This window comes from Mesocricetus auratus, unplaced genomic scaffold (genome assembly GCF_017639785.1).
Source record: "Mesocricetus auratus isolate SY011 unplaced genomic scaffold, BCM_Maur_2.0 Super-Scaffold_100028, whole genome shotgun sequence".
Lineage (NCBI taxonomy): Eukaryota > Metazoa > Chordata > Mammalia > Rodentia > Cricetidae > Mesocricetus > Mesocricetus auratus.
The window spans coordinates 23,444,244-23,719,340 of NW_024429209.1; the positions used below are offsets into that span (position 1 = coordinate 23,444,244).

Here is a 275,097-nt window from a genome sequence, read left to right on the forward strand (position 1 = left end):
GGGACAAGCCAACTAGCTAGACTAGCAGCAACTGTTGCACTCAGCAAGTTCAGCCAGGACCCTGACTCTAGAAATGGGTAAAGAGATCCACAGGGAGGCACCAAGCATTAGCTTTGGACCTCCACACACATGCATGCACGTGGGAGTGTGCCTCTGCACACACACGGGGGCGTGTACATGTCTCACACCACACACACGTGCATGCACGTGGGAGTGTGCCTCTGCACACACACGGGGGCGTGTACATGTCTCACACACCACACACGTGCATGCACGTGGGGGTGTGCCTCTGCACACACACGGAGGCGTGTACATATCACACACCACACACATACATGCACGTGGGGGTGTGCCTCTGCACACACACGGGGGCGTGTACATGTCTCACACCACACACATACATGCACGTGGGAGTGTGCCTCTGCACACACACGGGGGCGTGTACATATCACACACCACACACGTGCATGCACGTGGGGGTGTGCCTCTGCACACACACGGGGGCGTGTACATGTCTCACACCACACACACGTGCATGCACGTGGGAGTGTGCCTCTGCACACACACGGGGGCGTGTACATGTCTCACACACCACACACGTGCATGCACGTGGGGGTGTGCCTCTGCACACACACGGAGGCGTGTACATATCACACACCACACACGTGCATGCACGTGGGGGTGTGCCTCTGCACACACACGGGGGCGTGTACATGTCTCATACCACACACATGCATGCACGTGGGAGTGTGCCTCTGCACACACACGGGGGCGTGTACATGTCTCACACCACACACATGCATGCACGTGGGAGTGTGCCTCTGCACACACAGGGGCGTGTACATGTCTCACACCACACACATGCATGCACGTGGGAGTGTGCCTCTGCACACACAGGAGCGTGTACATATCACACACCACACACACAAACGCACACAGAAAGCAAACCTGGGCGACTGTGATTTGCTAGAGTGAAGAGTCAGCTCTGCGGCCGCAGCTCTCGCAGCTTTCCCACAGAGAGGCTTCCGAGTTCTGCCTCCACCAGGAGAAAAACCTCCATCTGCCTTGCTCACCCAAGACGCCGGGCAATTGTGGTCAGGGAGCGTGAGCGCTTCGCTCTGCGGTGCTCAGCTGAGCAGGAGACCCTGTGTCAGAATGGAAGAACGGGCCACTGGAGTGCTAACACTCTGTCCTTAGCCACAGTCATCGCCGTGAAAACAGAATCCACCTCACTCATGGCTGGTGGGATTATCAGGTGGTATAGCCACTTTGCCAAACAGTCAGCCGTTCCACGCAATGTGATGGCCACGTGACCCAGATAACCATATTCCTGAGGACAATTAAAACAGCCAGGAAAATACTTATGCACAGGTGTTCGTTAAGTGGCAACAACTTAAATGTGTATCAGGTGGTGAGGAGTTAAGAAACATCGTAAAACGGAACATTATCCAGTGGTCAGAGGCATAAAACACGGATCCGCGCCGTAACACGGATAGTCCTTGAAAACACAGGAACAAGTGAGGGAACCCGTGCGTGCATGCATTCATACGAAATCTGATTTAATGTCCAGACCAGGCAAATCCATGGAAACAGAGGGAGCAGAGGGAAACTGCGAATGGGTATGGGGTTTCTATTGGGATAACGGTTACACAACCTTGAGCATATTTAAACTTCACTGAACTGTACGCTCTGCATGACCATCATAGTAAGTAAACAGCATCTCAGTAAAACCGTTAAGTGGGGAGGAAACCATTCTGGTCCAGCCTGGTATGGAAAGAGACTGCGCTTTCTCTGAGGTCCCCACTGTCACTCGAGACGTCCAAGGCCAGAGTGTTGGTACCTAGGAAAGACAGTCACTGGGAATGTGTTCCCTATATAGTGCCTGGTACATGCTGAGGCAGCACGAAGCCCTGGGCTGGGACACCAGCTTCCCCTGGGGACAGTCCTCTTCTCCAGCTCCGTCCTCCCACTGCGGTGCTCCGCCTGCTCCTCATCGGGCTTCACAGGCAGTGCCTGAGTCTGTGGGCGTCTGTCACCTGGAGCGCTGATTCACCCTTTTGCTCCTGGGGTGGCTGGGGTGGGGACAGAAGGAAAAGACGGTAGTTATTAAGCCAGACCTACTTACGAGTAAAAATAGCAGCTCTGTCCCCGGCATGCCAGCCTTGGGCTGAGTGACAAATGCCTCAAAACAGGGACAGGTCCTGGGTTGGCTAATGAAGTGTTGTGCTCAGTTGAGGACCAGCTTGGAGGAGTCTGAGCATCTCTCCCGCATGTGACCATGGGCCTCTGGGTAGTGACTTTGCCCAGCAGGTGGTCTTCACCATCAAGCAGGTGCCAACAGTGCCCAGGTAGGCTTGTGGGTTGTCGTGGCGATTTTCTAGGAGGGAGGCATCCTGCATCTTCAGTGGGGACACGCTAGGATGAAATGTCAGAGAAGACACTCCCCCGCCGTCCTGCTCCAGCCACCGGGAGGCCTCCCTTTGGGCATATGGAGAGCCTGTGTTTGAGGGCAGAACCGCATCTGGGCATCCTGCCTTGTGGATCCCTGCCTTCGGCTGAGGGGCAGAGTCTAACCTTCACAGGTCCTGCCATTCGCTGGCTGTGTGACCCTGACGAACTCACCCAGTTCAGCACCAAACCGAACCACGCCTTAGAGAGGTGGAGAGGAGACGGCGTGGCCGGGTATGCTGGGATGGCATGGGTGGGATCTCGTGGATTTGACTGCTGTGTGGTGGGACCCTAGTGATTGGTAGACTGGTTATTTCTATCCAAGAAGAATAGAGGCCCAAGGACGTTCCCCCTGGCCCTAAGCTGTTCCTGGGGTCTTAAAGAAGCTTGTCTGCAGGTAGATGGTCCATTTCTATCCTCCAAGTGTCCTCCAAGCGTTTGTATCTGTGTTTCTGCCTCTCTGACGTTTAGGGATCCAGTGTTAGGCTTGCCTGCAACCCCATCATCAAGTCTGACCAGCAGCCCAGCCCCAAACAGCTGCACCTGTGAGAGCAACCAGGCCTTGGGGGTTGTGCGCAGGGTGTCCCATGCTTCTCTTTGCCTCCCTGGAGCATGACATCGCCACTGCAGCGCTTCATGTCTTGGAAGCTCGGGTGTCGGGGGCGGGGAGGTGGGGCGGGACGGGGAGTGTAAAGAGGAAGGCAACAAGGAGGACAAGGAGCTATCAGGGATGGAGAGAGGGAGATAGGCAAAAGTAGAGACAGAAAGATGAGCTTAGGGGCTGGAGAGATGGCTCAGTGGTTAAGAGCACTGGCTGCTCTTCCAGAGGTCCCGAGTTCAATTCCCAGCAATCACATGGTGGCTCACAACCATCTGTAATGAGGTCTGGTGCCCTCTTCTGGTGTGCAGGCAAACGACATGCAGGTAGAACACTGTATGCATGATAAATAATAAAACCTCTTAAAAAAAAAAAAAAAAGAAAAGAAAGAAAAAGATGAGCTTAGTAGGTAAAGGCAATTCCTGCCAGCCCTGGTGACCAGAGTTCTATCCTTAATGCCCACCAGTTGTCCTTTGACTATGGCACATGTGCGGTGGCCCTCAAACACACATATACATTATACATACAATAAATAAATACCTGTAATTTTAAAAAAGAGTAGGGACAGAAAGAGGACTGGCTGGGATGCTGCTTGTCCAGCAGAGTTCTTGTCTATCGCGCATCCAGCCTTGTTTAACGTGGAGGCCGATGCCTGTGATCCCTGAACTCGGGATACAGAGGCAGGAAGCTCGGGAGTTCAGAGTCACCTGAGCTACATAGTTTACAGCCAGCCTTGGCTGCACGAGACACCCTGTCTCACGAGATAATATGGGACTGGGAAGGGGAAGGAGGAAAAGGGGACTAAATAGCAACAAGTGTTGGGGGGCCCAGAACACAGGGAACTGTAACCACTTGTGCTCACGGGGTGGGACAACAGGTCTGTTAAACAGGGGGAACACAGCAGCGGCAGAGGGAGTTCACCTGGAACCACAGGTAACAGGTAAGACCTCAGGAGGATTGCTAGTCGTGCAATCTTATCGTTCCAGTCTCGCACGCAGAATCGACAGTCACCCTGGGCTTCCCACCCTCTGTTCTCCGCGTCCCACCCAGTCCGCCTGTGCCTCCTCGTTCCGTCCCCGCCAGTCGTGATCAGGACTCTTGTCCGGGGCTGTGATGAGATCCTGAGTGTGGGCAGGGGCCAGGTGACGCCTCCTTACCTGACATAGCCCCTACATGCTGAACTCCCTCTCTCGATTCCTCTGAACCACCGACCCCAGCCATGGCTTTCTCTCATTCTTTGTGTTCTTCGTGCTAAGCAATGACACCTGTGAAATCCGGTGTGCTGGTCATCCGTTCTCAGGTGTGCTCTTGAGTCACGAGATGGTTTTCTGGGGCACCGCACACTCGCCTGCTATAGCATACTGGCCAGTGTAATCCTAGCTGACCCCCTTCTTGGAGACTGCGGCACCCTACTCCCTGTAAGCAGCTCATGGTTGCAGCAGAGATTCCTCGGCAGCTACCTCTCACGTTCTTCATACATCCAACCCAACCACTCCCAAAGTCTCATGCAGGCATGATTATCAAATGGGCGAATTCAGTGGACTCACTAGACCTGCACACCTGTAAGGAGTCAGCATTGTAGGGGTACCGGACAGAGGCTCCAGGCAGGAAACAAAATGCTTCGCTGGTGGATCCCTGGGTCAGATTTCAGTTGAGCACAGCTGCTCCCCTTCTTGGGCCCGTCCAAGCACCCTCCATTCCTTGTACTGGGCAGAGTACCAGGAATGAATGACAGAGCCTGTATTCCTGGACCTGGGCACTGTGTGTATTTTTAGCCTCTACTCTGGGTGGGTATCTACACTGCATCTAGTGTCCTCAGGGAACCACCCAGCCACTGGGAGCTGGGCCCCCCCCTTGCCATCTCAGGTTCTAGGGCACAGGATCCAATGCCCTTCTGGAAGAGAGGATCGGTCTTTTTAAAGTGAGGAATGAACACACCTCCCAACACACAGAGGCTTGTGACTCTGTGACCTTGGGCCCCTCCTCTAAGAGGTAGGGGAAGGAGAGACTCAGCTGCACACAGGGATCACCGGCCAGCAGGTCCCTGAGGTCTTCACAGGGCTGTCCACCCACCCGCACAGTCATGTCCAAACCCAGATGTCGAGTGAGCAAGGCCATGCTTCAGTGAAGAGCCTGGATGCCCCAGGCCCGGAGGCCTCTCTTCCCCAACAGGGCTGTTTCAGTTTTCCTGAGTGAGTCACGGAGTGGCGGGCTGTGGAAAGTGTAGCTGGATCATGGCTGGCAACAGACTTTTCTGCCTTCTCTTCTGCTGCCTGCTGCTCGGTGATGGCAGGTGCTGGTGTTGCTAAGTGGGTCTCACGGAGGCGCCATGGAATTGGATGTATGGTGTGGGAGGCCCAGACTAATACCTCAGAGGACTCCGCAGGCTCACCAGAGATTCACCTGCATGCTACACTGGTTTCTGCCTCTGTCACCTGGGGGAAGTCGGCCCACTATGGTTTCTAGTGTGGTGGCTTCATGGCTCAAAATTTTGGCACGTGGGAGGCTAGGCAGGAGGGGGTTTGCTAAAGGTTAGAAGCCAGTCTGGGATGCACAGGGAGTTGCAGACCAACCTGAGCTAAGAGTAGGACCCCTGTCACAACTAAACTAAAAGAAAAAAAATAGGGCCAGCGGGATGGCTCCGTGGGTAAAAGCGTTTGCTAAGTGTGAACAGCTGAGTTCCCATTTCCAGGTGGTGGAAGCAGAGAACTAACTCCAGGTGTCTCCTGACCTCCACACATGCTGTGACATATGTGTGTACACACACACCAAATAAAAACAACATGAAAACATTAAAAAGTTTAAATGTTCAAAAGTGTATTCCCGGCATCCTGTTGGCGCGGCGGTTAAGTTGGTTGTCAGCACAGTAAGGAGCACATTTTATGTCTCACATTTACGAGAAACTGTTCCACAAGACAGCATTTTCACTATATTGAGACGTCCCGGTTATCGCCTCTTTCATCCTACTTCGCTTTTACAAAAAATAAAAATAAAAAATTTTCATAGCACCCACTATTGGACCCCGGTCTGTCGTTAGAGACTAACTGTAAATAAACATGCGCTCACATATATCAAATTACCAATCACGCGTGGCGCGGAGCCAGCGTGGCAAGCACGGGGGCGGGGAGGGGGGACACGACTCCCCGCCCCCCCACCCCAACTCCATGGCCCAGGGGCAGGGCTTCGGGGTGCAGGCAGGCCCGCGGGGTGGCTTAGGGGGACCGCCCGAACCAGTCAGGGCTTATTTTAAGGACATCAGCGCCGCAGGCTTGGGAGGAGGGGCAGGGCTCCCCCCCGGGCATCCCCTGCAGGTTCTATTTTAGGGGCCGCCGCTGCGGAAGCGCTGCAGTGCTGAGCCGCGCCCGGGATGCCGCTTCCTGGGCCCCTAGCCCGCCCGAGTTGGAGACGCAGGACGCAGCCAGCCCCAAGCGCAGGCTGTCGGGGTCCGTCTCCAGCCTATTAACACCGGCGCCCCGAAGGGCGACGCCGGCACGAGCAGCGGGAGGAGCCTGGCGCTCCTCCAGGGCCAGCCCCGGACCCGCCCCCGAGTTTGCAAACAGAGGCGGCCCGGCTGCCCCGCGCACGCGCGCTCCGCCCCGCCCCCGCCCCGCCCCCGCCCCCGCCCCCGCCCCGCCCCCGCCCCGCCCAGTCTCACGCCCCGAAGCCGTGCGCGGGGCCCGCTGGGAACCGGCTGGGAAGAACCCGAGAGGCGGGACTCTCCCTCCCTCTCACCACCCCCTCCCTTGCTCCACCAGCCGGCAGTTCCGAGCTGCGCAGGCGCAGGCCCGCCCACCGCCGGCGGCGCGTCCATATTTAAAGGGAGCCGGGAGCGCCGAGCCAATGGGCTACGAGCGTGCGGGGGCGGCGCGTGGTGGAGGGGAGGCCCCGGATGTGGCTGCGGCGGCGCTCCTCCCCCGCTCCCTTCAGACTCAGGCTCCGCGCCCGGCTCCGCTCCGTCTCCGGCTCGCTCGCGGCCCGCAGGCCCCTAGGCGCGGCAGGAGGCGCCTCGGCGGCGGCGGCGGCGGCGGCGCAGAGCTGCGCAGGAGTGGGCGGCCAGGCGACCGCGCGGCGGCGGAGCGGGCGGGGCTCGGCGCTGGTCCCCCGCGCCTGGCGCGCCCCGGCCGCCGCCATGAGCGGCTCGTCCGGCACCCCGTATCTGGGCAGCAAGATCAGCCTCATCTCCAAGGCGCAGATCCGCTACGAGGGCATCCTCTACACCATCGACACGGACAATTCCACCGTGGCGCTCGCCAAAGGTAGCGGCCCGCCGCCGCCGCCGCCGCCGCGCGCCCAACCGCCGCCCCCAACAGCTCCGCCGCCCCGCGCCTGCCCGCACAGTGGTGGTCCCGGCTTCGGCGGGGGGCTCGGGGAGGAGCGGGCCGCGGTCGGTCCTTGCAGGTGTCCGGGGGAGGAAGTCCGGGGGGCGGGGCGGGGCGGCTTAGAAGCCGCGGACCTCCCCTACCTGCGAGACGTCCCTGCCGGGGCGAGAGACGCGCGCCCGGCCCGGGGGCGGGGTGGGGGGACGGCGCGGCGCACGGGTCCCGCGCGCTCTCCTGGAACCCTTCCGCGCCTGCGGCCCACCGCGTCCGGGTGCAGCCTCTGGCCGAGCTCGGGCGTCGATTGAGCTGCGGCTTGCCTTGCCCGGAACTCTTCCGACCCTGTCGACTCGAGCGGGTCGGTTTGTGATGAGGGAAGTCCAGGGTCGGTGCGCGCTAGTCCCGGCAGCGCGAGGCCCCAGAGCTTCTTTGTCTCCATTCTCCGCGTAACATGGGGGCCCCCCTCCACCCATCCATCCCCCCACTCCGCTCGTTTCCTCGCTGCTCCTCGGAAGCAGCGAGCGCAGCAGCCCGCCCCGGGTGTGTGTGTGTGTGTGAGAGACCCTCGAGGGTGTGCAGATCGAAGGGTCGAGGGGCGTCTGAAAAGCCAGCGTGCTGCGGTCCTGGGCCTATCTCCCAAACCCTGGCAGTATACCTTCCCTTTGGAGGCTGGCTCCGGGAACCCAGACTGCGGCGCTGCAGGAGAGAGCTCAGTGTTGAGGGTTTTTTTTTTATGCACTTGAACTCTCCGTGCGGCACTGCTTTGACATGAGATCCCCAGTTGGAGGAATAGGCCCCCTGTCCACAATAGGAGTTTGCTGCTTAAATCCTGTCGCCAGACTCTCAGATCGGCCCCGGAGTCCTGCCAAAGAGAGGTGTGCTAGCCTTCCTAGATCCTAGATCGTCCCTTGGGTTCAGGATTTCCTCATGGACACAGAAGCTAGTATTGGGGGTCTGAGTTCCGGGACTCCTTCCCTTTGTCTCTACAACAGTCAAGGCCTGTTTTGTGTACGAGGGCTAGGGAGTTTCTTCTTGCTTGCCTAGAGAAAAAACCTCCACAGCTGCAGCCTGTGATGAGGGTTCAGGCATGAAACCGCCGGTGGTTCCATCTGCAGTCAGATGTGAGGAGGGAGGTTCTGCAAAGCCAGCCTTGCCTGCAGAGAGCTCTGCACATCGGGTGGGCTTGTGCAGGGGCTGCGAGGCTTGGCATTCTGTGGCAGCTTTAATGTCATCTTCCCGAACCACTGTCCCTTGCATTCTTGCGTTGTGACATGATGCCTTATAGTTACTGTCAGCTGAAAATTGGGAGATTAAGTAGCTGTTAATTGTAACTGGAGTGCTGTGTCAGAGAGGGTTCTGCAGTGTCAGGATCTTGATCAAATGGACTTGGCACAGGACTACGATTTAACCCTTTTTTTTTTTTTTTTTTTTTTTTTTTTTGCAACCCCCAAGTGAGGTCCTTTGGTACTGAAGACCGTCCCACAGATAGGCCTGCTCCCCCAAGAGAGGAAATTTATGAGTACATCATTTTCCGGGGAAGTGATATCAAAGATATTACTGTGTGTGAACCTCCAAAAGCTCAGCACACACTCCCTCAGGATCCTGCTATTGTTCAGGTAAGTGTGTGGGTGTGGTTAATATGAGAGCTTGGTTTCCACATGGAACTTGGTGTCTGTCATCTGGTTTGCCCAGAGTGTTCAACTTGAGTTGCCCTCTAATGAACACAGGCCTGGTATTTATGTAGACTGTGTCTGCTCCTAGAGAAAGAAGGTGTTAACTCATGCAGCATGTACTGTACTGGGTAGTATGTTCTGTATGGCAAGACCAGTAGGACAAGAGACCTGTAGCTTGCTGTGTGTGGCATGCTGCTGGTGGTGGTGGTCTTGCCTGGTTCTGGGATGCCTGGAACATAGGCAAGCCCTGTGTGGCAATGGTGTGAGTGGCTTCAGATGTTTTTGGGATGGCAGGGTTGGTTTGTACCCCAGGATTATTAGGAGAAGGGGCATCTAGATTATTACCTTTTGTAAATTTAGACCTTTCTTGACTTCTCCAGTTCAGACTGCTCCAGGTTCTGAGATGATGAAGCTATTCTTAGAAAGGGAGGAGCAGGCAGGGATGACTTCCGTGGCACTTGGAACAGCCCGAGTAGATTTTTGAAAGGCTCGGTGGATAGGTGTTCAAGGTCCAGAAGGACATCAAAGTGGGGCCGTGTGGGAACAGGCCAGTCCTCTCAGACGAGCAGGCACGATCCTGCATACGCGGGTAGGGAAAGGGAGGAGGGAAGGGGATGGACACATTTGGCCCCACTTCTCTTCAAGGGAGCCTTTCTCCAACTCAAGATGGTATTTCCTCGCATGAAAAGGCCCGACTGGTTTTGGCAGAGGGGAGCTGAGAGGATTTTAAGTTTGTGAAGGAGTTCATGCCCTACCAGGAGTGCATGCTGACAGACCTGGCATCCTCCCCTCCTGCTGTCTAAGAAAGTGCTGAATGTGGAGACTTACTTGAAGGGTAACTTGAAGAATATTGCATTGCTCTTACCTGTGTGTCTCGTTGTTCAGTCCTCCCTGGGCTCTGCCTCCGCCTCGCCCTTCCAGCCGCATGTGCCTTACAGCCCCTTCAGAGGGATGCCACCATATGGCCAGCTGGCAGCCAGCTCCCTGCTCAGCCAGCAGTATGCTGCTTCCTTAGGTCTAGGTGAGTGACCATTCTGTGTGCCCAACGACCTTTGCCTGTCATCACCCTAGAGTGGAGTCATAACCCCGAGAGTGGGACAGTTCTTGTCACACAGTTCCTGAACTGCTGAATCTCACTGCCCCTAATCACCCATTGTAGCTTCAGCTCGGGAGTGTTTAGTAACTGGTCTCTGAGACTAAGAGACAGCGGTGCTGACTTTGCACCAGATGGCATAAATGAAAATGCTCTTGAAATCAGAAGTGCTGGTACAGCTGTAGTTTCTTACAGATGAGATCTATCTGTAGGCCTCTAATACCCTTTATCTCATTATAGCCTATATTCTAGTGCAAAAGCCCAGCTCAAACGTGGTTTCTACTGAGGCGTGTACTAGTGCTAGAGTAAAAGTGTCTCCGTGTTGGGAGTGATATCAGCCCTGTCTTTGACTTGGACCTCGAAGCTGCACTCAGAACATAGAGAATTGGGCACTTGTCTCAGTGCTGGGGAGGCAGAGATAGGCAGACCCCTGAGGTTGGCTAGCTCGAAAGTTAAGCCTCATCAGTGAGTTCAGGGCAACCCTGTCTTAAACAAAGTGGATGACACCCAAGGAAGCAACACCCAAGGTTGACCTGTGGCCTCTACATGAGTGTGCATATGTACAAGTGCGTGCTTCTCCCACCCCTAAGAACGTAGTTTGCATCTTGTCCGTCCATCCTTGCTCAGACTCCAGTTTATGGCAGCTGAGGCAGGGAAAGTGAATTAAGCGCCTGACCAGTGCTATGGGCCACTTGGATTGCTGCGCTGATGTGGCAGGTGCCTGTTCAGCCTGCTCTATAAAGTACATCATTTGAGAGGTCGCTTGGCTCTTTCCAAGCTTGCTAGGCATAAGAAAGTATGTCCTGACTTATTTGTGTGCTTTCTCTGTGCTCTTCTCTCTCTCTCTTGTTTAGAGAAGTTGGTAAGCCCTCCAGCCTCAGCCGCTGCTTCCAGCCCTAGCTCTTCTCCATCTCCACAGCCTGTTTCAGAGCTTGACATGTCCTCAGAGCCACCTCAGCTTACTTCCAAGGGTAACAGCAGTTTGGAGAACTAACTGCATGCTGTCATGTAGACTATGAGAGCCAGGGGGTAAACAGCCAGGATGGCAGGAGCTGGAACAGATCTTCTGCTAGGCCCAGGGATCAGGACACTGCTTCTGTTTGGTTTTGCATGTGGCCTCATGTGTTAATGCCAGTTTTAAAGGATTAGGAAGGTGGCCAAGAGCTTCATTCATTCTGCTTGGGTTTATGATGGTTTGACCTGTCCATGGTCATTGCATGGGAAGACATAAAGCTGTTTCTCTGGGGTCTTCGGAGTCCTAAACATGTTCTGGGTTTCTGCTGTGGAACTTCCCCAAACAACTCAAATGAAATACGTAGTTCTCTTAAGGGCATTTGAAGTGGGAGCGTGCATGGCAGCCCCCAGGCTGTCTACCCACCTATCTCTGCTGATAACAGCAACACTTTCAGGGTTTCTTGACCTTCCTGATGTTCTCGTGCTGATGTTTCTGCATGTCTGTTTTACATGTGGCATCATGCTTGTAACCAGCTCAAGCCTTCATCATTACCCATCTCAGTGCAGGAGGCCTCCCCGGGTCGGAGCATAGAGTATAGTTAGTCTGTTTGTGTGGGTGGTTATGTCCTGTAGGGCCTCTTTGTATTTGAATTGGCATACGTACATTACCCTTTCTAATTAAGAGCCATTACTGAGGATACTGTGGTTGTCCTTAGGATTGCTCACATGAATCTACCCATAGGGTAAATTGCTTTTTAAAAAGCACACAAGGAGCTGGAGAGATGGCTCCATGGTGAAGAGCACTTGATGCTCTTCCAGGTGACCTGGATTTGATGCCCAGCGCTCCCATGGTGGTTCACAGCCATTTGTAACTCCAGTCCTAGGGGATGTGACTCCCTCTTCTGACCTGAGGATACTGGGCATGCATGTGGTGTACAGACATACATGCACACCAAACACCCCCACACACAGATAAGTATTTTTTAAAACCGTACATACAAGCCATTTTGATGTGGCTGATTCCTGTTTGTCTCCTGGGGTCATTCTTCCAGAGTGAGATGATGGGCCTGAGAAAGTGGTCCAGCTTAGTTTCTGTCAGAGAGGACCTTATAGAACTTGCCCTGGGAGTGCATCTCTCACCTGTGATGGAAGATTCTCCACACCCATGTTTTCATCATTTTGTTTTGTCATGATCAGGACTCAGTGTTTTACCTCTCACTCCAGTTCCACACAGTCCCTAAGTGTTCCCCATGGGTTACAGGACCGGGGACAGGTCAAGGGGGCAGCAGGCTGTACAGTAACCTTTTACACTTTGCCAGTTTCAGAAGATTCATGTTGGGACCACCACTGATACTGTTTTGCGTGTTTTGTGTGATACTGTAGGTATAGTCCCTCACACTGAGAATCTGAGAGTCCATCCATGCTTATGTGGGTTGTTAAACCTTCATTGCAGTCCGGCCTGGTCACATCTGTTTCTCATAAAGCTGTTGTAGAATTTAATTTCAGAGTCTGACTACTTTACTTTGTAGAAGATCCCGGGCTGGGGTGGTGGTTCTCCAGCATAGACTAGAGTCGCATTTCGTGAATTTTGAATTCATTTCAGGGTCATTGGCACCTTCAGGCTTGGTCAGAGCCTCTCTAGAAAAGCCACTGGCAAACTTGAGGAAGTGCCATTGGTGTTGGTAGCACAGTGACTGTCCTCATTGTAGTTTCTTAACTTGGAGCTCAAGGATTGGTGCTTCCCTGTGACTTAATATATTTTGTCACCTGGACCAGCTTCAAAGGGAATGGGCCAGTCTGGGAGAGTAAATCCTGAGTTCAGGCTTTTTCTAGACAGTATGTCACTCCTACCCTACCCCCAACGTGCCAGCCAGGAGAAATGACTGGAGGTAGTAAGTTTTCTTCTTTTTATCTATTTCTAAACTTTTCTTCCCTCTTTAACTCAGGAACTGGTTTTCCATCTACCCCAGTCAGCAAGAGCCCCATGGTGGAGCAGGCTGTCCAGACTAGTTCTGCTGATAACTTGAATGCTAAGAAACTGTTACCCAGCAAGGTCACCTCGGGGACACAGCTCAATGGTCGCCAGGCTCAGCCAAGCAGCAAGACTGCCAATGGTACTTGAACACTGATTTCCCCTGCAGTTTCTCTGTGTTCCCAATGTCACACTCACTGGGCTATGTTTTTAAAGCATTATCCTCACCCCAGACCACATACTTTGGCAAGCAGGCCTCTGGACAGGTAGTGTCAATCCCATAGGGCTGCGTGTGGTGGTGGTGGTGGTGGTGGTGGTGGTGGTGGTGGTGGTGCTCTGCTTCTGGTGGCTGGGTTCTGGCTTCTGCGGGGCTTTGCCTCACTTTTCCCTTTGCACCTTAGATGTAGCCCAGCCGGCACCTGTGCACACCCAAGGGCAGGTGAATGACGAGAACAGAAGACCTCCACGGAGGCGGTCAGGTAACGCCCAGGGCAGGGCCACTCCGTTGTGTAGCCGTGAGCAGCAGGCTGTGCTTTGCTTCTGTGCTGTGCTGGGGACTTGGCTAAGGTGGTGCTTCAGTGAGTTGTGCCCCTTTGTCTTCAGTGTGTCTGTGAGCTGCTTTTGAATTCAAGCTGGAAATAAGTTGGCGAATTCAACCATGCTGTTTATTTTCTACATAGGCAATCGGCGAACAAGAAATCGTTCCAGAGGACAAAACCGTCCAACTAATGTCAAGGAAAACACAATCAAGTTTGAAGGGGACTTTGATTTTGAGAGTGCGAATGCCCAGTTCAACCGAGAAGAGCTTGATAAAGAGTTTAAGAAGAAACTGAATTTTAAAGGTCTGACTTGTTTAAAAGTTACCCACCAAGGGAATCCCTAGAGCGCGGTAGGACAGAATGACTGGCGTCACTCTGGAGTGAGTTATGGTCCTGACCAGTGTGGAAATTGGAGTCAACTCAGGAATAGATGATGAGCTGGGATGGGTGTGGGAAACTTGTGACTTGCCGCAAGAGAAAACAATCTCTTTGTTCTCTGGGCCTGAGGACCACTGCAGAGTGTGGACCCCCATCAGGAGACCGATTGGGTGTTGTCCATCTCTTTGTAGATGACAAGGCTGAGAAGGGGGAAGAGAAGGACCCAGCTGTGATGACCCAGAGTGAAGAGACACCCGCTGAGGAAGATCTTCTGGGGCCCAACTGTTACTATGACAAGTCCAAGTCCTTCTTTGACAACATTTCTTCTGAACTCAAAACAAGGTAAGGACCTAAGTGCACTGAGGAAAGGATGGCCGTTTTGTAAGTCCTAGAAGCACATGACTGAAATATTCTAACATGAAATCCAAGCTTTGAGCTTATTTTCTACATAGTAGCTATGAGGGTCCCAGCTGGGTCTGTTCATGCCATCTAGGATGTAAACCAGAACCCTCTGGCTGTCCCTGATCTGATTAGGACTTGCTGAGGTCAACTTCTTGCACTCCCTGTTTGCCTGCAAGAGTCCCATTTGCACTTTTCTTGCCTGATCTGCCTCCTGGCATGGATACACTTGAGCAGTTGGTTGAGCTCCCTGTCCTCTCAAGTCAGGGAAGTGGGTGATTGTGATGTGTGTCAGCACTGTAAATGAGCACCCTGGACTGTATGGTAAGCTTCAGAGCAGGCATAGTGTGCAAACTCAGGCCCAGGAGTCAGCCATTGAAGAACAGGAAGTAAACTGGGTAGCCTGAGCCATGCACACATATTAGGGGAGCAGTCAAAGCAAGAAAGACCCAAGCTAAGAGAAGGGCTTGGGCCAGGCTGTATCGTGTGGGAGGGGTGTGGCCAGGTCTCAGTAACCACTGTAGGAGTGAGGAAGGGGACTTTCCAGGTCGCTGTGCATGTGAATGGGCAGGGTGATGGTGTAGACATATTCTAAGCAAATAAACAACCAGTCAGGAGCAGCTTGCTTGACCTGTACTGCCTCTTGGTGACAGTGACTGAAGGTGGGCTGGTGTGGAGGCTAGATGGTTCAGACGGAGGTTCAGCTGTGGAGGATGGTGACCATGTGGCAGCAGGAACAGCTGGGATCTAAATGTTTTCGTGTGGGCTCTTAAGGGCATCACCTGCTTGTGTCACTTGTTTATACTCTTGGTGATAGAGGTATCTTGAGCCAAGGGGGCCTGACCTCTGCAGCATTAGGATGAGTGCTCCCCTGCCTCTTTAGTAGCACAGCCGTAGCTCATCCTTCCTTCTCTGCTATTTGAAGGACAAAGCCTATTTCAGAAACTAGTTGTTGCCCACTAGTCAGATTTTGTTGTTGTTTTTCAAAAGTTTCCCTGGGTCCCTTGCTGTCCTGGAGCTTGCTCTGTAGACCTGCCTCTGCCTTCCAAGTGCAGGTATAAAAGGTGTGTGCCACCAGCTTAGAGTCAGATCTAAACACACCTTATCTTTTGGTTTAGTTCTAGGCGGACAACATGGGCCGAAGAGAGAAAGCTGAACACTGAGACCTTTGGGGTTTCTGGGAGGTTCCTTCGTGGCCGCAGTTCACGTGGTGGATTCCGAGGAGGTAGAGGCAATGGGACAACACGGCGCAACCCCACTTCCCACCGCGCTGGGACTGGCCGGGTGTAAGGGTGCAGTTCAAGTGAGTGGGAACTGTTCTGGATCCTTGGGCAGGAGGTGGTGGGATGAACGTCCCTAGACCGTGCTTAGAGGTGGGGAGCAAGCCTTTCTGCCCAGAGAATCAAGTCTGGCTGGAACGTCCTAGACAGTGCCGTGTAGGAATGTGGAGGGCCTGAGTTTCCTACTGCCTTCTGGTTCCCAGGGTGGTGAGGGATAGATAGCTGTGTGACAAATACCTGTTGGATACTAACTTCCTGTCTTCTCACAGGGTTGTGAAGATACAGAAGGATACAAGGAAATGGTACACTCACTGAGAGAAGTGATCTTGTTTACCAAGTCTGGACACCCTCATACTTCTTGGCTTGGGACTCAACCTAAACTTGGATGTGGTCTGATTAGAACCACTTGTTTTGGGGAAAGTACTTGTAGGTGATCTCATGAAGGTATCTTGACCTACATTTTCTTCTTGGTTGCAGATAGCCGAATTGTAAGGTTTTGGTATTTTGCAAAAAGGTTTCTCTATAGGCAAAGGCTCAGTCCTCACTTTGTAACTTTTTTTTTAAAAAACAGCTTTGACTCTTACAATGGAACCAAATTTTGTTTGGCACTTGTGGTGTCCAAATGTGTCTCTGCAACCCATCTGGCCCCTAGTGCTGCTGGCCTGGTACCCCATCTGCTGACAGTGGGAAGTCTCAGGATCCAGGCAGGGCCAGCACAGGGTGAACCAGTCATAGGGGTGGGAGGGTCAAGGGCAGGGAGGGGGTGGTGTTTCATGGATCATGTTGTGTAATGAACCAGTGATGTTCAGTGTTGGAGGCTGACGGAGGATCAGTAAAGTAGGAGGCCCCCAGTGTCATGTGGAGCCTGGCTTCCACAGGTACTGAGGCTTAGTGTCGAAGTCCAAGACAAGCCAATGTGTTGTGACCGACCTTCCTGTCCTTGTCCGCCTCTAGCCCAGTCAGTCATTGTTAGACTCTACTTTGAAATGAGCCAGTCTTTTTTTTTTTTTTCCTTCTTTCTAAGGTCACTGGCCTTATTTCTTTGATTGTAAATAGTTCTTGTGTGTTTATTTTAAAGGTGGTGGAGGGAGGGTGGGAACATAAATTTGTTGCATGAGTAAATGGGTCAGATTTTCTGTATGAGCATGCATCCTATGACTGACAGGGCATTTTGTTGAAAAGCACCTTGATAACCAAAACCCCTTCAAATAGCTATAAAGCTTTAGTTCTGTATTGATGAAGTCACATTGCAAAAGCTTGGGTTTATTTTTGTAGGACTTCATAGCTGAGAATAGAACACAGCACTGAGGCTACTGTTGGGGTAATGCAAACTAAATAAACATTCAAACCTTCAAACCCTGCCTCCATCACCTATGTCACGTCCAGGGCTTACCAAGAAGCACGTACTAGTCAGGCTAGTTAGAGTGTGGAAGTCCTTACAGGGCACCATTTGACAGTCAGAAAGTGACCTGACGACCATAGGTGGAATAGGCTAATTCTCACTGGGCTATCTTTGGAAGGTGAAAGCCCCAGTCTAGTGTGGATGGAAACTGCTGTAGCTGCAAAGCACCTTGCTTTGCCTTAACTGTTCCCAAGTATTGAAGGCAGTCCTCAAGAGTAGACACGTGGCCAATGGATCGGATGGCACCGTTGGTATGTGTCAGGTTAAGAGCGGCAGCCTGCAGGAGGCAGGCAACCTTGGGACCATCGATGATGTGTTCCTGTTCTTGACTAATAAACTTACTCACTAGGCACATAAGCAGCTTTACATCCTAAACCATTTCACCAAACTGGTTTGCGGGGCGGGGCAAGGGTAGCCGTAAGCTGAAGCAGATGGTAGAATGATAAACTGGCTAGGAAGCCAAGAGGAACTGCATCTCTGACCAAAAAAAAAAAACGAAAACAACCCACGGTGATGGCCTCGGTTTTACTGAATGCAGAAAACTTGACCAGCAGCAAAGCCCAACCTGAGCACTGTATAGGAGATGGAGATTTTACTATGTAGCTCTTCTTTTTTTGAGACAAAGTTTCTGTGTAGTCATGGCAGGAAATCTGCCTACTGAGTGCTGGGATTAAAGGTACATAACTCGACCACCGCCACCTGGCTCCTTAAGGTTCATTTGGTGTACATGAACATCACATTCATGAACTGGAGTTAGTCATCTAGTGCTGGGTCCTTTGGGAGACGCCAAGTGTTCTTAAGCACTGAGCCATCTCTGCAAAAAACTGGCACCAAACCTTTTCAGTAATACGGAAAGAACACAGGTCTCACATGCCAGGCCAGAGGAGCTGTACCACTGACCTAGCCATGGGTCTGCTGTACCCTTCGGCAGACACTCAGAGTAGAACGAGGCAAGCACAGAGATCCCAAACTACAGCTGCACCCACCAAATGATGCGCTCTGATCACAAGAAAGAGTTAAAAAAGGTAGACGTTTATTGGGTTCTGAAGGCTCAACACCGAGGCTGGAAGCTGCTCTACCCAGTGCTCACTTCATCAGGATGCTTTCTTCTGTTTCTTCTTTTCATTTTCCTCTTTTTCTTTTTCAATTTCCGCAACATACTTCTCAATTTCTTCAGGGTTTAGAATCTACCCCAGAAGCACAGTCCATGATTAATGTTTACAAGGTGCAAGCATAGCAGCACCTGGTAGTGCAACTAACTACTTCTACAGCCCTTTGTAGTGCTGCTGGGGACAAGGCAAATGACCCAGCCAGCAGCAGAGCAGGTGTCTACAGCCTCTATGCCAGAACATTAGGAGCACACCTCCAAGACAGAATGGCATCAAAAATGTTCTTGGACAAAGGCAGGGAGCTAATACCACAGTATAACCGATGGCCAGGGGAGGGTTTTCCCAAAGCATTTAGCCCTGCAGGCTAAGAAAATGCCACCAATAAAGCAAAGTCTGTGTTAGTACGCATCTGTAACTTGGGTACATAAGGTAGGGGCTCTCTACTATCTGAACCCTTCCAACCAAAAGACTTACCTTGAGGGGCTGATCCCGCCTCATGACAGCAAGTTCAATGTTTTTGCCACCTGATTGGACCACCTTGAAGAAGGCAAAACATTAGGTGTGTCTGCCCTCACGTGGACCTAAAATATGGCTCATGGCCAAACCTGCTAGATGGCAGGGTGAACATCTAGGGCTCTTGTCCCAAATGCAGGATGCCTATGTACCTCTAGTCTGTACAGCAACTCCTCACACGGGGACACAATGCCTATACTATCTATGGCTTCACCTGCCTGCATCATACTTCCCTGACAGAGTGCACAAGCCTCTGGAAGGTCCAGTCACCTGAATTAGGGACTCCACACCTCTGCCCTGTCTCTCATTTTCTGCCCTTAGGCAGCAAGCCTTGACTGTCCCAAACCTACAACGGAGCCACCACTCACACCACCCACTCCTTAGACACAGCAGGGCCACAATGCCTAGGGTTTCCCATGTGCACTTACTTCCAGAAGTGCCTTGATCACTAGTTTGATGGTCAGGTCATCTGTCTCGATGGCATCATCAGTGTAGTTCTTCTCCAGGAATTCTCGTACTGACTTGGCGCCCCGGCCTATGGCATTGGCCTAAAATACATGTGTCTTAGTAAAGCCAAGTCTACGTGGCTGGCCAGCGGATGCCTTCTTCCAGGGCCCGCAGTCGGCTCTCCAGCAGTGGGAGGTGATGGTACGGACCCAGGTCCTACCTTTAATGTTACTAGCACTGGTGTTGATCCGTACCAAGAATGAGACACTTAGGGAGACTTCAATGTAGGCCCCCTCTCTGATTCAGGGTTAAACAGTAATGTAGAATGCTTTGCTTTTATATAAGCATCATGGAACAAACAGGCAATGCACACAGAACCAAGCTAAGAAGTGGTCATCTGTTTGCCAACGCCAGCTTAGTACCTCCCTGCAGCCCAAATAGCCCTGCAGCCTATTTTGAAACAGGCTTACCTTCCAGGCATGGTATGTGCCTGAGGGGTCAGTCTGGTAGAGTCTGGGGGTGCCATCAAAGTCAAATCCCACAATGAGGGCAGAGATGCCAAATGGCCTTCGCCCATTGCTCTGTGTATAGCGCTGGAAAGAAAAACAGTGAACACTCAACCACAATGCTTAGTGACAAGACAGAACTAAGCCCATCCCGAGCAACCTGCAAATTGGATGGTAAGGAAATTGTGAGCAGATGTCAACATTTCCCTTTCCTGTTAGATGCACCAAGGCTGGAGCTATATTATGCATCTTTTTAAAAAGATTCATCGGAGGCGGGCATTGGTGGCGTACGCCTTTAATCCCAGCACTCGGGAGGCAGAGGCAGGTGGATCTCTGAGTTCGAGGCCAGCGTGGTCTACAGAGTGAGTTCCAGGACAGTCTCCAAAAACAACAGAGAAACCGGGTCTTTTTTTTTTTTTTTTTTGGTTTTTCGAGACAGGGTTTCTCTGTGGCTTTGGAGGCTGTCCTGGAACTCACTTTGTAGACCAGGCTGGCCTCGAACTCACAGAGATCCGCCTGCCTCTGCCTCCCGAGTGCTGGGATTAAAGGCGTGCGCCACCAACGCCCGGCTGAGAAACCCTGTCTTAAGAAAAAATTCATCGATATGTATTTGCCTGCATGCCTGTGTACCTCACGGTGACCGGTGTCAGGGAGGAGTTAGACTTTTTAAGTTATATTGTGGGTGATGGGAATTGAACCAGAGTCCTCAGAAAGAGCACCCAATGCCTTTAACTGCTGAGCCACCTCTCTAGCCCCTGAATCACACATCTTAACTGAGACTCCCGGAAGTCACCTCAACACAGGCAGACATGCTCCAGCTACAAGCTGGCTCTACAGTTCACTAGCATCTTACCACAGAGCAGGGGTGCCTTTCAGAAGCCCTCTCTCGGCTGCTTGTCAAACGGTAGCTCAACAGTAGCAAGGTCAACGCTTGCACTTCCCTCCAGAAACCAGAGCCAGAAGAATCAACAGCACCGTTCTGTTGAAGTTACACATGGCAGCTCTGGCAATGGTACCCAAGAAGCCCCTTACCTGCTTCAGACTGGCTATGTAGCGGGTGATGTACTCCACAGTGACAGGGTCCTCCACAGTCAGCCGGTGGCTCTGGCACTCCACCCGGGCCCTGTTGATGACTATCCTCGCATCAGCAGTGAGGCCTGAAACAAGAGCAGAGGCTTCGCCAGGGCCACTCCTCACCACGGCTGAACACAAAGATGGCACACCGGCCTCCGCAAGCCTTTCTAAAAAGCAGCACGTGATCGACTGGTACCAGAGTTCCCCTCGCCATCCCTGGTGCCCCCTGTACCTGCGAAGGCCATGCAGACATTATCATCCAAAGCACAGATCTTCCGGACTGTTCTTTCATCTTGTAGCTTGGCCACTGATTTTTTTTCCACACCAAGAACAACAATGTCCCTTCCTCGAACACCAACCTAAACGAGAATGCAAAAGTCACCTTTAAGAATTACATAAGCGGCTGGGCAGTGACAAGAGCGAGTTCCAGGACAGGTTCCAAAGCTACACGGGAACCCTGTCTTGAAAAAAGAAAATTACATAAGCAGGGGCTGGAGAGATGGCTAGGCAGTTAAGAGGACTGGCTGTTCTCCCACAGCCCCTACAACTTCCTAGAATTCAATGAGAATGAAGACACAACATACCCAAACCTATGGGACACTTGAAAGCAGTGCTACGGGGGAAAGTTCATAGCACTAAGTGCCCACATGAAGAAACTGGAGAATAGTTATACTAGAGAATTAACAGCACAGTTCAATTCCCAGCAACCACATGCTGGCTCACAACCATCCATAGTGAGACCTGGTGCCCTCTTCTGGCCTGCAGGCATACATGCAGACAGAACACTATACATAATAAATGAATCTTAAAAAAATTTTTTTAAAGAATTAGCAGAGGCTGGCGGATCTCTGTGAGTTCGAGGCCAGTCTGGTCTACAAAGCTAGTTCCAGGACAACTAGGGCTGTTACATAGAGAAACCCTGGGGGGGGGGGGGGGTGTTACATAAACAGGACAGCTGTTAATCTCTGGCACAGCAGAGTGGGATTGGGTTAGTCGGGCACAAGGCTCAGGGCAAGATTACCACAGGAAGTATGCCCATCCATATCTGGCCTATCGCTTGACACGCTGTACCACACCAAGGACATAGCTCACTCCCGTGGCCTAGGACAAGTTATCAGGACCCGAGTGTCCAGGTCTCCTGCCTTTAAAACACTACAGCGATTACGATTGTAATGCAGCTAAATCGTCCTGCACACAATCCCAAGGCCTAGTAAACCACTGCATCAGGTGCTGGGGGCCTGAGTTGCACTCGTACGCATGCCCGCTCACACCACACACACTGCTGGTAGGTCCCAGTGTGTTACAACAAAGCGAACCACTACCCACTGCTAGTTTATAACACACCAGTCCCTGATTATGCCTGGTATTGCAGAAGGGAGGAGGGGGCCACTGTTTAAACAAGAGAGACCGGGCTGTGGGTGTAGAATGGCTCAGCGGTTAAGAGCACTGCTCTTCCAGAGGTCCTGAGTTCAATTCCCGGCAACCACATGGTGGCTCACAACCACCTTGAATGAGATCTGGTACCCTCTGCTGGCCTGCAGACAAAAGGCTATAGGCATATTAAATTTTTAAAAAATGGTACTTGTCTATTGTCTAGCACCCAAAAACAAAATCAAACCAAACCAAACAAGCCCATTCACCTCACTGACAATGAACCCTTCAAGGGGGGAACAGAAAGTCGCAGCAATACCTAAACAAGGCAGTTGGGCACAGAGGGCACAACTAGGTGGCAACTTGCTCCGGTGTGGGGCAGCATCCCCGTTCCCAATCCCTGGATGCAGGAACCTTCTACAAGGTCCAACCAAGGGAGTAGCTCTGCCCGCACCACCCCCGATCTGCAGTGATTTTACAAGGTCCTTCCCCGCTGACTCATGTGACCCGCAGGGTCCAGAGAAGCTAGCTGGGTGCAACAGTCACCTCCAGATTCCAGAGCTTTCCTAGGGTTTGGTGTGCCCCTTAGTGTACACAGAGGTCAGAGGTCCACAACGGTGCCTTCCTCCATCTCTTCTCCAACTTCAAAAGTGGTTTCATTTTTTAAATAGGCTGTGCGTGTGTCTGTGTACCTGTGTACCTCTGCCCATGGAGGTCAGAGATGCTGAATCCCCGGGAGCTAGAATTCAAGTCGGTTTTGGGCCTCACGACCTGGGTGCTGAAAACTCTCATCAGCCCTCTGCTTGCACCTCTGCAGCCCCTCCAACTTAACGTTTTCTCGAGACCAGGTCTCTCACTGAACCTGAGCTCAGAGACTGTGCTACACTTGCTGACCAGCAAGCCTAGAGAACCCCTCCAGTCTGCCTCCTAGGAGCTGGGATGCCATTGTGTGAAGCTGCCTAAAAAAACCAACAACAACAACAACAAAAAAAAAAAAAACGTGGGTGGGTGTTGCAGAATATTTGCTTACCGCCAAGATGTGTCTTTGGCTAACGTGCTTTCTGACTGCTTTAATAAAGAGCTCAATGGCCACAGGCGGGACTTCTGGGCAGAGAGACTGGGAGAAGGAATCTAGGCTCACATGATTTTGTGCAGTACTAAGAGGCAGCTGAGCCACATGGCAGAAAATAGACTAAGAAAACATATGGGTTAATTAAGTTGTAAGAGCTACCTGCAAACAAGCCTAAGCTGCTACGTTTGTGGGGCACCAAATGATGTTTTTTCTGTCAGTTTAGGGGCTGGCATATGAATCAACTGATATTTTAATTATTGTCTGCAGCCCCACTGTCCATATCATGCACCCCGCTGGCCACTCCTGGCAGGGCTTTTGGTCCTGCAGCCGTATGCAGGTTTAAATTAAGTCTCTCTATGTATCTATTTATCAATAAGACCCAAGAGTCAAAGGCTGGGGTGAAAATCTGCTAGCTCAGGGAGGCTGAGGCACGACTAACTGAACTTGCTTTATGGCTGGAGACACCTCAAGAGACACATTTCTGCCCTCCTCCCAGAACCAAAAAGAAGCTCAAATTCTAGTCCCGACTTTTCCCCTTTCCTTCCTGCATGTCTTCAGTATTGAAATTGCTTGCTTCTCTATGGCTAATACCCATCAGCTAGTCGCCGGCTCCGTCCCCTGATTCTAGGTAAACTTTGACAGTCTAGAGTGTCACAGTGTGACCAAAATATGCCACAGCAGTCAGGGGAGCTAAAACCAGGTCTTCAGGCTTGTTAGAGCAAGCCTTTACCAGCTTAGCCATCTCTGCAGCCTCACAGGGCTTTGTTGTTTTTCCCTGAGACAGGGTTTCTCTGTAGCTTTGGAGCCTGTCCTGGAACTAGCTCTGTAGACCAGTGTGGCCTCGAACTCAGAGATACACTTGTCTCTGCCTCCAGAATGCTGGGATTAAAGGTGTGCGCCACCACTGCACAGCTGTTTTTTTTAATAAGAGCGTCACTAGTCGTTACTTCTTGGGGCTGGAGAGATGACTCAGGGGTTAAGAGGGCCAGGGTTCAATTCTCAGCACTAACACGGCAGCTCCACTAACTCCAGTTCCAGGGGATCGGACACCCGTAGACAGATACACATGTAGGCACAAACGCCAATGCACATAAAAAGGAATTAATAATACATATCCACAAAGAGATAGATTCTCTTCTAGAGGCCTAAGCTGACTTTGAACTTGAGATTTTGGAACCTCAAATGCCAGGATTACAGGCCTGCTCCTCCAAGCCTGCTCCCTCTAGAGTTTTTTTGGGTGGTATAAGTCACCAAAAGATTTGGGACTTTAGTTTCAAAGCGATTAAATACTCGGGAAACGCAAGTGCTTCAAGTCTCAGAACCACGTGTGTTTCCCAAAGACCCGGTGACTCGGGAAAAAGAAAAACACAAAGCTGTCTCACTGCTGACGCTTGCAGGTGTCGGACGGCCCCATCTCCAAATCGTGCTAAGATCCCTGAGCAAAAACTGGGGTGCAGCCAGAGAGGCCCACCGGAACCAGAATACAGCGTCGGTGGAGCAGGCGAACCCGGAAGCAGCCCGTCCCCGTCGCAGGGCCGACGAACCGCCCTTTGTTCACAACGCCCGTCTGGCCTAGCTGTGAGGTCCCCAAGTCCCCGCCGGCGCCGACTCACAGCCCCCCACCTCCTGCGCGCACCTGCGGCCTCCCTGGTCGCGCCGCGCAAATGGCACCAAGATGGCCCCGGCCCAGTCGCGGGGATGCGCTCGCCGTGACGCTCTGCAGCGAGCAAGCCTGGCACAGCCGCCCGGCTCTCCGGGGAGCACGGCGCAGTCCCCGCGGCCCGGCTTCCTTCCTAGGTCGCCACCATTCGGCTCCCGTCACCTCCCGGGCCACCCGCCGCCAAGCAGAACGCGGGGCCCCCAGCTCCCGGGTCTGCGCGCTCTGCTTCCCCATGCGCCCCGCCGCGCAGGCCTCGCTTGGGCCGGCTCACCGCAGTGGAGCCCTTCTTGACCGCCTCCTGCGCGTACTCCACTTGGAAGAGGTGGCCGTCGGGCGAGAAGACGGTGATGGCGCGGTCGTAGCTCATCACGGCGGACGCGCGAGCTAGGGCCGCCGCCGCTCAAAAGCGCACACTCACCGCTTGCGCCCCGCCCGCCCGGGCCACGCTGCTGGCGTCCGCGGCGTCTGGCGTCAGGGGGACGTGCGGCGCGGCGGGGCGGGGCGGGGCGGGGCGGGGCGGGACGGGCGCAACCACCGAAGCCCTGCACAGGGGGCGGCGCGGCGGCGGCGGGCTGGACGCAGAGCGCTGGCCGGGCAGCGGGGGAGTCGGCGCGGGGTCCAGCCCCGAAAGGCAGTGGCTTAAGGCGCGGGGACGCGGGAGGCTCAGGCGCGCATTGGCGGCAGGCAGGCGGGCGAGCCCACCGGCACGGCATCCCCCGCGCCCCCGCCCCCGCGCTGCGGAGAATGGGCACCTCGGGCCGCGGGGCGCAGCCGGAGAATAAACCCCAATGATCACGGGCTGAGTCCGCGCTGCCACCATGTCCGTGGCCTTCGCGTCGGCTCGGCCGAGAGGCAAAGGGGAGGTCACACAGCAGACCATCCAGAAGGTGGGCAGGGCCGCGGGGGTGCGGGGTGAGGGTGGGCGCGGGGCGCGAACAAAGCCGGGGCACAGCCCGGCAGCCGGAGCCCTGACGGGCGGCCCCGTGCGCCCCCAGGAGAGCCTGCGCCAACTTTGCCGGAGGCGCTGGCAGCGGGGGCCCGGCGGCCGCAGGGGGTGGCGACCCCGGAGCGCGTCGCGCGGTGTCCTCAGAGAGCGCCCCTGTCAGCAGACGCAGCAGTGCGGGACGCCGGGGCCTGCGGCCCCTCCAGCCGGGGCGGGGGTTCGTCGCGCTCCGCTGACAGCCTTGGTGGCGACGGTCGCGCGCCTTTGCGCGCAGCTTGGCGAATGGAGAAGGGGGCGCGGGCAGCCTGGTGGCGCGCCGCTGCGGCGAGCTGGCCGCTGGCGTGAGGTACTGCGGTCCCCGGCACAAAGGGACGCATCCAAAGTGTGCGTGCCATCCCCACGGCCCGCAGCGGGGTCCCGAGATCGCTGCACCCGGGTGGACCTGAGGCCAGCGCGGCCCCGCCCCCCTCTCGGGTCACTTCGCATCGGCGGGCCCCCCGCTGCCTGCACCCAGACTTCAGACGACGGAGATTTCGTCCTACAGTCTCGGTCCCATCCTTTATTCGGGCTACTGTTTTCCAGAGAAGGCGTTTGCATGGGTTAGGGGACGTCTTTAACAAAAGCTCTAAGTTTTGACGTGAACACTTCAGCTTTTTACCGGTTGTCTTTCGGTTCTGAGCGCCTTTCCTACGCTCTGGCTTTTCTCAGTTCGGGGGTTCCTTCTACAGAAGAATTTGTGAATTCCCTTGAGCCGGTTAGGTCCCCAAGGGCCTTGGCTTTTTAGTCCCTCATGACCTGAGGGGCTTGTGGGTATTTCCTCAGCTTGTCTGTTTCCCAGCTCACCCTTGTTTTGTTTTCCTCTTTGGAATATAGTGGTTGAGCTTTGGGGCAGGGGAGATTATTGGAGCAGAGCAGAAATGCAGGTTTTCAAGTGTGGTGTTTTTTTGTTTTGTTTTTCCGTGAGAGCTGCGGGACGCTATGCTATGGTGTTTCTAGGCTTTATAGATCTTACCGCATTTAACTGTTTTGAGGTGACTTGGGGAAGGAAACTGAGGCTGCTACAGTGGTAGAGGTAGCAGCAGCAGCAGCAGCAGCCGCACTTCCGTGATAGCTCCAGGGGACTGCTGTCCCTGCGGCCGTGGGTTGGGAGCCTTGTTTGATGGAGGGTGAAGCACTCGGCACACATGGGAAGACCCGACAGAATCCCTGCGCTCTGGCTGTTGGAGCTTGACGGTGGTCACCGTTCTCGGAGCCCACCTTTGGCTTCAATGTTTGCCCAGAGTTTTGTAGCCACACCTGCTTGTCAGAAGTGCCTCAGTTCCTCCAGGCTAAAGTGTGTTGGGGGTCCGCCCCAAACATCAGATCACAAACAGGAAACTTGCTGACCTCCGTCCCGGGCCAGAAACAGGTCTTCAGTTCATCCTGTTAAGGTACTTGACCTGGTAGGGCCAGCGATCCACTTTGCTGACTCTATGGATCCTTTGCTGAGGGGTCTAAAGTAGGCTGGAGGGGAGCCTGAAGCTACATGTCAAGCTCAAGGGTAGCCCAAGCTATAAATAAAAAGCAAGACCCTTTATCGGCCGGGCGTTGGTGGCGCACGTCTTTAACCCCAGCACTCGGGAGGCAGAGGCAGGCTGATCTCTGTGAGTTCGAGGCCAGCCTGGTCTACAGAGCGAGTTCCAGGGCAGCCTCCAAAGCAATACAGAGAAACCCTGTCTTGAAAAACAAAACAAAACAAAAAAAGACCCTTTATCAAGCCAAGGGCTGGGGATATCTAAACTCCGCCTCTAGTGCGTGTCCTCCGTGCCCAGTCATCATGTGTGCTAACCTGCCCACGCTAAGATCACACGGGGGAAGGCCCGGGATGCCTGAGAGGACTCGGTGGAGGGCAAGAGCAAAGAGCAAAGGAAGTTAACAGCTTGTTCTCAGAGCGGCAAGTCCTGCTCAGCCTTCAGAGTCCCACACAGAAGTCCCCTGCTAATCTCTCACCAGTCACAAGGCCACAGTAGGACTTTGAGGTATTGTTGGTGGCATGTGAGTTAGCATGTGACCGAGATATCTGCTGCTGGTCCCTAGTTTTGCATGGGACTTGGGCGCAGCTAGTGTTCCCTACATGCAATAGAATGTATGCCTAGGCCCTGCCTGAGCCAGTGAATTAGTGGCCCACAATTTCCCTGCATAGCAGTCTTTATTCGCTCACCTTGTCAAGGTATGAAGGAGGGCCTGCCTGTCTCCCTCCCTCCTGCCCTTCCTTCCTTCCTTCCTTCCTTCCTTCCTTCCTTCCTTCCTTCCTTCTTTCCATCCCTCCATCCTGAAGGAGGCTTCCTCCCACCTCCTCAGCTTCTGATGGCTGCTTGGTGTCGTCATCTGCAGCAAGGTCTCCGTTTTTCTCTTCCTGGGTCTCCTTGCCTGCGTTTCTTCCTCTCAGACGGATAATGGCAACCTATTAATTTGCAGATGGCCCGCTTTGCAAGTTTAGATGTTTGGGGGGGGGGGGGGGTGGCTGGGAGATTTGAGCAAGCCGTGAGCAGTCCTGGATGTGGGCCCGCATGGAGCGGGGGAGTGGGGACCCAGAGTGGAAGCCTGGAGAGCAGGCCTGACCTGAAGCAGGTGCCCTTGCGGTGACAAGAGCACCCGCACCTGAGAGAGACTGGTCGGAACTGTGCTTGGCTGAGGACAGCGTGCCCAGGTATGCCTGGGAGAGCCTGAGATGGAGCTGCAGCTGGCTGGGGCCTTCACAGGCTCCAGTGACCCCCACCCCCGGCCAACCCTGCCTTTCTCTCCACTAGCTAAAGGCCATAGTATACCGGTGTATACACTGTGCTCCGGATACACCCAGGCTGGTACGGTGCAGTGACTCCCGCAACGGCATTTCCCTATTAGAGGGGCAACCGGACGCCCCCTGCTGTTTTCACACAGCAATTACACAATAAAAGTTGCATATCTGAGCGAGGCTGATTGTATTGGCTTTGTCACTACCGTCATTATTATCAGCACAGTCCCACGTGCCACGGTGTACATGTAGCCGTCAGAGGACGGCTTTGTGGAACATACTCCTTCTACTCTTTTACGTGGGTCCCAGAGATTGAACTCGGGTCTCCAGGCCAATCTAGTTAGGAAGGTAACTTGGCCAGAGCTGTCCCCACGATGGCGAGTGTCTTGTGAAAGTGAGTCCGCTACTAGAATGGCAGAATAATGACTCCTGGGTAGCTGCCTTGGTGTCTTTGCCTTCTGTCGGGCAAGCAGCCACCCTGCATGGTTTCAGCCTGAGCCCTGCCTTCCTAGGATGGGGAGAAGCAGGGACAGGGTATTTTGTGAACCTGCTGAAGCAGGGACAGGGTGTTTTGGGAACCTGCTGAAGCAGGGACAGGGTGTTTTGGGAACCTGCTGCTCGGTGAAGCGTGGCTGGGAGCACACTCCTGCTGGACACTCCAGAGAGGGCATCTATCTGTGGCCAAAGGCTGCTTGCCCTCACATCTGTTCCGCAGTCTACAAGGAGACACTTGGAACAGGATTCAGTGTCATCGTCGTACTTTCCTTTCCCCCCCCACCGCCTCCTTACACCCCTCTCCTTTGAGGGCCTCTGGAGAGAGCACCTGTACTCTCTGGCGCATGGCACTCTGCCCTCGGCATGTTCCTAGATTTCTGGGCCAGCGGGGTTAGCCTGGCACCTGTCTCTGAGCTTAGAGCCCCAGGGCCACTTCAGGAAGTCCCCCCAAGCTACGGGCAATGGATGCATTGTTTCCGGCAGGTACACTAAGCACTAGGTCTGACCTCCAGCAGGTACGCCGATAAGCACTAGGTATGACCTCCAGCAGACAAGGCGTGGGACTGCTGTATTGAGGCCCCAGAGCCTAGAGTGTGACATGTGAAAGGGGAATGGAAGGCCTGGGGGTGTGAGCAGTGAGGGAGAGAGAGGGATTGTGGAACGCTGTGCAGAGCAGGCTGTGGGCGGGAACCGTTTGTGCCAGTCTTCAGATTGTGCTTGTGTGTGTGTGTGTGTGTGTGTGTGTGTGTGTGTGTGTGTGTGTGTGTGTGTGTGTGTGTGTGTGTAGGGTCCTCCCCTGGGCTGCAGGAGACCAAAGCAGGGCTCCTCGGGCTTCCCAGACTCAGGATTCTCTTTCATCAGTTCTAGTTCACGTATTGCTTTCTGAGCCTCAGTTTCTTGCCTTTGGGATGAAGATGGTGTTGAGTTAAAGGCACTTGAGCGGTAGAGAACGGGCTAAATCGTTTCAGGGTCAGTTGGCACGGGCTCTGGTCGGAAATGGCAGAAACCAGTGTTGTAGGACAGTATTCTAGCTGTGCACTTGTTTGTACTTCATTTGTTTAATGAGTAAAGATGTGCTGCTGTTTTGACTCGCCTGCCTAAGGCACCTGATTGGTCTAATAAAAAGCTGAATGGCGGCCAGGTGGTGGTGGCGGCGCACGTCTTTAATCCCAGCACTCGGGAGGCTGAGGCAGGTGGATCGAGTTCCAGGACGGCCTCCAAAGCTACACAGAGAAACCCTGTCTCGAAAAACCAGCAACAACAACAACAACGACAAAACTTAATGGCCAATAGCTAGGCAGTAGAGGACTAAGTGGGGCTGGTGGGCGGAGAGAAGAAGTAGGAGGAGGAGTCAGGCTTGAGGATAGATGCAGAGAAACAGGCTAAAATAAGTTATGAGAGCTAGCAAGAAACGAGCCGAGCATTCATAATTAGTAAGCCTCCGTGTCTTCCTTTGGGAGCCGGTTGGTGGCTCAAAAGAAAGCCTGCTACGGAACTGGGCAGCCCAGAATCTTGTGAAGGCAGCTTCTGGCACGCAGTTCAGGTTCATCCGAACATGCTGGATTTGATCGTCACCTGCCGTCTGGTGTGTCTTTCCTCAGCATGGAGACTTTCATGGAGGCGGGATGACTTGACTGTGCTGAGCTGTGCTAACTCAATTTTCTAAGCATCCGGCCAAAGGTGTTCAGGACCAGAACTGTTGACGTGTGTTGTCTCAGGAAGGTGGGAATGTATTGTGTCTGCGGTCTGTGTGTGTAATCTTTGCAAACCTGGACTTGTGTTAAACATGGCTGTGAGGCTACAAGGCTGTACCACCCGTGAGTCCCGCCTGCGTGCCCTCTCGGGACTGCTTTGAAACTAACATGGCCAGTTCACATCTTCTGCAGTGGGATGAGCATTCCAAGGGTGGCATCCAGCGGTAGGGCTGCAGCATTCTCCCGGAAGTGCCCTTGGGTTAGTCATCAGCCTTCTAGAAATATCCTCAGATCATGAACCTCTATAATGGGCTGTGTCTCAGTTATTTTTCTCCCCTGGCCTGAGAGGAAGCTACTTAAGAGTTCCCCAGTTATTTCTGTTTATAGTTCAAGGATTTAGCCGTGGTGGCTGGTGAGCCGTGGTGGTGGCAGGTGAGCCGTGGTGGTGGCAGCTCGAGGCAGCTGGTCATACTGCTTCCACAGCCAGGAAGCAGAGGGTGCTGTGTGACAAGTTTTCTCCTGGAAAGACACAACATTCACATCTACTCACCCCAGAAAGGGAGCCTACAACAGATTTCGTGTCAGTGTCCAGTTGAGCTTTATTGGGGTTACTTACTGAAGTAGATGGATGAGGGGGATACTTATGGAAGTAGAAATAATGCAGAGACAGCTAGACAGCTGCGTCACCAAAGGCCTCCGCAATGCACGCAGAGCTGGACCACACGGCACACGGCACAGGCTGCAGGCTGCGGGCAGCTCAGCAGGTTGGAGCGTGCCTTTCCAGGTAGCTCAGTTGGTCTGAGCCTCTCTAGATGGGTAGGCTCACCTGAGAGTCTTCACTGCCGTCTTGGGAGGCAGAGGCCTGGAAATTCTGGTCAGTTTCAGGGACTTCCTGAAAGCTGTTTTGAGTTGACTTCCTGTCTTTTAAGGAGCTTCCCTACAGAATGGAGTGTTTCGCTCCCCCTTCACATCCTGTGTCTTGAGAGTTTTTCTCCCCGGGAGGGAGATGAGATGAACATTTGTGTTCAGCTTGCAGTCTCCTTTTTACCCACCACTCATAGCGGGTGTGTCTTCTCACCAGTCTAATCTAGATACTCCTTCAGTTGTGGGCAGTTGTGGGCTTCCTGAGTGAGTGCTAGGAATTGAGCTTGGCTCCTCTGCAAGATCGGTATGCCCCGTGACCTCTGCGCCACCCCTACGACCCTGTTGTTTTGCTTTGATTCTTGACAAGGTCCCACTGTGTAGCGTAGAACTCACTATGTGTGTAGACCAGGTTAGCCTTCAACTTTTTTTTTTTGTTTTTGGTTTTTTGAGACAGGGTTTCTCTGTGGCTTTGGAGGCTGTCCTGGAACTCACTCTGTAGACCAGGCTGGCCTCGAACTCACAGAGATCCGCCTGCCTCTGCCTCCCGAGTGCTGGGATTAAAGGCGTGTGCCACCAACGCCCGGCTAGCCTTCAACTTTTGACTACCTATCTGCCTGCCAGATGTGGTATTACAGGCACACACTGCCATGCCCAACATTTGTTTTGTTTTCACTGACATATTTTCTAAGAGCTTATCGGGGGACGGGGGGGTTCCCTGTGGTTTCTACTACATTTATTTTTATTTGTTTGTTTAGTATACCTGTGCATGGGTGCCGTGACAGAAGAGTGGAGGTCTGAGAACAACTTGTGGGAGTCAATTCTTTTTCCACCGTGTGGGTCCCAGGGATTGGACTCAGGTTGTGTTTGGTGGCAGGTACCTTTTACCCTCTGAGTTATCTCCCGAGCCATGTGTTCATTTTATCGTTTGTTTGTGTTATGTTTTGGTTTAGTAGCCTGAGACACCACCGCCCAACTTTTTTTTCTTTTAAGATTTATTTATTTATATATGGGTGCTCTGTCTGCACTTAAGGCTCTGGCCAGAAGGGGGCGCCAGATACCGTTATAGAAGGCTGTGAGCTGCCCTTTGGCTGCTGGGAATTGCGCTCGGGACCTCTGGAAGAGCAGACAGTGCTCTTAACCTCTGAGCCATCTCTCCAGCCCTATTTTTGTTTTTCAAGACAAGGTATCTCTGTGTATTCCTGCCTGTCCTGGAAACCTGTAGACCAGACTGGCCTGGAACTCACTGAAATCCACCTACCTCTGCCTCTGGAGTGCTACTACAACAGGCTCCCTGTGTTAATTTTAAATAGCCCTGTTATCTTTCATTTGTATAGTAACTTGTTTTTATTGTTGTGTTTTGAATTTAGGTTTGGTTTTTTGTTGTTGTTGTTTTGGTTTGTTTTTTTTTTTTGTTTGGCTTTGTTTTTTGAGACAGGGTTTCTCTGTATTGCTTTGGAGGCTGTCCTGGAACTAGCTCTTGTAGACCAAGCTGGCCTCGAACTCACAGAGATCCGCCTGCCTCAGCCTCCCGAGTGCTGGGATTAAAGGTGTGCTCCACCAACACCCGGTTTTTGTTTTTGTTTTTTTTCTTTATGGTTTTGTGTTGCTCCATTAAGAGGCATTGCAGGAGAACAGACTGGGACCAGACTGAACTTCTACACGTTAGGCAGATGGTCTGCCCCCAGCCTGCATCCTGGTCTTTGGTATTAGTGTTTGCCCCTGAAATGACTTTCCTCCATAGGCTGATGCTGGCCATCATGAGTTAGCCCTGTTGAGATGGGGCAGAGTGGTGAGGTTTTGTAGTCCTCGCTGTGGGGTGCTCTCTGCCTTCCTCCTTTCCACAGAGACATCCCAGGAGCTCTTTCTCCCTCAGATACACCATTGCCAGCTCATGACCTGCTCTCACTGTCCTTGGAATTTCATACCATGCTTATGCCCTGAAGGCAGGTCTGCGGGGGGGGGTGTCTGGAACCCTTGCCGTGAGTCCTGTCTTTCCTTTGAATATTTTATTTTGTTTTTAGTTTTTGGTTTTGCTTTTTGGTTTTTCAAGACAGGGTTTCCCTGTGTAACAGCCCTGGTTGTCCTAGAACTTGCTTTGTAGACCAGGCTGGCTTCGAGTTCACAAAGATCCACCTGCCTCTGCCTCCTGAGTGCTAGGACTAAGGCCATGTGCAACCATGCCCAACTTCCTGTGAATGTTTTTAAACTAAGCAAGCCAGCACCCCGAGAGCCAGCACCCCGAGAGCTAGCACCCCATTTGCTGTTTTAAGAAGGCAGGGCTGCAGGTTTGACTAGACAGTTCAGAGCATGCACTGCCTTCGCAGAGGCCCCAGGTTCAGTTCCTAGCACCCTCATTGGGCAGCTCATAGCCACCTATAACTCCTCTAGGGGATTTGACCGTCATCTTCTGGCTTCTTTGGGTACCTGCACACGTGTCTGCACATACCAGCAAACTCTTAAAACGTGGTAACAGTTCGGTATTTCCTCATGCCCCCTGGTGGGCACAGGATGTGTTGTCACCTCATCGCAAGAAGGAGAACAACGGAGAGGTGTCTGAACCTGTGAGGTTGTACAGGCTGAGGGGCGGAGCTGGCCTTAGGCAGGAAGCATTTCAGGGACTCAGGCTGCAGAGCAGAGGGAGGGACAGCCTAAAGGAGCATGTGTTTTTGGTGATGGTGAAGGAAGGCTCTGCCTGTTGTGAAGAGTTGAGCAAAGGCCCTGTGTGGTGCTGGAAGCAGCAGTGTGTCCGGTTAAAAAGCGGCTCAACACTATCTACAGGTTGTCCTCTGCCCACTGGCTTGCCACACTTCCCCTGACACACAGACCCCTTCCCCCATCTCCGCTAACTTCTCAGGTGGTTTAAAGTCCTGCCCCAAGGGGACTGTCCCATAGCTGCCTATAACTTTGGCGGGTTCCCATTCGCTCTCAGGCATCTTCGTGCCCAGTGTCCCTGATGTCCCACTCGGTACTACCCGTCATCGAAGCCAGGACATGCCAGCACGTATGCGCCAGCCCTGGGGTCTATGGGGGTCAGACCCTTGCCTTACTGGGTTTGGGAAGAGTGCAGACGTATCAGTGCCTCCAGGACACCCTGGCAGCTCGGCCCAGTGCCTTCCAGCGTCACCAGCGGTGCAGGTGTGGGCCTGGGGCCTGCGTGTCTGACCCGTTCCCTACAGTGCTAAGTATGGACTACCCCTGGTGCAATGAGAACCAACTCCATACTCCTGGGAACTAAGCTTCTGGCCTGTGCAACCGTTCTGGGAGCCCACGGCCCATCTCCGCCGACATGTTCACGTGTGGCCATTCACCTGTTGTCACCCGATGAGATTGTTTTCAAATCTGGACCCTGTGTCATGCGTAAGACAGTCTCGGAGCAGTGCTGACCTCTGCAGAGTGCGGCCCAGGCCTTCTATGCCACTTCTTTTCGCGTTGTGCTCGGGGCTGGAGGAGATCCAAAGGGATGAGATTGTAGCTCGGTAGGCCTGTGGTTCCCTAGTCAGTCTCCTCGGTGTTTAGGCAAATCTTGCGTATCCGCAGTGCCTCCTACCGGCCGCCATGCCCCTCGCTGGTGCAGGCTGAGCATAGCCAGCAGAGACTTAAGCTGCCTCCTAACCTCTTGCGCATTTGTGATCTGAAGGTCTGTAGCTCTCTCTCTGGGTAGGGACCTGGGACCTGGAGTGAGTGGCCCAGTGGGCTCCCCAGGATCCTGGCATCCTGGCTGGGAACCAGCTGCCGTGTGACCATCGTGTGTCTTGCTTGCCTTCCTCCAGATGCTGGATGAGAACCACCACCTGATCCAGTGTATCCTGGATTACCAGAGCAAGGGCAAGACTGCCGAGTGCACCCAGTAAGTAACCGTGCTGGCCCAGGGCCCGGCCCTCCCCTTCTCCGTGCTCCGGGAAAGCCTCCTTGGGTACAGAGCAGAGTAAGGTCGCATGCGGCCCTGAGAATACAAGTGAGGTGGGAACCATCTGGGGTAAAGAGAGAAGGGGTTTCCACAGCCTCTGTCCATGGGGCCAGTAGGAGACCCAGTCAGGAGGCAGCTCATGCCTATGTGAGGGCAAAGTACCTCAGACCTCTCTCTTACCTTCATGAGGGCCCTGAGCCTCCTGGGTATGGGGTGTGTGAGAGGCCCAGATCCCCACCTGGTGCGGCTTGTTTGAGAGACCCGAGACCTTGCCAGCTGCTGTGTGTGTGGGTGAGATGTGCCTGAGGGTCCTCGGTCCTCTTGGCCCCTTCCTGTTTCCTTATAGGGCTCTTCAGGTTGCCATGGAGTTAGCCTGATGTCTGACTATGGAGTGGGCTCTGTTCCCCGGTCCTCCCTCTGTCATCTTTTAGGCCTCCCCTCTTCCATGGAGGGCTGACATCTCAGGGTTGTCCCAGGTTTAGGGCTTGGCCAGACCTGTTCCCTGCCTGCCCCTTCCTGGACAGTGGAGAGCTGCAGCTGCCTATCTCCAGCCCGGCCTGAGCGTCCTGTTGGAGCCTGGCTGCTTGGCTTCTGCCTTGGGTGCGGGGGGCGCGGCAGCTTTTCCCTGTTTCACCTGGGTGTATCTCCCACAGGTACCAGCAGATCCTGCACCGGAACCTGGTCTACCTGGCCACGATCGCAGACTCCAACCAGAACATGCAGTCACTGCTTCCTGCGGTAGGTACTGCCACCGGGTGTCTGAGTGCCGCCACCTCGGGTAGGCGGTGACCATCAGCGGCAACCCGGCACTATCAGGCATGAGATCGGTGGTTCTGAAAAACCCCTGTCACGTGGGGTGAGGTTACTAATGGCTTGACAGGTAGAATTGGGACTTTTGACGACTTGGTGTGGGGAAGTGACCACAGAGTCATCACCAAGGAGTGTTAGCAGTGTCGTGACCACGTGTGTGTGGGGTGGGAGTGGGGGTGGGGGGCGGGGGCTCGCCTTGGTTGTAAACCCTTCTTTTTTCGTGGTGCCGAGGCATGAATGCAGGGCCTCATGCTTTGTAAACCCCTCCAAATGGTGTGAGTGGTTCTTATGCGTGTGGGTGCACTGCCAGGAATTTAAAATAAAACAACAAAACACAACAAATCTTTCTAGGCCAGATTGGTACATGCCTTTAATAGTAGCACTTGGGAGGCTGAGGTAGTAGGATTGCTGTCAGTTTGAAGCCGTACCGGGCCGTATATCAAGTACCAAGCTAGCTAAAGCGACACAGTATAAACCTGTCTTAAAGAAAAGAAAGTTGAAAGGAAAAAAAATCTCCAATGCAGCCATGTTCCAAATGTTAGAATAAGTATCTTATTGTCTGTTTGGTCTTCTGTAAATGCATTTTCCCCAAATTAAATTTTTACTGTGACGCTGGATCGTGTGCCTGTGGCCACGTGAGGTAACATGGCCAAGAGAGGGAGACACCCCAGGATGACAGAGGCTGACTATGAGGTGCCAGGGCCAGGCACGTCACCAGGAATGGCTCACCCCTGGTACCACTGCTCCCTTGGAGAGCGGAGGCATCATAAGTGGCGTTACACCTCGGTCAGCTGTCATGTCCATTGGGCACTTCTGCAGGTCCCGGCTGGTCCTGCTAGACATTGCCCTTCTCGCTTTTAGGACTGGGGGCTCGAACCTGGAGCTTTGTGCACATGAAGCTGTGTCCTCAGTTCTCCTTTTACTTCTTAAAATAAAGTTCTAAGCCGGGCAGTGGTGGCGCACGCCTTTAATCCCAGCACTCGGGAGGCAGAGGCAGGCGGATCTCTGTAAGTTCGAGGCCAGGCTGGACCGACAGCCTCCGAAACAATACAGAGAAACCCTGTCTCGTAAAAACCAAAATAAAATAAAATAAAATAAAGTTCTAGTTTTAGGATCCAACTATATTTGCCCAGACTGATCTTGACCTCACTGTGTAGCCCAGACAAGCTTTAAACTTGCCATCCTCCTGCCTCCACCTTTCAGCTGAGGCCATCAGCCTGCAGCACCAGACCTGGTCCGGGGGCTCCCTTTCTCGGCTACGTACAGATGTGCGTGCGTGCGTGCGTGCGTGCGTGTGTGTGTGTGTGTGTGTGTGTGTGTGTGTGTGTGTGTGTGCGCGCGCGCGCGCGCGCGCGCAAACCTTTGGAATCACTGTTTGATCTAGGGAAGTTTCCTGCTCGGTTCCACACCTCGTGTTTAACTGAGGGGATGGAGGATGAGAGGGGAGGGGACAAAGGAAATAATCGTGCAGGAAGCCAGCGTGTGCAAGGCCTGGGTCATCGGTGATTTGTGGGTGCTGAGACACTTGGCCAACTGGTTTATGTTCTGAATGTCATGTTTGGTCTCTATCATAGCCCAACACCCCTGCTGGCAGGTAGCTGTGCAATTCTTTATGTCCCTGGGGGTGGCTCTTTGGTGCTCATTCTCTTGAGTTAACTGCCCTGTCCTGACCTTCCTGTCGTCCACAGCCACCAACCCAGAACATGAACCTGGGCCCCGGAGCGCTGAGCCAGAGCGGGTCCAGCCAGGGCCTGCATCCCCAGGGCAGCCTCAGTGATGCCATCAGCACAGGCCTGCCCCCCGCCTCCCTCATGCAGGGCCAGATCGGAAACGGTGAGCAGGTTTGCTGCAGTCATGTCACCAAGGTAGCCATAGGTCGCTGGCTGCAGTGACAGCCTACACCCAGCATTGCCGGGCACAGTGCCTTCCTGGCCTGGCCTATGCCACCTCTCTCCCACTGTTGTGACCACGGGTACTCGGCTAAGCCTTAAGTGGGGGGGGGGCAATGGGGCGTAAATATGCAGAGGGCACGAAGCTGACTTCAAGTGCCCAGTTCCACTTGACTCTGTCCACTGAATGTATAGACGTGTTCTTCTGCATGGACCCTGGAATGAAGTGAGGGTGGCCTCTGCTGCTGCTGCTGCGGCTGCTACAACATAAGAACTAGTAACTGGGGGCTCTCGGTACCTGCAACGCATGACGTGTGTCTGTTCATGAGTCACTTACTTTGTTAGTGTTACTGACCAGGGATTAACCTTCCCCCTCCAAATCGCTGGAAGGGAACTTAGACATCTTTACCTTAAGGTAGCTACCTGGCCTCCAGTGCCTGACGCGCCCTCTCCCACCCGTCCTGGCAGGTCCAAACCACGTGTCCATGCAGCAGACGGCCCAGAGCACACTGCCCACAACCTCCATGAGCATGTCGGGCAGTGGCCACGGTACTGGGCCTGGCTACAGCCACTCGGGACCCACCTCGCAGAGCGTCCCCATGCAAGGCCAAGGTGCCATCAGCAACTACGTGTCTCGGACCAACATCAACATGCAGTCCAACCCAGGTACTGCCGCTCCACCTGGCCCCACGCCACTAGCAAACATGGGCAGCTTGTCTGTGTGGCCCTGGTGGATGCTGTGACTCTTCAAGCTAGGCGTTTCCACTGGGCCGGAGTTGCTGATACACAGTGACTCAGCCCTGAGTGCTGTCTCAGATACCTCCCGGAATTCCAAGGACAGGGTGCTGCTTGGATGAACACTGGTCTCGGGGAAGGTATAGTGGTTCCCTACACAGGGGAACCCTGGCCAAGGTTAGAGGTAGAAAAGATGAAGGGTCATCAATACTAAGCCAGAGGTCCAGGCCGATTGTGAGATCATGAAGGGCCTGGGACGTGGCGGGTCCCAATCCAGATGTCCCCTGAGCATCAGAGACAGGGATTTCAGAGCAAGATGGGGTGTCTCCTAGTGTTTTCTGTGATTGTAACACTGCAGATTTATTCCACAAACACGTGGTTATAGTACTTAGTTAAAGACCACTTCACTTTTTGTTTGTTTGTTTGGTTGATTGGTTTTTCAAGACAGGGTTTCTTTCGCTTTGTAGACCAGGCTGGCCTCGAACTTACAGAGATCCACCTGCCTCTGCCTCCAGAGTGCTGGGATTAAAGGCGTGTGGTGTCACCACCGGGCTTGTTTTATTTTTTCAATATAATAGTAGAAACTTCTTTCTTTCTTTCTTTCTTTCTTTCTTTCTTTCTTTCTTTCTTTCTTTCTTTTTTTCCCCTCAGTGCTGGGAACTAAACAGGACCTCATGCATTGGGAGGCAAGGGCTCTGCTGGTGAGCTGCATCACCTCACTAAGTTGCCGTGGCTGGCCTCGAACTTAGAACGTTCTTGCCTCCATCTCCTGAGTAGCTGGGGTGACAGGTGTGCTCTACCAGGCCTGGCTTTCTGCAAACTTTAGAACAAATGACTGTTAGGTTTCTGTTAGGTCATGCTGTCCCCATGAGTCCTGAGCAGTGTGCAGCCCAGCCAAGGCAGGCAGGCGGGTGGGTGGGTGGGCGGGCGGGTGGGCGGGTGCCGTCCCCTGCAGCCATAGTAGGGCTGCCGCCCCAAGAAGTGGAGAGAGGACACTGACTCCTTCAAGACAATTCCTGGGGACAAGGGAAGGGACAGGGTTCTAGTTTCTGCCGCCGGGAGCTGTGGGCCCTGAGGACCCACTTCCTCTTCCTCTGTTAGCCAAACGGTAGTTATGACGGCTGAGGTGGTGCTCAGATGCAGCTCACGTTGTTAGAGGTGCGGTTTGGAAACAAGGGTACCATCCTACCCAGACGGGAGATGATGGTAGAGTAGATCTGGAGGGGGTCGGGTCTGCAGGGCGAGGTGCGTCGTCCCTCGTCCCCACTCAGACTTACTTTGGGATCTCTGCCCCGCCGCAGTCTCCATGATGCACCAGCAGGCAGCCACGTCCCACTACAACTCGGCGCAGGGTGGGAGCCAGCATTACCAGGGCCAGGCGCCCATTGCCATGATGGGCCAGGGTGGCCAGGGGAGCAGCATGATGGGACAGCGGCCCATGGCGCCCTACCGACCCTCCCAGCAAGGTAAGGCTGAGACCTACTTCAGCCCGTGGTGAAGGAGAGCCAGTGGTCTTATCTCCCCATGTGGGCCATAATGTTTGCTCCGTGGCGTGGGTAAGGATGCTGGGCGTGTAGGTGTGAGCATCTACTAGCCCAGAGAGCAGATGTTTGGGGCTGGGGGTGGGGGGGGGGCGGACAGGTGGTGGCTATTCCAGTTCCAGAGTGTTTGGGCAGCTGGGCTAAGAGGAGAGGGAGGATTGGTGTTTGAATGAATGGTCCTGGGTGTATTCCTCCCACGGGCAAGGCTGCTTAGCATGGCTTTGCTGCTGAGCCAGGTGTGTGAGCGAGTCTCACCCACTGCCGGCTGGTCCTGAGTGTCTGGTCCCATCCCCCACAGGCTCTTCCCAGCAGTACCTGGGCCAGGAGGAGTACTACAGCGAGCAGTACAGCCACAGCCAGGGTGCCGCGGAGCCCATGAGTCAACAGTACTACCCAGACGGTAAGGCGTGCTGCTGGCAGCTCCTTGGCGGTCTGACCTTCAGACCTAAGGCCCTGCGCGTGTCCTGCCGGCAAAACACTCTGGATCCCCTCAGCTTGAGCACGCTGGGGCGTGACCGAGGCCAGTCTCCAACAAGAAAATCTTCCACGTGGGACACCGTCCACCTCTCTGGGTTTTCTCTGCTTCTCTTTGCAGAGAGAGTGGTAGGAGGCTGAACTGGGCAGAGCCACCTGTCAGCCACCTGTCGCTGACAGGTGTGTTTGACACGGTGGGTCCCAGCGTCCAGCCTCCTGCCCTCACTTCCGCCAACTGTCACGAGACCTTAAATACTGGCTGTGGTAGCCCATGACTATAATCGCAGCTCTCAGGTAACTGAAGCCTGAGGATTAAGAATTTGAATCCAGCTACATCTGGAGACCCTGTCTCAGTAAATATCTATGTTAAATATATTTATTCTGAGAGATAGCAGTGGAGGTCTCTGGGGGACTCCTGGTCAGGGCCCTGGTGTAAGCAATAACGTAGTAAGGTGGGGAGCACGTCTGGGATTTGGGAATAAGAGCAGGGTAGGTGGCTGAGACAAGTCTTGTAGCAAGCCGTGATGCCTGGTGAGATGGTGGCATGTCCCAACGGCTTTTTCCGTGGTCATAGCACCACTACCCAGGAAGCCCCGGGCGTTGGACAGATACCGGTGAGAGCAGCCGGTGCTGTCAAGAAGGCTTGATTCTGTCCACATCTGGGAGCAGCGCCACAGTGATGGTGATGCCTGCATTTGAGAGAGAGAGAGAGAGAGAGAGAGAGAGAGAGAGAGAGAGAGAGAGAGAGAGAGAGAGAGAGAGGGAGGGATGGACAGGCAGACGGACAGACAGAACAGAGGGGCTTAGAGAGGTCAACTCAGCCAGTTCTGCATCATCCCCTGGCCTGAGCTCACTTCCGCAGAGCCCGTTTGTCCCCCGGGACCTGGGCAGGCAGACCCCTCCAGCTGACAGTTGCTTGCCTGTTCCTTGCAGGCCACGGCGACTACACCTACCAGCAGTCGTCTTACACAGAGCAGGGCTACGACCGCTCATTCGAGGATTCCACACAGCACTACTACGAGGGGGGTAAGGAGCATGGGGGGGGGCACGTACCGTACCCTAGTGTGTAAACACGGCACGGGGCCATCAGTCGATGATACTACACTCCTGGAGCTAACAGCGCTGGCCTCAAGGAGTCTCAGCCAAGTCGTCGATGGTAATAGACAGGCGTCCACAGATGGGTATTAGATGGCCGGGGTAGGTTTGTGAGGTCAGGTTTGCCGGGCTGTGTGTTGGGACTTCACTTAACGTGTATGTTTGGGAAACGGGACAGGGTTTGTCTGACCATGCTGGGGGACAGACGGCTGTCATCCTTCCAGCCGAGCGGCCCATGAGCCAGTAGGGTTGCATCTTTTGCAAAGGGCCCGTGGCCTCAGCATGGAGAGACTCTTGGTGGTGCTGTAGCAACCGGGGGGGGGGGGGACACATCTGTGTGTTGCCTTGTGGCTGTGCAGAGAGCCTTGCTTTGTAGCGTCTGTCTGTCTCTGTGTTGTGAGTGCGCCCATCCTGACCGACAGGCATCACACGTGGGATGCCACAGAGTGTGGAAGAGAGAGGAGGTGCACGGGCCCTGAGCAGGCTGAGAGTCGTGGATTCACAGGACTTAGCAGATGTAGATACGTGTTAATTAAAAAATATATATTTATTTTTGTCTAGTGTGTGTGTGTGTGTGTGTGTGTGTGTGTGTGTGTGTGTGCACTCCTACACTCTCACAGGTGGTATTCTCCGACCAGAAGGGAGTGTTGTATCCCCTGAAGTTGGAGTTGTGGGTGGTCGTGGACCACCTGGTAAGTGTTGTGGGAACCACATTTAGGTCTTCTGGAAGAGCAGCCGAGCACTCTCAAGCCTCCAAGTCGTTCTCTCCAAACTGTTTCTTAGTAATTAATTGACTTTTACTATCTTGGAACAACTCTGTAAGGAAAAAGCAGAGGGGGGTGTTTGTGTTTGTGACACCGGCAGGCAAACTGATGCAGCCCACAGTTTTGAGATTTCTTCCTGCCTGGTCACTCTGAGCCAGCCCTTCAGGCTTGATTTTCACAGTCTGCAGTCATTTACCTGGCGTGTGTGTGTGTGTGTGTGTGTGTGTGTGTGTGTGTGTGTGTGTTTTGTTTTGTTTCGAAACAGGGTTTCTCTGTGTAGCTTTGGAGCCTGCCCTGGAACTCACTCTGTAGGCCAGGCTGACTTCGAACCCACAGAGATCTGCCTGCCTCTGCCCCCTGAGTGCTGGGATTAAAGGTGTGTGCCACCACCCAGCTCACTTACCTGTTTTATTCCTTCTAAATCAAACGCATGGTAGGCGGGGCACTCCCTCCTCTCACACCTCTGCTGTGGCCTGCTTGTTTGATGTCCAACCTCCCAGCAGGGGCTTGAAGCATCTCCCTCTGGGGGCTGAGATCTGAGGTCATGCTGTCTGCAGACCCACTGTCTGCCAGCTCGCAGCAGGTCTGCTCCAGGCCTCTCCACCGGCTGCTGGCTGTCATCAGTCTGGCTGTCCCTTGGCTTGGAGAAACACTCTCCAGTCTCCTGCGCTGTCACGTGGCCTCTGTGTATCTGCTCACACTTCTCTGGCTTCACACAGACCCCACCCCATCCTTAGCGTCCGCCCTGGATCTTGTCTCTGATTAGGGTCATGGGCATGTCTCAGGAACTGAAGACAGCCTTCGGGGGCTGTATTTTACTTTTCTTGTTGCTGGGACAGAACCCCTGGCAAAGGCAGCTTGGAGGAGGGCTCATTTTGGCTCGCGGTTTGAAGTATGCAGTATGTCGGAGAGGCCGCTGGTCACATGGCGTCTGTAGTCGGGGAGTGAAGAGACAAAGACTGACGCTCAGTTCACTCCTTTCTCTTTTTTTTGTTTTTTTGTTTTTTGGCTTTTCGAGACAGGGTTTCTCTGTAGCTTTGGAGGCTGTCCTGGAACTCACTTTGTAGACCAGGCTGGCCTCGAACTCACAGAGATCCACCTGCCTCTGCCTCCCGAGTGCTGGGATTAAAGGCGTGCGCCACCAACGCCCGGCTCACTCCTTTCTCTTTATTCAGTCCGGGACCCCAGTCCAGGGCATGGCGCCTCCCACATCCACTTAAACTTTTCAGGAAGCGCCTGCGTAGACACACTCAGGTGTGTCTCTTGGGTGGTTCTGAATCCAGTCGCATTGACAGTTGCCATGTGGAGGAGAACTTGATGTTCGGTTTTTACCCTTTATTTTAGCAGTTACATCACCAGTTTTTTTTTTCCTTTTTTTTTTTTCTTTTTTTTTAGTTTTACAAGACAGGGTTTCCCCGTGGCTTTGGAGGCTGTCCTAGTACTGGATACGGAGACCAGGCTGGCCTCGAACTCGCGGAGATCCGCCTGTCTCTGCCTCCCGGGAGCTGGGATTAAAGGCGTGTGCCACCAACGCCCGGCCATCACCAGTTTTGTATTATCTGGCTTTTCGCTTGCGTTTTGTAATGTAGTAAGATGGAAATGTCACTTGACATTTGAGCCACTGCAGAGGCATGCTGCCTCTGGTGATGTGGTGCCAGGATTCCGTGGCTACCCACTTGTCCCGTGGGTGACGGGGGCCCTTTGGCACTCCCCGGGGATGAGACTGTGCCCCCTTCCTCCCTCAGGAAACTCCCAGTACAGTCAGCAGCAGACTGGGTACCAGCAGGGCTCAGCGCAGCAGCAGACCTACTCCCAGCAGCAGTACCCCAACCAACAGAACTACCCGGGGCAGCAGCAAGGCTACGGTAAGAAGGACCGCGTAGCGTGCTGTCTCACAGAGGACCCCCAGTGCCTGCTGTGGGCTGCATGCGTGCGTTGTAGTGCTGTTGTCGTTCTGGCCGGCGTCTAGTAAGCTTATTTTATTGTAGATGTTGGTTCCTGGAGAGTCAGGGGGATTGCGCACAGGGATCTGGTGTACCCAGTACCATGTCCGTCCCCCATCCTGTCCCATCATCCCCCCCCCGTATCTGAGGCTCTTAGTTCTCTTACAGAAGACCAGTGTTTGGCTCTCGGCACCCGTATGATAGCTCACAACTGACTGAAACTCCACTCCTGGGGGAGACCTGACCCCCCCTCTTCTGGACTCTGCTTGATGCATGTGGTGTGCGGACATACATGCAGGAAGAAGGAAGAACAGCATTGGGCCGTAGCTTACGGGCCACAGCCATGTAGCATTGAGAGCCTGCCTAGTGTTCACTCGGGGCTGGACTGTGGTTCCGTGGTAGAGTGCCACCCCCTGTGGCTGGAGTTTCTTTGCAGACTGGTCCCACAGCCGATTAGCCCCAAATAAGCACACAGAGACATACTGATTATAAACTGTCTGGCCGACGGCTCAGGCTTGTTACTGGCTCTCTCTTCCCATTAGACAGTTTCTATTAATCTAAGTGCCCTCTGTGGTGACCTGCTTTCTGCCCTCAGCACCACACATACACACACGCATACACGCAGAGACAAAACTAAGCAGATGCTCTGCATTGTCAGGCCTGTCCCGAGCCTTCAGGTTTTCACAGGAAGTCAGACATTTCTGCCCTGCCTCGGAGTTCCTGTGGCCGTGCAGGATTGTGCTTTGCTGTGTCCATTACAGCTAACCCCAGCTGGTTCTGGAGTAGCCCTTCACTCGATTCTGCAACATGGCAGGCCCAGTGTGCTGGGGACAGGCCAGAGTCAGTGCCCCATATGTGGGGGGGGCAGTCTCAAGTCCTCACACGACTGTCAGAAATGGCAAGCTGGGTTGTAGCAGTCTTTATGTAGTACAGGCTTTGCCCACCCAAGGGTAGGCACCCCGTGTCTGGGTGTTCGCAAATGTGGAGAGCTGCTGATGGTTGGCCTCACAGCCTCTGCTGTCTTCACAGGCCCTGCCCAGGGAGCCCCCTCACAGTACTCGAGTTACCAGCAAGGACAGGGCCAGCAGTATGGAAGCTACAGAGCATCGCAGACGGGACCTTCTGCCCAGCAGCAGCGGCCTTACGGCTATGAGCAGGTAAGCTATGTGGATGTCTGGCAAGGGTTTCTCTTACGGTCCTGGGGAATGACAGGTGGGACCGACTGGCTCCCAGGACAGCGCAGCAGCGTGCAGCCAGTATGTTGCTAGAGTTGCTAGGATGGTCCTGGTGACACAGACATCTCGTCCTCAGAGGCCAAGGAAAGAACATCCCAAGTACCTGTGGGCCAGCAAGTAGCGTGATAGCGTAGTTAAAAGGCTAAATGGTCGTGCCCTCACTTGCCTCCAGAGGGGACACAGCAGGGGCATCTCAGGGGCAAGGTGTCCTCTCTTCAGACCTTCAGTGCAGCCTGCAGGACTTTTAGCTGTGGATCGAAAGGCAAGGATGGGCAAGCTGTTGCGTATATGTTTTCTAGTGTCCCCTAGCTGCAAGTCAACTCCCCCACTCTGTTCCCCAGGTTTGAGGGTCAGAAACAGCTCCAGGCACTACCATATGTCCCTGAAGGAAGAGGTAGCTAGCTGGCCTGAGGGCCCTGGGTTAGACTCTGTGCAGAAGCGCTGCTGCCTGCCCTGATGGTTGTCCTTGGGGCCTGTTGTGTCCTTACGTCCCAGAGACCTATCAGACTGGCTTAGCCAGCTGTGGAGAAAGGAAGCTGGGATGGGGACACCAGTCTTCCAGAAGATTCTTCCTCTGGGCGCATGGCTCTGTTAGCTTCCGACAACCCCGCAGTTCTGTGGATTCAAGCTCTGAATCTCTCTTCAGATTTTACGTTGACCGAGCCTGTTAACCGGCTCACCCTAAGCCATTTCCTAAAAGCCGAAGCTGGCGTTGGCACCAGCCCTGCTGCCCCATCTGTGACAGCAAGGTGCTCAGGGCACAGGGAGACAACCAGAGAGCCCGGTGCGTCACTGGGGGTACATTGCTGTCTTCACAGGCCCTGCCTGTGAGTAAGGCTGACCAAAAAAAAAAAAAAAAACAGGTCAAATAAATGATTGCCAAAATTGGAGAATGGGCTGGGGGCGGGGGGGAGTGATGGTTAGCCTGAGACATACTTCTGGACTGGAGGCATGTCACTGCTCGCTTGGTGGATATGGGCAGACTGTTGACCTGCTCGCTTTTGTGTTACTTTCCACCTGTCACCCAGTTCCGGCTATGGGAAGAAGACGCTCCTTGTCACTTGGGTGCGGACCTTGGCACTCAGGACTGAAGAGGTGTAATCTGTGTCTTGTTCTCTTTTAGGGCCAGTATGGAAATTACCAGCAATAAGGGACGCGCGTTGTCTTTGGACCCTTCATGGTAGTCTGTTCTGGACAAGCCAGTGGCCGTTCTGAGTCATGACATGTTGGCTACTCTGCGCCCAGTGCCATGTCTGCATGTGAAGCAGGCTCATTTCATGGGTGTGATGATGGGCGTGCACTCCTGGCTGCCATGGTGTGACATATTTGGTGCTGTGTATTGTATAGCGATGCGATGGAGAGGTTGTCCTGTTGTTTTGTCCCTCACCCCCTCCTTGATGTTCTTAGCTAGCTTTTGGGGGGGGGTCATACTGTCATCACATGTTCTGTGCCCAGTGATGACACAGTATCCAAAAGACACCGTGGTCCGTGTTACCGTGAACAGACCCAGTGAGTGCCCCCTCTCACACCATTGTTGCGAAGTGGACTGTAAGTGTTTCTGGGACTGGCCGTCCGTAGCTTGACACACATATAGACAACCCTGGGCGGCCGTCTCTTCCTGTGCCTAGGTAGGGCTTGGGGACACCTTCTGTGTCTTGGACTAGTTTCTTGTGTCACTGTAACAAAGAAATGTGCTTCATGTGGAGAGACTGAGCTGTCCTTTCCAGAACTCATCCGTGGCGTGTGTCTCTCCAGTCCCCATGATCACGAAAAGTATATGTCTTTGTATTAGACAGTGAAGAGGCATCGGTGACTGTATTCCGAGTGTGTCCATGAGGGCAGTGTGAGGGTAACCTACCCTAGGGAGGGCGGTGTTCTTAAGAGCAAGGCTAGCTGTCTACCAGCTGCGTTGTGTTTTGTGTGGCTTTGGCCCTTGTTTGTTTAATGTCATTTCAAGGATTTGAGTATGCCCAGTCCTAAACTTAAAGAGAGTTGGAAGTACTGATGATTAACTTCACTGGCAGTTGGCAAGTGTTTGTTACTTCTTCAGGACCTCCAAGTTCAGATTGGCAAGCAAGTGTTCCTTTGTACTTAGGGAAATCCGAAATCCACACCATGTTTTTAACAAATCTAAATAGCTTTGTTACATTCTTTTAAATGAAAAGGGCAAGTTTTATATAGTAAAAATTTTTTCTTTCTTTTGTTTTTTATATCCCTAGGATGTTCAATCTCATTTTAATTCTGTGCAAAACATGACAAACAGTCTTTTTGGAAAGATACGGTCAAAGGAAAATACCACATATAATGTAGCACTGGCATTTCTCAGCCTCTATTTGGACAGTGATAAACATGTTACAATGAAAATGGGGGAAAGCCTTTAAGATAAGTGCTGGTGTATTTCTAAGAACAACCAAGAAGATAAAAAAAAAAAAAAAAGGATCCAGGGCCTGGTGCATCAGGCCTATCCAACATGATGCTTTTATTTTATTTGTGTTTTTAGACAAGGTCTTATGTAGTCCAGACTCTGGCCTCAAACTCAATACGTCGCTAAGGCCGACCCTGAGTTTTATGATCCTCCTGCCTCCACTTCCCAAGGACTGATACTACAGGCATGCACCACACCTGATAGTGTTTAAAATGCAGACCTTAACCTGCAGCTCAGTGGGTGAGGATTTACAAGGCACTTTTGTGGGTTTTACTTGAATTAATCTTGACAGCCTTGCTAGAATATACAGAGCAAGGACTGTTTATTTCACTTACACATGAAGAATCAAGGGCCAGACTAGAAGGACTTATCTGTGTTGGCTACGGTCGTATTCTAGGACATTCTCCCCCTTTCCTGTAGGACTGGTTAACAAACTCGGGCATGTGTGTCTCATAGGCATAGGGTTTAGGAAACCCTTAACACTGGCAAGGGCTGACTGTATGACGGCACTAATTTCTGATCGCTGAGTGACAGAGTATTAGCAACTTCATTTTAGGGGGTCCGCTCCTTTGCTCCCTTTTCTTTCCTGGTGAATTTTGGAAAAACTAGCCTACAAGCTCAATTGAGGCCTAAAATTTCCCACTGGAAATGCCGAAACATTTTAAGTAACTGTGAAAATGGTTTTTATTCCTTGCCAATCTGGGAATATGCCTTTTACCTGTGTGTGCATACGTATGTACGTGTGTGTGTGTGTGTGTGTGTGAAGTGCTGTATTAATACGAGTGTACGTGTATGTTAGGCGCTGTATTAATGTGTGTGTAAGTACCGTGTTAATACTTTTTGAAAGGACACTTAAAAAAATGTACCACCCCAAAAACTTCCATCTGAAATGTCTTACATTAAGAATTTCTTGAATGTTGTGTATATATTTTTAAAAGCACTTTGTGGAATAAGTTTGTACATTTATTTCCTAATTTATACATGATTTTGGTGTTAATATATTTAATGATTAATAATGATGTTTATTTAACGTTTTTTGTTCACGTTTATGTAATTTTGTGGGGGAAAGCGATGCCGGCTGGCGGTTCTTTTTCATGGACTGTATTAATAGTTTTTCTTCTGTAACATGAGTGTTTGGAAAAGCCCTAGCTGAAATGAATCCTTCATGCAGGTGTGGTTGACTGTGCGTGCGTTGTTTGTTTGTTTGTTTGTTTTAATGACTCCTCCTACTGAAGGCCAGAAAAGATACAAAAGGGGGGATTTGGAAATCGCTGCTCATTCTTCCTCCTGTTTCCCCAACGTCCCTCCAGCACTTGGTGAACTTGGTCCGGGTCTAGCTTTATCAGTGAGAGGCTGAAGATGTCCACAGAGGCGCCGGGCAGAAGAGGGCCTGGACCAGCAAGGAAGCGTCTTCCTTTGCGGTAGTACCGGTTGTTCAGGCGTGGGGCTTCAGTGGCGAGCGTCCGTTCAAAACTGTACAAAGAGGGAAGACTTTCCATTTCCATTAAAACGTGTTTGTTTTTTAAAAGCCATTACTTCCTTTCTGCTTATTCGAAGAGGTTGAATCCATCGTGTTGATTTGCCAACGCAGCACACGTTTAAAACGCCCTGGCTCCTTCTGACCCCTTTGTGGTTTTTGGTTGGTTGGTTTTAGACAGAGACTCCCCGAGTGTGTGTCCCTGCCTGGTTGTCCGGGGACTCACGGTGTAGACACCGGGCTGGCCTCGAACTCAGAGAGAGTCCCCTGCCTCGGTTCCTCGACGTGCTCCCCTCGCACACCTGACTCTTCCCCTGGTCTTGTGAGCCGGGCTCAGCGTGCATCCCAGGCTGGGCTGGAACTCAACGATCATCCTGCTGCCTCAGCTTCCTGCGTGGCGGGGTTGCCGACCGGGGAGGGAGGGGGGGCGGCGCCGCGACTTCCGTGTTTGCGCACTGGTGCGTTTGCGCCGCTGCGGCCGGGCGCTCGGCCCGGAAGCAGTCAGAGAGCAGCCGGATGTTGTAGCTGCCGGGAGCCGGTGCGTGCAGACAAGGAGTCTCAGGTGTACGTTCCGGGGCGGCAGGCGGGCGGGGGGACGGGGAGACGGGCGGGGCGGCGATGTCTGTGCTCCTTTTGCGCTCGCTCTGTGAGAATGGCCCGCGTGTTCTAACCTCGGCTAGAGCGTGGTGGCTGGCGCACGCCGGGAAGCGGAGACCGGAGGATTGCTAGGAGTTCGAGGCAATTTTTTTTAAAGGTCGGGTGAAGCATTCTGCACACCGAGGACCTATCGAGATGCTCCTCCAGGGCAAATGTCCTTGTTCCTACGCAGGAGCCTGAAGGACTTAGACTAGGGAGCAGTTCCGGAGCTGTCAGAGGCTTCCCTGCCCGCCCTGTGAGCCAGTCCCGGGGCCTTTGAGCACTGCTGGGGGAGAAGCAAGCTGCCCCTCCGGCCCGCACGCATGAAAAGTCCCACAAGACACCCCGTAGGGCCAGCGCCAGACAGCAGTGGCGTGGAAAGGAACGCATGCTTCGTTTTGTTTTTGAGACAAGCTCTCCCTGTTGTAACCCTGGCTGGCCTGGAGCTCGAGAGATGCCTGCCTGTCTGGCTCCCGACTGCCGGGGTTAAAAGCGTGTGCCGCCACCACGCACGCAGCAGGAACGCTTTTTTCTTTTTTCTTTTTTCTTTTTTTCTGTGAGTGACATGTAATTAAGTCAACAAAAAAACATGCAATGTGTGAATTGTCAAGTGACAAAACAATACTCCAGTTTCTAAATGTGTTCCACGTGAAAAAAAAAAACAAATAGATCACAAATGCATGTGATGAAGCCTGCCGGTTTGTAGCAGAAACAGTAATGCGCCCCCTCTCCCCCCCCCGTGGGATTTAATATCCTGAGGCAAAATGGAAACAAAATGTTTAGAAGAAGTACTATGAACCAGTTGAAGGATGCTTGTCGGGTAAAGCACAGCACGTTCGGGGGTCTCTCTCTCTCTCTCTCTCTCTCTCTCTCTCTCTCTCTCTCTCTCTCTCTCTCTCTCTCTCTCTCTCTCTCTCTCTCTCTCTCTCTCTCTCTCTCTCTCTCTCTCCTCTCTCTCTCCTCTCTCTCTCCTCTCTCTCTCTCGGCTTTTCATGTATCTTGGCTACCTGGCTGGCTTTGAACTTGCTATGCAATAGAGGATGACCTTGAATGTTTGATCTTCCTACCTCCACCTCCTGGGTGCTGAGAATACCGGTACGTGCTGCATGGTATACCTGGTTTATGTGGTTCCAGGGGTCAACCCCAGGTCTGTGTGCGTGAGGGGCCAGCAAGCATTCTACCAACTGAACTGGATATCCTCTCCCAGGATGTGGTTCCCACCCCAATGGAGACATTGTGTCTTTTTTTTTTTGACCCAGCCCCCACCCCCGGGTCACACGTTTCTAATCCCAGCTGCTTAATAAGTTCAGTCGATACACTGTAAACCCAATCAGTGCGCCACTGTAAGTTCAATCTGCACTGTAAAGTCAGTACAGACTAGCAGCAGTGAACGGACTTGTGTCTGGTGTGAAACCCTTCACACTGCCAGCACCATTCTCCATGTTTTGTGAAAGCCCTGTTTTATAGCCCTTAAGCATCTAGCCATCAGGCTGCATGCCCTGACTCCCCACTGGCCCAGCAAAGTCATTAGAAGGGAAGTGAGCACCCTCGTGTAGGCTCCCTCTGCAGTGTGCTGCGGTGCCTACCCGGAACTCTCCAGGATGGCAGGGTCCTGATCTTTGTTGCCTGGTATAGCCCTGTGGGGCCTGTGTTACTGAAGAACTGGTACCTGCATTTTCATGTACTCTCTTATGCATGTGTGTGCTCGTGCATGTGAGTGTGCAGGCGCATACACACGTGTGTGCACATGGGGAAGAGCACATCAGGTGCCCTGCTCCTTCACTCTCTGCCTTGTTGTCTTGAGTCCAGGTTTCTCACTGAGCCTGGAGCTAGCTAGCCGGGCAACTAACAAGCCCCTCAAATCTCCCTGTCCCAGGCCCCCTGTAGTAGGTGTGGATTGCAGGTGCACCCCGGCTGGTTTGTTTTTTGTTGTTTTGTTGTTATTTTTCTTTTTTTAACATTTATTTATTTATTATGTATACAGCATATGTCTGTATGCCCGCAGGCCAGAATAGGGCACCAGGCTTCATTACAGATGATTGTGAGACACCATGTGGTTGCTGGGAATTGAACTCAGGACCTCTGGAAGAGCAGGCAGTGTCTTATCCTCTGAGCCATCTATCCAGTCCTTGTTTTTATTTTTCGAGGCAGGGTTTGTCTGTAGGTTCAGAGACTATCCTGGAACTCTCTTTGAAGACCAGGCTGGCCTTGAACTCACAGAGATCCTCTTGCATCTGCCTCGAGACAGGGTTTCTCTGTGTAGCCCTGACTGTCCTGGAACTTGCTTAGTAGACCGGGCTGCCTCTGAACTCACTGTGTCTTCTGCCTCCCGAGTACTGGGACTAAGGGCGTGCACCACCACTCCTGACTGCTCTACAGCTTCTTGAATGAATGAGTCCCAACATGAGTCCTTATACTCACACAGCAAGGATTCTTGTCCACCGAGTCATCTTCCCAAGCCTCATTTTATTTAATTTTAACTTTTCCAGTCCCGGGGGGGGGGGGGGCTGGTAGACACTGGATGAGACAGTGCAGAAAGAGTGTTAGGAAGACAATTAGAGGCTGAGCAGCGATGGGAAAGAGACTGACTTAATTCCCTGTTAGGGAGCCACAGCGCTCAGAGTCTACACACAAATTGAAAATCTGGAAAGGAGCAGGCTGTGGTGGTATACACCTTTGGTCTTAGTACTTGAAGGCAGCAGACATAAACAGGTCTCTATGAGTTCCAGGCCAGCCAAGCCGTGTGGTAAGACCTTGAACCAAAACCAAGACCAAAAAAAAAAAAAGCCTGATTTTGAGTCAGGGTTCCAGGTGGCTTTGCAGCTGTTCCCTAGAAATCACTTTTAAAAGAACAGAATTCTGCATGTGGTTCACTATGGGTCTGGGGTGTTTGGTTGCTGGTTGCTTGGTTTGGTTTGATTGGTTGACTGGTTTTCAGAGCAGGGCATCATGTATCTCAGGCTGGTCTAGAACTGCCTGCACTTCTCAAATGCTAAGATTGGACATATGCACCACCAGGCCTGACTATTCTGTTCATTTAGGTGGAGTCTTAACTCTGTAGCCTAGAGCCTGGAACTCATTATATAGCTTAGACTGGCTGCAAACTCAAGGGAACCCTTCTCCCCTCAGCTCCTAAGTGGTGGGGATTACAGGCATGAGCTGCTGCATCTGGCCTGTTTACTATTAGATTTATCTCCAAGTGGGCTAGAGAGGGATTCAGTAGTTAGGAATATGTGTTACTATCACAGATGACCCAGATCCAGTTTCTAAAACACACAGTGATTCACAGCAATCCAGAACTTCAGTTCCAGGGGATCTCATGCCCTCTTCTGTCCTCCATGGGCACTTGGCATTCATGTGATATACAGATAGACAGACAGACAGACAGGCAAAACACCCATAAAATACATTTTTTGAATGTATTTTTAATTTATCTTCAAGTGCTTTTCATATGTGGCACTGGGTGAAGGGGTTGCTTTGTTTATTTTATTTTATTTTTTTGATTGGCTTTTTGGAAACAGGATTTCTCTGTGTAGTCCTGGCTTTCCTGAAACTCGCTCTGTAGACCAGGCTGACCTTGAACTCACAGAGATCCATCTGCCTCTGTCTCCCGAGTGCTGGGGAAAAAGGCATGCGCCACCACCGCCCGACTAGTTTTGCTTTCTTAAATTTCATTTCTAATTGTTGCTGGACTAAATCAACCCTGTAGATTGTCTTATAAATTTTCCAGGGGTTTTCTGTGTAATGAGTCTTCCCTCCTGCAAGTATTAACAGTTTTACCTCTTCCTCTTTTTTTTAAGATTTTTTTTTAGTTATATGTGTGTCTGTTTGTCTGTGGGTATGTGCACCAGGAGTAAAATTCTCCCGAACAAGGTTTTGGATTCCTGAAGTTGGAGTTACAAATGGTTAAGCTGCCTGATCTGGGTGCTGAGAACTGAATTTGGGTTCCCTGCAAGAGCAGTAGACTTTCTTAACCAATGAGCCAAGTCTAACCCCACAGCATCCTCTCTCTCTCTCTCTCTCTCTCTCTCTCTCTCTCTCTCTCTCTCTCTCTCTCTCTCTCTCTCTCTCTCTCTCTCTCTCTCTCTCTCTCTAACACTGTAGCATTTGAAAGTGCCACAGTTTGCAGGAGTGAATATGGGCATCCCTGCCATCTCCTGAGTCTCAGGGGTACCGTTCATGCTTTCACATAAGTGTGGCATGCTTAGGCCTGGCCACTTGCCCTGCGCCCGGGTGACCTTCCCTTCCCTTCCCGTTGGCTGAGGGAGGCATTGGTTCCAACCATGTCCTAGCACACCAGCTGGGACCCGGTTGAGAGGTGGCCTTCTGCTCTCACACTAGACCTTGCTGGTTACTGGTCTCTAATTTAGCTTTCTGTGAAAGCCAGGTTTTGGTTCTGGGCCACACTGACCTTGTAAAGTGGATTGGATAATGATCTAGTATGTATAATTTGGGGTTATTTCTTGATAACATTTACCAGGAATTAACTACCAAGTCTGAAATTTGGGGATATTGTTTCCTGGAAAATGCAATTTTTTTTTTTGAGGAGATATAGGGCCTTTTTTTTTCTTCTTGTTTATTTGAATCTTTAAAGATATGTTCATTTGGTTGCCAGGTGATGGTGGTGCACACCTTTAGTCTCAGCACTAGAGAGGCAGAAGCAGGCAAATCTCTGAATTTGAAGTCAGCTCGATCTGTAGAGAGATTTCCAGGGACAGCCAGGACTACACAGAGAATCCCTCTCTCGAAAAACAATAATTAACAAAATGTCCATTTGACATAAGCTATTGAGTGAAATATATTTGTCACTCCTCTGTAAATCTAGTCATCCCAAAGTAATTTACTTACAGAAGTCCTTTCATAGGCAACTCAGCAGCAGAGCATTTTTCATGAGTATGAGGGCCCTGGGTTCAATCCCTGGCACTGGTAGAAATTAAAGCAAAAACAAAAAGCTTTTTAGAGGTTAAAAGTATGTCTGCAGTCTTTCAGAAAAACTAGGGTTCTATTCCCAGACCCACCTGGCAACTCACACCTGTCTGTAACTCCCAATTCTAAGGGATCCAATAACTGCATCCACAGGCACTAGGTACACATTTAGTACATACATGCATATGCTATGCCTTCATGTAGGCAAAAGCACCCATACTTATAAAATACAGTAATAAATTGAAAAACAACAACAACTTTGTCCTGGAGACCAGTCTGGTCTACAGAAGCCGATTCTGGGGCAGCCAGGGCTACACAGAGAAACCCTGCCTGGGGGTGTGTGTGGCTTTAATAGAAGGAGAGGAGGAGGAGGGTATCCCCATGGAGTGATGGCCCATCATGGGGAGAGGAGGGAATTAGGCTTGGCTGGTCACTGGACGCATAAAGAAAAACCGTAAGGAGAAAGGAGGTCACCAAGCTTTTGAGCAATACTAGACTACAAGAATGGATGTGTCTTAGTCAGGGTTTCTATTGCTGTGAAGAGACACCATGGCCAAAGCAACTCTTACAAAGGAAAGCACTTGACCGGGCCTGGCTTACAGTTCAGAGAGTCACTGTTACCATCATGGCGGGAAGCACGGTGGCACACGCGCTGACAAGGAGCTGGAGGGGCAGCTGAGAGTTCTATGTCCACGTGGGTGGTGGTGGCTCACGCCTTTTATCCCAGCACTCAGGAAGCAGGGGCGGGTGGATCTCTGAGGTTGAAGCCAGCCTGGTCTACAGAGTGAGTTCCAGGACAGCCAGGGCTACACAGAGAAACCCTGTCTCGAGTCACCCCACCCCTTCAAAAAAAAAAAAAAAAGTTCTACATCTGGCTCAGCAGGAAGAGTGAGCCACTGGGCCTGACTTGAACTTCTGAAAATTCCGAGTCCACCCTCAGCGGTGTTTCCTCTAACAGGGACTCCCCTCCCAGTGGTTCCACTCTCTGTAAGCCTCTCAGGGTTGTTTTCATCTAAACAAGCATACTGTGAACTTTTAGTTTCCAGCAGTGTGTGTGTGTGTGTGTGTGTGTGTGTGTGTGTGTGTGTGTGTGTGTGTGTGTAAGGTATAGGCAGACAGGTGTAGACCTGACTGAAGGTGTAATTGTGGAGTGTGACGGGGAAGCAAGGGTACCTGCACACTCGCAGCTGTATCCTTCGAAGGGGACGGCAGTGTCACACAGATCTAGATGTGGGTCCCAAGGTTCCTGGAGGTGAGACTGTCTGCAGGGCTGTGCTGGAGGAAGACATGCCTGGGGCCCGCAGTGAACGTGGGAAGGTTCTGAGAGACCCATAACACTAGCCAGGAGGACCTGAAACTCCAGGGTGAGCTTCTGCTGGCCACACTAGGCACAGTTGGAGTATCAGACTACTGCCAACGGCTGGTGAGCTGACCTAGGGAGACAGGCATGCAGAAAACGAACGAGCCCGCAGTGGACAAAGGAGCAGGGTTCGGGGCCTCCCTGGAGCCCTGGGAAGCGGTCAGGCAGGGAGGCCCTTGAACTGGAGTGCCCCTCCCCATGGAGCCAGACTGTGGCCCAGCACGCAGTGTGTTCAGCAGCCCAGCCTCCTGTGGCCTAACCATCCATCCACATGTGTGCCATCGTGGGAGCACACCTTTCTATCCCCAGCTGCTCTCCCTGCTGCAGGGCGTGTGGCGGAAGCTCCGGAGTCTTTGTGAAGATTGCCCTCGCCCTGAAGCTGCGCCAGAGCCCACAGCACCTCATTAGAGCAGAGGTCACCCAGGCTCGGTGGCTTCGGGCCAGATGCTGCCATCACTCTCATCTCTCAGGAAATTGGAAGGATGGGAGCTGCGTGAGGAACGGAGGCCGGAGACCACGCGGATGCTGTCCGTGGTGCTCACAGTAGGACAGAAGCACAGTGTGCCCATGTGGGCTGGCCTGTCCTTGCCGTGACCTTCCCTGGGTCATCCCAGGAAAGTGGCAGAGGTGGCATTCGTCTGGGTGTGCGTTCGCCACCGCTCAGTATTCTTGTATTCCTGTTTAACAGTTTCAAGCTGCCCAACAGCACATTCTTCAGTGACAGTTCAACCAATGGCTGTTTTTACTTTGGAGAAATTCTGACTTGAGGCTTAGATTCCCTTTTAATAATCTCACCAAGCAGGTACCTTATAATCTCCAGGGAGATTCACTAAGCGTTGCAAGAGATTTAATTATCTAAATCCTGTGTGCACAGATCCTGGCTTGAGTGCAGACGGGCTGATGAACACCACAAGCCCTCATGTACTCTGTGGTCCAGCAGAAGAGTAGTCCATGGGTTCTCTTGAGTTTTTGTTTGTTTTTGTTTTGTTTTCTGTTTTTCTGACGCCTTTGTAGACTCTGCTCCAGCTCTGTTCAGAAGTTCATGTTTAACCCGAGTGTCTCACTGGATCCTTCTGACTTTTGTTAGGGCCATGATACCTACCAGCCTTGGCCTGGCAAGGTCCTTCACTGTGTTGGGTGTTTCGAAGTGTGCTCCGTCCACCTGGGCTGCCCTCAAGCCCAGCCAGCTCCGTTCACTGCAGGCTTCATCTAGATTGCTCTCTCTGGGCATTGTAGACCACGCCAAGCACCGGGAGGTCTCCGGAAAGAAACTGCTGTCAGAGAAAAAACTGGTGAGCCTCAGCCTAGGGAGGACACATCTGATTGTCTGTCTGCTTGTGTGCATATGTGTGAGTGTTCACAAATGCATGCATGTAAGCATGTACCTGCGGAGGTCAGAGTAAAGGGTAGGAGCCCTTGGAGTTGCAGGCAGTTGTGTGCTGCCTGATGTGGGTGCTGTGATCCAAACGTGGGTCCTCTGGAAGAGTGGCGAGTACTCTCTGATACTCAGCTGTCTCTCCAGCACCAGGCTTTGTATTCTTGGTCCTCCCACGGCTTGCCCTGATCATGCTGCTGAGGGCTGCATGGAGCTCATGCCCAGCACTCCTGGAAGTTTTTTTACATACAGTTACTTTATTTATTCGCAGTTAGGTGGTTTTGAATAGTTCTGTTTTGAACCTGGGGACTGGATATATCTTTAAGGCCTATAATGAACAAGATGTTTGTTGGTTTGTATAATGCATGTGGGTGCATGTGTGTATGCAGGTACTCTGTATATGAAGGCCAGAGGACAATCTCTGTGTCGTCCTCAGGAACACTGGCTGCTTCCTTTGAGACAGAGCCTCTTGTGGACTGAGGCTTCACCAGTCATGCTAGACTGGCTTGCCGGTGAGCTACAGAGATTCCCCCATCTCTGCTGTACGGCACGGGGATTACAGGCGCTCACCACTACACCGGCACTTTTTTTGTTTGTTTGTTTTTTGTTTTTGTTTTTCGAGACAGGGTTTCTCTGTATTGTTTTGGAGGCTATCCTGGAACTCGCTTTGTAGACCAGGCTGGCCTCGAATCACAGAGACCCGCCTGCCTCTGCCTCCCGAGTGCTGGGATTAAAGGTGTGCGCCACCACCGCCCGGCTCCACGCCAGCACTGGGGGATCAACCCCGGCTCCACGCCAGCACTGGGGGATCAGCCCCAGGCTGTTATGCTTGCAGGCAGGTTCTTTACTAACTGTCTCTGCCCAGCCCATACAGGAAGTTTTTATTCTGTTTGCCAGAACCTCTGATGATCTTTGACTAAAGAAGTTACACACTGGGGCTCCCCTCGTCCCTCCTCGTAGAGGGGATCCGGGTGAGCAGCTGAGACGAGGCCACGCACGCGGCTTAGGGATGAGGGACATAGCACCTGTGTCCCCAGGACTCTGCCCTCCTGGCTTCTCCTGCTTGTGCTGGGTCTTTCCTGGTGGTGTCCAGCCTGTGCTTTGTCCTGTGAGGTGCGGCCTGTCTTTGTTGGCAAGTTGCAGGCTTGCATTGTTTCTAAGTAGTAGCTCCTCGCCTTCCTTGTGCTGCCAAGGAATCCTACAATGTTTGTTTTGGGGAACTTTGTATTTATTTTTGTGGTGCAAGGCATCAAACCTGGGACCTTAAACATGATGAGTGAATGCTGTATGCTGCTGAGCTCTGCACCAGGCTGAGCATCTTTTTTCCTTAAAAACAACCCAGTCCTGGGGACTGGAGCAATGGCTCAGTGGTTAAGAGCATTTATTACTCTTGCAGAGGACTTGGGTTAGTTTCCCAGCACCAACAGAGTAGCTCACAACTTCCTGTAATTCCAGTTACAGGGGACCTGGCACAGACGTTGCATACACATGGTAAATTTGCATCATCAGGCACACACACGCACACATGCACACACACACACACCCACACACACACACACACAATATAAATATGTTAAAAGCCCAGTGTTGGGAATGGAAGAGGGGACTGCAGCTGAAGGATGAGCTGATGTGTATGAGTGTTTTGCCAGCATGTATGTGTGTATGTGTACCACATATGTGCCTGGTGCCTACAAAAGTCAGAAAAGGACTTTGGATGCCCTGGAATTGGAGTTGCAGATGTTTGTGAGCCATGTGGTTGCTGGAAATGGAACCCAGGTCCTGTACAACAGCAGCAAGTGCTCATAACTGCTGAACCATCTCTCCATCCCAGTTGGCTAATTCTTTTCCTTCCATTGTAATAAGGGCCTAAAGAGAACCCTCCTGAGAAGGGTCCTGTCTCCTTTTCTGCACTTCACATTTAAGCCCTCAGGTGGTACCATTGGAGAGTAGTCTCTCCTCACAGCTAAAGCCTGGGCATTGTCCCAGAACTCCACCTCATGCTATCCTAAGCAGCAGCAGCTTTCCACTGGTAAAGACAGACCTGGCGTTTCAGCAGTGTAATTCTGTCTGAAAGAAGCTGGAAGGACACTTTGTTCAGGAAACATTTCCTAAACAAGCTGTGCTCCCCAGGTTAGAATTTCTGCATTGCCTTTTGAAGTGTGCATGCCATACCAGCCACCCGTTGTGTCTGTAGTGATTTACTTCAGTCCTCGGGTACTGGTGACCTGTGGGAGCTGGCTTACCTGTGGCTTTTGGAGAGCTCTGTGGTCATGCTAGCATGGTTAACCTCTGATGTGGTAGAGGCGTGTACCACGTGGGTGCTAATGTGTATGAGTGTTTTGCCTGCATGTCTGTGTGTCTCCTGGAAGGGTTTCAGGGTTGCTAACATCCTTGGGTGCCTTATACTCACCGTAGAAAAGACATTTTGTGGATCACCGGAGAGTACTGGTCCGTGGAGGAAATGGAGGATCCGGCATGAGCTGTTTCCACAGTGAGCCCCGCAAGGAGTTCGGAGGCCCTGATGGCGGGGATGGAGGAAACGGTGGACACATCATCCTGAGAGGCATGTGCCCTGGGAGCAGCTCGGGAGGAGACAGCCTATACATAGTGGGTGGAAGGTTCGCCGAGTTGTCTTGGCATATGTTTGTGTTCAAACTTGATGTGCAGACAGCACTTTTATGGATTATATGGCTGCTCATCACCAGTGTACCAAGGCTAGTGACTTTGGATGTCGCTTTTGTTTTTTAATCTCAGAAACACGGATAATTTCCCATAGGACCTTCGTGACAGCCATGTAACAGGGTCAGAAAGTGCAGCACGTGCAGGGTACGAGCCATCTTCACGGCGTGATGAAGTTATCTGGCCTCTTATTCTCATTCTGTGTGTGGGGGTGCTATGCCTAGGTGCGTGGCTGTGTGTATACCGCGTGTGTGCCCTGCAGAGGCCATCAGACCTCCTAGAACTGGAATTGTGACAGTTGTGAGCTGCCATTGGGTGCTGGGAATCAAATCTGGGTCCTCTGGAAGAGCAAGCAGTACTCATAATCACGGGCCCATCTTTTTAGCCCCTTAGGTGACTTCTTTGTTTTTATTTGCTTCATTTGGTGATGCCTTCCTGGTACAAGCCTCAGGGCAGCCAAGGCTACAGAGATACATAGGAAAATGCTGCCTCAGAAAAAAGGGGGGGGTCATATTCTGTTTTGGTCAGGATAATGGAGAGTGTGGGTAGCCACCTATACACCCAGGCCAGGGAAGGGCGAGGGTGACAAGTGTGAGGCCACTGTTCTCTGCTTGGAGCTGTGTTAGCTATGTCTTAACACAAAAGGACATGAGATTCTGTTCTTACTCTAGCTGACCAGCAAGTGAAGTCCTTGTCCTCAGTCTTGTCCCAGTATCAGGGTTTCAGTGGAGAAAATGGTGGCAGTAAAAACTGTTTTGGACGAGGTGGCGACACCCTCTACATCCAGGTAAGCTGAGGAGCTGGAATGGCCACTGTTGCCTTGGGTCCTAGTCACTGAGTCCACGGGCAGCTAAAGGCACCTGGCTAGGAACAGAAGTGGTCTGTCTTCGGAGTCGAGTCCCCGCACAAACTCCTTTGCACTGGTGTGTTGCCATGCTGCTTCTGGCCCAAGAGAGTCCAGAGGAACGACCCTAAAGAGGGAGCCAAGAACATAACCTCTTCCCGTGTCTAGGTGAGGGCAGCATGCTCACACAAGGCTGATTCCCTAGTGCTTGGTTGATTCTGATACTATAGAAACATTTCAAAAGAGTCCCTGGTGCAGGTGGGTGTTTGCTGTTGTGACAGACCTCAACGTGTGACCCAGACTGTCCGTGAACTTGTAATCCTCCTGCCTCAGCCCCCACCATGACAGTTTACTTACGCACTATGGAACATATGACTAGGCCCATAAAATCTCTTCAAGGCTGGGACGTTTTCTTTGTGGTGGTGGCTGAGGGGAGTGGTTAGCAGTTCCCCACCCCTCCGCTTCCGGGCTGGTTACAGAGCAGAACTTCATGATGATGGTGATGATGATGGTGCTTTTCAGGTTCCTGTAGGTACCTTGGTGAAAGAGGGAGGTGAGATTGTAGCTGACCTGTCTCACCCGGGAGATGAGTACATTGCCGCACTGGGAGGTGCAGGAGGAAAAGGCAATCGATTTTTCCTGGCCAATGACAACCGTGCCCCTGTAACTTGCACCCCTGGACAACCCGGTCAGGAGCGGGTCCTCTACCTGGAGCTCAAGACAATGGCCCATGCTGGGATGGTAGGTCCCTGGCTGCACCACACTCTGAGGTGGTGGGTCCCTTCCGGTGGGGTTTGCTGGGATGGTAGCCCATGCTGCTTGCTACCCAGGAGAGAGTGGCAGCTTTCATTCATTCCTCCCGCATACGCCGCTTGCAAGCGAGTGAGCAGGAGCCTGCGTACTCACCTACCCCAACCCAGCCCTCTGCCTGTGCCAACTGCTGGTGGCATTGACAGTGTCCCTCCGTGAGGTCACATAGCACTTTTACTTAAATTTTTTTTTCTAGGTTGGCTTCCCCAATGCTGGGAAATCTTCTCTCCTTCGAGCCATTTCAAACGCAAAACCCGCTGTAGCTTCCTACCCTTTCACCACCCTGAACCCTCATGTGGGGATCGTTCACTACGAAGGCCACCAACAGATAGCAGGTAGAGCCTCCAAAACCCTGCCAGAGGATGGGTTTAAATGGCCCAGTGACTCAGGAGAGCGATTATATAACCCCTGAGATTAGCTTCCCACTTAAAATGAGGCATTGTTTTCCCTGATTGAAACAATGTTAATGAGCCTGTTCTCTGTCACAATCAGCCCCTCCCCTCCCAGCCGAGAAATCTGATCTCTTCAGCTGGGAATTGTAATCTTGAGTTTGGAGCCAGAGGAGAGGGCTGCCTCTTGCCTTCCTCATGCTCTCCTGTGGAACTGGGCCGCATCAGTCATGCAGACAGCATGTGGTTTAAAAGCCTTTCCTGTACCATTTTAAGAGGAAAACTTTTTTTCCAGAAGATAATGTACCCATTAAAAATAGCAAGCCTGCTGGTAAGGTTATTTGTACAGCACTTTATATCTGCAAAGTGCACGATACTGATTTGTATCCATAATCAAATTAGCCATAGAATGCACGGAGCCATCTCCCTTTTTTGAGCCATGTTTCAAGCCCGGGAGTCAGGAATGTGTTAAATCTCCCTCATTAGATTGATCCACTGTGCCTGTCACCCAGATAATTTCAGAGCATGTTGCAGACCCGAGGACTGAAGTGCCTTCAGGTCTCTTGGCCTGCTGAGTCACCTGGGGGAGGATGAATGGCTTCAATTTCAAGTGTTCGTTGAAAGGAAAGTTGTAGAATATGAGATCTGGGCCGCGGGGTCTCGCTGGGGAGAACCTCCTGACCCCGGCATTGAGAGTGGCACTGGGAGGCCCAGCCTGACCCCGGACCTGACTAAGCCCTTGACCCCTTGCAGTGGCAGACATCCCAGGCATCATCCGAGGCGCGCACCAGAACAAGGGCCTGGGGCTCAGCTTCCTCAGGCACATTGAGCGCTGTCGCTTCTTCTTGTTTGTGGTGGATCTCTCCCTGCCTGAGCCATGGACCCAGGTTGATGATTTAAAGTATGAACTAGAGAAGTATGACGAAGGCCTGTCTGAGAGGTCCCATGCAATCATCGCAAATAAGATTGATCTCCCGCAGGCCAGAGCCCACCTGCCCCAACTGCAGGCCCGCCTGGGACAGGAGGTCATCGCCTTGTCAGCGCTGACTGGAGAGAACCTGGAGCAGCTGCTTCTTCACCTGAAGGTGCTGCATGACGCCCACGTGGAGGCCGAGCAGGAGCAGGACCGCCAGCCTCTCAGGTGGTAGTGGGCTCAGGGCTGCCCGCCCCAGGGACAGCATGGGGCAGGGGTGGCCTGCAGTCAGTCACAGGAGGCAGAAGCAAACCTGTTACAAATGTGGGCAGCTCTGAACACCTGAGAGAAAGTACTGCAAATATTTGAGCGTGTCAGTGTCTTTGTTTTCCCACCAATGTGGGGCACACCTAAACTGCCCCTTACCCTCTGGCCTAGGGCGATGGAATGCTCTGTGCCACCTGGTACCTGAATTGCTCCCCCCAGTGCCTGGATTGCCTGTCACCCTTGCTGACTGGTTTGCTAAGGTTGACTCATTTGTGCTAATTAACACCTCATTAGTAGGAGGACAGTGCTGCTGACTGAAGGTGACAAACACTGCTGCCAGGAGGCCTGGGCAAATGCAACAGAGCGGCAAAGCTGTGGCTGGGCTTCTCGGGCACGGCAGCATTTACGGCAGAGCCACCCTTGGCGTCCTCGTGGGGGTTGGGTCGGCCCACAGTCCTGCAGAGCCTCCTTGGTGCTGTCTACTGTGCTAACATGTCAGGGTGCAGGGGCCATACTTTGTTCCCCAGTGCAGGCTGACTGAGGAGAAGAGCGAGGGCCAGCTCCTTCCCTGTTGTTCCCAGAACGCTGTGCTGAGCTTTGTGGGGGCTGAACACCAAGGCAGCCGTGAGCTTCACGACTGAATGCACCCAATATCCGACCCAGGCACGCAGCCTCTGGCTGTGCATCAAGGATGCGCCAGCAAGTTGTCAACCAAAGGAGATGCGAACCTTGAATTTCTGGCATTGTTCCTGATAGGTGGCCTCAACTCAGGAGGGTGTATGAAAGAAGGGCGGGGGACCTGTCCCTGGTGACAGGTACTGCCACCACTCTGCCTTGCCCTGGCCAAAGTCTCACTCACCTGACCTGTGGGTCAGCACCAGCCCTTTCCCCAGGAGGGACCGCTTTACTCCTCTGGGCATTGCACTTTGGAGAGTGACCCCGGGTGGTGTGGGCTGGGGACCATGTATCCCAGGATGTTCCCCCGGGGAATCTGATACCTTAGAAGTGCAGCGAGGACCGGGCAGTGGCGGCGCACGCCTTTAATCCCAGTACTCAGGAGGCAGAGGCAGGCGGATCTCTGTGAGTTTGAGGCCAGCCTGATCTACAGAGTGAGTTCCAGGACAGGCTCCAAAACAATACAGAGAAACCCTGTCTCGAAAAACCGAAAAAAAAAAAAAAAAAAAAAAAAAAAAAGAAGTGCAAGGAGGAGACAGATGGAAATAAGAAGTCCCATCTTTTTTTTTTTTTTAAGATTTATTTATTTAGAATACAACACCCTGCCTCCATGTACACATCAGAAGAGGGTACCAGATCTCATTACAGATGGTTGTGACCCACCATGTGGTTGCTGGGAATTGAACTCATGACCTCTGGAAGAGCAGTCAGTGCTCTTAACCTCTGAGCCATCTCTCCAGCCCCAAGAAGTCCCATCTTTTGAGGAGACCCCTGCCCTAGAGTGAGGTTAGTCAGGCTTCTGGCACAAGGACAACTGTCCCTCTGTATGTTGGGGTGGGGCTGCTGCAACAGCAGGCCTGCCCTGAGCTTTTAGGAGCAATTCCGTTTTGATCTGCAGCTGGAACACGGGGTCCTTTTCCACGAAGCTTTATTCTAATGTCTTATAATTTCAAAGGTCCTGGCATTCTGGAGGCCAGGGCGGGTCTCATATCTCTGGCTTTCTCTTTCAGGCCACCGAAAAGGGTTTTGTAGTCAGGCCAGGCCTGAGAGCATTAATTATCCACCACTGGCTTTCATCTTTGTGGCCGCTGTGCTCTAGAGACCTCAGAATGCCTCCCTAGGACCTGGAGACTGGGGGTGGGCTGACTCCTCAGAGCTACCGTGTGTCCTGGGAATCACCAACAGTCCTTGGCCCAGACTCAGTCGCACAGGCTACTGAGGTACAGTTTTGCTGACACCAGGAAGCCAGCCCCAGGACCACAGTGCAGAACATGTTTGCTCATCCTCCTGAGACCACCCCAGGAGGGTTGTTTCTGAAGCTGGCCTTCTCTCCAGTTGGTGTTCTTGGAGAGAGGAGTGACAGTCCATCACTGGTTCTGGGGAAGGAATCTGCAGGTCATAAAGAAGCTCATTTAAAGTCATAACTGCTACACGCACACAGTGCACACATACATGTAGGAGAAACATCCATACACAAAATAAGCAAGGGTGGGGGGGCCTGACTGGCCGCTCATGCCCTTCAAGGGGACCAGAGTTCAATACCCAGCACCCGCCTGGCAACTGACAAGTCTGTAATTCTTGTTTCAGGGAGTCCAATGCCCTCTTCTGTCCTCCAAGGACACTGCAGGCATATTGTGCACAGCCACACATGCAGGCAAAACAGCGATACACGTAAAAGGAAAACAAAGGTTGTGCTATTTCAGGCTGTGGTGTGGCATGATGTCAGAGCATCAGAGCACTTGCTTGGCATATGCAAGGCTCTGGGTCCCATCTGCAGCAAAACACATGAGATAGTAATCAGGGTGGTGCATGCCTGCAGTCATACCTGGAAGGTGGAGGCAGGAGGGAGGACCAGAAGCTCAAGGTCGTGCACTCAGTTCCAGTTCCAGCTTGAAGCCAGCCTGAGCTACATGAGACCCCGTTTCAAAAAATTTAAAAAACAGGCCTAATAGTGAGCAGTGTGCCACCTACATGTGTGAGAGGCTTCCAAGGTTGTGCAAGCATCACACTAGTTATTTTCGTCGCAATTCCATTCCCAGAAGAAACCCTGTCTGCAATGGGAGGTCCCCTCACTGGGTTGCTCACACCCCAGTCCACCTTCTGTCCCCACAGACTTACTCTCCTCCACTGGGTTCCCCACAAGCAGGACCCAGTGGTTGTCAGTTACCTGGCAGCAGAAGCGTCTCTTTTTTATTTTATTTTTTAGGTGGGGTGGGGTTTCAAGACAGGGTTCCTCTGTGTAGCCCTGGCTGGCCTGGAACTTGCTCTGTAGATCATTCTGGCCTTAGACCCAGAGATCTGCCTGCCCCTGTCTCCCAAGTGCTGGGACTGAAGGCGTGCGCCACCACGCCCAGCCGCGCAATAAATAACATCTTAACAGATGTCTACCATGCCCTTTCTGGGGTGGCTACTGCTGCCTTGCATCACAGAATGGCCACAGGCAGCATAGGGCTGTGATTGCCTCCAATCCAGAGCCCACGGTTACAGGCTGTTCCCCAGCAACCTCGGTGGGTCTGACCCCAGCAAGGTATCTAGTGAGTGTGTGTGGTTGTGGGATTGATGAGGTGAAAGGTCCCAGGCTGGAATGGGTCCCTCTCTGCTTGAAAGACAGTAGCAGCCCTGCCCTGCCATAAGCTGAACACTGTGCTTCTCCCCTGGCCATTTCCAAAGAGTTGACTGGGCTTCTGATAACCATCTGGGATGTTGTTGCTGGGCTATCCCCGAAGTAGCCCAGGTTCTGGACATAGGGTTCCTTGGAGGAGCTGCAGTGCTGTCTGGAGCACACATCTGCCCTGTGTCGTGTCCCAATCTCCTCTGTTTCTGGATTCTTCCCATCTTCCAACATCTGTCCCCACTGGCTGGTGACATTTTCCAGACAGCACAGCAAGCCAGCTTCCCTCTGTTCCTGGGTGCTCTCCTGTGGGGTCTAGCCTGCCCTTGCTGGGGCTCCACAATCTGACTCCCGTTGACAATCATCTACCACTGGTTACCTGCAGGTATCTGCTGCCTCCTGGCCACTCCCAGGACTTTCTGGGAGCAGGGCCGAGGATGGAACCCTAGATTTAGGTGGAGTTCCCCCTAGGTTTCCCAGCCTTTGGCTCTGCTCCCCTCAGACCTGGCTCCTTTGCTACAGGAGCCTAGCCCCCACTCCTGCAGGAAGGGACCCTTCCTATCAGCCACTATGTGTCAAAACATTGTAGAGGCCCCTCTTCTGCTCTCCCTTCTCCACACACAGAGATCCCCCTGCCCTATCTCTTTCCTGCATTCGTTGAAATAAAAGCAAGAAGACACTTGTCCTGTGTCAGTAACAGAAAATGCCTCGACAAACTAAGGGGTGCTTCAGGCTTCCCAACCAAATTGGTGGCGCACGCCTTTAATACCAGCACTGGGGAGGCAGAGGCAGGCGGATCTCTGTGAGTTCGAGGCCAGCCTGGTCTACAGAGCGAGTTCCAGGACAGCCTCCAAAACCACAGAGAAACCCTGTCTCGAAAAACCAAAAAAAAAAAAAAAAAAGAACCTCACCGGGTTTCCCTCCATGGTGATGCCAGTCATGGGCCGCAACTGTCAGGGTGGCAGATGGCATGGGACCTTGGCTGATGGTGGTAAGAACAGCGTGGCTCCCACACCTCCTGTCTGGGTGTCCTGTATCTGCCCTGACCAACAAGGAGACACTGACTAGGCCTTCAAGGGCCTTGCAAGCAGCTCATACTCTGTACCTGGGCCCCACAGTGCCCAACACATAGCCCAACCTGAGCCTCCTCTGGTGGAAAACCCTGGCAGAGGCAGAGACCCAAGAAGTAGTATGGGACAGAGATGAGCTGTCTACACATAAAACGAGACCAGAAACCTGGGTTGGCAGGTGGCATAGAGCCTTACTCCCTCTGAACACTCTGGGAAGGGCCTTTCCGAGTTGGCCCCGGGTGACCTTGGCTTGTGTCTGGCGCCTGCATTACTCTAATCCCCCACCTCCATATTGATGGGTCACCTACCTCACTGTCCCTCTGCCCTGCTCTCCCTTCCCCACCCCCTTTGTGGGCATGGTGTCACTGTGTAGGTCAGGATAACCCCAGACACATAATCCAATTGTCTGAGCCTCCCAAGTAACGGCATTTCAGGTGTGGGCGACCACACCCAACCTGTTCTCTCCTTAAGGGTACCACTCTAAACCCAAATATCCTCTAGATCCTAACTGACCACCGGAACTAGAGGAGCAGCCCGGGTGGTCGGGTTGGCAGCAGGAGCCGTCCTTGGAGTCTGTGTGTGTGTGAACTTCATGTCTGGCCAGCACCGGGCACTAGTGAGAAAATGAAAGCACTCTTGAGATGCAGGCTTGAGAAAACATACCTCACCCCGGCAGTTAGGAGGTGGAAGCAAGAAGATTAGCCCTGGACTCCTCATCAACCTGTGGGGAAACAAACCTGCTCTTGAGGTGGACAGCAACAGTGGCACACTGTGAGGACGCTCGATGCCACCGAACAGGAAATTGAGGGTGAGCGGATGGGATCCGCGCTGACACCACAGCACAGTCCAAGGTGCGCCAGGCAGAGCTGAACACCCACGACCTGCACTTGCATGGGACGGGACGGGCAAACGCTGAAGCAAATGCCAGTCTCCTAGCTTGACCCTGCAGCCTCTGAGCATCATGCCCAAGGCTGTGCCGGGAACCGGGTAAAGGGCACAAGGAGCTTTGCACAACATGACAGCACTGTGGATCTGCAGAGACCTCAGAAGGAAAAGTTTAGTGAGCAGCTCTGGAAGAGGGCCCAGCTGCAGCGGTCACCTGCTCTCCAGCTGTGAGCTGTGCTCAGAACTGTTTGCTAAGAGCTGGGATGAGACTGGGAGGGAGCCCAGGGACGGAAGCTGCTCACAGCCACTGCCTTCCTGGTGTCTGACGGGACGCCCCAGCAGCTGCTGTCCTCATGGCAGCACTCGGAGGACACACGGGGCCACAGGGGAGTGGTTGGAGCTCACGGTGGGTGCGTTAAGGGGTGTTGAGCCTAGGTCACGGAGCTGGAGAAAGTCTGGGGGATCCTCCTCTTTGTTGTGTCTTCCTCTTATGATCTGGATGTGAAAGGTCTCTTTAAAGCCCTGGGGGATGTTCGATGCTACACATGGCCTCAGCTTCCCTGATACTACAAATGACTCCACTCAGTGATGTCTGCCCAGCTATGAGGTGGAGCGAGGGGTGGAGTGAGGGCACACTAACTCTTTGGAACAGTTCAGTCCTATTTCCCTTCGGTTGCTTTTGTCAGGTGTTTTCTTATAGTGACAACAAGGTAACTGGTACAAAAAAAAAAACTGGTACCAGAGAACTGGGGTGGTTACTGTGACCACAGCCAGCCCTTACGCCTTTGGAGCAACTGGTCTGTAGAAAGAATTTGGAAGTCTGGAGATATGGGCTGGAAAAGCCCTAGAATGGTGTAAGGTGGGCGTGTCCTTTTTCATTCTGTTGAAACAGGGTCTCTCTCTGCGGCCCAGGCTGGCTTTATATTGCAGCAATCCTCCCGCCTCCTCCTCCTGCCTCCTCCTCCTCCTCCTCCTGCCTCCTCCTCCTCCTCCTGCCTCCTCCTCCTCCCGCCTCCTTCCTCCTCCTGCCTCCTCCTCCTGCCTCCTCCTCCTTCTCCTCCTCCTCCTCCTCCTCCCGCCTCCTCCTCCTTCTCCTCCTCCTTCTCCTCATCCTCCTCCTCCTCCTTCCTCCTCCTGCCTCCTCCTCCTGCCTCCTCCTCCTGCCTCCTCCTCCTGCCATCATCATGCCTCATCATCATCATCATTCTCATCATCATCATCATCATCATTTCATCATCCTGCATCATCATCATGCCATCATCATCATGCCTCATCACCATGCATCATCATCATCATCGCGCATCCATCATCATCGACTTTATCATCATCATCATCATCACTTCTCATCATCACTTCATCATCATCACTTCTCATCATCATCATCATCATCATTCATCATCATGCATCATCATCATGCATCATCATCATGCATCATCATCATGGCATCATCATAGCATCATCATCATCATTCATCATCATCATCATCATCATCATTCATCATCATGCATCATCATCATGCATCATCATCATGCATCATCATCATGCATCATCATCATCATCATCATCATCATCATCATCATCATTCATCATCATCATCATCATGGCATCATCATCTTCATCATCATCATCATTGTCATCATCATCATCATTTCATCATCGTCATCATCATCATTCAGCATTCATCATCATCATCATCATCATTATCATCATCATTCATCATCGTCATCATCATCATACATCATCATGCATCATCATCATCATCATCATCATGCATCATCATGCATCATCATCATCATCATTCATCATCATCATCATCATCATCATTTCATCATCATAGCATCATCATCATGCATCATCATCATGCATCATCGTCATAGCATCATCATCATCATCAGCATCATCATCATCATCATTCATCATCATCATCATCATGCATCATCATCTTCATCATCATCATCATTTCATCATCATCATCATCATTATCATCATCATCATTTACGCATCATCATCATCATCATTCATCATCATCATCATCATCATCATCATCATCATCATCATTTCATCATCATCATCATCATGCATCATCATCATCATCATTCATCATCATCATCATCCTGCATCATCACGCCTCATCATCATTCTCATCATCCTTCATCCTCATCCTCCTCCTCCTCCTCCTCCCGCCTCCTCCTCCTCCTTCTCTTCCTCCTCCTCCTCCTTCTCCTCCTCCTTCTCCTTCTCCTCCTCCTCCTCCTTCTCTTCCTCCTCCTCCTCCTCCCGCCTCCTCCTCCTCCTTCTCCTCCTCCTCCTCCTCCTCCCGCCTCCTCCTCCTGCCTCCTCCTCCTCCTCCTGCCTCCTCCTTCTCCTCCTGCCTCCTCCTCCTCCTCCTCCTGCCTCCTCCTCCTCCTCCTCCTGCCTCCTCCTCCTCCTGCCTCCTCCTTCTCCTCCTCCTGCCTCCTCCTCCTCCTGCCTCCTCCTCCTCCTCCTCCTGCCTCCTCCTCCTGCCTCCTCCTTCTCCTCCTCCTCCTCCTCCTGCCTCCTCCTCCTCCTCCTCCTGCCTCCTCCTCCTCCTGCCTCCTCCTCCTCCTCCTCCTCCTCCTCCTCCTCCTGCCTCCTCCTCCTCCTGCCTCCTCCTGCCTCCTCCTCCTCCTCCTCCTGCCTCCTCCTCCTGCCTCCTCCTTCTCCTCCTGCTCCTTCTGCCTCCTCCTCCTCCTCCCAAGTGCTGAGGTTCAAAGAGTAAACCCGCTAGGTCAGTAATCTCAGTCTGTTTGTTTATCTGAGACAATCTCACCATGTAGCCCTAGATGGCCCGGAACTCACTCTGTAGACCAGGCTGGCTTCCACACAACTCAATCATAGCCCAGGCTAGCCTCAAATCTAAGGTGGCCCTCTGCTTTAGACACCCCCCCCCCCCCAAGAACTAGGGTCACAGACATACACCACGCCTGGCTCCCTTTCCTCGTCTTGTTTTGCTGTGTAGCAGGGCCTCAGGTGTCCCAGGCTGGCTTCCATAGTCAAATATAACCCTGAAGTCCTGCGCCTCCCGCCCCCACCTCCCAGGGGGTGACTCGGCGGTCAACTCAAGCAGAGAGGGGGGTGACTCGGCGGTCATCTGGAGCAGGGCGCCGTGGCCCCACAGAACTACATGTGGGGAAGGACAGGTTCCGTGGGGAAGAATGCAGTTCCCACGCGGGGGCTATCAGGTTGGCCCAAGAGAGGTACAAGAAGGAGCCAGCTGTGGGGTGCTGAGCCGCCTACCCACTCTGTGCCACAGCATCCGCACCTGTGAAACGTGACAAGTAGAATTCACTGTATTTGAGAACGAGAGTGTTCTCTTTTTAAAGGGGGTAGGGGGGTTTCAGAGTAAGGCCCGGTGCACAGTGTAACTGCCCAAAGTTGTCCTTGGCATCATTATGGTCTGGTCACAGTCCTCGGGTTGGTACCATGGTGACCCTTCCAAATATAGGGAGGTTTTTTGGCCCCCCTGGCCTCTCTGGTGCCAAAGCCTCCTCTAGAGCCCCTGGAGCCCCCCACACCAGTTGTGGTCATCCACGTGCCATAAGGCCTGAACATCAAAACCGAGGTGTCCCTCTGTCCTCATTGAACCCCAGGGAAAGAAAGGGCTCTTAGGTTCTGGGACTGAGGGACCTGCTGGGGCTGCACAGCTGGGAAGCAGCCAGGCTGGACTGGACAACGCACCCTGCCACTCCTGACTTCATGCTTGCTGCACTGTGGCTTTGAGACAGAGAGAAGCAGTGGGTAGGTGGCCCCCTCCAAGTACAGGTGCACACAGTAGCCCCCCCCCGGGACCCACCCCGTGAAGTCTGCCTTCCTGCAGGGAGGTGGGACCCACGCACTTAATGCCAGGTTAGGGTGGCGTCGCCCACTGACAGCGGGTGCAAGCACTTCCAACAGGGGAGTGATAATGACCAGAGTGGCCCAGGAGCCACTTCCTGCTGGCCTGGAGGGCAGTGGAGGGAGGGGGAGGGTGGCGAGGGGAACCCTGCCAGACTGCGTATCTGAGTGAAGCTGGTGCTGCAGAAGAGCAGAGCCTGGGACCCCCCAGCCCCCCACCCCACCTGGCTGCTCATACATGCTGGCGTGGGTGGGGCAGGCAGAGGACTGGATAGTCCTTTAAGATGGTTAGGTTTTACTTTTAGCCTCAGGGCAGACCACCTGGGGAGGCTGGGGCAACTCTTGGCATCAGGGTCCCTTTGAAGCACACCCCTCTGCCACCTGAGCAGCTGAGCCTTGACACTACGGCTCCTCCCTGCTGCTTAGGGGAGGCAGAGGCCACTTCCCTGACTCCCTGTCTCAGCACAGAGGAGGGCACATAGTGAGTGTTGCTTTTACGTATTGTTTTGTTTGTTTGGGGATCGAGGCATGGTTTCTCTGTGTAGTCCTGGCCATCCTAGAGCTCGCTCCGTAGACCAGGCTGACCTCCTCGAACTCCCAGATCGGTGTGCCTCTGCCTCGTGAGTGCTGGGATTAAAGGTGTCCACTACCACCCAGCTCAGCAAGTGTTTTGAGGGCCGGAGCAGTAACTCAGTTGGCTTACCCCTCCAGCCCTTACTCTTCAGTTGGCTTGCTTGTTATGCTTGAGGCCCTGGGCTCCACTCCCTGGGCCACATAAAAACCAGGCAAGGTGGCCCATGCTTAGAATCCTATCACCAGGAGGTGGCGGCAGGAGGATCAGAAGTTCAAGGTCATCCTCGATGAAGACGTGATGAATTGGAAGCCAGTCTGAGCTACATAAAACCCCATCTCGAAAATCTCAACAACAAACGCTTTGTGTGTTAAGATCAACGGAGCCTTTGTCAAGGACTCTCCCTGCTTCCCTTCCCATCCTGGGACAACCCCCACCAGCCACCACCCAAGCAGGTGACAGGACCTCGGATGCTGTCCTCCAGGAGGGCAGAGTCCTGCAGAGGGGACCAGCTCAGACACTGCCATCCGTGGTCTCTAAAGCACAGTACTGCTCAGCGAGGAAGCTATGAAGAGGAAGGAGTGGGGGTTTCCACATCAGGCTCAGCTTCAATGCTGGCTCCTTGCCAACTGCCGGTGGAGCATGTGCTTAGTACTGAGGGGTCCCTATGAGGACACAAGCGCTTACCTTGACCAGTGCCCCAGCGGGAGCACCATCAGCTGTTGGTGAAAGGTTCCACACACCCTGGAGCCTATCCAGAGGCAGTGAGGTAGGACGGAGAACAGAGAGACGGTCAGCAGCCATATGACTTTTGCACAACAGGGCTCAGGGGTCAAGGGGACCCCAGCCATCCCCACTCACAGCCCCGGCTCTAGGTCATTTCTCCTTTGGTGGAGAGGAGGGAACGGCGTTTACCTGATGGTGCCCCCCACCCCCAGTAGCTTAGGCTCTTCATTTAGTCTGGGAAGGTCAGAGCCTCTCCTCTGGGGGCGTCTTCAGGGTCAGTGCCAAGGACTAAGAGAGCCAGTACCCAGGAGAACCCTGCTGGCTCCGAGCCCCACTCCTCCAGGTGGTCCTCAGCCCGGCCATGGCCCTGACTTACAATCCAACTGGATGTCTGTCCCCTGTTGGGTATCTGGTCTTCCTTCCAGACCCAGGGCAACTAAGCTCTTGTACTGCTTACCCCAGGGGACCTCTATCTGTCACCTCCGTCTGAGGGCCCACATCTGTGCTGCTCCCTGGCACCAGTGCACAGTAGGTGCTCAGCAAACAACCAGTGCACAGTAGGTGCTCAGCAAACAGCAGCTACCCCGCTGGGCCCCAGCACAGCTCTGTGTCCTCCTGGCGGGGACTGCAGAAGGGGCCCCCTCCGCCTGTTTGTCTGTTTGTTTGCCGCAGACACAGGGCCCAATAGACTCTGTGTCTTTCTTCTCTCCTCCTCCGTCCTCACACAGCGACTCCGGGAGCGGCAGTTTCCAGAGATTGAAGGCAAAATTGCTTGAAAGCCTGTGCTTTTATCCTCCAATTTGTAGCCATTTAGTAGGGCCGGGTGGAGGGGCAGCTTGGGCGCTGGCTATGCTGGAAGTGCCCATGGCTGGAGAGAGCGGTCCTTTGTCCTTCCCCAGATCGCTCTGGGCTTTGGGGACAGACACCCGCCACCGGGGAGGCCAGGCCCGGTGAAGGGTGAGGGAGCTAGTGCCAGCCTACTGAGGGAGCCACAAAGCCTCTCAGCTCTCAGGGACAAGAAGGGGGGGGGGGTGTGCTGAGCAGAGAGGGTGGCATCCACTCTCACCACTCCTAACTGCTCAGGATAGGACCCAGCCTGGGCCAGTGAGGCTGGGGGGGGGGGGGCAATGACTGTGAGGGAAGGTCCATAATCCATCTCCAGGCTCAGTACACACTCAAGTGGCTAAGGAGGGGCCTGAGTGATTTGACTGAGGAAGGAGATCCTGCTTGAGCCCAGAGGATCTCTCTCTCTCTCTCCCTCTCTAATCCAGAGAGAGAAAGGCAGAAGGGGGAAGAGTCTGCCCCTCTGAGACTTGGCAAGCAGTTGGGAGACACAAATGCAGGCACAGCTGCAGAGAGAACACATCTGGAACAAGAAGGCTTCGTGGGCTGCCCGCCCTGTGCAGCACTGAGCTACCGTGGAGCTTTGCCTGTGTGCGGCGGGCGCCCCTCACTCGGGCGATGACCCCACGGTGCCCAGCCGCGAGGAGGCTATGGCGGCAAGTGCCCGCCCTGCTCAGAGGAGGGAGGGTGAAGTCTCTGAAGACCAAGGTAGCAGCGGCGAGAGATGACACCGAGGGCCAGGCTGTCCTGCTCCGGTGTCATCTGCCTTCCAGTCTGTCTTCTTGCTACTGCCCCCAACCTTCAGCCATGGCCCGCTGCCGGCTTTTTTGCCCGGGATGGCACCTCTGCATCCCTCAGTCCCCGCAAGCCCAGACGCAGTCCTAGTCCTCGTGACCCCAGAAGCCTTCTCCGGTTCTACAAGTCCTTTCGCTACCACCTCCCCGAGCTTCTCTTGAGGCACGAGGCACGGTCAAGGCTTCTTCCTGGGGTCTGTGCCTTGCCAGCACACAGCCAGCCAGGCTACCCACGTGTAAGGTCAAGGCCGTGACGAGGGGATGATTTCCAGCAAGAAAGCTGAGCAACTATCTTGGAACAGGCTGGCTCTATTGGTGCTACAGATCTGGATTCTGAAGGCATAAGTGCCACCCTCCTGAAAAGGGGCACCAGCTGGGTCTCTGCCCTACAGGTCCTTGAGGAGTTTTGTGACGGGGGGGGGGGTGGTGGTGGTGGTGGCACCGCTGGGAATAATCCTCTGTGGGAACAAAACCCTGGGACGGCAACCTGGGTTTCTCCCACCTAGTTCCCCAGTTAGAATACCAAGGTCACATTCTCGTCTCCATGGGGCCTCCAATCGGAACCCTGAACAATAGCTACTCCCACAAAGTCCTCAAAAGTCAGCACCAATAAAAAAATACACTTTATTGTATCTTCACATTGGCAGAGGCAGCACACCAGGGCACAAGGACGGGAGAGCATGCAGAGGCCTGAGGTGAATACACAGGACACGACAAAGCGATCCTCCCAGGTAACCCCAGCCAGCTCGCCTGCCGACTCCCCTGTAAGGTCCCAGGAACACCCCCTCCCCCCAGGATGCAGTCAAGAGCTCCACTACCCAACAACCCATGGACCCACCCCCAAATTCTGATTGCACAGATGGGGCCAAGCAGGGCAGGCTTCGGCCAGCTGAGCAGGCATCACTGCCAGTAGGGCCACCGGTCCCAAGCCCGGGGGTGGGGCGGGCAGAAGCAGCTGGTGCGGCTCAGCCGGAAGCTGCAGCACTGAGGGAGGAGGGCGTGGGAGCCCACACCTGCCAATCCAGCCCCAAGCTCCTCGGCAATTTTGTCTCTCTTGATTAAACATCCAAGGAACATCAAGTTCACAGACGTGTTTTCTTCTCTTCCGTCTTCCTGAAAACATCCAGGATGGGGAAAGGCAGAGAAAGGCTTCAAGGTTCCCGTGGCGCTTGGCACTTTGTGGGGGCAAAGAGTGGAAGGGACAAGGATGAAGGAACTAGGCTCTGGGCTTAAGCGAGAGACAGAGGCGGCAGCGAAGGGCGTCACCCCCAGGTTGTCTGGGGAGAGGGAAGGTGTTGCTGCAGTGCGTGGTGGGCGTGCAGTGGGTGTGTGCGCACATGCAGGGCACACCGCTGGGGCAGGAGCCTGGGACACACACACACACACACACACACACACACACACACACACACACACGGAGGTTTTTGTTAGAGAGGACGCCAGCCGCCAAATGCAAAAGGGGACACCACTGGCACTGTGCTGTCTGTGGAGGCAGAGTCCATGCCAGGAACCCCCCCCAGATTGTCTCTCCTGGGGTGGCGGCAGAGGCCAGCCAAGCGCACTCCGGTTATACCAGTGAGGGATCCCCCCGCCCCCCCATCCCCTGGCCAGCCTACCAGGCTGCCCCACTGCAGGGTTGATGATCTAAGAGGCTGTCGCTGTCATGGCATTTAGAGCGCCCGTGGACAAGGCAGGGCCCACACCTGGGGCCGCCCATGGGCCAAGTTACAAGAGCCACAGTCACACGGAAGGGCAGGGACGGACAGCCGCTGCTCACTTCCAGCACTGCTCCAGGGAGCCGTGGGGCTGGACCTTGAGCTTCTGGGGGCAGAGGAGCTTGGTGAAGGCTCTGCGGAAGCTGTAGTGGCAGAGCGGGTAGAGGACAGGGTTGACAGCCGAGTTGGCCCACAGAAGCCAGAAGGACGTCTCATACCAGTAGTCGGGGATGCAGTGGCCGTGGCAGGCGGCTCGGATGATCATTAGAAGCGTGTACGGGGCCCAGCAGAGCCCAAAGATGCTCACAATGATGGCGAGCGACTTGGCCACCTTCTTGTCCCTCGACAGCCGAAAGCGCTGGGTGATGCTCTGGGACACCATCTTCATGCGCTTCTCCAGGGACGCTGAAGATGCCGACGGCTTGGAGCCCCTTTTGAGCGAGCGCGGCCTCTCAGTGCCCCTCGAGGAGCTGCCGGAGCTGGAAGTGGGGGAGGCAGCAGCACCCCCACCACTGCCACCCCCGAGGGCAGCCTCCCCAGCCTCAGCACCAGGTCCTGCCTCGCCCACCCCATACCTGTGCAGAGGCATGGCCTCCCCGTGCCCCTTCGGCCAGCAGCCCCAGCAGCTGGGGGGAGCCGGAGGTGGTGAGGGTTGGGCATCGGGAGGGGGCTCGGGGCCAGCCTCGCGGGCCCCATCAAGCCGGAGGCGGGTGCGCCTCTGGATGTTCAGGTAGATGCTGAGGTTGAAGAAGGTGACGCTGAGGAAGGGCGTGAAGAACTCGAGAGTGGAAGCCGTGATGAGAAAGTACCAGTTGTAGAAGAACTCGGCGTAGCAGTGGCCCTCGGGGATGGAGCTGCCACCCGACAGGTACTCCCAACTCAGGATGGCAGGCCCATACAGCAGGAAGGCCAGCACCCACACTAGCGCCATCTTCCTCACTGCCCGGCGCGTGTCCCCCTGCTGGGCCCGGTAGGAGACCTGCAGGGGGGTTTGTACAGATCATGAGGTCAGAAACTCATGGACTAGAAGCTCAGAGCAGCCCCTGGGTCTCCATGTCTGCCATGGGCAAGGTGCCATGTCCCTCCTCTCCACAGACCTCCCCCACCCCTTGCCTGTGCCCCCTGGCTGGCTGATGCCCTGACACTCTCCCAGAACCCCCAGAGCCTCCCGCAGCTAGCCAGAGTCTTGCCTGTCTACCGTCCCCTGCCAGTTACAGGTTCCATGGGCTCCTGTTTTGGCTACTCTGCTGCATCACCGGCACTCAGATTAGAATTCACCACACCCAGGGGCCACCACACATAACTGTTTCTGATTCTTGTTTCTTGCAAGGGCCAGAGCCATCTTCAGCGGCTAGCTGTGCTGACAAGGAAGGGACTCTAGCCCTGATCTAGCACTTCCTGTCTCCCGCTGCTGGGACTGGGAATACAGAAAGGAAGCCGCCTGCTGGCCCGCTGCTGAAGACCCCACACACACACAACACACAACACATAAGAATTAAGAAGTACCCCCGTCTCCTTTTCTAGAAGAATGCCTAGAAAAGGTAGGGAGGCAGGGCCATCTAGTCTTTCCCAAGACACAGCGTGTCTAACCTCCAAGCGCAACCCGTAAACAAGGGGGCAAGAGTCCTGCTATGGAGCCTCAGTGGGACAGACAAAATAAGTGTCCTTAACAGCCACCTTGGGAACCACAAGACCAGCAACCAGAGCTTGTGCAAGCCACAGGTCTAGGGCACACCTGCCACATGCCAGCTCTATACTGGGCACCCATCACATTAACCCTGTGATTGCACCACTCTCTTGGTGGTTCAAGGGACGGAAGAAGGGACCTAGGGAGGACCGGGGGCGGGGGTTGGGGGGCTTCATGCTGGTGCTGCTTGCAGGTCGATCCTCAGGATACCCCTGATAAGACCTGAGGTGAGTGAAGGGGAGAAGGCAAAGCAGCAGCAGCAGCCGCCCCGACTCCACACCAGTGGAGCTTGTGCAGCTAGGAGCTGTGGCGGGCCTTCCTGGGGCTATGTTTGCACACCTTCCGTGTGCATGAAAGTGGGAAGGATGTCCAGGGATTCTGGACCTGCCCACGACAGAGGCTGTACAGAGACACCCCCCTCCTGCAAGAGCATGGAGCTCCAAGCTAACCTCCTGTCCTGTGCTGGTGCTACTGTCAGCTAATGGTCCCCGAAAAGTGGCTCGCCTGTCAAGAGGGAGCAAGCCCCACCAGGCATCTGCCTGCAGCCTGGAAGCAGCCATTCCCTGTCCGCTAGGTGCCCCCAGCACACAGGGTAAACTCTAAAGCCCACGTCCATCCCAGAACTCACAGCTCGAGTGACCGACAGGAATCGGTCGTAGCTGATCAGCACGATGTTGAAGACCGAGGAGGCACACAGCAGGTAGTCTACCACCAGCCACAGCTTGCAGAGGCCCCGGCCAAAAGTCCACCGCCCGGTCAGCACATAGGGGACATACAACGGGATGCAGAAGGCACCTAAGAGAGAGCAGCGGTGGTGGGACCATGGCTCAGGATCTGGGGTCAGACCGACTGACCGCATGGGGACAGAGGGTTGAACCTGGCCCTCATAGGGTGAGCCGCCTTTCTAAGACTATCAATCCTATTTGCCCTGCACCCCCACAACTGAGCAGCTGCCAGCCTCCAGGCTCCACAAAACCTCCAGACCTCCGAAGTCTGCTGGACCTGGAGGCAGGAGGTAGGACCTCCACATAAAGACCTCTGGACCCAGAACCTGGGCTACTGCCAACCCTACCAGCCGCCAGAGGAGGAAAGGGGGGTTATATGCCCTCCCTGGCTGTCTGGTCCTGGAGCCAATCATCCATCCCTACCCTGGCTGTTGGACAGCCTCCCTTCTCAGCTTAAAAACCGAGAAAGCTTTTTTTTTTTCTTGGCTTAAAAGGTTCTTGGCTGCAGCCGCGCCAGCCGCTCTCGCCGCCCAAACCGGCTTCCAGCGTCTGGGAGACGCAGCAGCTCGCAGCCCCAACAGGTGTCTGGCGCTCCGGCCCCCACCGCGTGCCCCGCCCCCCCTCCCCCAGTCGGGAGCAGAGCTTGGACACGTGAGAACGAGCTCCTCGGAGCATTTCCCTCGTCTCACCCCCGCCTTCCTCACGGTCCCCTTCCCCAGCACAGCTCCCCCAAATCCCCTTTCCATGTCCCCTCCCCCCCACCCCAGCGTCCTCACAGCATCCTGAGTCCGGCGCCGTTGCCTTTGTTTGGTTCGGCGCAGGAACCAGCGCTGCACCCGCGGTTGCTGCGCCTAGCGCCTTGTTGAGCTCCCGCCGACTGGGGCAGTCTCCCCGGAGACATCCCTACCCAGCCCCCGTCCTGCGGTCCGGGAGGCGAGGAACTTCGCCCGTGCCCACCATCCTAAGGTTTTTTTTAGAGGTCCCCTCCCCAGACCCGGACCCTGAGAAGACACCCCAGGTCGGAGCGCCAAGTCCCATTGCCCAGCCTGGGCTCCGCGCCCCTGGACTCTGGCAGCGGACGGGGTCTGGGGGCTTTACCCACGAGGAAGTCGGAGATGGCGAGGTTGAGCAGAAAGAAGTTGTTCTGGGTGCGGAGGCTCGAATCCGCCACGAAGGCTAGCATGACAAGCGCGTTGCCCAGCACTGTGGCCACGATGAGCAGCGCCATGAGCGCAGCCAGGACAGCGGTCCAGGCAGCCGAGAAGCCGCGCGCCCCGCCTGCGGCCGCCGCCTCGCCGGCCAGAGCGCCCGACGCGTTCAGCAGCCCGTCGGGCGGCGCGCGCTCCATGGCCCAGCAGGCTCACACGGCTCAGGGACACAGGGCAGGGTGCGGGCCGAGAGAAGGGCGGCCGGGTGGGGCCCCCGCTCGGGAGCCTAATCTTTGCCAGATCTTCACCCAGCCCGGTTTTCCGGGGGGCGCCCGGAGCATGGTCCGCGGGGCCGGAGGCGAGAGCCTGGGCTGGAGTGTGGGAGGGCGGTGCAGAGGGTCCTGGGGTCGGAATCTGAACGGAGTGGGGCGGGCGGCGCGGCTGCTGCAGCCAGAGCAAAGCCGAGCTCCAGCAGCCCGCGGCGCGTCGGTGCACCCCGAGCTCAGCGCGCAGCCGAGTGCGCCCCGCGCCCGGCCCGCCGCCCCCCGCGCCCCGCGCAGAGCCCCCGCTATTGGCTGGCGCCCTCGCCCCGCCTCCGTCCCGCCTCCGCCCCGCCCGCCGCGGGCAGCACCACGGACAGCGCCGCGTGCCCGCCGGCCGACTAGAGCCCCTGCCCGGGTGCGCACGGCGGCTGGCTGGCAGAGAGCCCGGCCGGGGCACTAGTCAACCACAGGGTTGGGGGCCATATCTGAGGTCGCACTTAGAAGCTAGTCCCTTGGCTATCCGTCCGCCCTGGTGCCCTCGGCCCTGATGATCCCTGCCCAACCCTTGTCCGTAGCCCCTGAGCTCGTGAGGTTCGGGACAGGACCCGGGTGGGGTGGGGAAATGGTGTACCTCGGCTCTGGAGAACTTGCGCCCCAAGATTCCCTGTCGCATATTGCTTTGGGCAAGTAGGTTTCTAGGGTAAGACATGTCCAAAGAAGGATTGGGGAGGGGTCTCTCAAAGAGTCACCAGGGATAGGGTTCTCTCCAGCCTCATATGTACAAAACTGTGGGTCTCGGTCTCCACGTGGTTAGACAGAGCTCAGAACAGGGTCCAGGGTGACCTGCAAGGCTCACACAGATGTGGAGTTACATAAGGGAAAAACGAGCCTGAGCGGACCCAGCCCAGAGCTGAGCACGTTCACCCAGGACTCAGCAGCTCTGGGTGGAGGGGCGACCCACAAAGCAGCGTGATTCGGGCCACCAATGTCCCTGAGATAGCTTAGTAGGGTGGTCATTGTTGCAGTGGACAAGCGAGGTCACTGAGTTCCGAGTGCAGCCAGGGTGGTGGCAGCTGCGTTAGTGCCCATGGGGGGGGGAGAGCTGGCCCCCCTCCTCTGACACAGTTACTGGAGGTCAAGGACAGAGTCAGCAAGAAAAGCTCCCTGCAGACAGATAGACGCACCCACGCTCTGACACACAGACATCTATAGTCAGGGAAACAGCTACCCGGCATCGGGCTGGGGACCCACGAATAGTCAGACATCAGACAGCAGACAGGGAACAGTGCCCGAGGGAGAGGGAAGCAGCGACTGTCCTCTGTCACCAGCGGCACACATCAGTGGATGCCTCAAAGCCGACAGAAATGGAGTCTGTGGGAGTGTGGGGGAGGGGGACCCCAGGCACTGCTCCAAGCGCCCCACACTGGGAGCCAGCTGCTGGTCACGTGGGGACCCGCCCCTCCCCCCAACCCAGGTGGTTCTCTGAAAACTTTGGGTAGTGGGGACAGGCATTCTTCTGTTCCAGCCCCCACCCCAGTTCGAGGGTCTCAGTCCCTCAAGGGCACCCAGGAAGCTTCTGCGGGGGAGGGGCGGGTTCCAACATACCCTTTCCAGAAATCCCTCCCTGATCTGCAGTTACAGCCCCTAGGCTCCCCTCCACACCACACTGACTTCTCCAGAGGCTGGGCTGGGTTCAGGCACCTAACTAGTGGTCAAAGTAGAACGTGTCCTGGAACTGGGCAGCAAGATCCACCTGACCTCGTGGGCACCGTCAAGCATGCCCTTCAAGCCTCCCTGTGGCCTGAAGTGCTGGGCGGGGCTCACTGTTCCAGCCCTACCCACCACCTCCCCAAAGTTCTGCTCTCTCAACGACCTCTGATGAAGTGAGTCAAACTAGACATGTTGGCTGAGTGTTGGTGGAGCACGCCTTTAAACTTAGCACTTGGGAGGCAGAGGCAGACGGATCTCTGCAAGTTCCAGACCAACCTGGTCTACAGAGCAAGTTCAAGGACAGCCTCCAAAATAATACAGAGAAACCCTGTCTCGAAAAACAAAAACAAAAACCTAGACATGTTGTTCAGAATTCCCAGAGTCCTCAGGAGATGGGTTGGAGGGAGTTTAGAGGTATCACTAGATCTCAGTTACTGGCTGGAGCCTCCATGTCCCCACTTTGACACAGGATTGGGGGAGATGGCCAATAAAATTTCACAAAATCCTTATAAGTTCTTAGCCAGTCCCAGTCCTACTCTGAACTGCCCTGGTATTGGTCATTACTCTGACCTGGTCCACCAATCACAGCTGGGGCCCTGTGAAGAACTCAGGACTGGGTAGCATGGAGACCCACCTGCTGTGTCTCCCTCTCTTCTCCAGCTGTTCCTGCCCAGGCCTCTGTAGATGTGTCTAATTGCTGCCCACACCCAGAGAACCACCTGGGGACCACCTGGGACAAAGCTCACTTCCCTGGGTGGACACAGTTCAACCCCACTGCCCAACAGCTGTTTATGGTGATGGCGTGCTAATGTTGTAGAGCGTTCAGCACAGAGGGCGGCCAGGGTGCCCATGTCCTACGGGCCAGCTCCCTGCACCCTCATAGGAACTCTGAGGAGGCTAAGCTCCGTGAGGACACCCAGCCAGGGTCACTTCAGATCCTAGCATTGAAGGTTCAACTGCATGATATTGGGGGAAGCTACCCAATCTCTTGGAGCCTGGAAATCTTCCTCCAAAAATTGGAGGCCAGGAGAAGCAGGGAGTTTGAGTTAGCTCAGGGGTTTGATAAGGACAGTGGCTGATGGTGATGCATGCCCCCTATAGGCCAAACTCACTGCCTGCATGCGTGACCTCATTAGCCCCCAGACACCCTATGTCCGTGATTCTCAACCTGTGGGTCACCACCCCTTTGAGTCACAGATCAGATATTTACATTATGATTCATAACAGTAGCAAAGTTACAGTTACAAAGTAGCAACAGAATAACTTATGGTTGGGAGTCACCGCAACATGAGCAACTGTAGGGTTGCAGCATTAGGAAGGTTGAGATCCACTCTCTACAGAGAGTCACTTGTTTGGGGCCACACAGGCCCAGAGTTCACCCTTCAAGTCCTTGTTCAGCACTGAGGTGGAGGCCCCTGAGGCCAGCAGAGATACCAATGTGGAAAGCACACGGGCACAGGAACTTGGCTGGGCCTGATTGGACCAAGGCAATGCAAAAAAATAGGGAAGGTCACTATGTGGCACCTTACCCTGGAGGATTATCCCAGGAAGAGCTTGGTGTAGATAAAGGAACACCAGGCCAGAGGCAATGCCCAGTGTCCTGGTGAGCCAGGAGCCTGGGAGGATAAGGCCTGTTGATGGAGACAGAGAACCGTGGCCCAGGATCACGTTGATGCCATGTGACATGAGCATGACAGTTTGTGCACCATGTGCAGACACCCATCTGAGTGTGCCTTATAGGCGGACATGCATGCAGCGGTCACACTGGAGGCTCATGGGGGCCCCAAAACTCTAATCCCACATGCGGAAATCCTTGTTCCTGCTACTTCTGAATGCTGGGCCATGGACCCATCCCAGGAGCAAACTCCAAAGAAACAGGCCTTCAAGGAGCATACTTGGTAGTGAACTAACCTTGTGTCCTCCTTCTCCTGGTTGAGGTTACTCTTGTTTACCCACTCAGCCTATGCTGCCATGCAAGAGCTTTCAGAGTCTCCATTCACGGGCATGTGTACCCGCATATCCGGCATCTGGTAAGGAGACCGGTTCTCAGTAAAGTGGCCGGGAGTGGTCCCAAACCAGGAACCCACACCCTGGAGCAGCAGCTGCATCCTACGCTGCAGGGACAGCCTCCTGAAGGTGCACAGGCTGGGGAAAATGACTTATAAGGATAGTCGCTGTCCTGCAGGATATGTACTATGAATTAGAGGTATCTCTGTGGTACTTTATCTGCAGAGGATAGGCATAAGTGTCAAGGAGCTCGAGTTGGTGGCAAAAAAAAAAAAAAAGAAAGAAAGCCACCCCTAGCATCCCTTCCAATAATCCACCAGAGAGTAGGTTGTTCCTGAGGCTCCTCGGAACCAGGGACAAGCAGCTAAGGACATCAGGGAGGGGTGAGTAGCTCTGGCGGTAGCATAGCCTGGATTCAGACCCCTTAGACATGAAGGTAAGCTCCCAAGCCCTACACAGGTGATAGCGGCAGCAGGGGCAGCAGGGTGGGGACTGGAGCATAGAGCAGGGAGAGGAAGGGACCCAGAGAGCCCAGGGACCTGCTAGGCTGCTTCTGCCCAGGTCTCTTTCGAAGGTCGCTCTCCCCACCTCCTGCCATAGCTGGTGAGCCCCACGTTAGCTAGGGCCAGAGTCTGATTTTTAAAGGGATTTCCCTGGGCCACAGTCATAGAAAAGAGAGGGGGGAGGGAAGCAGGTTTGGGAAAGCGGATAGAGGCAGAAAAGGGTGGTCCAGTCAAACACAGTCAGGGAGTCGGGAAGGCTGAAGCACACAGAAAAGGCAGCTGACTGGGAGGGTTTTTGAAAAGGAAAGCGCTTTTGAAAGTGCTCATGCTGTGGACCGGATGCTCAAGTTTCCTTGGGGTGTGGCTCAGGGACTCCAAGAGGGTTTGAGAAGCATCTTGAAAGGTCCCTGGCCACGGCGGGGTTAACTGGGTAGGAGGAGGGTGGAAGCCCAGAGCCAGCTGTAGGCTGTTGTGTAATGAAAGTCCAAGTGGGGAACCTGAAGACTTTGGATGTCTTTCAAGGCTGGCGTAAGCTGTGGGAGGGAAGGGGGGGGGGGGGGCGAGAAGTCCAGCCTGCCTCCAGAGTTTTAGGGCTCAAGTGCTGCGTAGGGCAGCGTTTGCAGGAGCAGCAGGGTGCGGATTTGCTGGGTGTTGGGTTTTGAGTGTTTCAAGACTGAATTGCAGTCACACTCAAGGGGATAGGTACAAAGCATTACCGGGGACCAGGACGAGAGTAGCTCTGGGCTGAAGAAGCCCGGTGCGCGTCACACAGCCTCAGCTTAGCTAGTGCCGACCTCTGGCGCTATCCCAGGAGGCCTCCTGCCTCCAGCTTTTTCCTCGCTGCCAGAAAAAGACCTTTCTCCTTTGAACTAAGGGTAAGCCTGGTACCATTGCCTGCAGACCTCTGTCCCTGCTGCGAGTGGACAAGGCTCACTAATGAGAAATGATGAGGGAACAGGGGCCACCGAGGGCTAGTTGCAGGATGGCTGTCCAGCTTGCAGCGGCCAAGGAGTTTGCCAGGGTCTGGCCCCTCACTGCGTTACTTCCTCGGTGGAAATGCTGTTTGCTCTCTCCTGCAGGAGCTCATTTGAATACGGGAATGCAGATTTTTTCTTTTTTTGTTCCTCGTCCCCCACCCCCACCCCACCCCCCATCCCGTGACATTCTGAGCCGGGCTCCGGGTGCATCCTGATGAGCTCAGGGCCCAAATGTGATAAAAATGGTGCCTGAGGCCATGATTGGGAACAAATGCGGGGGGGGGGGTCTGACTCCTCTTGTCTCTTTGACTTTAGGGACCAGGTATCAGGAAGGAGAAAGGAGACGGGGAGCTGGAGCTGCCATCTAGCCAAATGTGACAAAACCCAACTCAAGGAATCTCTAAAGCAAGACATGGTGGTTTTTCCTTAGGGCCCAAATATCCAAGTAAGGTTAGATGCAGGAACAGCACCATCAGGGTGCTCAGAGAACAGCCTTCTTCTTCTTCTTCTTCTTCTTCTTCTTCTTCTTCTTCTTCTTCTTCTTCTTCTTCTTCTTCTTCTTCTTCTTCTTCTTCTTCTTCTTCTCCTTCTCCTCCTCCTCCTCCTCCTCCTCCTCCTCTTCCTCCTTCTTCTTGTCTTCCAAGCTTGCCTTTCCCAATGTTTGCTTCCTTCCCCGTTTGCCCCGGGATCTCTCCCCTTGCAGCAACCACCCTAGAGTCTGCCACGTGGGTCTGTCTCTGACAACCACAGTAGCGGCCCTGGCGATGGTGCGGGTCCGCAGTGACCATGAGGAACAGAGGAGGGGAGTGTTGGCAGGCATCACTGTAATCATCCCTGCAGTTGCCTCTGGGGTCCCCAGTCTCTGAGTAGCCTCTGCTGGTGGTGACAGAGGAGCCCACACGCTGTCCTGCCGGAGACACGACCTAGCCAGAAGAGGGATTGTCATGGGCTGCTGGGCCAGCTCTCTGAGAACCCGTAGGGCAGAGCCTGCAATGGGGTGAGACAGTGGGGTGTGACGCCGGCTGATGTCACATCTGCCATGGAGGCTGCTGGAGACAGGCTGTTGTAGCACAGCAGAGGACAGTGTCTTGGAAGGCCACTTGTTCCCTGAGGTGCCGCCATGGCCCACACAGGCACTGGTGGAGTCGGGGTGGGTGGTGAGCACCGGTAGCTGGTTGAACTCAGCCCTGGCACCTGCGGGTGTCCTGTCCTCTAAATGCTAAGTCCAAGACAACTTCAACAGGAAAGCCAGAGAGAAGAGAGGAAGCTGCTCTCCCCTGGAGCCCCTCCAAGGCCCCCAGGCAGGGTGGGGGTTGGTGTGGAGCTCGATGATGGGATGGAGCCCGGCCCACAGCCAGAAACCTCTACCCTTTCTCCTGGAGTGTCTGGTGGAACCTCTCATGACTGCGACAACCCACTCAGCCAAGCTCCCACCCCGCCTTATTGCCAGCGCTCTTCTGGGACCGTTGGACTAGAGCTGTTCCAAGCAGCTGTGCGTGGTGCGTGTCGCACAATGGAGCATCGCTGGGCCAACGCTCTGACTACTTTGTCTCCAGAGATGGGGACGGGTGCTATAGTGGAGGGCCTTGCTCTGGAGAGAGAGGAGGCACAGCCCCTTTTTGCTCTCTTCAACTCAGCTTGTCCTCCTAGGGTCCCCTCCCAGCAGCCTAGCTGGCACCCAAATTGAGCCCCTCCACGCCTTTGGCCTGGCTCCTGCTAGGTAAATCTGAGTATTCCTCTATCGTGACTTTTTTTTCGAGGGAGGTGGGGTTGAGACAGGGATGCTCTGTGTAGCCATTGATGGCTACCTGGAACTCACTCTGTAGACCAGGTTGGCCTCAAACTCTGAGATCTGCCTGCCTCTGCCTCCCAGTGCTGGGATTAAAGGCATGCGCCACTATGCCCAGCCTGTGTTTGGACTACTGACCTGTGTCTGACCACGGCTGTCTTCCCTGGAGAATGCCACTTTTTCTGCAAAGGTCCTGGTTCCATAGTCTGTTACATCTGATTGCCATCATGACCTTATCTGGCCTGAGTGCTCCTCATGGTTTGACCGTCTCCTGGTGCCTCTGGGGTTCCTGCCTTCTGCTGTACTGCAGTCACTCACCCGTGTGACATCACCATGACTAGGCCTGGTGACTCTTGCGTCTGGCGTAGACCCCAGTCGGATGGTGCAAGGCTAGATGGTCAAGTAGGGGGCCGATCATACCAGGTTACTCCGTGTGGCCAATCACTGACTCCTACGGTCATAGGGAGGACCAGGCACTGGTCTGCCCTTCTCTTGGGTGGGGGCAGCTTCTGGACTGGCTCACTGGGGTTGTTGCTGTATCTCGTTGCTAGGCAGGAGGGCGCTCCACCCAACTGGAGCATGGGACCTAGGTGCCTACTTCTTCCCATGCCCCATCTGAGTGTCCTTCTCGGTCATGGGCCTCCAGGCTCAGCCCCCCAGCACCCCAGAGGGTGCCCTCGGGATGTGGTTCCCCATTGTGCTGAGTTGTCCTCTAAGCCCAGCCCTGTGATCAGGGTGGCACCTTACTTCTGTGAATGTGCCCCGGTCCCCACAGAGTTATGCGGACTCCTTGGCCCCTCTTAAAGAGTCCGGAACCCTCCCTGACGCTCTCAGAAACACAGAAGAAAAAGGAAGGTGAGTGCTTGTGTTGGCTTAGAGCTGCTTGGAGGGCCCCCCTCCCTCTCCCCCTCCCCCCCTCGTGTGGGGTGGCTCTATTTACTCCCAATGTCCCCTGGGAGTCCAGGCTGCTCCTTAGGGAACAGTCTCCTGTCAGGAAAACAAGGATGAGCCAAAGCATGCTCAGGGCCGGGCTGTGGATGCAATTAATGGAGCCAAGTCCCTGGATCCCGGAGGGAGGAAGGATGGGGCCTGGGGAGGATCCCGAGGAGCAGAATGGGGGGTGAAGGTGTGTGTGCATGTGTGTGTTTGTATGTGTGCCTGTGTGTGTGTATGTGTGCTTGTGTATGTGTGCCTGTGTATGTATGTGTGCTTGTGTATGTGTGCCTGTGTGTGTGTATATGTGTGTATGTGTGCCTGTGTGTGTATGTGTGTGTGCCTGTGTGTGTGTGTGTTTGTATGTGTGTGTATGTGTGCCTGTGTGTGTGCCTGTGTGTGTATGTGTGTGCCTGTGTGTGTGTGTGAGTGAGTGTATAAGGTGACAGCAGGATGAGAGTGGAGTGCCCAATGCAGACAAGTCATATCAGAAACGTGACCTGTTTCCATAAAGGCCTAGGGTGGCTGGGTAGGTATTTGAGACCCTTGCAGGTACCTGCATCTCACACACTCATCCATTGACCTGATTCGCTCACAGCACACAGAGTCAGAACCTAACAGGAAACCAGAGAATAGCTTGTCCCCAACCAAAGGTCCCCAAGGCTTGTCAAAGATAACAGGGCTGAGACGCTGGTGGCAGTCTGGGTTTTGGAGTGGGGACTGGCACCTGTGAAGGCTTACACGGTACTGACTAATGTGGCTGTAGTTCTACAGAAACCAGCCGGGTGGCGCGAGTGCTTCCCTGTTCCAGCTGGGACGGCAGAGGCCATGTGTCGAAAGGGGCAGGGCTAGGACTGAACCATGAGAACCAGCTCGCCTCAGCTCTCCACTCAGACCAAAGCCCGCCCAGGACAGACCACGCGTGTCCCTGGGTCTTTTGAGGGATTGTGTCTATGCCCCAGGTGCCTGTGGTCCTAGTGTTGTCCCCTCCTAGATTCCAGACTGCCACTCCCTCTGGCTCCTGAATTCTCCCCTCCACTCCCTCCAGATCTTGGCCTGGGTATATACTTCCTTTGTCAATATGCAACCAGCTTTCCTTTTGGATGTGCCTGGCTCATTTTCAGAAGCAGGAGGCTCTCTTGGCTTTGTTGCCTCTGATTTATGAGCGAACACACACATGCACATGTGCACGCACTTGCGCACACACATACACACACACACACACTCATACACACCTGACATAAACACACACAATATACCCAGGGCCCTTAGAGTCTGTCTGGAGTGGATCACTTGTGTGGCTCACCTGTGTGGGACTCTGGTTTTTGTTTTGTTTGGAGACAGGGTCTCTATATGCACCCCAGGCTGGCCTTTAATTCAGAGATCCATCTGTCTATGCCTCTCCAAGTGCTGGGACTAAAGGCGTGCATGGCCACTCCCGACCTGTGTGACATCTTGAAGGGGGGTCACAGCCTAGGGTGCCTGGTGGAGACAGCTGGTCATTCCATCCACCAGGCAGGCATGGCCAGCTACCTGTGTCCCCTTGGTGCTGCTCTCCTGGCGAGCCTCCCCCCTTAGTGAGGCATCTTCAGGTTCGTATGCCAACCCACAGTCCCGGGGTAGGAAAAGGGCCTGTGCTCGGCCCTCATTTGGCTGTAATGTGCTGTCTCAGTGCCTGTCTGAGGCATCAAGGCACGGATAACCAAGTGCCCTCTGAAGGGTTTTCATACCTTCCTAAGCCCTGGGAGAGTGGAGCACACAGAGCCATGGCTGGGGGAAGGCCCACGTGGACCTTGGGCTCTGTGCTACCTGGGTTGTCTGTGTTGATCTACTGGCACCATCCCCTCGTGTCAGTGGGACCGTGTCTGGATCCTTTACTCTGTGCAGTGGACCAAGAGCTCGGAAGATCAGGCTGCTTTGGAGGCTAGGGTGCTGGGGAAGCCCTGGGTTAGCTCTGTCTTCCAGGGGTGTCCTGGGGAGGCCTAGGCCAGGGCTAAGGATGTCTTGGGTTTCCTGACTTTTCCCAGCCCTGGCAAAATGCAGAGCAGGAGGCCTCTTTATCACTCCCTCCATCTTCCCCCAACAACCCCAACCTGATAGCCAGGCCTATCCCCATAGCTGGAGGGGGTAAGTCACTAAGCTGGTTAAGGCATTGGCCATGTGCCCAGCCCGCTCCTTTTGTAGGGGGACTGTTATGAAGTGAAATGTGGCCCAAGGGTTTCAAGACGGCAACATCAGCTTGTGCCCTGCGCGCTGGCATACGCTTGTGCCCAGTGAGGCTCCTGTAAGGGGCCACCTCACCATCTCCGCCACAAGTCAGGGTCCAGGGCAGGGCACCTGACCTCTGTGGTAACCCAGCCTGGCACACAGGCGGTCTTTGGCTGTGTCTTCTCTGATCACTTCTCCCAGGATGGGGTAGGAGTGCACACCCTCCCCCAGAAGGGACCCCAGTTCCCTGGCGGCCTCTTACCCATGTCCCTAGCTCCACCGCAAGCACGTGCTGGTGCCAGGGAGGGAGGGTGGCCTGGGATAATACCAGAAGGAAGAAGAAACCTCCATCCTTTGTCCCGAGCCCCATCTCAGCTCTCCGTCTAGGCTCCCAGGCATGCTCAGTCTGCCCCTCCCATCCGGTGTGCAGTTTTGCTGGCACTGAGGCCCAGCCAGCGGCTCCGGCCAACGCATTTGGCTCTCAGCGAGCTAAATGTAACCCAGCCCAGCTGTCGCTCCTCCGGCTCCCTCCCGCCCTGCCAGTCCCCTGCACGAGGATGTGCCTGTATTCTTGCCACCCAGCATGGGCCCCTGGGACTGGTGGAGAGGGGCCAAGGTCCCAGGGTCCGGGACAGCTCTTTGCTCAGGCTTTCTCTGCACCTGCGCTCCATGCATGCTGGTCCCTACGGTGCACGGCAAGGCCGGCGTGCGGCAGGTGGCTGGGGGTGGGGGGACGGGGAGGAGAGACAGGGACCCATCAGCCTGGGTGCAGCCAAGGAAGAAGGGACCACAGTTTCCTGGGTCAGCACCATGCTGGGCATGGAGTGGTGCCGCGTCCGATGCACAGCCTGTATCCGAGAATGTGGCGAGGGTGTTGGGATTGATGACACAGAGACCCAAAGGCTCCTTAAGAAGGCTCTCCTATATTCCTATTCTGGCTCCTTATTATATACCCTGACACCAGAGGTGGGGGTGGGTGGTCTGAAGAGGCAGATAGTCTTTGGGAAAGGTCGAGGTCAGGGCGTTCCCGTGGCCAGCCCTTTTCAGGAACTTATTGCCCTGGGCATTGTATTGTTTTTAGTAAATATGTTTTTAGTAAACATTGTCTTACAGCTGCCTACTCCCAGGCCGATGGGGAAGTGGGTCTCTCTGCTCAAGGTCTGGTGTCCCCACAGAGTGGGACCAAAAACTACGAGATGGGAGATCCACTGCCCACACTGCCCTTGCCCCCATAGGGGTATCATGAGCCCATGCCTGACTGGTGCAGGACACTTGAGGTTGCTTCCAGAAAGTTCCATTCTTATGGGCTGGCGGGGGGTGGGGGGTGGGTGAAGTCCCAGCCACTGGGCCCTAGAGGCCAGCGGGTTGGTCTGTCTGATAAGCAACCACTATAACCTTCTCTTCTCTGAGCCTGTTTTATTTAGGCCGGTGACACCAACTAAAAATGCCGCTGCCTTGCCAGCATAGCAGCACAGGACGGTGTTCCGGCCAGTGACGTGTGAGCGGGGGTGGGAAAAGAGACAGGAACCCACTTCCCACCAGCCAAGGCATAGTGGGGAAGAGGGGTCATACACAGGTTCGCCGGCCCAGCATTCCTCGTCTCCGAGGGCAGATCTTCGGGCGAGCTGACTCATCCGGTGGAGCAGCATTGCCATCCGTCCTTCCTCCTTTCGTCCCTCCTTTCCGTTTAGCGATGTATGTGGTGGCTGGAGCGCTAGCCACTCTGTTGGGCCATGGAGGGACACGAGGCTGGAAGACAGCCCTGGCTGAGCAATGGGGCCAGGCAGGGGCCAGGCAGGGCAGCTCGGGCTCCTGTGACATGGGGGAGACAGGCACCTGCTTCTACTTTGCCGTTGAAGCCTTTGTTATTCTGGCCTTCCTTGGAAATGGAGTACTTGCTAACCAACCCTGAGGGGCAGGCAGCCAAGCTGGGCTCAGATGTTTCCTTCGGCAAGGCGGGATGCCACTCTGGTGCCCTGTAAGAAAACTTCAGTCTTCCTAAGCTCTGGGTCTGCCCTGGGCCCTTTGCAGGCAGGCCTTTCTATACACTCTGGTGAGAAGGAAGAAACCATGTTGGCTGTGAACTTTTTTTTCTTTCTCCCCACACCTCTCCCCATGACCTCAAGAAATATCAGATCCTGGCAATTGAGGCCTCCAGACCTCAAGCAGGCAGACTCTGGGGGTGGGGGTGGGGGTGCGGGGCTCCTTGATCGTTTGTCCTGAGTTGTTGGGCCTTCAGCTGATACACTGCACTCTGGGGCACTCAGCCTACTGCTGGGTACGCATCACTCAGAAATGGTCCAGTAGCTGCCTTGGAGCTCAGAGGCGGGGATGTTTGTACAGGGGTCCTTCCACCCCTTCTCCTCCTCGACCTCTGCAAAGCCTGTCACCTGCCACTGGGCAGGTTGATAGGGTAGTTCCACAGGAGAAGCGGGAACGATGTAGGGTCAGCCTGGGGCGACTTGGACTTGCTGCAGTGTGGAGGGGGACTGTGAGGTGAAAGTCATCAGGGGGAAATGCCACTTTTCCTGCTCTCTTTTGGCAGAGTTTAACGGGAGCAAGCTCGTTCGCGTCCCAAAACCATAGGGGGAAAAAAAAAGAATAAGAAGAAGCCCTTTGCTGCTGCTATTGATAACTTGTCTCTTCACGAGGCGGGTTCAACCTAAAAATACCCTCCCTCCCCGACAGGGAAGCTAGTCGTCGTCGCCGTCGCTGTCACGTTGCAGAGGAGACTTGAAAGTTGGCTGGGAAGAAGCAGCCAAGCCACGTGAGCTAGGCCAGGCCTCTGTGGCCAGGCTGCCCACTGGCAGCCCGCTCCGTGTCCCCGCGGAAGGTTCCGTGGTGGCATGCCTGAGGAAGAGGGCTGCAAGTGGGGCCTCTGTCACAGGCCCCGGGAATGTGGGGTGGAGATGGCCTCAGGTTGGCGTCAGCGGCAGGGGCCGGGTGGGGCCACCATGCCGAGGGCACCCAGGTTCCTGGTTGCCCCGCCCTGGCCCAGCTGGCCTACAGACAGGTTGAGATGAGGAGATTGCACTCTGGCAAGGAGGTAAGAGTGAAGTGGGTGAAAGGTGGAGGGTGGAGGGTGGCGGGCAGCCCCGGGGCCCTGGGCAAGCTGCTGCTCTTGAGTCTTAGTCGCCCCCCCCAACCCCCCCCTGTAGAACGGGGAACGCAGCCCTGTCTGGCTGGGACCACCCACAGCACCGCTCTGGTCAAGGGAGGCCTGCGTGAGGGGGGGGTTCGTGAGAGCCACGGGCAAGATGGCCTGCCCACCGGGATGATGTAGGCATCCAGTCAGGGAGCCTCTGCCCTCCATCCTAAGCCCCCCCAGATCCCCAGGATCTATCTTGTTGTGCCCCACCCCTATTAGCACTTGGGATGGGAAGGTACACTTTAGTCACACCATGTGGGGGTGTGACTAAAGTGTACCTTTATAGCTCTCACCCAGGTCCCAGGAGCAGTTCAGGGAGGAGCACAGTTCCCAAGCTGCCCCTTGGGCCAACACTTCTCAGATGCTGAGAGCAGTCAGAGCTGCAGCGACTCAGTGGCCTGGGGACACAGAACCTCATCTTGTGGCCCCTCAGCCATAGATAGCCCCATCAGGGAACTCTTGGCATTGCGTCCAGAGCAGATTCTGGTCTGGGGGCTTGGCCTGGCCAGACTGCTGGCCCGTGAGACATCTCTGGGCCTCGGCACCAGGAGACATGTAACTGGGTTGAGACTCAGTCTGACATCTGTACCGTGGGAGTGAGGACACACGTCTCCTCGGTTGGCTGCTGAAATGGGGGGGGGGCCGGATGGGATGTGTACATCACGGGACACTCAGGCGTCATTGCAGTCACCGCTATCATCTTCACTGTCGTCACTCGACAGGCCCCAGAGCCATTCCTAGAGAACACTGCTGAGGGATTGGCCACTTTGTGAAGTTGGTGAGGGCGCCTCCTCCGAGTTTGTCCCCAAGAGCTCACTCACTGACTTAGGGACACTGACTCACCCAGCCCTGCGCCTGAGGCTGTTGAAAGCGGGCATCAGCCCCTTGGCTCCTGTCTCTTAAAAAGGGGCAGAAAGCCAGGGAGTGGTGGTGCGTACCTCATACCTGTGGTCTCAGCACTTGAGAGGTAAAAGCAAGAGGGTGAGGAGTTCAAGGCTCCCCTCGGCTGCATGAGCTTAGAGACAGATGGTCAGAGTGCCACCCCGGCTCCGGGGACCACCTGAGGTCGACCTGAGGGTAGAGACAGTCCAGCTCAGATGGCAGGTCCCCCAAAGCTCAAAATCAAAAGAAAGGTAGTAAGCTGCCCCCCACCTCCCAGGCCTGTCCTTTGCACAGGGACTGGGTCTTGGAGGCTTAGGTGAAGGTGAGGCTGGCGATGGGTTTGAGGGACTCTGAGCTGGTCTTGGCCAGCCCCCCAGAAAAACTGCAGAGCCTGGTCAGCCTGACTATCTCCGTGGCAACCAGCTAGCCGTCCTTGTCCTGGCTGGGGGGCCAGCTGCCGCACCCTTCCATCAGCCCTCAGCAGGCTGGAGTTGCTTTCTTCAGGGGTAACCATGGCAACGCCTTTGTTTCGGAGGCCTGGCCCGCCTTCCTCTGTCTCTCTCTTTAGGAGCAGAGCGTACAGGGGGCTCTTTTCCAGTCCCAGCACGTCTTCCCGGCGCCACTGACAAGGGGCCACCAGAAAGCCAGGCTGTCCCCGGGGTGGGAGCCAGAGGGGCAGACAGGGTCTCCTCTGCTACAGAGGCCCACGCCCTGGTTCCAGGTTTGCAGAGAGGGCCACGGGGGCAGCCGATGTGTGGGTACCACCTTAATGGAGGAAGAAGTGTGTGTGTGTGTGTGTGTGTGTGTGTGTGTGGCCTTGGGGCAGGATCCTTCAGCAGGTGCTGAAGGTCGTACACACACCACTGATCTAGTGGTCAAGGGATTCAGATCCCCTTTGGCAAAATCTCAGCCTGGCTTAGAAGACCCCATCGGCTAACTCAGGTCACCGGAAAGCCTAGGGCAGACGCCAGGTGCAGCAGGCTCTCCGTGACCTAGGCGGTCTTGCTTCCTCCTTGGCTTCGTTATCTCAAGCAACCAGACACCTAGAGCAGCCCCAGACTCCAATCATTCCCTCACCTCTCTTGCTTCCCGGAAGGTTTGTGGAAGACAACACACATCCGACTGGGTTCCCCCCGCCCCGGTCTGACACTGAGCTGAATCTCCTGCCTAGGACAGGGCCGCATGCCCATCCCTGTGCAGTCCTGTGCCCTGGGAAGTCCTATGCAAGAAAGTAGCCATCTTGCTTCACCGTCACCCCACCGGTCTCAAGCCAGACCCACCATGCAACTGGTATGAGGAGGCCGAGGAGCCCTGGCTGCAGGGGAAACTGGGGGCCCACAGAGGTCAGTTAGCTTTCCTGAGGCCAAACAGATGGCAAGGATGCAAGCTGCAGACGCGTCCCCCAGAAGTGCTGGGCTTGGCCAGAAGCCACCGCAGAACACAGGGGAGCAGGGGCGCTTTGAGGGTGTTAAACAGGATGAACCAGCCAGGGAGGCAGCTGGTGGGGGTAAACCGGCCCCAGGCTCTGTTGAGCAAAGGCCATCGGCGACATTTTACCATTTGTCTAGTCCCCAGCAACCGTCAGAAACCGTCTACGGGGGTCCGCAGTTGAAGGGTGGGGCAAGCCCAGCGCCAGCCGGGCGTCGTCCACGCCCAGCCACCTGACTCACTGTTTGTAAACTAGCCTCTCCCAAGGCCACGCCCCTTCCTCCTTCCACCCCTTCCTCCTCGCTGCAGGATCTGCATAAACCCGCCTCCCCCGGGCGATAATTGGCTGAGCTCGCCGCCACGCCCCCGCCGGTGAGACGGACTCTGAAGGGGCCGACGGAGAAGCCGTCCCGAGAACGTGATCGGCATAGCTCCGCCCCCGACGCGGCCTGCGGGCCGGGCGGTGATTGGCCGGGCGGCGGCTGACGCTCACGGCGCGGGGCGCGGCGAGCGGCGCGGCGGGCTGTGGGTCGGGGAGGCGCGGGCCGCACTTCCGCCTGGGTGTCAGTGGGTTGCGGGCTGAGCGCCGCGGGGCCGGGGGCGGGGCAGGGCGGCCGTGGGGTCGGCGGGCGCTGCTGGGAACCGCGTGCAGGTGAGCGGGCCGCTGCGGGACGGGCGGGCGGGGGAGGACGGGCCTCCGGGGAGGCCGCTGTGCCGCCTAGGCCTCAGCCGTCCCCGGGCGGGCTGGAGAGTCCGGGCGCTAGGCCGCTGCCGGCCGCCGGGAGTGTGTGCGGACGCCCGCGGGCTGGACGAGCCCTCCACCCCCCCCCGTGGGGCTCGCGCGGGGCCCGGCGTTCTCGGCGCGCTCCGGTCGGTAAAGCCGCGCATCCCCGCCCTCGGGGGACTGGCGAGCGGCGGGGGGAGGGAAGAACGCGCGCGCGCGGAACTTGGTGCCCGCGGTGGCCTCACGTCGGAGGTCCTCTCTCTCCTCTCTCTGCACAGAGCCGGAGCGAGCCTTCACGCTGCGTGCCGGGCGGCTGTCGGCGCTGCGCAGAACCGGCCCTCCGCGCCCCGTGGGCCCCGCAGGTAGGTGGAGGTGGCGCCGGGCAGTCCTCCCTAAGGGTCCCGCCTCCTCCTACCGAGACGCTGCGCCCTCGGCCTGGGGCAGCTCGGTCTTGGGAGGAAGGGACAGGCTTTCGGGTGATGATGCCCTTTGGGGCGGCCTCGGCACATGAGAGTGGGGGGGGGTGACTCCACACACTTTGCGGAGACCTGTGTTTCGGGCTCGGCTCCCTGTCGTCGGGACGTATTGAAGGGACAGCTCCCTGAGTGGGGTCTTTCTTCCGGGGCTGGGGAGCTCCTGGTTGCCTCTGCAGAGAGGGCGGCCCTCGTCCCTGACTGCTACCTGTCCCTTCTCCCACCTTCGTTTCTGCTTGTGGCCCCCGGCATCCCCTATGCCAGTAAGAGATCCGTGTGGATCAGTTGTGGGCTGTGGTTCTGACAAGCAACAGGTGTCCCAAGATGTGAGTTCGCCGCTGTGAGTAGGGGGCAGGGACTTCTGGGTGGACACGTTCTCCAGTGCCTCCCATGGTGCTGTGTAAAGGTGACCATGAGGAAATGGGTGGCTGTGTGTCCTCCATAGACTCTACCTTCCTGTTTGCCCCAGGTACGGGCTATTAATAACAGTTCTTATCTCAAGGCGATAATTTTGAGCAATTATTTGCTCTAGGTCATTAGGAGCATGAGTCCCCGCAGCAGTCACTAACATCCTTGTTCCTGAGGAATAGAGAGGTCAGGTAGCTTCACTGCAGATCACAGGACAGTCAATCACAAAGCTGAACATGGCCTTATGCCTGTCAGACAAGTGGTCAGTCTCTGTGCTGCCCCGTTTTTTCACATGTTAAAAACAACAACAAAAAACCCGCTCTATTTCTTGATAGTCTAATTGTCTCATTTCCTTCCTCCAAATCACCTTGTACTCCCTGAATTCTCTTTCAAACGCATGCCTCTGTTTATTGTTTCCTGTGTGTGTGTGTGTGTGTGTGTGTATGATGTTTGTGTGTATGTACCCTTAAATACATAAAAACAACCTTCTCAGTCCATACAGTGTCATTTGTATGTGTGCTATCAAGGCTGATCATTTGGCATTGGGTGCCAGATGGCGTGTTCTTCACATCCATTCTGTTGCTACTTTTGAGGCAGGATCTTAGGTAACACAGGGTAGACTACAACTGTGCCGAGGATAACCTTGAAACTTCTGACCTCTTACTTGCACTGCCCCTGTTCTGGGCTCGTAAGCTCGCACCACAGCCCCTGGCAAGTTCATATTCTTTTAGTTGTTGTTTTTGAGACACGGTCTCACTGTGTAACATTGACTGGCTCTGCCGGGCAGAGGTGGAGGCACACGGCACACGTCTTTAATCCCAGCACTCAGGAGGCAGAGGCAGGCGGATCTCTGTGAGTTCGAGGCCAGCCTGGTCTACAGAGTGAGTGCCAGGACAGTCTCTCGGAAAACCAAAAAACAACAACAAAAAACCAAACAAAACAAAAACATTGGCTGGCCTCCAGCTTGATTTGTAGACCAGGGTAGCCTACTCGAAGATCTGCCTGCCTCTGCCTTTCAATGCTGGGGTTAAAGGTGTGCACCTTCATGCCTAACAATATCAACATGTTTAAAAAAGAATGTGAAGCTAGGCATGATGGTAACACTGTCATTCTGAGAGGCAGGCAAGTGTCTGAGTTTAAGGCCAGCCTGATCTATATATAGTTCTAGGCCAGCAAAGGATACATGGTAAGACCCTATCTCCAAACACAACAAAAATTATTAGCCTGTATTAGCTACATTTTATTAGCATACATTAACTCTACATAATAATGGGTTTCATTGTCATTTTCATACATGTTTCATAATGTTCATCTCCCTTGTTTCCTTCTCTTGCCCACCCCCCCAAGTTTGCCATTTTCTTTTTTACTACAGATTCTTTTTTAAATTGCATTTAAAAATTTATTCTCTGTGTATGTGTCATAGTGTACATGTTGAGGTCAGTGGACAACTTGTGGGAGTTGATTCTTGACTTCTACCTTGTGAATGTCAAGGATCCAACTCAAGCTATCAGGCTTGGCAGTAAGTGCCTTTGCCCATGAGTTCACGATCTTTTTGTGAGGGGCTGATTTGTTGCTTGAGTGCTGGGGTTAAAAGTAAAGCATATGCCACCATGCAGTGTTAAATTCATATTCTTGAGCAGAAGTCCGTACTCACTTTCAATACATACACACACGTTTTTTGGGGGTGGTTATTTTTCAGGCAGGGTCTCTGCATAGGCCTGACTGCCCTGGAACTCAATGTGTTGTAGTCAGATTTTCTTTGGACTGCCAGCTCCCAAATAATAATGAGGAGGCTTATTAATGATGAAATCATGGCCTCAGTTTAGGCTTGTTCCCAACTAGCTCTTAAAACTTAACCTACTTATGTTAATCTATGTTCTGCCACATGGCTCGTTACCTCATACCGTATGTATGAGTTTTTCTGCATCTCTCTGGTGAATATCCCATCTCTCAGATTCTTCTTGAATCCCTCTCTCTCCCCAGAATTCCCACCTATCCTCTCCTGTCTAGCTTTTGGCAATTCAGCTCTTTATTAAAGCAATCAGAAGGTGCCTTAGGTAGGTAAGGTAAAACAGAGACATCCTTCACAGTGTGACCAAATATCCTGCAACTCTATGTAGACCAGTCAGACCTCAAACTCACAGAGATCCACCTGTGTCTGCCTCCTGAATGCTGGGATTAAAGGTGTGCACCGCCATGTCCAACCTAACTTTCTTTTTTGTTTGTTTTGTTTTTTCAAGACTGGGTTTCTCTGTGAAACAGTTCCGGCTGTCCTGGAATTTGCTCTGTAGACCAGGCTAGCCTTGAACTCACAGAGATCCGTCTGCCTCTGCCTCTCAAGTGCTGGGATTAAAAGTGTGTACCACCACCACCCAGCTATTTCTTTTTTTGATTAGTACATTTTTGGTGCATATTATTCTCCCATGCTGCCTAAAATAGAGTTTACTGCATCTTGGGAATTATTTTTCTGATGTTCCTCTGGACAGCCTTGTCTTCCTCATCTTTGTTGTTTAAGTATGGGGACAGATGGCCTTTGAGTGGAAGTTGTGTTGACAGCTCTCTCTGTGGTTGACATGTGTAGGGTGTAGGGGCGAGGCTGTTGGTAGGTTCCAAAGTCCCAGCTGTTCCCTGGCTGTTTGGCAGGAGCAGTTAGTGTTTCCTCTTACCTTCCATGCTTTGCCCGAAAAATGTGTTACTGAGAGAAATGTAGGTAAAGTCTAGCCATATGTATGTGGCGTGCAGTAGGGCACTGTTGGCTGCTCCACCTGCCGGGTGAGAGGGACACGACAGACAGTCTGGGGAGTCCAGAGAAGCTTTGCCGGGCAGATCTGTACTCTGTTTAGAGTGCATTATTGAGGAATAAAGGTCATCGGGTGGGTGTCCTGGGCACTTGAGGGTGTGCTTACTGTGACTTGCTGTGGGCCTCTGTGGTGGCTCTGTGGATGTGAGGCAGTGTCTCCTGGTCATCAGCTGCTTCCATTTGGACGTTGACATTTGATGTACTGGTTAGCACTAACTGGCCAGTGCAGGGTTTAGTCCCAAACCTAGTATAACATTCAGGTTGATTGAAACAGGTCAGTATTTGAACATAACTGTGAGCTGCTTCAGTCATGGCATCAGTGAGATGGCTCAGAGGGTACAAACATTCACCAGACCTGAGTTCATCCCTGCAACCCATGTGAATGTGGGATGACAGAATTGACCCCACAAGACTTTCCTTGGGCTTTTACAAGTGCACTGTTGTGTGTTTGTGCTCCCCCAGAATAAATAGGAAAAAATAAAATACTTCAGAGCTGTAGAGATGGTTTAGTGCTTAAGAGTGCTGATTGCTCTCCTGGAGGACCCAGGCTCAACGCCCAGCACCCACATGGAGGCCCATAACTGTAACTCACACATGTGCTGTTTAGACAAAACACCAATACACATAAGTAAATAAGGTTTAAAAAATACTTCAATCACCTCTAATCCCAACACTTGGGAGGCAGAGGCAGACAGATCTGAGGTAGAGGCTAGCCTGGTCTACAGAGTAAGTTCCAGGATAGCTGAGGCTACATAAACCCTATCTCAAAAACAAAACAACAGACTTCAATCGTAAGCATTAATAGTTCGGGCTCCAGTTTGATAATTGTTTTGTGTCTAGGTTCAGTCCCGAACTGTGTCTGTGATATCTACATTTTGACTTTTAAAATGTTTTGCTAACACGTTTCAACTGCTGGTTCTGTGGCCTCATAAGACTTCAATGCAAACCTGCAGCCCTTGCTTTAAAACATGATCATGTGGCTTACTGATGTGTCGCTCAACCGTTTAAACACTCCATTCTTTCCAAATTCAGAAAAGAAAGTGGGGCGGCTTGGCAGAGCCTGCACACCATGCCTTTCCGTGGGTGCCGTGGTGGTGAGTCTGGAAGGACTGATGCCAGGAGGGTTCCTGTGGACTGCTGGCTTGCCTGTGTGTGACTTTTTCTTTGCTTGTTTTTTTCCTGCCCCCTCCCCCTTAGAATACCTGGCTAATTTTGAGAAACACACTCTGAGCTCTTGATCTGTGCTGAGTAAGTCTAGGTGAGAGTGGGATGTTTACCTGTTGACCCCAGCCTGGGTACTGGAGTATTCTGAACCTATGCTAAGGGGCAGCAGGTAAGTAGGGTTTTGACTGGTGTCTGTATGCAAGTTTCCCGGAAGGGCTGGACTGCTGGTTTGGAAAGGTGCCTGCACTGGTGAATGCTGGTGTTGTTGAGGTGGGGACAGATACTTGTGGAGAACAAGAGGTCTGCTGGGAGGCTGTGCTGAGTCTGCTCTGGGACAATATATGGAGGCAGCTGTGAAGGGGAGGCCGCAGTGGCACATCTGGCAGATGAGCACAGACTGGCTAAAGCCTAGTTGTAGAAAGGGCCAGCTGTAACCTGGCATCTTGGACTACTTGTTCTTGACAGGAAATGACAGTGCTTTAAAAACAGGGAACTTGGAGAGGGACCGTCACTGAAGTAGGTGTCAGAAGTGAGACCACCCCAGAAGCCTTCAAAGGACTTGGGCCAGATCTGGGGTGTACCTCACTCCCACATAGTCCTAGTGATGTGTAGCAAAGCCAGCACTCTAGATTAATAGTTGCATACAACCAGGGTTTAGGCAGGTGGAGCAAGTGGGGCCGCAAGGGCAGAGGGATGTGGTCCTTGAAAGGACTCAGGCATTGTGCTGGCCTGCCCCTGTCACCTGGCAGAGTGCACCCCGGCAGGAATCTGGTCAGCCCGGGATTCCATGAGTACTAGTCTGCTCACAGGTGTAAAGGACCCCTTTGGAAGACAGACCCCGGCCCAATTATGCTCTCTTCCCCTCTTCCTCTGTCTCTGTCTCTTTCCCCCTCTCTCCTCCCCCTCTTGCTCTCCCCCCACCCTGTAATAAACTCTATGTTCGTGTTCCTTCTAGCAGGCATTTTTTTTTGTTTTTTGTTTTTGTTTTTTGAGACAGGGTTTCTCTGTATTGTTTTGGGGGCTGTCCTGGAACTCTCTGTAGACCAGGCTGGCCTTGAACTCACAGAGATCTGCCTGCCTCTGCCTCCCGAGTGCTGGGATTAAAGGCGTGCGCCACCACCGCCCGGCTCTAGCACGCGTTTTTTAACTTAAACAAAAGAAGAACAGTCCTGGCTCATCATCAGCCAGCCTGGGGCACTTGTGAGAGTCTCAGACTCAGACGTTGGATCTGCTGGTGTTAGAGCCCCTCTTTGGATCAGGGACCTTTGGCCACTTAATCAATAGCTAAGTCACCTTTCTGCAGACAACATGGACATGGAATTTAGCAGCTTTTCTTTTTTATTCTCCTTTGTGTTTTGGCAGAGGGGATCAAGGTTTGTGGATTCTCTGGCTTTGGTCTAACAGCTGTTCACCCTTCCCCAGTGCACAGGAAGGGTCTTGGGAATGACCTGGGTAGGTTTGGTTTTGTCATGACAGATTTCTCAGCACAGTAAAACCATTTCAGCTAGGGGACTTCAGAGTGACTGATGTTGAGCAAGGTGATGAGGAAGAGCTTGGAGTGGAAGTGGAGGCTGGCCGAAGAGGATGTGAGCAGCGTCTGGGAGCAGCTGGGTGCACTGGGGGTGTGTCTCTCGCGGGAGGTCAAGGGTCGTCTATTTGGTGCTGCAGCAGCTCCTCTTTCTTTGGCTCTTGCCAAAGCTGTGGTTTGATCAGCAGATGATCAGCGAGGTGACAGTGGGGGCGTTGGAAAGAGCAGCAGCCACATGTGGCAGAGGGTTGGCCACTTACCTGATTCTGCCGTTGTCTCAGTGGCAGACATCGCTGCGGGGAGACCATCTACAACTTTCCCACCCACTCTGTTGAGCAGCTTTTGAATGGTTCTTTTCTGTTGTAGAAGAATGATGACTAAAACAAACATTTTTGTACAAAAGCATTGAACTCATCTTGTATGTGCTTGAAATACATTGTGCTGGATTATGAGATGATGTTGTTGAAGTGTGTGGTATGTTTTTGGTGCTTGCTTTGATACTAAGTGTGATCTAGTGAAGGAAGGAGTCTGTCATGAGTAATGGCTGGAGGTGACAGTCCCTCCTCCCCTAAGTGGCTGCCGAGCACCTTCTTGGCCTGCAGTTGAGGGGCCACCCTGCTGATGTGGAGAATGGAAACAGCAGGCGATTAATGCTGTTGCTTTCCTTACTTTCCTCGGGACCTAGACGTTCCCATTTCCTACATGAATTCCTAATAAATTCAGAGTCCTGTGGCTGGAAATTTGCACAGCAGGTGTGCACTCACAAGAGTTGCCCTGTTCTTTGCTGAGTGGGGACTGCAGGCTGAAGTCAGTTGCTCACTTACACAGCTCTAAGAATGGTTAGGTTTTACTTTGGCACAAAATCACAGATTTGGGGAACCTGAAGAAAGCTGAGGCTCTGTGAAGGTAAGGAAGGTAAAGCCCATTTGTCCTGCCTATAATGGCACTTGTTGTACAGCCGGAGTTAATTGTCTTTGGTAAAGGTCACTGCTGGTTCCTTTCTCAAGACTGCCCGTGCTTAAAGCAAAGGTTGCCTGACCCACTCTGATCATGACGTCCACGGGAAAGACTATAGCCAGCCGCCACTCTTGCCTCTGTCCCCCCAAAAAGCATTCATTGTGAAAGAGTAGGGGTTTTGTGATTCTAAATTTAAACAAAATTTGTAAGAAAAAAAATAAAGTAACTACTACACTGTAACACAAGTTCTAATAGGTCTTAATAATAAAAGCCCAGAGTCAGATACTAGGGGGGTGAAAGCTGAAAGATCAGAGAAACAGTCACTAGAGTTCTTACCTCTATGAATCCTCAGAGTGAAAAGAGTGAGTTCCTGTGTTCTCCACCCAGCCGTCTCACTTCCTGTCTGTCTATACAGATCTCCAGACCTTATGTTTAGGTAGTGCTAGCTTCACCCCCTGATCTTCAGGCAAGCTTTGTTAGAGTAAACAAAACATCGCCACACTACACTTCTTCCATGCCAGGGTTCTTCAGACCTGATCTTTCATCAGTGTTAGCAAAGAGCATTGTCCAGTGACTCTGTGAACCAAGAACTGCAAGGTAAGGTTTGGAGAAGAGATGAGATGGGCATGGATGGTCTCAGCCTGTCTCCTCCTGCTAGGCCATACTGCTGCTGCCCCAGCACAGACTTAGACTTATGGGCCTGGAAAGTCTCCTGCTACCCTTTGGGAGCTGCAAAACTCTCTTGGATCAGTGGTGTAGACTGTGAGGCCCTTGGGCCATGCTTCCTTACCGGGCTGTTTATAGAGTACTTGGTATATGGAATCATGTTGAACACTCCTTCCTCCATCATACCTGTTTTCTGTGGCCTGGTGGCTTTCTGGGTGTTACAAGATGACACCTAAATGACAGATGAAGACAGGTACAGATGAGAAGGTGATCAGGAAGGCAGCACAGCCAAGAAGCCTTGTCTACCCAAGTGGCCTTGCTGCAGGGGAGGGGGAGGAGGTCCTGCCCAAGGCCTGGCCATCCTGACCCCAGGACTAGTGACTACAGGAGATGTTGAGAAAGGGGTGGGGAATAGAAGCCTGCCTCTGGGCTGTCAGGACTGCTGGTGTAGCTGTGTTCATTTTTATTTTATTTTTTTATTTTTATTTTATTTTTTGGTTTTTCGAGACAGGGTTTCTCTGTGGCTTTGGAGGCTATCCTGGAACTTGCTTGGTAGTCCAGGCTGGTCTCGAACTCACAGAGATCCGCCTGCCTCTGCCTCCCGAGTGCTGGGATTAAAGGCGTGCGCCACCAACGCCCGGCTGGTGTAGCTGTGTTCAGATTGCAGAGGCAACTTTGTGACTTAGCTTTGTCATCCTTCACCTCAGTCTAGGAGAGTTGACTTTAATTCCTGCAGAGCTGTTTTGATCATTGCAGGATATGTTCTCCTCACTGCGGTATTCCTGAATGACTCTTCTTTGATGTATCTTTGATGTCACGTGTCTGGGTCTGATAGGCCCACCCAGGGGACGCAATCCAATAGTTCATGCTAGGTCACTGGCTACATGTTGAGGAAGGATTGGCTCTGTGAGGATACGGTGGTGCCCTGACTGGGCCTAGTCAGTTCTGTTGTGCTTTGCCCTTTATAGGAGTTGATCCTGTCAGCTTTGACAGCAAATGCTGTGGCTTTGGGTCCTTGGATGAAAGGTGCTATCAGGAGCATGGTGCCCATGCTGCTGTTTCTCTGGGGTAGACGCCTGTGTCCCTGTCTACTGAGTGAGGGTGGAATGGTATATTTGGTATGAGGGAGGTCTCCTGCTCTGTGATCTCTTGGGACAGGGCAAATTCCTCAGGAGCATCTACGAGCTTCCTGTCTGGTCAGGCAGGGGTTTTTGGGATTGGAGACTAACTGGAGATTTTCTGCCATGTTTGTTTGTTTCACAAATGGTTTTTTCAGATAGGGTCTCTGTGCCCAGGCTGGCCTTGAATTCCTCATCCTCCTGACTCCATTGCTCACGCATGCTGTGCTTTGTAGAGATCCTTTCGAGCTTGCCCCATCTGATTTAACAGAGGTTTCCCATGACTAGGTTTTTCAGCAAGCTGACAGTGATGTCCCCCTGGTTGTTGTAATGATTCATTGTCCAAAGTATAGATTTCGTCCCTCCTTCCCCCTGCCTTCCTCCCTCCTCTTTCCTATTTGTTTGAGAAAAAGTCTCAAAGGCCTGGTGGTGGTGGTGGTGGTGGTGGTGGTGGTGGTGGTGGTGGTGGTGGTGGTGGTGGTGGTGCACACCTTTAGTCCCAGCACTCGGGAGGCAGAGGCAGGCAGATCTCTGTGAGTCAGCCTAGTCTACAGAGTGAGTTCCAGGACAGGCTCTAAAGCTACAGAGAAACCCTGTCTCCCAGAAAGAAAAAACAAGAAAAGGTCTCAATGTGTGGACTAGGAACTCCAGATCTTCTGCCCCAGTCTTCTGTGTTCTGGGATCATATGTATTTGCCAGCGTATCTACTCTAAATCTATTTTTACAAATAACCTTAAGAGAAAAGTAGGAGAATTCATAGAAATTCATGGAAGTAGTGGAACATTTTGGGCCTGGTTGGGTCAGGTTCTCATGAGATGGAGGAAAACAAAGAGAGGGCACCTTCAAAAGAGTCTTCAAACAGGTGGGCATTTAATGGGTAGCAGAATAATTATTGAGTGTCCCAAGTTGGGAAGGGGCTACAGTGATGGTGTGCTTGGGTACCAGATGGAAGGAGAGAGCCCTGCCCCCAGCCTAGAGTTACTTGTGGTGAAGGCGGTAGGGTATAATGAGTAAAATGATGCTCAGAGCTAATTTCCTGTGTTTTCTGTAGACTTTAGAGAGGGAAATACCTTACCAGACAGCACTGGTTAAAGAAATGAGAGCTCCAGAGCCCTTCTTGAAGCACAGTCCTGTTGGGTTGGTTCTGAGAACAGAAGAACCTGTAGGTCCATTGCCCAGGAAATAAGGTCTGCCTTCCCATGTACTTTGTGTGTGATCTCAACTTTGACAGAGTGCCGTGTCAACACACAAAGCACAACTCTTGGCCCGTGATTTGCTCTTTGGGTAAGAGCACTGTTGCCACGCTTGTCAACCTGAGTTCCACCCCACATTCTGGAAGCAAGAAACAGCTCCACGAGTTGTTCTCTGACCTCTACAGGTGCCTGTGGTACACATACCCTCTCATCCCTACATACACATAGGAGTAAATAAATGGAAAACAAGATAACCCATAGCCCTCACCTCAAAGGGAAGAAGAGAGCCCACTCTCAGCTGAATGTGAATCACCTTGGCCCAAGAATAAAGGATTGGGGTGTCCCAAGTAAAATCTGGGTACAGAGGCCGTGTCCTGAACTTGGTGTCGTTGCAGAACAAAAGGCAGTCCAGATGTTTACCACATGCACTGGTGGGAATGTGGGGTCGCAGCACAGCGAAGCTCGGATCTTCTGCTGTAGGTGGTAGAAAGGGAGCTGCTGTCTGATGAGGCTCTAACGTTTGGCTGGCGGAAGTCAGGAGTCTGCTAGGAATACATTGCACAGGTTTTGCCTGAGAGTCAAAGGTCAGACAATAAGGTGGGCAATGAGTGGCAGTTTAGGGGAAGAATGAACTCAAGATAGTTTGGCTCTGGATCTGCAGCACTCCAACTCTCCACAGTGGTATGTTCTGTTCAGAAATCCTGGCTCTGGATCTGCAGCACTCCAACTCTCCACAGTGGTATGTTCTGTTCAGAAATCTGGGTTAGTATCCTTTAACAGAAGAGGCTCAGTTCCCAAACACAGCTTTGCAATCACTCAGGGTGTTCCGCAACCTGAAAAAATGCAGAGCCCGTAGGTTAGTGATGTTGAAACCCATGTTCTGGACTAGACCCTGGAGATGGGACAGACCTGCAGAAAGAAGGCTGATGAGGATAGATGCTCTTCCACCCTGTGGGCCATCTGGAGTGCTGTGCACTTAGGCACCTTAGCGGTACACAGCCCGTCTTCCTGCAGATCCATGTTATTGTAGAGGGTTGTTGGGAGAGTTCCCTGGAAACAACAGTGTTGTGGCCAACCTTGCCGCGTCTCTGAGACTCAGCTTCTGGTGGCTGTTGGTCTGCTGAAAACTAGTGAAATGGCACCAGGTTTGGCCTGACTGTACAGAAATCTTCTCAGACCCTGGAGCACTATCTGTCTCCTCCAGGACAGCTGGCAGCCATGCTGGGAGTCAGTTAGAGATTGATGGTTTCTCTTACAGATGTGAGGCATCCTGAAGATACATGGGAAGGACTGGGCCCTTGACCTTATGGAGTCTTGTAAAAAGGCTTTCCAGGATGGGTTCTTTTGGTTTTTGAGGAAGGGTTTCTCTGTGTAGTCCTGACTGTCCTGGAACTCACTTTGTAGACCAGGCTGGCCTTGAACTCAGAGAGATCTGCCTGCCTCTTCGTCCTGAGTGTTAGGATTAAAGGTGTGTGCCCATTAAGATGGCTTCTTGATTATAGTTGGACACCAGGGTACATGTGGCAGGGACATAGGCCAAAGTGACCATAGTGTCTGCAGTAGTTAGCAAGCTTGTATCTGACCTCACATTTTATGCCCTTGTTACAATGATTTTCTGTTATTTTAACATTAGGGATTTGCTTTAGATGAGAAAGCATGTAAAAAAGAGCAGGGTAGCTTCCAGCATGCTTTTAATTTTTATTACAGAGCTTTTGCAAACACAGCAGGAAAGTAAAGGGTTCCTCGTGTACCTGTGAACAGCTCTGACAGTCACTGTCCAGGCGTGTCTTGCCATAGGTCCTCCCTGATTCTTTTGAAGAGATGTTCACCAGACTGCTACCTGATCCGAATGTATGTCTGTACAGCTCTATATTATGCCCCTTGAAAATCATTGTCATGACACCTTACACATGATCTTCGTGCTGCCAGATGTGCAGATATCTCACCAGCATCTCTGAGGTCCCGAGCTGTATACAGCCTTATCTGAATTTGTCTTCAGGCATGAATATTGTCTCTTTGTTTTATAAGAAAATATTTTATGTGTATGTTCCTGAGTATATGTACATGCAGAGGTCAAAAGAGGATCGGGTCCCTTGGAACTACAGCTATGACCTACCATGTGAGTGCCAAGAACTGAGCCCTGGTCCTCTGCAAGAGCAGTAAGTGCTGTTAACTTCAGAGCCATTTCTTCAGTCCCCATTATGTCTCTTGATGTTTTGTTCATTTTTGTTTTTTTGAGACAGACTCTCTGTAGTTCTGGCTGTCCTAGAGCTTGCTTTATAAACCAGTCTGGCTCCAGCTCATAGAGATCGCTCCTTTGGCTTCCAAATGCTTGAATTAAAGGCGTGCACCACTCTCTGGCCTCCATTTGTGCCTCTTTTTTTCTCTTCTGACATCAGGAACACCAAGCTCTCTGTATCCCAAGCTATCCTGAAACTGTATCCCTGGCTCTCTTGAAACTCCATCTGTAGACCAGAATGGCCTTGAACTCAAGAGATCCACCTTCCTCTGCCTGAGTACTGGGATTAAAGGTGTGCGCCACCACTCCTGAGTACTGGGATTAAAGGTGTCGCCACCACTCCTGGCAGCCATTGTTTTCTTTTTTGAGCCAGTAGCCTTGGCTGTCGTGGAACTTACTTTTTTAGACCAGGCTGGCCTCAGACTCGTAGAGATGTATGTGCCTCTAATTTAAGAGGACCCCCCCATCCCATCCCATCCCATCCCATCCCCACCCCTCACCCCACCCCCGCCTCTGCTGGGATTAAAGGCATTCGCCATCACCACCCAGCTGATGTCAGGTTTATAAATGCTAAGCCGTTGTTCTACCAACCTAACCATACCTGTAGCCTCTCAAGATAGCTTTTTACTTACTTGTCTGTGGTTCTGTTTTGAGTCAAGTCTCATGTAGCCCAGGCTGGCCTCTTGACTTGCTTTATAGTCAGGCTATCCTAATCCTCCTGCTTGCACCTCAGGACTGCTGGGACTATGGGTATGTGCTACCACACCCTTCAAGGTGGTTTTTGAAGTAGGTGATTTATATGTAATAAAATGCATGCATTTGAGGTATAAGGTTTTATACTTTCTTTTTTGTTGTTGTTTTTCGAGACAGGGTTTCTCTGTTGCTTTGGAGGCTGTCTTGGAACTAGCTCTTATAGATCTCTCAAGTAACAGAGATCCACCTGCCTCTGCCTCCCGAGTGCTGGGATTAAAGGCGTGGGCCACCAATGCCTGGCGAGGTATAAGGCTGAGACGAGAATATGGCCGTATTCAGCATGTGTGTTAATTGTGCCTTCCTGTGTGCATGACATGTACTACCATAGAACCACTGCTCGCTCAGTAGGGATAATTGTCTGTCCTCTGTCACTGTCTCTTTCTTTCCTTTTGGCTTGTTATCTAGAGACACTATGTTGCTGTGTGGGCTCCCACAGTGTCTAGCACAATCCTTTCTGAGCACTTCCTTAAGTTGGCATGACTTTCTCAGCAGGATGGCTTTAGTTGACAATCACATTTGATCTTAGCCAAGGGCTAAGAAGCAGTTTTACTTCTTTTGTTTGTATTGAGACAGGGTCTCATGCTTCCTGGGCTGACCTTGCCTGAGAGCTGAGGGTGACCTTGAGTTCTTGATCTTTCATCTCTGGGGAGCTGAGGTTCAGGGTTAGGGTCCTGCTGCATGTTAGACAGCACTTTATCACCTGAGCTGCATCCTCAGCCCCTCTTTCATTGGCTGCTGGTGACCACTTTGTGAGTGTCTTTAGGAACTGGGCCATTGGTGTGTGGTAGGTCTGTTATTTGCAGTTCATTGATGTCCAGGCTGTCTCATCTTTGCTGTTGGAGCTTTAGATTTGGCCTCTTAGCTTTGTTCACTTGGTGCTGTAGCAATACTGCAGTGTAGGCAGTTTGCAGTGAACAGAAACACACGGACTCTGGATCTTGGATGTTGGAAGATGCAATAAATGGTGCCAGTGTTTGGTGAGGTGGTTCCTGCTGCATCACTACTGTAGAGACAGGCTGCGTAAGGACAAAAGGAGGGGAGACGGTCACGCAAGGGCAAGTATTCCTGTATGGGTGGGAGCTGACCTGTCACAGACACCTATGCCCTCCAGAGTGACATTGGTAATTTGTTTGTTCACAAGAGCAGACCTTTGGCCCAGTCGTCTTGTACAAATCCCTCTTGGAGGGACAGACATCACATTTGGTGGCTATTTGGCTGTTTTACCACCTGCAGGATAGAATGGTCAGAACGGCTGTTCCTCCTAGAGAACTTACCTTCCTCCTGCAGCTGTAGGTGGTTGAGGGCTGGCTCTACACTACTCAGCTTTAAAAGCAAGCAACACATCCCTGCTTTACAAGGGACAGCAGACTATGCAGTCAACTGCGCTGCTCTTGTGTTCCTTCATGGGTGTCTGGTTCATAACTCAGCTATGTAGCTCATTGGGAAGGAAGTAGAGAAAAGGGAAGTACCCAAAGCACAGTGTGTGTGTGTGTGAATGTGTGCTTGTGTGAGGGCTGTGGGTGTGTGAGTGTGTGGGTATGAATGTGTGTGTGGATGTGGAGTGTGTATGTGTGAGTGAGAGTGTGTTTGTGTGTGAGTATGTGTGTGTGAGTGTACGTGTGAGTGTTTGTGTGTGAGTATGTGTGTGAGTGTACGTGTGAGTGAGTGTGTTTGTGTGTGAGTATGTGTGTGTGAGTGTACGTGTGAGTGAGTGTTTGTGTGTGAGTGTACGTGTGAGTGAGTGTGTTTGTGGGGGCTGTGGGTGTGTGAGTGTGTGGGTATGAATGTGTGTGTGTGTGTGGAGTGTGTATATGTGAGTGAGAGTGTGTTTGCGTGTGAGTGTTTTGCTGCCTGTTGGTTGGTGATTAGAAGCTTAGCTTCAAAGAATGGGTGGGTGTTGTCTCTAGTACCATGTAGGCCACTCCAAGGGCAGAGGGAATATTTCTCACTTGGGACTTTACTTGCCTGTCAGACTTAACAGGCAACTGCTCAGAAACTTTGTAAGTTACATGTGGTGCCCTGCTTATTTTCAGAAAAGAATTAAACCTTTTGAAACAGTCTGTTATTGTTTGTTTTGTGTTTACCATGTATCCCTGGCTGGCCCTGAACTCGTAGAGATTCTCTTGTTCCACTACTACTCTGCCCAGCTTTAAAATGTTCCTCTTAAAACAATGGTCACTTGGACTGGAGAGATGGTTAAGAGCACTGACTGCTCTTCCAGAGGTTCTGAGTTTAATTCCTAGCAACCACATGGTGGCTCACAACCATCTGTAATGAGACCTGGTGCCCTCTTCTGGCCTGCAGGCAGAACACTATATGCATAATAAATTAATAATGATCACTTGTTGATGTATTAGTTATTGGTTGTTATTAAAATTCTATCTACTGAAGACTGAACCTGAGGCCTGGCACATGCCAGGCACGCACTCCACTACTGAGCTACATTTTCCAGCCTTCTTTTTACATTTTTTCCTTAACATTTTGTGTATGCAAGTACCATGGCATTGGTGTGGAGGTCTCAGAAGATAACTTGTGGGGAGTTGTTTCTCTCTTTCTACCTTTTGGGTTCCAGGAATTAAGTTCAGTTTAGGCTTGATAGCAAGCACTCTTTCCTGTTGAGCTACCTCAAAGGCCTTCTTACTTTTTATCATGAGACAAAATCTCACCAAATTGCTCAGTCTGGCCTTGAACTTTATTTTTATTTGGGGGGACTGGGTCTCACTTCTTTTTCTGGGGTGTGTGTATGTGTGTTTGTGTGTATGTGCACATGCATGCATTTTCATGAATAGGGTACATGTGTGCATGTATATGTATGTGCATGAATGTGGAACCTAGAGACTGATACCTGGAATCTTCCTCTGTATTGTTTGGAAGCTGTCCTGGAACTCGCTTTGTAGACCAGGCTGGCCTCGAACTCACAGAGATCCACCTGCCTCTGCCTCCCAAGTGCTGGGATTAAAGGCGTGCACCACCAACGCCCGGCTCCACCTTAGGGTCTCTTAATCAAACTGAGAACTTGCTGATTAGTTTGCTCCAGGCTTCAAGCTGCAGTTGCAGGCAGCCTGCCTTGCCGCATTTGCGTATGTGGGACTGGGTCTCTAAGATTCCAGTCTGCTTGGTTGTGTGCTAAACCCTTAGCAATCTTCCTGGTCCTAAGCCTTGACCTCTGTTTTAAAATTATTTATTTTGTGTTTTGCTTGTTTGTTTACTTATTTGTGTGGGAAGGTTGGGATGTGCAAGGTCAGAGGACAGCCTCCAGGAATTAGTGTTATCCTCCATATCAGCACTGAGTCATCTGATCGGCATAGGCCTTGAATTTTTAATCCTCCTGTTCAGTTCCTCTAGGATTACAGGTGTGTGCCACAGGCTAGCTTTCTTTTTCATCTGTATATTAGGTATTCATCCTTTCATTCCTGGCTGAACTGGAACTCCCTTTGTAGACCAGGTGGGCCTTGAACTCATAGGAATCTACTGTCTCTGCCTGGGGAGTGCTGGGCTTAAAGGCTTGTGCCAATGCACCCGGCCCTTATGGAGATCAGTTGGATCAATTTCAAGAATGAGTATTTAGCTGGAAGTGGTGGTACACACCTTTAACCCCAGCCCTTGACAGGAGGATCTTTGAATTTTAGGTCAGTTTGGTCTACATGGCAAGTTGGAGGCCAGCCAGAGAGCTACATAGTGAGACCCTGTCTCAAACAAACAAACAAAACTCAAAAGATAAAAAAAAAAAAAGGGTTTAAAAACTGTCAACAGTGGGAGGCAGAGGCAGGCGGATCTCTGTGAGTTCGAGGCCAACCTGGTCTACAAAGTGAGTTCCAGGATAGCCTCCAAAGCCACAGAGAAACCCTGTCTCGGAAAACCAAAAAAAAAAAAAAAAACAAAAAACCCCAAAAAAAACTGTCAACAGAGCATAGGCTTTGTAGAAGCTGAGTTCATTCCAAAATATTTCTTCCTCAGATTTCCAGTGTTCACACAACTTCTACACAAATATAGCTCAGATGTGATCCAGTAGGAAGACCAAACCCCAGAACAGCGACAGCCTGGTCACTGAAGGATGAACGGGGAGGAAGAATTCTTTGATGCCGTCACAGGTGAGCAACTGCAAGAGACTGAGCCAGAGACTGCATCCTGTTTGGGAATCTGTGAGATCTGGGGTGTGGGATTTGGCCTGACTCAGCACAGCAAAGCCAGGGGTGTGTTAAATGAGCCCTGATATTAGCTTCTAGAAAGACAATGATGTCTTCTCTCTCTCAGGGAACCTTGACTGGATCTTAAGGGACAGCATGAAGGGCAGCGGGGGCTGGGCTCTTTGGGAGAACCTCCCTGAGTATAATTACTGATTTTACTTGTATGTCTGTTTTTCCTGTATGTATGAATGTGCATCACACATGTGTGAGCAAAAAAGACATATAAGTAAAATAAAATACCTAGTGTGATAGTCAGTGAGACATAAACTTCCTTACATCTACAGTAAGGTGGGCCTGGTGTTCCTGATGTCAGAAGAGGGCATCGGATCCCCTGGAACTTTAGTTGTGGATGGTTGTGAGCCACCATGTTGGTGCTGGGAACCAGCCAAGCCTGTCAGCAAGAATAGCAAGTGCTCTTAAACAGTGAGTCATCTCTCCAGCTCAATTCTTTATATTATTTGTACTTATAAAAAATCAGTTTTATAATTAGTTTTCATTGTTTAAAGTACATTATAAAATTACTTGTCTAGATCTAGGGAGATGGCTTAGTGGGCAAGAGTGCTTGCTGCTCTAACATGAGGAACTAAATTCAAGTCCCTAGTTCTTACATGAGAACTAAGCTCACAGAGGCAGGCAGATCTCTGAGTTCAAAATCAGTCTGATCTACATAGCAAGATCTAGGCCCACCAGAGTTATATGGTGAGACTCTGTTTCACAAAAACAAAGAAGAGGGGGAAGAACTAAGCATGGTTTGGCTATATATGCCTGTAACTCCAATTCCAGGGAGTGGGCCACACAGAAATGGGAAGATTGCTGGAGCTGGCTGATCTGCCAATCTAGCTGAAAAATGTTGAGTTTTACACTCAGTGAGAGAGCCTGTCCCAAAAGACCAAGACCAAATGGAGAGTGATAGAGGAAGCCAAGTGATACCTTCATTTGTCCTAGATGTATTTGTACGTGACCACATGCATGCACAACACACATGCTCTGACACATAGCTTCCCTGCCCTTACAGTAGCAATCTTTTTTTTTTTTTTTTTTTTTTGGTTTTTTGAGACAGGGTTTCTCAGCTTTGGAGGCTGTCCTGGAACTCACTTTGTAGATCAGGCTGGCCTCGAACTCACAGAGATCCGCCTGCCTCTGCCTCCCCAGTGCTGGGATTAAAGGCGTGCGCCACCACCGCCTGGCCTACAGTAGCAATCTTAAAGCTCAGTCTTCATGTTTGAAGTGATCATTGTAAGTGGTGTGCACCCTTGAGCCTGGATGAAAAGAGTTGTACTCTGGGCAGTGGTTGTTGGGTGGGACAGAGGACATCAGTGAACAGGGCAGAGGGCTGCCTCTTCCTCTTGGCTCTTCCTCTTGGTGGTGGAATACAGAGAAACCCTGTCACAAAAACAAAAACAAAAACAAAAAAAGCTTATCTGTTCTGTTTCTTGTCCTTGACTTTAAGTACACAAACAGCAGCTTTGAAGTATTTCAGTGGCTCCCCAGTTACAACCCCAACAGAATTTTACCTCCCTATTCCCCCGTTTGCTAGAACCTCCATTTTTCTAGAGCATCTGGGTATGGCATAGTTAGCCATTCACTGCTCTGTCCCAATTGCTGGCCGATAATGCTAGTGGACTTACTGAAATCCCACAAGGAGACACTGAGCTCCTTGCCGTTTCCAAAGCTCAATGGAATCATCATTTCGCAGTTGAAACTTAGTGGTTCTGCTTCCCATTGGTGTGTGCCTACAAGTGGGGCTTGCTGTGGGCATCAGTAGCGCAAACACCCCTGAGCTTTTGGATAAATTTATCTTGATATTTCCCCACGATGGCTTCAGCTGATCGATGTTCAGATGATCTCCAGTATCCCAGCAGACCACAGTGGACTGCAGAGGCACTGCACCCACACAGCAGTGTGTGTGTCCTGACACTGAGGGCACTTACTGAGCTGGGAACCACTTGCAAATAATCAGATAAGGGTGGTGGTACATGATCCCAGCACTCAGGAAGCAGTGACTGGTGAATCACTGAGTTTGAGGCCAGACTGGTCTATATAAAAAGTTCCAGGCTAACCAGGTGATAATGACACATGCCTTTTAACCCCAGCACACAGGAGGCAAAGGCAAGTAGATCTCCAAATTCGGGTCAACGTTGTCTACTAAGCAAGTTCTAGGACAGCAAAGACTACATAAAGAAACCCTGTCTTCAAAAACCAAACAAATGAAAAAGAGTTCCAGGCTAGACGGGGTACATAGCAAGGCCCTGTCTCAAAAAACAAAACCAAATAAAAGCTTGCTGATCTTTAAGCTTCTGTTTGTGTAGAGTCTTGAAGTAGGGCTTCTTTGTCTCCCAAGTCTAGCAGAGATGACCATTTTGCTTATTTCTTGCAGGCTTTGATTCTGATAACTCTACAGGGGACTTTTCAGAGACAAATAAAATCAGTGGTATGATTGATTTGGATACCAGCAAAAATACTAGGAGTGGGAAAAGTGGGGAGAGACCATCACAAGAGAATGGAATTCAAAAGCACAGGTATGCTGTCCTAACACACGTTGTTTCGAATTTTCCAGAGTGTATCTATGATTACTCCCATATGTACTGTAAGGTGTCCCCGTAGGTCTCAGGAATTGAGTAGGTGCATCCCCAGTTCCAAAGTGACTCTTCCAGGCACTGTAGCCACCAAAGTCCCATGAGACTTGATGCCTGTCTGCATCAAGTGGAGGGCAGTGTTTGACCCAGTCCATGAAGTGATAGTTCTGTCCAAGACTGACTTAGGGCCTGTTCATAACGTGGTCCACAGGTCCCTTGTCCCTCCACAGACACCAGCTTAATCCTGTTGTCTCTTCTGTGTCTTACTGAGATAATGCTTGACTGCTTGCCTAGTGGGAATAATGAGGGTTCCCTCTTGTCTCTTCTGTATCTCATTGAGAAATATTGGCTACTGGCCCTATTATAGGGACTGAAAGGGTTTGATTAGTTGCTGCAGCAAAACCACATTCCATTTTTTCCCCACCATGTTCATTTGTGTATCTAGACTCTGGAAAGTTCTCAGTCTGTTAGGAAAAGCAGGAGCACACAGGAATAATCTGTGGGATGTAGGATTGTCATAGTATGTACACATAGTATACACACATAGATTAAAAGGTGTTTGGGGCCTCAGTGGGCCCTCCAGCCTCACTGCTGACTTTACACATGGGCCCATTTACCTTCAGGGCAGGTTCCCTTGTGCCCAGAGAGATCACCTTTCTTTGTCCTTCACTCATGTGTTAAGTGGATGCGGGAACACATCACATAGGCTATGAGGGCCTGTGTAAGGCAGCTTATGTTCACTCCATACCTCACCGTCTCTCTCCTAAGTGTACATCACCTTGTGATCCAACACAGCACGGGGCTTGGGACCACTGCCTCATTCTCTGTCACCTGACCTGAGGATTTGGCCTCTAAATGCACCCAGATCTTCCGATTCTCTCATTTCCACTGTCCCCTCATTCTTCCTGATGCTTACATGGTCAGCGCTCTTGGTCCACCTTGTTCTCTGCCTGAAGCCAGTGTAGCAGGGACTCATCCCTAGCCGCACACCCAGTCCCAAGCAGCTCTGAGTCACACCTGTTTGCTCCCAGAAGCGCTCCCATCTTGGGAGTTGATCTGCATGGTCACTGTGTTGAAATGAGGACTGACATCTCCCCTGTCCCTTGTACTCAAGTCTGTTCTTACTCCTCTGGCTCTGCCTCCCCTGGTGCCTCTTGACTTGGGTTCTACATCCAGAGCCGTGTATACCCAGGTTCCTCTCCATATTGCTGTCTCAGCCTGGAGCCTGACGTCCTCCATGCCTTTTTTCCTGTTGTTCCTTCCCATCTTCATGCAAGGATTGTGTATTATTTACTTTCCTATTACTGTGATAAACACAGCCAAATCAGGTCACAGTCCATCCTTAGGGAGGCCAAGGCAGGAACTGAAGCAGACCATGGAGGAGAGCTGCTTGCTGTGTTGCTCCCATGGCAGGCTCTGTTTGCTTTCTTACACAATCCAGGACCATCTGCTGAGGAGGGAAACTGCCCTCAGTGGGCTTGTATCTCCCACATCAGTCATTAATCAAGACAGTGCCCTATGCAGACTTTCCTGTGGGCAATCTGACAGAGGTATTTTCTCCAAGGAGCTTCCTCTTCCCAGATAACCCTAGCTTCTGTCAGCCTGACAAAAGCTGACCAGCACAGGCTGTTTCCTTGGGGCCTGACCTGATCCTCCACAGAGCTGTGTTTCCTCTTGTTGTGGCCCTCACAGTTTGCTATGTGCACAGCACCCAGCTGCTGTTGGCAGCCCTGGTGCTCGGGAAATGGTAAGGATCTCTTTCCTTTCCTGTTTTGTCTCAGAGCGTCCTTTCTCCCTCTTGACTCAGTTACCCACATGAGCCCTTTCTGAGGTCTACCAGGCAGACCCCAGCTGTCACCATCCCTGATCAGAATGCCCAGTCAGTGTTCTCCTGCTCAACTTCAGTACAATGTCATTGAGAATTCCACAGTAAAAACTTGAGTGACCTCTAAGGGCTCAGAGCAGTCATGTATATCTGAAGGCTTGCTCTGTTATGCCTTCTCTGCACTCCTGTGATGGACCTTCCTGCTTCCTGGAGACAGTGCTCAGTATAGTCCAAGTTTCTGGAAGAAACTATAGTCTGTCCCCAAGTAGCCAGAGCAGGAGTTGAGACTAAGGTTACTGCTGGGGTCTTCTTGGGTGGGGAGGGTAGCTTCAGGAGTTCGCCTTGGGAAGATAGGTCTGTGTCAGAGGGTGGATAACTAATTTTGGAGGAGACTTTCTTGACTCATTTCACTCTTTAGTCTCAGCTCTGTCCGCCAACCTGGGGTTGGGCAGAAGCCCCTAAAGTAGGTAGTAGGGATGTAAGCAGAGGGACTCTGTTCTCATTGTCAGCCTTGTCTCCAGCTCACAGAAGGAGCAAAGTGACCTGACCCCTGCAGGCTCAGGTCAAGACCCCAAGTACTTAAAAACAGTGGTACAGTCACCATGTAGGTTTCAGCTGTGATGGTTTCTCTCCCGGTCGTACCATTGTTCAGAGACACTGATATTTAGGTCTCAAGCTAAGATGATGGTCTTGAGTACTTCCTGTGAGAAATATGCCCCATACATACTCTGTTGGTTAATAATGCCTGTTGCTCTCACATTGCTCACAGGACAGCCCTTCCTGCACCCATGTTCACCAGAAGCAATTTCAGCGTGTGGAGTATCCTGAAGAAGTGCATTGGTTTGGTGAGTGCAGATAACTCATTTGAAGTATGGAACTTAGGTATTCCCATGAGATTTCAACTGTTGGTAGCTAAGAGAATATATGCTGTATACTTATAATCATAAATTAATTAAGATAAGGCAGGAAAGGAAGAAATGCATAAGGTGAAGGGGAACAACGTAACTTAGGAGCAGCAAAAATAGCAGTTTTACAGTTAAACACGGGCAGGAGACATCCCATAAGGCCTTTCTCCCAGTGCTCTTTGCTTATGGCCTGAACACCTGCATGAGACAAGATGGGGCCCTAGCTATGCGCTAGGCTCCAGAAAGCTTCTGTCTAGTCCCGAGGCTTTGTATCAGGAAGTGTCTAGTAGCCATTAACTTTCCACATGGCCTTCTTTGACTGTTAGAAGCTAGTGTGCCCATATGGTCTCTGGCATATTCCACGCATAAGACAGAGTCCAGAAGTACCCATTGCTGAATTTCATATGTGTCTACCTGAAATTTTTTTTTTTTTTTTTTGGAGACGGTTTCTCTGTGCATCTTTAGCCTGTCCTGGAACTCGATCTGTAGACCAGGCTGGTCTCGAACTCACAGAGATCTGCCTGTCTCTGCCCCCAAAGGGCTGGGGTTAAAGGCGCTCGCTACCACCGCCCAGCTGTTACCTGCATTCTTTTAATGCCAGTTGTTGTTGTTTGTGGTTATTTCTGTACTTTCTTCCCAGAGAAAACTTCACTCTTCCTCCTTTTACTTTAAATAACTTTAGACTGATTGAAGGCTGGTAGATTGGTATGGGAGTTGGCATTGGGAGCTGGAAGAAGGCATAGATTCTCTTCTGGGCAGGAGCACACAGAAGTTAGGAGGAGCTCTTTTGTCTGCTCATTCAGAAGTGCATAGTGTCATACATCTTACTGGAGATGTTGACCTACCTTAATTGCTTGATTGTATATCCCTATTGCAAAGTTTTCCTGTTGTTTTGTTTTTTCATGAGTGATTGTGCATGGTCTGGGAGAATCATGTAGGCTCATCAGTTTCATTTTCGATGTTTACAATTTCCTTTTATAATTTTCTTTTAAAATATTGTGCTAAAGTCAAATTCATTAAATATGTGTTAGTCTGTTTTTTGTTGCCTGTACTGCAATACCATAGATTGGGTGAACTGTAAAGGAAAGATTGGCTTGCCAGACATGGTGACGAGTGCCTTTAATCCCAGGTGGATCTCTGTGAGTTAGAGGCCAGCCTGATCTACAGAGCAGCAGGACAGCCAGGGCTAGCTGTTACACAGAGAAACCTCCTTTTTAAAAAAGAAAAGAGCTTATTTTTAGCTCCTTTGTCTGGAGGTACAAAGCCATGGCCATGCCTCTGGTGATGCCTTCGGTGCTGACAGTCCTGTGATAGCACAGGACACCGTGTGGGGGTGGGCAGGGAAGGGACATGTACAGTTTTCTGTTGGTCTCTCCTCCTGTTTGCTTGTGCTTACAGTACTAGGGATTGAATTGAGAGCCTCCGTTGCATTCTCCCACTGAGCTATTTCCCTAACCCTTGCCCTGTTCTAATTTATTATTATTATTATTATTATTATTATATTTATTTATATGCATACAATGTGCATGTGATGTTCAGAGGACAGCTTACAGGAATCAGTTCTCTCTCTTTCTTTCTTTCTTTCTTTTTTTTTTTCTTTTGTTTTTTGAGACAGGGTTTCTCTGTATTGTTTTGGAGGCTGTCTCTGGAACTTGCTTTGTAGACCAGGCTGGCCTCGAACTCACAGAGATCCGCCTGAGTGCTGGGGTTAAAGGCATGCTCCACCACCGCCCTGCGAATCAGTTCTCTTTTATAGTGTACATGCTGAAACCTTTCACTAGTCTCCTTACCCTTTTCTTACTTAGCTACCATAATCAACATGGAGGCTTCCCAGAGGATTGGCATTTAACACCATAGATGGATTAAATGCCATCCTCTTAATTCTTCTCAGTTAATTTCTGAAACCTTAGAATACCAAGACAACACCCAGAGCATGGCAGTTTGTTCTAGGAAGCTCAGCTTCCTGTCCTTGTCCCTCCCCACAAATAGCTGTCACCCACCCTCATGGTATCTCACCCCATGCCCCCACACCCTTTATTTATTTATTTATTTATTTATTTATTTATTTATTTATTTATTTAATTTTGGTTTTACGAGACAGGGTTTCTCTGTTTTGGAGGCTGTCGGTCCAGCCTGGCCTCGAACACACAGAGATCCGCCTCCCACACCCTAACTTTTGTATTAGTCTTTTTCCCATGGCTTCAGAGAGGCAATAGGCTTTTCTTTATCCCTGTTCTCACTCAGCCGCCAATCTCTAAGTGATCTTGTAACTACTTCTTGCCCCTTTCTTGGTTGTCTTTCAGTTTAGTGGGATGGTATCCTGTTTTGTCTTTAGATTATTTTTTACTTTTGGCTGGCCAAAGCAGGTTACAGGGGCTAGCCCTGCATGTATGTTTGGTGAGGCTCAGAGATGGGTGTCTCCGACATGGGGTTGCAAGATCAAAGGAGAAATATGTTAGCATTTTGCTAGCTGTAACCAAGTCCACTTGTGTGCTTTGTTACTGTACCCAGTAGCAGGGGTGGAGCCTGTCCTGTGGAACCCAAGGCTGAGGCTTTAGAGCAGGGGAGCAGTGTGCATGAGAGTGCTTGTGAGCCAGTCGGCCCAGCCTTCTGTGTTTCCTTCCTCCCCATGGCTGACCTCTTGCGCTGTGCACTGTGGGCTCAGCTTCCCTTGCTCTACAGGGGTGTGATGCACAGAAGACATATGAGGTCTTGTCTTTTCCTGCCTTTCTCCTTTTCTGGCTGCTGGCTCAGAGATTCCTCCCTTATCTCTTTCTTCTACGTTCGTGTTCTTGATATGCTGGATGCAGTCATAAGCTTCTTGTCCTTCTTGCTGATCTTAACGCAGTTTCCTTGTGTGGTTTTGGTCATCACCGTATGCCAGGAGGCACCTGACTTGTAACTCCTGTCTTAGCACCTTGTCCAGCAGCCCCATATTCCCAAATATCCGAGTGTCTCTCAGCTTGGCCTGTGGCCTCTGTGAGGAACCTGGCTGACTCTGGTTCAGTCTGTGAGTTCAGGCTGCCAGTGGGATCTCCCTAGATCAGCATTGTAAACAAGGCCCTAATTTTCCCAGGATGCTGTCTCCAGGACCTGGCTGGGAAGGCTGTCTTGATGGTAGTTTGCTGAGTACACTACCTCCTTCAGGGCACTCTTAGCGATTTTTCTACTTGGCACTGGTGACATTGGGGCCGGTGAGAGCAGAGGGGTCACTCTAGCTCCCAGTACAGAAGTGTGAAACAACGTAAGATCCAAAGCATCCGGGCCTGCTTTGTTATAAGATGGCCACCCTTCTGTTAACGCCCTTCCAGAAGCCCAGCTCAGGAAGAGCTCCTGCAGACCTTTGTCCTCTGTTCACGAACTCTGGAGGCAGGGGCTGCAGCCTCACTTCTGCCCTGTGATGCTTGAGAAAGATTTATGAATCACCTTTGTGGGCTCTGAAACAGGCAAAGCCACATTGTAGAAAGGCTTGCCTGCCAGCTAAGGTGCTGCCGTTTCATACTGGAAGGCTATGGGCCCTGACAGCAAGTTTTTTGTTTGTTTTTTTATTTTGTTTTAAGAAGCCCTGACTGTCCTGAAACTTGTTCTGTAGACCAGGCTGGCCTCAGACTCAGAGATCCTCTTGCCTCTGCCTCACAAGTGCTGGGGTTAAAAGTATGCACCACCATCACCCAGCAAGGGCAAGTTTTAATAGTGGGCTCGTACCACTCATCTGGAGTGGGTGAGGGGAAACAAGATGGCACTCCGGAGCTCCTGTGATCACTGCATATGATGCAGCTGGGGAGTGGTGTCCAGGCCTGGGGGATGGAGATCTGCCATAGCTACCACTCAGGAAGACATTCCATATTGGTACGGTAAGGTGGAAACCAGTGCTCACAGCAGATAGCTTTCCCACAGAGGGTTTCTAAGATCTTGTCTGTGTGGAAGTTGGAAGCTCTGGGAAGTGACCCTGGAACGCTCAGAGAGGAGTGGATGCTTGCATCTGAGGCATGCCTAGGAGCCCCAGAAACCCAACCAGATGTTTTCCTCTAGGAGCTGTCCAAGATTACGATGCCAATTGCCTTCAATGAGCCACTGAGCTTCCTGCAGCGGATCACTGAGTACATGGAGCATGTGTACCTCATTCACAAAGCTTCGAGTCAAACCCAGACCCTGGAGAGGATGCAGGTGGGCAGGGTACTGCTTGTGACTGTGAGGACAGTCCTGATGCCATAACTGTTTGACTGACCCCAGTCAGTTGTAGGGACCCAGGTATCTGGCCAGAACGCCTACCTGTCGGCCTCACAGAGCTGACTTCCCTCTGGCATCTCAATGCCACTGCCTCTTGTTGGTATGCTTATGTGGTGGTAGTATTTACCTGTGCCTGTGTGTGTGGTATGTGAGTTCAAATATGTGGGAATGTATGGACAGGAGTGCCAGTGTAAAGACACACACATCAACATTGCTTCAGCACCTGCAGGGTATGCAACCTGTGGTGGAGAAAACACGTTTCCTCTTTTTGTGACTTTGAGGAAGTATTGCGTAACCGTGGTGTTTCCTCAGAAGTTCTGTAATCTTAAAAAAAGTGAAAAATAAATAATAAATAAATACAAAAAAACAACCCACCATTGTGAGGGGAAACCCCAGAAGTCAGCAGAGGGAAGTGGTGCTGAGTGCCTGTGATTGACACCCTGTGGGGAACTTACTCACTCATTTGCTGTCTTGACTGAAGCTGTTGTAATCCATCTTTGAATTGTTTGCAGTCTGTAGCTGCCTTTGCAGTCTCGGCTGTGGCTTCCCAGTGGGAGAGAACTGGCAAACCCTTCAACCCACTCCTGGGGGAGACATATGAGTTGATCAGGTAAGGAGAGTTCATCATGAATGTCTTGCAAAAGGGCTAATGGATGACAAGAGCTCAATTCTCTCTGTAGCATTGATTCCTCAGATCAGATAGATGGTTGGAGTCAGGAGCTACTGAATGAAGTATTTAGATTGCTGAGGGTAAGAAGGTGTTCACACAGGTGGGGTGTGACGTTAATGATGGAATAGAACCCTGGTACCATAAGAAGGGTTGGCATAGATTCTTAGAGCAGGGAGCTCAAGGATGGAGGTCATGCGTGTACCTAGTGGTATATGTGTACTACATGGCCAAGACATGGGAAGTCACTAGTTTTCAACAACAAAATGGAACCAGAGCTAATAAGTAGGACTGTGCCATTTGCTGCAGCACTTTTATGAGAAATAACCCAGAGAAATTGCGGAAGTCACTGTTTAGTCCATGCCTGTGTTGCAGGACAGACCCCAAGAGTGAGTTAGTCTGTGAATGTTTACTGAAGTTCCTTTGTAGTTTCTTCTGGGTAGTATCCTGCCTCTTGGAGCCCTTAGAGTGTGAGGTTCCTAGGGTAGATGTGGTGACTGCTCCTGCACATGAGCAGTGTGGAACCCTCCATCCTCGTCCCTGGACTTAGTAGATCTCTGAGCCTCAACCTGAATCCTAGTTCGTATGGATGGTGGTGAGCCTCTAGAGGGCTGGACTGGGAGATTGTTGCTACCTGTTTGTCAACTTTGGGTCTCCTGCAATTATGTAGAAAGGTGTCTTAGATGCTGCTGGGGTGGCAACACTCCAACCACATGTCACATAATCCTGGTGTGTTTTTACCTCAGCCTTGCCTGAGCCTCCAAGGACTCGTCACTGAATATGTACAGTTCCTAATAGGCCCATTCTTAGTCTGCTCCTCTGGGACCTATCATTCTATGTTGTGTGTGTGACCAGTGTTGTTTCATGCTTATGCCTCAGGATTACAGAGAACAACAGGTAGTTTAGTGGTTAGGTCTTCTCTGATGTGGAAAGGTAGTTACTGGAAGAATTTAGATGAGGCATTCTTATTGGCTGGCATAATGGTTATTTGCCACAGCCCATGGGGCTACAGGCAGGAGGGCCAGCACCTGCCATCTGCTCTGATGTCTTTTCTGTAGAGAAGAGTTCTGCCACTGTCCTGGAATCAGGGTCAGCTGGTAGTCTGGGGAATTCACTAGATGGAGTCAGTTGGTGTTTTGGCTGTGATAATGTTCTATATAGAACGTGACGATGCTGGAAGTAGAAAACAGATGTAACCTGCTCAAGAAATGCTACCAACATCTTAATAGGTTTTTTCTTGTGTGTGAGATACTAATTGATGACTTTTGCATTGTATCATGATCATTTTTCCTCAGCTGGGCATGGTGGCACACGCCTTAATCCTATCACTCGGAGCCGGGCGGTGGTGGCACACACCTTTAATCCCAGCACTCGGGAGGCAGAGGCAGGCGGATCTCTGTGAGTTCGAGGCCGGGATGGACCGACAGCCTCCAAAACAATACAGAGAAACCCTGTCTCGAAAAACCAAAAAAAAAAAAAAAAAAAAAAAAAAAATCGTATCATTGGGGAGACAGAGGCAGACAGATCTCTGAGATTGAGGCCAATCTAGTCTACAAAGCAAGTTCCATAACAGTCATTCATGATTCAGAAACAAGCAAACAAAAAGCCATGATCATTTTTCTTGATGTTCTAGTTTAATTTCATTTCTTTTCTATTTTGGGGTTTTGTTTTTTTTAAGACAGGGTTTCTCTGTGTAGCCCTGGCCATCCTGGAACTCGCTCTGTAGACAAGGCTGGCCTTGAACCTGGAGATCCACTCACCTCTGCCTCCCAAATGCTGGGATTAAAGGTGTGCGCCACCACTGTCTGGCATGTTACAGTTTTCTAAATGGTAGTTTCTTGTTGATTTTAAGACCATTTTTCTGGTTGCAGTGTTTCTATGTAATAATTTAATTTGTACATTTTTTTCTTTGTCATAAAAGTAATGATATATTGAGCAATCAGTGAACTCAGAGGACAGTTTCTCTGGAAATTTTGGTGGTCCTTGGGCTTTCTCTTGGTGTGTGGATATGATGATGATAAGCCTCTTCTGAGGTGGGTGATTGTGGGATCTCTGCACTGGCCTACTCCACATCAGCCTGCCTTTAGTATGTGAATGGTTTCAGGGCCTGTTACCCTGATGGTCTTTTCATCAGCTCTGGAATCTGTTCATATGGGGAATAATTGTCATTTTTGTCCATGCAGGCTCTTTAGGGACCTGCCAAGATACTGCACTGTAGTTTGGGAAAGTAAAAAACATACTAGCTCCAGCCCCTGGTCTTCCTCACATACTAGGATTTGAGATTCAAATCTTTCTAGCTGTCAGGAAATTATTAAAATGTCTTTAAAAAGATAAGCTAGAAGCCCAGTAATGATGGCAGAAAGATAGGCAGATCTCTTGAGTTTGAGGTGAGCCTTGTCTGTAGAGCCAGCAGCCAGTTCCAGGACAGCCAGGGCCGTTACAAGATAGAGGTGGGAAGAGGGAAGGAGGGAGGGGGGAGATGGAAAGAGATGGGGGGGGGGGAGAAGAAGGGGAGCAATTTTGGGTGATTTAAAAAGGAAAAAAGCTTTTTGAGTCATTGGCTCATGCCTCTAAATTCTAGCATGCAGGAAGTTAAGCAGAGGATTGCAAGTTCCAGGCCAGCTTGGGCTACATAGCATGAAGCTGTCTCAATAAAAGAAAAAGCAGCAGTAGCTGCAGCCACCACTGGGCAAGAATAGGAGTAGCCTGAGCTGCTGATTGGGGTGTAAGACAGGATGCTTAACCTGACTTGGGATTTAATTCAGAGGCTGAAGAAGTTTCACAGGCTGCCAGGAAACCTCCCTCACACTGGGTTTGGCGTGTGTTCCTCTCCAGGCCTGCTTGTTGGTGTCTTCACACTGAGCTTCCCTGACACTAAGTGGCCCTGCCCCACAGTACTGCGCAGACCCGGCTGTGTACAGCGTCTTTCATCCCTTCAAATCCCTCTTGAACAGCTAAAAATACACTTGCTTTTCTTAGACAAGTATTCATTTTGTAGATTACATACCTTGGCAGGCAACCTTTTAAAATCTAATTTTTCAACTTTCCTTCCTCTGTAATGATTGGGAATTCTGATTCCAGCTAAGTTAGTAATTATGTGGTTTAGCTTTTATAATTCCTAATGACTACAACTGTAGGTGTATTCATAGTTCCGGAACAATTAAAAACTGACATTTTTATTGAATAAGGGAGTCTGCTAAAAATCCTATTTCCTGGCCAGGAATATTTTGGGATCTAAGACACTCCACCATAGAAGTTCTGGGAGCCCATGCAAAGGTTGGACAGGAACACCCTTCATGTGCTTTTGGTTCAGTTGGTTTGACTTTTCCTGGGAGACTGAAATGACACTTTGGCATTGTTGTTGGCCCACATCTGAGACCTGCCTGCCTGATGGCTGTAAGGCTCAGGTGTCAGTTGGATAAGCAGCAGGCCAGATGGAGGCTCCCTCCCAGCAGAGCTTGTGCGGTGGTGGGCAGGTGTGCTCTAGGGTAATTTTGTGTGGTCAGATGAGCTGCCTATCACAGCTGGAGGCTCCTGGGCCCAGAGCCTCTATCAGCTGCTTGGGGGGGCAGAGCACACCAACTGGCCGGTGAAGCTGGTGGGTGAGCTGGTGGTCCTTTGTTATTGCTCTCACTAATGTGGCTTTTTCTCTTCCCTTTCCATTCTTATTTTTGGACCTAGGGAAGACTTAGGGTTCAGATTTATATCTGAACAGGTCAGTCACCACCCTCCTATTAGTGCATTTTATTCAGAAGGTCTCGACCAAGACTTCATGTTCCATGGTTCCATCTACCCAAAGCTGAAGTTTTGGGGCAAGAGTGTCGAGGCAGAGCCCCGGGGGACCATCACACTGGAGCTTCTCAAGTGAGTGACAAGAGCAAGTGTCCTGTTCTGACTGGGAGGACGCTGCCCTCCATGTCTCCTAAGGCTTCTTTGTGGAGAGATCCCTACCTTTTGTGGGCTCACAGACCTTTCCGCCAGCAGCATTTCTTCCGCTAGGCTTTCTGGCGAAGAGAGTTCCCCTGTCCACCGATGTGGATGTCTCACAGCCCCTCACACACTGATTGGCTACTCTTTAGCCATCAACGGTTGCTGTATGACAACCCCAAACCTAACAGCCCATCGCTGCTTAGCTTAGCTCTTTACCTCTAGGCTGCTCCTAGACAGACTGGCCCTGGGTCAGCAAGAGCTTCATTCCCAGCCATGGACGCCCTCTCCAGTGGCCGTTCTTCTTCCTTAGGCAGAGGAGCGCTGTAGACAGGAGCTGCAATAGCTGCCCCTCAGCCACATACATGCCTCTCTTGCTGATGGTCACACAGGCATGTGTGCTGTCTGTGCATATGAAGTGGAGTGCCTGGAGATGAGGACCACTGGAGAGCCCTCTTAGATAGGCTGTCCAGCCCAGCTCCCATCAGAGGTACTCTACTAGTAGCAAGTCTGCAGCATATGCTAGAGTTTGAAACCCACTGCAGCCCCCACAGCCTAGAGGTTCAGTTGCCACAGTGGTCCTCTGTTATGAGCCTGCTGTGGGGGAGCATCAATGTAATATTTGTTCTGCACTGGTCATTTGCCCGACAGTTTTAAGAACCTAGGGTCAGGCTGGATAGTTGAGCACCCCTTCAATCCCAGCACTCAGGAGGCCAAGGCCAAGCCTGGTCTACATAGTGAGCTGCAAAGTGAGACCCTATCTCAAAAATTCATTTGAGGGGCTGGAGAGATGGCTCAGAGGTTAAGAGCACTGACTGCTCTTCCAGGGGTCCTGAGTTCAATTCCCAGCAACCACATGGTGGCTCACAACCATTTACAGTTCAATCTGGTGCCCTCCTCTGGCATGTAGGCAGAACACTGTGTATGTGATAAATAAATCTTAAAAAAAATTTCATTTGAGAGAGTCCTGACATGTGTCCTCAACCATCCTGTGTCAAGATGCTTTTGTTCTTAGTGATGGCTCCTTGATGCATTCTCCTATAGGCGCAATCTGGCCACTGCTGTGTTTGATGCCGTACGGTCATTTCAAATGGGGGAGAGGAGTTGGCTGTTGACAGCAGCAGCCCTGTCCTCTCCTCACAGCCAGGCTGAGACTAGGACTGGGATTCTCACAAGCCTTTCCTCTTGGCAGCTTCACAGGAGAGCTGTCTCTCTTTTGTTTTCGTCTTCCTTTATTGCTTATTAACTTGTCTTGACATTTAAGTAGAAAGCTTTGTTGATGCTACAAAGGGAAGGAGAAATAAATTTCAGATGCATGCTAACTAAATAGCCTGCACTGGAAAGACTTCAAAGCACTGCTCCCAGGAAGCTATGGTCTGTTTTTGCCTGGTCATGGCCTTCTGGGTCACCCAAGTTCTGAGCTTCACTGCGCTGACTTGTTTTTGATGCTTTCACAGACATAATGAAGCCTACACGTGGACCAACCCCACCTGCTGTGTGCACAATGTCATCCTTGGGCAGCTATGGATCGAACAGTATGGGATAGTGGAGATCCTAAATCACAGGTGACAGGCCCATCTGTGTATTTGGGATAGTGATTCTGAGCCAAAGGTGACAGGCCAAGCTGCATTTGGCAAGACAAGCCATGATGAGCTGACTGACCTTAGGGGAGCTGTCTCTGACGGCATTCCTTCTCTCTGGACTTCTGGCCCTGTATTCCTGCCCCTCAGCTTCTTTTCTGTAGTGGGGCCCCTACACATGGTGTCTGGTATTGAAATAATCAGTAATGCCCTATGCTGATTGGTTGGTTTTTCGTTGCCATTGTTAATTTATTTGAGAATGTAAAGTGCACCTACGTATACTATCAGTGCTTGATGAAAATGTAGTAACTGTGGGGCCTAGGCTTATAGCTGGAAGCTATGACTCATTGGCTTTGCTTGTTAATACCTTAGTGAGAGATAATTTATAAATCATACAAGTCACCTATTTTCTAAATGGGCACTGAAGTGATATTTTAGTAAATTACCCTAGTTGTGTAAGCAGTCACCCCAAGTCAGTTACAGAGCCTTCCTGTCAACAAGTAAAGGCCTCTTGTTAATTTAACTATCTATCATTCATAGCCTCCTTTCCTAGGCGGCCATGTCCTTTTTCTCTTCTCCTGTAGCTTGGTTGGTTCTCTAGACATTTCACATAAACTAATGACTGTGTTTGTTCCCACAGAACTGGAGATAAGTGTATACTTCACTTCAAGCCATGTGGACTGTTTGGAAAGGAACTTCACAGAGTAGAAGGGTACATTCAAGACAAAAAGTAAGTCTACCCATTGATGCCCAGTGGACATGGGTCTACAGCGGCCAGTGGCTATGCAATGATGTCTCTTCATGGTAGAAACAATGCTAGCTCGCTCGCTCTCTCTCTCTCTCTCTTTTTTTTTTTTTTTTTTTTTTTGGTTTTTCGAGAGGGTTTTTCTGTGACTTTAGAGGCTGTCCTGAAACTAGCTCTTGTAGACCAGGCTGGTCTCGAACTAACAGAGATCCGCCTGCTTCTGCCTCCCGAGTGCTGGGATTAAAGGCGTGCAACACCACAGCCTGACTGTTTTTAAAGAAGTTTTGAGTGTGGTCTCTGGTGATAGGAGAGTGAAGCTTGTCACCTAAGGACAGAGAAGATTAAGTTAGCCTGAGAAAATAGATTTTTTTGCCAGGTAGTGGTGGCTCATGTCTTCAATTACAGCACTCAGGAGGCAGTGATAGGTGGATTTCTGAGTTCAAGGCCATCCTGGTCTACAGAGTAAGTTCCAGGACAGCCAGGACTATACAGAGAAACCCTATCTTCGAAAAAAAAGAAAAAGAAATGGGGATAATGTGGCCCCCCCATTTGTTTGTTTAATTTTTTGAAATGGTCTTGCTGTGCAACTCAGGCTGCTATCAGTCCTAGAATCTTGCATCTACCTCCCAAAATGCTGAGTTACACTGTATCACTTTGCCAGGCTTTAGGGCTGTGGTTTTACAAACAGAACTGAGGGTTTTAACACTTGATCATCCCAGCACTTAGAGGCAGAGGCAAGTGAATCTCTGTGAGTTCAAGACCAACCTGGTCTACAGAAGGAGTTCCAGGACAGCCTCCAAAGTCACAGGGAAACCTGTCTGTTCACAAGCCCCCACTGTTCCACTCTGTAAACCTGTAAAGATTTCTGTGTAGAAAAACGGCCAGTAGTGTTTTGTCATATTTTCTAGATGTTTCTCCCTTTGGTAAAATTATGTTCTGGGTCTCAAAATTTTATTCATCACCAACCCTTCTTCAGTAATATAATACCAAGAAAGTCAGTTCTTTTGTTCTCTGCATATCTCTAGGGAACCAGAAACTCATCTGTTCAAACCTGTATGTTAGTGTCAGACTTTAGATTAATGGGACAAGTCAGGACCTCACATGTGTGCTGTAAAGGACACAGCCCTGTCATGTCATAATGGTGACCAAGGACAGCAAGGCATCTTTTGAGACTGACCTGCCTGTGGTTTGAAACAAGTTGATGTTCCAAGCCGGTGGAAGAGTCTGGGTGGGACCTGTTGGTTTTGTATCCTGATCCAAGCATGCTCTCTCTTCTCTTTTCCTTCTTTTCCATTTCTCTTTCTTTTCCTCTTCATGTTGTTGCTGTTGTTCTCTTGGTACACACATGTGTACATGTTTGTGCATACGTGTTGTATACATGTTGGGTGTCTTCTATTCTCTTTATTTTTAAGACTGCGTCTCACTGAACCTGGAAATCACTGATTTGGCTTGACTGTCAGGCTAGCTGGCTCTGTATCTGCCCTCCCAGTACAGGGTTAATATCCAGTTTTATGTGAGTTCTAGGGGTCTGAATTTGGGTTCTTGTGCTTATGCAGCAAGTTCTCACTGATCCTTCCAGGCATACTTTTCCTTTCCTTTGGAGTTAGAGTTTGCTACACTGACTTGCTTAAGGAGCTGGACTGACTGTTGCAAGCAGTGTGTCCTCCTGATATAGTACTGTGAGTCAGGGCAGCACTTCCCAAGGAGCATGCGGCCACCACGTACTTTTCTCAAGCAGAGGAAAAAGACATTCTGTGCTGAATGGACTCTGTTCCTTTTGGTATGAGGCTGTGTCTGGACTGTGCTCTGGAGCTTTCCAGGGCTGTGATTAGACATAGATAACCAAAGAGAAAGCAGATACCATCAAGTGACCTTGGCAGGCATTGTGGATGGATTTGATAGAAAAAGATTTGAAGGACTCACTGTATATCAGAACTCAGTGGTAGATCACTTACCCCAGCCAAGGACTGGCACATAAGCTTTACATTTAGGAAAGTCTGTGCTGTTTTCCCGTTGTTTTCTAAGGCGCTGAGAACTGTTTAGGCTTCTGTGCCTTCATTTTCTGTTTGGCATCAGGGTAGGGATACTTTGTCTCCAACATCATGAACAAGGTCCTGAGATACAAAGTTTCTTCTATGTGTCATCATCCCATCCCTTGGTGTCCCAGAATGTAGGAGGCTCACAGAAGGGAGCACCAGGTTGGCACTGAGTTGCTGCACTGTAGATGACTGTTCCTGTTTTAAACTCCTTGGCTGCAGCAGGAAGAAGCTCTTTATAATTTACGGCAAGTGGACGGAATGCTTGTGGGGCATCGACCCTGCTTCCTACGAATCCTTTAAGAAACATGAAAGGAGAGGTGACCACCCCAGGAAAGCCAAGATGGTGAGTGCCTGCTCAGCTGAGCCTGGTCAGGGCGGGGCCTCAGGCAGGTAGCCCTCAGGAAGCACGGCTTTTGTGACCTCAGCCAGGAGGTGTATGTAGTGGATGGGATATGTCTGTGCAGGCAAAACTGTCCTCTTTCTGGGCTCTGGTATGGGGGCAGAGGTGGGTGTGACTTTATTTTATTATGTTGTAGTTGCTACAGCTGGAAGCTCCCGAGGGATGCAAGCCCTTTCTTTCACACAGTCCTCTTAAGGAGTCAAGTGCATTCATTTCTGGTCTCCAGCTCTGAGTTCTCAGTAATATATTCAGCAGTCAGGAAGTATTGGTAATGACTTTCCTCTAAGAATTTTGTAATGCTGGAGACTATGAGTTATTCTTAAGCAAAATTAAAATTAAAAGTGATCGCTCAAACTAGGTATGGTGACACATGCTTGGCAGGCAGATATCTGTGATTTTGATGCCTGGTCTACAGAACAAGTTCTAGGACAGCAGGGATACACAGAGAAACCCTATCTCAAAAAACAAAAAAGGGAAAATTTCCCCAGACATGGTAGTGCATTCAGGAGGCATACACAAAAGAATTTCTGTGAGTTCCAGGGCAACCTAATCTACATGGCATCTGCAGGCTGTTCAGGAAGGGACTGAATAGTGAGATCCTATCTAAAAACAAGAAAGAAAAGGAAAATCCCATTTAGATTGTTGAATCTGCTGAGTGGTGTCCGTTGCCATTTTTACAAACTTTACTGCTCCCTGGATCGTCTAGCAGTGAGTGCCCACCCACAGCTGCCTGGTCCAGGTAACGTTGCTGCTGGCAAGTGGAAGGGCCCTGAGCTTCTGTCCTGCGTCCCTGCTGTGTCCTTCAACCACTGTTCCCGTCGCTGACTTTCGAGGCAAACAGCTGCATCTTTTAAGACGGGATGGGCTCATGAGCTTGCACAGGAGAACTGCTTTTAGTTGGACAACAGATGGCATAAGGAGGCCCTCTGTCTCAGATCATGTGTGTGTGACCAGGAGGAAGGCAGGCACGTGGCCAAGCATGTCTCTGGGAGGACAGTGTGTGTACCTGCTTCTGTTTCAACGTGTTTCTCTTGTCTATGAGAGAGTAGAAACCCAGCCAGGCACAGCTCTGCAGAAAGCAAAGCCATGAGGTAGGAGCCTGAGGCCTGATGGCATTGACAACAGGAGAGAGTTTTTTTTTTTTTTCTCCTCAGTTGGAAAAGGCTTTGGCTTTGCACAAGGACTTGGGAGCAAGTCTTCAAATGCTGTGGGGACAGGGTTCCTGACCAGTGGCCATACTGAGGTGTCTGTTTCAGGATGATGGCCCTGGGAGAGCTAACAGTGACGTGCCTGGTGATATGGCAGACGATGTTCCTGAGGCTCAGGAGACTGTGCAAGTCATCCCTGGCAGTAAGCTACTCTGGAGGATCAACAGCCGGCCCCCCAACTCAGCTCAGGTCTGTATCCTATACCTACCACCCCTCTCTGAGACCAGGCCTGTGTACTGCAGACTAGTTCTTTTGTACCTTCCCAGTTGGGCCCACAACTTTTCTATCTTGTTTCTGGATGTAGCAAACCAGCAGTCTCCAAGCACGCAGGGAGCTCCATCACATCCCCACAGTCCTAAGGGCCTCGACTCCTCGGAGCTGCACATGATTAATGCCATGGTTCTTCCCGAGTGACTTGTGCCTGCTGTGGTGCCCATTGGGACTTGGGAACAGTGTATGGAAATCCACCTAGCACTGATAACTTGATGCAGAACTCGTGGCCGAGTCTCTGTCCCTGCAGCATTGGTGCTTCCCATCTTCCATCCCATCAGAGCTCTTCCTGACCACTCTCAGTTGGCTGGAGGGAAGACTTGGCCACCAAGCACAATCGTTGCTCTTTCAGATGACCTGAGTTCAGATCTCAGCACCCATGCCAAGCAGTTCTTAACTGCCTGTAACTCCAGCTCCAGGGGGGTGATCTAACACCTCTGGTCTCTTGAGTGTATTTGCACACATCCATACATAGATACACATATACACACACATACTTGTCATTAAAAAATAAAAATTAGCCAGAAATGGCAGTTCATACCTTTTAATCCCAGCACTGGGGAGGCAGAGGCAGGTGGATCCTCTAGTAGTTGGAGGCCAGCCTGATCTACAAAATGAGTTCCAGACAGCCAGAGCTAAATGGTGAGACCCTATCTCAGAAACCAAAATAAAACCTGGTGGTAGTGGCAGATACTTTTAGTCTCAGCACTCAGGAAGCAGATGCAGGTCGATCCCTGAGTTCAAGGCCAGCCTGGTCTACAGATTGACTTCCAGAACAGCCAGAACCATACAGAGAAACCCTGTCTCGACTCCCATCTCCCCCCCCCCAAAAGCAAACAAACAAAAATAATATTTTTTAAAGGAGGGGCTCCAGGGTTTGTGATGTAGCTTAGTGATGGAGTTACCTAAGGCGCACAAACAAGGCCCTAAGGGAGCTGCCACCTCTAAGGGTACTGGGCAAGCTAGTTCCAGAACAGGGAGGCTATGGTAACGGAGCAGAGTTCTAACGAGAGTCAGGCATGTGCTGTGGCCACCTGAGGACCAGGTTGGACATCTGGGACAGATTCCCCATAAATTTTTCCTCATAGACCCCTTGTGCTGTGGAGGTCAGGCTTCAGGGATCCTAGCAATATCTGCTATTGGTTTGAATGACATAGTATTCAGAAAGTCATTCAAGCAGGGGTGACCAGAGAAGATTAACATTCCCTGTAATCCTGTAACCCTTGAGCCACATGCTCACAGATGGTGGTAAGAAAGAGAAGAGAAAGCCAGTAGAAAGAGCAGAGAGTCAAGACCTGGAGAGGCTATAAAGCAAGCTGAGGGACGTCATGTGCATAGCAGACGGCAGTCCTGACTTAGGTGTGCAGAGCTTGAGGTTTCTCTCTGGCATCCAACACGTACTGACTGAACAGATGGACACCTCAGAAATCAGGATAAATGTCTTTGCTATGTGAATAGGACACAGTTGCCCTTGTTGAGCAGGTGACACATGACTGTTTACCCTGGGTTAGGGCACCCATGGATGAGGCCAGGCCAGGCCAGGCCAGGTGCATCACTCTCATGCAGCCCCCGTAACAGTGCTTCTGGATGTCTCCTGCAGATGTACAACTTCACCAGCTTCACTGTGAGCCTCAATGAACTGGCGTCAGGCATGGAGAAGACCCTGCCACCCACAGACTGCCGCCTCCGCCCTGACATCCGTGGGATGGAGAATGGCAACATGGGTAACTGACTGCTGGGCCCTCCCCAGGGGCTTGTGTGGGTGAGGGGTGCCCAGACCCTTCACCCAGACGCCTGCCAAGGGCAGTGCTGCACAACGCAATTAAAGGCCCTGGACCGTCTTAACTCCCAACTTCCTGCCACAGACCAGTCCTTTGTAAAATGTTAGAAGTCATTGACTTATTTATTTTCTGAGACAGGGTTTCTCTATGTAGCTTTGTAGACCAGGCTGGCCTCGAACTCACAGAGATCCGCCTGCCTCTGCCTCCTGAGTGCTGGGATTAAAGGCGTGAGCCGCCGCCACCCGACCCGGCTGTAAAATGTTAAAAGTTGAATTGAAAATGAGTTAGCTAAGAGTGTGACACAGGCCTGTTACAATCCAGTACCTGGGAGGTTGAGACAAGGGGATTAATATAAGCTCCAGGCCAGACTGAGCTACACAGTAAAACCTTGTCTCCAAACAGCAACAGCAGAAAAGAAATTGAGTGAAAACAATGAACAAAAGATAAACCTCAAAACTTCATTATTTAGTTCAGTGGTTAAGGTTGCATTTGAGAAGCTGGTGTAGCTCAGGGGTAGAGTAGAGTGCCTTTCAGGATTGACTTCATGCGGAGTCCTATGAGCAGATCCACTGCCCTGGTGCATCTCATTCTGCCCAAAACTAAGCAGTCACACTCCAGATAAGCACAGTGCGTAGGTTGTCAGTGTGATAGCTTGCTGCTTGCTTACAAGGCAAGATGGTCCTAGACTCATTGCAATAATAATGAGTACAGAAGAAATCCACCTCATGAAGGCATGCCTGAGGATGGGGTGGAGGGCCACTCCATCCTGGTCCATGCTGGGCAGGTGGTACTCCTTTCTCAAAACTCACCCTTTTGTCCTTTGTCAGAAGCCACCGTTTATCCTGCCAGGTGAGGGTTCAGTAGATTTGTCTTTTGACAGCAAATAGCGTTGGGATTCTTGTACTTGGGGGTTCTGTGAGCTCACTGTCCCAGGCACTTGCTTTCCCACTTGAACTTCAGGTGCCCTTAAAGTGCCCAGCATACCACGGACTGCACTTGCAGTGACGCTATCTATGGTCTGGTGTGACGCCTCCCACCCTGCTTGCCCTTGGTAGTTGCCCCTCATACGTCCAGGCAGGAACAACTCAGCCGTAGCCCCTCTTTCTTGACACACTAGAGCCAGGGTTCACTTCCCACATTTCTAATCAAAACGGGGTGGGTCCTATCCGGGTCAAGGTGGAGTCTGAGTCTCTGACGTAACTGGAGGCTTTAAATGTTTGCTTGGATCTAGATCTGGCCAGCCAGGAGAAGGAGCGGCTAGAGGAAAAGCAGAGAGAGGCCAGAAAGGAACGTGCCAAAGAGGAAGCAGAGTGGCGGACCAGGTGAGTTTGAACACTGACATCTTACACACCTGAGCCCAACCCCTGTAGCTAAGTAGCGTGATGTGTGAGTCCATAATGACATCAGCCCGCCAGTGCCCCCACAGTGTTTGTGACTGAACCATGCATTAAAGGCCACATTCCCTGGTTAGCAAATAACTTGCTTAAAACCACTCACTAGGAGTTGGCTGTCATGAGACAGGTCCCTCACCCCCAGGCCTTGCTGCCCTGCTTCACAGCATACTTGATCCAAATGGTTTTCTCAAAATTGATCAGTCTAAAGACAAAATATAGCCTGAGCCCAGCTGTTCACTTAAACAAATGGTGAGAGGTTGAATGTCCCCACATTTATACCTTGTGGTGAGGCAATGCACACACACACACACATCAGGAAAGCCTCTGTTATGAGTGTGAAGATGTATCCCTAAGGTGGGCCCTCTGCCAATATGGGGGGCATGCAGAGGGTGTTATGACTAATGGGCCTACACCATCTGCCAGGAGCTTTAGTCCTATTTCTGACTCAGATTTCGTACATGGGTTGTATTTTTTCTTCAGTAGTCAAAGTACTAGAATAATTACGCATAAGCAAGACACGCACCTGTGTGAGTGCACACAGACACTCTTAGTCTTTTGTCAAAATCTTTGGATGTTTGGATGTTTCTTGTCAGGCTTGTTATTTTTATCATTGCTTCTTATTTTTAAGATTAGTTCCACTATTATCCAGTCTTGAACTCAAGTAGCTCCCAGTCTCAGGCTCCAGAGTAGCTAGCCAGTCCTGGGTAGCTGGGAGAACAGGTGTGTGTCACTGCCTGCTAGACTCCATTCCTTGTGGTATTTATGTCTAGATCATACTAACAGCCATCTCTAATGACGGGTGGGCTTTTGAAACCAGTTTTCCTTCTGTCTTTTCCTCCATCTCGTCTCTGCTGTGATGAAAAAGGAACCCAGAGCTCTGTGTGAGGCAGACACTTGACCCCTGCACCACTGTGCCAGCCTCTGTGAGCCAATTATTGATGCAGGGCTTTTGATTTAATTCTGTGTCTTTAAAGTCCATGGTTTTGGTATTTGTCTTTGTTCTGGAGAAAAACTGTTGAAAGTGATCTTCCTTTTAAAGTACTAAAAAAAAAAAACACGTAAGCCAGGCGTAGTGGCTTGCATCTCTAATTGTAACCCTCTGGAAGCTGAGACAGGAGGATCTTGAGCTTGAGGCCAGCCTGGGCTACATAATGCATCTCCGGTAACATGCACGGCTGTGAGAAGGCTGGCGTAGGACCCTGCTGTCTGCTGACCACCTTGCTTGTGTTCTGCAGGTGGTTCTACCCAGGCGCTAACCCCTACACAGGAACTCCAGACTGGTTGTATGCCGGGGATTACTTTGAGCGTAATTTCTCAGACTGCCCAGACATCTACTAAGTGAGGCCCGGAAGCCCAGGAGGAGGCCTGTGAGGTTGGGCTCCATGAGTGGCACTCTGAGCTTCACGGCGGCAGACACCAGCTTTTTCAGCCGCGGTTTGTGGAGATGACCGCAAACCTGATGGAGGACTTCCGTTAGCCTCTGCCCAGCACTTCACTATGTCACAGCCCCTTTGTGAAGCTCCACTTGGGTCTTCACATTCACTGAGGCCTCAGGAGAACTCCCCAATCTTTTTCACACATGACGGAAGTGCACAAGGCCAGCTGAGCTGGCAGCGCTGTTTAGTGTGTGACTGAGGAAGAACCAACAGGGCCTGTGTGGTCCTCTCAAGCCTGTGATGTGGGTCTCTGGAAGAGTTCCAAACTCAGACCCAAAGGAGGAGGGGAGCATGGATCCTGCAAGTAGGCTGTAGGCCAGGTCCTCTTCGTCGTGGAGGGCACCCACAGAATGAAGTGACAAGTTGCCAGACTCTGTATTTTCTACCAATCTGAATAAGGCAAAGATTACTTTAGAAAATATTTAAATTGAAACTACTTGAATGTTCTTGCTGAAGAGTAGCAAACACATTAATCACCACTGTGTACTATCCAAAAAGTGTCCCTGTGACAAGCGAGAGTGACAGGAACACTGTGACTTGGATGAGAAACCCCAGGGCTGCTCCCAGCCTCCCAGGAGGCCCTGCCTGTGGCCATGGCACTCCCACAGCCTCACTGTCACTGTGGACCTCTCCTGTCTCTGAGGGGTCAATTCTTTACTCACCTTGCCTGTGTCGTGTGTCTCCCGTCCCGTCCCCGTCCCCCCCACCCCACCCCTCATTTCCTGCAGTCTAGCGTTTGGTTTCCCCAGCATGCATGTTCTAGCCCAGGCAAACCCCATCCGGGGTTCTGCACAGTGGGAGGTCAGAAGCAGGGTCTACTTATCTAGTGTCATTAAAATTGTTTAAACGCAAGTAGGTGTGTCCATCTCTGCATCCTGTCAAGTGATGGACTTTGTGTAGAAACGGTGACACCAAGAGTCACAGTGGAGCTCTTTGCATCAAAGACAATCTACTGTGCGCACATACCTGTGCTCTGGCACATGTGCACACCTGTGTATTCTATAGAGTGTGAGTCACTACATCAGGCACTTCTGAATGAGAAGGGATTCTTACTGTGTCCAGGCTTCTGAACCGTCTCTGTCATTAAAACACTTTGAAAAGCCAACATGAGTTGAAGGCTTGTTTTTTTATATCTTTGGAAACTGAAAACTGGTGCTTCTGTAGCGGCCATGGGATCTCCCAGGACCAGCATCTCTGCTCTATCTACTGAGACCCCTTAACAAAGCCTCTGATGGCTCTGAGATGTATCTGAATGCTTGCGGCTTTGCCGTCGTTCCAAGAAGAAATTGTGAAGTGTCAGAATGGCACCCTGTGTGTCTCAGAGGGGGGGGTCATTTGCCTTTCCAGACTATGGCTATGCGTGCGCGCACGTGCACACACATGAGACAGATGGGGGGCAGAAGGGGGGGAGAGAAGAGCTCATTCTCCCCAGAAGGTGGAAAGCTAAGGATGTTGACTAATGGAATAGCAAGTCAGTGGGTTTGCATCTCCATGTGATTTCCCGAGGCAAGGCTCTGGGTGTTTAGGGTTCATCACCATGCACACAGCCCCCACATCCAGCTCCTATGCTCATGTGCCTAAACTAGAAACACAAGGGCAAAAGGACGGCTGTGTGCCAGGGAATGTAACTGATTTGCCCCGGCCTGCATCAACACATGGGGGAAGTTGCCACTCTCAAAAGTGTCAGGAGCACCAAAAATGCATGTCTTCATTGGCACACCCCTCACCCTGAACAGCTTTGAATGTGTCCGTCATGAGCTTTTCCAGCGAAGGTACATATGGAAAGAGGGCCTCCTATGCACAGTTGTGTGAGAGCGCAAACTTGCGTGGGACCTAGGTGCTTGCAGAGTAGTCCTGTCACTTCAGGTGTCCTCGTGGGAGGAAAAGGGCAGCAGGCTTTTCCAAATGTGCTATTCTGAAGTCAAGCACGGTGATGGCATGCCTGTATCTCAGCATTTGGGTTGTAGAGGCAGGATGATCCTTAGTTTAATGTCATCCTTGGCCACAAAATGAGCTGACTAGCCTAGGGTATATGAGATCTTGTCTCAGAAAACAAAATAGAACCTAGAACTGCCAGTAATTAGAATTGAGTCACCTTTCCCTAAGTCCAAGGAACATTACCAGGGCCTATTAGAGATTTAGAGTGAGAAGATAAACATTTCGAGTGTTTTATGTAAACAGTAACTTCCTAAATGATTTAAGTTACTGGCTGTGTCTCATCACTCTGGTTCTCTGAAGCTGCCTCACTAGCCTCCACATCCTGCCAGGGCTTGACCGGAAGGAGCGGACCCGGCCCCCGTGTACCTCAGTATGTGCTCCAGGAGCACAGTGCTCTGAGGAGGAAAGAGTGCACCCACACACGTACATGCTATGTTATGTGCGCGTAAATGTGCTTTCATGGCCGTGTTGGGAAGCAGAAAACCAGTTAGCATTCCAGTGGAACAGGCTCCCCCAGGCTTACAGTGGCCACTCATGTCTGTCAAAGGGTCAGTGTCACACTCCAAAGCCCGGTACACAGCACACCTAGGACGACCCTACGTGGGTGGCCCTGGGATGTTAGTCCTCGTTGAACTAGCTGCCTGTGAGGCAATATGCTCAAGTAGAGAATATGCCCTCTGCTTCCGAAGTCCTCATGGTTCAAGCCTAGAAAATCAGAAGAAACGCTCGGGAGCCCCCTTCTCTCCATCAGTGAGTCAGCCCTGCAGGCATCGCCTTGAGGGAAGGCTCCTGCAGGCTCTGGAAAGTTCTCCCTCCAGAAAGGGAGTAACAAACTGTATGCTTCCTTACCATCTCCACAGAATAAAAGGGTGGAGACACCCCTAAAGTTCCAACATGAGCTAGACCTGGAATCCCAGGTCCTCGGAGCGTGAGGCAGGGTTACAAGCGAGTATAAGGCATATTTAATTAAGTTAGCCAACTTAGTTGGATTTTGTCAGAGTAAAAACATTGCTTACCTAGAGCATGTGAGGTCCTAGGCTCAATCCCCACTACTGGGGGGAAAACAAAACAACTTTCCAATGTGTCCCAAATGTCATGCGTGCCAGAAGTGCGTGACTTGATTGGCACTAGGCTCACAAGAAGGAGGACTGCCCTCCCTCAAGTTCTTGGACCTGGCAGAGTTGCACAGGAAGTCCTCCAAGTCATGTGTCTCGGGTCCTGCAGGCTGTTAAAACAGCTGATGTCTCCTTTGGCTCCTCACTTCTCTCTATGCCTGGTGTGAGGTTTTTCCAGTGAGAACTACATTTCAGCTCTTGGAGTACTCTGTGGAAACTGTCCTTCTCTAGGCTGCCCTCAGAGCCAACTGCACTGACCAAATAGATGTCCAGGAAAGCAGCAGTCTGCAGAAGACAATCATGTCTGCCATTCCCTGGCCTGGCGCCTGACCTGAGGTGGTTTTGTGTCCTCATTCCTCCTCATGATGCCTGTGCACGACCCTTTACCAACAAGCACCTACCCGCACATGGAAATGCCAAGCAAGAAAATGCACTGGTAAAGTGTTTGTTTTTATGACTGTCAATACCATTTGTGTTAGCAAAGTCAGTCACTTCTGGGTTTTGTTTTTGACGATTGTGCCCACATCTGTGAGTCTATAAATGTTAACTTTCAGGCTGCAGTAGAGATTGTTTAAGAATAGCTTGTGGTTGACATTTTACACTGGATAATTTTTCACTGTCTCGGGGCTCTTGACTTTTCTGGAAAAAGCTACAGACAAGTCCTCATACCCAACTGCAGTAGGTGTCTACAGATAAGTCCTCATACCCAACTGGAATAGTTATTCACTAACAAGTCCTCATAGTTGTTTGGGCTGGGTGCTCTGTAGAGTGGGCCTAGAAAATTGATTGTCTTTGTTTGTTTTGAGACAGGGTTTCTCTGGTTGTTTTGGAGGTTGTCCTGGAACTCGCTCTGTAGACCAGGCTGGCCTTGAACTCACAGAGATCTGCCTGCCTCTGCTGGGACTAAAGGCGTGCGTGCCACCAACGCCTGTCGAAAATTGTCTTAAAATGGTTTGTCGTGGTGGAGAGGGAATTGAAGGGTAGCATGTCAGGGATGGAGAGTTTAGACTCTGAGCTGTGCAAGCTCTGCTTAATTATCCTCTCTTGGGAACTACAGATTGCTGTTAGAAGCCATAAAACAGCTGGGTTGGGGGGGGTCAGCCTGGCTACTTGGGAGGGATCCCAGACTCTGTCGACAGAGGGGCAGATGGTCCCCCAGAATTCGTATGTTTGGAAGGTTCCAGCTGTGTGGGGCAGACAGCACCACTGCCACAGGAGCTCAGGCACAGCACCTGACTGTTAGGGCACAATCATGCCTGTGACCTCCCGTCTGACCCAAAGAAGCAAAGCTGTATCGTTGTGAGTTCCAACAAGCTGGCGCTGGAGTGTGGCCACGTGATGCCAAAGCCTACTGTACGGGCTTCTTCGGCCCTGACCAACCCAGCCTGGCTTTGTCCCCAAGATTCTGCCCTTCCTTTCAGTCTGGCCCCTTTCCTTTTGAGCAGTGCGTCTGAAAGCCACCGTGGGCGTGTGTGAGTCGGAGTTTGTTTCTGTTACTCAGCACTGGAGTGTCCCCTTTTGTCTGCTTACCGGCTTGATACTTAGGCTGTCTGAAATTTGGGGCAACTGTGAAGAAAATCACCAGATATCTGGACACAGGATTTTCTGTGAGCATCTCCTTTCTCTCTGTTGTTTGTGTACAGACACCAGAGTTCAACCTCGGATGTCATTCTCAAGGGCCATCCATTTGTCTTCTGAGACGGTCTCTTTGTGGGACCTGGAGTACTTGATTAGGCTAGACTGGCTGATCAGTGAGTTCCAGCAATTCACTGGTTTCCACCTCCCCAGCATGGGGACTGCAAGCATATGCTGTGCCTGGCTTTTTAATGTGAGTGTTGGAGCTCAAACTCAGGACCTGGTGGCAAGCACTTTAACAACTGAGCTATCTACCCAAACCCTTTGGCTTTTGTTTGTTTTGTTTTGTTTTTTCAAGACAGGGTTTCTCTGTATTTTTTTTGGAGGCTGTCCAGGAACTTGCTCTGTAGACCAGGCTGGCCTCTAACTCACAGAGATCTGCCTGCCTCCGTCTCCCAGTGCTGGGACTAAAGGCGTGTGTCACTAACGCCCCAACCCTCTGTTTTATTTTGTTTTTAGGTCAAATCTCATGTAGCTTGAAACAACTGCCCTCAGCTTCCCTCGCACTGGGGACACAGGTGTGAGTCACTGCACCTGCCCTGTACATCAGCTTGCATTTCTCTTAGATAAATGCCTAAGAAATACTATCTGGGCCACATGGTACTAGTAGTCTTCATGTAAAAGCTAAACAAAACATTGTTACCTCATCAGAAATGACACATGGAGGAAGTCCTCAGCGTTGTCACAGAGCATTAGAACGGGGAAGTGCCACATGCTCTGTTGACACGTGGTGAAGGCAGGCATAGCAGCAGGACAGTCAGCACTGCTAGGGGCATGGCGGAGATTTAGAAAACTAAACATACCTTTTATCCCAGCACTTACTTGGGACGTGGAGGCAGGAGGGTCTCTGTGAGTTCAAGGTCATCCTGGTCTACATAGTGAGTTCCAGGACAGCCAAGTGTTGCTACGTGGACCCTATCTCAAAAAAAAAAAAAAAGACTAGCCAGGTGTTGATGACACTCACCTTTATTCCCTTTAGGAGGCAAAGGCCTGCCTGGTCTACAGAGCAAGTTCCTGGACAGTAGAGCTGTTACACAGAAAAACCCACCAAGGGATGGGAAGAGACTAATGCTATGCCCGTGGTTCTGTACACCTTCCATCCCGTATGGAGGGGAGAGAAGGAAGGTCTTGGGTTCAAGGCCAGTCTAGTTACACAGTGAGACCCTGTCTCAAAAAGCAAAAACAAACGACAACTAAATACAACCCTACCGCAACCCAACAAACCAGGCGCTTGTATTCACCTAAACAGCGTTACACCCATACAGGTTTGCACACAGATTCTTACCCTAGCTGGAATCATAATGACAAGTACTTGTAAGAAACCATGATCTCGGGCTTGAGAGACGGCTCTGCGGTTAAGAGCACTGGCTGCTCTTCCAGAGGTCTTGAGTTCAATTCCCAGCAACCACATGGTGGCTCACAACCCTCTGTAATAGGATATGATGCCCTCTTCTGGCCTAGAGGCATACATGCAGACAGAACACTGTATATTAGGGAACGTGCCAGGCACAGTGGGATACCCAGGGGGACTTCCAGGAGACGTCTGGGAAGCTTACAAAGATGAAGATCTGGAGTCCAGTCTGGGGTACATCGTTGGTATGGCTTAGCAACAGGACCCATGTGATAGCATGGCTAGGCGGGGCCTGTAAGAGATGAGGAGGCATGGGGCTAAGCCCTCGTGAGGTGAAGAGGTGTCCTGCCATACGCCTCTAGCTTGCCCTGGCGTCTCACACTGTGTAAGACACACAACATTTGTCCCCACTGGAGACACAGCCCCACCTGTGACCTGAGACCCTCTGCTGTGACCTTGACTTTCTGTTAGAAACTGAGACCCGCTCATTGGAGGTGCGTAGTATGGCCTGCCGGGTGTGTGTGCGCCGTCGACCTGTGGGATCGTGAGTTGTGGGAGGAAAGTTTACTGGTTCCAACAGACCCACCTCCCGGAAGGCGCAGCCTAGAGGTCCGTATGGGGGGGGCAGGGTGGCGTGAACCGTCTGTGCTTTTTTTTTTTAACCTCGGGTCTCTGATGAGCCTGAAATTATTCTGAAGAGCTGTCTGTTAATAAAACAATATGGGGGGGAGGCCACACCTGCCAAAGTCAGCTCCCCAGTTTGCATTCCTGGTACTAAAGATCCCCATCCCTTGGGACTGCCATGCCATTGCTTTTTCTTAGTCCCTGTCCTCAAAGCTGAGTTTTCATCTATATGTCCTTGCAAATAAGGATGTAAGATTAAAAACTACAAACTAGAACCGGAAGTGTGACTCAGTGGTGACGTGCTTGCCAGAAATGCATGGGCCCTGGGTTGGATCCCTAGCACGGCAACAAACAAAAATCAAACCTTCAATTTATGAACATCTTAATGAAATGGCAGCTATATTTCCAAAGTTGCCCCTCCAAATCAATTACATCTTTTTTTAAATCTTATTTATTTATTATTAATAAGTATACAGTGTTCTGCCTGCATGTATGCCTCTAGGCCAGAAGAGGGCACCAGATCTAATTATAGATGGTTGTGAGCCACCATGTGGTTGCTGGGAATTGAACTCAGGACCTCTGGAAGAACAGCCATCTCTCCAGCCCCAATTACATCTTTTTTTTTTTTTTTTTTTTTTTTTTGGTTTTTCGAGACAGGGTTTCTCTGTGGCTTTGGAGGCTGTCCTGGAACTCACTTGGTAGTCCAGGCTGTCCTCGAACTCACAGAGATCCACCTGCCTCTGCCTCCCGAGTGCTGGGATTAAAGGCGTGCGCCACCAATGCCCCCAATTACATCTTTTAATTAAAAACATTTGAAAATTTTATGTGTATTTTGCCTGCATTCATGTCTGTAAAACGTGTAAACCTGGCACCCACAGAGGCCAGAAGAGGGCATCAGAGCCCATGGAACTGGGGTAACACACAGCTGGGAGCTGCCGCCGTGGGCCCTAGAAATGGAACCCAGGGCCTCTGGAAGAGCAGCCAGCGCTCTAAACCACAGAAACCATTTCTCCAGCACCAGTTAAATCTTTTAAGTTGGCCTTGAACACTTGGCAGCTTTCCTGCCTCAGCCTTTTGAGGGCTGGGATTACGGGCATGAACACCTGGCTAAATTGAAAGGTTTTCTTTCTTGTGTAGTTAAAAAAAAAAAAAAAAGATGGAAACTGGGCCAGTGAGATGACTCCGCAGGTAAAACTGTTTGCTAGGCAAGCCTGACAGCCCAAGTTTGCTCACAGGGCGTCCGGGGGGAGGGAGACCCAGATACTGAGAGCCGCGCTTAGACCTCCACAGGGCAGGCACCAGCAGAAAGATGACAGACGCATCATAATGGCAGACAGGAGTTAAGATGAGAGAGCCGCTGTGGCAGGTCTTCCTCTGGCTCAGGCTGGCCGGGAACACAGCTGTGTCGGCGTCCAACAAGTATTGTTGAGTGGAAGGGGAAAAAAAGTACTTTTCACCTTCCCATCTTCCAGAAGAAGCTAAAGACCCCCCCCCACACACACACACACGTTTCCCACATACACAGATGGTAAACTGCGAAACATGGTGTGTTGGAAGCCAAAGACTCAGCACTGCTCAACCCTGGGGAGAGAGCAGGGAGGGTGGGCCTGGGGCCTACCAAGTTAGCAACTTCTGCTCCCTTCCTCAAAAGTGTCAACGAGGAGCCGGGGGCGGTGGTGGCGCACGCCTTTAATCCCAGCACTCGGGAAGCAGAGGCAGGCGGATCTCTGTGAGTTCGGGGCCAGCCTGGTCTACAGAGCGAGTTCCAGGACAGCCTCCAAAGCAATACAAAACGAACGAAAAATAAAACAAAAAAGCCGTGCGTTAGACAGAAAAAAGTGAGGGCTCTTGGGCTCTGCGGGTCACAGGCACCTCCGCCCTGATGGGAGGCAGCTGCCCCTCCATCCGGCTGGCTACATACAGGGACCGAGGACCCCGGGTGCCTGGCGCAGAGCTCGCTCTGGCAAGCCCCGCCGAGCAACCCCCACGGTACCTTCCCCGGGCGAGCAGCCTCTTGCACTCGGCTGTATAAGATATGTCAAATTAGCACCAAGTGACACGAAGCTGACAGTCGCCTCGCGTGCACGAGGCTTCCCTCCCACCTGTCCCACCACGTGACCTCGCTCTCCGGGCAACGCCAGTCAAGCGGGCTGCCTTCCTGCGAGCGTGGAGAGCGGGCTCCATTCAGAGCCGAGTGGGCAGCCGCCGCGGACACCCGCCCCCTGCGTACCGTCCACCGGCGCCCACCAGCCGGGTCCCGGCCTCGACCCCGCAGCGCCGCCCAGCGGCGGTGGGGGGGGACCCTTTCCGCATGTCGGCCGAGGCTCGGCCCCCCTCCCGCTATTGCCGGCGCCGCCGCCAGGGGCCGCCGCCGCTCCCCTATGACACAGCAACAATAAGAGGCCGCTCTGGCCCGCGCTTCCGCCGGAAACGGGCCTCCCGGCGCGGAGGCGGGCCGGCCGCGATGGACGGCGGCTGGGGCCAATCGGGGCCGGGCCAGGGCCGGCCGCGCGGCTGACGGAACTCACTCGGCGGCGGGGCGGGGCGGGCCGAGCGCGGGCTTCCGGCGAGCGCTCGGCAGGCGCCGAGGAGGAAGAGCGAGCCCGGACGGCGCCCCTGAGGCCGAGTGTTGAGCACAGCCAGGTAGGGGCCCAGCGGCGGCGAGATGGGAGCAGCGCGCGGGTCCGGGCTCGGCCGGGCGGCGGGAGGGCGGGGACGGGGCAGTCTGGGCCGGACGCCGGTGCCCCGGACGCGCCGGGCCGTACGCGGCGAGGCTCCGCTCGCGCGGGCGGGCGGGCGGGCGGGCAGTGACGTCGCGGGAGCGGGGAGCCGGCGGGGCTGCGCTCGGTCCCGCGCACACCGCCCTGACGCCCCTTGCTTCGCCCGGCGCGCTCCTGCTCCCGGGCAGCCCCGGGGCCTGGCCAGCGTTTGGGTGCGACCCTGCGCACGCGACGCCGCGCGACGGGCCCGGCCGGCCGTGCTTTTCATTTTATTATTTTTTTTCTTCAGGATGACGACTTCAGGCGCTCTGTTCCCAAGCCTGGTGCCCGGCTCTCGGGGATCCTCCACCAAGTATTTGGTGGAGTTCCGGGCAGGGAAAATGTCATTGAAGGGGACTACGGTCACCCCAGATAAACGGAAAGGGCTCGTGTACATCCAGCAGACGGACGACTCCCTCATCCACTTCTGCTGGAAAGACAGGACCTCCGGGACCGTGGAGGATGTGAGTCCCAGTGCAGCCAGAGCTCTGGGCAAGAGGGGGAGGGTGGGGAGCCGCTGGCCTCTCTTCCCCCTGCGCCAGGTCGGTGTGGTCCCCAAGGTTGGCTGGCAGACGGCTCCAGCCGCCCTGTGAAGCCGTGCACCCCGGTGGTGACCGTGGCTCGGAAGATCTTAGCAGAGACAGGACGGCAGGGTGGGCTCCAGCCCGGCCTGTAAACTCACAGCGCTGTGGAGGGGTGTGGGGCAGATCTGACCTTCGCCGCAGCTGCGGGTAGTTCTGAGCTCCTGGAAGAGGCCACTGTCCTTACGGGGCTCTTTGTCCGTCAGAGGCTACACTGTTCTTTGTTACACTTGGTTGACCTTCTGCCTCTTGGAGCACGGTCGCTGCTGTTTAGAAAGTCGTCAGGACCCCACGGCCGCTCCACCCCACCGTGGGGTCCTGCTCCACCTGGGCTCTCTCTGCGAGCCTGAGCCTTGTGGACCCCAACCCTGTTAGACTCGGGTCCAGCAGGTTTCCCTCGGGGCGGGGGTGGGGGGGCGTGTAAACCTTGGCGGGGTGTGCAGCGGCTGACTGACTGTCCCCCCTTGTGTCACCAGGACCTGATCATCTTTCCCGATGACTGTGAGTTCAAGCGGGTGCCTCAGTGCCCCAGCGGGAGGGTCTACGTGCTCAAGTTCAAGGCAGGGTCCAAGCGCCTCTTCTTTTGGATGCAGGTGTGCAGGAGAGCGGCCCACTCTGTGTGTGTGTTTCCCTGTGGTGCGCTTTGAGATCACTTTTCTCCACACCAGAAGGTGCTGGCTTGTGTGGGGGCTGGGGGGGGGCGGGGTGAGGCCCGGCAGAGCTGCGTCCCCGCCTATGCGAGTGGCTGGTGACCACCAGAGCCCTGCACAAGCTTCAGGTCTTCGTTTAGGTGTTCTCTCAGCAGTAGAGCGCACACACACACCCCTCCCCCCAAGCTCCCCTGTGTCTTGCTTTTGGAGATCCTTTTGGGGGCGTGTAGGACGGGGGTTCGCCGCACTCCGCCCTGTTGGAGGCCACTGACATCGGCGTGTCTCATGCTGTTTATGCGGTGTTGCCATGGTGTATGGGACATGGGCTCTTTGTTGGGTGTAAGGGCACAGTCTAAGGGTCAGGGGCTAGCACTGGGGTACGTTCAGGGGTGAAATACGCATTTTCAGTGTGGACAGCCACCGCCGCCGCCACCACTGTCATCCTGTCCACAGGAGCGGCAGCTGTGTGTCTCCAGAGTGCCAGGAAGGCCTCTCAGCCTGGGATCTGGTCACAGTGAGGACAGAAGGGGTTGTTCACTGCGGAGCATTCCTCCACAGTCTGGCCCCAGTCACCGTAAATGCTTCCTAGTAAATGCTTGCCCCTTTGCTACAAGTTTGGGGGCCAGCTGTCCTTCAGGCAGTGTTGAGATGAGGGCTGCTCGGTTATCTCCTAAGGTACTCTAGGCTTCTCGGTGGCTTTGGGGCCCATACCTGCTGCTGCCGTTATTCAGTGTCTCTTAAGGGCCCAGGCTGTGCTGTGACATTTGCAGGTAACTGCGTTTGGAGTCACTGTGTGAGCTGGATCAGGATGCCTGGCTTTGTGGTGTGCCGGGAAGCCAGTAGGCATAAGCCAGCTCCTGGTGCAGACTGCTCAGCCTTGGCTCTCTGCTTATCCTCTCTGGCAGGAGCCCAAGACTGACCAAGATGAAGAGCATTGCCGGAAAGTCAACGAGTGTCTGAACAACCCCCCCATGCCTGGAGCACTGGGAGCAAGTGGGAGTGGTGGCCACGAGCTCTCGGCGCTGGGCGGTAATGACCTGGCCCTTGTGGGGTAGGGTGCTTCGGGGGGTGGTAGACGGAGTGCAAGGCAGCCCGGCGTAATTAAGTTCTGGTTCTTTCTCCACTCCGTCTTTACTGGGCAGAATTCATCTGGCCCTTGCCGCCTCCTTCCGGGGCCCAAGGCCAGGCAGGCATCTGCCGTAGTCTGCCATGGGTAGTGCCTGGCCGTGGGTACTGCAGGCCCACATCTGACTCTGTTCTCCAGGTGAGGGTGGACTGCAGAGCCTGTTGGGGAACATGAGTCACAGCCAGCTCATGCAGCTCATCGGACCGGCCGGCCTCGGAGGACTGGGTAATCCTCGCTGCCCCAGCTCTCCCACAAGCTGTCTCTGCAGCGTTTGCTTACAGACACAGGGTTTCCCCCCAGCTCCTCTTACTGGGTTCCCAGCCATGTCTGCATGGTAGAATATTATTTCAAGGTGTGTTACTTTTGTTCATGCTCTGGAACACTTGCTTAATGATGCTGAGATGTGTTTGAGGCTGCCATCAGGAGGCTGGGTCAGCAACTAGCCGACAGGAAGTTGTAGCCAGGTGGAGGAGGGTTTATAAGGAGGGGTGAGGGAAAGCAGGAGGGCAGCTCGGGAGACATGAGGTGAGGTAGGCGAGTGAGCTGCTTGCTCTTCAGCCTCTCTGGGAAGCAGATTCTACCTCGACCTTTGAATCCTGAGTTCTTTAGTGGGACAGACATTTAAGTAAGTTTTCTTAGTAACTTTGAACAGAATTCCCTCAGGCTTCAGTTTGGTTCTTGAGACCTCAGCAGAGTGACGGTTGTTGAATAAGACCAGCTTAAAAGACAACAGTTAAAAAACTAGACCCACGGGGCTGGAGAGATGGCTCAGTGGTTGAGAGCACTGACTGCTCTTCCAGAGGTCCTGAGTTCAATTCCCAGCAACCACATGGTGGCTCACAACCATCAATAATGAGATCTGGTGCCTCTTCTGACCTGCAGGGTTACATAGACAGAAACTGTATACATAATAAATAAACATTAAAAAAAAAGCTAGACCCACCTTGGGCACCACTACATTGTAAGATTTTTTTCCCTCTTGGCTTTTTGGGGGGTCTGCCACCCAGCTCACACAGGGAGGCTTATTCTTTGTTATGAATGTCCAGCCTTAGCTTGTTTCTAGCCAGCTTTTCTTATTCTAAGTTAACCCTTGTGCACTCTCCCTGTGGGCTTTTACTTTCCTTCTTACTCCGTGGCTTGCTGGCTGGCCCCTGGCATCCTGCTCTCCCTGCTCTTTGCTCCTCCATCCTCTCTGCCTGCCTGCCCCACCCACCCTGAACTCCATATTGGCAGTTCAGGTCTTAATCAGGACCACCAGGCGCAGTAACACTAACACAGCTTCACAGAGTTAAACAAATGCAGCAGAAACAAAAGTCACACACCTGAAAATAATATTCCCGACATGTCTGTGTCTACGTGTTCCTTGTGTCATGGTGCTTGCTGCTGGGTACAAGCTGGGTGGGCAGGAGGGACCTGGTTGGATACCTGTGTGTATATAGTTCATCTGGGACAGACCAAGGATAATCACATTGAGCTACAGCCAATGCTCTAGACACTTAGAAGTCCTGTTCTTGAGCACGAATGGGGGTAGAGTGGACCTGGCTCAGCAGGACAGGTTTTAGAGTTCAGAGGACATTGCCTTCTCAGGTGGGCTTGGGGTGTTTAGCACACATTTCTTTGCTCCTCTAGGTGGGCTTGGAGCCCTCACTGGACCAGGCCTGGCCAGCTTGCTGGGGAGCAGCGGGCCTCCGGCAAGCAGCTCTTCATCCAGGTGAGCCCCAAGCCCCCAGTGTCTGACTTGGGTACCAGGCACCACCATCAGCCATTGTATTCTCTTTTGAAGACCTCACTTAGAAGGCGGGGTTGAGCTTGTACGGGGGTGGGGGGGGTGGTTCTCTGGACCCGTGGAGTAGTGGGCCTAGCTGCTCCAGCCCTCGCTCACTTCCCCAGCTCCCGGAGCCAGTCGGCAGCCGTCACCCCGTCCTCCACCACCTCTTCCGCTCGCGCCACCCCAGCCCCTTCTGCCCCAGCAGCTGCCTCGACAACCAGTCCAAGTCCCGCACCCAGCTCAGGTAATGGAACCAGCACAGCAGCCAGCCCGACCCAGCCCATCCAGCTGAGTGACCTCCAGAACATTCTGGCCACTATGAATGTGCCGGCAGGGCCAGGAGGCAGCCAGCAAGGTAAGGAACTGCAGGCGCTCAGGGTGAAGTCTGCTTGGGGCCAGTGCACTCCGAGGCTTTCTGAATGGAGCCTGGGTGTACCCGTGGTGTCGAGCCACACTTGCTCACCTTGCCCTGCCTGGGCTGGCATCAGGCCACTGATGGCCACATTGTTTGCGCCCTAGTGGATCTGGCCAGCGTTCTGACACCAGAGATCATGGCTCCCATCCTCGCTAATGCAGACGTTCAGGAGCGCTTGTTGCCCTACCTGCCCTCTGGGGAATCTCTGCCCCAGACTGCAGATGAGATCCAGAACACGTTGACCTCACCGCAGTTCCAGCAGGTATGTCCATGGCACGCTCTGTACACTCTGTACCTGGAGCGTGGTGGGGCCGCTGTCCTAGGCACCCAGCCCTGCATGCATGCATGCTTTGTTGCAGGCCCTGGGTATGTTCAGTGCAGCCTTGGCCTCGGGACAGCTCGGCCCCCTCATGTGCCAGTTCGGCCTTCCTGCAGAGGCCGTGGAGGCCGCCAACAAAGGTGGTGAGTACTGACCCTCAGCCCTGGCCAGCATTAGCCCTCTGTTGTGTGGAGTGCTGGGGGCCGTCTGCTTGGGTAGTAGCTCTGCTGTGGCCATTTCAGATGTGGAAGCATTTGCCAAAGCCATGCAGAATAATGCCAAATCGGAGCCGAAGGAGGGCGACACAAAAGACAAGAAAGACGAAGAGGAGGATATGAGTCTAGATTAAATTATTCGCTCTCCTTCCCCGAGGTGGAATTCATAGTTGTGTGATTCTGTAGTGGCGATTGTGATTCCTTGTACCCTCTCCTGCCCCGCCCCCACTAATAAAGTCCTTTCTTGTACCTGCCAACTCTGGTCTCGGCCTTGTTACCTGCCTGAGCTGCCACACTGGGCTCTGCATAGCTCAGCCATTGCTGTGTGAACCAACACAAGTGAAACAAGACGCTTTTAGTTTCAAAGGGTCCAACGAGTGATTTTATGCATCTCAGTACAAAGTATAAAAACCGCTCAAACCAGAAATGACTTGTTATTCATAGAAAAACCTAGGCAAACACCAGTGTCTGGGGACCCTCGACACTGAAGTAGGGGGAGGGTATGGGGCGGGCCTGCCGAAGCCTCCGGGTCAGTGCCTTTCTCTGCCGCATGGGCTTGGGGAGGGCTGCAGAGTCAGCTGGGGCTAGAGGTCCAGAGGGACAGCCGCTCGCCCCTACTGCCCCCTGGACTCGTGCAGAAGTCGTCACAGTGACAGGGTCCCCGTTGACCACCAGTTTCCTCATGCATCCTCGATAGGCTGGGGGCTCTGGCTGAGCAGTTGTCTCTGAAGATAGAGGAGTCGGAGAGGATGACTGACCTCTGCCCTTTTGTAGGGTGAGGGTACCCCAGTTCCCACAGAGCAGTCCATACTTACTGGGCAGGCCCCCAAGGTGCAGAGGCGCTGGAGTAGCAGCCAGGGTCACTGGTGAAGTGCCTGTGGTGTGGTTGCTCTGCGTGTCCACCTCCAGCCGGAGCGTGTTCCGACCCTTGATCACTGTGGAGAACATTTGTGTCCCCTAGCCAGCCAACCTGCAGAACCCACCCTGCTCTACAGAAGAGGAAAAGGTTCCCCTCACCTGCCACTCGGTGCCACTGTCCATCACAAAGCCTGGGGTAGGTCACCCACGTGGAGAACTCTCCTGCCCCATCGTTTGCCCGCAGCAGTACCTGGGGTGAAGGACAGTTAGGCTCTGTCCACCAGAGGCCACCGTGCTGAAGACGTCACTCAGCCAGCATCACAGCCCTGCTCACCTGTTCTGTCAACATCTGCAGCTGAACATAGGGGGCGGCCTGGCCCCGGCCCAGGTGGAAGATGAGGCCAGCAGCTGCCAAGGGCCGTACCTCCAGCTCCAGGCTTACATAGGGCAGTTTGGCCCTGGAGAGCTCTGTGGGGAGGGGCGGTGATAGGAGAGGTCCAGGCCCTTGCTGAGAGCCCCTGTACCCACAGAACCCCCCCTTGCCTCACATACCTAATGTGACAATTCCCTCACTGCCTGGGAAGAACAGGCCGTCCTCCAGGGGGCCCGAGACACAGGGTGTGACCCCCACCATTCGCGCTGGGGTCCTCAGGGGCTGCTTATCCAGCTGCAGATTCTTCACGCAGCCACTGAACCCCACGGACACCTGTAGGAGCACACGGCTGGCGTCAGGCTGGGACTACTGAGGGTGGACACCCAGGCGCCAAGGTCAGGGATGGGAGCAAACTGGTTCTCACAGGGAGCCTGGAGCCGTAACTGCTGTCAGGAGGGAGACCTCCCACAAAGAGGGTGTGGGACTGTGGGCCCTCTGCCCTGTGGCCTCGGTGGCGGGGTGCCTTCTGGCTCCATGTCTGGCTGCCGTCCACCACGAGCTGGATCTGCTGCGTTCCCCAGCGCACAGACACCTGGGTGTGGGAAGTAACCCGGTCAGCATCACCCCCAGCACCCTGGGAGGAATGCAGCCTTGAGAGAGTATTTTTTCCCTGTGCCCTGGCACCCCACACCCTTTGTCCTGAAACTCACCCTGTGCCACTGGTCAGCTCCTGACTGCTGGTGACTCTGGACCTGGAGCCTGGGCCCAGGGCCTTCCGTCTGTGCAACAAAGTGTCCATGGCTCAGAAAGAGTACCAGCGAAGGACCTTGACTGGACAGTGGGGCGGCGGCGAGCAAGAGGCCCTGGGAAGCGTCATGTGGGCGGACGAGCATGGAGAGGTGGAGCCTGGAAGGCAAACGTGGTGTCGGCCCGGACAGCACAGCACCTCCAATCCCACCCAGGCCTGGCCTGGCCAACCTTACCTGTTCCTGCGGGATGGGGAGACCCCCACAAACTGCAGGTAACTAGGCAGGGGTCCCCCAAACTGGTATGCATCCTGAATAGTCCCTTGGAGCCAGGGTGGTGTGCAGGCAAGGTCCTGTTCGGGTTGGCGACTGCGGCGGGAGACCTGAGGCGCAGATTAGACCACAGTGCAGGAGCCAGGGTTCTGGTTAGCCAGCCTCCCAGCCCTGCTGCCCCGCCACACCCCACCTTGAATATACCCTACCTTCTGAGCCACGGCGGCCCTTGGGGTCTGGATGAGTTGGGCTGGTGTGCAGCCCACGCTAACGTTGACACTGCCCGTGTTCTGCTGTAGGTCAAACACACGCTGTGGCCCCCGGAGTCTGTGGGGGGGACAGGGGACAGGTGGGTACCCATCAGTAACTGGGATGGGGGGGGGTTGGCTGGGACCTCATCCCTACACCGACCAACCAGGTTACCGCTTCACAAAAACATTGCTGATGCAGCCACTGAAGTTGTGGGAGGTGCCAGACTTAGGCAGGCCTCCCAGGAGAAGTTGCGGGGGCTGCGGAGGCTGTGGCTGGACCATGGGGGGCGGTTCCTGGGGGGCCTCTACCGGTTGTAGCTGGTCATCCACAAACAGCTGTACCCTGGGGAGGAGAAGGCAGGATGTCCCATCCCTGGCCAGCCTCACCCAGACCCCGCCCCCCCGTGGAGCATGCCGGCACTCCTCTCTCTGCCCAGGGCAGGGCTTACCGTGTGCCATTGGTGTACAGGGCAACATAGTGGGGGGCACCGTCGGCAAAAACCCTTTGAGTTTCCACCGCTGTTCCCATAAACTGGAGTGTCAAACGGCCCCGCTTCAGGGATACCTGGCATGGCCCATCCTAGGGACAGGGGCAAGGTCAGCAGGCAGGGCCAGGAGTCCAGACTCACCCCGTCTAACCCCCCACAGGCCCAGACCGTGGCCGCAGCACAAAGCACATGGCCACCATCAGCTCACCGGGGAGGTTCGATAGTAGAGCAGGCTGTCCTCCTGGGTGCCGCGGAAGCCAAAGCCAGAGTAGCCGCCGCCAGTGATGGGCACCGCGTCGGGGAGTGCCAGGGGCAGGAAGCCATGGCCGTGGAAAGTCATGGCACGTTCCACCAGCAGGTCAGCGGTGCAGCCAAAGCTGACACCCGTGGTGTTCAATCGCTTGAGGTCCACATACTTGCCCAGAGCCTTGATGCCTTTGATGCAGCCACGGACAGAGCCTCCGGAGGGGAAGAGCTGCTGTAGGCTGCAAGGGTTACCCGTCAGATATTGAGCAGCTGCCCTGCTGGCACTGGGACCCCCCCCCCCCCCCGCATGCCCCAGGGCCCACGCTCACCTTGGGGGCAGCTGCTCAGGTGGCACCCCCCCTAGGTAGTAGGCGTCAGCCATCTCCAGCGTGTTGTCCTGCTCCACACTGAACACGGTGGCCCTCTCCACGCGCACCAGCACGCGTTTGCGGCTGCCGGCCAGCAGGAACACCTGGATCTGCAGGGAGTGGGTAGCAGGCTTCAGGAGAGCCGAGTCCCTGCTGGCCATCCCATCCCCATCCCCATCCCCAGCTCCTCCCCAACTCCCCCAGCCCCCAGCTCCTCCCCCCACCTTACTTACGGCCTTGCTGGCTGCCGTCAAGGGCTGTTGGGGCTGCAGGGGGGGTGGCCCTCTTCAGGCCTGCGCCAAAGTCATAAAGGAGCACGAGGATGCCTTCCTGCACTGCCAGGCACAGGAATTGGCTCTGCAGGGACAGGCCAGAGCAAGGTCAGCTCAGGCGCATTAGGAAGGGTTAGAGCAGGGCAGAGCCAGAAAGGGGAGGTGTGTGGGGCGGGATGGGGTGGGGCGGGGGGGGGGGCGGGCACAGGGCCAGCCATGCCTCTTGCTTGAGGAAGAAGATGATCCCATTGTAGGACACAAGCCGCAGCTCCTGGTCAAAGCGCTTTGTGTTGCTGAACTGCTTTTCAAAGCTGATGCGGGCAAAGCCGCTGCCATCCAGGTAGGAGCCGTCTGTGAGCCATGGGTCACCAGTGGCCTTGGAGCTGCACGTTAGACATTTCGGGTCAGCGAAGGGGGGACTACAAGTTAGAGATGGGGGGTTGGTGCCGGGCCTTACCTACCGAGCACACGGCTTATCCACCGCAGTGTCCAGCTTGAAGATCTGCTCAAAATTGTAGAGACTGACCACCTCCTCATTCAGTGTGTCCATCTCAATGCAGCCCAGGTAGCCAGGGAATCGGAGAGGTTCAGGAGGCTGTGGGTAAAATGCAGTCAGGGACAACTTCCTACTTCCTAGAGGCCAGGGGTACACTCACGACTGCAGGAAGAAGATGGACTAAACCGTCTCCCGGGTCAGGACAGACAGGGGCTGTCAAGCACGCTCCAGGACTACCCCGAGGCTGAGCCAGGCTCACCGTGAAGTTGCTGGGGTATCCTCCCACATAGAAGACGAAGTCCTCAGGCTGTAGGCTGAGCAGCCCCTCCAACCCAGGGGCCACCGTGTCCCCCTTGATCTCCTGAACCGTCGGCTTCTCCACCGTGACAGACATGTGGCCAAACTGGAGGGTTCTAAGAGCAGAGGTGAGGGTTGAGAGACAGACAGGGGGCCTTCACCCACCAGTGTCTCTACCCTGTCTTCCAAGTTATCTGTACCTGTCAATGCTGATGGCTGCAAACTGCTCCCCAATGTTCTCGTCAATGCTGACCGTGGTGTGACCGGCCTTCCCTAGCCTGTACACCCAGTGTACCTTCTGATTACGCAGAGACACGCCCATGTAGTCCCCAGTGGCCTGCGGTGGTGGCCAGAAGATGCCGTTAGGGTGGGGACCAAACATCGCCCATTTCTAACTTGCAGCCCACTGGGACCCGTCCCCCCAACCCTTCCTCCTTGGTTGGTACCTGGCGGCTGCCCATGTACAGAACAAAGCGGTCCCCAGTGTTCTCGCCTGGTGCAGGCGTGGGCACTGGGCTCTGCAGGTAGAACTTGAGGGCGGTGTAGGCAGCGAGGTCGGAGAGGTCCCGTGGGGCACGCAGCTGCACCCCGGAACGCCCGTTGAACTTCATAGACACCTTGACCTGGAGGGGAGCACGTCGGAGTTTACTCCTCAGCCTCCTAGGCCCCCCCACGTTCCTACATACGGCCCTAAGGTGACAGACGCCACCCCACCTTGTTGGCGGCACCCCGGGCTTGGGCAATGAGCTTGCGCACACGACCAATGTTGGCAGACAGGGCCAGGCTGGCATTATGCACCCCACGGTTCTCCAGACGGCTCAGTTTGGCCAGCAGCTGCGGCAGTGTCTTCTCCAGGGTGGACACTGCAGGAAACGTGAGCTGAGCTGAGAGCCTTGTCTTCGGTACCTCGGCCCCCAGGAGGACAAGGGGCCACAGGCTCACCTGAAGTGCTTGCATCACGTTCCACCTGGCCCAGGTCCTGCCCTCGCAGGCCCCCCAGCTGGCTCTGCCATCGCTCCACATTCTTCTGCATGCTTTCAAGTTGCAGCTGCACACGGGTGGCCGTGTCCTGGGCTTCGGCAGCCACGGCCTTGGCATGAGCGATCTTCTCGCTGGTCTCACCTGCGGCAGATGGAGGCCACCATGCCCAGCAGCGGCCAACGTCATGTTCCTAGGCCCCACCTAGGATGGCCACCCTAGATGCCTGCCCCTTGAACAGCGTAAGCTCCACACCTGCAACTCAGTGCATTTGAAATTCTACCCAGGCCCCTTTCTTGGTCCTGCACACCCCTCCCAACCAAGGACCACCATCAATTCCCAAGTCTTGCCCAGCTTCTGAGGTTTGTACCCAGGTGTGCCTGGGACGTTTTGGTCGCCACAGGGAAACCTAAACAACTAGGTCGGACCATGCTGTTCTCAGCTCTGTCCAATTCCTCTTGGAGAGGCAGCCGTATGAAGCCCACTCTGACCTCCACGGTCACACGATCTTTTCTAGGAATGCCCTTCTTCCGAGCCAACAGGCTCTGCCGGGCACGCTCCGGCATCCGCCAGCACCTCGCCACTGCTGCTCGCCCTGCGCGCTCTCTCCCAAGCCCAACCAGCCCAGCACTCTTACGGCCTGCTTATCTGTGCCAAGTGCCTGGAGCCACGGTATTGGTGACCTGTATCTCAGGTCAGAGGTACGACCCCCCAGGACGCACCTTAGCACAGGAGCCTCCTCAGACACACTTGACCACAGCAGTGACTCACCAGCCACCATTGTGAATGTGTCTGATTTCACAAGGTACTACGGGGCACAAAGGAGCAACGGGGCCAGGGATAAGCCACAAACCTGTGTCCATGGCCAGCATGGCTTGTGCCTCCCGGATCCGGGCGGCCAGCTGGTCCTTCTTGGCCCGGACGTCATGCAGCTGGGTCCCTGCTGCTTGCAGGCGGCCGTGAGCTGTAGAGGCAGCCTCAGTGACAAGGAGTTCCACCCAACCCTCCTGGCCCACGGACGGACAGAGAACAAAGACAGGGGGCCTTGAACTCCGTCCTTCTCTGGCTGTGGTCCGTCGGCATACCACTGAGACAGGCAGACATCACCACCACCCCTGTCCCTAGAGTAGAACCAGCCGGCAGAAGTCACATAGGGCAGGCATGCCCAGTGTCTATTGATTCTCACCTCGAACCACATTAGAACCATTCCAAAGCTACAAGGACATCTTCTAGAGGTCAGTGCATTCCACCCCCCCTACACACCCCCACCACCAAGGATCCAAGTACTCACCACGGCCCAGCCTCTCCCTGTGCCCAAGAATGGTCTCCTCCAGGGCACTGCTGTTGGCTAACATCTGTTGGGCTCGGGCTGCTAGGCCCCGCTGCACCACCGTCTGCAGAAGATCAGGAGCTATTTACAGGGGCCGCTCACACCGCTGGGGGCCGCTCACACCGCTGGGGGCTGCGGGCCAGGGTCTCACCTCCCACGTGCGGCTGGCCTGCTGCAGTGCCTGGCCCGCGGCGTCCTCGGCAGCCTGAACGGCCTGCAGGATGCTGCTGTAGGCATTGGAGGCTTCCACGGCCCTCTGAATGAAGCGGTCCTGATTGATGCCCAGGATGATGCTGCAGGACGGGGGAGGAGGATCATGGGATATGGGGACGCAGCCGCTGGAGATCACAGCTTGGGCAGGCTACAATCCGTGTCTAGCCCCTTCAGACCTGCCCTCTTCTACCCAAATTTGGGCCCCAAGCTTCCCAAGAGGCTATGGAAAACCCGGACGCTTCTGGAATAACGGCTTCTCCCTCCAGGAACACTCCCAGACCAGTCACCCACCGGCACCCAGGCTGCACCCTAGGGGGATGCCACACACCCAGACAGGTTGATCGCCAACTGATGCAGCCGCTGAGCGTGGGCCTCGGCAGCCTCCACCAAGTCCACCTTGCTGCTGGCGGGGGAGAAGGCCTGCATCTTCTTCAGCAAGGGTGTCCAGGCTCCATCCAGACTGGCCGCCAAGTGCTCTAGGTCCTGATAAGGTGGGGGGATGGGCTGTATTACCCTCCTAATTCGGGACCCCGGGACCAGATGCTGCTCTGCACGCAAGTGACTCCAGGACGTCTCTAAGCGGGCAGCAACCAGACGTGTTGGAGGAACTGGCCAGGAATGAGTGAGACTGTCATTTACCTCCTTAGCCCGGTCCATGCCCCGCAGGAGCTCAGAAACGCGGCCCAAGGTGAGGCTGGCAGCCCGAAGAGTAGCCTTTATGGTGGCATTGTCCCGGAGCAGCTCCTGTTTCCATTGCTTGGGACAAACATTTGGGAGAGTGGGAATAAAGGATGTAACGGGGCCCTGCGCATCATAGGGTAGGAAGGAAGGGGAGGGGAGAGTGGGAGGGAGGGGAGGGGAGAGCTGCGAGCAAGGAAAGGGGAAGAGGGCAATGAGGAGGGGAGAGGGCAAGAGTAGGGTAGGGGAAAGAGCAGAGGGAAAGGGAGACAGGAAGGCAGAGAGCAGGGGGGACAGAGGACAGGTTAGGGGGACATGGGAGATAGGTGACAAGGACAAAGGAGAGAGGGCAGAGGCAGGGAGCGGGGGATGGGAAGAGAGTGGACAGAAGGCTGGGACATGGAGAGGAGGGGAGCGGGGAGCGGGGAGGAGGCAGGGACAGGGGGCAAACCTACCAGGGCTTCTTTCAGCCTTTCCTGGTTGCGGCTGTTGAGTTCATCAGCCTCGCGGGTAGTATTAACCGCGTAGTTCAGGGCCTCACGGAGGTCCATGAGGCCAGCCTCATACTGGGCCAGCTGGTCTCGAACGTGTGCGGCCAACGACTGATTCTCCTCCCAGAAGTTGGTCATCTGCCCCTGCACATGGGCCATTACTGGCCAACACCAGAGCGGGAAGAGTGGTCACGCTGGCACCCAGATGCCCCCCTTCACGAACCCCAGTGCCCACCGCCTAGCCTGCGGCACCCTGAACAGCCCCGCCTAGCTAACAAGCCCCACTCACGCCTCTGGGCTTCTGCCAGTTCGGCCTCTGCCACTTCCCGCTGGGCCCCCAGGTCACGAGCCCGCAGGTCCCCGAGTAGCCGCTCCACTTCCGCCAGTGCCCGGCGCAGCTGCTCACCAGACGGCGCAGAGGCATCGCCTGGAGACGCTTGGCCCATGAGAGATGCCAGCTCTACAGAGGGAGAGGATCATCAGGGCCCGGGGGTGGCCTCCACGCATCCACTGCCCGAGGCCCGCCCAGGGCATTTCGGCAGGCCACCGGCACATAGCCAGCCCACTGGTGGCTTTTAGAGGACACCGCTCTCTGCCTCTATCTCCTATGCGCGTTCCCTCCTGCACACTCCTGACACGCTGGCTCAGCCCACCCCCTGGCCTTTCCTAAGCAAAAAAGTTCAACCCTTTGTCTGTGCCAGATCCTGTCATAAGCCTGGGAGTCCCAGTTCCTTCCCAGTTGTTGGACTGTTTGCCAGTAAGGAAGTTTGCAAGTATTCCCCAGGATAGCTGGGTGAGGGTCAGTCCAACAGTAAAGGAACCAACAGACCCTGGCCAACCAGCTACTTGCCCAGAGGATAAACACGTAGGACCCAGCCAGCTCAAGGGGAGACATCCAGGAGGTCCTGCGACCCCCACCTCCCCCGCCACAAGCAGCCCACCCTATAGTAGGACGCATGTATCAGCCAACCCTACCCCTCAGGGCACGGTCCACAGCACGCACAGTCTCCAGCAACGTCTGTGCCCGGCCCAGGGTGGCCTCCGTGTTGTCCGTCAGCTGGCCCGCCCGTTCTTGGGCACCTATGGCCTGTGGGTACAGTTTCCTTCAGCTGTGGTGCTTGTGAGTACATAGCTGGGGCATGAGTAGGGTGAAAAGGCTGGCCCCGGGGATGGGGGAAAATGATTAAGAGAACGGGGATGGGGGAGGTGGGTTTGGTGTCAAGGACTGGGGGGGTCCCGGTGACGGCTTCCTGAGGAAAGGCACCGCGGGAGGACACGGGGGTGGGGTTCACAGGTCTTGCCTGACTGCCCAGCTGCTCGACGTCCTGTTGAAGGCTTGCGCTCTGCTGCTCTAGAGTCTGCAGCTGCTGTGTTGTCTGGTAGCGGGGTCCTAGCGGGCTCCGGAGCTTACTCTGTTAGGGGCAAGAAGTAAGTACCACGTGCACGGCCAGCTGCAGGAGGCAGGAACGGCAGGTGGGCAAGGAAATACCTTCAGGTCAGCGATGGAGGCATTCAGACTGTGCAGCCTGGCCCAGGCCGTGGAACTAGCATTGATGCCCCGCAGCTGCTCTCGGATGGTGGGAAGGAGGGCACCTGCTTGCTCGAGGTCATCCAGAAGCAGGACCACACAGTGGTCACACACTGCGGGCAGGGGAGAGGAGACACTGAGGGTAGGGGGCCAGCCAGGGATTGCAGGACCAACTGAAGAACGGGTCAGCACCATGAGGTCAGTGTTAAGAGGCCAGCACCAGGGTTACGGGCACCAGAGTGACTGGGCCAGGGCAAGGACTGATCAGGAAAACAGAGTCAGCGCAGGATCAGGGTCAGGGAAGTACAAGAGGTTGGCATAAGAGACTGAGCCGTGCTGGTTGTGTTAAAGTCACAGGGGTCAGCGAGGGCATCCCAGGGTCAAGTGAAGACCCTCATCTGGCCAGGAGGAAGCCGACCCGAGGTTATGGAGCACTCTTTTGGGGGAAAATCCTGGGCAGTGAGGTTCTGCTGACAGGGCGGGGCAGTGGCCAGCTTCCCAGCTACATCCCCAACTTAGGAGTAAGAGAGTGGGTACCCCGGGTTAGCACGGAGCTGCGATAAGACCTCAGGGAGTGGAGACAGACAGCCGGGGTCCCTCCGGGGTGCAGGGGTCACTTAATGCAGGGAAGGAATACCGGGCGTACCTTCACAGTGTATGCCATGGCCCCCGGGCCCGCCTGGCACAGGCACCTGGTGCTGCTGGCTGCAGGTGTCACAGCGCTCGCCACTGAGCCCCGGGGGACAGGTGCAGCGGCCTGTGCGGGGGTCACAGTGGCCTTGCGGGCACTGGCAGCCTGCAGCAAGAGGGGGTAGGCAGATGTAGCTATGGCTGCCCCAGGATGCCTGCCTCCGCACCCCACCTGCCCGCCACGCTCCTGCACTCACGCCTGCAGCCCTTCTCCGGGAGCCCCCAGTAGCCGGGGGCACACTCGAGGCACTGGGGTCCTGCGGTCCCCGGCTGGCAGAGGCACTGACCGCTCTGGGGGTGACACTCGGAGCCCTTGGCAGCTGGCCCGCAGGCACAAGGGTGACAGCCCTGGCATTGCTCAAAGCCGAAGTGTCCTTCCTGTAACACACCCCGAGGTCAATAAGCCTGCCCAGCCCTGGAAGCAGGCTGTATCTCGGGACCCTCAGAGGTCCGGCGGCCAAACCTCCCTGTCGTCCATTCCTCCACAGAGCAGGCCTCTCCCTCGGTCTACCTCCACAAGCCCGGTCCCCCTCCCTGTAGCCTGCCCCATCCTCGGGCCTACTCCCAGCCTTACCAAACAGCGGTCACAACGCAGTCCAGTCACTCCTGCCTTGCACAGGCAGCGTCCGCTCTGGGGATCACAGGTCTCTGTCCCACACGGGGAACAGTCACACCCTGAAGGAACAGGGGGAGGGGGCGTGGGGGGGGAGCCGACTATGGTTAACTGTACTGGCCCTATCCCAGTCCTTCCGAACCTAGCCCCTCATGCCTACAGTTCTTCCCTGTGGTTTGGTCTAGGTCTCAACATTCCGTAGTCACAACCTCGCTGGACCTGTGTGGCCTCCTCCCTGCAGCCTTGCCCTACAGGGGACCAGGCAAGGATGGGGTCTTGGCGGTGAAGCTGGTCACCAGGAAGGCTCTGACTGTGCAGGGTAGGAAGCCTGGGCAACACTGGTAAATAACCTGTTCTCAGGGTACACCCGAGACCCCACCCCAGTGCTTACGAGTACAGTTGCCGGGCAACAAGGCATTGCCATAGAAGCCCGGGGCACAGCTTTCGCAACGGGGCCCGGCGGTGTGACGGAGGCAGCCGCGACAGGCGCCTGTCAGGGGGTCGCAGTCACTGAAGATCATGTTGGGGTCTCCATTGCCACTGCAGTCACAGGGCTGACAAGAGCTGCCCAGCACCAGAGGGTTCCCAAAATAGCCAGGCGCACAACTGGGGATGGGGGACAGGGAAAGAGGGGGGGTCGTCAGGGTCTAGTGGCCCGAACTCAGGGTGCCCTAGGGTCTGTACACATTCACCCCGCCTAATTACCTACCGCTCACAGGAGGCCCCTGCATAGCCTGGTCTGCAGAGGCACTGGGTTCGGCCATTTCGCAAGACGCAGCCATCTGCAAAGCTGCAGGGAGACAAGCAGTCGCTACACATTGGCGCCTCTTCATCAGGGGTAGGCACCTGGTGCTGGGTTTCGCCTACTGGGCCTACCCCCAGCTGCTATCCCCGGGACTACAGAAGGGACTAGGTGCTGCTTACTTGTTGGAAGGGACTGCCAAGGGGCAAGGGCAGCTCACGCAGGGAGCTTCAGGGTCGCCGGGGTCAGTCCTCACAAAGCCCGCCCTGCAGCGCTCACACTGGTCCCCTTCTGTATTGTGCTGGCAGCTCTGGGGCACGGCGGGGCGTCAGTGCTGAAAGCGGACACATCCCCACACCACCCCCTACCCACAGGCCCTGGGGTCTTCCTGGGCTGGCCAGGTTCTGCAGGATACTCACAACACAGGTGCCTGAGCCAGGAAGGCAGCGGTCCGAATGACCATGGCACTGACAGGGGACACATCGGCCCAGAAAGAGACCTTTGACGTCCCTGTAATAGCCAGGGGCACATTCCTGAAGGAAGGCAGGTAGGGAATCAGCGGTTGTGCGGTGCCAGCGCCAAGGCTGGGCAGACCAGACAGCAGCTCACAGACCAGTCCCCGGGGACCCTCATGCACCGGCACCAGGGGCTGCCACGGACATCACACCGTGGATCACAGGGCCCAGGGGTTGGATGCCAGAACCGTTGGCCCTGTCTGGCTGTGGGGCCTCTGGACTTGTGGACAGTCTGCCAAATGTAGATGGCATGGCTCATCATACGGGAATGAGGAGGCTGTGTGGCTGGCTAGAGGCCAGGGCTGTCCTCTTTCTAAACCCCACAACCCTTCCCCACCCCACCCCAGGTATCTTGCTAGACTACCCAGAGCCACAGGCAGGGAGACACGGGTGAGGGAGGAGAGGGTGACAGCTGGGAATCCGGGTGGATCAGGGACGTTGCTTGTGTGGGTACCGGGTGAGTAACGGGTGGGTAACGGCAGCAGCTGTGTGTGGGGATGGGGGCCAGACTGTGACGACGGAGCGGCTGACTGGGCGAGAAGGCTGGCGGGGTGGCGGAGAGGAGGACGCATGTGGGCAGAGACGGGTATAGAGCGGAGGGAGGGCGGAAGCAAGCTCGGGCTAGGACCGTGGTGGGTGGGCACCGCTTTACCTGGCATGAGTCCCCACGGTAGCTGGCGGGACACATACAATGCTCCACATTGCTGGCTGGAGGCCCCCTGCCGGCCTCGCTAGCTACCTCTAGTACCACTCTACGCAGGGAGACGGTGGCGGAGGTCTGGGAGAAGAGGGCGCGGATCTGCAGCCGCTCCAGGCCAGCCAGCACCATCATAAGCTCTTCACGGGACACTGGGTTGTGAGTCTCCAAGTGCCGGAAGTTCCCCTGTTGGGGCCAAGAGGGGACCTCAGCCGGGGGTAGAGCACAAGGAGTGCAGAAAGGACCCCTCGCCTAGAGGACAGAGGCGCGCAGAGATCCTAGGGGGGTAGGGAACGCCAGCGGCCGCCCATGAAGACAATGAGCAGCCCCCCACAACAGAGTCAAACCCCAGGTATAATCAAGAATCTGAACACGCAGAGAAAATAGTTCAAGATTTTAGGGGGGGAGGAAAAAAAAAACAGATGGGTCCGTTCTGACATCAGAGAGACAAGCATTCTCACAAATAAGACGCAAACTCGAAAACCTGATGAACATGAATACCTCAAGGATCTATGCAACAAAGGATATTAAAAAAGGAAAAGAAAAAGCTACGGAACCAGCGAGACAGCTCAATGAGTGGTAACATGTCACCTGCCCTCGGCGGAGTTCAATCCCCAGGACCCCACCTGGGGGGTGAAAAGAACCAACTCTTTTTTTTTTGGTTTCTTGAGACAGGGTTTCTCTGTGGCTTTGGAGGCTGTCCTGGAACTCGCTCTTTAGACCAGGCTGGCCTCGAACTCAGAGACCCGCCTGCCTCTCGAGTGCTGGGATTAAAGGCGTGCATGCCGCCAACGCTTGAGAACCAACTCTTCTATGTTAGTCCTTTGATTCCCCGTGCACGCTGCAACACGCACGCACGGGCATGCATGTGTGAGCGCACACATTCCAAATAAATAAAATGTGGTAGACTCAAAACGATCAAGCTACAAATGGAAAGGCAGCTTTGATACGCCTAGAGTGAAGCTTTCTAAAAGGCAAGTCACAAATGTGGGGCAGCTCCCAGAGTGGGCCAGACAGTCAAGGGGCCCCAAGGGCCTCTCGTCCACCACGTTCAAGGTCTTAAAACCAGAGATGACCACTCACGGCACGGGTAATCAGAAAGGAAGCCCACCGCCCACTGTCTCCTACCACGGGGTCTGTTCTCCACTGTGGAGAGCAGCCAGTACAGTGACCACGGCACCTTTGGCCCCTTCCCGGGCAAGACTGGGGTCCAGGCCAGCTCTGCTCACCTCGACCAGTTGTAGCTGTCCCCGGTGGATGTGGCCAGGTGGAGGGTACGCCAGCTCCATGAAGGCGACGCTCATCTGGTTGCCCTGAGAGCCAGACACACACTCCAAGGGTAAGGGCTGGCAACCGGGGGCTGGCCCACCTATCCCAGATCGCCCCACCCGCCCCACCGGCCCCACTCAACGACCTGCAGCACCACGTCCGGCCGGCTCTCATAGGGAATGAAGACGTCACCACGCTGGGTCTCCGAGTGCAGCTCATAGTGAAGGGTCCCACCGTAGGATGACACCTGGAGCCAGCACAGAGGGAGCGATCCTCCTCATTCCCACACCCCTTCTTTACAGCACCCCCAGTATCCAGGCACCTCCTGCATTCCCTTTACAACGCAGCCCCAGGGCCCCTGGATATGCCCTCACTGGCACCCGCTTCCCCCAGCACCCCGGAACCCTTCTGCCCTCCAAGTACAGCCCCTCAAACCAAATGCTCCTGCTTACCCGGTCACCCAGGTAGGAGGGCGGGGCCTGCCAGTACAGCTCTGGGAAACTGTCAGCGATGAGGCGCAGGTCGGCGTGGAGCAGCTCCATCCCGGGCCGATGCTGGTGAGGCACCACCTGCCGATCGCTGCTCAACAGCACCCAGCCCTCCATGTCCACGAACTGCAAGAGCACACACGTGAGTCACACGGATTGGAAACCTGGCCTTGCCCTGTATTTCAGGGGCCCCCTAGTGGACCCCCATTCTCAGTCCCAGGCGAGGGCAGGATACCTCGTGTCGGGCATGGTTAGAGCTCCCACAGCGCTCTGTTGCCCCAAAACAGAAGCAGCGGGTGCAGCCCTTAGGGTTAGCGGTGTCCAAGGAGAAGGTCCCCAGGCGACACTGGTCACATCTTGAGCCCTGGACATTCTCCTAAGGTCAAGGGGCAAAGAAGGTCGGTTGGCTATGCATTGAGGGGTTACACCATAGATTTACACCTCGCCCCCCCCCCCTGCAAAAGCTTCCAGGAAGTTCCACCAGCCTGGAAAGACAGCTGAGGACAACATCTCGACTGAAGCAGATGGTGCAGGAAAAGGGGCCTGGGAGGAAAGTGACCCGGATATAACCCCCCTGCTCACCTTGCAATGGCACTGGCCTGTGAAGGGGTCACACACGCTAGCCACGGTGCCCGCCTCGTGGCAGTCGCAGGGGCGACAGCTAGGGTAGCCATAGAAGCCGGGGGCGCAGGTGTCACAGCGACGCCCAGCTACGTTGGGTCTGCATCTGCACATGGATGATAAAGGCAATGTAAGTCCCCTCCAGCCCTGGGTCACCCAGAGCCCCTAGGATCCAGGCCCCCGGAGCATCTTCTGGGACGCAGAGGGCTGAGCTGTTGGGTGACCGGAGATCCCCGCAAGACAATTATCTGGACTCACTTGCACTGGCCACTGGCCATGTCACAGGTGGGGTCTGTCAGCTCCTGGACGCCGGGCCCTGAGCAGTTACATTCCTCACAGCCAACCAAGGGGTGGCAACCAAAGCTCTGCGGCTGGCAGACCAGGCAGTCGGGCGGGACGGTGCGTGGCGGACAGATGCACTGACCCGTGAGCTCGTCACACAAGCGGGTTCCGCAGTCGCAGGCTGTTGGGGTGGATAACGTCTCTGGCCCCTTGGCCCCCACTCGAGCCCACAGGTGCGGCCCATTAAGGATGCGGCAGGGAAAGCTAGGGAAACCACACCCCGGGGCTCTACCCCTCGTAGCTCTACACCTCACATAGCTCCTTGCGCACCAACGATCAATGAATATCCCGTTGTTGTGGGCTACGGGCCACCTGCTGCGTCCTAGAACCTCTCGGAAGAGGCGCGCAGACAGGAAGGGGCAGGGCTGGTCCCCTAGGTTCCGCCACACCTCCTCTTACCCCCCCATCACCATGCCTTGTGTAGTACCCCCTACCCCCCAGGGAGTACTTGGGATTCGGCACACCGGCCCTGATGTTCCTCCCGGCCACGGTTACTCACGCCTGCAGTGGGGGAAGCCCCAGTAGCCGGTGGCGCAGCGGGAGCAGTCACGGCCGATGACGTGGCCCCGGCAGGGACACTGGCCCCCGAAGGGCTCGCACGTGGGGCTGATGGCACCCACCTCGTGGCAACCACAAGGTAGGGCCCCATTATTGTAGAAGAGAGACAGGGAGGTGGCGGCGTTCCGGCAGAACAGAGATGAGCTGCTGGGGCTACAGTGGGAAGCGGCGGTGAAGGCTGGTTCCTGGCCTGAGCCCTGAGCCCCAAAGACCCCGGTCCCCGCCCTCACCCAGCCCACCTGATGTGGTAGCCATGGGTGGCACAGTGGCTGATGAAGTCATAGGATTTGTCCAGCGGCTCCTCGTGGAGGTAAGTGGAACTGTAAGCATCCTCAGGGACGATGAGTATGTAGTCCTAAGAAACAATGCCTCGTCACCTTCACAAGGCTCCAGCGCAATGGCCTGGCTGGCTGGGGGAGTGGCGGCAGAGCCTGTAGGCGGCAGCAGGTGATGGGGCAAGCCCCCCCCCCCCAGCCTGGCAACGGCTAGGGTCTGGCTACTCAGGAAGGTAGTGCGTCACAGACGGAGGACAGTGAGGGGACCATAAGCCACGGTCGCTCATGTCCTCCGCTTCTGTCTCCTGTTACCCAAGGCACCACGTTGCCTGGGAAGATCCCTCCACCAGCTGGGCTTAGTGGCTTAGCTCTCGGGGACCCTCTAGAACCTCATACGTGGTGCCCTTTGGGTGATGGGGCACACCCTGGCAAAAGGGTGATGATATGCTCTGGCTGAGACCCTCAGATACGTGACAGGCATGAGGGAAGACGTTCTGCAAGTCAGATACTAGCCCTGGGCCTCACCAGCCAGAGCCACCGGCCTTCCGGCACACGCACGGTCACGGTGAGTTCGTTGTCTGTCACATCCAGCAGAGTCTGACCCTCACACAACACCAGGGTACGGCAGCCGTAACCATGGGGGCAGAAGCTGGCATTGGCGTGGCCTGGCAGGGGGGGTCAAAACGTGAAAGTCAGGCTCTAATACCGACCACTCTAGCTGCGTGGCTACTCTGTCCTGGGTGTAAGGTACCAGTTAAGAGATATGAGGGACACAGACAGGACGTGTCACAGGCAGAGAGCCTAGAGGCAGCCTTTGAGACCAGGCCTCATTCTTTTGAGAGTCACTCTTATCCACACAGGACCACCCACCACGTACAGGTAACTAGGTCCACCAATCGCCTTATAAACAAACATTTGTTTCGGTTTCCCCGCTTGTGGCACAAGCGGAGAGCCCTAGAAAACTGACGGCAGCCAGACTATGCCCCCTTCTCACTATGAGGCACTCGGCCACTTACCCTGCCAGACGCGGCCACCATTGATGAGTACCTCCACGGGGAAGGTGGGGTGGACCGGCTGGTAGCCGTGCAGCAAGAAGGCATAGCGGCCCAGGGTAGGTACGTGAGTGGTGAAGACCACAGTGCCCTGCAGGGAAAGTCTCCGGTGAGTGGGCGGAGCGGGTAATAACAGCTGATCCCACTGCTGTCTGGAGCGTCTGCCATGGGGTGGTGGAGGACAGGGGCCCAGAGCCCCCCCTTGTCCCGCGCCCGCCCCCCTGTGGAGGTTTCCATCTAGTCTGAGCCCTCACCTGTGGGTGGCGCAGCAAGGTGGGCTCTGCGTTAGGGTCCACGACGGTCGGGGGCCGAGGTTGTGGTCCGGCTGGGGGTGCACCCGGTGTGACCTCCTGTGACTGGGTCAGAGGGAGGTCGGGAGGCAGCGGCAAGACCTGGCAGTCCTTAAGGATGATGGGCTGCGGTGGCTTCGGGAAGCGGGAGGGCAGACAGGCAGTGCTGGAAAGGACCGGGAGGGAGGGAGTGAGTGCAGCTCTCGTGGCCAGAGGGTCCCTGCTACCCACCCTAGCCACACCCAGCACCACTACCTGCTGGGGTTGAAGGTACCGTGACTGCTCACGCAAAAGACCCGGGGCTCCACGAACTCTGGGCTGAACTCCTCCACGGGTACCAGGGTGACACTGTGCTGCGGACAGAAGGGTGACACGTTGTAGTTCCATGGACAGCCTAATGCAGGAGGGTGCCGTGGGACAGACATGGCCGGTCACACAGTTTACACCCAAGGAGTCCACTGAGCCTAAACCCAATCGCTCCTGCCTTCTGCCTGGAGCCCAGACTTGGGAGGCAGAACTGGTAACCGTTTCTAGGGCCCCCCCCCCATCGGTCTACTCTCTCGCCATCCACCCCATTCTCCGTCTTGGGCCGAGAAGAGAACAGGTCCAGATCTCCGTAAGCCCCCTTCACGAGCAAACAGCAGCAGTCAGCGAGGTCAAGCTACACTGTACAAGCGCCACGCCACACCCACAGGCGCTCCGGGGACCGAAGGCTCTGCTCTCCTTTTGCAGGTGCTTAAAACATGCTAGAAAAAGCGGCCCTGGGGTGACGGCCCAAGGGGCTTTTACCAGGAAGAAGTGAGCCTGCTCAGCCGTGAGCCGGACGCTGGCCTCAGAGTCCAGGTAGAAGGTGGCCAGGTGGTGGTGCTGGGTGTCCCGAGCGGGACCCCGGCACAGGGAGCTGTGGGGAGGGATAGACTCTAAGTGGAAGGCCCTGGGTAGGGTCCTCCCATCAACCCTTCACCTGTTCTAAGCTCACCTGTATGGGCAGGGATGGAGGCTGAGCGTCCCTTGCTGGGGGGCTCTCTGAGGGGTATGCACAGTTACGCCCACCTCCTGGTGTGAGTCCTCACTGACATATTCCACCACCAGAGCATACTGGCCTGGCCGGGGCACTGCCATCTCAAGCTGGATGTCCACCTGGGGGAAGGCAGGGTGACCAGAGGCCCACGGTCCTCACCCATTGTCCCACAGCTGCCTACGGCTACGGTCTTGGCGCCCAGGGCATCTCCGAGGAGATGGGGCCAGGCCAGGTCATGGAGGAAGCAGAAGAGCTGAGTTAAGTGCCCCCCCCTTCACACCCAGTGTCTGGGACACCAGGGACAGCGGAAGCCACCACGGGCCACGCACGCCAGCTCCATCGCCTCACACACACTCTGCCACGGAGACAGGGCCCCCTCCTCCAGACCAAGGCCCACAGCACGCACCCACCCGCCCGCCCCTCCACAGACCCTCAGACACCCACATCACTGCCAACACAGGTCACCAGCGGTGGGTGTGAAGGGCTGAGCTGCTCCGTGGGACAGGGTCGGGGCAGGCTGTTGTCATGGCGACACAGGGCCTCGGTTCCAGCGGCTGAAGGGAAGCCGTCCAGGGGTAGGTGAGCATGGTGGAGGCAGCTGGAGGGCAGAGATTGAGGTCAGCGTATGTCCACCCAGGACCCGGCCCCCAACCCATCTGGCGTATGGGGGGTCGGGAGTGTGATGGGGGGACACCTTACTTCTCTGTGGCGTGCTCGGCTGAGGGCCGGTAGGTACAGGCCTCGGTTACTCGATGCTGCAGGAGAGCTGCCTCATAGTAGATGCTGGGCAGCAGGACCACGTAGTCCTGGGAGAGGTGGGAGGTGAGGAGTCAAGGCTCTGAGGGGCCCAGGGCCTGCCCCCCACCCCGCTATGGCCCTTGACTCACCAAAAGCACACCTTCGGCCTCCACCAGCAAAGTCCAGGTGCCGGGGTTCAGCACAAAGGGCTCCCCAAAGCCCCTCTGGGGCACAGTGACAAAGGCAGGCTCTGTGCTGGGTGGGAAGGCCACTGGCTGGCTTTGCTCTGTGCCTGGGACGGGAGAGTGAGAGGCCTGGGCTCAGTCCTCAGGCTGACCCCCTCCCCGGGTTTGTACACACACACACACACACACACACACACACACACACACACCCATGCAATGTACAAAACTCCCATGGGGCGGAGGGCCAGGATGTTGACGACACAGGTTGGGGTCCACTGCCCGCATGGCTTGGGGAGGTGGAGAGTGGGGGGGGGGGCTCCACTCACAGTTGACACAGCTGGAAAACCTGCCCTCTTCACGCACAGAGACCACTCCGTCCACGCTTGTGGGCCCACGGTTGACGTACCGGAAGACCAGCCGAAAGAGGTCGGGGGAGGTCACATTCAGCCTGGCCACGATCCTGGGCTGCGGTGGGTGTTGAGACAACAGGATCACTCTCTCTGTCCATTGCTGGCCCGGGCCCCCTCGATTCTGAGGTGCTGCTGACCTCCCTGCCAGGAGACCCATCTGGTTCCATTTCTGTACCAAGCCCTGGGAAGAGGGCAGCACGGCCCACCTGGATAGGCGTCATGTGCGCGTAGCCCCTCCAGCTGAAGTTCTCAAACTCCAACGGGTTGAAGCCAAAGCGCACACCGTGGCCCCCAGGAGTGGACGCCTCCTCCAGTTCCAGACGAATGTGGTGCAGGTCTGGCAGGTAGTGGTCCTTCGCCGGCCTGCCGTGGCATTAGGTGTCAGGGTGGGGACAGGCACTGGCCCTGTGGCCAACCCAGACTTCTGTTTTTTTTTTTTTTTTTGGTTTTTCGAGACAGGGTTTCTCTGTGGCTTTGGAGGCGGTCCTGGAACTAGCTCTGTAGACCAGGCTGGCCTCGAACTCACAGAGATCCACCTGCCTCTGCCTCCCGAGTGCTGGGATTAAAGGCGTGCACCACCACCGCCCGGCCGCAACCCAGACTTCCAAGGGGTTAAGCCGAGCACCCTGTGGGCCCCTGATAAGAACAAGCGGGGTGTCACACCTGCGGCCCCCCCAACCCAGGCCCAGGCCGCGGAAGGTACTCACTCACTGCAGGTGGGGCCCTGGGTGTTCGGACGGCACCTGCAGGCACCCGTCCTTGGTTCGCAGCCCTGGCCTAGGGCACCACCAACATCGCACCTGCAGCCTGTGTTGGTTAAGAACAGGGTCAGGGGCTGCCTAGCCCCTTAGCAGGTCTCTGCACACCCTCGGTAGAGAAACGAACATCAACACTTAAGAGTCTTTTGTTGGGGGTCCAGTGGCAAGGGAACTGGGATGGATTAGCGATGTCTGCTAGGTACACAGCATGGCGCAAATGGCCACGTGTCGGGACAGAGCTACCCCCGGGACAGAGCTACCCCCGGGACAGAGCTACCCCGGGACAGAGCTACCCCCCCGGACAGAGCTACCCCCGGGACAGAGCTACCCCCCCCCCCCCCCGGGACAGAGCTACCCCCGGGACAGAGCTGGCCGGGGGCGGGGCCAACTGAACATCTGATTCTCTTGCTGTGGACAGAGTGAGACGACCCCTGCCTGCCCGACCCATTTTGCACCTCCCTGGACACAGTCTTCCACTGTGCATGATACAGACAAAGTCTGGGGGCCAGTGCGCGACAGCACTTACCACGGCAGCCAAAGTAGTCAGCGTGATCCAGGCCAAAGAAGCCATCCTTGCAGGCTGCACAGGTGTGTCCACACACGTGAGCCTTGCAGAAACACTGCCCATTGCCCTGGGGAGGAACAGGGAGGGAGGGAGACTTGTGGAGCAGGGTCTTAATGCACCTGACCCACAGACCCCAACCCAATACCCCGACAAGTGACTCACCAACTGGCACTCAGTAACTCCACCCAGTGTGCCGCGTGGGTCACAGCTGCAGCCTGGGGAGGGCGGAGCAGGAGTGAGAGCCCTGGGGGACAGGAGAGCCTGGGGGGGGTCCACCCTTCAACCCCTTAACCAGCCCTTCCCGGGCAGACACTCACGTGTGCAGCCTTCAGGGTTGCTGGGGCTCAGACCCCAGTACCCAGGTTTACAACGGTCACAGCTCGGCCCCTCCACGTGAGCCCGACATGTACAGGGAGCCTGTGTCTGAGAGGGGATAGAACTGTGGGATACGGTGGAGGTTCTCTCCAAAAAGCCCTCGAGTCCTACACCCAGGGACAAAAAGAGGGCCAAGGCCCCTCACCTGCCCTTCCCCCATGCGTGGCAGCCACCCAGGATAGAAACAGAGGACAAGGAGAGGGAGTAAACGGTTGCATAGCGAACAAGCAGTAGGCAGGAAACCAGGGTCTCTGCGCTTCAGACCTTTAGCCTGGGCTGGGTCCCCCTGCCCTAATCCTGCACACCAAGGGCAATCCTATGCTCACCTCAGGAAAGGCAGGATTGGCCGGGGCCAGACCAGCAGGATGACAAGAGCCGGCTAGGGAGAGAGGTAACCAAGCTTTGATCACTCCTCAGCGAGTGACCCAAAGGTCACTGGCTTTACTAACCCCCACACGGAACCCAAATCCCTCTTGTAATTGTGAACAGGAGTGGAAGCATGAACCTCCCTTGCCAGCACTGCGAGGGCACGCATGCTCCTCCACCACGTGCACGAACACACACGAGCAATCACCTACACGCAAGTGAACGCACGTAAGACGCACACGGAGCAAACACACGAACAGCTAGCTGGGCACGGACACTCGCAAAGCGTGGGAACATGCACGGCACACAGACACGTCACACATAAACGCAACATATGAACAACCTTAAAAAGACAAACAAACGCCGGGCGTTGGTGGCGCACGCCTTTAATCCCAGCACTCAGGAGACAGAGGCAGGCGGATCACTGTGAGTTCGAGACCAGCCTGGTCTACCGAGCGAGTTCCAGGACAGCCTCCAAAACAATACAGAGAAACCCTGTCTTGAAAAAACCAAAAAACAAACAAACAAACAAAAAAGCAGCACATGGACACAGCTACAGGACGCAGTCCCTGGAAGTTTGCACAGTGGACCCCCATGAACGGTGCACAGATCACAGATCACACAAACAAGGCTGCCCTCTGCTCTCACCTTCACAGTAGGGGAAGTTATAGGCACCTGGCACACACATATCACAACGCAGTCCTGTCACTCGGGGCCGGCAGCTACACTGCCCCGTTGTAGGGTCACAGGTGGTATGCAGGGAACCATCGGCAGAGCAGTGGCAGGCTGTGGGGTGAGCAAGCCAGTGAGTACGAGGGAGGGCTACGGACCGTCCACCTCCCATTCCCCCGAGAAACTTACGGACGCAGCTGGGGAAGCCATGGAAGCCAGGGCTGCACTCCTGGCAAGCGGCGCCCGTGTAGCCGGGACGGCAGCGGCACGAACCACCCGAGCCACAGTGTTGATCTAGGGACCCCCGAGGGTCACAGGCACAAGCTGTGGACACAGAGGGTGAGGGTGGGACCCTGATTCTGCGGGGCATGGCCTCACCTCCTTCCCTTGCCCTGATCTCTCTCTGCTCACCATGACAGTCGGGGTAACCATGGTAGCCTGGGAGGCAGCGGTCGCAGTGAGGGCCATCAAACCCAGGTCGGCAGTGGCAACGGCCGGCCTCATCACAGCCTTCGGGCAGGGTCCCTGCGGGGCTGCAGCCGCACACTGCAGAGTGGGACGTGTTACTGGGGATCCTGACAGGGGCAGGCTGTCCCTCAGGGACCCCGGCCACCTAGACCCACACAAAGGGCCGTCACTCACGCTGACAGAGAGGGAAGCGGAAGTAGCCAAGGGCGCAGCGGTCACATTTGTCCCCCTCAAAGCCTGTACGGCACGTGCACTGGCCTGACTCTGGGTCACAGAGGCCGTCGGCTACCCCAGGGCTGGAGCACTGGCATGCTGCAGAGAGAGGACCAACGGATCAGTCAGTGCTTGGTCTGTGCGGGGGGGATGGGGGGTGCACCCCGAAAGTGGGTAAGGAGGGGGCTGGACTCACATTGGCAGTTAGGGCCATAGAACCCAGGTGCACAGAGCTCACAGTGGGTACCCTGGAAGTTGGGTTTGCACACGCAGCGTCCCAGCCGAGGGTCCTTCCGGCAGGCATTGCCCTGCGTCCCTGCGGCATTGCAGTCGCAATCTGGGAGGGGGGTGGGAGCCGGAGGCTTAGACTCAGGCAGAACCCAACCCCTCCTCCCACTTGAGGGGGGAAAAGAAATAGCTTCTCCACAAAGTCATATTCCTACACATTTACACAGCACAAATTAGAATCTAAGAAAAGTAAAACTCCCAAAAAACAATGACGCACTGCAAAATAAAAACATCTGTCTGGATGTGGTGATACAGGCATCTAAGCCTAGCACTTAGGAGGCAGAGACAGTGGATCTCTGTGTTTGAGGCCAGCCTGACCTATGGAACGAGTTCCAGGACAGCTAGGACTACACAGAGAAACCCTGCCTTGGGGGGGAAAAAAACACCAACAAAAGTCAGAAACACTAAGAAGGGGATGCCTGTCTCTGTACTGGGAGAGAGGCCTCCACTCAAGAAGCAGGTCGGCAACGGTCCAGGCAGCAGCTATACACACAGCCAGTGCACCAGTATGCTGTCATATGTTAGGAAAGCAACTTGGCACCTGGGCAAAAGGCCACAAAATATGGAAGTCTGATAAGCCAGAGAGAGCCTGCTGACTTCTAGGAAGACACCCTGTGGAGACGAGAGCATGCAAAAGTCACTGCTGTCTGGATGTCTGTCACAACATCTTTCGGGAGGAGGGCAGGGCGGTTAGTTAATTCAGTGCTCCATCTGTGTGTATCACGGGCTGTGAAAGGATATGTTTATGGGATCGCGGTGGGAAAAGACACAGTCCCTAAACAGCGTGCGTGTGTGGTTCACTACAGTGTTTATAAGAATGAGCACACACAGACAGGGTTCAGGGTGCACGAAGAGGGTTATTTGCCTTCTGTGTTTGCTGAGGATGAAGCCCAGGGCTTTGTGAAAGCTAGGCCAGCACTGCACCCCTGAACTGCAGCTACAGCCCCAAAAGCACTGCACCCCTGAACTAAAGCTATAGCACCAAGAAAACTGCACCCCTGAACTGCAGCTATAGCACCAAGAAAACTGCACCCCTGAACTAAAGCTATAGTCCCAAGAAAACTGCACCCCTGAACTGCAGCTATAGCACCAAGAAAACTGCACCCCTGAACTAAAGCTATAGTCCCAAGAAAACTGCACCCCTGAACTCAGCTATAGCCAAGAGCACTGCACCCCTGAACTGCAGCTATAGCACCAAGAAAACTGCACCCCTGAACTCAGCTATAGGCCAAGAGCACTGCACCCCTGAACTGCAGCTATAGCACCAAGAAAACTGCACCCCTGAACTCAGCTATAGCCAAGAGCACTGTACCCCTGAACTCAGCTATAGTCCCAAGAAAACTGCACCCCTGAACTACAGCTAGCCAAAAGCATTGCACCCCTAAACTGCAACTATAGCCCCCAAGAGCACTGCACCCCTGAACTCAGCTATAGCCAAGAGCACTGCACCCCTGAACTGTAGCTATAGCCCCAAGAGCGCTGCACCCCTGAACTGTAGCTATAGCCCCAAGAGCGCTGCTGTTCCCAAGCACTAAGCTTCTGGAAGGGACTCCAATGTGCCTGCATTATTTATAAAAATAAATGGCTGAAGATTAAAGCTCGGTGGTTAGGAGCGCTGGCTGTTCTCGTAGAGGACTGAGGTTTAGGTCCCAGCACTCACACGGTGGCTCAGAGCTACCGTAACTCCAGGACCAGGTTGTCCAACACCTTCTTCTCTGCCTCTGTGGACACTGGGCATGCACGTGGTGCATAAACACACATGTAAAACGCATGTACTCATGGAGTAAAAATTAATTTTAAAATTGAAGAGACTAAATGAAAAGTAACTAAGATTAAAACAAAAAAAAACTGTCCTTTGTGCACACTTCATTCTGCAGGTCCTGGTGACGTCACCTCAGGGTACTTACTCACAATCTGTCCTGCAGGCGATACTTGTTCTCTGGTGTCGTTGTGGGGAAATGAGGACACAGCTGAGGGGGTAAATATCACACACACACACGTCAACCAGGCCTGCTGGGCGAGCTTTCTGGCTCCAGTACCACTGAGTACCCCAGGGTTCTGGGTCCTCCACCCTTCCTCAGCCCCGACAGCTCCTCAGGCGGCAACCCCCCCCCCCCAGCTCCCAGCTGGTCCTCACGGTAGCAGTGTGGGAAACCAGTGTAGCCCTTGGCACAGGCGGAACACTGTTCTCCTGTGAAGTTGGGCCTGCAGTAACAGCGGCCGGTTAAATCTTCACACGTCCCGTCGGTGAAGTCTGACTCACAGTCACAGCCTGAAGGGCAGTCAGAGATAAAAGTCAGGAAATGGTGGGGAGTTATGGCCTCACCTCCCGGGGTAGGGAGGTCTGGGAGACTAAGGCTGGAACTCACAGCCTCCGTGGATTGGAACACGGCTCTACTCACGGCGACAGACATCGGGTGAGTCCAGCGGCTGGTCGGGAGCACGGTAGAAGCCAGGCAGGCAGCGCTCACAGTTGATGCCTGTGGTGTGGTGCTGGGGATACAGGGAACACAGAGCTCGCTCAGTCCGGGCACATCTCCGCTGCCACCGCACAGGCCCACCAACACCTGGCTAGCCCTTGCCCAGTTATACCTGGCAATCGAGGCAGACGCCCCCACCCTGGTACACATTGTCCTGATTCTGGCTGGCATTACGTCGGTCCACCTCAGGGTCATAGTAACAGTCGTGGGCATGGCCATGACAGTTGCAGGCTGTGGAGTCAGGGCCGATGGTCAGCATTGTTCTGAGCGTCCCTGGAACCCCTGGGACATATCCCGTGAGTCGCGCGTGGGTGCTGGCAGCGCAAATATGCATAGGGTACTCACACTGGCATTCATTGGCGCTATCGGTAGTAGCAGGCTTCCACGGCTGCTGGTTGAAGCCTGGACAGCATCGGTCACAAGAGCCTCCACATGTATTGTGTTGGCAGGCACACTGCAGCCTACGAAGGGACACAAGAGGAGTCAGCGGCCACCCCAGAGTCAGAGAGCCAGAGACGAGGTGGGTGGTATAGGCCCACGCGTCGCCAGCCTGCTGTGTGGGCAAAGGCTCCCCAGCTGTCCTGCTGCAAGCTGTGGTCCAGACGCCCTACTCCCACCCCAGGGGCTCTGCACTCCCACGCAAGGGGCTTGAGCATCAGAGAACGGGCACGTGAGACAGAAAGGAGACCGGGAAGGGGGGGGCTCCCTGTGTCGGCAGTGAGGAGAGGGGAGTCTCTGTGACAGCCTTAGGTGGTAGCCGGAAGAGAGAAGGGTGTTTGTTGATGGTGGGTAAGGCCTAGGAGCTTAGCACAGGTATAACCTTGGACCTTCCAGCGCTGCCGGGATCACAAACCCTGATCAGGTTCTAGGGGAGGGACATACTGGGTCCCCACAAAGACCTGGATCTCATTCAGCCCGTGAAATCCTTGTTGTCAGCCAGACACCCCCGTATAGCTGGGACATCTCCCCAAGGGGGCAAGTGGCCAAGAACTACTTCCGCTTTCCAAAGGCTGGGAGGCCTGCCTGCTGTTCCAGTGGGCAGAGGGGGACAGCTGGTTGGAGACGGGGACGAGGCTGAAGCATATGTTCTGCGTAAACCAACACCTCCTTGCGTTCTGCCAAAGCGTGGCAGGGTCACAGCCAGCCCACTCAAGGGTCAACGCGTGCATTTCCTGAGCAGGGGGCCGGAAGCCCGTCTGTGCACACCCGAGATTCAGAGTCTCAGAGCACCAAGTTCTACTCCCAGTGATCCCCAACAGGGGGCCCCCACGGCCTTGGGAGTCAGCCCTGATGCCCCTCCCATCCCAAAGGCTTCTGGAAAAGCCTCAGCCTCGGTAGAGGAGGGAGGAATGAACTACCTGTCAGTACAGATAAACAGCAGCTAGCTAGCTAGCTAGCTTAACCCAGCAGAGGGAGGGCCAAAGGTCTGTGGCGGGTGTATCACTTCCGAGTGCTCTACATGCTTAAGGCACCCCTGAGCTAATAAGGGAAGGCGTAAAGGTTGGCCAACTGGTAAAAATCCTTACAGATCCACCCTGGGGGCTTCTTCCCAGTCACAGATAGAGCCCCCCCCCAGAAAGCCTTGCAAAGGAACAACAAAATGGGGGTGGCGGCAGCGGTGGATGCCAGACAGAGCAGACTGGGGCCCAAGAGCTCCGTTTAATGGAACAATCTGGTAGATGCTGTGAAAGGCTGTTTCAGATGACTATAAACAAAGGAATCTAAAAATAGGCAGATGTGAAAAATGACTAGTCAGAACTTCTAGAATTGAAAAAATGCAATTATGAAATTGAAAAAAAAAAAGAAACCCAAGCCAAGCGCCAAGGCTGGGGCTGGAGAGATGGCTCTGTGGTCAGGAGCACCGGCTGGCTCTTCCAAGACCAGGGTTTGACTCCGAGAATCTACGTTATGGCTTACAACCGTCTGTAACCCCAGTTCCGGGTGATTTGACACCCTCTTCTGGCAAGACACTCATTCACACGTAGAAAATGTTTAAAGTATTTTTCAAGGGAAATGAAGATTCCCAAAAGGACTAGGTAAAGGACGGAACAGACACAGCCAGCGGGAGACTCTCTGAGGGGAAGGAGGGACGGAGGACGCTAACTGGGCAGCAAATGGAAAGCACGAGCTGTTCTTCTTGGGAAGCAGTTGCTCCCACACTCACGGTGGGGACACTCAAAAGGCAAGAAGACCCATGGCCACCCGATTAGCAAAGATATGTACGTTCTTAGATCTCAGAACCAGAGAGCAGAGGCCCAAGAAACATCCCACACATACACCCCCCCATACTTCCAACTAGACCCGCTGGGCATACAGGCAGAGGTCATGAAATGTGATGGTGACAACTCCAACAGGAACAGCCCAAGGGACCCTAGATCCTGAGGAGTACCTAACCCTGACCCAGGTAAAGAACTCCCTGCAAATCTGAAGGCCCAGTCATCAGGCAAGAAGCAAAGCCAGCTATACTATAGCTAAGCAACCATCTTCTCTTTGTGTGTGTGTGGGGGGGGGGGCGGGGTGCCAGCATTCGAGACAGGGTTTCTCTGCGTGACTCTGGCTGCCCTGGAACTCAATTTGTGAACCAGGCTGGCCTCAAACTCCAGAGACCCACCTGCCTCTGCCTCCCAAGTTCTGGGATTAAAGACATACGCCACCACTGCCCAGCTAGGCAAACATCCAAAGAGAAGAGAGATTCAGTGAAGCAATGGGCCATGAGAACAAGGACCTTGGAACAAGAAGGTGACCCGGGCACTATGGAGAGAAAAAACGTCCCAGGTGGGAATGATGTGAGGCTAAGGACCAGGTCACATGAGGGAGGTGGCAGAGTCTCTCTCTCTACATCTGGATTTGGCCAAGCCAGGCAAACCTGTGTGGCGAAGTACAAGCCGCCAGGCCTCGTGGGACAGCCTATAGTCACAGATACTCTGGAGGCTGAGGCAGGAGGACTGACTTCATTTCATCACCAGAGGCGGGTGTGGACAACATTGGGGTGACAGGATGAAGGTGAGCTCGGAGAAGGGACAGAGAAGAGCCAGCTGGAGGAACGGAACGCCTCCCCACTCTGGAGATGAGGCAGTGAGTGATGGATGAACGGGTAGGGAAAGAACGCGCTGGCGGGTTTGAGAACACGGGCGCGTTGAAGTCTGTGGCTCTGGGGGGGGAAATGCCAGCGTACACCACCCCTCATGCCCCGAAGGGAGGGCTGGCCTCAGTTCGGGCCCGAGCATGTGAGACTGGCACAAATGGTGAACTTCTCCCAGCAGGTAAGCCCAGAGCCAGATCCTGGGGCACCGTTTCCTCTAAGGCTAATGTGATTTCTAATAGGCTTAATAGGCTCCATCCATCCCAGCCATAGGGAGTTGAACTCCACTTGGCATTTAATTTCCCAGGGCAATTAGCAGTGCCAGGGGACTCAGAAGGCCAGGGCTACAGCCTGCCTACATCCTGCGGCTGGGGACACCATGCCATTCCTGCTTGAGGCACCTCTGAAGGAGGCCAGTTTTGTCAGAGTGTGAGTGGGGGGCTGAGGGCTCTTCCCAGTGTCTTGGCTTCGCCTACTTCCTCTAGAAGCTGGAAGACCCCAGAAAAGGTCCTATACTGAGCTGACGACTAGGACCAAAGGGCTTTGAGGCAATGAAGTGGCAGGTGGGCTGCTGACACTTGGGGAAGGAAGGCTGGGGGCCGGCTACTTCTTTTTTTTTTTTTTTTTTTTTTTCCAAGACAGGGTTTCTCTGTGTAGCCCTGGCTGTCCTGGAACTCGCTCTGTAGACCAGGTTGGTCTCGAACTCACAGAGATCCACCTGCCTCTGCCTCCCGAGTGCTGGGATTAAAGGCGTGTGCCGCCACGGCCCGGCTGCTGTCTAACTCTTAAGAGCAGGTGTGCTCATGCCAACAGGGCCTTGTCTGTTGGGAGCTCAATGTGTAGCTGCTGTGGGGAGAGAGGAGGGAAGGAAGGAAAGAAGACAGGCAGGCAGGCCAGATGGATGGATGGATGGATGGATCGATGGATGGATGGATGGATGGATTGACAGACGGACGGAAGGACAGATGATGGTATCCTGAGAGCAGTTTCCAGGCATTATAAGAGTCGTGGTGAGCCCTACCCAAGGCGAGGCTCCAGTCATCCATTTAGGTAAGGGCTTACTTGGGGGTCAGGCCACCAGGGGATCTAGACTCAGGTAGTACAAACTGTGTGAAGGTATCTGGTGGCGGGTGTGGGCTCTGGGTCCTGCCCGATCAGCCGGCTCTGGGTGGGTTATGGGAGTTTGTATGCGTCAGGGACGGGGCCAGGCTGGCGTGGCCCTAGCTACATGAACACTTGGTACATGAGACGGCGAACACTTGCTGTTCCTTTGTCCTTGCGCCTTAGTGGGATAAAGGTCAAGGGTGGGGGGCGGCGGCCGGTTTGCGATGCCTAGACAGACGGCACACATCCATCTAGGGACGACGCCGTGGTGTGGCGGGGGACCACATCTACCACTGATGCCCATCCCAAAGGCCCTGGGTCTAGATTCCCTACCTCTGGAGGAATTCAGGGCAAATCGCCACCCAAGACCAGGACACCCTGAGAAGTTCAACACAGTGCTGCCTCTTCTGATGGGGAAACCGGAGGCCCAGAGCAGCAGGGTGTGGGGGCCCCATCGGGAAGCCAGAGCTGTGGTGAGCAGGCAGGCAGACGAGGCTGGACAGAGAACCAGAGGTCTCACCTGAAAGGATCCGAGGGGTCCTTAGCGTCACAGACGTCTGCGTGGCCATGACATACACAGCGACCGCCAATGCTGATGTCCTTGATGCTGTAATAGTACTGCAGGGGGAGGCCATTTAGGGTCAGGGTGTCACACTCGCCGGCAGGGCTCTCGCCGCCCGTGAACCCCCTTCCCCTCTCCCCCAGAGCCTCCCCGAGAAACTGGCTAGCTCCGCCTGCTGCCCTCCCTTCAGCTCTCAACGACGCCCACGGCCTTACCCTGCGGGTGACGGTGGGGTCCCGCAGCGCCTTGCCCATAAGATGGCCCAGTAGGGTGTTGGTCCGCAGGAACCGCAGGCGGATGTTGGTGGCCTTGGTGAAGTCTCGAAGCAGGGGTGAGTAGGAGAAGTTCATGGCTCCGGGGCGTCCGTTCACCAGAGACACTACAATCTGCAGACGGGGCACCGCAGCTTGAGGCCCAGTCTGGCCACGAGGACGCCCCCACCAGCGCCCCCGACCAGCACGGCTGGGCGCCCCCCCACCTCGCCATTCTCCAGAGGTACTATTCGAGAGTACTCTGTGGTGCAGATGACATCATCATCCTGCGCGATGCGCTCCAGCGTCCGGGGTCCGAATCGCTCCAAACAGTCCCTCTTGGAGGCTACAGGAAGCGGATGGGAAGGTGAGGGCAACGGCCACCAGAAATTATACCCAGCCGTGGGTCCCAACCTAGTACCCCCCCCCCCCCGCCCCCTGTGCATCCTATGAAACAGGATTGCTGTCCCCATGTTCTGCTGGCCAGCATAAGTTACTAGAGAGCAAAAACTCTGGCTCAAGGCAGAGTCTTTGCCCCCAAGGCAGCTAGGCCGGGTTGGACGGCAGAATCTTCTGTATGCCATTTACCCAGGCCTCTCCCTGGGTCATGCCAGAGAGCAAACATTCCTTAACCTCTTCCCAGGCAGTCTTCAGCAACCTCTCTCAGCCAGGGAGTTTTGGGGGATGTGTCACTAGGGTGTCACTAGGCAGGCCTGTCTGCATCGGCATCCCTACCCTGCCAACGTGACTGGTCAGGGTGACATGTGGCCAGGACGGCCAATGACTCCAGCTCCCTCCTGCCACAGGCAGAAAAGCTGGCAGGAGACTAGGTCCACAGCTGCCAGGGCCACGCTGTCACCATGGGAGCTGCCTGAGCCGGAGCCCGATCTGGAGGACCAATAAGACGGCCGTACCAAAGAGTCCTGGTACCACCTGTGTGACACCAACCACGTCCAGTGCCAAGCACGGAAGTCGGTAAGCTCCCATGGACCCCCCAATGTGGCACTGGCAGTAAGGAACCACGGAGAGGCCATCAGAAGGGCTTGGCGTCAGAGGCAACGACATCCCCACTGCAGAGATTCCCCAGGCCCGCGACTCGGGACACTCACAGGCAAAGAACTGCCACGGCTGGTAAGTGTGGCCGAAGTCCGTGGACCGCTCCAGCACCCAGAGGTCAGGCCGAGGTGAGTTGGCAAACTTGATGAGCACATAGGCCACGTGGAACACCTGCAGGGGGACAAGGGTGGCGGTGTCAGGCACTGGGCCCCTCCGTGTACCTTCCCACCCTCTCAGGCGTGAGTCTTCGAGAACGCTTCAGGTCTGGGTTGATGACACATCTCACTCCGGGCTCCCCCGTGTTCTGAAGGCTGGGACGGGCGGGACCTTCAGAAAGTGTAAGCGGGCCTCCGAGAGGAGCCTGGACGACCAGAGTTCTTGAGTGCTGGGACTCCGAACAGCGCCTCTGCTGGGCACGTTCCCAACACCAAGGACTGGGTTGTTCGTTCTACCTCAACTTCCCTGCCGGGACAGACTGAAATGGTGAGCCAAAATGAACCTTTGCCTCCTCGTTTTCAGTGACGTATGACAGGCACGGAGCAGCAAAAGTCACCCACAGAGGAATTCGGCACCAAGACAGCTGGGTCACTGTTGTTACTAACCCTAATCAACCAAGGGGTTCTCGGGCCTCTGGGGCTGGCTCAAAGGAGGAATGTGGCTGATGCGGGGAAACATAGATTAGAAAAGTCCAGGATGATGGGGGAAGTCCTTTTGTGTATATGTTTGTCTTATTGGTTGATGAATAAAGCACTGTTGGCCAATAGGGAAGCGAGATTGGCGGGACTAGGAGTTGAGGAGGATTCTGGGAAATGTCAGAAAGAGTGGAGAGTCGCCATGTGATCCCGGAAAGAGAGGACACATGAGACTGGCGTCCTTGGTAAGATAAGACCTTATAGAAATATATATTTTAGTAGCTATGGGTAATACTTAAGACAGAACTAGCCAATGAGAAGCCCCGGACATTGGCGGACAGCATTGTAACTAATAGAGTCTCTCTCTGTGTGTTATTTGGGGTTTCATGCGGCGTCCAGGCTGGCGGGGAGAAAGCTTGTCACACCAGAAGCTGGAAGAGTAGCTCACTGGGCCATGCTGACCAAGTGTGAAAAACCAGGACCCCGGGGAAATACTTAGACGATGAGGCCGGTGAGGTAAAGCAATTCCCACCCAAGAACCTGAAAACCAGAGTTTCATCCCCAGAACCCAACATACAGATGGAAGGAGAGGACTAACTTCCACACCGTGCGTCCCATGGCATGCATGCCTACACAAACACAGGCACACGTGCACACAAATACACATAATAAGCTGGGCGTTGGTCGCGCACGCCTTTAATCCCAGCACTTGGGAGGCAGAGGCAGGTGGATCTCTGTGAGTTCGAGGCCAGCCTGGTCTACAAGAGCTAGTTCCAGGACAGCCTCCAAAGCCACAGAGAAACCCTGTCTTGAAAAACCAAAAAAAAAAAAAAAAAACCACAAAGCCAAAACCACAACCACATAATAATATAATAATACAAAACAATAACAATGACATAATAGAAGAAATGTGGACAGGGGCCTGGGGAGATGTCTCAGCAGTTAAGAGCATTAGCTCCTCTTCCAGAGAACCCAGCTCTGGTTCCCAGCATGAGTGCGTGCGCGCATGCGGACATGGACACACACACACACACACACACACACACACACACACACACACACACACACACACACACACACACACACACACACACACGGCAGCTCACAAATTTGTAACTCTAGTCCCAGGAGATTCAACACCCTCTTCTGGCTCCCATGGGCACCAGGCATTTATGTGGTGCATAGACATACATGCAGACATAACACCAACACAAGTAAAATAAACATGTTTTAAATTGTTTTTTAAATGTACATCTGGGTGTTGTTGGCACATGCCTTTAATTCCAGCACCTGGGAGGCAGAGGCAGGCAAGTATCTTTGAGTTCAAGGTCAGTTGGATCTACAAAGTGAGTTCTAGGACAGACAGCCAGATTGGCTAGAGAAAACCTGTATCAGGGAAAAAAATCTGTGGACCATGAAGTTTAGGTTCATGAAGTTTCAGACTGGAACAATTATCCCCCCATAGGATACCAGATTGGGGTAACTGTGTTAATTCAATGGACTAATTAATTTTGTGGAGTAAATTTCAAGACAGCATAGCGTTCAGTTTGTGCCACTGTTACTGCTGGTTTCTTTTAGCCAGATTTACAATCAAGTTGGGAAGGAAAAAAAAAAAAAAAACGAAACAAAGATGTGAAAATATACAGCATACCAGGAAGGCAGCTTGCTTAAATCTAATTAAGAGATCAGTAACTTTAATTAGAAGTTATGTAATTAGCAGCTGGAAGATAAGGTCCCTGAAGGCCTTTGATGAAGTGAGGTGACCCCAGCAGGCTCCGTGGTATGAAACTACAAATTCTTCTGAAAGGCTTTATAAGGAATACTGCTGCCTACCAGCAGAAGGCTAACTAGGGACACATTCCCCACAGATTCAGGCCACTGTAGCTACCGTACAAGGGGCCCATCTATTGCTCAGGCTGGTGGCAGAACTTGGCAAATCATCTGGATTTGCTGAGGTGCAGAATACAAGGGTTATGGGGTCACGGAGGCTTCTACCAAGATTTCCGAGAAAAACCCATCAGGAAACACGATGCCTAAGAGCCACGTTTCAAAAACCAGCTACAGCAAAAACCCAGATATTGGTAATGCCAGAAACTTGGAAGATCTGCAAAGAAAAGCTATGGGTACCAAGTGGCATTGACCCCAGAGAGGCCATGTAGTCTACAAACAGAAGCCATCTGGATGGAGCAACCTGCCTGGAAGAGCTCAGAGACTCTACCACAAGCCTTAAAGGTTGAGCATATAGCTACAGGACTTAATGCCTGTCCATTTTGTTTTGGTCCCATCCCTTCCTTTAAAATGGGAACGTCACAGGACATCCTGATGCACACCTTTTATCCCAGCACTTGGGAGGCAGGATCAGGCAGATCTCTGTGAGTTCGAGGCCAGCCTGGTCTACAGAGTGAGTTCCAGGACAGCCTCCATGACAATACAGACAAACCCTGTCTCGAAAAACCAAAACAAACAAACAAAAACCAGGCAGGCAGATAGATCTGTGAGTCCGAGAGGCCAGCCTGGTCTACAGAGTGAGTTACAGGACAGCCAGAGCTACACAGAGAAACCTTGTCTTGAAAAAAAAATCAAATAAGTAGGTAAGTAAACAAATAAATAAGAAATGAGAACATGAAGCCTTGGATCCCAGCCCAGGAAAAACACACCTGAACACTCCCCATTTGCTCTTGGGCAGCACCTAAGGAGTTCGATCTCACCTGCTATCTGCAGGCCCCAGCTCAGGGCCCACCGTGCGGGCAGACCAGCCTCACACCCCTCCTCCTCATATGCTTCTGCGGCAGGCCCGTCAGCACCCACTCCAGGCTTGGCCCCTCCTGAAGGCTGAGGAAGGGGAGGGAGTGGTCTGCTGCCTCCGGTTTCTCACCAACAGCAGGTGGACGCCATCAGGTTAAAGTCTGTCACCAAGTCTGCAGGAACGTACACCCCCATACAAGGGGGACCCCCTATTCCGGGCTGTGTCAGTTTGCTCTCTGTCATTGTGATAAAACTAAAACTGACTCAAAGCAGGACCTGAAGCAGAGAGCATAGAAGAACGTTGCTTACTGGCTTGCTTCCCCTGGTGTGGCTACCTTTCTTTTTTCTTTTTGTTTATTTTTATGTGCACTGGTGTTTCGCTTGCACATAGGGTAAGGGTGCCGGATGTCCTGAAATGGGAGTTAGAGATAATTATAAACTGACATGTGGGTGCTGGGAATTGAACCCGGGTCCTCTGGAAGAGTATCTAGTGCTCTTAACCTCTGAGCCATCTCTCCAGCACCCCCCCAACCCCCCGGCTGCCTTTCTTTCTTTTCTTTTTGTTTTTCAAGACAGGGTTTCTCTGTATTGCTTTGGAGGCTGTCCTGGAACTCACACTGTAGACCAGGCTGACTTCGAACTCACAGACATCCGCCTGCCTTTGCCTCCTAGAGTGCTGGGATTAAAGATGTGTGCCACCAATGCCGGCTTTTTTTTTTTTTCCCCAGATGCCTTTCTTAAATAACCTGTCCAGGGACAGCACCACCCACAGTGGGCTGGGCCCTCCCACACCCGTCATTAAGCAAGAAAATGCCCCACAGGCCAATCTGAGAGAAGGTAATTCCTCGGTTGAGAATCCTTCCCATAGATGGGCAGTGGTGATGCACACCCTCAATCCTAGCACCAGGGAGGCAGAGGCAGGTGGATCCCTGAGTTCAAGGCCAGCCTGGGAACAGAGCTAGTTCCAAGACAGCCAGGGCTACTCTGAGAAACCCTGTCTTGAAAGACAGGCATTGTCATGTCGAGTTGACAAACATTAAACAGAGCACAGTTTGAGTCATCCTGAAGCCCCATGGTACCTCAGGCAGAAACAGACCTTTGGGGCTCTAGTCCTGGGGAGATCCAAGCTCCCCAGACCCCAAGCAGGCCGTGTACCAGGACCCCCAGGCACAATCTGAATGCTGTCCCTGCTGGGACAAAGGGTAGAGCCAAACAACGTCTCCCAGGGTAGAGGCAAAGGCCTATTCATGGGCTGCCAGTACTGAGGCCACTGTCCACTTCCCTATGGGGGGAGGGCAGGGAGACACCCCACCCAAGCGGTACTGTAGCCACTTCAGGGATAATTGTACACTCCGTCTCGTGCCTCAGCCTCTTTTGCCCTGTGGTCCTAAACTGGAGGTCCAGCAGGTCCTGGAACAGTATAGGGACAGCAGGATGAAACTTAGGCACAACAGGCATGGACGCTGGCCGCTCCTTTGGGAGCTGGCAGCCTGGCCCTCGTGAGTCCCTGGGGCCCACCCCCGCCTTTCCCTAGGCCCATCCCCAAGGCTGCTGGAGGCTCTGGCCTTCCCCAGTCAGCTGGCCCTGCATTTTTTTTTCCCAGCTGAGAGCACATTTACAAACACTGATTTCCAAGCCGCTGACGAGCAGAGTTTAAGGGCCCGTGGAAACTGCTACCCCGGTGCTGGCATGTACTTACTATTCATCCCACCTTCCATCCGTCTACCTGTCCAGCTAAGCCTCTCTCACACGGTAGCCCTGGGCAGCTGTCCTCAGGGGCTTTTGCTGGCTGCAGACACCGCAGGGCAGGAAGGCTGTGTCCTAGCACCTCCCAGCTGTCTCCAACCTGGTCCCCGCTCCCAGGACTACAGCAGTACCCTGGGTATGACCCGGGAGGGGCACACACACACCCCCACCCCTGGGCTTCAAGCCCTCACCCCCCCCCTGCCACGCCTGCTCCACTCAGCTGCCCAGGCAGCCTGACCTTTCTGCTGCTGCACAGCTCTCTTTGCAGAGGGAAAAAAAAATGTCTTTTAAAGCAAAAGGCAAACAAAAGCCGCTGGTTATTTTTAAAAATTCCTGCTATTTTGGGGCAGGCACGTCTCCAGGGCAGCAGCCGGGGCCAGGCTCTTGGCCACTATACCCTTACCCCCTGCCCGGCCGGACCTCAGAGGGCCGAGACTCTTAAAAGAGAGGTTATGCCCCCAGAACCCTGCCCGACGACGCTGGTAAAAAGTCCCACGAAGCAGGCTGTGCATCCAGGGTGGGAGTTTAGGGCAGGCTCTAGGTTCAAGGGGACCCTGTGGCCCTATGAAGCCACTTCTCTATCCTAGGGGCAGGGTGGCGGGAAAAGGCACACAGAGAAGGGTCAAGTAAGACAACTCCGTGGCCGGGCGGTGGTGGCGCACGCCTTTAATCCCAGCACTCGGGAGGCAGAGGCAGGTGGATCTCTGTGAGTTGGAGACCAGCTTGGTCTACAAGAGCGAGTTCCAGGACAGCCTCCAAAGCCACAGGGAAACCCTGTCTCGGAAAAAAAAAAAAAGACAACTCCGCGATGGCAAGAAGGGTTCCAAAGCCCCAACTGGAAGACAACACCTGTCTCCTGCATGGGCAGAGGAGGTGCGAAGGTGGTCAGCCCCAGAGCCACCTGGCACAGCCGTTCTAAGAAGGCAAGCGGAAAAGCACGTGGGATTGATCTTGGGTCTGGACATCACACTTGTGAGGATGAGGGGGGAAGCTGGTGGGGTCTCCGGGCCCTGGCACGTGGGTATGCAGAGGGCAAGCCTCCTGGCTTGGCAGCCTCCTAGACTCATTTACCACTTCACCAACTGCAACTGGCACCTCCTCCAGGGAGAGACGAGGGCTCTCTGCCCTGAGCCCATCTTGGACCTAGGGAGACCCGGCTGGTGGCTGTGACGCACGTCCTGGGGCTGAGGGGGATCAGCCCACCTTTCCAGTGGAATGACTCAGCGGGCCGGCCGCCTGTGACTCAGCCTGCACCCTGCAGGAAGGAGGCACGCTGCCAATTCCCGGGGACGGGCCAGGGTCCCAGGCGGTGCTGGGTGGAGGCAGGAAGCCCTTCCTAGCCCCAGGCGTCCGGCTAATGCCCTGGCTTGTTCCCTTCAGATCAAACTCCAGGACACCCGCACCTTCTGAGTCCTCCAAGACCTTGAGTGATCCTGGTGTGTAGCCCTCAGTCTGTCTGTCCTTCCCCACTTCTCAGAAATCTGCCGTCGCCACAGAAGAGGCTGCGATGGCATGGCCACGACATGATAGGGTCTGCCCAGGCTAACAGCTGGGTAAACAGGCAGAGCCGTTACTTCAACAGACCAGGGCGTCCAAAAACAAGCCCATGTGTGGACTCCGCCCCAGGAGACCGGAACCAGGCAAGCCCACCACTCAAACACAGAAACAAAAACAAAATAGGGAGGGGGGTTTGGGGGTGGCCTAGAGGTGGGCTACCTGCATTAAGCCTGTGTTAGGGGCCGGGCAGACTGCAAAACAGCCGACTAAGTCAATGGAGGCATGGGATAGAAGTCGGTGTGGTAGCACTGTGATTTTAGCACTCAGGAGATGTTGAGGCAAGGAGTTCAAGGTCAGCCTCAGCTACACAGCAAGTTCAAGGTCAGCCTGGGCTACAAGACATACTGTCTCATAAAAAATTACACAAACAGCATGCATAGTACACACCCAGAACAGACCACAGGTATGACCTAAGCGCTGCACAAAGACTGTAAAGGGGACTGGCAGGGGTGAGGGGCCCTGCAGGGGACAGGAGGTTGTCAGCTTGGGGTGGGGGGGGCACGCTAAGCCATGCCAAACAGCTCCTGCATAGCGACGGCGGCTCCTGGGATGGGTTCATGGACCCTGAAGACCCCAGCTGGCCCAAGCTCCCTGCCACCCAGCCAGGTCAGGCCAGAAGGTCATCCAGTGGGGCAGAGGAAGTAGTTGATCCCAAGGGGACCCCCCACAGCTGCAACCTAAACAGTTTAGTCTCTACTGAGAGGTACAGTGAGCATGAGAGGCCGGGGCGGCGGAGTTTGTTTAAGAAAACGCAGAAAACAGGAAGCCCTTGGGGGCTGCCAAGGCACGCGGGACAGTCACAGAGGGTGGCGTAGGAGTGTGCACATCATTCTATTCAGAGGGAGCAAGGGACTCGTGTGTGTGTGTGTGTGTGTGTGTGTGTGTGTGTGTGTGTGTGAGAGAGAGAGAGAGAGAGAGAGAGAGAGAGAGAGAGAGAGAGAGAGAGAGAGAGAGAGAGAGAGAGAGAGAGAGACAGTGGTTTGTGGTGACAGCAAAGGAGCAGTCAGGGTACCCACAGCCCCTGGGTTGAGACCTCTCCTAGGCTAGGAGGAGTGAGAAGAGGGAAGAGTAAGGTAGAAGGCAGAAGAGGGGGTAAGAAAGCAGGGGGGGAGTAGAGAAAGGAAGAGGGGGAGGACAGCCAAGCAGTAAGTGATGGCACACACCTTTAATCCCAGCACTCGGGAGGCAGAGGCAGGTGGATCTCTGAGTTCAAGGCCAGCCTAGTCTACAGAGCGAGTTCCAGGACAGCCTCCAAAACAATGCAGAGAAACCCCGTCTCGAAAAACCAGAAAAGGGGGCAGAAAGAGAAAGAGAAGACATAGAAGGAGAGAGACGGGGACACAGGGAGAGGAGGGGTAGAAGGAGAGGTAAGCAGTGAACGTGAGGCAAGCCAGTGACGAAAGAAGGTAGCCCCAACCTGCCTGCAGGACCCTACTCTATCCTAACCCCTCAGGGAGTCCAGCTAAAGGGGCCAGATTGCGGGCTGGAGGGATGTCTCAGTGGTTAAGAGCACTGACCGCGCTCTGCCAGAGGACCCAGGTTCCAATCCCAGCACCCACATACAACTGTCTGTAACTCCCAAGACCTGACACCCTCACAAAAACATACATGTGGGCAAAACACTAACGCATATTAAAAAAAATAAGGGGGGTCAGGTTGGCACAACCCTGCACCTGTCCTGACCACTGGACTCTGTAACTTGTAACTTAAGCCTGGCCACAGCTACACTTCCTGCCACTTCCCTGGACAACCTAACTGGTCTCAGGACACTGGCCACATGGCTGTGCGCCCAGCCAGGCCCAGGGAGCCATGCCAGACGCTTCGACCTCATGACCACTAGCAGCCCTAGACTAGCAAGTCTGTCCACATAGCCCCCAACCCGGCCAGCCTGAGGCAAGCAAGACAGGGCAGGCCGGCCTGCAGGACATCTGACAGCCCATGTGCCACCATGCCTGTGGCAAGCAGTTCTTGTTCTCCCAGTCGGAGAAGAAAACCTGGGGCAGGAGGCAAGATCCAGTCATATAGCCATCCCCGGGGCACAGGGCCCTCGCCCTGGCCTTACTACTCGACTTCAGCCAATGTTTTTTAACTGAGGTCCAACCAGCTCAGCCCTCATCCTAAGTGGCCTTGTATACCCTACCTCCGCTTTGCCCCTGAGCCTGGCACCTCCAGAAGCGCAGGGCCTTTGGGGCTGGGACCTGAGTAGCCTGCACGGTAACAAGAGAGAGCAAAGCGCCCATCAGGAAGGAGGCTAACATTCCTCACCTCTTTGTTGGAGCTGACCTGGAGAGGGGAGCTGGTAATGCAGGTGGAGAGAAAGAAGCTGCCAACAGCACTTTGTGGCCAGGTTTGTAGACTGGCAGAGAAAGAGGACATAAGCCGAGGACGGCCAACTCATCCCTGCCTGCTGGAGGCCTGAGCCTGCTTCCCTGCCTGCTGGAGGTCTGAGCCTGCTTCCCTGCCTGCTGGAGGCCTGAGCCTGCTTCCCTGCCTGCTGGAGGCCTGAGCCTGCTTCCCTGCCTGCTGGAGGCCTGAGCCTGCTTCCCTGCCTGCTGGAGGCCTGAGCCTGCTTCCCTGCCTGCTGGAGGCCTGAGCCTGCTTCCCTGCCTGCTGGAGGCCTGAGCCTGCTTCCCTGCCTGCTGGAGGTCTGAGCCTGCTTCCCTGCCTGCTGGAGGCCTGAGCCTGCTTCCCTGCCTGCTGGAGGCCTGAGCCTGCTTCCCTGCCTGCTGGAGGCCTGAGCCTGCTTCCCTGAGAAAGATGGGAGCATCAAACTGACTACTGGGCCCCAGAAACTTCCAGAGGGCACAAGGAGTTATATAAGAGCCCCCTTCAACCCTTAGGAAGTCAGGTTAGGATTCAGGAAGCTGGAACCTCTTCCTGGGGACCCTCCCCAACAGAAAGAATTCTCTTTCAAGCCTCCAGTAAACACCCAGACTCTCCTAGGTGTCCAGTCTAGGTGCCCTGGCCACTCCCACACAGGTGCCACAGGGACAAGCCTTCCAAGCCCAGTGCCAGCCTTGGACCCACGCACCAGGGCACAAGATCCAGGGCAGCCTAACAGCCCAGGCTGCCTTCCCCAGGCCTGTAGGGCTCCCTGCCAGCCACCCCCACCCCTTCACAGGGCATCCGCTTTCACCAGAACAAAGGCAGCGGGCCAGGCAGGCTTCCTGATGCTTCCTGAAGGAGCCCCCGGCTCAGGGCTAGCTAGCGCCTTGGAGAGCCTCCCAGGCCTGCAGCACAGACCCAGGAAGAACTTCCCCCGTGAAGAGCTGGAGCCACAGCCTGCCTGCCCCAACCCCAGAGCTTCCTGCTCCTACCACGGCTGGCAGCCGCTGGGCCAGCAGTGACAAGGGGCTGTGGTGGACGGAGACAAAACAGATAGGGAAGGCGGTGGCGGCCTCTTCTCAAATGTACCTGGGAGGGGTTTCCTTTCCTCTGTGTCATTTCTCATCTGGTAAAACTGAGGCAGAGACAGAGAGATAAGACAGACACCTATGCATGAAGCTCTCTCTCCCAGCTTGGACAGGGGCGGAAATGAGGCTAAGAGGTGGCGCTGGGCCCTGGAGGTAGCGGAATCCACGCTGGGGTAGCGGAATCCGCGCTTCACCAGGAAGGCAGCCCACTGCCCTCATCCCCCTCCCACACAGTACTTGGGCATAGCGCCCACCTGCCCTGTAGGCAGCCCGGGGTTGCCATGGAGATACGGCCCCTCTCTCTCTCTCTCTACCCAGCACTACACCTCACCCCTGCCTCCTTAAGCCCAGCCAGGCAGGACTGGAAGGATGAAGGACATGAGCACCACCCCCTCGCTGCCCCCCCCCTCCGGCAAGTGACAATTCACACATACACACCCTCCCATGGGTGTCCCACTGCCGTGCCAAAGAAGAAGGGTGGGTGGCTTTGGGCTCAAGGAGGACAGGGTACAGGAACCCTGATGATGGACAGCTGGGAGGTGAGGGGAACTGGACCGGGTCAAGACAGAACCAGACAGGCCCAGGGAAGCCTCCTCCCTTCCCCACACTGGCTGCCGGAACACAACGGTCGGTCTGGCTTCCGTGAGGGTTCTAGACCACTTGCCCGGCCCAGTCTGCTGTCCCAGCTGCCCGTTCCTCGGGCCTGGCTGTGGAGACACACACCTTACTCTGCCCCAAATCTCATCCCCACACACCTCAGGCTGCCAGGGAGACGCAGAGGCCGGCTGTGCTGCGGCAGCAGTGGAGACACAAGCCTCTGGACTGGAAGAATCGGGAAGTCGCAGGACCAGCCATGAAGCCGGCCTCAGTCCACCAAGCCCAGCTCACCCGCACACCCTTATCCTGGTCCCAGGCAGCCTCGATACGGCCACGACTCTTAAAAGCCAGGATCCCAATGGACTAGGACACGGCCCTGTGTGTGCAACCCAGGCCTGGAGTGACACCAGAGTCCCCAGGCCCTGTTCACCCCGGGGTGGCTTGCTCATCGCTGAGAAAACAGCCTGATCGACCCCCTCCTTGCCCACACAGGAGCCTGGAGGCCTATGAGGGCTCAGCCACTGACCCTCCGACCTGAAGGTGGTCACCAGGACACAGGTATCTCAGGAATGTCCACTTCTGCCAGGCCTTCCTCCGCATTCCTGTGCCCCTCCCATCTCCATCAGGAATTCCTCAGCGTAAACACCAGGGCGACTCTGAGGGCACCCTAAAGCAGGTCTGCCATGCCCCCCCCCCGTGCACAGTCAACCCTACCAACTCCGCTGTGGCCTTTGGAGGTGCCCCATTCAGTCCCCCCCCACCCCGGCCCTTACATGTGCAATCCAGGGACACCGTAAACAAAGACGCCCACCGCCAGCATCTTAGCCCTGCCCCAGGCTGTCTCCCCAGACGGTGGTCTCTCCAATCCCACCGCCTTGTACCCCAAGGCTAGCTTTGTGGCTGGAGCTGCAGACAAAAAAAAAGAAAAAAAGAACCCTACCTGGCCCAGGTCCAGCGTGACGTTGACCTCATTGTACTCCAGGCCACGGGACAGGGGTGGGCTCTGCCACCAGCGCTCTGTGCCATCGATAGCGTTGCTCACAGGGTGTGCCTTGTTGCTGTTGGCAGCTGTACAGATGTCACAGTACTGGCCCTGCAGGGAGGAAGGTGGCCAGGTGACCGAGAGGAACCCAAGCACCCCACTTCTCTCCCCCAGAGCCGCCGTCCTGGGTCCCACAAAACCGCTCTCTGCCCTCAGCCTCCCCATCTTCATCTTCCCGTTACTAAATCAATCCAAGAGGTATGGCTCGTATCATACAGGGAAGCCAGTGATGGGAGGGGACACCTGCTTTAGGTGAGGAACATCAAGGCCAGCCTCCTGGACAGGACAGCACCAGCAGCATTCTGGGTAAAGGGAGTTTGCTCCAGCCGGGGGCTGGCTATTGGAGAGGCCCTAGGTTTGATGCAGCCAAAGAGCAGAGCAGGTATGACACCCTCCACCCCTCCCAACAGCTACGCTCCCTGCTGGTCACTGCAAGGGTTGGCAGTATGGGATTACAGGGTGCGTGTATGTGTGCATGCGTGTATAAGAAAGGGAAAGCTATTAGGAAGAGGGATCATGGGGGAGTCGGATGCCCCCCGACCCAGCTTCTAGCCTGTGCCTGAAAGCCCCACCCCAGCGTGTCCAGTACTTCCTAGACTGGGTCTCCAGATACAAGAGTTAAGCTATCTGCAGCTTTCGGGAGCCCCTGACATAACTCAAGTATGTGGGCAATGGCAAGGGAGGTCTGAGCTCTGGGACAAAGCTAAGTCGAGACAAAACGAAGGCACGACGCGCCCCCCCCAAAGCCTCAGTGTTCCCCATCTGCAGGGTAGGGATAGCGTTTCACCGTAGTCACAGCCTAGCCATCTGCTGGGGCCTATAGGAAGTCCCAACAGAGTCCTGGCCCTGCTGCTCCTGGTGAAGGGAGGGGAGGGGCCGTGGCTACAGGCCAGGAGAGTCCCACCCCCCTCCCCACTACCCTACTCCACAGGGAAACCAAACCTGTCCTACACAAAGGCCAGCCCTGGAGACTTGACACTGATGGAGGCCCAGAAAGTGACCCCCACTCCTCCCAGACAGAGCGTGGAGGTACACAGGACTTCTTTCCAAAGAAACCTGCCCTAATTAGGTCTGAGTGGGAACAGAGAGCCTCCAGCCCAAACTGGCCCAGAGTAGACGTTGCCTCCCTGGAAGTCCATCCAGCTCCAGACTTCCGCCTTGTGTGTGCCCATTCCAAGGGCTGTGGCTCCCAGAACCCCAGGTGTTGACATCTGGGGAGCACTGACGCTTGCTGTTCCGATCTTGGTTTAGCCATCAGGCCCTGGGCACTGTTCTGGACCACCCAGGAAGCTGGCCTGCCCCTGCCAGGCATCGCCTGCTATATTTATTCCACCACACCAACGATCTGGATAGCTCCACCTCGGCCCCCGAGAGCTCTTTGGCGTTGGACACACCTTTGTGCTCTACCACCCGCAGCTGCCTCCTCGTAGATGAGCTAGGACCATGGTGACCCTAGGCAGGCCTGTCTGTCAAGCCTCACGATGGATCCCTCCCCTAAATGCTCTCAGAGCCACAGGATGCAATAGAGCAAGGGCCCAAGGGGTTCACTGATAGGATCCTGTCCCCATGGGTATCAAGCACGGTGGGGTGGGCAGGTCTCCTGGGAAGGCCTTTTGTGGTCCAGACCACATGGGAACATGATCATACTTGCCCCCCAGAAGTCAGGCCCAGGCTCAAGGACACAGGTAGGCCTCCAGTTTCCCAGGATTCTAGGGAAGCCAGTGTGCCGTGCCCCCTTCCAGCCAACAGAGAGGGTCTAGAAAGTTAGGATACCACAGTGAGAGTCTCCAATCAGCTATTCTGAGCAGCAAGCACCCTTGGTGGCCTGGGTTTCCCCACTGACCTCTCTCTCTGGCTTCCAGCAGACAGGGCTGGGAAAGCAGGCTTCCTCCACCCCTCTGCTGCAAAGGGTCCTGCCAGGAACAGTTAGGAAACACAGGGGCTGATTAGGAGTTCCCCTTCCAATGAGTCACTGATTGCCCTGCTTGGGGGCCAGGGGAGTTCTTCTGATGCCCACCCCACAACCAGGAGGGCGGGAGTGCCAACCCACACTTCTGTTGCCATAAAGGGTCCCTGGCTCCTTGGGGCCATGCTGTGAGGTTGGGGTCTGTGTGTTCCATGCCTAATCCCTTAGGTAGAAGAAGTCCTTTGGCAAAGCAGCTGTTACTTTTACTTTCTCGCCAAGGAGGTGCAGCAGAGAGGGGCTTGAACTCTGACCCCCTGGATGGAGGCGTGCAGGGACAGAGCCATCCACACCAGTGACCCTCTGAGAAGGCCCTGTGCACAGGTAGATGAGGGAAGCGTGCGTGGTCTGGGGTGAGGACATGGACCTGAGCTCCCTTCCCAGGGAATAACAAGTTACCCAGGTAAGGAGCCCTGGGAGCCCAGCCAGTCTCTCTAGGTCAGGTCTGAAGGTCCCTACTGGACTCCCTCTTGAGACCCAGCTCCCTGACTATAATTACACACTGGGGACCATGGCCCAAGGGGCACCCCACTTCCAACTGCTCGTCTCAGACGGATCCTGCTCTGACTTAAACACGGCTTCAAACATGCGCTGGTTAACTTTCCAGGCCTCAGTTTCCCTGTCTCTGGATCTGCCTCTGATACCTACATATGTTCTTACGTGTGTGTGTGTGTGTGTGTGTGTGTGTGTGTGTGTGTGTGTGTGTGGTGGGGAGTGGGGTGGGGGGTGTTTTCTCAACTCCCTCCTTCCCACTTGCAGGCCCAAGGAAGGCCTAAGTGGGCAAGCAAGGAGGGAGGTGGCCAGGTAAGCTCCTTCACTTCTCTCTTCCTTCTCCACCCGAGGAGTTCATTTTCATCTACTTCCCCCCTCTCCAGGCCACCTTCCGGGAAGGAGGAAGCAGATCCCTAGAGGGCATCGGGAAAGTTACTAACTCGGCCCTTATAGTTCCCAACTCCGAACATGAGGCAGGGGTCCTGCAGCGGACTACTTAGCCCACCTGCAGGCTCAGCATTCAAAGACAGCCTTCCGGAGAGTCTTTAAGTACTGAATCCGATCTCCTGGGAGACTAAAGCCCGAGGACTAACACCTGCAGGGCGGGGGCGGGGTGCGCTGCCCCCTGTTGGGCCACAGGTGTTCACGGTTAAAACCTTGCCTGCTTGCGCTCTCCCACCTCCCTCCGGAGTAAAACCTCAAACTCTTGGCTGGGACAGTGAGACCCAACACCAGGAGAAAGGGCGCCGGCGCGGCTTCCGCGCTCATTCCGTCCCCATCCGGGAGGCCAACAGGTTTCAGCCTGTCCCGGGGGAAGAAGGAGCTCCCGCCCCCTCCTCACAGTCAGCGGGCACCCTGGCCAAGTCCCGCCCACGCAGGGATCCCGGACTTAGGGCCGCCGGGGACGGATCACCGGTCCCCTCCTGCCTAGGTCACCCATACACACACACACCCGAGCTTTACCGGCCCCTGGGGCCCTTGGTCCGCGACCGGGACACTTCATTGGCTCTTCCCGAGGCACGTGCAGTTTTTCTGCACGAGTTTCGGTGGCTGCGTTGGGGTCCCTCTTGATCCATCAAAACATGGGACCAGGGAGTCCTTGTGGGAAAGTCGGGGTTTTTGGCCTCCCTCCCCCCCACCCCCGACTCCGGAGTACCTAGGAATCGGCTGGGTTCAGGATCTGGAGTAGGTGTAGCTCCAGGATGGTATAACCAGCTCCTGCGCCCCGCGCTCACCTGGATGGTCTGGTTAGGATCCCCGCCGGCCACCGGACCCCCAACCAGCTTGCAGTAGAGGTCCTCGGTGGGGCGTGAGGCACTGCGCGTCGGGGCCTCCTCGCCGCAGGTCGCGGACGCGGTGATGCGGGCGCCCTCCGCCAGGTTGAAGTAGGGCGGGTGCAGGCTGAAGCCATCGCCCCCGGGTGTCCGCGCCTCGCCTAGCGGCGCTAGCCCAGCCAGCAGCAGCAGCAGCGGCAGTAGCGGCGGCGGTGGCGGCGCGGGGCTCCGGGGGCCACAGGCGCGCGGTGCGCTCCCCGCGCGGAGCCGCCCTCCGCGCTTCGCCATCTTCCTGCTTGGGGGCAGCGGCTCTAGGGACAGCGCGCGCCGCAGGAGCCCAGCGAGTCTAGTTTGGGGCGGCCGGCCCGGCTGACTCCGCCTGTCCGAGGACGTCAGGCCCCGCCTCGGCCCGCCCTGGCGCCCGAGCCTTGTGCCCCGGGGAGGGGGTTGGGGAAGGGCACGAGGGAAGGGGGTGGCCTGGGGACCTTAACCCTTCGGACCCCGGCCAGATCAGCCTCCCGGAAGGGGCACCTGCTGGCCCCTCGGCCAGGCCGTGAGAACTTGGCTCTACTGAGCCTTTCCTCTCCCCCAGGTCGAGGCTTCGACCCTTAGGGACACCCCACACACACACCTTGCATTTTTCTCTGAATGCTCAGGATCCCAGCAAGCCGGGCCTGCCTCTACCCGCCCAGCCCCCTTTTTGTTTCCCTAACTTCAAACAGGTCTCAGCCACCTGGCGCCTCCCGGTTGCCCTATCCTGTTACTCCATTCCTTCCCTGTTGGTGTTTGTATAGACTTGTGTGTGGCCATGGGTGGAGGCCCAGGGGGGGCTACGATCTGTAGATGGTTGAGAAAAGACCAGACAGGAGGGGACCCCCTGCTTCCTCCATTGTTAGGGCAGATTTAGCCCTGTCTACCTGTATTTGGGCTTTTAAAAAATCCTCTGCAATAGGGAGTCGATCAGGACGGGAGCAAACGAATGATACAGGTGCCCACCATGGGGCATTCCCAATGATGCTCATTGCCCGGTAGGTACCAGTCTCCGTGGGAAGCCGAGACTTTGGTTAAGCAAGTCACCCCTCTAGCTACGGGACTTCTGGGATGCAGCGGGCTCCAGTTGATCGGCCAGGCTGAGTCTGTGCTGCAAGCACTGCCAGTCCCAGAGGCTGAGCTGAGCTGATTGGGACCCTCACTTCTGCTTCACCCAACAGCCACTGGATCTCCTCCCCTTGGACTCTAGGGCCAAACTTATCTCAAGGAAAGTCCCAAGCGGGTAGGAGTGGGACTCAGCTGCAGCGTTGGTTAGCAGCTCCCCCGAGTCTCCTAGCCAGGCACAGACAAGTCATCATCTCACGTTGAGGGGTAGGGCTCCCATCTTACTGGGCCTCCTGGCTAATCCCAAGGGCTGGAGTGAGTTCCTGACGTCGTGTCCTGGCCGGGTCCTGACCCACAGTTGTTAGGAAAGGTTGCACCACCCAGCCTTCTACAAATCTTAAAGCCCTAGGGGCTGGGTGGCTCCCTGCCTCAGTTGAAAACAGGTCAAGACCGACAGAGACAGGCTGGCCTGCCTGGACCCTTCCACTTTCCCTCCCCGGAATTCCTCTATAACTTCGTTCTTAGTTTTCCACCTGGGGGAGGGCAAGGCAGCCGCTTCCCTTTGCTGCAAAGGCTTGGTGTGGGGGAGGGGCTGGGTCCAGGGAGGGCGGGAGACAGGGAGGAATCTGGAATTCAGCAGAGTGGACTCAGGAGCTGATTTATGACCCCGTGTGGGGCGCAGCTGGGGCAGTAGCAGGTTCCCAGATGGCCGACTCCAGCCTACTGCTGCCTGGAGGTCCACCGTGCCCATCAGGAAGCTGTTCCAGCCCCTATCCCCCTTTGACAGCTGGGGGTCCAAACACCCTGAGGCTGGAAGATACCACCCTAAAGTGTCTGCCAGCCAGGCTTGATAGCCTGCTGACTTCTTGTGAATTTCTCCAGGGTCTAGAGGGCAAAGGTTGTGCCAGGACTCCTCTGAGCCCCCTAGTGGCCAGGTCAGATGTAGTTGGGATTGGTCCCAAAAGACAGGCCAGTGTAAGAGAGGGGCAGATGTCTGAGATTGTGCTGAGTCAGCCCAGCCGCCAGCACCGGGAGGGTTAACCCCAAGCTAGCTACTTCCCAGCAGACAGCTGCCCCGGAGAGCAACTGGTGGCGGGCAGGGCTGGGCCTGGGCGGGTGTTGTGGGCAGAGGACATTGTGGTACAGGGCTTGTGAAGTGTCCACACTCTGCCCCTACCTACCCTGTGGCAGCTGGTGCGCCTGGGCCAGGAGGGGGCAGCTGGAGCTGGGGCTGGGGAACGAGGTGGTTTTCTCTGCCCACTCCACCCCCCAATTTCCCTGCTAACCAGGTCTGGTTTCCAGTCATCACTACAATGGGCCAGTTAAATTCAACCTCCTCTAAGTCACAGGCAACCCAGCCAATTTTCTTTCCTCGTGGATGGAGAAACTGAGGCTACATGGATGGAGGCAGTCAACGACACACAGTTCTTTTTTTCCTTTTTTTTTTTTTTTTTTTTTTTTTTAGTTTTACAAGACAGGGTTTCCCGTGGCTTTGGAGGCTGTCCTGGAACTCACTGTGGAGACCAGGCTGGCCTCAAACTCACAGAAATCCACCTGCCTCTGCCTCCCGGGAGCTGGGATTAAAGGCGTGCACCACCAACGCCCGGCAACGGCACATAGTTCTAAAAGAGAGAGAAGGAATTAAATCAGCTACTTCTGTTCTCAGACATGCCTTTTTGGGTACCAGTCCCCAAAGCTGATCCCTTTCTCCTGACGGTCCAGACAGCACCAAAAGGTTCTGTCCTGTACCTACAGGAGACGGTACCTGTCTGGAATGAGGTAAGGAATAAGCTGGCTGAAAGAGGGGATGCGTATCAGAAATGGTCCTCACCTAGGCCCAGGCTCAGGGGGAGGCAGAGAAGTCTGTTGCAGAAGTGTGGTGTTGGGCATTGGTGGCACACGCCTTTAATCCCAGCTCCCGGGAGGCAGAGGCAGGTGGATCTCTGTGAGTTCGAAGCCAGCCTGGTCTAAAGAGCGAGTTCGAGGACAGCCTCCAAAGCTACAGAGAAACCCTGTCTTGAAAAAAAAAAGTGTGGTATATTTTCTCCCAGCCCTGGCACAGGGTCCTACTCCAACGGCATTCCAGGGGTACACATCAGCCCCTGAGCCACCCAGCCTGGGGACAGCTGTTGAGAACAGAACCAGTCAGGAGCCATCTTGAAAGAAGCCCACCTTGGGAGCCTCTGGGGAACCACAGGGAGGGCAAGAGGGTACTCCCTGCTTACACTTCGAGAGTGTCACTAGGCATCCCAAGCCAACAGCAGACGGTCCAGCCTCAGGTGGCTGCCACACCTTCTCAGAGAGCTAACTACTTCTTGCTTGGACAAGCTGAAAAGAGGGCCCGGTTCCAGGGCCCAGGATGTGTGCCTCCACAGGGACAGGCTTTGGAGAAAAGCCAGTATGGAAGCCACACGCTCCCATTCTCAGGGCTGCTCTGGGGCCCATTCGGGGAACCAGTGGTGGAACCTCCATCCCTGCCCATGGCGGGCAGCCAGGAGTCAGTGGCAGGGCCGATTCTGGCAGCTGCTGTCAGCAAGATCCAGCTCTGTCCTGCAAAGATTCAGACTGGAAAGACGCCAAAAGGAATCACAGCCCTGAGAGGCTGACGTCAGGATATCGTAAACCCAAAGGACAGCATCTGGCCTCTGTTGACCACTGCTTGGCAGAGAAGCACGTCCTGTCCCTCGGTTAGTACCTTGCACCGTGGTGATCTGGAGGTCAGCAGTCATGGTAGCCTCAGAGACCCCTCTCCAAAGCTTGGGGAACCCTGACCCAAGGGCAGCTACCTGCTCTAACCTCTCTGAAGTCTACAGGCTCCTGCACTCATAAGGGTGGGGGGCTGGGGAGCTACTAGACATTTCTGTCCTTAGACAGGATCTGGAGAGGGTGTCTGTCTGGAATGAGGTAAGGAAATAAGCTGGCCAAGAGAGAGGGGATGCGTATCAGGAATGGTCCTCACCTAGGCCCAGGCTCAGGGGGAGGCAGAGAAGTCTGTTGCAGAAGAAGTGTGGAGTTGGTCGTTCCTTCTAACAGAGACTTCTCCCCTCATGGTTCTTTAGAACCTTCAGGCCTGGGCACCATGAGGACATATTTATCCCTGCAGACAGCACACCGTGTCATTTCCACAGGAGTTGACCTAAGGGCCCAAGCGGGTCCATCACCCCTGCAGGCTTGACCCAAGGCAGTCACCACCCCGCAAGGTGGAGGCCTGATGCGTAGGGTGTTGCAGGAGAGTGTGTAACGGTGGCTTAGGTCCCAGGCATGGCACAAGGCTCACTCAAGGTTTCCCTCCCTACCCAGCTTCTCTTCTCCACAGGTGGGATGAAGATGTAACTTTAGCCAGGTGCCAGGGAGGCCTCCATGCAGTGGTCAATGTGATGCTCAAGAATTCGGGGTCCAAGCCGGGCGTTGGTGGCGCATGCCTTTAATCCCAGCACTCGGGAGGCAGAGGCATGCGGATCTCTGTGAGTTCGAGACCAGCCTGGACTACCAAGCGAGTTCCAGGACAGCCTCCAAAGCCACAGAGAAACCCTGTCTCGAAAAACCAAAAAAAAAAAAAAAAAAAAAAAAAAGAATTCGGGGTCCAACTCAGATGCTCACCCATCCCTAGAGAGTTTATCTGAGTTGTGGGTGTGGACAGGATGAGGTGCCTAGAGTCCGATGAGTAACGGACCGACTCCTGGGGTTCCCCTGACCTGGGACCTGGCAGTTCCCAGAGGAAACCTGTAGGAGTTTGAAGGGAGATCTGTGTTCCCACGGAGACCCCTCGTCAGTCATTACACCCCAACTATTTTCTCGTTGACCCTGCCACTTCCCCAGCCTTGGGGAGGAGGGGCTTAGGAACTGGAAGGAGGGGCCTTCCCCAGAAGCATCCCTGCCAGAGCAAAGTACAGGTAAGACACCACTGCACCCAGGTGAGACATCAGCCCTACCTGCCCGTTCGCAGGAGGACCAGCCCTGTTGCCTGAGTGACAAATGTTGGGTCCTTCTCGGTCCACCTGTTTCCTGGAAGAGATAGTGTAATAGGCCTAGGAACCCCCAGATACTAGAAAAGAAAGGGAAGTGTCCTTCCACGGCAAGTCTGCTCCTAGGAAACTACCTGCTGGAGAAAGTATCAACGTACTTCCCGGCACCTCGCTGAGATACAGGTTTTGGGATCCAAGTTGCCTTCCCGATCCCGTCCCCACCACCTCCTAGATAGTACCCTGAGAGGCCTGAGGCTCAAACCTGTAGGGAGAGAGCAGCGAGAGGGAGCATTGGGCGCAACGGGAGACTGGTGGCCCACGGGGATATGCTGTGTCCCACCCCGAGGCTGCCCTGTTCTCCTCCCCCAGTACCAATGCTCCAGAAGGCTCCTCCCTATTCTGGCTGGTCAAACTGTCTCCCGTGGGGCAGGCGGGGGGGGGGTGAGGGCCTGTGAGAGGTGCCCACAGGCAGCCTTATATGGCCAAGAGGCCTTAAGCTCAAGAGGAATGTTCTGGGGAAGGCCCTGGGGCAGAGCCTGAGTGCTGCTGCTGGGACAGGGCTTCCTGGACTCTCAGACAGCTTCTTTCCCACGGGCCTGGGTCTCCTGGCCACAGCCCAGCAGGGGGGTCACCTAAGAGGATTCTCAGCAACTTTGTTTGGGAGCATGGCTGTGCAGGGTCCTTAAACTCAATCTGTACCCCACTCACACGCACCAGACAATTCTCCTTTGCCTAGGCCCAGCAACCCCTGCCGAGAGCAGCCAGCCCCTCTGCCCATCTGATCCCCTCCACCTCTCCTAAGCCTAACCCGACTCACTTCTCTCCGACTTGCTGGACTGCATTTTTCGGCGAACTCTCTGCCTCTCTCTGTCTCTACCGCCATCTTTATCTATTTCTGTATCTCTCTGTCGTCTCTGTTTTTGCCTCTGGGTCTCTGTCTCTTTGCTTCCGTGTATCTCTGTCTCTCTCCACCCCCGGGGCCAGTGCCACACAGGCCTACCCAACTCAGCAGTGGGGTCTGGTGTGACCCTGGCCCTGGCAGGATTGGGTTGGACAGTGGGCCATACCCTGGGCCCCTAAGCTGACAGGCCCCGAGTTCTGCAACTGCCATTAGGGCTGGGCTTCCAGAAGCTTCTCAGGCCTACCGAGCCCCCGCCCCACCCCCAGGTCTCTTCCACCTGCCTTCTGGGAACCCCTCACTGTCCTCAGAAGCACTGTGTCTTTTCCTTAGCTGTGCCCTGAAATCACTCCCCCCCCCCCAGAGCCCACCCCAGGCACCCAGAGCCATCCCCCCTCCCCACCACAAGTTCTCCTACCCAGCACTTAATTTGTGATGTTGCAGGTGGCCTGAGGCCACTTCAGGGGCTAGTCACTCCAGGGTACCAAGATCCTGCCTCACACTGGCAGATGGCGCTGGGCCTGGTTCTCATCCACAGGGATCATGGGACACTGAACCCTAGGCAGCCAGCGAGGCGGCTTCCAGCCCTTAACCCACCACTGAAACGCTATGCTTCCCCAGCTCAGGGAGGGCTGTGTGCTGTCGCTGGGAGTCTGCTGCTGCTGCTGCTGCCGCCGCCGCTGCCATGTCTCCTAGGGTCCCTAGAAAGTTGTAGCACAGTTTGTGACAATTAACCCCAGTATCAACGGGCAGCAGCTAACAACAGCCGGTGGTGTGACAGCGTGTCAGGTGGTGGTGGTGGCGGCGGCACACGCCTTTGATCCCAGCACTCTGGAGACAGAGGCAGGTAGATCTCTGAGTTCGAGGTCAGCCTGAGCTAAGAAAGAGTTCCAGGACAGCCAGGGATACACAGAGAAACTCCTGTCCTTCTGAAAACACATGTGCGTGTGTACTTGCGCACACACACACACACACACACACACACACACACACACCAGCAAAGAGTGAATGACTCTGACTCACTCAGCCCTGCGCACAAGAGCCTGTGAGGCGGTTTGATTCCGTGAGCCTAAGACCGGAGCTGAGTCACGGCTGGATCAAAGTGGCCGCGTGACCTGAGGTCCATGCCACTATCCCTCTCACACTGACCTGGAGGCCAGCCCCTTCCCGTGCCAAGTGCTGGAGGCTCTGAGCAGAGAGACAGGCTGAGCAGGATAAGGACTTGGTGCTCCAGACACCATCTTTGTGTGCGGGCTGCCTGAGGCCTACAGGGGCGGGTGGGTCTCCACTCTGTGTCCACCGAGCAGGACCAGGAGAGGGCTAGGGAGTGACTTGAGGGGACTGTACACACACAGCTGAGGTGCAGCACTGTCGGCAATAAGCTGGTGGCTCTAGAAGTAAATGCAGTCACACTTGACTCATCGGAGAAACTGAGCCACAGAGTCTACAGCAGTGGCTGTCAGCCATGACAGGGGGACTGCCCCTGCAGAAGGAAAGATTTGCACTCCCACCTGCCTGCTGTGTAGACCTCGAAGGCCAGCTCTTTAGAGAGGCTGCCCAGGGTTAGATGTGGACAGCTCAGAGCATGCCGTGGCCACGGCCCGGCCCTCCTGGGTGTCAAAGGGAAGTTTGGTTGTGCAAGATCAATGACTGGATCTGGTCGTGGAACCGGCCTGGGGGCCATGGAGGCAGAGCGGGTGCCTGGGGCCTATCACGATGTCAATGGGGGCAGGGCTATGTCCTGGCATCTGTGGCCACACAGACTTCTGACAGGAGCTGGGCAGTCATCAGCACTAGTAGGCCTGCATCCATGTTTAGGACTCCCAACCCTCAAGCTGGCTTAGCCTGGAGGGAGACACCATGGCATCCCCAGGAACTAAGGGCTGTGGGCCCTCCTTGTCACGTCTTCAGTTGAACCACCACCCCCGGTTCCTATGGAAGTCTGGAGTTTGTCTGGAACAAACTCCCATCCCGTCCCATTCACAGGAAGCCCTGGCCCATGTCTTCTTGGGGCCTGTGGTGCTCCAAATTACAAAGTGATACCCAGTTACCGTCATGGACTGTCACCCCCAGTCTGATGGCAGAGGACTAGGAAAGTCCAATGTGGGCAGAAGGCTTGGAAGGAACCGGTGGTGCCCAGCTCGTGTTCACTAACGTGGGAGGTGTTACCGAGGCTAGGTCCTGTTAGGCCTGCAGGCCATTCCTGGCCAGGCTGGGTAGCCTTCGGCTTAGGCTATCTGGGAACATGGGCTGGCTTCTGATGGGTTCACACCTGGAAAGTCGCCCTCCCCCCACCTATGTGAAAGGGGGAAACTAAGATGGAGGACGCTCAGCCCCAGGTCTCTGTTTGCCCCAAGTTTCAACATTAGCAAAATATTTGTCCTGTGACTCTTGAGTGGAAATACATTTCCAGGGAATGTAAACACATGGAGACTTAGAGGCTCCTGCTTGCCGAGGGTATGTGTTGGAGGTGGGGGAGTGGGGGACAGTCTCCTTGTCAGTGCAAGATTATTCTTTCCAGGGGTCTCTGTGCTGTCCCAGTGGCCAAGCTGAGGCCCCCGGCAGCAGTCCCGCAGACGGTGGGAGGGAGAGCCACACTGTGCCTTCTCCTGGCAGAGAGACCCAGGCTCCTAGCTGCTGGCGATGCCTTGATCCCAGCTCTACCCGGCCTCGCTGGGCGATCAGGCTAGACACAGCCCTTGGAACCTTCAGACACAGTGAGGGACTGGATTGCGTTTTCCCATCCTTGTCACCACCTGCCTTGGGCCCTCTGGCCCAGTCCAGGAGCCACCTTTACACATGGAGTCAGGGGCCACACTTCCTGGCCTCTGCAGGCCTGGATACGGTCCCATGGGAGGGACGCTGTCACCTGGAGTTAGCTGCTCTGGAACCCATTTCACAGAACAAATTGCAGCGGAGAGGCTGCCTACATCTGCTGCAGGTGGCCGCTTGACTCCAGATACCAGTGTCACTGCCCGCCCCCACACGCAAAGGCTCCTGCTCCACGCTGCCCACCAGGCTGGGAGAGCCCTGACCGAGTAGCCTGGCCTCTTTCCAGGCCTCTTAAGTGTGGTGGGGACCCCTGCTGTGCTCAGTGAGGCCCGGCCCAACTCCACTGAGCTGAGCCTGGACAGAGGTTATCTAGGTCTCTCTTGATGCTGGCGCAGCAGCCTGTAGGCTCCCCCCCCGTCTCTACCAGGAATGCATAGAGCCCTGGCCTCTGCCCACCCAGGTGGAGGAATGCAGCGGGCCTCTCTCTGGAATTCCCCCAGGCCTGGCACTGCTGGGAGCTTGCTGAGCTCTGTCTCTGTGCACGGTGGCACCAGCATCCTCAGCCTGTCTTTATGATGGGACGGACAAGACTAGCTCAGGCACTCTCACTTGGAAACAAAAGTCCACTTTTCTCAGAGACGATCCTCCCCACACCAGTTACTAGCTCCTTGCAACCGTAGCCCTTTAAAATCCCCCAACCGCCGGGCATTGGTGGAGCACGCCTTTAATCCAGCACTCGGGAGACAGAGGCAGGTGGATCTCTGTGAGTTCCAGGCCAGCCTGGTCTACAAGAGCTAGTTTCAGGACAGCCTCCATAACCACATAAAAACCCTGTCTCAAAAAAAAAAAAAAATCCCCAACCACCCACTACCAGGCTGTGGTTTTGTTTTGTTTGTTTTTTGAGACAAGGTTCCTCTGTGTAATGGCCCTACCTGTCCTAGATCTAGCTCTGTAGACCAGGCTGGCCTCAAACTCACAGAGATCCAGATATACCAGGCTATGGTTTTGACTCAACAGTGAGTGTTGACCCAGCATGCGGGGTGCCCTGAATTCCATCCCCGGTACCCCCAGCTGGAAAACAATCTGTCCAGGCTGTCGACTGTTTGGGTTGGTTACAGGTCCACAGTGAGTGGCCTGCGCCCTGTGACTACGAGCAGCCGCCATGGCCTCTACAAAAGAGCCCTTGTCCTTGTCCCTAGCTGTGAGAGTTACAGATGCCTCCCGTATTGCCACTTGTCCTGTGGGGAACCTCTGTGGACTCTTCCTGCTCTGCCCCTCACAAGGCCTGCACAAACAGGTACCCGTTGAGTGCTCGAGACTGAACAGGTGGCCAGAGTGGTGGGAACTATTGACTCAGGTAACCCTGGAACTGGATGGTGCTGGTGGGGGGTGGGGCAGACAGCAGGGGCTGCACGGGGGGGGGGCAGACAGCAGGGGCTGCACAGAGCCCGGGGGGCCAGGCAGACGGTGAGTGGGCCTGGAGGCTCAACTACAGGACAACCCAGTTTCTCCTTGGCTGGGCCTGGGGCAGGGCAAGGCAGACGGGGGTTGGGGTGGGTGAGTTGGGGGTGGGGGGTGGTGGTTCTCAGATGAATGCCTTCATGTACCTGGATAATGGCGTGGCCCCTGCAGCGCACAGGTTTGGGCTGTCCCCGGCACAGCCAGGTCACATTGCAGTGGCTAGCCAGAAGTAGAGCTCATCCAGGGTCCCCGCTTCCCTACAACAGCTCCATCCTCAAGGACTGGCACCCAGAAGGCTAGTTGGAAATCCTGGTCCACTGTTGCCAAGGGCTCGGGGTAGCCTTCAACCCTGTTGAGATGCCGGCTTCCCTGCTGCGGGCAGCTCAGGAGGGCGCGGCACGGGAGAGCTCTGGGTCTTCCTGCAGGGCCTTGACTCTCTGGCAGCTTTTCCTTGGGTTCTAAGAACATTCCAGAGGGACCTGTAAAGCCAGTGGGGTGGAAGCCTCCAGGCTGAGAGAGAGAGAGAGACAAGTCCCGGCAACTCACCTGGGCAGGCATTTGGATTCTTTTTCCACCAGCAGACCCTGGCCTCGGGCTTGTTTTGACAGCTCCCGACACACCTAGTTGACAGTTACTCTTTGATGGAATGGGCTCTGGGGAGGTGGTTACTTCCCTCTGCCATTCACCCAGGCTTCCAGCTGGGCATCTTTCCCCTCATCCGGGAGAGGAGACCCCCTGAATTCTGAATCCCCCTTGAACGGTGCAGCCTGGACCTTCAGGCCCCTAGCAGCTTCTGACTCTGTTGTAGGACTGATTTCCTCCCGCCCAGCTTTGTTCTCCTGGTTTGTGAAATGGAATCTAACTCTGTATTTTCTTACAAATGCTAGAAAGGAGTATTCCCAGTGTGGCACAACGACACATAAAGAGAAAGCAGGGCACTTATTTTTTTTTTTTTTAAGATTTATTTATTATGTATACAGAGCTCTGCCTGCATGCATCCCTGCAGGCCAGAAGAGGGCACCAGATCTCAGTACGGATGGTTGTGAGCCACCATGCGGTTGCTGGGAACTGAACTCAGAACCGCTGGAGAAGCAGCCAATGCTGTTAACCTCTGAGCCATCTCTCCGGTCCGAGGGGCACTTTTTACATTCAGGGCTTGCCACAAGCCCGACCTCACTGGCCAACACGCTGGGACAGGAAGCTCACTTAGTTTTACTGCTAAGGCAGGTGGTGACTGTGTCTCATTTTGTTGGTAGGAGCTTGACTCTAGCTCAACGGCTGATGTGTGAGGGGCACAAGGTGAGGTGGCAGTCTCAGAAGTGTTGCAGCAGGGTTGAGCAAACAGACACATACAGAAACATTTCACAAACTGGGAGCGGGGTGGGTTGTTTATGAAATATTGGGCGCTTTCACAGAAAAACAGAAACAGGGCACTGGAGAGGTGGCTCACCAGCTCAGAGCACTGGCTGCCCTTCCTGAGAGGACCCAGGTTCGATTCCCAGCGCTCGCATGATGGCTCACAACCGTCTGTAACTCCAATGCCTTCTTTGGGCCTCTGCAGGCACTACATTCACTTGTGCATATACACAGGCAAAACACCTATACACATAAAATAAAAATAATAAAGGTTAAGAAAAGAAAGAAAAAACCAGGAACAAAATATTTACCTTGGAACATTCACAGAAACTCTCCCAGACATCAGGCTAGGTTCAAGACACCATGTGGGCCTACACACCCAGAATACTGCTGTTAGAGACAAGATCAGAGACAAGACAGACCAAGAAATCACCACCCAGCCGGGCGTTGGTGGCGCACTCCTTTAACCCCAGCACTCGGGAGGCAGAGGCAGGTGGATCTCTGTGAGTTCGAGGCCAGCCTGGTCTACAGAGCGAGTTCCAGTACAGCCTCCAAAGCCACAGAGAAACCCTGTCTCAAAAAAACCAAAAAAAAAAAAAAGAAAAAAAATCACCACCCAAATGCATGTTTTGGAGCCAGGTGTGTTGGCATACACCTTTAAACCTAACACTTGGGAGGCAGAAGAAGGCAGATCTCTGAGTTCAAGGCAGTGTTGGGTCTATAGAGTAAGTTCCAGGGCAACCAAGGCTGTTACTTAGAAAGCCTGTCTCAAAAACCAAAAGAATCGAGTATGGTGGCCGGGCATTGGTGGCACACGCCTTAAGTTCCAGCACTCGGGAGGCAGAGGCAGGCAGATCTCTGTGAGATAGAGACCAGCCTGGTCTACAGAGCAAGTTCCAGGACAGCCTCCAAAACAATACAGAGAAACCCTGTCTCGAAAAACCAAAAAAAAAAAAAAAAAAAAAAAAATCAAGTGTGGTGGCACACACCCTTAATCCCAGTACTCACGAGGCAGAGGCAAGTGGATCTCTCCATTCAAGGCCGGTCTGGTCTACAAAGTGAGTTCCTGCACTGCCAGGGCTGTTACATAGAGAAACCATGTCTCTAAAAACCAAAAATCAATCAATCAATCAATCAATCAATCAATCAAGGTTGTTTGACAAAGCAAAACTTTACTTCTGAACAAAAGGGTGTGTAGCTGTCAAAAGTCGGAAACTAAACACAACCACTCCCAAATGGTGTCAACCTTTTATCCCTAACTCAAGGGGGACTTGGCTATGTTGTGCCCAAGTTGCAAAGTCCCCAGAGACCACCAGGAAGACAGATCCACCAAACTGTAAAAGCAAGGTTTTAATTCTACTGATTGTTCATCCAACCATGACAGGGACCCCATCTGTCTAACTGAAGCAACAGCCTCCAAAGGGAGTGAAGTTCCCTGTCTGTTGCTAGGTTTTAAAGACAAAAGTTACAGGATTACATCAGTAGGTACAGGTTGGTTTCTGATTGGTTGACATTTGGGAACAATTAGGAGAAAGTCATATTTTGCATGAAATACCTGTGTACCAATTATTCTCATTGGTCAGTGCTGAGAAGGAGCATTCTTTGGTTTCTATGGCATTGTCTTATTACTTACAGGTGGCTTGTTGTACATAGATACCAATAGTCTTCAGGTTTTGGTCCCCCCTGGAGTTTCTTTTGTGGCCAAACACTTCCCAGGAACCAAGCATCTAGAAGGTTAAGGGGGGTTTGGAGTTTCTTTGTGTTCAGTTTTGGCCCTAGTCTCTGGGAGGCCAGAGGATCTGGAGTTTCCTTGTCAGAGACCTATGTGTCTTTTCTGTAGCCTGTCATGACTACTAAAGCAGGGTGCTAAGTGAGGGTCTGGTCCCTTTATTTCTAAATTATTAGAAGTGAAGCCTTTTTTTTTTTTTTTTTTTTGGTTTTTCGAGACAGGGTTTCTCTGTAGCTTTGGAGCTGTCCTGGAACTCACTTTGTAGACCAGGCTGGCCTCAAACTCACAGAGATCCGCCTGCCTCTGCCTCCCGAGTGCTGGGGTTAAAGGTGTGCGCCACCAACGCCCGGCTGAGTTTTTGTTTTTTGAGACAGGGTTTCTCTATGGCTTTGGAGGCTGTCCTGGAAATAGCTCTTGTAGTCCAGGCTGGTCTTGAACTCACAGAGATCCACCTGCCTCTGCCCCTACCACCAGTGCTGGGATTAAAGGTGTGCACCACTACCGCCCTTCGAAGCTTTTGAGTTTAGTTTACCCCTTTTAGGTTGTTCCTCACTAGCTGAGGCAATCTCACAATTTACACCTGATTACCCAGTTTGAAAACCAGCAACAAAGGAAACAGAAAGGGTACAGAGAGAAGGGATGGGTTTTTAAATGCTTTTTAAACATTGCTTGATGTGTATGGGTATTTTGCCTCTATGCATGCCTGTGAACCATAAGCATGCCTGGTGTCCATGGGTGCCAGAAGAGGTCATTAAACCCCGAAGAATCGGACTTAAAGGCCGTTGGGAACTACTGTGTGGGTGCTAAGAACCAATCTCAGGACCTCTGGAAGAGCAGTCGGGTGCTTTCAACTGCTGAGCCATCTCTCCAGCCTGAAGGGGGTAAAATTTAACAGATAACCATTCCAGGAAGTTGTGGCAATGAGTCAGGGTGTCAGACATATGGACATTCCAAAAAGCAGATTACATCTGACTAAACAAACACGCAGTCCTTAACAGAGTAAGAGGATGACCTGAGAGGAAACAGGCTACAGTACTAAACTTGTTTGATAAAAAGATAAAATCTTTCACAATCCCCACCCCTGTTTTATTATATATTCCCTTCTTCAAATTCTCTTAAGAGACACGGGACCTCTCTTCCTTGAGTGTCTAATGGAAGGGGCTGTGTGGGTACTGAGTCACTGCTGTTTGGCTCTAGCTGGTCCTATAAGCCTTGGGACTAGACCTCCAACACAAGGCTGTCTACAATAACCTACTGGAACCATGGCTCTAATTATTATAATGACGAACGTTAAAGCTGAGGTCATCATTCCATTTTCCAAACCATTGTTCCACTAAGTTGGTAGAGGGGTCGTATATTCCTAAATTTTAGTGAGAATCATGGCAACCCATGGTAACAGTGGAGTAACATTGTCTGGAATGAATGTGCGGCACTGGCCTCCCCACATACACAGACTCTGCCTTTTTTCAGCTAAAGTCATGTTAATCGCCGATCTATTTTCCCAATCCATTGAGTTAGGGCTCAGTAGTTCCTATGCCCTTGGTAGCATCCCCAGTGTCGTTAAGCAATCTTTTCTGATTGTAGTAGGCTAGTTGCTACAGTCTACATTTCTTTTTTCTTTCTCCCCCTCCCCTCTCCTTCCTTCTTTCTGGAAAGAAAGGGTTTATTTGGCTTACAGCTTACAGTCCATCACGAGGGAAACTGAGGCAGGAACCTGGAGGCAGGAACTGAAACAGACAGCTTGGAGGAAAAAATAAAGCACTCTTCATGAATTTGCGTCATCCTTGCTCAGGGACCATTCTTTTTTTTTTTTTTTTTTCATCCCACCCCTCAGGGTCCATTCTTGTCTTCTCTGTGTCATTCCAATTTTAGTGTGTGTGCTGCCGAAGCCAACACTGCAATCTACGTTTTTTTTTATTGACCGTTGACCACCAGAACAAGGCTGATTTGAAACTGGTTGCTACTTGTTTCCAAGGTTAATTAATTAAAATAATGGATTTGGGGCTCCCCAGGACACTTCTATACCATCTACATAAATATGGGGACCAAATGAGTCTCCTGGGGTTAACAGCGCCCCCTTCTTGCAAGAGGGGCCTTAAGGCAGATGGGGACACCTAAATGCCATATTGAAAAAGGTGGCCGGTTGTACATGTCACTCTGGTCCACATATTGGACCTCACATAAGGGTCCTCCATGATACCTCCAGATATCTGGTTGTGCGACCACCAGAGCTGACTGGTCAGCTCCTCAAAAGGCAGACCTTCAGGGTGCCCCATTCCACCGTCCCCTGGAGGCAATTGCTCTTCCTACCTACAAAGGCATGAGATGGAAGTTACTCCAGGGGGCGGGGTCTCTGTGGTAGTCTTTGATGGGGGAAACGGCAGGGACAGGAGTACAGGACACATTGCTTCAGGCCTCTCAGTCTTGGAAGAGGGACATCATACAATCTATGCCTTTTGGGTTGAAGGACCACTCCAACAGGAAGGGGACTATTTGAGTCTTGGATCTTCCAGCTGCACACACATAATAACCACTCTTTTTTTGTTTTTTTTCGAGACAGCATTTCTCTGTATTGTTTTCGAGGCTGTCCTGGAACTAGTTCTGTAGACCAGGCTGGCCTCCAACTCACAGAGATCCGCCTGCCTCTGCCTCCCGAGTGCTGGGACTAAAGGCGTGCGCCACCAACGCCCGGCTCTCATCAAGTGTGTGGACTGAGTATTTTATCCATTCTAACCAGGTATTTGTGTCTCTGCATCCTGTCTCAGTGCCAAACGTCTGTCTTAAGTCTTTGGCTTCCACTATGGCTAGCTTGTGGGGTATTAGTCCTTAGGAGAGTTTTTGGGTGTAAGTGACAGAAAATTGGGGGCAGGTTTGGACTTGAGCAGGGGGGTGGTAAGGACAGGACTTACAGATTTGTTTGAAGTGATCTGAGACACGTCAGCCTCTCCCCTTTACCTGTCTCAGGGTAAATTTTCCCATCTGCTCCTAGTCCCTAAGGTCTGAATATTGAGGATTCTTGGTGTGGGGCTTACTGCTATAGGTGACACTGATGATGCTGAGAATTTGGAGGACTAGACTTGCTTGCCACCTGTAAGTATCCCTTTAGGGTTGGCATAGCATTTGCAGAGGGTGGGTTTTAAATCCATCCCTAATACTGACTGGTCCACCAAATGTCACTTCAGTCATTATGGGGCCTTTAAAGCACTGTGTTTATTCTTGCTTTCCTGAGTTCTGAAGGGACAGAGTGCTTATCTATCCCAGAGAGCTGTCTTTGGCCTTACATATTCCCACAGGGTATAACCAAGCACAGGTCAAACGGGATGGACAGAAGTGTGTCAGTAGTAAAAAAAAAAAAAACAAAAAACAAAATACTTTTTAGTTGCCTGCATAGGGAGCAAACAACTCATTAAAATCTTTTTAAAGTGAGCCCATCACAAGCAAGTTAACAGGTTTGCCTTTTGGAATATCCTGAGTTTCAAATAGCACCAGAGAGTTAAGCGGCAAGGGAGAACCAGGGACATGAAGCCTACGTTATAATGGCAAACATGACACATTTGCTGAAAGAGTAAGGCACACTGGAGAGGATGGAGCTGACCCCATCCTCAGGAAAAGCCACCCTGAGAAATTCCCTGCGTGGCACAAGGCTGATTCAGCTCCATTGAAGGAACCATACATAAACAGCTCCAAGGGGCATCCAAACTGTGTCTACCCCGGTCAAAGCGACCCCATCCGGGTGGTCAGGCAATGACTAATTTTGATAAATAACATCTCCCTTGTCAGTGAATCCAAAGGTCACCAACTCTTCAGCAATCCTGAACAGCCAAGGCACCGCACCCTGCTTGCGGTTTTTTCCTTTATAAACCCCTCTCGATTTAGGCCAGGCGCCCTTTTTCCTGCAGCTGCGGACAGGGTCAGTTTGCGGGATGGGGTCCCTGCCGAGGCTTGTGGCTTAACAATAAACCTTGTGCGTTTGCACTGGTGAGTGGGCTCTTTGGTGGTCTTTCTGGGGTCTCACGGATTTGGCATAGCAATACTCAGGAGAGGCAGCAGGTTGAGAACAACCCTGGGCCTACAGGGCGGGGTGGCTGGGTGAGGGGCGCTGTCTGCTTCTTGGAGCTTTGCTCGGAAGAACAGTCTGGTGCTTCCTGCGTGTGCAGACGAGCTTGGTCAGACTTAGAGGACATCCCCTCACCTCTTCATTTGAGTGTTATGTGTCCAGCCCCTTTGGGCAGTATGTGACCTTTCAGTAGAGGGCGGGACTTGACTGGGTCCTCCCCAGATGGGTTCGGCTTCCTTCTCTCTGGAATTTGACCAGGACATAGCTGCCTGGCTGGTGCTTCTGGGCCGTAAACTTGAGCAGTGTTGCCTGGGCTGATAGTCCCTGCTACCCAAGAGAGGGCAGAGTCGAAAACAACCCAAGGGCATAGTTCCTGAGGCACTGGTCCTTGGTTTTAGAGGATGGGGACCTCTAGTAGGATTCAGTAGGGTAAATGGTAAAGCAAGTCCTGTGGTGATGGTTCTGTGTCCCTTCAAGGGGAACAGTTTTAGGAGGGCAATGGGGAGACATCTTGTCAGGGTTATTTTGTATAACTTTGGCCAAAGGCCATCTTAAGTACTTGATTCATCCTTCCTCCTGGTGGAGGTTTGAATAAGAACGACACCCACAGGCCCATTTACTTGAATGCTTGGTCATCAGAGATTGGCACTATTTTAGAAGGATTAGGAGGTGTGGCTTTGCTGTCAAAAGCGGTCACTGGGGGTGGGGGTGGGCTTTGGGGTTTCAAAGATGCTCTGCCTGCCCGCAGATGAAGAAGCAGCTCTCAGCTACCTCTCAAGCACCACGCATGCCATCACGCTCCCTGCCATGACGATGATAGACTGAACCTCTGAAACTGTAAGCCAGCCCCCAGTTACAGGCTTCCTCTCGTACAGGAACTGTGGGTCATGGTGTCTCTTCACATTGATAGAACAGTGACTAAGGCACTCCTCTACCAGAGGAGGGGCGGGTGCCAGAGGATGACAGTCCCTACTCATTGCAAGAGCCTGGGTGGGTCTCTGACAATGGCTGTCGGGGAATGACGTTATAAAGGTATTTTGACTACATTATCAGGAGTAGCCCCAGGTAGAGGTATAGCCTCATTCCAGTGAGTTGTTATTACCAGTAATATTGTAAGTGGCCAACTTTCAGCATTTCCATAAAGTCAACTGTACTGTCTGAAAAGGCCTTAGCTCTGGGTTCCTTCTCCCAGAAGGCTGGGCTCTCAAAGCTTGCTTATTTATGTTAGCGCAAGTGTGGAACCCTTGGACTTCTTTAGCTATGATGTAAAGGTCTGGGTACCCACAAATTCTAAGGGAGCATCACATATCACTTGGGGGTCCCAATGACTGCCCTCCTGTGCCTGATGCAATGATTCACACACATGGGGTTTAAGTAGCGTTTTCTGTCTGTCTTGTAAGAGCTACCTCCTATCTTTTCTTACTTTAATGATTTATTTTCAAATTACATGCCCTTGAAATCCAGAAGTTTCTGGCCAGATGGAATTACAGGCAGTTGTGAGTGTTGAGAATTGAGCCTGTACCCTCTGCGAGAGCAGTAAGTCTCTTAGCCGCCGAGTCATCTCCCTAGAACCCCCTCCCCATCCTCATTTTGGAGGCCCTACCTTGCTGCTTTTCCTTGTGGGTAAATAGCAGCGCAGAGAACTTGGGGTAGGGGGCGTAATGGAGGTAAGGTAGAAAAAATATATGTCCCTGGGGTGTGTGTGGCCCACACCTTTAATCCCAGCACTGGGGAGGCAGAGGCGGATCTCTGTGAGTTAGAGACCACCCTGGTCTACAGAGTGAGTTCCAGGACAGCCTCCAAAGCCACAGAGAAACCCTGTTTGAAAACCAAAAAAAAAGGGACATGTCTGTTAAGTGGCCTTTTCAGCAAATTCAGGTTGTTCCCTGATAGACTGCCCCCCTTGATTTCAGTAGCATCTTCCCCTTGGACACACACACACACACACACACACACACACACACACATACTTTATTTATTTATTATTATTAAATGAATGTTTTGCCTTGCACCCATGCTTGTTCACCAAGTGTGTGCTTGGACCTTGCGGAGGTCAGAAGGCATCAGATCTTCCGGAACAGGAGTTATAGGTGGCTTTGAGTCATTGTGGGTGCTGGGAACTGAACCTGGGTCCTTTGAAAGAGCAGCCAGTGCTCTTACGTGCTGAACCATCTCTCCAGCCTGTCCCCCAAGTTCAGTATTAAAGCAAATTTCTCTTAGGTCAAACAGGACCTTAGTTTGGATTCTATTCTGTGCAAATAATGGTGCTCAATTTCATTTACAGTCTTATGACAGCCAACAGAAAGTTGGGTTGCACCCGAGGACTCATCAGAGTCAAGTCATCTCTTTCTAGTAGGACAACTCCATTCTTGAAGATCTGAGCACCTGTGAGCCATCTCCTCACCCTTTGGTATGAGATAGCCCATACTTTGATGGGGAGTGCTAAAGTAGGAATCTTCCCTCAAAGGTTGGTTTCTTGCTTTCTTTTGTTAAAAGAATAGTGGCTGCTACCCACTGGAACCATTTGGCCAGTTGTAAATCCCACCGTTGGAGAATAAGACCACTACCACCAAATCTGAAGCAAGTTTTAATTAAATACTGGCCAGGTGGATGGGCTCTGGCCAGGTCCATACCCAGATTCCTGGGAAATGGCCCCGGAGTCACAGTTTGCAGTGGCTTAAGAAGGAAAACTCACAATCATTGTATTTCCCATCGGGTCCAATCAGGGGCAAGCATACATCCTGACCTATTTCCTACCTGTGAGGATAGGGGTCAAATGAACTTGTTTAGGGGAGTGAAGAGCTTGTGGCTATTATCTCTCATAAACAACAGCCTGCAGCATTTCAGGGACTGTCTGTCCTTGGGCATTTCTGTTTCATAGACCTCTAGGGCATAGTAATTAAAACTTACAATGTAACTTCGGCTCTCACACAGACCAGAGTAATGGTTTGAGTAGGTTGTCAATGTCCTCTGTGTTTTTCTGTCAGGCCACCTTTTACTAACTGCCAAATAAATGAAATGACCTTTCTAAGTAGAGTAGGGCTAAATTATGAGGCAGTAATAGGTAATAGGGCATCTTTCTACTCCTTTTTTTTCCTTTTGTCTTTTTTTTTTTTTTTTTTTTTTTTTTTGGTTTTTTGAGACAGGGTTTCTCTGTATTGTTTTGGAGGCTGTCCTGGAACTTATTCTGTAGAACAGACCAGGCTGTCCTCAAACTCACAGAGATCCTCCTGCCTCTGCCTCCTGAGTGCTGGGATTAAAGGTGTGCGTCACCAACGGCTGGCTTTATTTTATTTTTTTTGTTTGTGTGTGTGTGTGTGTGTGTGTGTGTGTTTTTTTTAGACAGGGTTTCTCTATGTATCCCTGGCTGATTATCCTGGAACTCACTGTAGATGAGGCTGGTCTCAAACAGAGACCCACTAGCCTCTGCCTCCTGAGTGTTGAGATGGGGCATCTTCTATGTCCTCTATTAACTTGTTTCTTCTTGTTTCCATGACGTGGGATCTGGTTCTGCTCCTAGTTGTCTCTGACTTCACATTCAAACCCAACCCCTCCTCTTCCCAGGGGAGCTTTTCCAAGTGGGCATACCAGTTGGAGAAGGGTCTAAGGTTGTTGGGGCATTCTCAATTTTTTCCCTCATGTTGCTCACCGGAGGCCAGTGTTGGCTGAGTCTAACACAGGGTCTGTCTGAGTTGAAGGGTTTCAGACAGCTGAGGAAGAGAAGGCAGAGGAAGCAGCTGTGGCCGGGCTGCATCAGGTGGGAGGAAAACAAGCAGTCATGCCCTTGCTCATCTTTGTGGTGGTCCTGATCTGCTTCTAGGGGAGTCAAGTTACCGAGCCTTCCCTCCAGCACTGAGCATGCTTAATTCCCTCTTGGGAAACAGGCCTTTTTTGCTTGTTTTTCAAGACAGGATTTCTCTGTGTAGTTTTTGCTATTCGTGGCTGTCCAGGAACTCGCTTTGTAGATAGGGTGGCCTTGAACTCACAGAGATCCACCTTCCTCTGTCTCCCGAGTGCTGGGATTAAAGGCGTGTGCCACCACCGTCCAACTTCTGATTCATTATGGGACAGTATCCTGTGTTTGACGCCCATCATGTTGGTGTAAAGCCCTGAATAGGACCAAAAGGACAGGCAAGGGCTGAATGAAGTCATCAGGGCGTCCACCCACGGAACTTCAGATTGGGACTCCACAGGCAGTAACTGTTTCCATTTATTCCACAGGCAGTAACTGTTTCCATTTATTCTCATTCAACCTCCACAGACGACCCAACCACCAAGGAGCACTTCGAGGTCTCCAATGTTTCTAAACTGTGTTCTGGGCACAGAGTCTGAGTCACTGAAGCTGAGAACCTTCCAGTCCTTGTCGTGTGTGTGTGTGTGTGTGTGTGTGTGTGTGTGTGTGTGTGTGTGTGCTGGGATTAAAGGCTGCACCCTGCTTTTAAAAAAAGTTTATGGCTGATCGGTGATAGTGCTCAGTTTTAATCCCAGCACTCAGGAAGCAGAGGATCTCTATGAGTTTGCAGCCTGGTCTACAGACTGAATTCCAGGACAGTCAGCCAGGGCTATACAGAGAAACACTGTCTCCAAAAAAAAAAAAAAAAAAAAAGTTATGACTGGGCATAGTGGCTCACACCTTTAATTCGAGCTCTTGGGAAGTAGAGGCAGGGGGATCTGAGTTTCAGGCCAGTCAGGCTGGTCTACAGAGTGAATCCCAGCAAATTCCAGGGTTATGTAGAGAGACCCTGCCTCAAAAAAAAGAAAAAGCAAGGTAAACTTGCTGTCTGTTTGCGCGCGCGAGTGTGTGTGTGTGTGTGTGTGTACTGTGTGCATGTGTACCTGTAGGTGTCTGTAGAGGTCAGAAGTTGTTGGATTCTTTGGATCTAGAGTTCTGGGTGGCTATGAGTCACTGTGCACATGCCGGAAACTAAACCTGGGTCCTCTAGAAGAGCAGCGAGTGCTCTTAACCCCTGGGCCGTCTCTCCAGATTCCAGTCCTGGGTTTGTTTCTTCATTAGCCCAGGGAGCTCTAAAGACTCGGGGCCCAGGGTTCACTGCACACAGGTCTGGGATGCATTTCCTCCGGGAGGGGAACTGTGAACCTCTTCAGGAGGGTCAGAACCCTGGACGAGTCCCCATGTCATGTCGTAACAGATGAGAGTGGGGTCACACATCAAGAAATTATCACTCAAATTAAGGGTCACAGCAAGGAAGACTTCACTTCTTCATTTCTGCATGCAAGAGTAAGTGTCTGCCAAAAGTTGCGGGTGGGGGGGTAGGTGGGGGGGCAAGGCCCTACACCCCTAACGCAAGGCGCTTTTGGCTTTGGCACTGGCTGAGGTTTGGCCTGGCAATCCACACCCATTGGCTACTTCGAAACATGGCAACGGAGGACAGGGCAAGGGCAGAGGGAGAGGGGGGTGTGTTTTTAAGTTAACCATTCCAAGAAGCTGTGTCGGTGGATCAGGGTGTCAGACAGAAGACATTCCAGAAGTAGATTATATCTGGGTGAACAAACACACATGGTCCTTGACAGGAGGGCCCAAGGGGAGGAGGACACGAGAGGAAACAGGCATACGGCTGCTGAACCTGTTTGACAGAAGAGATTAAGTCACCGACACCACTGGGGATGTGTGCTTGACGAGCCCTACCTGGGGTGGGCCACAGCTCCTCCCCGCGCCTCGGCCTGCTTTGCTGGCTCATACGTGCTGCACGTGTCTCCAAGGGAAGCTCTGGGGCTGGGGTGTGGCAAACAGTCCAGAAACGAGCCAGCCCTAGGCCTTTATATTTATTACAACGCTGCTCTACCTGGGGGTGGAGAGACCTAGTGTCTGTCAGGGCTGTCTGTACCTAGGGCCAGAGGTCAGCCTGGAAGCTGGGTCTGGGCACTGTCTATGACTGGGGTCAGAGGTCAGACTGTAGCTAGCTAGGCAAGACTTAGGACTGCTCTGCTTCCTCGCCTTGAACCCGACAGGGCATCTTGGTTGGCCAGTGTCTGAGCTCTAATGGAATTGCTGGGATCAAAGGCTCTTTTTCTGTGACCCAGAGCTGGGTACCCAGCCCTCCGGAAGGGGTAGAGGCAAGACTGGGGAGAGGGCATTCTGACTTCACAGTCTGTCAGCGACACTGTGGGTATGCTTGTGGTTAAGACCTGCCCAGACAGTTGGGGGGTGCAGCTTCTCCATTCTCTTCACCTGTAGCCCGGAAGGGGATCTTTTGGGGGAGCAGGCTGGGGCCTACCTGGACTCAGACAGATTCCTGCAGTGGTCAGCCAGCAGCATCAAGGGTGGTTCTCCTAAGCGTCTGGGGCTTGTGCTCTTGGTCTGGTAAGGGCTGGGTTTCACTGAAGCCACCTACAATAAGATTTAAAACCCGCCACGCCTTTAATCCCAGCACTCGGGAGGCAGAGGCAGGCAGCGGCCAAAACAATACAGAGAAACCCTGTCTCGTAAAAGCAAAAAAAAAAAAAAAAAAAAAAAAAAAAAGAAATAAAAAAAAATGTAACAACCCAGTGAGACACTGTTTCTTTTCCTGATGCTGTGATAAGAAGCTGACAAAAGCCATGGAGGCGAGGGAAGACTGGTTTTGCTGCTAGTTCAGGGTAGGCTTCCTCATATGGGGAACTCCAGGTGGTTCATTGGCTCCACGGTAGTAAACGAAGAAAGCAAGGGATCCACTTCACGCAGCCGGGGATGGATCATCCCCTGCCTAAGGAATGGACCCGCTCACAGTAGACAGGTCTCCCCACCTCCTCAGTGAGCACAGCCAAGGTGACCCTCTACAGTCATGCTCCCAGTGAGTTTCAGATTATGTCAGATCAATGGACACTAACCAAACTGATGCAGTAACAGAACAAAGCAGGATTGAAGGGAAGGCAGCAGGAAGGATCCAGGCCAGCATCCCCACTCTTGTTTTCCTCCGGTCTGTGGCTAATGCCCTGAGGGTCCTCTAGACCCCAAAAACAGTGTGGCTGACCCTCTGTTGGTTCTGCCTGGCGGGTCTCGCTTGATCTCTCTATGCCTAGGGGAGAGGGTGGTTATATGACTGCTGGAGACCAGAAAATGGTCTCTACCATGGCTGGGTGGGAAGCAGTGGTCCCAGGAACCCCACTCTGTGTTGGGTCAGAGTTTCATCCAGGAGAGGGGCCTGAGGGAGAAGGAGCTGGAGCCCCTGGTTGGACCTGCCCAGGGAGAAGGCTTGTCCCTTACCCTGACCTGTCATTCATCTTGAACAAAGTCGGGGTCTGTTAGGAAGGCTTCCTTGTCCTGGACTAGATCCTCTCCTCACAAACTGTATTTGATGCTGGCCTGGCTCCATCCCTTGGCCCACGCATAGCTGCTCCATCGCACCTCTAAGCCTCAGTTTACACGGATGTGAGGCGGACCTTCAGGGTGGGTATGGGGGAATCCAGTGGGGTCTACTGCACACAAAACCCCAGAATCCAGATCAGGACTTATGTAAGGTCGGGGATTGGGAACCTAGGCACCCAAATTCAGAATTGTGATACTGATGACGGTGGTCACAATGAGACTGTAATGGAGGCCATGGCGGTGGTAACAGGGACGGTGCTGGAATGTTGGTGATGGCGACGGCGAAGAAGGCAGCTGTGATACTGGCAATAATGGGAACGAGCAACGGTGCATATGTTAACTAACTGAAGGTAAGTAACCTGTCGGTGGCTTAATGGCAGCCATTCCGCTCTGTAGTCAAGAGAAACAACTACATGATTTGTCCCAGGTCACACAGCTAAGGAAGACGAAGCGAGCGTCTGGAGAGATGGCTTTGGCAGTCCGGTGCACTGGCTGCTCCTGAAGAGGACCTCGGTTTGATTCCTAGCACCTACACGGCAGCTCACAACCACCTATAGCTCCATTCCAGGGGATCTGGTGCCCCCCTTTCTGACCCCTGCAGACACCAGACATGCACACGGCGCACATATACACACACAGGCAAAACACCCATTCATATGCAATGAAAATGAATGATTCTTTAAGGAAAAACAAAAAAGACGATGAAGCGGAAATGAGTACCAGAGCTGGCTCATAATACCTATGTGATACTAGCCAATCGAGATAATACAGGACACTCAGCACTCGGGAGGCAGAGGCAGGCCGATCTGTGAGTTCGAGACCAGCCTGGTCTACAAGGGATAGTACAGGCTACCTGCTTTTTGAATTTATATGCATCAGTGTTTTGCCTGCATGTATGTCTGTGTGAGGGTGTGTCAGATTCCTTGGATCACAGACACTTGTGAGCTGTCTGGTGAGTGCTGGGAATCGAACCCAGGTTCTCTGGAAGAGCAGTCCCGTGCTCTTAACTTCTGAACCATCTCTTCAGCCCCGGGATACTTTCTTTTTTTAAGAGTCAGAAGAGGTCCAGTGAGATGGTTCAGTGGGTGACAGTACCTGGTACCAAGACTGATGTCCTGAGTTAGACCCCACATGGTCCCACACGTGGAAGAAGAGAGTTGACTTCCTCAATTTGTCCTTGGACCTTCACACGCACACCAAGTCGTATGTGCATCCACATACATACACATGTCCACAAATAAATAAGTAAAATGCAACAAATACAGGAAGGGCGGCACACGCCTTTAATCCCAGCACTCGGGAGGCAGAGGCAGGTGGATCTCTGTGAGTTTGAGGCCAGCCTGGTCTACAGAGTGAGTGCCAGGACAGCCTCCAAAACAATACAGAGAAACCCTGTCTCAAAATACCAAAAAAAAAAAAGACTTTGGCCTAACAGTGTTTGGTGTCCTCCTGCTCCCCTCCCTCTTTCTCACTTGGCCTCTGACCCAACCCTTTCCCACCCTAGAGACCTTACAAGAGTTTCTGTCAACAGACGACTGCCTGACTTGGGGTGAAGTGGCCCAGACAGCTTGGAAGGGACTAGGAGCTGAACTGTGCCCGGTTGCCCTTGATCCAGAATGGCTCTTGGCTGCCCCCAAGTGGCGACTGTGGGCAGTACAGGGGGATGTGAGGATGCTACCTGCTCTGAGCAGTTCCCCACTCTGCAGATCCTTGGAGGCCCCTTCAGGGAAGGGTCTCACCCCTTTATTTTGTGGGTCTTGAATTTTGTGCAGCAAATTATCTTACAGGAAGGGTCATCCAGATCTCATGGGCCCTGAAGATGGGATTGCAATCCCAGTGCTGGGGTGCTAAGGGAAAGGAATGGATCCCTGGGATTCACAGGCTGAATCAGCTGAGATCCAGACGAATGAGAGACTCTGCCTCAAAACACAAGGCGGATAGTGCACAAGGAACAACACATGGGGCTGACCTCTGCCACACACAGGCAGACACACACACACACAGACACACACACACACACACACACACACACACTGAGACACACGCACATGCACGTGCGTGTATCTGTGTGGGCCAGAGGTTGATGTTGGTGGCTTCTTCGATCACTTTCCACCTCACTTTTAGGGACAGGGTCTCCTGCCGGACCTGGAATCTCCTCATTCACCAGAGTGGCTGGCCAGCAAGCCCCAGGAATTCTCCTTCCTGCCTCCTTGGCCCTGGATTACAGGTTTGTGTTGCCACACCTGGATTCTAGGGATTGAACTCGGGTCCTCATGCTGTGCATAAAGTGTGTGCTGGTGTGCTGACTGGGCCTTCTCGACCCAGCACTATCTCCCACCCAGACAGGAACTTAGTATGTAGACCAGGCTGGCCTTGGACTCACAGAGATCCGCCTACCTCTGCCTCCCGAGTGCTGGGATTAAAGGCATGTGCCATCATGCCCACCTCTATCCATTGATATCCTTCAAAAGACTAGTGTTTTCCTCAGCCAGGCTGGGGCAGGGCCTCTGCTGGTCAACTCTACTAGTCCTGGTGTCACAGAACCAGAACAAAATAGCCGGGCTAGAATGGATGAACATTTACGCTGGCTGCTTTAATGAGAGCACTGGTATTGGGTCACCTCACTGTCACACTGGATGAGGACCCAGTTAAGTGCTGAGAGCCGCAGATGTCCCCGGTGTGGGTGAGCGCTGGGCTGGTGTCTGCTGGACAAGGAACCAGAGGCAGCGATAGCTGTAGCCCAAATACGGCCTCAGCTTCCTCAGAAGGACAAAGTGTCATAACACTAACTGAGGAGGCTTATTTATTAGTTTAATTACTCTTTTCTTTACAACTAAAAGTTTAGGTTTTCTTTTCTTTCTTTCTTTCTTTCTTTCTTTCTTTCTTTCTTTCTTTCTTTCTTTCTTTCTTTTTGTTTTTTTAAGACAGGGTTTCTCTGTGTAGCTTTGGAGCCTGTCCTGGAACTCACTCTGTAGACCAGGCTGGCCTCCAACTCACAGAGATCCGCCTGCCTCTGCCTCCCGAGTGCTGGGATTAAAGGTGTGTCCCACCACACCGGGCTTAGATCAAACTGTTTTGACATGCCTGCCCAGCACCTTCTGAGCGTGGCTCCAGGTGTGCAGGTTTTGAGCAGATGGAACACAGTCTATGAAAACTCCTATCACAACCTCGTTTGCTAATTCTAAACTCTCAGTCAGTCCTGGGGTCAGTTTCAATGGGCTGTTCTTTCTCTCATTAGTGGCCATGTTCCCTTGCTGTTGGATCTGGCTGTCTTTGAGTGGATCCCTACGTGAAGAAATGCGGTGGTAGGAAGGCCAACGGTGTAGACGAGAGAGTCTTGGGTCCCGGCTGGTTTGCAGCCAATTCAACGGGGGGGGGGGGGGGCTGACTGCGCTTTACGGTGAATGTGGCAACAGCCCGGGAATTTTCCTCCTTCTGATTTTTTTTTTTTTTTTGGTTGTTCGAGACAGGGTTTCTCTGTGGCTTTGGAGGCTGTCCTGGAAGTAGCTCTTGTAGACCAGGCTGGCTTCGAACTCACAGAGATCCGCCTGCCTCTGCCTCCCAAGTGCTGGGATTAAAGGCGTGCGCCACCAACGCCCGGCCTCCTTCTGATTTTTAAAAAAAGATTTACTGATTACGTATACGGCGTACTGAGATTAAAAGGCGTGCACCCTCTGGCCAGACACTAGGCTGACGGACCCCGTGCTGGCCAGAGCAGGAGTGGGCAGGGCCCGGGGAGAGGCCCCGAGCCTGGGTGGAGACGCCGCAGGGGAGCACGCAGGTGGGGAGCGGGTCCGTGCAGAGGATGAATGTGCAGCGACCTCCGTTTCCCCTACCTCAAGGATTGGGCTTCCCCGTCCCGACGCCTCGCTGGCTCGGCAGTTCCGACTGGATTGCCAGCACTGCCGACACCCGTGCCCGCCTCTCCCTCCGCCAGGCTCGGCCGTTCCTCTCTGAGACTGGCGGTGGCTTCCCGGGAGCGGATTTCCAGGCGCAGCTTCCTCCCACGTCCTTCCCGTCCGGAGCGCGTACTCGCAGGACTCCCGAGCCGGAGTCCGCGCCCCGCAATCCCAGGCGGAGAACCGGCCGGTGCCGGGCGGAGGGGCGGGGCTCGAAGAGAGGAGAGGCGGCTCCGTGCCGTGGGCGGAGCCTGAGGCGGAGCTTCCCATGCCGTGGGCGGAGCCCCGCCTTGGTTGGAGGTAGAGCCCGGCTCTAGTGTCTGAGCTTTGTGCGGAAGAGGCGGGGCTTCTTTGCACCGGAAGCGGAAGAAAAGACACCGAAGCCTGCCTCCGGGACGGTGGATACGAACATTGTGACCCGGAAGCATTCACCAGACGCACCGCCCCTCCCGCCCAATAGAGCTGCCCGGAGACGCTCCACTTCCTTTCTGCGCTTCGCTGGCCGAGAGAGCAGGTAGAGCACGCGGCGGGCCGTGGGTGCGAGCCGAGCCGGGTCGGGTCGGGTCGGGGCGGGCCGGGCCGGGCGGGTCGGGGAGGTCGCGGACGGATGGCCCGGGCGCTCGAGAACGGGTCTGCTGGGGCCGCAGTTTCGAGTGCGGGCCTGGCCGACCTCATGGCGCGCGCGATGGCTCTGCAGGCACGGTCTCGACATGCAGAACGACGCCGGCGAGTTCGTGGACCTGTACGTGCCGCGGAAATGGTAAGCGCCCGCGGCCCCGCCGCGCCTACGGCCCTCTCCCCTCTCCCCCCGCCTGTTCCCCTTCGCGGCCCACCGCACGCGCTGTTCTCTTCCCCCAGCTCCGCGAGCAACCGCATCATCGGCGCCAAGGACCACGCATCCATCCAGATGAATGTGGCCGAGGTGAGCTGGGGCTTGTTCCCGGGGGTAGGGAGGAGGCAGCGGCTAGGCCTCTCACTGCCTGGTTTCGCGCGACTTGGTGTTTCCTAGTACCCAGGCTAGACCTAAAGCGTGGGGTGGGGTCGAATCTCCTAACCGCTCTCTCCCTGTGCAGGTTGACAGGTGCACAGGCCGCTTCAATGGTCAGTTTAAAACCTATGCTATCTGCGGGGCCATTCGCAGGATGGTGAGTTTGGTTTACCACGTGGACCTGTGATTTCTAGTAGTGTTCACGCAGACATTTGAGCTGTGATGGCGGTGTCCCTCTGGAAAAAATGGTTGGCAGGGCCTCTCAGACCATGGGGGCCTGCTCTAGGAAGATTTAAGTGGTTGGTTTTTCCTTAGGTGAACTCATTCTATCTCCCCTTGGTGTGGGTGCAGATTTGGGTATGGTAGTGCATGCTCTGACCTGCTGAGCCGGGAACCTATGGGGATATTCAGGGATTTACTTTTAATTTTAAGGGCGAGTCAGATGATTCTATTCTCCGACTGGCTAAGGCTGATGGAATCGTTTCAAAGTAAGTGTAGTGGGAGAATCACATTGGGGTTGAGTTGGTCTGGGAGTTACCAAGAGGTATGGCTTTTAATGTTTTTTTTCTTCCTTTGTTAGGAACTTTTGACCAGAAGAGATGGGGGAATATTTGTCATAAATAAAAGTGAGAAAGTATCTTTGCTGGCTGTCTGCTTTTAGTGTGTGGGCGGGGCTGGTGTTCTTATTGTGACCTGAACAGGGGCGGCACACCATCTTAAAGGAGACAAACTAGGGAGTATGTTGCAAAACCAAGTTTTACTTTAACAAAAACATTTTAACACCATTCAAAACCTACCTGACACATGACATTCTGAGGTCAGATGCCCTTTCACAAACATTTGTGCCTACTGTTGGGTGCTAAGGGCGCAGCACCAGGTCTGTGGCATTGGGTCACAGTCCAGCTGGACACCGTGGATATAGCTCGGATTTCTGGGTTTAGCCTGCCATTTGGTTTACGGTTGGTTTTGTTGCAGCAGCTCTTGGCGTCACTAAAGACGACTGGGAGGGAAGGACACTAGCAGACGAGCTTGGTAAATAACAAACCTTAACTACATAAATATATAAGCTTAAGTTACTGCCGCCTACCAGCTTTAACATTAACTACCATCTAGAGAAAAGCTGCCTGGGTGCTCTCCAAGGGTAGCCTGTAAGTTGGAGCAATGTCTAGGATTTAAACCAAAGGAGGGGACTACCTTGAAGATTACATGTTTGCAGGACTGTTGTCTTGCACCCAAGATGCTATATGGGTATGGGTTCGCTTACACCAGCATAAGCATGGTCAGTATCGAGAAGACTGGTTTGTCAACTACCCTGCAAGGTTCCCTTATACTCAAGCTATTGTTGATGCCCTGGCCCTAGGAGGTTGGACAGTGTCAGGCCTGACAGGCATGAGCATTGCTGGGACATGGTGAGGCTGTGGAGCTGGGCGGATGCTAGAGCCCAGGGTAGTGATGGGTTGTCACATAAAAGCTAAGGGACATGGCACAGTGGATGTGCAGGCAAGCTGGCCTCGATGGCATTATGTTGTTAGAGGTGGCAGGGTCAGTGCCTTACTGCTTGAAGATCAGGTGTGGTTTCAGGGTTGTACCAGCAGACCTTACTGAAACAGCTTCTGTTGCCTTGGAGACCATATCCCAAATTACAATGCCTTTTCTGCATCACAGTATTGCTTAGGAAAGTGGAGAGCCTCAAGTCAGCAGTGCTGTAGGGAAGGTTCTGGCAGGAGGTGTGGTGGGGTTGGCCAAGCCTTGCTGTATGTGTGAATGGCACGGGTTTCACAGTGACAAATGCTTAAGATCCAAAGAGTAAGCAAAACCAGAGTGGGTCAAGGTATTAGCCCTCCCCTCTACCTTGACAACAAAGGAGAGCTCTGTTGAGGTGGAGGCAGGGTCATTTCCAGAAGTAAGACTGGCTGACAATCCTGGTATGTTCAGGTCTGGGCACCTGGGTCTCCACAGGAAAGGTCTCAGCTGTGATGGGTTTCAAAGGCTGGACCTCAGGATCCACACAATGTAAACCAGGCTGGTCTCAGGCACAAGAAGAGCAAGCCAAGCTCCACATTGTCCATTTACCTCAGGAAAATTCTCTGAAGTGCTCTGAGGTGTGGTGCACTTCTGAATGGAAGCAGTGTCTCCAGGGAAACCAACCCTGGGCTGTGGGGGCAAGTGCACTACCGGAGGAGGACAGGACATTAGTTGCCTCAGTGTTGCCAAGCTACATGCATTCCTGCAGGATGCACTGTTCCGGGCTAGAACTGCTGGGTGAGGCGTCTGTAGTGAGGTAACACTTGGTTCTCAGGGAGGTACAGAGCCAGTTCCAGAGCCACAAGCACCGTGAACTCAAATCCGATGAGATCTCTTCTGTTGAACCGGAATCGTTCCTCCAGCTTCTGTAGGGAAGGAAGCAAAGGGTCAGCAGGTTAGCCCCGCGTGGTCCCACCTGCTGTTCAGTGCCCTGCTGCTGCGGGCACACCCCCGACTCACGTCAATCAGCTGCTTCACTTCGCCCTTGCGGAGGTCACTGCTGATCTTGGCAGCCAGCAGAACGCAGGCTCCAGCACACAGTTTGCGGTTCTGTTTGTTGAGCTTGCCCTGCAGCACCAGCTTCTCAAAGTACACGTAAGCCATGGACACAGTCACGGGCTCCAGGCTGCACTCTTCAGACAGGTTCTGCATCTCCCGCTTTAAACTGTGGGTGGGATGGGAGCCATGTCCGTGAGACTATGACGAAGCCTCGGCCACCCTTCCATGGCTAGACCATGTGTTGTGGGCTGTCAGAAAGGACACTATGTTCTCCAAGGAGAAAGCCCAGGGCCAGGTTATTTGGCTGGGTAGGGGCATCTGCCTGGCCCTTTCTTACCTCCTAATTTTGCTCAGTGTCAGTTTGATATGAGGGAACTTCTCCCTGAAGGTCTCATTCATGTCCTTTTTGAGGTCTGCAGGCTTCACATACTCTATGACCGTGGTCTATAACAGAAGTAGAGGTAGGTGGAGCCTAGACGCCTTGAGAGTGGATGCCCTGCGGCCTGGGTTTACAGACATGAATATGTGGGACCTCAGAAAGGCACCTGTACTTCTGAGGATAAAATGGCTCAGCCTGTCTGTCCTCTGTACATACAGGCCCAGGCTCCCAGAGCTGACCCCAGAAGCCTGTCTAGCATGGCTGGCTATCCGGCTTTGTCACACTGCCCTTGTCTATGGCCCTGTCCTACCTGCTGGTGCTGGATGGGCACAAGGCACCCTGGAATGGCTGTTCTGGGCTTCTGGATGGGGAGGGGTGCTCACTCACAGTTTAACCCTGAACAATGTTAGGGCTACGGAACTCACCATGTACGAAGCAAAGATAAGTACCCGCTTGTGCTTCCCACATGGCCACTGTGGGTCATCCAAGAGGTTGGGGTTGTATTCTACGGCATCTCCCCCATCGTTTCCTGTAAGCAGAGACAGCTGTTGACACCCTGGATGTCACCCCTACCCCACCACACCCAAGGCTGAGGTGTCACATCACAACAAGGCTCCCTGGTCAGAGAGGACTCCAGGTAAAGGGGCTAGGGCTTGGGTATAAGACGTGATACCTGGACAGTGCCCCCTTCCCACACTGATGCTTTCCTCTGCCTGACTCAGGCAGAGCCTAGGGCCACACCTCTGGAATCCTTGTCCCCTGAGAAGTCTCAGTGCAGATGTGGCTTATGCTGCCGTCTGTCCCATCACTGTCCCTAGCCAGCCAGTGCTGCTGCCCCTTGTGCCATGGCAAAGGCACCTGGACTACCTAGTTCTGTGCCAGCTGGTGTTGACTTGGTAGGCACAGGTTTGTGTCTTGAACCTGGTGGAACCCGGGGAACGCTGGGCCGAGGCTGGGGCAGCAAGCCATGGCTGTCATTCTTGTGTGTAACCAAGGCATTAGTAGGGTACAGGAACTTTGCATAAGACACGACCTAGAAAAGCAAAATCACATGGGAGCTCAGTCCTGTTTCCCCAGGCCAGAAAGTACAACCAAATTCTGCTTCCCTCCACCCTCCAGCAAGGATCCTGAGGGTCATGCTGCTACCCACTTGGGGCAGGTACTATTTTTTTTTATACTTTTTTAAAAAGATTTATTTATTTATTATGCATACAGTATTCTGTCTGCATGTATGCCTGCAGGCCAGAAGAGGGCATCAGATCTCATTACAGATGGTTGTGAGCCACCATGTGGTTGCTGGGAATTGAACTCAGGACCTTTGGAAGAGCAGCCAGTGCTCTTAACTTCTGAGCCATCTCTCCAACCCTATATACTTTTTAATTATATATTTAAATTAGGAACAAGCTTGCTTCCCATGTCTGTCCCAGCTCCCTCTCCCTTCCACACCCACTCCTCCCCCAGCCCCCCACCCAATCCCCAGGGAGGGTAAGGCCCTCCATGGGGGAATCTCTAAAGTCTGTCATTTTGTTCCAGGGAGGGCCCAGGCCCTCCCCAAAGTGTCCGGGGCAGGTACTCTTATGTCAGAATATCAGCTTGCATCTCTGGGGTCTACAGCTGTGCAAGTCTCATTTTAGAAGACCCTTGGCTTTGGCTTACTGGTTCAGAAGCAGGGCTATGTGTGGAGAGCCCAGGGGGAGACAGTAGGTGCATTCCTGGGCCTTTCCTTGGGGTGCATGGGCAGCTAGGGATAGGTGTGTGGCTTGTTCCCAATACCGCGTCTCAGACTGCTGCGTGAGGCCCTGTCTGCCTAACTCTGCTGGCCACAGGGCTCTTGCCTTTCCATCTGCTCCCAGCTCAACGCCTTCCAACTCAAAGACCATCTCAGAAGAAACAGCAACGCCGCCGGATGGGTGCCTCTGCTTCTGGCTGTCCACCCTCAGGTCACTGCAAAGATTAGGAGAGGGTTGGAGTCCCTCCCTCTTCCTGCAATCAGTGGGTGGATGCCTGTCCCACAGTAAGTCCATGTGGCAGCCTTGTCTGCTCATCCAGCACAGGAGGAGAAGTAGGTGGGCATGACCTTGGAGGTCCAGACGGGTTTAAGCTGAAGGTAGTCTACAGCTCACGCCTGCCCCAGACAGACGCCATCTATCAAAGCACCAGCGAGCCACCGCTCTGGAGCACCCTGAACACTCACCTGTACTTGGGCTCAGATCTGCTTCCCTGGGTGCCTCTAACGCTTCATCTGCAGCCACCTCAGCAGCTGCCCCGGGATGCTGAGAACTGGCTACCACCCTCTCTGTGTTGACTATTGTTCTGTGGGGTCACACAGCCTCACCCCGCCCCAACAGCTGATTCCTTCTTCCCTGAATTACACCCAGGACACAATTGCCAGGGTTGGTCACAAGGTTTTAGGAGCATATCTGAGGGAGGGACAGAAATATCTCAGCCAACCTATACATGGTTTCATCAGAACCTGTGGCCCCTAGGGAATAAGAACCTGAAATCCAAGTTCCTGGGCTGTGGTGGCAGAGGGCATGCTGACACCTCATGAGTCTAAGGACCCAGCCTACACTCAGTGACGGGCTACACTGTTGCCTGTGGGCTGGGCTCAGGGCTCATCGGTATACATGGGTCTTACCTGATCCGGAGGCCTTCTCCATAGGGCAGGACTGAGAAGGCCGCACACAGGGACCGCTTGGCACAGATGAGTACAATCCTGTGGGAAGCCCAGGTCAGAGCAGGGCCTTGATTCCGTCCTGCCTAGAGCTGGGGGATGGGAGCTGACAGGAGCCACAGAGGGGACTGGGATTCACGAAGCCAGGCCTAGCATCTTAGCACATGGGCCAGGTTCCCTAGAGCTGCTTAGTAGGAAAGCAACACCCTGTTACCAGGCACAGCGCCTTAGGAGTACAATGGAGCTGCTGGGTAGATCTCCCTTGACCCTGTAACACAGGGTCATAGACTTCATGTTTCCTGGGGGCACAGGTCACCCAGGAAAGGGCAGGCTTCATTTGCACAAAGATAGAGCTCAGGAAGGTGAGGTCAAAGTTCACCAGCATCAAGCCTCAGTGGTCCAGACCAAGGCAAGGCCCAATGCTCTACAGAGCACCCAGATCTAATACAGAGCTCAGTTATCCAGGGGCTTAGGACCCAAGGCCATGCTGCAGTCTCGGAGCTCAGGATCTGGGGGGAGCCACCTCTGGCCAGACCCTGTAGCAACATTCCCTGGAGATACTTTCCAGGGTGACCTACAGAGGGATGGGGAAACCACTGGGAACCCAAGTGGTTCCCGAGTGGAGCAGAGTAACTGCAGTGTGGTGCCCAGGACACAGTCAAAGCACTGCCCCTGCACCAGTGCAGCAGATGCGCAGCTGCCCAGAGCCCAGCCTAGCCCTGTTTTGGAGGCCAAATACCAGTTTGTGACTGCTTCCTCCTCTGTGCTCCCAAGTACAATCATGTCTTATCCTGTGTATGCCTCCTACAGCTGCACCTTTTACACTGAGCACATCTGGGGTGGGGCCCATGTTTACCTTCCTACTTCTCTTTTCCCAAAGACTTGAGTCCAGCTGGTGGCTATTCCCTGGGATTGTACAAGGCTGGCTTGCTGGCGGGCCATGCTGGCCAGTGTTCAGCTAACTTAGAGGAACATGAGTGCCCACTTCTAAAGGGTCAGGAGACAGGCCACGGGTGAAGAAGCAGGAGCCCTGAGCTCACATGGCTGGCCCTCAGAGATATGGCCTGGACCTGCAGTGCAGGGAGCTCAGTGGGGAGTCCCAGGCTAGGCCCTGCATGCTCTTACCTGCTGTTCTTGGTGTCATACTGCCTCATGTTCTTGATGAAGTGGGTCTTCTTCAGGCCTTTGTGTCTTGGTGACCCAGATGCGTGCTTGGTTCTGTAAGGTAAAAAGCAGGTCGTTCTTGTCCTCCTTGTGGCCCCAGGGGTTAGGGGCAGCTGGAACTCAGGGCCTTGGATTAGGAACATGTAGGGTGTGTACCTCTGCACGGAGCTACATCCCACTGCATCTTCCAGAAATTCGAGGGAACAACGCTGAGATGTGATTCGTCTCCTGTAGGGAAAACACCACCACCTCAGAAGAGCCAGTACCACAGACTCCAGGAAGTGTTTGCAGCCAAGGTCCCTGAAGAGAGCTGAACTAGCATGGGAATATGCAGGGCAGGGCAGGACAGTCATGATGTTTAGAGGCTTCAAGAACCTGTGAACCAAGACTTCCGAGCAGGGGATCCTGTCTCCTGACACAGGTTGCCAGCCTTCCCTATGTGGGAGCATCTAGTGCATGGTGGGTCCAACAGGCTGCATCTCTCAGAGGGCCTGCTTGTACCAGGTCCTTGACAGCAGAGTAAACTCTCTGAGCTGTGGCCCATGTCAGGAATACAGTGTAAGGCCCTGCTTAGGTTGCTATTACTATTTAAGTCAGAGACACACACTCCCTTCCCTTCCAGGAGCTGCTCTGGGGTCTAGAAAATTCTTTTCCTCCTGGATTTCGGGTCATAGCTCCCTCCATGTTGCTCCTCAGGAAGGCCTGTTGGTGACGGTTACCAATAGAAGATTAATACCTCTCCTTGGGAGGAATGATCCCTGTGGGTCAGGCTGGTTCCTGTGTCTCCCATCCTGCACCCAGGAGGCCAGGACCGGGAGGCAGTTGTGAGCACTGTGTGCAAGAATAGGGCTTCTTCAGGATGAGGATTGAGACCCCACAGACCCACATCTTCATACCAAGACAATGACTCAGGTACAGAGTCCCCAGGGTCTAATAATCGTGGTCATTTACTGATCTTCTGGTCTTTACAGGACACAGTGAGTCAAAGTCACTGCAAATCTACAAGGGCAGACTTCTGGAGGCCATGGTCACAGTGCGGGAAAGCAACACAGAGTCTGTGGTTCTCAGGTCGAGACCTGCTGAGGCCTCTGCCACTGGGAAGTCTGTGCCAGGACCCGAGAGGACAGACGCCAGGAGCCTCAAGCTGTGGATGAGGCTGTGCCAAACACCACGGCTCCCTGCCCTAGCCTTTGAGAAAGAGGGGCCTGTATCTAGGCACAAGGGGGCTGCAGTTTTCCATCTTTATTTTCTATTATTAGACGAGTGGTACATGCCCATAAGGAAAAAAATAAGGAATAGCTAGGCATGCTAGTATGGAGGATGTTGAGTTTGAGGCCAATCTGAGCTCTATGAGACCTTATCTCTTTCTGTTAATATTTAATTTTAAAGACAGGGTTTCATGTAGCCCAGACTAGCCACGAACTCCTAATCCTCCAGTCTCCATTGCTACCTGTTGGGATTACAGAGAAGAGAAACTCCTTCAAAAGTCACTCACCTAAACACCAAAACTTCCTGTTAGACACAGCAGGATTATTGTCTCGGCATGAATCATTGTAACACAGGGTCACAAAGATGCATGATTCAGTCACTTCTTGCCATAGCATTTGTGGGCATCTCTCTCTCTCTCTCTCTCTGCACATGGTGTGTGAGTACATACATGTGGTATTGAGGATCTTGAGTCTCAAACAAGGTAGGCCCCATTGTATCATTGTGGTACAAGATGCCTGGGCCATTAAGGATTAATGATATGTGTCAAGCACCCCTGTTCACCCTCACTCCCAAGAGAGTCTTGGATGTAGAAATCTGGCCAAGGAATTCACCAGAACACAGCCTGAAGCTTCCCCAGCAGAAGCTGAGTATATACACATGAGCTACCTTCCTCCTGCCTGGACCTCAGCAACTGTGCAGGAATTTTCAAACAAAAAGAGTTGAGCCAAGTGCCTGTGGGATGATTACATGATGGGCAGCGTCCCTCAAACCTAGCACTGCCGACTTCATAGAAAGCCCCTGTGCAAGCTGTGTGGCCCTTTCTAGCAAGCTCAGAGTAGCCAAATGGCTCTCCTGGATACAGAGCTACCAAGGAACAGATAGTAATATTTTTTTTTTTGTTTGTTTTGTTTTACGAGACAGGGTTTCTCTGTATTGTTTTGGAGGTTGTTGGTTCAGCCTGGGCCTCGATCTCACAGAGATCCACCTGCCTCTGCCTCCCGAGTGCTGGGATTAAAGGCGTGTGCCACCACCGCCCAGCAGATAGTAACGTTTTTCTCTCTTCCCTGTACCAGGATCCATGAGTGTACATGCTCTGCACCCAATATTCTACAAGTGCAGTCGATGATGAGGTCAAGCACTGCCATACAGCACTGTGAGGAAAAGCACCCACTCAGAACAGTGGTGATGGAGAGGGCACTGCAGGAGATGCTGATGGTGGTGGAGTTACTGCCGGGAGTGGCAGAGATGCTGATGGTGGTGATGATGGTGTCATTGGTGGGGATGGTGTCAATGGTGATGGCAGCTAATGTGCCTCAGTTGTACTAACTGCTGCTATGCTTGGTATCCTTGTACCTCACTTTGCTCCAAGTTCCCCTCACCTGATGGGCACAAAGTGGCTACTTCACAGTTAGGAAGCTTCCAGTGGTGTTGAAGGCCAGCAGCCAAAGGCACACCAAAGACACAGAGATGAGGTGAGCCTGACACCCAAGGCCTTCTAGGAACCTGGAGAGGACAGCCTCAGGCTGGCATTGAGCCAGAGGCCCCAGGCAGGAATGCCAACAAGTGACTCAAGACCCTACAGCTTCCTTCAGGGTTCTGTGGCTGGCTGGGTACAGAGGGATTACCAGAGGAGACTTAGTCAGTCCCCAGTGCAGTATTTTCCCCAAGAGCTCCCAACCACAGGCATGGGGCCTATCTGTGCTTCCAGAGCTATGGGTGGGGCGCTCTTTCACAACAGCGAAGGTTTCACAGACACGTGTGTGTGTGTGTGTGTGTGTGTGTGTGTGTGTGTGTGTGTGTGTGTGTGAGTGATGAAATTAACCCCAAGTTCCCTGACCAGTGAGTCCTCTAGCTGGATTTGGAAATCCATCCACGAGCCTCTGACGTGCCAAAGGTCCAAGTCTGCTCCCTGGTCAGTCAAACGGTCCAAGGGACTTGCAGCTGAGAAATGCCTGTCCTTGAGGACAAGAGGAACCTGTATATCAGGCATGGGGATGTGGGAAGGAAGGATCACATGGGGAAGCTGCTACTACCACACAGACTGCTTCAGCTTGTTACTAGAAACTTATAAAAGAAAGAGAGAGGCCGGGCGTTGGTGGCGCATGCCTTTAATCCCAGCACTCGGGAGGCAGAGACAGGTGGATCTCTGTGAGTTTGAGGCCAGCCTGGTCTATAGAGCAAGTTCCAGGGCAGGCTCCAAAACAATACAGAGAAACCCTGTCTCCAAAAACCAAAACCAAAACCAAAAAACCAAAACAACCCCCCCCCCAAAAAAAGTAAGAGAGAACTCCTGGGACTTTAGCATTGGCACTTGTGATCTAAGCATGTCCCATGACAGGCTCTTCATACTGGGATGCTGGAGAAATTATAACCCCTCCAAATTTATATGTTAGCCTGGGACTTCAGAGCACAACTGAGTTTTGAGAGAAAGAGATTAACTGAGCTGGCCCTTTTGGTGTCCTAAAGATTAGGCACAGACACACAGAGGAAGGAGCACGTGATGACAAGGGAGGACAAAATCTATGAGGCCAAGGGTGAGGCCTCAAAGGGAGCCTGCCACGCCTTCCTGGGCTTCTGGCTTCCAGAATGTGAGAAATAAAAGTCTGTTTGAAAGAAACCCTGTCTTGAAAAACAAAAACAAAGTCTTTTTTTGGGGGCTGAAGAGATGGCTCAGTGGTTAGGAAGCCTGGCTGCTCTTCCCGAAGACCCAGATTCAGTATCACCTGTAACTCCAGTTCTAAGGGATCCAACCCTCTATCCTGACCTCTGTGGATACTAAGCACACACATGGTACTTAGACAGACATGCAGGTAAAACACCCATCCTCATAATTTATCAGCCCACTCTCTGCAAGGACTTTGGAATGGCTCTGGGCTTCATTTGTGCAAAAGGGGTTCCCAGGGCTCCCCAGGACTGCTGTGTGCTCGCTGCACACAGGTCGTTGTGCACTTACTAAGCTGAACAGTGTGGAGGTGCACCTGTCCCTGGAGCATCATTGACCGAGGTCCCCTCACACATGAGGTGTGGCATGGTCAGATACCTGCCTGCCAGACAGGGCCATCCAGACCCCCAGACCATGTCCTTGCGGGTGCTTGTCGCGAAAGCAGGAGATACACCCACTACCTCACACCAGCACTTCAGAGGCTGTGACACTCACACTCAAGTACTTGGGCACAGAGAGTCTGCCCAAGGTCACACAAATGTGGTTCAGTCCAGGTCCTGGAAGGCGCCAAGACTATCACAGAGATCCAAGTCTATGGCTCTCCCTTACTTCGTCACTTACATCTGTTAAATGACACAAGCCACAGGAGCTTTCAGAAAACCACCCAGAACTGAAAACAGAAGTGACCTGACTAAAGCACTTGGTGCCTCTGGTGCCACCTCCAGAGGACCCTGCAGCTGCCAGCTGCCAGCTGGGTGGAGCAAGACCCCAGCCCAGAGAAGCTCTGGAGGTGGGTGAGCAGGTAACTGCAGGCACCGTGTCTAGAAGCACGGCCAGCCAGAAAGGCGAGGGGCCTGGAACAGGAGGGATTAGGAGTCAGAATGGCAGACAACCTTACTGGCTAGGAAGGTGTCATATGTGTGCTCACGGTGTGCTGGGGGCAGAACTGGCCTAGAGAGGACTAGCCAAGGGCTGGGTGCCCGGCACGGAGCAGAGAAAAGTGGCTGGCCTGTGGTGGAACAGGAGATGGAACCTGAGGGAAGAGTCTGTGTCTGTCTGGTGTGGACTCCCTGAGGTAATTATCCAGGCAAGGCCAGGTGACTGATCATGGCCCTGGGATCTCATTTGCAAGTCCACAGAGGCAACGTGGGAGAGCTGAGGCAGATCTGTCCTACGTTGCGCTTTACGATCTCTCTAGGAATGGTGCACTCCCTCAGGAGCTGGTGAAATGTTCCCAGTTGGTCCAACATCTTGTTCCCTGTGGCTTTCTCCTCCCTCATAAGCATGCTATCTGTAAATCCAATCCTCAGAACTGTACCAGGAAGGCACTACTCATACTTGGCTGCAGGTAAGGACACTGAGGTACGGAGCTATTCGTCCTGTATGAAATCAAACAGCTGGCCAGATAGGAGTAGAGGCCCAGGCCCACAGCTCAGCTACTCCGAGGATGAGCCAAGTTCTCCCAGTGCAGACCGTGTGCTCAGTGAATAAGACAGGGCCACACCCCACAGTGCGCCCTGAACTGACCCCACGGGGAGTGCACGGTCCTGGTCAGCAGAAGGCAGACATGTGGGATGCCTACGTATGTGACACTCAGGTATGGCACCCTGTGTGACAAAAGGTGTCTTCCTGGTCAGGAGATGGCTGAGGAGGGGGGTGAGGAAGCCTAGGGGCTGTTCTGTGGAATGAATGGTGGCCACGTATGGTGTAGGTCCACAAACATACATGGGGAGCTACACACTCAGATTCCATGCACTGTTCACATACACCTGGCGCCTCAACTCGGAAACAGCTAAAAGCCGACAAGAGCGCTGGAGAGCAGCTTGGGTTTTGTTGCCTCTGCTGACATTCCCCAGACAACTGGGTAAGCCCACGCCGAGCAGACCCGGGCTCAGCGCCTCAAGTTGCCTATTTATACAGGACAGTGTCTAGCCTACCTCCATGTGCATGGCGGCATGGCATGTGACCTGGGAAGAAGAGGCCGGGGGTCAGGAGAGAGAGGGAGGCAGCTAAGAGGTCTTGCCCATTTATCAGTTCTGCTGACCTAACTCAGCTCAGAACTACCCTTAGCAACCTTGCTGCCAAGGAATTCCACCGCTGCTCTTCAGTCGGTACCTGAAACCTTAAAACCATCTTCCGGCATGCGATGGGCTTCCTTATTTGGTGGCTTGGGAGATGGGGAAAGGTCTAGGCAGGGCCACCTCCCTGTGGCTGAGGTCTGTTCCTATTAGGGACCCAGGGAGAGTAAATGGTCTCTGCAGGCTTGGGGCAGACTCAGGAGCCACCTGCCACACACACACACACACACACACACACACACACACACACACACACACACACACACACACACACACGACAGGCTGCAGGGCCCCAGCAAGGAGGCCAGGCAGTACTTGCAGCACGCCCAGGGCCCGGGAGCCTCCCCTGCTAAGGGAGCACAGGGGGCAGCAGTCTCATCGCTCTTCAGGGCTCTCCTCCCCCTGCCTGAACATCATTTTGGCTCATCGCAGAACCATATGTGCTAAAAACAAACAAATAAGCAAAGTACCCGGGGTCTCCTGGTGAGTCTCACTTAGTCTTAGGCAAAGCAAAGGCACCCGGTCCCAGCACTCCATGCAGGGGCCTGTGATCTAGCAGCTTCCCAGAGAAGGAGCCGGGCAGGGGCGGTGCCTGGCTGTCCTGGAGAACTGACTACTCCAGCGGGTTTTGGCCCCACCAGTGAACAGATGCTGGGCACAGACTAATTCACGGATACTAAGGGGCTCAGGGGCTGTCTAAATGGCTCAGTGGCTAGTTAGGGCTGGCCTAGACTCCTCTTCTAGATCAAAGCAGAGCACAGCCGCCTGCTTTTAGGCTATGCCCAGTTGTCTGATGGTGGGAGCATTAGGCTGCAATCTATGCAGGGCTGTTGTGAGTTGATTCCCCACAAAGATCCATCAAAAGCCTCGCCTGTGTTAGGGGCCTTAGCTAGAGACAGTCTAAGAAGGGGCCAAGGCAAAATGAGGTCAGGAAAAGTCTGTGAGGACACACACGGGAGCAAGGAGATAGAACAACACAACACACAGGGCACCCCAGGCCTGTAGAAGCACCCCCAGGCCTGATCCCCAGTGACTGGCACCCGAGCCAGGGGAAGAGCTACCAGGTTTGTGTCCTTTGTCACCATGGCATTCTAGGCAGAAGGCAGCAGCAGATGAGGTAGCTGGAATGCATGCTTCAAACAGGACCATAGATTCTAGAGATGAGCTTACTCCCAGGCATGCAGGAAAAAAGACAATAAACAGTGCCTAAAGGCCCATGCAGAAAATCAGCGGTGATTCTGTCACTAGCTAGAAACACTGTTGGGAGCCCCAAGTTGTAACAGTTGTCACTTTCCTGAGTCCTTAGGATCCTGGGACCTCAAGGAGGAAGGCTTCATGTCAGCCCATTGCAGAGGGGGAGACTGAGGTTCCAAGAGCCTTGGATGGCAGAAAGCTGGTCTGTACTCATTGTGACACAGCCTTCAGGAACTCTAGGGTTTTGCATCTGAAAAAAACAACAGATCAGGCAGAGAGATGGCTCGGCAGAGAAGAGCACCAGCTGCTCTTCCAGAGGACCTGGGTTTGGTTTCCAGCACCCACAGGGCAACTCACTACTGTCTGTAGCTCCAGTTGCAGAGGATTCGACACCCTCACACAGACATACACGCAGACAGAACAAAACAAATAAAACAACAAAAACAAAAAAGCCCAAACAGACCAGGGCACTAAATTTGGGAGTCGGCAGCCCCATTTAACAGGCCAGCCGCTACTGTCTCTCCTAGCCACAGGACGGGAGCTGAGATGGGGTAGACATTCCTCTTCCTAAGGGCCTGTGTCCATGAGAGGAAGGATAACAAGTCTAGGGTGGTGCCAAGAACTTGAAAGCAGAGCCCAACGAGAAAAGACGCCTGCCACAGGCGGCCGTAGTTGTGGGCGCTAGCGAGGCTGTCAGAATGAAGTGGAAAGCAGAACTAGGAGGTAGGAGACGGCTCGCTGGAGGAGCTAGCAAAGGGGGCCTCAGCCATGCCAACTTCAGACTGATCTTCACATCTGCCCCTCACAAGGATCCAGCTATCACTCTGACCCTTGTCCCCAAGTGGATCCTTCTATGTCCCGTGGAGACGCATGGCCTGGCCACAGCCTGCAGGCTAAAGGTGGTGACCACAGAAAGTTCAGGCCTTCCTGGCCACACAGACATGTGACGCAGGGTCAGCTGTCAGGGAACCTTCTCCCCATCACAGACATGGGAGGCACATCATCACTGTGGAGCCTACAGCTTACCCACGCTAGGCTTGCCCAGGGCTCCCTACACCTGGGAGCCGCCGGGCAGGAGCTCTGCCCTACAGTAGTGGGGCCTGCCCAGAAGGGACCAACAGTGGCTGGAGCTGCCTGCTATTGTCGCCGTTCGGGTGAAGACTCAGGCTGTCAGAGGGAGCTGAGAAGGCTGAGACCCACTCGGTACCCGGTAGCTGTGGACTCTGGGGGTGGGGCGGGGCAGTGGTTAGACTGAGGGGGAAGGAGGTCCCTAGAAGTGACCCAGGCAGGGGAAGAAGTGCAGAATGCCAGTGTGACAGGCCCTCTGACTAGCAGCTATGGGATGACGGAGGAGGGAGGTCTGAGAACAGACCCTGGCCCACAAGCTTGAGGCTGACACACAGCGCATAAAAAAAAAAACAAAAAACGGGGGGGGGGGTGGTGTTTGTGAGTCCCAGTGCTCAGGGCACTGACAGAATGGACGGGGAGGGGTGTGTCTATAGTCAGTTAGGCTGAGGGGACTCTGGAGGGGAAGAACTGACCCCCATACCCAGGAGCTGACGGCTTTAACGGAAGTACTCCCTGGACCTGGAGAGGCTGACAACCTTCAGGACACTGCAACTCTGTGACACGGGCTGACAAGGCTCCAGTTAAGCCCCACATTTGTCCCCTGTATTCTGGTCTGATGCTGCCAGGTCATCTCAGCCCAAGTCAAGGGCAGACGGGACTACAAGGCGCTCTGACTCATGCATGCCGGGGCGATGGGCCCTGAAGTACTGGGATGATGATGGGGCCACCCCTCGGCTGGTGGGCTCAGGCCACCCTAACTAACCCTTATGTCCTGGGCTAACCAGCCCCGATCACCCAGACCTCTGAGTGCCTCTGAGTGGTAGCTGATGGAGCCCAGGTGACCTCACACCTGTGTGCTGGGTGAGCGGATCCACCCCAGCCCAATCATGTCCAGGTCGGCCGAGCCCTTGGCTTACCGGAACCCTTGTGCCCTGTGCTGTGCCGAGCCCACAGGTCAACCACCCGGTGAGCAGGGAGGAAGGATTCGGCTCACTACCAACCTGTGCCTGGGCTGCCAAGCCCACAGGTCACACACCGGGTGTGCCGGCTGGGCCTCTAGGCCACCCCAACCCCAGCGTGTGCAGCCCGCCCCGCCCAGCCCACTCACCTCTGGCGCTGCCCGTCCAGGTTGAGGCCGGCGGGTGCCGTCGTGGGGCTGAGTAGGCCCTGGGGCGCGGGCCTGGCTGGCAGCCCCGGGAGGCCTCCGGGTGGAGCGGGCGGCGGCGGCGCGGGCGGCTCGCGGGCCTCGGTGGGCGGTGGTGGCGGCGGCGGGGGCTTCTCCCCGCCGGGACCCAGGCTCGGGGGCCGTCCGTCCAGGGAGATGTTATTGAGGAAGAAGAGAGCGGCCTGGCGGCGCCGGGAGTCCCCGCGCCTCCGCGGCACGGACGGCGGGTTCCGGGCGGTCGGTGCCGGCCTGGCGGAGCCGGGGGCCGGTCCCGGGGCTCCTCCCGCCGCGGCCGCGGCCATGCTCGAGTGCGCCGCCGCGCCGCGCCGCCGCGCTGCTGCCCATTGGCCGCGGCGCGCCTGCATGCAAATGTCACTCCGTCGCTCTCGCCCATTGGCCCGGGCGCGGCCGTATGCAAATATAGTTCCGCGGTCCTTGTCCATTGGCCGCAACGCACCTATATGCAAATAAAACTTCGCTGAGCCCTCCCATTGGCTAGCGAGGTGTGTCCCGCTCTGGCGTTCCCCCGGGTCCTAGAGAGGAGGTTAGTTAGCATCTGTCGGTTGTGGGTTTGGCGAGGCCACGGGGCGTTAAACACAGCAAGGTCGGTGACTGCACGGCGCCGGTGTCCTGTTCTCTTGTTCAGACGCAGTGTGCGGGGCAACCTGCGGAGAACGGTCATTATGGACCGCGGACTCGTGGTGTGGGCCATGCCTGACCACTTGCCCTCCAGGCTGTTTGTTAAGAGCTGAGAGGTTGAGCTTCCGGCTGTGCCAGCGGACCCACCCGACCGCCCTCACTGTCTGCAGAGGAGACCCATCTATGGTCTGAGGACCGCTGGCACCTTCCTGGGGTGCCTAAGTTTTCGGCACGGATGGTGGCCTTGAGTCTGCATGGCGCTCAGTCTTCAGTTTCCTCCGTAGTCCAGTGGCCAGGGCTTGAGACCATTTTTGGCTATGTACCGTGTGTGTGTCCGTCCTCAGTGTAGAGAGGCTGTTGAAGCCCTCTTTCATCCTGATACCATATGTTCTGGCTCCCAGCTTATGTGGGCTTCTTGTTTTTAAAGGAAAATCCCCTTATGTTCTGGTCTCTGGTCACTGCCTGCTCTCTGATCCTGTGGCTACTACACTCGGGTGCTGGGGTGGAGTTGCTTGAGGGACAGGGAATCCTGGGAAGAGGCTTCTTTGCATGCAGGAGAATCTATAAGTGGTATGAGCCCTGTTTTCAAGGCTCAGGCTGGCTGATCCTGTCAGATACTCACCTCCCCTTGGCAGTCTGCCTCTTTATTTTTCTTTTTTCTTTTTAGTTTTCCGAGACAGGGTTTCTCTGTATTGTTTTGGAGGCTGTCTTGGAACTCGCTTTGTAGACCAGGCTGGCCTCAAACTCACAGAGATCTGCCTGCTTCTGCTGGGATTAAAGGCGTGCACTGCCAACGCCCAACTGGCAGTCTGCCTCTTTTATCCCTGCACAAGTAGGCTTACCCTTACCCTGCCCTCTCCTCTTCTTGCCTGCCTTTTCCGAGCTGGCCTCTGCCAGGAGCCAGAGATAAGGTGGGCAGTTTTCTTTTCTAGTACGCAGGGCTCAGCCCAAGCGTGTGGTGGGCACTCCCAGAGGCTGTCATTTCTGTCAGAGGGTAGGATTGAAAGACCCCCTCCCGACATAGCCCAACAGGAGCTGTCTGAGTTCACACTAAGGTCGAGGGCCCCTGGCCCCCTCCCGACATAGCCCACCAGGAACTGTCTGAGTTCACGCTAAGGTCGAGGGCCCCTGGCGCCTCGAGGGCTTGACAAACAGGATATTAGTGGTCGGCCATCCAGAACTGGGGAGTTAACACTGGGGAGTTTCCCATCCACAATGCGCCCGAGATGAAAGCTAAGTCAACCTCCTGCGACTTCCTTGTATTCAAGCCAGGTGGCCCCAGTCTAAATCTCTCGCCCCATTAAATTTGACCAACAAAAATCCTGTGACCATGCATCCGCTTTTGTACCCACGCTTTTCGCTATATAAGGCACCCCCGTTCCCCATCTGGGCGCGCTTGGTTCCCGAGACCAAGACGCCCGGGTACCCGTATGTGTGATCAATAAAACCTCTTGCTGATTGCATCCATACGTGTGGCCTCGCTGGTCCTTGGGGGGGTCTCTCAGATTGAAAGTATCCCTAGTACGGGGTCTTTCATTTGGGGGCTCGTCCGGGATGAAGACCCCCGCCCAGGGACCACCGACCCACCACTGGGAGGTAAGCTGACTGTGCGGATCCGCTGTTTGTCTGGTGTCTTGTGTCCTCCAGTGTCTGCCTGCCCGATCGTATGTGTCTCTGAAACCGCGCCTGCGTCCGTAGTACTCAGCTGTGTACATCTGTAATTGGCAGTAGGGGGGGGACGACGGGTTCGTAAACCCCCCTGAGGCTCCGGGAGACGTCCCAGGAGCGTCTGATTTTTGGCTCTCACGGTCTATGCCCAGGCATTTTTCCGTCCTGTTTGGAGCCGTCCCTCAAGGGGAGGGATTTTCAGCCCTACTGAGGGAGGGAGAGAGGCAGGTTGCCCTCCCATCTGAGAGTTTGCTTTCGGTCTTGCGCCGAGCCGCGCCGCGCGACTTCTTTGTCTGTCTCTGTGTTTGTTTCTTGTAACTGGTATTTGTGTCTTCATCCTTTCGGAAGAAATGGGACAAGCAATTACCACCCCTTTGTCCCTCAGTCTCAAACACTGGAAAGAAATTCAGAAATATGCGCATAACCAGTCCGCTGAAGTGCACAAAAAGAAATGGGTAGCTTTCTGTGCCTCCGAATGGCCCACCTTTGACGTCGGGTGGCCGCGGGATGGCACATTTAGCCTAGACATCATTAGGCAGGTAAAAGAAAAAGTCATGGACTCGGGGCCACATGGACACCCTGACCAGGTGGACTACATCATCACCTGGGAAGCTCTGGTTCAGAAACCGCCTGCATGGGTCAAGCCGTTTCTCTCTGGAGTGGTCCCTCCCTCCCCCAAGTCTGCCAAACCATCCGCACCCTCTCTCCCTCCTCCCCTGACTCCACTCCCAGCCCCTACCCACTCCCGATCCGCCCTATACCCAGCTCTTGTGCAAGCCTCTCCTAAGGCGCCCCCCCTCCCCAAACCTAAGGTCCTGCCTGCAGGGGAAGAGACTCTGCTTATGGATCTCCTGTCGGAGCCGCCTCCATATCAAGAGGCACCCCACGAGGCGGCTAATGAGGCAGAGGCCATGCCTGCCGAACGCCCCGCTGCGACTGATGAGGCAGCCCCCTCACCTGTGGCAAGCCGCCTCAGGGGGCGGCGGGAACAGGCCCCTGCGGACTCCACCGCCATGCCTCTGCGTACCGGCCCGGACGGCCAGCTGCAGTACTGGCCGTTCTCCGCCTCCGATCTCTATAATTGGAAAAACAATAATCCTCCTTTTTCTAAAGATCCCTTGCAATTGATCTCCCTTTTAGAATCAGTCCTAGTGACTCATCAACCCACCTGGGACGATTGCCAACAGCTTTTACAGGTGCTACTGACTACTGAGGAGAAGCAGCGGGTCCTCCTCGAGGCGCGGAAGAATGTGAGGGGAGCGGACGGACAGCCTACCCAGCTCCCTAATGAGATCGATGCAGCCTTTCCCTTAACCAGGCCGGAATGGGATTTTAGTACTGAGGCAGGTAGGACTCATCTTCGTCTCTACCGCCAGTTGCTCATAGCAGGTCTCCGGGGGGCAGCTCGGCGCCCCACCAATTTGGCTCAGGTAAAACAGGTTTTGCAGCGAGCAGAGGAAACGCCCGCCGCGTTCCTTGAGAGATTGAAGGAGGCATACCGCATGTATACGCCTTACGATCCGGAGGACCCAGGACAAGCCACTGGTCTTGCCATGGCGTTTATCTGGCAGTCCGCCCCAGATATCCGTAATAAGTTACAGAGGCTGGACAATTTACAGGGATATACGGTCCCTGATTTGCTAAAGGAGGCAGAGAAGGTATTCAATAATAGAGAGAGCCAGGAAGAGAGAGAAGAGCGTTGGAGGAGAGAAAACATTGAGAGAAAGGAAAGGCAGCAAAAGGAAATGAAAGAGAGAGAAAATGCCAGGGATAAAAGGAGACAGAGGGAGCTTTCACGGTTGATGGCCACTGTAGTGTCAGGACAGAGACAGCGGCAGGATAGACAAGGAGGAGATCGAAGAGGACCCAGGGTAGATAAAGATCAGTGTGCCTACTGCAAAGAACGGGGCCACTGGGCTCGGGAGTGCCCAAAGAAGCAAAGTCGGAACAGAAATACAAGACCCCAGGCCTCAGCTTCTCTCCTAAACCTAGAAGACTAGGGGAGTCGAGGCCAGGAGCCCCCCCCTGAGCCGCGGCTAACCCTACACGTAGGGGGGCACCCCGTCACCTTCCTGGTGGATACAGGGGCACAGCACTCCGTTTTGACCAGGTCTCCTGGCACGTTGAGCGGCCGCACGGCCTGGGTCCAGGGAGCCACAGGAGGAAAGACCTACCGCTGGACCACCGACCGGCAAGTGCAACTAGCGACTGGCAAGGTAACCCACTCCTTCCTCCATGTCCCAGACTGTCCATACCCATTGCTGGGTAGGGACTTATTAACTAAACTAAAGGCTCAGATACATTTTGATAAGACTGGGGTCAGCATCACTGACCCGTCGGGAAGGCCGTTGCATGTGCTCACCTTGTCCATAGAAGATGAGTATAGACTACATGAACAAAGCAAAAAGGCCCCAACCGATATGGAGGGATGGCTACTCAAGTACCCCCAAGCATGGGCAGAGACCGGGGGCATGGGTCTCGCCGATAGCCAGCCACCCATAATTGTGTCCCTGAAAGCGAACGCCATCCCAATCGCCGTAAAGCAGTACCCAATGTCCAAGGAAGCCAGAGAAGGCATAGCTCCTCACATCAATAGACTGTTGGATCAAGGGATCCTCGTACCCTGTAAGTCCCCCTGGAACACCCCTCTATTACCCGTCAGAAAACCAGGAACGGGGGACTACAGACCAGTCCAGGACCTCCGAGAGGTTAATAAACGGGTTGAAGATCTACACCCCACAGTGCCCAACCCCTACAACCTCCTTAGTGGGCTATCGCCTACCCACGTCTGGTATACAGTCCTGGACCTCAAGGATGCCTTCTTTTGCTTGAGGCTACACCCCAACAGCCAGTTGTTATTTGCCTTTGAATGGAGAGACCCAGCTCGGGGAATCTCCGGTCAGCTGACCTGGACAAGGCTACCCCAAGGGTTTAAAAACAGCCCCACTCTCTTTGACGAGGCACTACACCGGGATCTGGCCGTTTTTCGGGTCCAGCACCCCTCTCTGATTCTGCTCCAGTATGTAGATGATTTGCTGCTGGCGGCTACGTCAGAGGAAGACTGTCGCCGGGGCACCGAGACCCTACTCCAGGTCTTGGGGAGTCTGGGGTACCGGGCATCGGCCAAGAAAGCCCAGCTCTGTTTAAAACAAGTGACCTATCTGGGCTACAAAATAAGGGAAGGGCAGAGGTGGCTAACTGAGGCCAGAAAGCGAACCATTCTGAACATTCCCGCCCCAAGAACCCCCCGTCAATTACGGGAATTCCTGGGAACCGCAGGCTTCTGCCGCCTCTGGATCCCGGGTTTCGCTGAGTTGGCCGCTCCCCTCTATCCCCTCACGCGGACCGGCATCCCCTATAACTGGGGAACGGACCAGCAGCAGGCCTTTGAGAATATCAAACAGGCCCTCCTACACTCCCCGGCCCTGGGACTGCCCGACTTGCTGAAGCCCTTCAAGTTATACGTTGACGAAAGACAGGGCTACGCGAAGGGGGTGTTAACCCAGAAGCTGGGACCATGGAGGAGACCGGTGGCCTATTTATCCAAGAAACTGGACTCAGTGGCCGCAGGATGGCCACCCTGCCTCCGGATGGTAGCGGCGATAGCAATTCTGGTTAAAGATTCTGGCAAACTGACCATGGGTCAACCCCTTACCATTCTGGCCCCACGTTGGGCGCCATTTGATCTCCTGGCTGCATCGCCTCACACATCTCAGCTACCAGAAAATGAAAAAGCTTCTGGAACGGGAAGAAGAGGTCTACTTCTTTCTACAGAAGAACGATCTTCTCAAAGAAATCACCGAACGTTGTGACGCCTGCGCCAGAGTGAATGCTTCTAAAATCAAGCTGCCTCCGGGTATAAGAACCAGAGGTCACAGGCCCGGCACTCACTGGGAAGTAGACTTTACTGAAATAAAACCGGGCAAGTATGGATATAAATATCTACTGGTTTTTGTAGATACCTTTTCAGGATGGCCGGAAGCATTCCCGACAAGACACGAGACTGCCGCTGTGGTGGCCAAGAAGCTATTGGAAGAAATCTTCCCCCGATACGGGATGCCCCAGGTAGTAGGGTCAGATAATGGTCCCGCCTTCATCTCCCAGGTAAGCAGAACAGTGGCCACCTTGTTGGGGATCGATTGGAAATTACATTGTGCATACAGACCCCAGAGCTCAGGACAGGTAGAGAGAATGAACAAAACAATTAAGGAGACCTTAACCAAATTAACGCTTGCAACTGGCACTAGAGACTGGGTCCTCCTGCTACCACTTGCCCTGTATCGGGCTAGGAACACGCCCGGACCACATGGGTTAACCCCATTTGAGATCCTGTTTGGGGCCCCGGTGCCCATTATTAATTTCTTAGGCCCCGATGTTTCTGACTATGCTAATACCCCTTCTCTACAAGCCCATCTACAGGCCCTCCAGCTGGTCCAGAAGGAGGTGTGGGAACCTCTAGCCCAGGCGTACCGGGACCAGAGAGACAATCCGGTCGTGCCTCATCCGTATCAGATCGGAGACGCTGTCTGGGTCAGACGCCATCAGACCAAAAACCTCGAACCTCGCTGGAAGGGACCATATTTGGTTCTGTTGACCACCCCTACCGCGGTAAAGGTTGACGGGATTGCCGCTTGGATCCACGCGAGCCACGTCAAGCCAGTCCGATCAGACGACCCTCAGCCGCAAGGAACATGGACAGCCCATCGCACCCAAAACCCTCTAAAGATAAGACTCTCCCGGGTTGTTTAATTGTTTTACTGTGCCTTGTGCGAGTAGAGGGGAGCCCTCACACCCCGCAGCTCTTAACTTGGCAGGTGTTCTCCCAGACGGGGGAGGTGGTCTGGTCTCTCTCAGGCTACCACGCGCCGGGTACCTGGTGGCCCACCCTCACTCCCGACTTCTGCCACCTGGCCGCCGGGCTGGAGACCTGGGATATCTCCACAGTCGGGGCTCATGAGATGACTCAAAATATACAGTCCCCCCGCCACCCCTAGGAAAGACCTGGCCACAAGGGTGCCACAATCCTAGAGCTAGATGTCTCCTGGCACAAATGGACTTCTACGTCTGTCCTCAACAAAGACAGTCTCGAGCCTTAAGATGTGGGGGATACGAGAGTTATTTCTGTGCCAATTGGGGCTGTGAGACCACGGGGGATGCCTACTGGAAACCCAGATCATCCTGGGACCTGATTGAGATACACCGTAATTATTCACGGCCCCCTCTGGGCCGCTTTGATTGTGATCATGGCCCTGGTAGATGGGGCTCTTGGTCCTGTAAATCAGCTACCTGTCTCCCCCTCAACATTACCATCACCCAAAAAGGCAAACAGGACTATACTCAGTGGTTAAAAGGAAAAACCTGGGGACTGAGATGGCACATGCCATGGGAAAATAGAGGCGTTATCCTCAGAATCCGTTTAACCTCCCAAACTAGTTCGGCCCCTATCGGGCCAAACCCCGTGCTGGCGGACCAACGACATCCCTCCGACCCATCCGGCCCTAAGCCCGAACGCCTTCCCTCACCGAACGCCACCAATTCGCCCCCACCAGCACCACTGAGGCTGCCCAACCCGGCACGGGGGACCGGCTTATAGGCCTTATCCAAGGGGCCTACCTAGCCCTAAATGGGACTCAACCCGACAAGACTCAGGATTGCTGGCTCTGCTTAATGTCAAGCCCTCCCTACTATGAGGGCACTGCAGTGGTCGGGAACTACTCCAACCACACTTCCCCACCGCCTACGTGTACCGAGGGATCCTCACACCGATTGACCCTAACTGAAGTCTCAGGACGGGGTACATGTCTAGGGAAAATTCCTCCCTCTCATACCCTCCTCTGCAACTCTACCCAGACCTTGGGCCCAGGAGCATACTATTTGGCCGCTCCTAATGGCACTTACTGGGCGTGCAGCACAGGTCTGACTCCCTGTGTATCTACCGCCGTTATGAACATGTCCCGGGACTACTGTGTCCTAGTCCAGCTATGGCCGAGAATCACTTATCATACCTCAGAATATTTTGTCAGCCAGTTCGAAGAAAGATCCCAACTTCGAATTAGAAGGGAGCCGGTCACATTAACGCTGGCCCTCATATTGGGGGTTGGGGGAATAGCGGCCGGGATAGGCACTGGTGCTAAGGCTCTCTCAGAAACCACCCAGTACCACCAACTGCAGACAGCCATGCAGTCGGACATTAGAATCCTTGAGGAATCAGTAACGGCCCTTGAGAAGTCACTCAAGTCTCTGTCTGAAGTAGTCTTGCAGAATAGGAGAGGTCTGGACTTATTGTTCCTTAAGGAAGGGGGATTATGCGTAGCTCTAAAGGAAGAATGTTGCTTCTACACCGACCACACTGGAATCGTAAGAGACAACATGGCCAAGCTGAGGCAGAGATTAGATCGGAGGCAGAAATTCTTAGATGCCCAACAGGGTTGGTTTGAGGGCTGGTTCAATAGGTCACCCTGGTCTACTACCCTAATTTCTGCCATAACAGGGCCCATAATGGTCCTCATTCTCATTCTGATATTGGGGCCATGCCTTCTTAACCGTTTAACCCAGTTCGTGAAAGATAGGTTCTCTGTCATACATGCAATGGTTTTAACACAACAGTATCAACAACTTAAACAGATGGATCCAGAGTTAACTAAAGCACTTGAATGAAGGATTCCATTCAGTCACAAGAGAAATGGGGGAATGAAAGACCCCCTCCCGACATAGCCCAACAGGAGCTGTCTGAGTTCACGCTAAGGTCGAGGGCCCCTGGCCCCCTACCGACATAGCCCACCAGGAACTGTCTGAGTTCACGCTAAGGTCGAGGGCCCCTGGCGCCTCGAGGGCTTGACAAACAGGATATTAGTGGTCGGCCATCCAGAACTGGGGAGTTAACACTGGGGAGTTTCCCATCCACAATGCGCCCGAGATGAAAGCTAAGTCAACCTCCTGCGACTTCCTTGTATTCAAGCCAGGTGGCCCCAGTCTAAATCTCTCGCCCCATTAAATTTGACCAACAAAAATCCTGTGACCATGCATCCGCTTTTGTACCCACGCTTTTCGCTATATAAGGCACCCCCGTTCCCCATCTGGGCGCGCTTGGTTCCCGAGACCAAGACGCCCGGGTACCCGTATGTGTGATCAATAAAACCTCTTGCTGATTGCATCCATACGTGTGGCCTCGCTGGTCCTTGGGGGGGTCTCTCAGATTGAAAGTATCCCTAGTACGGGGGTCTTTCAGGATTCGACACTTGGAGGGGTCATTGTATCTGATGGGTGTGATGCCCTTGACACTCAGGCTGCTGTTAGCCCCCACTGTCTGCAAGTGACCGTGGGGGTGACTCACCTGAGTTTTGGTCCCCAGCAGCAACGGTGTACCCGTATGCCTTAGCTGCTCTGGGGTTGGTGAGCGTGGCACTGTAGCGCCGGGTCCTTGTGGCTAATGTGCACAGTGTTCAATGGGGAAAGAACAATACACTTGTGGCTCACAGAAGCCACTGCCAAATGGAGGTGGCAAAGGTGTGTGTCCTCAACAGGACGCCGTGGATGTGGAGCTAGCCCTAGAGCTGGACCCCAGTGCTGGCAGGCACTTCGGGAGCCCTGAGGTGCTTGAGGGACATTTAGGCAGGAATTTGGCTTCTTCCTGGGTGTGTTGTGTTTTTTTTTAAAGATTTTATTGTATTTATATTATGATTATGATACTCTGCATGTATACCTGCAGGCCAGAAGAAAGCATCGGATCCTATTATAGGTGGTTGTGAGCCATCATGTGATTGCTGGGAATTGAACTCAGGACCTTTGGAAAAGCAGCCAGTGCTCTTAACCTCTGAGCCGTCTCTCCAGCCCTGGGTGTGGTGCGTTGGTGTGTCCCCTCACAGACCCAACTTGACCAGGAGGTTATAATAGATCATACAGCTTGTGTTTTATTTAATTTTGGAAAAAAAACCCTCAAGAAACCTGTAACAACTGTTTGAACACACACCCACACACGCACTCATGCACACACTCACCTACGGATGCACACATGCACATCTTCCCCTCTGATATCCCTTGGAACTTAGTCCTTCTGGACTCTCTGGTGGTGGGCAGAGAGGCCACTGTCTGCCCAGTGGAGAATGGAACCCCTTCATCCAGCCCAGGCCCCAGCGACAGCTTCTCCATTCCAGAGGTTTCAGACTCTCACAACGGAAACTCTTACTCTACAGCACCCATTTATGCTGTAGTTTATGCTGTAGTCCCTTCTATGTGGCTCGGCCAGCTTGGGCCTTCCTCACTCAGTGAAGGTCAAGTGAGCTCTGTTTGCCCTCCACTCTGACCTCTTAGCAGGCATCTAGACACTCATAAAATCATGCTAGGGCTGGGCGTTGGTGGCGCACACCTTTAATCCCAGCACTTGGGAGGAGACAGAGGCAGGCAGATCTCTGTGAGTTCGAGGCCAGCCAGGTCTACAAAACTACACAGAGAAATCTTGTCTCAAACAAACAACAACCAAAACAAAGCAAAACAAAAACCCATTACAGGACAGCCTCCAAAACAATACAGAGAAACCCTGTCTTGAAAAACAAAACAAACAAACAAAAAGCTCACCACAAAACAAACAAGCATGCTAGGTGCCTCAAAATCCAAATTGAGGTTTTAGATGCCACCTTCCTTGACCTCTCCAAGACACCTTCTTTCTTCCTTATCTCTTCTTGCCAGGTCCCCGAATCTCTTCAATCCCACATGATCCAGTGGCTCAGGCCTGATTAAGCTCAAGGACACTGAGACACACTGGCCTCACCAGCACCGGGGTTGTCAGTGTGCAGGGGTTGTCGTCAGTGTGCAGGGGCTCTACAGAACACAGGGCTACTTTTGCTCTGCCTTCCTGCACTTGGATCCAGTTAATCCTGGATCGCCTACCTAAAGCGGTCAATACCTCTGCCCCCAGCCCTGCCGGATGCATATAATGCCATGTGTATTCTTCCCTGAGCTCTCCCGAAAGTCATATCTAACCAGGTACCCTGTATACTGCCGTCCCTTTTCCTCTTTGCTTAGACTCCACAAGGGGGCGCCTGAGACCAATGTCCGAAGCTTCCTTCCTGGCCGGGGAAAAGTCTGCAGGGTGGATGACCCCCAATTGCACTTGGAGGTGGGGGCGTTGCTTAGAAAAAGCAAGGGGTGGGGCTGGACTGAGGCTCCTCCCATTCCCTGCGCTGCCTCCAGGCGTTGCGCTGCCTTCCCACAGAGTTGGGAGGGGGGAGGAGCTGCCCAGAGACCTGGGAGCGGGTGTGTGGCTCACCAGCCCCTCTGGAAGTAGGAAGAGCCTGGGTGCACTGACTGTTCCAGACTGTATTCAGGTTGGGTGGTTTGACTTGTGCAAGCAACAGTCTGTGCCAGAAAGCCATCTCTGAGCAAGTGTCCCTCAGTCTGGTGGGTTAGGACTCCTGGCAGCTGTTAACTGGGCTGAAGTCCTCCATGTCCCTCGGGCTCCTGGGGCCATCTGCCGGTGTCACAGACTCCTTCAGTTTCTTCCTCCCTTGAGATGGCTTCTTGGGGGCTGTGGGAAATACGAAGTTAGAAGAGGCATGGCAGCAGCCCGTGGTTTTGTATGTCCCTCCCCGCCCCTAGATGTTTCTCTGGCTTTCAACTTCTAGGCTCAGGAAAGCTCAGCTCTGTGAAGTCAGTTGGCCACTCGTGTTCCTAAGAAGATGTTGAATGGCTGGAGCTCGGGAGGAGAGCCACAAGAGTGTGGTAAAAAGGCCATTCCTCTCACAGAACCTAACCCCCTAGTCTCTCCCACTGCACTGCCACAGAGTGGCTGGGGCTGTGAATACAAGGGAGGGGCATCTAGTTCTGGCCAGGCCACACCCTCCAGGACCTTCTGAGATGCCGGGTCTACCCAGAAGACCTGTGGCTTTGGGCCAACTAACTCATCAAGCCTCAGTTTCCCCACCTGCCAGGCAGTGTCAATTCTATATGCCGGGGAGGAGTTGTAGACCCAAGGCAGAGACAACTGCATACCCCTCCCACTCTGCGTGGCTCCAGATAATGCTGGGACAAGTGACACCCTGCTAGGTGTAAAACGGGACCCTGATGCTCACAAGACACGTGCCTGTTGTCACTGACCACCACGCAGTGTCCCGGAATAGAGGAGTGCCACTCACAGAGAGCCTGGTGGCAGCCGTCCCTTGCCCAGTTCTACCTGGGAGGATAAGGTGTGTGTGTGTGTGTGTGTGTGTGTGTGCGCTCGCGTGTGTGTGACTTGCTCGGTGTGAAAGGTGGAAGGTGACACACTGGGAACCCAGTGGGCCACACCCCCACTCCATGTGCACACAGCAGGAAGTGCTTGGAAATGACACAGGCACCCTGGCCTCCACTCGGAGCAAACACAGGCTGCGGTCAGTCCCTTTCCGGTAACAATGGCTTATTGTGGTGGCCCCAGCCTAGCCTGCTGAGCTGTAGCCTGGGCAAACATAGACCACGTGCATATTAGCTTAGGTGTTCAAAGGCTCACCATTGTGCACTGGAGCAGGAAGTGTCCTGATTCTCAGGCCTGGGACCAGGCAGAGATGCCTGCTATCTTATCGGGGTGGGGGGGAAGCTGAGCTCAAAGGCACCGCCCTGGGCAAACACGTGAGCAACCCTAACCCCGAAAGGAAGACAGGGCTGGCAGATGTGGCTGCCAAAAGGTGTGCAGAGGGTCCAAGGATGCTGCTTACGGGTGGATAGGAACGAACGACCCCAGTCCTGGTCTTTTTTTTTTTCTTTCTTTCTTCCCTTTTTGAGACAGGGGCTCATAATAGCATGGGCTGGCCTTGAACATGCTATGTCGCTGAAGATGACAATGCCATTTACATCGTTCCTTGTGGTTGACTGTGGTGGTGCATGCTTTTAATCCTGGCACTTGGGAGGCAGAGGCAGGACAATCTCTGTGAGTTTGAGTCCTCTCTGGTCTACAGAGTAAGTTCCCCACCAGTTAGGGCTACTTAATGAAACCCTGTCTCAAAAGAAAAACAAACAAACAAACAAATATTCTTCCCTATGGAAGATGTCACTTTTTTTTTAAGTATTGGGCATAGAAACCATGGCTTTATGTGTGCTAGGCAAGCCTTCTGCCAGCTGAGATACACCCCTATCCCTGATCATCTCCACTTTTTTGGTTTTCGAGACAGGGTCTCTCTATTGTTTTGGACCCTGTCCTGGAACTCGCTCGGTAGACCAGGCTGGTCTCGAACTCACAGATATCCACCTGCCTCTGCCTCCCCAGTGCTGGGATTAAGATAATCTCCACTTTTGTCCCACTCAAGTTTTATGAAGCTCTGGTGTACCAGTCCTTTTGAGAGAAGGAAGCTGAGGCCCAGGACTACTGTCATTTGGTCAGGTTTCACAGAGGCCTTTGCTGAGGAGGCTCGGGGCTTTAGCTGGTCCCCCTATGCTATGTACCAAGTGTCTAGGAGAGGCACCCAGCACATACCTTGGCCCTGTTTGCCCTTGCAGGAGATGGGTACCTTTATCCTGAAGGTCTGAGGTCCGCCTCCTCTTCTGCTGTGGGCCTTCTTGTTGGTTCTCAGCATGCCCCTGGCCTGGCTCTGCACTTGCCTCAGAGGTCAAGCCCCCCTGGGCAGAAGGAGACACATTCAGGACAATGAACACCCCCTCTCCTGCCTGGGCATCTTCCAGGGCCACCTTGAATGAGTGGCTGGGGACCCACCTTGGTGTCTGACTCTTCCAGCTGCTCCAGCTCTGACCTCTGTGCCCTGAGCTTGCTGGGCTCTGAAAGACACAAATGGGGTCAGCCAGCCTGGTGGCCTTGGGCATGCAGTCCCAGGACAAGGAGAATAACTCTTCAGACGAGGACGCGGAGGGGCCGGTAACCTGTCCCAGGGATCTTGCTGGAGATCTGAACGCAGGCCCACCTGCTAGGTACCCTCTGCTTGGCTCCTACAACCCTGTGGGTTGGTGCCCTCCCTTCCTCAAAACGGATAGAGCATTGTCTTCTGAGCCTTGGAGCCTCCGTCCACAGAGGGAGAGACCCAGCTGGAGGCCAGCAGGTTGCCACTCTCCTCCCTCCCCTCTGCACACCCTTCCCCTCTACACACCCCTTCTCACTGTACATCTCTTCCTGCTGGGCTGGTGCTCTGAGTGCTCACTTTACCTGTGGCCCCATCAGTGTCGGGTCTCTGCAGGTGGGGTGCCGGCCTGGGCCTTCCTCCAGCCTCCTCTGCTGTCCTTCCGGGAGAGGCCAGGCTGGCATGGATCCCTGGGATATCCTGGCAGAGGCAAATTAATGGTTTAATGGAGTCTCTCTGTGTGTGTGTGTGCACGTGCGTGAGCATCTTCAGGCTGTAGTAGGTGTGCAGTCCTTTCCCAGTGTGAGCAGGGTAGCCAGGCTGCTCTTTGGCACCAAGCTGATGGGGCAGAGAGAGAAAGGCAGCCCAAGGAGTTTGTGAACGCCATCCTGCAGGACAGGGCCACAGAGGACAGGGCTGGTACACTTACCTTGGGAGGAGAGTGTTCTTCAGGCTCTTGAGCTCTGGTCCTCGCGCTGCCGTTGCTGGGAGTATGGGGGCTGTGAGTCTTGGGTCTGGACAAGGCGGGCAGCTGGGGGCTGTGGGTGTGGCCAACTGTGGTGTTGCGTGGCAAAGGCTGGCCAGTGAATCCGGGGATGTCCCGACACCGTCCCCGGTCAGAGAGGTCCAGAGGCTTGTCGGGGGGACAGTCCTGAGTGGTCACCTGTGTCTCCTTCCTTGGGGGGCTACACTGGCCTGTGAGCTGAGGACTCCACCCATCAGGCTGGGCCTCTGTGCTCAGAGCTGTCCCGGGGGCCTCACTCTCAGAACCTGAGCCAGCTGGTGGGGAAGATGACGCGTCTTCTTGTGTGGATGGGACCCTCAGCCTGGCGCTGCCTGCCCGCGCCCGTGCCCGCAGCTGCTGCTGGACCAGCAGCAGATGCAATGCTCCTTCCAGTCGTGGGTCCTGAATGCCCACCAAGGCACCAGGCTCCTCCCATGCCTCTGCCTCTCTAGTCTTTGGGCCCCGGGGCAGGGGGTTATTGGCAGCTATGGCAGGAGCCAGGGGGCTGCTGCGGGGGCTTTGCAGGTGCAGAGACAGGTGGTGGTTCAGGAGGCAGAGGCGGTCGGTCTGAAGGGAGCGCTTCAGGGTCTCGTAGGCTACGGCTGACGGCCGGCAGGCCCGCAGGAGGCTAGGGGGAGGAGGAGAATGATGATGCTGGCCCTTGGCCAGCAGTGACTGGTTAAGTGAGCTCCCAGAGGGAGGACAATAGGCACGTCACTTCATGGATGGTCAAGCAAGCCACCTGAGGTCACATGGCCGTGGGAGAGGGCAGGTTCTCAGGCCCTGGTTCTTGCAGGCCACTATGTATAGCAGGTGGCAAGATTTGGCTAAAGAGGACCCAGTGTCCAGGCTCTGGGTCTCCTCCTGTGTGTTAGTTAGCTTTAACTGTCAACTTGACACAGGCCAATGTCACTGGAGAAGGCAGTCTCCATTGAGAGACTGCCCAGATCTGACTGGCTGACGTGTGAGAGATTGTTTTGATTATTAACTGACATAGGAGAGCTCAGTCCGGGGTGGGTGGCACCATCCCCTGGGCAATTGCTCCTAGGCTGTATAAGAAGGCTAGCTGAATGGAAGTAAGCATGAGAGCCAGCCAGCAAGCATCCTCCTCCTTGGTTTCTCCTGTACTTCCTTGGCGCGAGTCCTCCGACAGAGGCGCATGCTCAGAGAATGGCAAGCAGGCCTGTCTTCAAGTTCCTGCTTGAGTTTCTGCCCTGGCTTCCTTCAGTGATGAACTTTGGCCTGTGAGCTGAAGTAACCCTCTCCTCCCTTAAGTTGCTTTTTGGTCAGAGTTTTTGCTCATCACAGCGACAGAAACTGAACCTGAATATCTCGTGCGTGTGTGTGTGTGTGTGTGTGTGTGTGTGTGTGTGTAGTACCAGCTACCTAGATCGATCCTCCTATCTGTCTCCTACAGCCCCACTGGAACTGTTAGGCAATGAGACTTGGGCATTCCATAGGTCTTCTGAATGGCCCAGCCAAAGTGTATACCGGTGTCCTGCCTCCACTGTGGCCTGGCCACTCAGGAGAAATGCGAATCAACCTGGATGTCCGGGAAAGTCAATTCAGGGAAAGGTGGGTTACCCAGAGGGGTGCTGAGCCGCACTTCCCAGACTGCACCAGCAGAGAGCTGCTCTCAGTGGTGGACAGGGCCTCACCTGTCCACAGGGAGGCCATGCTCATATGTTGGACTGGGTGGGCTGCTTCTGGTGGATGGCAGCAGCGGCGGGGGTGTTCCATTGTCCGGTGGGCAGGCCCGGGAGCCAGGCCGCAGCACGGCTACCGTCGAGTGCAGCTGGTTGGAGATGCACTGAGGGCTCTGTACAGGGTGGGCAGGTCAGCCTGGCGGGCATCTCCCCTGGGGGCTTGCCTTCCCCCACCTCCCATGAAGCTCAGCATCCCTGTGTGGCCCCGGGCAGGACAATCACTACCAGCCCGCTGGCCTGGATGGCACCGTGTGTTGGGGGTGCAGGGGTCAGGACCCCCGTGTCCTCACCATGTCCAGGGTCCTTGACTCAGACAGGTTGGCAGCTGGGGAGACTCTGGCGACTGGAGATGCCTTGTGGCTTGGTGCCTTATCTGTGCGAGGAAGAATGACGGGGAGCTAGGGAGATACCGTGGGATCCCAGGTGCCCAATCTCCCGGCTTCCCCACTATCCCCCCCGTAGACCTGTACCTGGCTGTTCTTCCTCAGCCTCCTCCGGGCCTCCTGGGGGGTTCTCGGTGGTGGTGGTGGCACCTTTCCGGTTACCAGGTGAGGGGAGCGGCCTGGGTGACGAGGTCTCTGAAGTGCCCTCCCAGGCCTGAGGCGCAGCCTTGTCTCTGGAGAGGGCACAAGGCTGATTGATGATGAGGGTACAGAAGCTAGAGCTCCCGAGACAGCCAGGCCCCTCTGTGGAGGCAGGGTTCTAGGCGGACACCGGCCTGCTGAGCAAGCGAGCAAGCGAGGGAGCCAGTGAGCGAGCATCTGGGCCTGTGCGCGCCCCACTCACCCCAGGCTCCGAAGCCTCTTGACTTCTTCCCTCAGGGTCTCGTTTTCCTCCCTCAGTCCGTTCATCTCATTGGCTGCAAAGAGCGGCAGTCATTAGCGAGGCCGCAGGGCAGGGTGGAGGCAAGGGGCCACAGTACCAGGGAGGTTCTCCCTGTCTTGCTCCAAGCCCCGCACATTTAGCAGGAGGGAAGGTAATCATATCATCGGGTGTAGGAGCTGACTGCGGGACGGTGGTGTAGACCTCTGCCTGAGGTTTGAAGGGTGAAGTCGAGCCCTCAGCTTGACCCGAGAGCTCCCCAGGAAGGGTCAGGAGAGTGGGGGATGCCCTGGCCCCGGAGCTGATGTGAGAAGAGACGCAGGGTCACGGGGGTGGGTAGGGGGGCTCATCCCGTGTGTCCCTGCGGCTCTGTGTGGGCTGGCCCCGCCCTGGGGTCCCTGGCCTGGCCTGTGGGCGTGGCTCACTGAGGATACAGAGGCGCTGCAGGCTCTGCAGGTGTGCACTTTCCAGTTCCAGCTGTTTCTTTCTGGCCAGCTCCTGGGTGACCGTGCAGCGGTCGCACAAGCCAGCCCGCAGCCTGGGGTGGGGGACGGGAGAAGTCGCACTGGGGCGAACGTTCGGTCCCTTCTGCCCGGTTGCCAGGCCGTGTCCAGCCTTTCCCGATTGTGTCCCGTGGCTGCGCCTCCTCCCTCCTCCATCCCAGGCCTGTCTCCTGTTGAGGGCTTGGCAATCCCACATGCAATTAAGTTCGGGAAGGAGGTTCCCTTACGGCTCTGCAAAGCCCCGCGCGCGGAGCCGTCAGTCTGGCTTGGTCTTTGCTGAGAGCCCCCAGATCCCAGATGGGCTCTGCGAGGGGCCCCCTCACCTGTTCTCCAGCACCCGCAGGTTCTCCTTCAGTGCCTTCTGCTGCTCCCGGAGCTGGTGGTTTTTGGCAAAGAGTTCCTCTACTCTCTGCGCGTCCCTGTGTGGCAAACAGCTGAGGTGGGCCGCTGGTCTTGGTGCCTGCGGTAGCCAGGGTGTTTGGGAAGGGTCCTCCCTGCGGGGGGGGGGGCTGTCCTGGAGTGCGGCTTTTCAATGGGGGCTCGGTTCCACAATCCCAGATAGAGATGTCTTCTCCTCCCCCCACGTTTACCTCAGCTATGGAAAATTGCACCCTGGTACAGGCCATTGTTTCTCAACCTGGTGGGGTCATGACTCCTTGTGGGAGGGGCGTCAAATAACCCTCTTACAAGGGTCACCTAAGACCATCGGAAAACACAGATCCACAATAGTATCTAAATTTACAGTAAGGAAGTAGCAATGAAAATAACTTTATGGTTGGGGGCGGGGGTCAGCACAACGTGGTTAGTCAGAGACGGGGCATAGGAAGGTGAGCTACAGGCCAAGAGCAGCAGCCGAGGCAGCTGTGTGTTTGGGCCTCACAAGAAGGACTGTCATGGGTGCTTTGGTCTCCCTGGGTCTTCAAATGGAGGTGCCAGGCCAGACCCCTTGGGGCCGACACCCCAATGGTCCAGTTCTGGCCCTACCACATAGGCAGTGTGTCACCTTGGCCGAGAGACTCACTGCCCACTCACTCCCTGCCATCCCGGGACCCTGGGGGCAGCGTGGGTGGCCATAGCCTGTGGGGACAGCTGCCCTCCCGTCTGTGCCGCTGGCTTGGCAGGGCCGACTCACCGGTACCGCTCTGAGTTCAGCACCAGGAGCTTGTTCTGCAGGCCTGGCAGAGAGAACAGAGAGGGTGCAGGTCGGGTCCAGCCCAGCTGCCTCTTCACAGAGCTGGTAGGGCTGAGGCCTGAAGTGGAAACTCCTGCCCGGGTTGTCACATGGGATCTCCTCTTCACACCCCTGCCGGGGGTGGGGAGGACACCCCATCTGTACCTGATGCCCAGATGGTGCTGGTTTCCTGAACTGAGGCCTGGGACCCTAGTCCTGGAAGAGGCTGGCCACCTGGTAGGAGCAGAGCATCCAGGCGTGGCTACTTTTTTGGTTGGGGGTGGGGTGGAGGGAGTAGTCCTAGTGTTAAGGAAGGGAAGCTAGATAGATCCCCTAGAGTCTGGACCCGCCAATGTCTACTCAGGGCTTAGAATGGGGTGGGAAGACCTGGCGCCTGTATTCCTCTTCTGCTTAGGTTCTTCTACTCAGTCTTCGAATCTGCGCAATGAATCTGCACAATCTCGGGGCGGGGTCTCAGCAGCTGCAACTTCTTTGCCTCCCCCCCCCCCCGGGGGGGTTCAGCAACCTCTGCCCCACCCCGAGTTCCTGTGTACCCAACCGATTCCCTTAGGTAGGTGAGGGTTGTCTGCCAGCCCAAACCAATTGGCAAAAAGAAAAAAAAAGTCTACTCCTCTTTAGGGAGTGGCCTGGTCTTCTCCTGGTCAGTCCCCTGACTCCTCACCTCTCAAGATGAAACTCTATCAACCCTAGCTTGTGTCTCTATGCACACTTGGCCAGGTATTGGTTTCTGTTGCTTCTGGGATGTTTCCCGTAACACTATACGTGCGACCAACAGGCTTTCAGAGCAAGTTCCCACTGACACACCCCTTTGGCCTGGGTGGATCTGGGGGTTCCCAGAAGGACAGACTGGCTTCTTCCTGAGGCCTGTGGGGAAAGTGTCTGGCTTCCTTGACCTTCAGATGGCCCTTTCTGGAAGGCCTCCAAGTACTGAGTTGGAATTGCACCGCAGTGGGTGGAAGGCACCCTGAGCAGTGGGGAACTTAGCAGAGGCTGGGGAGCAGGGAGGAGGAGGTGTCTGCTCAGGAGCCTCTGGAGTGTGGAGTGGCTGAGGAGCCCTTTGTGGTAGAGCTACCGGCCCTCTGAGAGGACACTGCAGGGACACGCTGGGGGGGGGGCACAGCTTGTGGTCACCAGGTGTTGATGGTGATCCCTGAATATTTCCTCTCCTGGTCCACACCACGGGGTGTGGTCTGAAGACATTCTGCATGAGGAAGTGCTCCCAGCCAAGTCTGGGCCAACGCTGGGCATCTGAATGCTTTGCAATTTGTGTCCCCGGGTTCTCCGACAGACTTGCTGAGTGCCAGAGGCGATCCTTGGAAGCTCCCCAACCTGCCCAGACCCTCAAGACCATGAGCACAGTGCAGCCTCCTACTGACCACTCACCCAGGACCTCCCTCTCGTGGGCGTCCTTCAGTCTGTTCAGCGACTCCATGAAGCTGTCCATGGCTCCGTGTGTGCTGGCCGCTCTGCGCTAGTACGAGGAGGGTTTGGGAACTTTACAGTCCTTCTGGATCCAGCCTGGAGAGAGGGGAGAGGGTTGATTTAAGTAGGGGCTGTGGGCTGAAAAGTAGGTGAGCTTCCCTCGTGTAGGGTAAATCTGCTCCCTTGTGAGGGGCTGCCCAGGGGAAGGGGCAGAGAGTAGATGATGGCTAAAGGGTGAAGCGGTTAATAGAATCAGCGTGGGGTCAGCGTACTGGGTAGACCGACTTCTGGAGGCTGGGCTAGGAGTGGGGAGAAGGATCCTGTGTCACACAGTGACTGTGATGGCCGCAGGAACTCGTTGAGCAGGGACATCTACGGTAAGGGGCCAGAAACCAGGAAGAAGGTGGGCTCGCAAACTGTTCACACACCCGCTTGAGCTCCGAGTCCTCCACAGCTGGATACCATAGTAGAAGTGACAGCTGGTGGCTCTGTGTTTGGTAGGTGAGGGGTATGGGAATGAAGAACAGGGAGGTTGTCGGGCCAGTGGCGGTGCACACCTTTAATCCCAGCACTCGGGAGGTAGAGGCAGGCGGATCTCTGTGAGTTTGAGACAAGCCTGGTCTGCAAGAGTTAGTTCCAGGACGGGCTCCAAAGCTACAGGGAAATCCTGTCTGGAACACCCCCCCCTAAAAAAAAAAAGAACCGGGAGGTCCTTCAACTAGGGGCTGGGAACTGAGGCTGATCTCAAGGAGGGATGTCCTTGCGGGTGCCAGAGGCTGAGGGTCCCGATCCTAGGTCACATGACTCTAGCTGCCTTTTTTTTTCCTCCTGGAGTTCAATACAGGTATCGCTTTTATCATCAGAGCCATCTAATCCTCAAGACAGCTCCAGGAGCTTCTCTCCCAGCGGGAGAGAAAAAGGTCTTGCCCCCACCTTTTTCACGGGATGGGGGATTGGGTGGGGAGTAGATTTGAACTCAGACCTTGCTTATTCACCCAGTGTGAGCTTGGGATGTTTCCCAGAGAGCCCTGTGTTCAGCCGTGTAGGCCTTACCTTGCTAAAGGCCAGGAGGTGGGACCAGTTGGCTGGGACAAGCAGGGCTAGGAAGGCACCTGTAATTCCACCCAGACTCGCTCAGCAGGTGGCTCTCCCCAGGCCCCTAGCACCTGCTTTATGGGCTGGACCAACACCTGTAGAAGAACTGGCCAAGGAATCCTGAGGTGCCTGTAGGCTTGGGCGAGGCCTGTATGGGCTCTGGGTCCACACGCTGTTTTCTTTCTGCATTGTAGCCTATCACATACACAACACACCACTTGGCTGTTACTCTCAAGGTCCCCAAAGGGCAGTCCTGAATTCTCTGCTGTCACACTGGCTTAGTTCCTTCAGATCTCCATGGTGCATCCTGCCCAGGGACCCAGGGCCATGACAAGACCAAGCAAAGTCATCTTGATCCTAGGTAGCATGGCTATAGGGATGACGTGATGCCCCTGGCGGGCAGGTGGCAGAGACACATCCGACTGAGATAAAGTGAAAGTCAGTTTGCTGGGCTCCTGCCATGCCTAGGGTGTCCCTGTGTCCATCCCTGTGTCCAGCATCTGCCATCTGGAGTCTGGGGGTCTGGGCAGGGAAAGGAAATGGTATGGTGGGTGGTAGTATTACCTGGGTGCTTTCTTCAAGCCTTGGCATTTTGGTGCAGAAATGGGTGACCGTGGGTAGAATGAACTTCTGAAATGGCTTTTAAAAAATTACACAGACCTATGCCCAGAAGCCTTGTGAAACAGGTCAGCGGAGTGACTGTCTCCAGTAGGGCTGCCCTGTGAGTCTAGGCTTGCTGAAGTTGGCCAGCGGCTTGGGAAGGCAGGGAGCTCTGTAGGTGGGAGCAGGTCCTTTGTAGAGGCCAAGGCTGTGTTTTGCATCCAGCTGTAGGGTAGGGAGCTATGGAAATGAGAGAACCCTGGGGGAGTAGTAGGCTTGGTGCAGTCTTCAACCCAGAAGGGTGGAACCCCAGAGTGTGTGCTTGGGGGCTGTAAAGGCAGAGTGGTGGTGGGGGTAGGGAACCCTCACTTTTGATATCCAGGCTGGAAGGAGCTGGCCAGAGGGACAAGGATGCGGAGCAGCCTCTGCTCCATCTTTTGTTGCTGCCTGGGCAGCTGGGGAGGCAGGTAAAAAGTTGGGAGCAGCCTCCACCTACACAGACGTTACACACCTTCGGGCCTGCTCTGCCTCTGTGAAGACGCAGGGACAGTGGTGGGGGTTCGCTCGGAATCAGAGCTGGCGAGAGGCAGGGGAGGCTGGATGTGAGCTATGGCCTCCGCGTGGACAGGCTGAGTGTTACTCAAGCTAACTCTCGTGCGGCTGGCCAGAACCAAGCAGATCCATGCAATCCCTCCTCCCCTGTCAGAGCCCGGGAAAGCACCCTACGGTGAGGAGGCCCCAGGAACAGCAGAGGCCTTCTGTCAGGTGCTCTCACCAGGAGGCACCCTGTAAACTCTGCCTGCCTCCCAGGAAGCCACACTTGAATCTCAGGCCCCGCCCTGCACCCGTTCCCCAGTCCCTCGCTTGCTCCAAGGATCTACACCTGCCCCATGGAACCTCTACTGGCACCTTCGGGTCCCCATTTACATCCTAGGGCACCTGTACGCTCCGTGGGGGCCTCCACCACCTCAAGGAGCCCTACCAGAACCTTAGACCCCTCCACCTGCTCTATGGGGCCCAGGTAGTTCTGTAGAACCCCACCCGCTTCTCAGGGTTCCCGCCTGCTCTTCAGGCTCACCCGTCTCCTCGGAGCTCTACCTGAATGTTCAGACCCTTCACCTACCCCTCACAATTCCCCGGAGTGGCCTCTGAGAGGAGGCAGGGGTTCTTCCCTGTCAATCACAGCAGGCCAGCAGGCTGGTGTCCCAGAGGACAGCCACTAGCCCAGCCCGGAGTACTAGCCTGGGCTTTAGATATGGTTCTTGTCCTTCCTATGGATAGCCTTGGGTAAGTTGCTTTACCACCCCTCCCCCCACCCAGCCCCTGTTTCCTCATCTGGGGGTCATGACGGTCATGACCTGTATTGGGTTTCTGTGAGACTCCAGCCGGTATCACATGCTCCAGGCAAAAGGCAGGTAGCATGTAATTCTGTGTGTGGCAGCGGGAACCCGGAACCTCTTATCTCTCTCATGTACAGCCCCCAGAGGGCTGACAGCGCCCTCCCTCCCTCTTTGTGACAGGCCCGAGTCTCACAAACAAAAAGACCCTTTCCGTAGGAGGGCAAATCCCTCCCCGTGTTCAGAGCAGAGGCCTGTCATCAACGGTGACCACAAAGTGCTCACTAGTCCACGGTTTTGGAGGCCATTACCAGGGGAAGTTCCATCCATTCCCTAGAGGTGAGGGCTCATGGTCCCGGCTGTAACTCCCAAAAAGACCAGGTGCCATCTGCCCCAGTGGCAATGCCCGAGTGTCGGGTTGGCGGCCATACCCGGATAGTTGTTCTCTGGGGTGACTGGACCTCCTGTCACTGGTGGGTGATGGCAGCTGGCTTCCTTTCCTTCCTGGAGTGCTAAATCAAGGGTGCTAAAATGAGGCTGTCCGTAATGCCCGGCCCCCTTTCTTCTAGCCGGCCCTCATTCTGTTTCTTTAAGGATGGAGGGTTGGACCAGGCGGTGGTGGGGCACGCCTTTAATCCCAGCATTTGGGAGGCAGAGGCAGGTGGATCTCTGTGAGTTTGAGGCCGGGCTGGTCCGACAGCCTCCAAAACAATACAGGGAAACCCTGTCTCATAAAAACCAAACCAAACCAAACCAAACAAAACAAACAAACAAAAAAAGGATGGAGGGTTGGTCCACCCATCTGATGTCCGCCTGTCCACAGGAAGCAGCCACAGGCCGCGGTGGTGGTAATGACAAGCGGATGCTTCTGTACACACCAACCTCTGCACCTTGTGCCTCAAGAGGGATTCTCTGGCTCAGGGATGTTAACATCTTCCCGGCACTCTGCTGAGGAAGCCAAGCTATTGCCTGGCCTGCCGTCTAGGGGCCAGGAACACCACCAGAATGCGACTGCAGCCCATTTGGCCTTGGAGGAAGCCCTGGGTATCCCATGCTGTGCAATCAGCCTCCAAGACAGGGAGCAGACAAGAGGCAGGGAGGCAGAGGCTGGATTTGAACCAGAGCCCCTAGCTGCGTCCACCGCCTCCCATTCTCTGCGTGGGAGACTGCAGTGATGAGCAAAGCATCTCCCATAGCGGCTTTAGCCGAGCTGCTTGTCTGGCTGTGCCTTGGTTCCTCTAGTCATACATTTGGTGGTGGTGGCCGGGGAGACAGGAGGAGTCTGGTTATATGAAACGGGAGAGCCCATGCCTGATGCAGGGGGCCAGGCCGGGAACGGGGTGCTTCTAAACCGTGTGCTCTCACATGGTCTTCGTAGCCACCCGTGGCAGCTCTTGTTTTTATAGAGATCTGAGATGTTATCTACCTACAATCATCAGCTCGTGAGAGATACGGCCTAGACACAAACAGGCCTCCTGGCAACCTCTTGGGTCAGTCAGTGTGGGTGAGCTCTTTGCAGAGAGGTTTCCTTACTTGGGGAGGGGGGGTGACTTCTGATATCTTTCTGACACCCATAGACTGGTAGCCACCACAGCCAGGCAGAGCAACACCTTCAGTTGGGGAAATCCGCATCTGTGTATACACGCCGAAAGCAAACACCTCTGCACAACTTCAGCCCATCCCCTGCCGCACACCCAACCCTTAGATGGAGCTAGGCATGGCTGTGTACACACAGGCACACATACAGACACACACACACACACACACACACACACACACACACACAGGCAGGTGGACACAGACATTTGCATGTCTCATGCTTGTGTGCAACGCCGCCTGCCTGGGCACAAGTAAAAGAATAAGGCAGATTTGCGGCTCAGGTAACAGAGGGCCGTGCATGCAACCTGACTCCAGTCTCCCAGGCCTGGGGGCAGGAGACGGAGGGAGTAGGCTAGTGATTGATCCTACTATTCTCCCACTGCCTGCTGCAGTACTGCAGCTACTGATCCCGATCTCAGGGCCTGGCAAGGTCCCCATGCCAAGCTCGGAGTTATGGTGGCTGGACCTGGCCTTGCGCTCCCCTCATTTCCATGGCTGCACAGACAGACTTTCAGGCCCACGGGGAGTAGGCAGTGAAAGGTCTAGGACACCAGCCTATTCCCAGGTGCTGGAGCCCCCTGCAGAGGTTGGGGCGGCCATGCCAGGCTTTGCTTTTGCTGCCCCTAAAGCTCTGCCCAGGAAACCCTCGAGCCCTCCTCCTTGCTTGGTCCCCAGGACCAGGCATCAGGTAGTCCTCCATACCTCCCACAGGTGAAGGCAGGTCAGCCTGCCTGTCCCTGCCTCCCGCCTGCCTCCCGCCTCCCAGGCCTTCTGCTTCCTGTCTCCTGCCTCCCTGGGCCTCCTGCTCTGAAGCCTGAGCTGGGTCTCCAGCCCCCAGGGTGAGCACCCCAACAACTCCAGTCCACCCAGCTCCTTCCTGGAAGGTCCCTGCTTGCTGTAACCGTGTACTCACATGGCCCCTTGGCCAGCCTTGGACCTCCAGGGGCCTCGGTCCTGAGCGATCCCCTTCTGGGAGAGATAGGAGCAAGCAGTATGAACTTGCAAGACAGAATTTTGACCAAACCCGCCTGACAGGTTTCCAATTCTCCCAGCCGGGAGCTGCAAGGAGGCAGGGACTGCCCGAAGCCGCCCGACTGGTCTGGCCATCTCAGAGAGTGGAAGAACCGGCCGGCCGGCCGTGTGCATAGAGCTGGGTTGTTTCCCCATAATCCAAGCTGCCTGGGTTGCCTTAGCTTGACCATCCAAAGAAGCATCTTGTGGGGCCCTGGACAGGAGTACCGGCTAGCACAGGGAAACAGCCAGGGTGTGCGGGCATTTATGAAGACAGGGGAGATGCTGTGGCCTTGACACTCAGAGGTTGGATTTTAGA

At 53.9% G+C, this 275,097-nt stretch overlaps 13 protein-coding genes, 1 long non-coding RNA gene and 1 pseudogene across 25 annotated transcripts; 6 read left to right on the forward strand and 9 right to left on the reverse strand.

Annotated features, from left to right (window-relative positions):
• The first annotated feature begins 7,098 nt into the window (after positions 1–7,098).
• Lsm14b (LSM family member 14B) lies at positions 7,099–17,006 on the forward strand. Of its 4 annotated transcripts, none has more exons than XM_021229769.2 (10): positions 7,099–7,302; positions 8,815–8,978; positions 9,921–10,056; positions 10,983–11,099; positions 13,029–13,196; positions 13,456–13,533; positions 13,735–13,896; positions 14,163–14,313; positions 15,489–15,595; positions 15,920–17,006. In XM_021229769.2, the coding sequence occupies exons 1-10, from the start codon at positions 7,176–7,178 to the stop codon at positions 15,925–15,927; spliced, it is 1,218 nt and encodes a 405-aa protein (XP_021085428.2). In that variant the 5' UTR covers positions 7,099–7,175; the 3' UTR covers positions 15,928–17,006. The 4 variants fall into 4 exon arrangements, with proteins under 4 accessions (XP_021085428.2, XP_021085429.2, XP_021085427.2 ...); XM_021229768.2 differs by having other exon boundaries at positions 7,103–7,302; positions 15,489–15,673; XM_021229770.2 differs by lacking the exon at positions 13,456–13,533 and having other exon boundaries at positions 7,100–7,302; positions 15,489–15,673.
• Positions 17,007–18,063: 1,057 nt separating this feature from the next.
• Positions 18,064–25,252, reverse strand: Psma7 (proteasome 20S subunit alpha 7). Its single transcript, XM_040732644.1, has 7 exons — positions 25,076–25,252; positions 20,934–21,060; positions 20,660–20,784; positions 19,592–19,714; positions 19,103–19,222; positions 18,636–18,698; positions 18,064–18,239 (listed from the first exon to the last, which is right to left on the reverse strand). Exons 1-7 carry the CDS (start codon positions 25,169–25,171, stop codon positions 18,147–18,149), a joined length of 747 nt encoding a protein of 248 aa, XP_040588578.1. The 5' UTR covers positions 25,172–25,252; the 3' UTR covers positions 18,064–18,146.
• Positions 25,253–25,361: 109 nt separating this feature from the next.
• On the forward strand, positions 25,362–49,923 carry Ss18l1 (SS18L1 subunit of BAF chromatin remodeling complex). 3 transcript variants are annotated; one of them, XM_005074510.4, is made up of 11 exons: positions 25,362–25,691; positions 35,344–35,420; positions 36,134–36,218; positions 37,979–38,123; positions 38,648–38,845; positions 40,216–40,380; positions 40,754–40,855; positions 41,863–41,955; positions 44,534–44,653; positions 45,761–45,888; positions 47,090–49,923. In XM_005074510.4, the coding sequence occupies exons 1-11, from the start codon at positions 25,623–25,625 to the stop codon at positions 47,114–47,116; spliced, it is 1,209 nt and encodes a 402-aa protein (XP_005074567.1). In that variant the 5' UTR covers positions 25,362–25,622; the 3' UTR covers positions 47,117–49,923. The 3 variants fall into 3 exon arrangements, with proteins under 3 accessions (XP_005074567.1, XP_021085432.1, XP_021085433.1); XM_021229773.2 differs by lacking the exon at positions 25,362–25,691 and adding an exon at positions 30,278–30,600; XM_021229774.2 differs by lacking the exon at positions 25,362–25,691 and adding an exon at positions 30,607–30,737.
• A 427-nt stretch (positions 49,924–50,350) lies between these two features.
• Mtg2 (mitochondrial ribosome associated GTPase 2) lies at positions 50,351–64,164 on the forward strand. Its single transcript, XM_013116706.2, has 7 exons — positions 50,351–50,432; positions 57,878–58,082; positions 60,581–60,728; positions 61,516–61,631; positions 62,211–62,429; positions 62,695–62,833; positions 63,641–64,164. The coding sequence occupies exons 2-7, from the start codon at positions 57,882–57,884 to the stop codon at positions 64,033–64,035; spliced, it is 1,218 nt and encodes a 405-aa protein (XP_012972160.1). The 5' UTR covers positions 50,351–50,432; positions 57,878–57,881; the 3' UTR covers positions 64,036–64,164.
• Positions 64,165–76,826: 12,662 nt separating this feature from the next.
• On the reverse strand, positions 76,827–81,898 carry Hrh3 (histamine receptor H3). The gene is made up of 3 exons (XM_005074513.4): positions 81,323–81,898; positions 80,128–80,294; positions 76,827–78,791 (listed from the first exon to the last, which is right to left on the reverse strand). Exons 1-3 carry the CDS (start codon positions 81,570–81,572, stop codon positions 77,871–77,873), a joined length of 1,338 nt encoding a protein of 445 aa, XP_005074570.1. The 5' UTR covers positions 81,573–81,898; the 3' UTR covers positions 76,827–77,870.
• Positions 81,899–93,163: 11,265 nt separating this feature from the next.
• Positions 93,164–97,649, reverse strand: LOC106021505. Its single transcript, XR_001196754.3, has 4 exons — positions 97,350–97,649; positions 95,849–95,981; positions 93,599–93,738; positions 93,164–93,511 (listed from the first exon to the last, which is right to left on the reverse strand). It is a non-coding gene; the product is annotated as an uncharacterized LOC106021505 (long non-coding RNA).
• Positions 97,650–97,763: 114 nt separating this feature from the next.
• Positions 97,764–141,518, forward strand: Osbpl2 (oxysterol binding protein like 2). The gene is made up of 15 exons (XM_005074515.4): positions 97,764–97,872; positions 98,223–98,306; positions 115,201–115,334; positions 117,808–117,949; positions 120,601–120,676; positions 124,769–124,903; positions 125,479–125,576; positions 129,315–129,497; positions 131,018–131,125; positions 131,781–131,870; positions 134,144–134,267; positions 135,581–135,721; positions 137,403–137,526; positions 138,815–138,905; positions 140,213–141,518. The coding sequence occupies exons 3-15, from the start codon at positions 115,298–115,300 to the stop codon at positions 140,313–140,315; spliced, it is 1,452 nt and encodes a 483-aa protein (XP_005074572.1). The 5' UTR covers positions 97,764–97,872; positions 98,223–98,306; positions 115,201–115,297; the 3' UTR covers positions 140,316–141,518.
• A 6,348-nt stretch (positions 141,519–147,866) lies between these two features.
• On the reverse strand, positions 147,867–150,064 carry LOC121134608 (translation initiation factor IF-2-like). Its single transcript, XM_040733121.1, has 3 exons — positions 150,040–150,064; positions 149,307–149,993; positions 147,867–148,476 (listed from the first exon to the last, which is right to left on the reverse strand). The coding sequence occupies exons 1-3, from the start codon at positions 150,062–150,064 to the stop codon at positions 148,214–148,216; spliced, it is 975 nt and encodes a 324-aa protein (XP_040589055.1). The 3' UTR covers positions 147,867–148,213.
• Positions 149,559–155,166, forward strand: Adrm1 (ADRM1 26S proteasome ubiquitin receptor). Its single transcript, XM_040733134.1, has 10 exons — positions 149,559–149,719; positions 150,086–150,299; positions 150,893–151,009; positions 151,972–152,095; positions 152,331–152,417; positions 153,822–153,903; positions 154,083–154,315; positions 154,480–154,637; positions 154,735–154,837; positions 154,937–155,166. Exons 2-10 carry the CDS (start codon positions 150,087–150,089, stop codon positions 155,041–155,043), a joined length of 1,224 nt encoding a protein of 407 aa, XP_040589068.1. The 5' UTR covers positions 149,559–149,719; position 150,086; the 3' UTR covers positions 155,044–155,166.
• A 96-nt stretch (positions 155,167–155,262) lies between these two features.
• On the reverse strand, positions 155,263–203,338 carry Lama5 (laminin subunit alpha 5). Its single transcript, XM_005074587.4, is given in 80 exon segments — positions 155,263–155,634; positions 155,725–155,844; positions 155,927–156,017; positions 156,102–156,235; positions 156,320–156,473; positions 156,565–156,732; positions 156,851–157,046; positions 157,124–157,269; positions 157,369–157,486; positions 157,583–157,753; positions 157,860–157,990; positions 158,107–158,383; positions 158,474–158,622; positions 158,746–158,787; positions 158,789–158,869; positions 159,005–159,167; positions 159,246–159,379; positions 159,540–159,693; positions 159,778–159,914; positions 160,024–160,200; positions 160,292–160,440; positions 160,520–160,699; positions 161,409–161,519; positions 161,847–161,949; positions 162,037–162,178; positions 162,427–162,581; positions 162,738–162,854; positions 163,232–163,428; positions 163,557–163,727; positions 164,243–164,354; positions 164,569–164,679; positions 164,757–164,908; positions 165,442–165,591; positions 165,683–165,863; positions 166,060–166,160; positions 166,490–166,704; positions 166,808–166,888; positions 167,023–167,150; positions 167,260–167,373; positions 168,008–168,238; positions 169,282–169,365; positions 169,467–169,568; positions 169,774–169,935; positions 170,045–170,185; positions 170,392–170,536; positions 170,689–170,893; positions 171,272–171,483; positions 171,570–171,685; positions 172,131–172,270; positions 172,622–172,748; positions 172,912–173,113; positions 173,203–173,300; positions 173,737–173,848; positions 173,927–174,087; positions 174,413–174,566; positions 174,668–174,774; positions 174,856–174,998; positions 175,218–175,356; positions 175,508–175,664; positions 176,009–176,108; positions 176,586–176,691; positions 176,787–176,839; positions 176,942–177,047; positions 177,326–177,378; positions 178,014–178,151; positions 178,227–178,361; positions 178,449–178,583; positions 178,680–178,817; positions 178,915–179,055; positions 180,914–180,976; positions 181,144–181,278; positions 181,409–181,499; positions 181,599–181,717; positions 181,832–181,947; positions 186,193–186,290; positions 186,450–186,620; positions 186,713–186,831; positions 187,595–187,712; positions 199,172–199,324; positions 202,964–203,338. Coding segments are annotated over 80 exon segments (11,241 nt in total). The 5' UTR covers positions 203,291–203,338; the 3' UTR covers positions 155,263–155,359.
• A 14,689-nt stretch (positions 203,339–218,027) lies between these two features.
• Positions 218,028–218,174, reverse strand: LOC121134618 (annotated as a pseudogene).
• A 7,350-nt stretch (positions 218,175–225,524) lies between these two features.
• LOC121134610 (translation initiation factor IF-2-like) lies at positions 225,525–232,419 on the reverse strand. Its single transcript, XM_040733122.1, has 3 exons — positions 231,478–232,419; positions 226,572–226,684; positions 225,525–225,920 (listed from the first exon to the last, which is right to left on the reverse strand). The coding sequence occupies exons 1-3, from the start codon at positions 232,417–232,419 to the stop codon at positions 225,830–225,832; spliced, it is 1,146 nt and encodes a 381-aa protein (XP_040589056.1). The 3' UTR covers positions 225,525–225,829.
• On the forward strand, positions 231,918–233,165 carry Rps21 (ribosomal protein S21). The gene is made up of 6 exons (XM_005088474.4): positions 231,918–232,054; positions 232,238–232,300; positions 232,399–232,462; positions 232,614–232,685; positions 232,961–233,016; positions 233,109–233,165. The coding sequence occupies exons 2-6, from the start codon at positions 232,251–232,253 to the stop codon at positions 233,116–233,118; spliced, it is 252 nt and encodes an 83-aa protein (XP_005088531.2). The 5' UTR covers positions 231,918–232,054; positions 232,238–232,250; the 3' UTR covers positions 233,119–233,165.
• A 101-nt stretch (positions 233,166–233,266) lies between these two features.
• Cables2 (Cdk5 and Abl enzyme substrate 2) lies at positions 233,267–248,959 on the reverse strand. The gene is made up of 10 exons (XM_040732734.1): positions 248,588–248,959; positions 239,425–239,496; positions 239,230–239,322; positions 238,069–238,146; positions 237,266–237,374; positions 236,298–236,463; positions 235,856–235,959; positions 235,389–235,495; positions 235,013–235,217; positions 233,267–234,918 (listed from the first exon to the last, which is right to left on the reverse strand). The coding sequence occupies exons 1-10, from the start codon at positions 248,944–248,946 to the stop codon at positions 234,778–234,780; spliced, it is 1,434 nt and encodes a 477-aa protein (XP_040588668.1). The 5' UTR covers positions 248,947–248,959; the 3' UTR covers positions 233,267–234,777.
• Positions 248,960–260,251: 11,292 nt separating this feature from the next.
• On the reverse strand, positions 260,252–274,783 carry Rbbp8nl (RBBP8 N-terminal like). 7 transcript variants are annotated; one of them, XM_040732955.1, is made up of 15 exons: positions 274,681–274,774; positions 269,565–269,624; positions 269,098–269,232; positions 267,655–267,697; positions 266,846–267,016; positions 266,445–266,557; positions 265,984–266,056; positions 265,668–265,813; positions 265,488–265,570; positions 265,150–265,310; positions 263,417–264,119; positions 263,073–263,187; positions 262,629–262,690; positions 262,426–262,534; positions 261,559–261,820 (listed from the first exon to the last, which is right to left on the reverse strand). In XM_040732955.1, exons 3-15 carry the CDS (start codon positions 269,156–269,158, stop codon positions 261,633–261,635), a joined length of 2,028 nt encoding a protein of 675 aa, XP_040588889.1. In that variant the 5' UTR covers positions 269,159–269,232; positions 269,565–269,624; positions 274,681–274,774; the 3' UTR covers positions 261,559–261,632. The 7 variants fall into 7 exon arrangements, with proteins under 7 accessions (XP_021085380.1, XP_040588892.1, XP_040588889.1 ...); XM_021229721.2 differs by lacking the exons at positions 261,559–261,820; positions 274,681–274,774 and adding an exon at positions 260,252–260,474 and having other exon boundaries at positions 266,846–266,941; positions 269,565–272,101; XM_040732958.1 differs by lacking the exons at positions 261,559–261,820; positions 274,681–274,774 and adding an exon at positions 260,252–260,474 and having other exon boundaries at positions 269,565–272,101.
• Between the last annotated feature and the right edge of the window lie 314 nt (positions 274,784–275,097).

Bases quoted from the DNA above. Each gene is read 5' to 3' on its own strand.
- Adrm1 (XM_040733134.1), top strand. From the start codon at position 150,087: ATGACGACTTCAGGCGCTCTGTTCCCAAGCCTGGTGCCCGGCTCTCGG. The intron at 150,300-150,892 runs GTGAGTCCCAGT...TTGTGTCACCAG, and splicing joins CCTCCGGGACCGTGGAGGAT to GACCTGATCATCTTTCCCGA. The intron at 154,638-154,734 runs GTATGTCCATGG...GCTTTGTTGCAG, and splicing joins CCTCACCGCAGTTCCAGCAG to GCCCTGGGTATGTTCAGTGC.
- Mtg2 (XM_013116706.2), top strand. From the start codon at position 57,882: ATGATACCTACCAGCCTTGGCCTGGCAAGGTCCTTCACTGTGTTGGGT. The intron at 61,632-62,210 runs GTAAGCTGAGGA...GGTGCTTTTCAG, and splicing joins GCGACACCCTCTACATCCAG to GTTCCTGTAGGTACCTTGGT. The intron at 62,430-62,694 runs GTAGGTCCCTGG...TTTTTTTTCTAG, and splicing joins CAATGGCCCATGCTGGGATG to GTTGGCTTCCCCAATGCTGG.
- LOC121134610 (XM_040733122.1), bottom strand. From the start codon at position 232,419: ATGATGCGGTTGCTCGCGGAGCTGGGGGAAGAGAACAGCGCGTGCGGT. The intron at 226,685-231,477 runs GTAGGGGAAACG...ATCTTATTGTAG, and splicing joins GGGGAAGCCCAATCCTTGAG to GTGGCTTCAGTGAAACCCAG. The intron at 225,921-226,571 runs GTAGGCCCCAGC...TCTGTCAAACAG, and splicing joins AGGAATCTGTCTGAGTCCAG to GTTCAGCAGCCGTATGCCTG.
- LOC121134608 (XM_040733121.1), bottom strand. From the start codon at position 150,064: ATGAAAAGCACGGCCGGCCGGGCCC. The intron at 149,994-150,039 runs GTCGCGCGGCGT...AACGCTGGCCAG, and splicing joins AAGCACGGCCGGCCGGGCCC to GCCCCGGGGCTGCCCGGGAG. The intron at 148,477-149,306 runs GTACGCAGGGGG...ACGCCGACACAG, and splicing joins CTGGTGGGCGCCGGTGGACG to CTGTGTTCCCGGCCAGCCTG.
- Ss18l1 (XM_005074510.4), top strand. From the start codon at position 25,623: ATGTCCGTGGCCTTCGCGTCGGCTCGGCCGAGAGGCAAAGGGGAGGTC. The intron at 41,956-44,533 runs GTAAGGAGCATG...TTCCTCCCTCAG, and splicing joins ACAGCACTACTACGAGGGGG to GAAACTCCCAGTACAGTCAG. The intron at 45,889-47,089 runs GTAAGCTATGTG...GTTCTCTTTTAG, and splicing joins GGCCTTACGGCTATGAGCAG to GGCCAGTATGGAAATTACCA.
- Hrh3 (XM_005074513.4), bottom strand. From the start codon at position 81,572: ATGGAGCGCGCGCCGCCCGACGGGCTGCTGAACGCGTCGGGCGCTCTG. The intron at 80,295-81,322 runs GTAAAGCCCCCA...GCTCTCTCTTAG, and splicing joins CATCTCCGACTTCCTCGTGG to GTGCCTTCTGCATCCCGTTG. The intron at 78,792-80,127 runs GTGAGTTCTGGG...ACCCCCCTGCAG, and splicing joins TCCTGTCGGTCACTCGAGCT to GTCTCCTACCGGGCCCAGCA.
- Psma7 (XM_040732644.1), bottom strand. From the start codon at position 25,171: ATGAGCTACGACCGCGCCATCACCGTCTTCTCGCCCGACGGCCACCTC. The intron at 21,061-25,075 runs GTGAGCCGGCCC...ATTCTCGTTTAG, and splicing joins TCAAGAAGGGCTCCACTGCG to GTTGGTGTTCGAGGAAGGGA. The intron at 20,785-20,933 runs GTACAGGGGGCA...CTCTTGTTTCAG, and splicing joins TGTCTGCATGGCCTTCGCAG to GCCTCACTGCTGATGCGAGG.
- Osbpl2 (XM_005074515.4), top strand. From the start codon at position 115,298: ATGAACGGGGAGGAAGAATTCTTTGATGCCGTCACAG. The intron at 129,498-131,017 runs GTGAGTGACAAG...ATGCTTTCACAG, and splicing joins ATCACACTGGAGCTTCTCAA to ACATAATGAAGCCTACACGT. The intron at 138,906-140,212 runs GTGAGTTTGAAC...TGTGTTCTGCAG, and splicing joins GAAGCAGAGTGGCGGACCAG to GTGGTTCTACCCAGGCGCTA.
- Rbbp8nl (XM_040732957.1), bottom strand. From the start codon at position 269,158: ATGGACAGCTTCATGGAGTCGCTGAACAGACTGAAGGACGCCCACGAG. The intron at 263,188-263,416 runs GTAAGTGTACCA...TGCCTCTGCCAG, and splicing joins AAGAACACTCTCCTCCCAAG to GATATCCCAGGGATCCATGC. The intron at 261,821-262,425 runs GTACCCATCTCC...CTGCCTCCCAAG, and splicing joins CTCAGACCTTCAGGATAAAG to TGCCAGGATTAAAAGCATGC.
- Cables2 (XM_040732734.1), bottom strand. From the start codon at position 248,946: ATGGCCGCGGCCGCGGCGGGAGGAGCCCCGGGACCGGCCCCCGGCTCC. The intron at 237,375-238,068 runs GTAAGACCCATG...TAATCTTTGCAG, and splicing joins GGAGAAGGCCTCCGGATCAG to TGACCTGAGGGTGGACAGCC. The intron at 235,960-236,297 runs GTAGTCCAGGTG...CTCTGCTTACAG, and splicing joins ACCAGCTGGCACAGAACTAG to GAAACGATGGGGGAGATGCC.
- Lsm14b (XM_021229768.2), top strand. From the start codon at position 7,176: ATGAGCGGCTCGTCCGGCACCCCGTATCTGGGCAGCAAGATCAGCCTC. The intron at 10,057-10,982 runs GTGAGTGACCAT...TCTCTTGTTTAG, and splicing joins TGCTGCTTCCTTAGGTCTAG to AGAAGTTGGTAAGCCCTCCA. The intron at 13,197-13,455 runs GTACTTGAACAC...TTTGCACCTTAG, and splicing joins AAGCAGCAAGACTGCCAATG to ATGTAGCCCAGCCGGCACCT.
- Rps21 (XM_005088474.4), top strand. From the start codon at position 232,251: ATGCAGAACGACGCCGGCGAGTTCGTGGACCTGTACGTGCCGCGGAAA. The intron at 232,463-232,613 runs GTGAGCTGGGGC...CTCCCTGTGCAG, and splicing joins TCCAGATGAATGTGGCCGAG to GTTGACAGGTGCACAGGCCG. The intron at 232,686-232,960 runs GTGAGTTTGGTT...TTTAATTTTAAG, and splicing joins GCGGGGCCATTCGCAGGATG to GGCGAGTCAGATGATTCTAT.